This window comes from Buteo buteo, chromosome 6 (genome assembly GCF_964188355.1).
Source record: "Buteo buteo chromosome 6, bButBut1.hap1.1, whole genome shotgun sequence".
NCBI classification, from domain to species: domain Eukaryota; kingdom Metazoa; phylum Chordata; class Aves; order Accipitriformes; family Accipitridae; genus Buteo; species Buteo buteo.
The window spans coordinates 20,087,686-20,329,250 of NC_134176.1; the positions used below are offsets into that span (position 1 = coordinate 20,087,686).

Here is a 241,565-nt window from a genome sequence, read left to right on the forward strand (position 1 = left end):
TCGTTAGATGAAGTTACTTCTGAATTTCTAAAGTGCACTGGAATCATTTGGGATTGTAAAGCTTTCAAGCATTATCAATATTTTTGCAGCTTACTGGAGTCTGACATCTTTGATGCAATTATGTTTATTTACAAAAGATATCTACAACACAGTGTTTCTCTGAATTAGTCTTTGCTCTTGTTCCAAGTTATTCAAATAGCTTTTTGCCCCAGAACTTTTTTCCTAGACTTTCTAGGTTTTTCCCAGGGTGGAATCTCATCAGTTTGTTCCTCTGCTGCATTCTCTAACACCATTGTCATTCCCCCTCTTGAATTCTCCTACTTCTCCAGCCTTTGCTAAAGCAGTATGCAGAAGCTGTTCTCCTGCATAACTCCAATTACTGACCAGACTTCTTTAGGCAATGATGTGTCTGTTTTTTTGGTTTTGAGATAATAGTTTTTTCCTTAGATTTATCCCAGATGATGGATGACTCTGTACTCTATCCCAGGGCAGAGGGACGACAAATGTGCTGTAAAATGCAAGGTATTAATTTTTTCTCCACTGGTTTCTTAGATGTGGCTAAACTGATGTAAGCAAGCAATATTATTCCCTTCCATCCACTCCTATTCCCTTTCCTCTCCCCTCCCTTGCTACCACTAGGCTTCTTCCACGGCAGCGTGTAAGCTGAGTTCACTTCTCAGTGGCTGTGAGCAGCTTCAGGCACCCAGACAGTGAAAGCACTGCATAGCCTTCCAAATAGCCTGCACATACACTGGCCAATCACGCTGTGGTAGAGCTGCTATTTTCAATATTGTCAGCAAATGCTGGGCAGTACTTCTTGACTGAGAGAGAGAGAGTTAAATTGTTCCCTAGCTCTACAAGCTGTTGCAAAACCAGCTTCTGACCTGCCACTGCTCTGAACATGGAAGTCTTACCAATGTGAATGAAGGTTGAAGTATATGAGCCTAAGAAACAGTACTAAGCCTTTAAAGGGAGCTTGTGTATCTCTAAAGTTAATAAAAGTAGCCTAAAACATTTTCTGAAGACCTATCTATAACCTAATGTCTCATCTGTATTAATATTCGTCAGGAGCTGAAGCCATTTTCCTGTGGACTTTGTGCAGCGTGTTAGGGAAGCTTAGCCTGTGCAAGCAGCTAGGCTGTAGTGAACTACTGGCCATCAAAAAGATTTAAGTTGCTTTAAATAGACTTGTAGGAATCTGAAATACTTTAATCGCCTAGCTTGCAGCAAAGCATTTGCAGTGTCTGGATTTATTTATATTCTCCTCACATCCTCTGGAGCAAGAGATAATGGCTGATAACATTTCCTTCTACCCCACTAACTTTCCATAATTATTGTACAAAGGTTTCTGCACATGTCCCCAGACTTAAAGCATGGTGACAGGGCTGCCTGTGCAGAACAGAGGATCTATTTACTGGAGTAAATAGGAAGTGAAGAGTCAGGATTAGATACATATTTTATGAATAAGCAATACGTGGAAAACAATTATCGTTGTGAAAGAGTAGGTGGTTCATTAAATTTTAAAGTCAAGGAATTTGAAATTATCCACTAGCTACAGCACGGTGGGTTTGTCCTGGCCTTGGACAAGGGTAATGGCGAGGTGGAAATCTCCTTGCCGTGAGGAAGCAAGCATATGATAGGCATTACATAACAACTACATATTTAGTATCCACTCCTTAATGTTGTTTTGGATAGTTTAGTGGCCTTTTTGACATCCCAGCTCAGTCGCTTTCATCATTGCCATGATTTGAACTTGAACTGCATGTTTGCCTGATAGAGGAATTGGTCGGATGAAGCTCTGAACAACCCGGATCGGGGGTCCCGATGTCTGAACTCCCCAGTTAAACACACAGTGCCCCGCAGTTCCTGCTCCCCAACACCAACCGCTGGATTTAGCAACAGGCAGACATGGATGACGAGCCCTTCGTCAGGGCACTGATAGGCCTTACAGGCCCCACCCTGCCCAATTTGGGGTCTCCCCCACCCTACCCACAGCCCATGTCGGCCTCCCAGGGCCGTCAGCCCCTGCCCCAGTGATGCTGCAGCAGGGCTGGTCTCCGGCTCCCCACCGCCCTGCCCGGCCATGGGCCCTGCCCGGCCATGGGCCCTGCCCGGCCCAGCCTTGGCCTGTCCCCACCGCCCAGGGAGGCGCCCGATGCCCGGGGCCCTGGGGCTGGCCCTGGTGCCCCCGGTGCCCTGCTCCTGGCCGGGGCGGTGGGACGGGCCCGGGCTGCCGGGCCCTGCCCTGCCACCCTGGGGCGGCCCACGCCACAGGGAGCTGCCGGCCACTGCTGCACCCTGCTGCTTGCTCTCGGTCCCATTTCCAACTCACACCAGGCTGGGTTTTCTGAATAAAATGTGGAATGCAACCTGGTATTTCTTTTTGCCAGAAAGGTCAACAGAAAGCCCATTTGGGAATGCTCTTTCATGCTTTATAAGCAGAGAGATCTCCTTGTAGGACAGAAAAACAGTTTGTCCTGCAGGGCTGGGCCCAGTTTTAACTTGCATATCTGCATAAAATGTATCAATGGCTCATTTCAAAATTCATTCTCAGTTCATCCACATGCTGACACCCCATCCCAGCTCGTTCCTCTGCATACTTTTCACTTCAGTGCTCTTTAATTTATGCTGAGTTTTTCCTTAATTTATGCCATCCACAAAAGTTTGAGCTTTTAATGCCCAAGGGGCATCCTGGAGTCAGTCACAACAGGCTGTTACTGACAGTGAGGAAACAGCTGGAGTTATTGACTGTCTTGATCTTTGGCTGGTCATTTGGGAGGACATCCATGCCTGCCTGATAGCTGTCAAGTTGACAGAGGAGAGCAGATTTTGCTGCATAGAAAATTTCTGATGAGATTTTTCTGCTTCTTTGAAGTCAGAAAGCTAGGATCTGTGAATGCAGCTCTCCTACTAGGCAGGTTCAAGCCTCTTACACAGGTGAATCTGCATTCACAATATCTGAGTCTTGGTCTTGAACACCCCAAAGTCTTGTGGGCTAAAGTACAGCAATGATATTTCAGTTTAGATTCTGTATTTTGATGGTATTCAGCTCTAAGTATAAAAAAATCAGTAGTCAGAAGACACCTCCTACTCAAATAGTCATATTCCTGTAATCACAAGGACACAGAGGAAAACATGTCACCTGATTTGGCTGAATTTTCTCTACTAATTTTCAGTGATGCTTAGGCACAAACAACAGTGGGTATTTTTATATACATACATACATAATCTAACATGCTGCTGCCTAATACTTAAGGTACATTTTTTTTATTTGGGTAAATCTAGCACAATTTCATACACAGACACAGCTAGAAATGGCACTAAACTTAAGGTGAGGAACAAACAGCTTAAACACAGGGTCATATCTCTGATGCCGTTTGTGGATCAGGAACAGCTTTTCTTCCTTCTGCTTTTCTGCAAGGAGCAACAGGTTCAACCAAGAACTTCGGCAATGTCAAGAGTTACTCAGAACTAGCAGGAAAGTAATTTTTTCATAAGTGACAGTGAAGAAAAGATTGGATTTGACTGACACGCACTTCAAATTGTATGTCATATTTCTGGTCAATGCAGAGGTGGAGGTGAAACTGTTGTGTGGATTTTCTAGGTCCTTTCACTCTTTCCAAGATGGCCTGAATGGTTCATGCAGCTAAGATGGTACTCCAGATGACTGCCTCGCTTTGCACAGTGTGTGTCACTCCCTCCTCTATCCCAAGTCACACTAACTTTGTTGACATAAATGTAATAGCCGAGGATCTGTCTCCATGAGGACTTCTTGTCACATCCTGAATGAGCATGACTTTTATATCATGGTAATTGGGTATAAAAGAGGTCAGCAATATTCAAGTTAAAAAAAAAAAAAAAAAGAATTTGCTTCTAATTTGCTTATTTGGACTGCAAGTCATGAATTTCCAGATATTTCTGTTATGGCTTCAGATTTCATGATTTGATTTTGGAAGGCCCCTTCTCCCAAAACTAAAATTTTTTTTGACAAAATTTTTTGTAACATTTTATCACATATTATTATTAGTTGCGATTTGTCTTTTTCCTAGAATTTGTCACAATGTTCCAGAGTTGTGTTAACAGAATTTTAAAAATATAGCAGTTAAATGCTTTTCATACAGCAATAAAAACAAATCTAGTATTAGAAAGGATGAACAGGGCCTACATTCAGCTGCTGTTTGCATAGTAAACATTAATTGGCCATAAAGAAATAAAATTTTATGTACACTTACAACTGTCAGGCTTGAAAAAAGGCTTCTTAGATTTCCTATATTTATTACCATTTGGCTAAGAGTTTTAGAATATGCAGTGCCTATGTGCAAGATACAATAAGTGGTTTTTGTGTTTATCATTTATCCATTTGAAAGCTGTACATCTGCAGTGTCTGTGATTAAAATCTCTCAGTATTGTCTCATGTATTATGTTGTCTCAAAATGGCAGAGTTTCACAGAATTAATAAAAAGAAAGCAATCTAACAGCAAACATCCGTTCGTCTGATACAAACTGGGACCAGTAAGCCCATCACACAAGGAAGCAGCCATCCACATTTCTCACAGTCCTTGCATAAAGTTCAGATAGCTGGGTCTTTCAATGACAAGTGAAGCTAGAATCAGCAGCAGTCACTTGCCTGAACCATCTGTTCTGTTCTCCATTCAGTGGGAAAGGAAAAATAAAATGGCATTGTAAAAGACCTGGTTAATACGTCAATTGAACTCAGGTATCTGGAAGCATCCAAGGCACGTGCAGCTTTTGTATTAGTGTGAGTCTTCATTGAACTGATAGTTCTTCATCTGGAAACTGGCATGGTTCTTGGTTTTGCATGTGTGTGCGTGCGTGTGTGTGTGTGTGTGCATTGAATCTGCAATGTGTTTATACATACAGGTGATCAATCATTTGCTTGATCTCAATACTAAGATTATTGATTTGGGACCATGAAGAAGAAAGAGGTAAATCACGGTTTAAAAGCTTCACAGCATAGCGTGCACTGCTTCAAGTGGTCCTCTTACTGTTTGTTCATTTGAAATAATACTGATAGGAATTCTCAAATGTGATCTGTAATAGAGAATGGTACTAGCTGTATCACTATAAAAGGTGGCTTTTTATATACTACTTGTTTATTCAAATTTATTAAAAAGGCCTGAAAATTTCAAATGCTTCTGCATATGCATAAGCATTTAAGAGCCAGATCAGAATTCAGTCTGGCTGTTCTGATTTAGTGCATTGAATGACTAATGGGATGAAAATCAGGAAATCTGGGCTTTCTTCCACATTTGCTGCTTGTTTGTCTAATTTTTTTAACCTGTTTGTGCCTTGGTTTCCCTATCTAAGAAGAGGAACACTTCATGTGTCCATATTTGTAAAGTGTTTTAAGACATCAACTAAATTTTCTCCATCAATGGAAAGTTTTATTTATCATCTCTTGTTCAGTGCCTGCTGCTCATGGGCATTTTGGAAATGGATTCATCAGATGAAGATGCACTGGTGCATTTGTGAGATTATTTCAGTTCAAGAACTAATTAGAAAACCTCAAAATATTTCTGAAGATGCTGAAAGAAAAAATAACGTAAGATTTAATGAAGGACTGAAGTCTCAAGAGTGTAATGAATGAACAAATCTTGAGAAATTTAACAAATTGGATACACATGATAAAAGTAACCCATTTTGTGCCTCGGTTTCTCTGTCCGCAGAATGGGATTAAGGAAATTAACAACCTCCCAGCAAAGCAGTGAGAACTCAGATCAGTTATAGCTACCCAGTGCATTAAAGATGTAAATTGCTATTCATTGCTTTGGGTTTTTTTTTAAGCCACAATAAGGTAGAACTGAGACTTCCTTAAAAAAAAAAGTGACTTCAAGTGCATGTTTACAAAAAGATTATTGGCTTCTCCAGGTGATCTATTTCCTTTGATATCCATGAAAGAAATTAGGTAGACTTTTCTGGAAATAGGATCAGATTCTTTTTCTGATACATCTAAATCCAATGATGTCGTGTTTTGGAATTCATATGGGTAACAGTTGGCAGTACTCAGACAGATTTATGGACCCTGACAACACCCAGATGTATACCAGGAGCAGCAGACAAGCAGCAAAGGCTGCAAGTGCATATGTAATGAAAGTCAGAGGATACGGTTCATGAAAGCAGTTGAAGAAATTTGGATGAAAATCCAGTGACCTTCCTGATTGGTTCCTGTTGACAAGTGGCAGACATCTGTCCTGCTATCTTGCTGGGTGTCCCACAATCACACATGTTGAGCTGCAGAAATGGAAGAGTCAGGGAAACTGAGCCCCATCCATTTCGGAGTGAACTCATGGGGCATGTGATTTTTTTTGTAGCTGGTTTCATGTAGTGATAATGAGCAGCCGTGTGGCATTGCAACCTACTCCTTATTTACAGTATAAAACAGCTTTATTCCTGCAAGGGCAGAGCCAAATGTTTTACAAGCAAGCAGTCTGCACATTTCAAATGAGCTATTTCTGTAATTCTAGCACTTGGTAGTAAGAACCGAATAGCATAATTATAGGTAAGGAAATGGTGGTGTTGGGAGGAGATGATGGAAGGGTTTTTTCAGCAAACAAGCAGAGCTGGGAGCTTGTATCCTGCTGCTGCAGCTGAAGCACCACAATGTCCCCAGAAGTTACTGAAGGAAATCTTCAAAACATAAAACATACAATGAGCATATCCTAAACAAAAGCATGTAGTATAAAATGGAGTTCAAGTGTGCTTGGCCCATAATCAGCTTCGGAGATACAGACAGGAGTCCTCTGATCTGAGGTCAAGGCTGGCATATGGCTGCAGCCATGTAGATAGCTCTGAATAGATTACTTTTGAAAATTAAATAAACATCAGGAAGAAGCAGGGAGCAACAGGGTTTTTCTTTTTTTTTGCTGCAGCAGCTCTGGTTTAAATTAATGATAGCTATACTGGGCTATTTTTTTCTTTTCACACTGCAGAAAATTTGAGGAAGGCTGGTCTGTGGGCCTGCCCAGGTGCTATGGCACCTCATCTTGTATCCAATAAGAAATATTTTAACAATCAATCACTCCTGCACAATATATAGAAAGGAATTTTGTTTGTTTGGTAATACATATTTTTATAGAGAGCATGACATTAGAAACTGTTAATATTTGGGCATGTCTCAAGGTAAACTATGCAGATAGACAATGTAATATATTGCATAAAATGTTGCACCAATTGTACTGCAACCCACTGTTCTCCTCTCTAAAATTATTTTTCCTTGTCACTGTCTCCTGTCTCATCAGTAAGGAGTCAATATGAATATGTTTATAATATGCAGAAGGGTCTTTTCACTGGTGTGAAGCAATATGTATAATCCACATTGCTCTGGGCATTTAGCCAGCCAGGGTTGTAGACAAGTGCCATATGTAATTTCTCAAGTACATGGTACATCTTGCTTGAGACCCAAGCATATTTTACCACACACATTGCCCATCCGTTTCTTGTTTTTATCTGTGGATTCTGCATGTTTCTCATTACAAGCTCTCTGCCTTCTGTTCTCTTTGGAAATCACTTTGCTGATTATGGATACTATCAGCACAACCAAGAGCGGAAATGATGCCATATCCTCATTTAATGTAAAATTGAAGGTTATATTTGTGAGATTGATCTGTCATTATGATGCCCAGAGGAACTCTGCAAAATCGAGGAACAATACAGCTCCTTCATTAGCAGATTAAAAAGAATAACACTCAAAGCAGTTACTGAAAAGGGTAAAATTTTCTCTAGACTCTACTTGCAGGTGTCTGGTATCTTCAATAAGGTATAAGGAGATAACAGTTCTGTTTTATCTGCCTATTTACTCCTCTTGCAAAATTTGTCTTTAAGAAACCTTTTTGGTTTATTTGTAGGTTTATTACATTATGAATGAACAAGTGATTATTTACTTCTCAATCACCAAATAAATCTTTGAAAATGGACCAAATAGGACTATCTGAATAGTAATGAGGACAAAGACATTTTAAAATGGAACTGTTTCACATTGAAATCAGAGTTGTATTTCTGCATGGCATGTTCCATTGGATCTGTAGTAAAATACATTTTGTGGGTATGTGAGACTGAAAAAGGTGGTGAGTTAGAGTTGCAATCTTGGAAGCAGAAGCCCTTAAGCCAGTAACTGTGTTGTGAGGATTTTCTCCCAGGGCACAGGAAACTCAGATTCAGTTCTGTCCTTCTCAGCGGGATTAATCCCATGTTTTCTGGTTTTCCTCCTCTCTGTGCAGGTAAACTTCTGGCGGACCTCTTTCACTTTGCTTAAATAATTAATGAGCTCCCAGAACTGGGATTTGAGGTGCTTTCTCCGGGCTAGAATGTGATTCTCACTTGTCTGGCTCCATGGCTAGAAAATCTTGTATCATCACCAGCATAGCCCTCCCAGCAGTGCTGTGGATCTAGCCACAGAAATCTGGCCAAAACTATACAGCAAATTCACTGCGGATGTACAGATAGTCTGGGGAATGACTGAAACAGTGTTATTCACTTATAATTATCTTTTTCATGAACAGTTTGTACTCTAAAAGACACAAATAAAACTAAGACAGCTGGAATACCCCAAACTATCATTAGTATGGTTGCATACATCCTGTGTGGCATTTTCTCTTTACTTTTTTTTCTGTGTGAAGGAGTTGGTCATCTGAATTTTGTGAATAGTCGCTAACAGGTATAGTGGAGGAAGAACTCTGAAGAAGGATGTGAACAAGGAGTAGCTAGACATGCCAGTTATCATGAGATTACGTAGCTGCTTGATGCTTTGAGAATAGCAGAGGCACAGTGGCAAGACTGGCAAAAAGAATCCAGTATGGCTCTTCTCCCATATTCTGTAGGGCACTGCCATGAGCACAGCACCCTGTCCTGGTTTCCCTCTCAGTTACCAGCCTTCCCATCCTTGATTACAGCTTCAGGTCCCTGGTCAGCCATAAGCGAATGCCATTGCCAAGGGCTGACGGTGACCCATGGAAATACACAGTATTTATTTCCTGATGAGCAGGTGTAGCCCTTGCAGTAACCAGCACTGTTTCAGGTACTACTGTTTGCAGATTAGTTTGAGATGACTAGTAAAAGTTCCCAAGCCATATGACCCTAAAGAAAAGTGATTATTACAGTTACTTTATTATGTTCATTTTTTTTTGAGAAGACCATCAATGGAATCTCAGGGAGAAATGTTCCCTGCATATGGGGTTTTTTTAGCATTTGGCTATCTTAATTCACAGTGAACTCTCCTTATTAGGTCATTTGTACAGATTTGGTGAGTGTGGGGAGGTACCTGTGTTTGAGATGATTGTTAGTCATGCTGCAGATGGTGCCAGTTTGCACGGTACAAGTTACTAAATGGATGAAAGAAATGTTAATGGAGTCTTACTTTGCAGTTTTGAATGGACTTTATATTAATCAAAATACTGACTTTATAATCCTTGTTTACTAAAACTATCCTATATGCTTTTAAAATCAGGTTCAAGGAAAATGTAGATACACTTGGAGAAAGAGTATTATAATTAAAAATACAGTTTCAAAGCAATTAAAAGTGGCTAGGTTTCTGGATCAGTTTTACTTTGATCCTGAAATCCCATATAATCCAAGTATAACTCACTTCTAGTAGGATGATCATTGAATAGACCTCTGCTTCTCTCTTCCTTTTAAGCCACAGTGCTATACTTTGGAATAGGCACAATATATTTGCTGAAGTTTTAAAAGTGGGAGTTCAGACAAGTGCTCCCTACTCCTGGTTTTGTCAGAAGCTAAATATGTGCACTTTAGGACACACTTTAGAACAGCGCTTTTCCTTGTCAGGCTGTCCTTAGTTGTCAGTTGAGGATGATAACATTCCTTTATTTCAATATTACAAAGATAAATTCATTAACATTCATTGCACTTTGGCTGAAGCTGCTGTAGAAATGCAGCCCTTGCCACAATGATGCTAAGGATTGGATGGTACTTAGTACTGTACATGATGGGTTTTGTGCAGCCTTAGGCAGGCTGTGGTTCAAGACCTATCCTCTCAGCTGGGCCTGGCTGTTCTTCCTCCTCATCCTTTCCCTTCGAGAGTGCTTGGTTGTGAATCCCAGTCTTCGGTCCCAGTCTGTATCCCCATTTGCAGCAGAGGAAATGTAGTGTCATGAATTCCATTCCTGCAGTTGTGTGTCTAAACTACTTTATTGAGTGTGCCTTTACATTCCTTGATAATCTACTGGTTATCATCAGCCCCTCTTTTGGTATATTGTACCACTACTGGGGGAGGGAAGTAGCAAATATATGAGACAATATCGCCAAAGATTCTAAAATCCTTTTCTTTGCTACTTGACTGCACAGGAACAAGACACAGTCTTGTTTTAGTCAGTAACAGTATCTTTACTTGCAGATGGAAATTCAGTGCTGATGATATGTTGGGTTCTTAGCCTTAGCTGAATTTTAAATACATAAGCTGACATGTCAAAATGTAAGTATAAGCAAGATCTGAGATCTCTATTATTAGGTTTTTAAGTCTATCCCCCAAGTTTGAGTTCAGTGCAGGACAAAAGATATCTGAATTTAAATATATTACTGTTCTACTTGTCATCAATATAAAAGTTAGACATTTTCTTTTCAGAATATGGGACTGTGCATCCGTACAAGCCATTAGCTGTAAACCCCTTTACTTTATGCAGCGTCATTTGCTGCTGGATTTGCATATATTTTTCTAATGACTCCACCTGTCAGCTGTCATGGTTTCTGCAGTATTTTAATATTTCACTGTTCAGAGTTAAGAAGGCTTATGAGATCTTGGATCATTTATTGGTATTCAGTGTGGAGTTTCATTATTCCAGGGTGGATTATGGAGGCACAAACTCTTATTCTAACAGCTTCTTTGCAAGTGACTAACAATGTCTTATCAGGGGCATTTTATGTAGCTGTACAGTATGTTTAAAATAATGCGATGTGGAGTGTGCAGTGGACAAGATACCAACATTTGTTTTATTTGTATTCTAGGACACAAGGGTATTAAGGAGAAATGAAATGGCAGCTGCAGCTGTTGTAGGCATTCCCCAAAGGGATAGCACTAATAGGATATATATCTTCATCCACAGCTGAGTTAATTTTGAAAGCAGAGGATGAAAAATGAAACTAACCACATACAACAAAATCTTGGATAACGGGGGTGGGAAGGAAGTAGCCACCCTCACTAATCTGTGACATCATTGTGATAAGAAAGGAAATATTTCAACCTGAAATCCTAAAAGAGAAGGTTTTGTGAGGCAGCTGAAGTGTTAGTCTGCCTGAAAAAAAGAACACTTTGGGGAACTGTATGTCTAATGGACATTGTTCAAAATCTGCAAATACTGTGTATCTAGAGTGCTGGAAAAGTGTTACCCAAAAAAGGAATAACTTTAAATCTTTTTTAGACCTGGCATTAAAGGCTGTTTTTTCTGTGTTTGTGCTGTAAATGAAATATGGTGATGGAAATACAAAGCCACAAAATCTACAAGAGAAATTTAGCTTTTAGTCAAGCCCTAACTTAATTCTGACTAGATTTATATTCTGCATTTCTTCTAAAATGGTATAATTTTTTTAATGGAGCCAAATGTAGCTTTTCATTTTGTCTTTGAGAAGCTTTCAGTCTGTCTCCTAGATCTCAGGGTTTATTTCTTTCTGGAAATTTGCTGGGTGCAATACTGTGGAGAAAAATGCCTCAAACCTTTATTTAATCTTTACTTGACTCTCCCACCCAAAAAGCATGATTCACAGTAAAATGTCCTCACCTGCAATGATTTCTCCCCTGCACACTAGTGGACTTGAATGTCTTAAAGCTGCATCTTTGCTGGCAATTCTAAAAAAATATCTCCCAGAGGGGCATATTCACAAGCAGTGATGATGGCATGGGTATTACGTAGGCAAGACTCTAATTTACCACTTGGTAAGCTAATATGACACAGAACAGGTCTAGAAAAAACACATCTGTCTACAGCCTGGCTCTCTGAGGCATAGTCAGCCTAACGCACCATTCTGTTCCTTGAGGTTTTTTTTTTAAACAGACTGATACTTGAGGAGCACAGCAACCTTGTGCTCTAAGCTTTCTTGCTAAAGTATTTCCTTTTTATCTCCATGGTCTGTCTATAAACCCATGGAAATGCCATGTTCTGCAATACTTAGGCCTTTATGTAAAGCAAAGTAGTCTTGGGCAGAGTCTAAGCAACAGATGTGGTTCCAGAATCAAATGCTAGTTGATTTTGTGAAGTATCATCCTGCCCGTTGCTCAGTCATTACAGAGTTGTGCAGGTGTCTCCAACCCTGTTTTAGGCTTTTTGGGGTCCTCATGCAGGAACAATGAATGTGTGTCTGAACTCTGTCCAACTCTAGGTATGTTTGAGCAGAAAACATTCACTGTTGGTATTAGGCTATGGGAAAATTTTATGTTACAATATGGATATGCCGTGTTAAGTGTACTAAGACAACGGATGAGCCCCTCATAGGAATGTCCTTTTATAGTGTAAGTGTCCTGTCACTTCTGAGTATGTGACAGCAGCATAGGGTGCTTTGGAAAAGAGGTTGCCAAGTATTGGTGGTTGGACTCTCAAAATGTGTAGATACTTTCTTACTGCTTTTCTCTTTTTTTACATTCTTTAGTTCATAAGATATGCTTATAAAATTAAATGAGAGAGGGAAAATTTATTAGGACTGAGTTTGGTCAAAGGTGCTAGCTGTGCTCTTTCTGCTATTCTTTATGTGCCTTTGTTTCCAGTTCCTGTCATTCCAAGATTTTTTTCCCAGCTTGTGTGTCATTAAGGATGACTGTCACTAGCCCTTTCTCTAGTGTTGCATCTGAGCAGGTGCAGGGGTAGATCTACATGCGTTTACAATTCTATTGTGTTCACAATTCAAGGCAAGGCCCCACTCCCTGGGTTGAGCATGGTGAATAAATAGGCCTGAGTCATTTATATTAAAATAGAAGATTGGGTCAAACTACAAAAGTCAAATTTGGGGTTTCAAACACCCATTAGCTCCTAAGATTCCAAAACTTCTCTTTATCCATTATGAACACTGAGGTTATTTTGTAAAATTTAAGTCTATTTTAGAGTCTACTTTTTCTGGGTTTGCTGGTCCACAATACCGTTAAAAATTGGGTAGCTGCTGATTTACGTTTATTTTGTGCTAATTTTGGCTCAAACTAGAAGGAAAATCTGCCCATTTAAATAAATTATACCTAATAAAGTCTTGATTGGGCATAATGGAACATAACAAAATAGGTTATGTTAATACATAGAACATTTGAAAGTGATAAAAAGTCTTTGTTCTATACAATATATAATCTTGGTAGGATATAAGAGTAAAGAAGTCCTCTTTATAAGGTTTAAAGGCATTCAAAGCAATAGTTTTTTACAACTTCTATGAGAAGTAGAGTGAAAATATGATAAGCTTTCATTTTTCAAGATAGAAACCATTCATTTGTTATGGTGAAAAAAAAAGTTTACTCATGCTCATTTGATCAAATGACTGTTTGGGTTTTTTTTATTTCCTTTTTCTGAAACATCAAGAATGGGTTGCATTGATTCAGTGGCCTTTTGTGTTGGTTTTCTTTTTCTGTTTAGTCCCTGTGGAAATAGTGTAGAAGCTGTTGCTAAGAGCTTGTGGAAACAGAGGTGATGGTGGATTCTTTACTACCATCCAGGAAGCTCATATTTTCCTTTGGTTCCCTTCCAATTTTGGGAACCTATCATGTTTGCTAATAGGAAAGTCTTCCATGGATATAAACATTTTTCATTCGTTTTTTCTCTTCATCATGTCGCTTTCCCCATCAGCATAATTAGTTATACTAATTACAATATAATTAGTTTTACTAAGTTGCATATTAAACCCATGTATATTACCAACTGTTCTGCAGAAAAAAAAAAAAAGAGATGCACCTTAAAAGTAATCTCTGAAGATCTGGGGCAATATTCGAATGGATCAGCAGCTACAGCTGCATAGTGGGACTTACTTAGCCAACAGAGAGAAGAGGGGTTTGTTTCTGATTTCAGAGGCATGAGTAGTGCTGTTCTGTACCATGGAAACACTTGTCTCAGTCCCTGCAGAGGAAGCAGTGAAGGATGAGGTTGTTTAAATGACACAAATTATCTCTCCGTCGGAGTGTGAGGTTGAGTTTTTCAAGCCCAGTGCTCAGAGGTTGCAGTAGCTCCGTGTCAGCACCGGCTCCTGCAGCAGTACTTAGCATTGCATGGACAAAGCCTCCCCCATGTACACACTTTCCAAGTTAACCACTTGTCTTTCTGCAGCTAAATCAAAGCTCTTTGCAGGGTGTCGTGGTTTAACCCCAGCCAGCAACTAAGCACCACATGGCTGCTCACTCACTCCCCCCCACCCAGTGGGATGGGGGAGACAATCAGAAGGAAAAAGCTAAAACTTGTGGGTTGAGATAGGAACAGTTTAATAGAACAGAAAGGAAGAAACTAATAATGATAATAATAACAATAATAAAATGACAATAATAATAAAAAAAAGATTGGAATATACAAAACAAGCGATGCACAATGCAAGTGCTCACCACTTCCCAACTGATGCCCAGTTAGTTCCCGAGCAGCGCTCCCCCCAGGTGAACTCCCCCCAGTTTATATACTGGACATGATGTCCCATGGTATGAAATACCCCTTTGGCCAGTTTGGGTCAGCTGCCCTGGCTGTGTCCCCTCCCAACGTCTTGTGCCCCTCCAGCCTTCTCGCTGGCTGGGCATGAGAAGCTGAAAAATCCTTGACTTGGTATAAACACTACTTAGCAACAACTGAAAACATCAGTGTGTTATCAACATTCTTCTCATACTGAATCCAAAACATAACACTGTACCAGCTACTAGAAAGAAAATTAACTCTATACCAGCTGAAACCAGGACACAGGGCAAGAAGGCAGACTGAGAGAAACAACAAAGTGAAGAGAGAGAAAGCAATCAGCAATTCCATAATACTTTTCTTGGACTCTGTGGTAAATTGCCTCTTGAGTTTAATGGGGCAAATCTGCGATCTGGGTAGTAAGGGAATTGTGTCCAGCTATCTGAATGAAAAACTCATTGTACACGTGATACTAATTTGGGGGCAACATTTATTATCATGCTGCAATCCCTTTTCTGAAGCCTGCTTGGAATCTGGACCGTCACATTCCTATTTAAGAAGAGCATATCAAGACCAATTACTGATATAGCAACCTGCTTGGTTCAAGTTATTGTTTTATTAATTCATTGCAATGAGATAATGGGAGATCATGTAAAACCTAGCCACTTTTAGCACCTCAAGTGCTTTTGCCTGTCCTGGTGGTGCTTCACAGGTAATTGATAGTGACATAGCAGTGTCCTTCAATAGGGAGCTGCTCGTTCAGGTTACAAAGCACTTTCCAGAGGACTCCTTGATAAAACCAACTAGAATTATTTTTTTTCTCCTTTGGGAGAATGGAGGAACTCTCCTGCTACACCCGCTTTGCTTCACGCCCGATGCCACACTGCCTGTGCTGCAGAGGCAGGCAACTCTGTCAAGCAATATACATCGCAAGACTGGAGCCAAAGCAACCATCTGGCTAATTAAGGTGTAGCGCTGGCGGAGATGAAGGTGAATCCTGCTGAATACTCATATGACTCCATAGGGTATAGGAAGAAAACTAATGGGGCAGAGAGTGATTTGGGCCTGAATGTGATCCATCCTCTGCTTTCCCCCACTAATTGCTGAATAATTTGAGTAAAGGTTTTAAAGCATGAGGGGTTTTTTTGTCATTAGCTAGTGGCTTTATAAAGTAACATTTATGGTTAAAGCAATCAAGAACTGTGGTCAAAATTCCTCTGTTCTGCTGCTGGCTTAGCCACTGACTTCATATGCAATGGTGAGCTGCAGACCCACTGAATACATCAGGTTATTCATAATAATTACCCTTCTGTGACTCAGGGCAGAATATGGTATAGCTTCTTGGAAATCATTTAAGAACAGGCTTTACTCAGAACAAGAACTGGTTCTTTGCTCTAACAACATGCCCAATGAAGTAATCTATATGAACTTTGTGTTTTAAAATAGCCTTCATATTATGTTCTATTTTAATGTTCTAGCTGTTCTTTAAGGGAAAATGTAAGGGGAAAGCATTTTGCAACCCTGTAACTGAGCAGATCTCCCTCTAATATATTTGATGATAGCATAATAACTTCTATCTATAACTTCTATAGCTAGAATTTATCTTTGAGCTCATGGCAGGGAGAAACAGGGGTAGGTAAGCACATCAGCTACCAGATTTATCTAGTGCTTTTTGTGTGAAAACTTTTTCAAATGGCAGTAACCTAGCATTTTAGAAAATTATTGCCTTACCAAATAGTGCAGCATGATGAGAATGGATGTCTAGAACAAAATTGCTGATGCTGTGGATCAGTTGTCCACACTACACATCTTCCAGGGGATTTCACTCCCAGTCTGTTTCTAGAATGGTCTTGAGAACTGAGTTCCCATTAGTGGTTCATCTGATAATCTTCCAGTTTAGTTTAATTTGCAAAGAATCCAGGTTGTGTGTGCCAAGACAGCTTTCTGGTGCAACCCAAAGCACAGTAAAGTGAGTATTACTAGGAGTTTACTTCCATAGTGCCCTCCTGATCTGAACTTAAACACTAGTGTAGATACACCCATCAGTTGATGCTGAATTAGCAGTAAGTGTTTGTGGCATGTGCCCATTAGAGGACTGCGCCTTCTCTGCTAAGTGCAGAGCAAGTATCTCCAAAAACAGCTTCTGCACTTTAAGCCTCCCCTAAGGCCTATGAAGGAGAGGAAATCTGCATTTATCTGTGATCTCAGTTAATTCAAACAGCAGTTATTTGGAACAAATCGTAATCACTCCTTCCTGCAATGAATGCAAATATTCACATTGCCAGATGGATTTGAATGAGCGACAGCCTAATTTTGGCTTACAAAAATAAAAATAAAAAACTTAAATTGAAATATTTTTGCCCCTCATCTACAGTTAGAGTTAAAAATGAACAACATATGGAAATGTTTTGAGGAACATGAGACCTCAGACTACTATGCAGCATTTGGGCCATGGATTCCACCACATGGAGCCTTAATAGTGTGGTAGAAAAGTGTGATATTTGCATAGAAGGTGTATGCTATAGAATTATCAATCATGTCCATGTATGTTCAGTGTTTATACAGTTTCCCCAAAAGACCTTTGACTTCAGTAGTCTTAATCAAAAGCACCTGCCTACTGACTAATATCTAGTATTTATATTCAAAACTCATAAATTCTCAGAGTGATAAATAACCAAGAGTATTGATCTTGGAGTATGAACTATGACCCTTTCCTAGTAAGTGGAGCTACAGTTGCAATAAGCAAAATCTCTTGGGATTAGCCAGAAATCTGCACAAAATCCAATATTACTAGTGGCTTTGCACCTTCTGCTTTATTTGTCTGATTTGACAGAGAGTTTATATTCAAAGGAAAGATGCCATTTCTTAGCTGTTTCTATTGCTGTGTCTGCTTTAGATGGAAAATATCTGGTTTTGCTGGAAATTCATTATTTTCTGTGAGAATTATCACACCCTGAGACACACCAAGAACAAGGGAAACATTCATATTCACCATGCAACATCTTTTCTGGTAAGTTCTTGTGTCAGAAGATGAGAGGTGGGGAAAACCACTACAAACAATGGGCTGTTGAATATCCACTGTGTGTTGTTGCGCTGCACAGGAGCCAATGGGGACTTCAGAGAACCGCAGCTTTTTTTTGCTAGCTCCGTAAAAATATTTCTCCAAGATCAAACTTCCAGACTGACCCAGCCAAGTAGGACAGGGCAATACATGGAGTAATAGGCATTGAGTCAGACTGAATATGCAAAGGGGTTTTTTTGCAAATTAAGTATCCGTAACATGAATTAAAGGCAGTAAGTACATCTTCAAGATGCTATTCCATAAGGCGGCTGTATCTAAATGTAATACTGAATTCTATAGGATGTAGCTGTGCATAAATAATGAATTAATCTCTCCAACTTGTCAAGTGGTGCATGTATTGCTCTTGGCCATATTAACAATGCAGAGGGTGTAGGCTAGAGGCTAGAGGAAACTGCTGTTTCTGGATAACCCTGATGTACTTCTGAACAAGGGGAGCTTTCTTTGGTGGAGATATTCACATGCTTGTCTCAGCAGACCGACTCTCAAGCCTCAGCAAGCCCTAAGGTTCCTCAAGAGGAAGGTGGCTGACAAAAAAGCACTGGTTTCTAAGGAGACCTCTCTTTCTGTCTTTCTATCTTAGCTGCACACATTAATTGTCCTGCCGTTACAGGAATAGTTCACTTTGTATAATTCAGTTTCAGGTGCTGTGTAGATATGGAAGGTAGCTGGTGTATATGTAAGGAAATCAAAGTGTCTTCTCTGTTCTAAGATAACAGAAAGGAATAATGAGCCATTATTTGTCTTTTCTGCTAAACAGAAATTAAGGAATGCCTCGCCTCTGTGCCAATGGACTTCTGATTGCAGGGGCACACAAAGAGTCTTATCTTTTTTTTCTCTTTTTTTTTTTTTATTTCTGACTTGTTCTTTTTATCTTAGTTGCATGACATCCTCTTTACGCCTCAGGCTCCTTCAGGTCTCTGTAAAAAAGCTATAAAAGGATTGCAATATAACTTTTCTCATCAACAAAAATCCTCCTCATCAGATAAATTGCTACCTTGAACAATCCTCTGAATGACAGCCAGCATCCTTGGAGCATGGGGAGGGGGTGAGAAAGGTGAGACTGCCAGGACATTTGCAGAGATAGGGAGGAGTCTTCATATCATCTACCATCCACCCTGCCTTGCTGACATTGCCCTCTCCATGCTGCAGTAGCCAGCTCTACTGCAGTTTACCTGACATAGGATATGCTAACCTGAGAGCCCCATATCCCGAGGTCATAGTAGTGACAGACACAAACCAAGAGCTTGTGGTATGCCTCTGCTGTGCTTCTCAAGGATGCAGACTTTGGCTACTAGAACTTTTGTATGATATACTAATGTTTCAACATCCTCAGGACAGTGCGAGGAAAAGTGAAAATGCATTGCCTATGACCATAACCAAAACCCAGGACTCAGAGGAATTCTCAAAAATGATACATTTCACTAAATGATATACTTCACTCTAAGAATGCCTTCAAGTGAGGAGACGATCGTGTTCCTCTTGCAGCTCTCTCCAGTTTGCCAGCCCTCAGGCATAGCAGCTCCGGCCCATGCTTCTGCTTGTCAGCCCTCTTCCCTGCTGCTCTGCACCCCAAACCTGGAAAAAGAGCAAAGAGGGCAAATGGGCTCAGCAGCTCTGCTTGTCAGACCATGTCTCAGTTTCAGTTTGGGAGGTAATAGAAGGGCAGAGGAAGGGGAGCCCTTATAAATGGATTGTGGTTGGCAGTGCTTGTGCTGCTGCACAGAGAAGGTTCTGCCAGCTCTTCCTGGGCTTCATACCTCAGCAGTGAAAAATTGCTAGAGGTTGAAATATGTCATTGGAAAGCTAAGCCTGCAAGGACAGAGTTTTAGTTGTGAGGGTGCAAAGTGGTATTTGTCCATCTGTACTTTGAGGATTGTGTTTTGAAAGTCCCTTAATTTTGAAAAGCTATAGGTGTGATTCCTTCTGATGTCGGACATGCCCACCCATATCTAAATAACTTTGGAGGTGAAGTGAAGCAATACTTTATGACTCATTCTCCAAGGTTAGGGCAATTTGACCCTGACTAATCACTTTCATTTTTAACACCATTTGCAATGTATACTGTGATGCCAACTCAGGTTCACCAGTTGTTTCCCTCCCAATGAACTGTAAGTTTCCCAATGTGGAAACATCTGTACGCTCCTCTAATAGGAATCATCTAATAGGCAAGGCACGCTCATGGGAAAGCACTTGAGAATGCCCATCCTAGCAATTGGGGGAATGCTGAGTAAAGTAGTTAAGACTTATTAGTCTCTGAGTCTTTAATGATGAGGAATTTCTATTCCCTGCATCCCTCTACAAACCTGTCATAAATTGAAAATGAGGATGCAGTTATTGCCTATTTCACTGCATAACTTAATGTAACTGAAAAAAATGTACTTCAGAAACTTGGAATAATAAAAAATGCATGCCATTTATTAGCTATTCTGATGAATCATGTTGCTATGAGAGTTCTGGAAAGGCATAAAATGTCTTTTGATTTAAAATTAAGTATATTATCATATATGAGGGCTTGCTAGTATCCGTCAGCACAGGACTTCAAACTGCTTTATGAAAAGGAAATGTTGAATCTTCATAGAAGATCTTCAAGGTAGGTTGATACTCTCAGTCACTCTGAAAGGAGGGAAACTGGGGAGCAAGAGAGCCATGCCACTTGCTCATTTGCTAAAGCCTGAAGAGAAAGCCAGCACTTCTGCTTGCCAGTCTTGTGCTTTGACCACATGCAATTCTAGCAACTTTAGAGAATTGCTGTTTGTGATATGCCCCGCTAGCATTAAAGCCTTGACCTGTCTCACAGGTCCAGGAGGTATAAGCTAGGGGATGGAAATTCACCTCCCAGGTTTACTTGTGGCTGAAAACTTGTGAAGCAGTTATGGGTCAGCTCCTAGACCACTTGTGATCCTCACTCTAGAGCAGGTGAAACCTTCTCTGCCTTGTGCTGATAACTCGCAGTCCTAGCCCTTTGAATTGGCCATACTCTTTTCCCTTTGCAATGTCAATGGGTAAGGAAGTGAAAGAAATGAAGACACATATAAGTGCATAGCTCTGTATTATCAAAGGATTGTCTTTATCCTGACCTGATTTTCTAAGGAAGAGTTTTCCAGTAAGATGGAGCCAGGGCAGCAACCATACTTGACTGAAGACTCCAGACCAGTATGTATGGGAAGAAGGCAAGCCTGCTAAACAGGTCAGATCATGGGTTGTTATCATTACCCAATCTGTACATCGCTAAATGCTCACCAGAAATTTGCTAGAGTAAATAACAACTCAAGATGAGGCTGAAATTCTGCTGGTCTTTCTCAGTTGATGGACTTGTGAGTGTTTCCAAGCTGCTACATCTGGCTGTGCACCCTGACTGTGTCTTAGCACCATCTCAGGGTGATCTTTCTTGGTCTTCTGCCAGCAGCGTTCCTCAGGATTTCTGGGCAGAATCGGCTGCAATCAAGCCTCACCACCCTGGGCTAGAGGCCAAGCACAGATTCCCCTGATTGCACCTACTTGTGTTTTTAATGCTTTCCTCTTAATTATCCAGATCTCCTACTAAAGTAGTGGTAGGTGGGCAGGATCAAATCATCTGCACTTCAAGCCCTAGAGCTGGAGCCTATGTTAAGAATCACGTGCTTGGCATTTGGGTTTCACTCCAAAAAAATAAAAACTGCAGCCCAAATGATGCTGATAAGGTCATCACTGCTCTAAAAGGATTCCTGCAGAGATGGTTCCATTGAGGTGGATTTCTCACCCATGGAGACTTGGTATGACTATACTGTAATTAAGAGGACACCTGCCGATCCAATGCGTATGAAGTATAGAAACCTTCTGTGAAAAAAATCAACATTCAGGCAGGTGACTTTCCCACTCGCTGTATGACTGGCAATAGATATGTTGTTGCCAAGTGTTGTTGCACTGCAGAGTATGTCTGGGCCAAGATTTCTTTTTCTACAGATAACTGAAAATTAATGGCAGTTACATTCATAGGATTGAAGATAAAATTAGAACTTGAGAATATTTCATTTTGATAGATCCAGGTCAAGGGCCAAATTCTCAGCTAATTTATGCAAGGTTAACTTTGAGATTAGTCTTGTCAATGACTGTTCATCTCTATTATCACTAAAACCAAAGTATATTAAGTTATCCTGTTATTAAAAAGAAATCACTTCATTGGATCTATGTATCATTGCTCACCTTTGAGGAGCATCACACCTGAGACAGGCTTGTCTCATGCACAGACTCATGCCATATCCACTTGATCCCAGATTTATTCCATCCTCTCTGATGATTCTGCTGTGTTTAACTAAATATTTTTTCCATTTATGTTTTTGTTTGTTTTTAGAAATGAAAAGCCAAGTCCCAACAGAAAAAAAAACACCCACAAAAACCATCATTTGGATTTAGGAAATACCTTGCTTGTTTGAAAACAGGTATAAGGGAAATCTCAGCATTTTATAATGAAGAGTGTTCCTGTGGTGATTTCAGTCTCATTATTCAATTATATGTTCCTATAACTGCCATAATATGGATATGACATATGCATAAATGGAAATAAATTAGGTAGAACTGTCAGGGCATCCATTTCATCTTTAAATTTCTAATCTGTTCAAAGACTCTTTCCCATTGGGTTCTTGTCTTTTCAAGCTTTAACTGCTGCCAAAGACATGGTGCAGCTTAACTGTCACAGATAAATAGAGGAAGTTTGACAGCAAATACCTTGTTGGTATCTCCATGTCTGTGGATAGGATTCAGTTCTCTAGACTTAGATTCCTGATACCATTTTACATTTCCTAGGACATGCTCCCTGCCCTCCATCTGGCACTGCAGACATGGTGCATGTTTCCCTGGGTCTGTAGATGTTTAGGTAACTGAATGCAATGCTTCAGATACAGTACATGGGGAAGTGCTAGTCATGTTAGAGACCATGAGGGATGGGCCCTAATGAAGGTATGGTAAAAAAAAAAAAAAGAAGCTTTTTAGGGCTACCTTATGAAATTATTCTGAAATATCAAGGACAAGGAAAGCAGTCCTACTGGAACCACACCTGAAACTAGAGGTGAGTCAAATTGAGAAATTAGGAGGAGTACAGGTCAGGTAACCCTGAACAAAACTGTTCCAGTTAGCAAAATCATCCTGTGTGCTGTTCCTGCCCCTGATTCTGAAGGACTGACTTTCCTGCCATGTGATTGTCCAGCAACAGCAAGAGCATTGACCTGTCAGTCAAAAAGGACTGATAGCTTTTCCCATGTTTCCTACAGGAAGCACTTTTTCTAAGGTAGCAGGGAGGAGAAAGGAAATTTGATATCACCTTGTGTAATTTTCATTCTTTGAAATTATAGGCAGTAAACAAGGTCTGAATTGACTTAATCCCTGCTCTGGATGTAGCTGTTATTTGATTTAGGAGAAATACAAACTCTGATTGTAACAGTCCAGCTGGTAAACCCAAACTACTAATTTTATGTTTCATGAACACGTATGTGCTCTCTGGTGCCTGGACCAAAGTTTTGTCTTTCAGAAAGTGCTTATTCAATGCTTGTCATCACAACCAGAACTGCACGCCTTGAAAATCACATTTCCAGGTATGTTTGTCATGCTGAGGTATCATGGAAGGGAACTATGAAACCATGAATAGTTACTGAATGACAGGTCAGGAAATTAATAATGGACAAACATATAAACATGGGACATGCTGAGACTGTTATTCAGGTCCTTGTAAGTGAGGGACACTCAGACATACTTTTTACTGCTTATGTCATCTCTGGTTCTTCCCCATACCCAAATGATCCTGCTTAAGCATTACAGTTCATATGCCAGTTAGTTCTTATACTTCACTTACCTGTCTTGAAGCCGTGTCAACTGATGTTATAGATGAATAATGCAACAAACTTAAAACCATGCCCTCTGGCAAAACCCCCCAACTTTCCAAGGCAAGTAGGATGAATCATAGATAAAAATGTTTAAGATACTTAAAAGTATGCCTGTAACCACCCCTGCATAAGCTTCCTTTAGCAAATCAGAACCTATGGTAGGATTATGAAAGCTAGCCCATGTGTCTAGATTCTTCCAAGTCAGTTATTACTGCTATTTGAGTAGATGACATCAAAATGACTTGTCAAAAAGGTAGGAAAAGAAACTAGGGAAAAACTGGCATTAACTTAAGTCTTCATGACTACATCCTCGTTCCAGGATAGAGAGGTAAACATCTCTCTCAACTTCATGGAAACTTGGTGGCTGGTGCTTTTTGGCAGTATTTTGACGGCCGTGGGCATTGCCTAAGAATCCTAATGCCCCAATAAGCCTCTATTTCATATGCACATTTCTAAATGTGAGTCCTGGTGGTAAGGGATGGATTCTGCCAGGTATCAGGCTTCTCCCTGAAAACTGCAAGTGCTGAATTCATTCATTTGATCTTGCCTTGCATGTCATCCTTGCAACACCGAATAAGCTGGTATGTTGTGGTTATCTGTAGGAGGACAAAAATGAGACTACATGAGTGGATAGGTCTTTCTGAGCACTGTATTTCTGAAGACCAAGAAGAGCAGCAAATACCTTCTCTCTGTACTGTGCACGCTCCTGCCTTTGGGTAAAGCAGGAAAGACGAGTCAACACAGCACCCACTTTAATAGCTAAGCTTAATTCACTGTCAAAAATATTAAAGTCATGACAATGTTATACAATCACATTAAGAAAAATATTGTTCCTATTTCAAAGACTGTCTCATGAGGATGATCAATTGTAGAACCCTGCCTGTGCTGTTTTAAAGGAAACCATTCCTGAAAGAAGGAAGAAGCAAGGAGTTGGCTGCACTAGTAGCTGGCTGCACTCATCTTTCAGCCCTGTTTCTCTCTAGGGGGTGAAGCAATTGGCAGTGGGGACTGTGGCTTTGCTCTGCTCTGCAGGGACAGTGAGCATCATGTGCCAACCTGGAGAAGCCATACCAGCCTGTACGTATACTTCAAAGAGGTCTTCTTTTTCACCACGAAATTTTGACCAGGTTGCCTGGTGTCTAGAAGTCATGGAGAAAATGTCTTGCTCATCCTGAATATATGAAACAGGCACAGTAATGTGTATACATTGGACAGTTCTATGGGTGCTACGCAAAAGCTTCCTCTTCCCTTTGCAACCCAGATGAAGCATGGGTATTTAGCATGGGTAAAGGAATCCAAAAATGATCATCTGGACATGATTTGTCTTCTCCCTGATGATCAATGCTTAACATGGCTGTACCTGCTTCCACCAGCATGTAGAACTGTCTACAAAAGTTGATACCAAAAATACACTGAGTAATTGCATTTGTCTTTCTGTTGTGTATTACAGACAACTGATGTTGAAAACAGGTGTAGTTTGAATGCATTTCTGGTAGTAAATATGATCTCGGATATATGTCAGGCAGTAGTTGTATTATTGGAATTTTCTAGACGTGATATGATTTTTGAGAGCCTCAATTTTAAGTCAGTGACTGAAGCTGTTGTCAGGTTCCTTAGTGTGTCTCTGGCATAGTGAAAGCAAGTAACAGTATTTATTATTGACTCTGCCACCTAAAAGATCAAGGCTTTCCACATGTTTTGACAGCTTCTTTGTATCTCTTTGGTGATGGTGGAAAAAAAGCACTGATGTAGATGGAAGTTCCAGCAATAAATACTGAATGTTCTTTATACTTTGCCCAGAAAAGAAGGTGAGTTTTAATCTATTTCCTAATAGAAAGCACTTCTGTACATCACCAGTACCCATCATCATATTGCTGCAGCTTTAGGCAGTACTTTATGCCTGATGACAATAATTCAAAGTTACAAAGAGTTTTTTTAGACTCTGTCCGAGAATAGTAGCAAAAGCTCAGCAGGAGCAGGAGCTCTAGATGCCCTAGAGCTTCCTTTTGAGCAGGAAATCAAGAAAGGTGTCATGTCCCGAGATCTTTGCATTTGGTGATTTCCCTGACCTTGCGACACAGTGCAAGGGAAGAAGTATCAGCGGTGTCCGTCTGCAAGATAGCATTTAAGGAAATACCAGGGATAATTTTTGTACCAATGACATACCTGGCATGCAAATTCTTCTGATACTTATCAGTAGTAATGCTGTATCCTGGTGATTCCACAATCACTCTTCTGCCTGAGTAAATAGGCAAAATTTCTGGAACTATGTGCAGAGAGTGACTGATCTTCAGAATGTGGGATGGGTCTTGTACCGTCCCTGAAAAGATATGCATTTTGCTTGAGTTGATTTGATGGGATTTGCATCAGGGTGAGGCACAGTGCTTGTGCTGTTGGGTCAGTACTGAAGCAGCACTGTCCACTTCGATGCCCTCCCACTCTGGCCTCTGGGGCTTCAGAACAAATTAATGTATCTAGTCAGGTAGGAGAGATGTTGGGCCAGAGTCTGGAAGGATTTCCTCCCAGCTGCTCTGGAGCTGATTTCTTGTGAAATTTGCTGAGTCTCTAAACTGTTTAAAGTGCTAAGAATGTGTTAGCAGACACCCCCCCACCCCTACTCTGAGTTACTGTGCTGGAAGCAATGAGTTCGTCACTTCAGTAGACTTCATCTAAGCAGAAGTCATTCTTTTTCTTGTGTGTACTTGGGGATGGGAGTTGCTCAGTTTTTTCCGTCTGTGTTAAAAGTGGGTCAAAGCCAAAAGACTGGGAACTGCACTGCATGTTGAGCACATCGGGGTGCATGCGGAACGTGACGTTCATTTGGAACATGGTTGCATTTGGAACGCGTTGAGCCTACTCACCTCCTCACTCTGCAGGTAGAGCAGAGGGATGTGCGCAGGGCCGCAGCAGCCCCCATGGACACCGCGTGAAATGGCTGGTGTCTGGAAACAAGGACTCACTCATGGCGTTTAAGCACCATGATTATTTAGGGGGTTCAATGAAACAGGCTGCTCTCCACCAACTGCTACAGTGAGTGATACCTTATACTGTGGGGCTGGGACCAGGTTATGCAATGAGGGGAAACCAGCAATGAGCAGCACCAGCCAGAAAATGGGAGTCCTGCAGGTCCTGGCATCTGTCCAGAGAGAAGTGAAGTAAAATAAAATAAAAAGTGATTCTCTGTGATTCAGTCTTTGACTTGTCCTAAAGTAAACAGTTCTCCACGGCTGCCAAATCATACATTAGAAAAGCCCCACACCCCCACTGACAAAAAAGGCATGTATTTGTCTCCCTTGAATTCTCTATGGTGCTTTCAACAGCTAAAAGCCTGAATATATTTTATATATTTTCACAGGTTTTCTTTTGTGAACAATAAATCCCTCTCTAAAGTATGTATAAACATGGAACAGGCAGCACTTTTTAGAAAAGGATTTTGATTTTTCTATTATTACTGGTTTTCTGCATTGTATTTCTTGTTATTATCATATTACATTCACTCCTGTATGAAACTGTGGCATTTCATATTTACGTCTAAGGTGTACCTGCTTATTTTAAATCAACATACTGTTTTTTAGGTTTTAATGTTAAGCTGGGAGCTAAGGTTTGCTTTGATCAACTGAATTTTCTGACCGAGCATATTAGTGCTCCACGTTGATCTGAAGATTAAGAAAGAATATGTAATTGTAAGTATTTCTAGAACTGTGAGACATCTTTGCTCTTTGCATATTTTTTCATGTTTTATACAGCAATACATAAAAATGTGTTTTGTTCTAATTAATGATTGTTTCTGCTACATGTATTTTAATCATACAAAATGTCAGGGATATGATCTTAGGATATAAACAGAGAGAAATAATATCTTTTCTCCTAAATCAAGAACATTTTTAAAAGCATTTATACGATGGTAATTGCCAAGGGTTCCACACTTGTATTTGATAATACCAGATGCTGTACAAATAAGGTAGAATCAGCTTCTGTAGAGAAAGATTTAAGAAGAGGGCTTATAAGAGGCAGGAGGGACAGGGAGTTGTTTTTGAAACTGTGACCTTCCAACTTTCTAACATGCCTCACTTTCCATCACTAAGCATGTGGTTGTAACTCCCAATCAGCTCAAGTTTTGGGGAAAATAACGTCTACTCTGGGAGACTCTGCAAGCAGAGGAATATGTGCAGAAAACATACACAGGCACAGGTGAAAAATGGGACAAGCTGAGTAATGTATTCACCACCTGTGGTACAAATAGAAAAGACTGAAGAGCACATCTGAATTTTCTGCCTGCAAATGACCTTGGGCAAGCATTTGGCTCGCATTTAAATGCGATAACATGAGCTTTCTTCTTCCTCCTCAGGTAGAAGCTATCAGCCGGTGCCGCTGCTTATCATTTGTGCTGCCCACGCATCTCAATCGGTGACCTCCATGTTATCAGGCTGTCCTTCACTTTTCATCACCGGCTAGCATTTCGGCCCTCCTGCCTCCTTGCCTGGCGCCTGGGGAGGTGGTGCCGGTGGGCTGGAGACGGGCAGACCCGGGGCTCTGCGTCACGGTGGGGACTGGCACCGGGTGACGGAGGGAGCGCTGCTCCCCTTGCAGCCTGCTCACTCCAGCTGAAGGAGAGGGACAAAACCGCAGGACAACCCCAACCTCAGGGAGACCTTCCCAAGACAAAACCAGCCTTGAAGGGAAAGGGACCTTGTGTTTACGAAGCAGCCACAGACACATGGGCGATGGTGGCAGCGGCAAAGGGTGCGTGACGTGGCTATAGATGAAAGGCAGGCAAAGGCAGCTCCGCGTGCTGAGATGTGTTCCTGCCACCTGCGCTGCTGCTGGTGAAGCTGGGGTCTCTTAGTCTTGTACAGAGCTTGAGCGCACAGGTTTCTCCCGGGGCCCTCCGAGCCACCAGCGTGATAACGATGGAGCGATGTCAGCCACCGTTCAGACCTGCAGTGAGCTCCTGAGAGCTGAGGGACACTGACGCGCAAGGCCAAAGGAGTGACCGCATGCAAACCAGCAGGACTGTGGGTGCAGTGGGAAGATACTTGACCAAAAAATGAGCCCTGGGATTTAGCTTTGCTCAGTGTATGCTGACTATGCATACGCGTCCAGGGCAGTTAAAGCATCTGCACAGGGCCAGCAGATATACCGTGGGACCTCTGGAAGACCAGTGGGGATCCTCTCAGGTGTCACGGCTGGCACTGGGTTCCTGACTTTGGGCAATGAGTCCCACGCTATCTTCAAACTGTTGTGTAATTTCCTGCTCTTTCTTATTTTGATGCCATGTTTTATCCAGAGATGGCTGCAGCCTCATACTGGATGGACTAAATCCCAACATCTCATACAGACAAGCATTTGCCAAACTCTTCCTTCTCATTTGCTTGCAAGCATTGCAATGCGTCACTCCGCAAATGGGCCTAATCCTACAAGCACAGACTGCATTGGGAAGGAGCGGTGAGTACTCACCGGATCTTTGGCTCAGGCCCAGCACCTGAGTCACGGAGTTGGTTGGTATCTCCGTTTGATAATCAGAGTCTCTAGTTTTCACAGAAACAGTTGTTAGAAATATTTGTTTATTGATTATTCTCTTATTTATCTGACATTCTCAGCACCTTGTAATTATCTCATGCTCTGTTTATTTATTTCATTTTGCTTTGGTTGTAAGTGTAATTAGCAGCAAAGCTGCTAGCAACACCTGAATGTTTCTGCAGATATTGGAAAGAATAAAATTCTCTCATTTTCTAAAGAAATGCTGACTGTGGTGTATCTGCTACTACAGATGGCAATATATAACTTGCCAAGAGCACGAGTAACTTATTTTTTTTTAATTAGTAATTCTAGCATGGGTCAGAGCTGTCATGCCTGACTGACAGATTGTAGCCCATTGCTTTCCATCAGAGGTTAAGACTGGGCTTCTGGTGTTTATAGGGGACACCACTTTATGTCTGTCCAAAACTTTTCTCATCTGGGCTTCAAAGCTTCCAATCTGCAGGAGCAGTCGAGGGTTCAGATATCCAAGTGGCCTGCATGCAGGGGCAAAAATGGGAGTGGGTTAGAAATGGTCTGGTCTACAATGAGTAAGCAAATATTTCAGACCTCATAGCATCTGTATATACAGTTACACCACAAATGCAAATAACTTCGAAATGAGTTACAGCTCTTTGCATAATAATTACATTTGCACATTGAGGAATAAGGGCATGTTTTCCACTGATAACTTTTCAGCAGCTCCCATAAGATTATTATGAATTTCCCCAACAGAGGATTAAGTCAAGTGGAGACACAGATCACAACTGATATTCATTAGAGCACCTTTTCTCAATTAAGCGGTTATTCTGAATGGAATCCAGCAGTTATTATGGTGACCAGACAACCGTCACAGAGTACATTCAATTACTGCCTTGAGTGTGCACACATGCTCCCAGTTACCTGCTTGGAGCAACAGCTGGGGGGCTGACTCCAGCTGGCTCGTCAGACATGGGGGCTCATACTGACACACTAGTGGGTTCAGCAGGGCCCTTGGGGTCCCTTGTTTCACGAGGTGTGTATTTAAGCCTGTAGTTTTTGTCTGCCTATAGCAGCCACTGCCTTCTCAGATGTGGTCTTAGTTGTACACCATGGCGGACACTGGTTTGTGCTGGTGGCTTCAGACAGATTCAGCAGCCCTTTTGTGTCATGAGTTTATCAGTTCTTGTGGATTCAACAGTACCATAAGTCTGCGGCACTTATCAGCTCTTGGGAGGCTTTCACACATTGCCTCTCTGTGTGAACTTGCCCCTCTTCAGCCTCCTGTTTTCCGGTAACTATTTCTCCACCTGTATGCATGGGCACCCACAGAGACCATTCCCACAAACTCAGGCAGAAATGGCTTCTAGAACATGGTAAGGAAAGCAAGGACCGGAAAATGCTAGTTCCTCCCTCTTGTATGTACACTGAAGTCTAGAGCCGGATATCCTCAGCTGGAGAAGGAAATTCGGTTAACCCAGCCTGGGTGGGTACCTAGCTCAGGCAGAAAGTCAAGCTACTGCAGTTACAAAGCTTTGGGGCCAGAGACGACCACCTCGCAGGAGGGGTGGGGTCCATCTGCACATCTCCATCTGTCAGACAGCAAAATGGAGACGGCAGGACTGGGTGAAATGCTTGGAGGGTCTGCAAGCTCTTCACAATGCATGGGTAACATCCCACAAGATACTTATGTGGTGTCTTGTTTGGTTTAGATGAATAAGCTAATTTAAATTTGTCAGTGGCTGCAAAGGGCAGCGCTCAGCTTCTGAGTGAGTTTATTAAAGGAACCTAATGCTTCACCCTAACCTAGGTTACTGTAAATATTCTTTCCCTTCCTTCATAGTTGTAGTTGATCTATAAGCGTTGCTAGTCATGGTAAGAACCATGCCTGTGTACATGCCTACAAAGCCCCAGAGTTTTCAAATGGGCAAATGGAGGCTGCCATAATCCAGACATCTGAGGAAGTACAGATCACATTCCTCTCATAATCTCTATATTTCCTTGGGTTTGCCTGCCTAAAATAAAAATCCTCCTGTTCTCCTAATTGAAGGAGTGTGTTTTGGCAGGGAATATAAATTGCATTTTTAGGTCTTCAGTTGGACAGTCTTAAAATAACTGTCAGCCTTAGTTCTTTCTGAGACTGGATAGTGTGGATATTTATAGTAAAACTGATTTGATGGGTTAAGACTGAAAAATTAGAATTTATATTACATTTCAAAATATTACTGTACAATTTTGAGATGCTGCCATGGTGACTGCAGGATTACCCTGCTTTACATGCACGTTCAGTCACTAGGTCTCCCCAGGCTTTCAGAGCAATTCAGTATCCTGGGGTTTTTTTTCCTTCGTGTTCCAACTTGTCTGTCTGATGGCTCAAATATTTGCAAGTCCCTGTCAGGGGAGCAGAAACCTAGATATGACTTAGCCATGGCACTACCAGTTTGATCCCAAGTGCTCCTATTGTAGTTGCTTCTAAATGTGGCAAGAAAGAAAGGGGTCTGGACTCACACACCCCCTCTGACTCCAGTACAGATCATGGGCACTCAGTTTCTTAAATAACACAGATAAGAAGAGCCCGTTTACATATTTAATAGTGGAAATATTGCACCTGAGGCTTCACCTTAATCTTCCTTTTAAACTCTGTGACTTGGCTATCCATGACCCACAGAAGGATGTGCATACACAGCTGTCAGCCCGTAACCTCCAGGCCAGACATCTCAGTTTGCTTCTGTCTCTCTCTGGCCACAATCCCCTTCCAGCTTCCAACTATAATGCTCCAATTCACTCGTCAATGCAAAGTAGTCGTCAGAGCCGTTACAGTACCCTAACGCCAGCTCTGCAATGGCTTTCTGGCTTGGTCCTCACTCTGCTCCAGACCTAGTGGTCGTGATTAGGAGGAAATACCGACATCCTCTCATGACCCCAGAGCACAAAACCAAGGCTGGCAGCAGAGAGCTTCACTGCAAGTCATGCACACCGGCGAGAGAGGCACATGCATGGGGCCTGAGAACAGCAGGAGCAACCTCTTTGTGTTTTCCAATATCTAGCCCATTTTTACCCAAGCCACAATTCCATCCTCTAGCCTGCACTCACCTAGCAAGATGTTTTGTCTTTCTCAGGAGTTGTGATGGAGTTACAACGCAGAAATGGAGCCTTTCTATCAGATGGTCAAATACGATGAAGAAATAGGCAATCCTATGGCCCAGTATAAGATGTGTTTTTGCTTTCCACCTCAAATTTCATTTGACTCCTGTAATGTGCGGTGTGCTTCCTCTTGTTCTTTTATTGCCTGAGCCTTCATTATAGCAGAATGTTATTGATGCAGTTATTAATAAAGTGGCGTCATAAAATATCTGTCCTGTTATCGTGCTGGTCCCAGTGGGCAGCAGCCATACGATCTCCTCTCCAATATACTTCCAAGCAGCTCAAAGCATATAAAGCAAGACTTGCAATTGAAGCTGTCAGGCAACTACACTGAGCAGACACTGAGTTGAGATGACAACATCAAGGATTTCGAAAAAAAATAAAGGAATAAAAGTGTCTGAACCAAGTAACTAGGGGTTTTAATTCAGCAGACAGGTTTGGGGAGGCCACTAGCCTGACCACATAAGACCCATAACAATACCTGACATTTGTTACTCCTCACATAGTTTCTTCCTCTGTACCAAAACCAGACATCCATAAAATATCTAAAGTGAGGCACATTTTTGTTCTTAAATAAAATAATACACTGGCAGCATTTGCAATCCAGTATCTTCACGTGAAGTCCACTAACATCAATGAAGTCAGAAAGGATTTGGATCAGGCCCTGATTTTTTTCCCACTTCAATACCCATATTATCATTAGAGAATAATAAATTTTATGGAGTCTGGTAATAGCCTCATAATGATCAGGGCAGGTGCAATCTTCTCTGTTACCTATTTGAGCAACATTTACCCTTGATTTCTGGCAAGGACTTACAAACCATCAAACAAGAATAAGACATAACAGAAACTGTACAACCTGAAAGTTATTGAACTACAAAACTATACAATAACCTAAATCAGTGGGAGCATGGCTGTAATGCTGCTGGTGACCTCAAAGGAGATTGGGTTAATCACCTAGAGTTCATTAACTCAAAGAGTTTCCCAAATTTTTAATTTTTGAAAGGTGCCCTCTTAGCACAGTTTTCACAAAATTTATTTCCTGCAATGGTTTAACATTATGATTTAAGAAGTTAGTGCAGAACTCTCAATACCTGTGGAGAGTCACGAGGCTTCTGTGTTTATACTTGCTGCTTGAATATTACTGTGGAGGAATATAACTATTTAATTTGGTGGGAATGGCCTGGCACACACTGAATGGCTTCTCACACTCACTGCTGTGTTGTCTCTGAAGCACTCCGCTGAGTGTCAGCTATCAACAGGCAGCATGAGTTTCTAATGTAATGGCAGTGGAGGTGCCCTGTAAGAAAACCCTTTCCCCAGGCTGGCACAAAGAGAACAATTTGCTATTAAATGCAAATGCTTCAGAGCATGGGTCACTTGCCTAACTGCACATAACAAAGACGATTTAATAACCGCAGCAGTTGCTGCCCAAGCATCTAATGTACATCTCTGCAGTGGGGAGAAGCAATGCTGTGTCAGTTCCTCTCAAGCTACATCACATCACGTCATGCAGCACACGCTGATGTGACCTAATGCAGTAGGTAATAGGATCTGTGCCATCTTACTGAATAGAAGGAAAACATTTTTTCTTTCATGCAGACTACTTTAAAACATTGAATACTGCTGTCTTGTTGGGCATGTTTCTGAATGCTTTTGTGGCCAAATAAAACAGTCATGCCTTGTCTGTATGTGTGCTTTGTTTCCAAAAAAGAGAAGCAGCTGGCAATTACTGCTATCGCACTGGAGATTGTCACCTGCATTCATAGGGGCAGTTGTCCAAAGGCCAGTATTTATAGTTTTGTCTGGAACTACTAGATTAGAACTGTGCTACCAAGAGAGACCTCATGAATCACCACATGTGAAGCACAAGGCAGTCAGAGCTGCAATGAGCAATCACATAATAATCTCTTCTTTCCTCATCCCTAGCCTGTGGATCTGTCAGGGACATGAGATAGGAATCCCGGCATATTCAATTGCATCTTGTGGATGAAAGTCCCAAAGGAACCATCTGCTACAGCACAGCCAGGAGATGGAAGCTCTTGCTGCCTGGGTGTCCCATGTACCTATGTTGCTTTTGAACTAGGACTGCAGAACAGGCACCTTTAATATCCTTGAAAAGTGAAATTATGAAAATGTGGAATTACGTCCTACTTGGATGCTAACACTTTCTTCAGTACAGCAATCTGGAGTACAGTTAAATTCTGGCAAGCATGGAGTACCTGGGCTTCCAGCTTTTGGGGATGTTGTTCCATTGCTGAACCACAGCTGCACTGTATACACATTATCCTGCTGACACAGAACAACTTAATAGCCCTACTGCAGTGGGATTTAATAAACCATTTTCAGTAACCATCCACATAACTTCAGTAATCATAAACAAAACCAATACCTGAGGAAAAAATCTACTTCTAGCTGGTTCTAGGCAGAAGGAGGAGCACACTGAGGAGTATTCAGAGTGCGAATGCAACGCAACGGTCTCCATCCCTCCCCATCCCTCCCTCCGTCAACCACCCTTCTGCCTTTTGTAAAACCTCTGACACTCCACGTGCGCCCATCTCTGCTGTCTTGCAGCTACTGCCAAGCACCCTTGCTGGCCTGGAGGGGGTAGCAGCTTCTCACCCCCAGCACTGTGGGCAGCATAAAAAAATTCCTCTTGCTTCCAGATCCATGCAGGCTTTCCTGGTGAAATCCATCAATGCCCATTGACCTCAAGTTTCCTACAGACCCAGGGCTTCTGGCTCAGGTGGGTGTTGCATTTTTGGTGGGTATGGTCCCAGACTGGGCTTTGGACTCTGGGAACAGCTCAGAGAGAATTGGCTGTATTTGGATTTCCATGTCTCTGGTGGAGATGCAGCATTTAAGCATTAATTTGTTCTGCATGAATTTGCACAGGAGGCAAACACAGAGGTCAGACTCTGCGACGTTGAATCATGAGGGCCTTTTAGTTCTGCCTGCCTGCCTGCTGATCAAGGTTAATAAGAGCTGGCAAGCTCCAGAGGCCCAGTTACACTGATTGCTTTAAAATCTTTCAAAGGCCACATTGACTATCATGAGTAGAATCAACTGTGCTGGTCTCACTGGAGTTATGTTTGCTTGCCCCAATTGTCAGTTTATCTGTTAAACAGATGAACCTGCTGCTGAAATAAACCATCTTTCTTAGGTCAATATTGATTTAAGCTGAAACTGCGTTGAAATGGGGATTGGAAGCATTTGAATAAATGGACCAATAGAACACCTACTTGCATTGCAGTTTCTATATCGCACCTTCAACATCCGCAGTGCAAAGAAAGTTTTAGGATTGAATTCTCACTCACTCATTCTGCTGTAGCTGACACCAGACACCCCCATGACGTGAGGACTGAAGACATTAGTCTTCTTTTCACACTAGAGATGTTGCCAAAAAATCTATCATTAAACAGAATTCTTGCTCCATCAAATGAGTCTACGGAGCACCTTCAGTATGGCTCAGAGACGGAACCCTGTGCTTCACACCTGGGCTGAACTGCTCGAGTCTGTATTACTGAGCTACAGCCCAAGGCCCATTTTCTCACAAGAATGAAGGCAGCATTCAAGTTCAAGAGCACAGCCCCACAACCATTGCCTATGCCCTACACACTGAAAATTCACAAGCCCCTCAGCTCTTGCTGCTGAAGTTCTTGGTGATCTGCTACTGCCCATGTCTGAAATAGCTTCCTTATTGCATGCTTGGATGTCTCCATGCTTATCTCACATCTGCACTTTGATTAGAAATCAGAATCTCTTCAGCTTAATCCTCCACGCACCATGCAAGCATAGTCTGGCATAGCTAGCACAGATAACCGCTGTTCTGCATTCAGGATAAAATTTAAAAGTGATTTCATTTCAAACCAGTAACAGTGCTGCTGAGGGAAGAATGGGGAAAGCACATCCACTTTTTCTAGACTGTAAAGATGAATGTAGTATTGTCTGTGCTTTAAAAGAGCAAGTCCACTGCCTCTTCTGAAAAAGATGGCTCAGATGTTTAAGTCCAAAGTGGGTACTGAGCTTTGAATACCAGGCTTATGTAGGCACCAATCTCAGGTTACAGAGAAATGCCTGCATTCAGGGGTGAAAGCAGGATTTCTGACACCTCTTCTCAACATTTTTGCCTTAGAGGACTCCCTCCTCAGCAGCTGTCTGGCAGGAATCCTGTTTGGAGGTGGTTCACAGTCCCAGTGCACCTCAGCAGAGCCTATCTACGTAACGCCAGTCAGGTCCTGCACCCAGACGACCGGGAAGATGGCAGCAGAAATACCAGGTGGTAATTCCCAACAGAATGCACAAGGGCCAGCCGCCCTCATCCTGACACCAAGGCAGGGCAGGAGGATAATCCTGTGGGCTACCTGAGGCTATGAGGTGTATTTTCACCTGCTGGGCAGAAGTAGCAGCACCAAGTGACTGCAGAGCGGCGATGCTCTGGACAAGAGGGTTCATGCTGCTGGGTTAGCTGCTCAGCATTAGCCTGTCCTCTCGACCCGGACACCGGGCTGCCTTTCGGTGATCCCGTACTGATCTAAAAGAAGGCATATGTAACCCAAACTATTTCATGGCCAAGCATTCGCAAACACTGCCGTCTCAGCAAAGGCTCTGGGCGATGTTATGTTAACGAGAGTCCGCGTGGGAGGGAACTGAGTACCGCTCTGCACTCAGTGCTAATGCATTTGGTTAAGAATAATCCAGCTGAAGGTCTTTTCGGTACAGCAGAGTTCAGTGGAGGACTAGCTGAGTGTGCTGGTTCAGAGGGCACTAATGCAATTGTGTGATTAATTTACGTCTGTGCCTTTGTTCGCTTTGAAGGCTGTGTTCGGTGGAGATGGGCAGCGTGGTGCGGTCAGTCACTCCTACAGTGCTCGCTGTCCTCTGACAAAGATGACTGCTGGCCTCTGAGAGCTGTCGCCTTCAGAGCAAGGATGAGTCACTGCCCCTGGGTAAATAGTGAATGCTATGATGAGACTCACAATTGAAAACAGTGAGGTGGAATAAACAAGGTAATTTCCTAATAAATATTTATTTCAAGGAAACATATTGGGCTTAATCCTTCTTCCACTGATGTTAATGAAAGTTATGCATTGACAAAAGGCATTGCAGCATTTGTAATGTATTTTGACATCTGTGGGTGAAAGGTTCTAAATAATAGCTAAGGATTATATATTCCTCAGTGGGAATATGAGCTAGCCCACTGGATAAATTAATAAACACATTGTTATGTAAGTATGGTAAATGCTTCTGATGCTTCATGCTTAAACTTGACCTGTTGACAAAAGGAAGCTGAGGATTTGGTGTATTTTATTTTATTTTATTAAGATTTCATACCTGTAACACTTGCTTGAAAAATCTCCAAGTGCTTTCAGTTTTAAGATATTAAATCTCCAAACATAGACAGATGTTTTACCTCTGCTTCACAGGTAGCAAAACTGAGGTATGCAAAAGATCACTAAGGCTTTAATGTCATGGGATCTGTGAACAAAAGGCTGCACCTCTGGTCATTACAAAGATACAGGAAGAGATATTTAATCATTCTTGTCATGCAAAAACCTCAAAATGGCCTCCTTTTGAAAAGAAAGGCACCTTCCTGGTGTAAAAATGTCAGAAAGCAGATGTTCTTTGGGTTTAGATATTTAATAACAGCCAAGAAAATTTACCATGCACTCATTGTAGTATATCTTATATTCTACCTTAAGTCTTACCATGAACCCTACAAGTGTGGAAGACCCCTGATGGCTTGCATTGCTGTGTGGGATACATGTTATTGTCTCTGGGAGTTTCGCCATTAATTTCTCAAAGCTTCTTAAGAAGTTTTTCTCACTTCTCTACCCAGCTGAGTTTGCCATTGGAGATGCCGTGCAGCATTGCTGGCAGGTGCTAAAGCCTGTCCTTGCACTCCAGCCCCAACGCTGCAGGTCTGCTAAGTGCCACTGTAATTAAGCCAAAGACCTTTCTTTCATCTAGATCCCTGAACTTATTTTAAGCATTTGTACAGTGGTCCTCACTGTGGTACTGGAGGATCATTTAAATACCAAACTTGATCTCAGAACTGAAATGTCTAGCACCTAAAAGTGATATCTAGTGGTAACACAAACTTGAAATCTGCTTTCAAGCATTAGGCTATGTGGTACATGAGTGATTGGTGTTTGCTACTAAGTGCTAGACAGCCTAGTATAAAGTATTTATAACAAAATACAAAATATATCATGGAAGTGGTTCTTTTTTCCAGTTGCAGCCTACATCCTTCCTGTAAAGGAAGCCCACAGAAATGACCAAGAGTAAAATTAGTTATCATCAGGCAACTTTCAGTGCTTCTGGTTTAGTCTGGTATTGTATTTTCTGCACCTCCAGCATCCACAATTATTCTTCTGGACTTGGACAAAATAAATAGTAAAAGATCACTTTCCAGTGGATGATAGTTTCCTTCAGAGCTGAAGAGGGTATTGGTTTTGAGGTGGTTTTATTTGGGGTTTTTTGGGGGTTTGTTTTTCATTTTTCCTTCAAATTTAGTGATTTGTACCTGAAAGATTTTAGTACCCTGCCTTCTGTTTCTGGAGCCCTGATCTGCAAAGACTACTTTGATATCTATGCAATAAGATGTCAGGCTCTTTAAAGGCTTTTTTCATAATGACATTATACAGATTGGATGTCCTGCCTTTCAGATGTTTGACTGGCAGCTTCCACTAAGGGAAAAACAAGGGATGCAACATCAAGTCACAGAAGGATGTAAATAAGAAAACAAACAGGCAAGCAAAAAAAAAAAAAAAAAATCAAGGAAACCTTGTGATATATCCTGTCATCCTGCTTTCTGTTCTACCTGAAATTTGTTACTGTTTTCCTGTGGGAATGAGGTTTGGCATGATTGTGCTGCCTATCTGTACGTCTTTCATTATGTCTTCCAATTTCAGTGACATTTGGCAGAGAGGTAATGGTCTGAAGGAGATGATGTTTTCACAATTGTCATAAACACAGGTCGTTCTGTGCAGGAGGCTGACTCTAAGTGCACTGACTGGGAAGGAGCTGGGGTGGGAATCTCATGCACTATTAGACAGCAGAGAATTCAAGTGATAAAGTCTTTTTATGTATGCCAATCATAGATAAAACTCAAGAATTTATACCTTCTGCTATACAAAAACAGTCACCTCCGAAAAATATCCTTGCGAAATCAGGTGCCTAGTGCTGGTGCTCAGGGATCTGCTTGTTCCCTGCCTTTTTGAAATGTTTTATCCACTTAGATGACTCATGGGGACAAGGACCGTCTCTTAATAGACGTCCGTCCCTAGCACAGTGAGTACCAATCTCAGCTGAGTCAAGGGCTCTTCCACAGCAAAGGCAATTATGCACTGGTGGAGCCTGCTTGCTATGAAACAATAATACTCAAATCAATCAGGTCAATCACTAATCTTCCTTTTCTTCTCTTAGATACAGATAATGGAGATTCTGCCTTCCATTACTCCTCTGGTATTAGTAAGAAGAATAATTTATTACCTCAGGAAATGAAAAAGCCGAAGACAAGACTGAAACTCATTCCAACATAGTGGAGTCTTTGATTCCTCTTTAAGTCTCTCATACCAGAGACTTCAGGCACAAAGAAAGGGTGAAGTCAGTGTCATGGGCTGGCAGTTCTAGCTTGCACTGCATTTGCTTGGAGGTAAGGGAGTAGAAGAACCAAGGCTGGAAGAAAACCAGGCATTTCTCTGTTCTCTCTTTACAGGAGATGGGCATGCACTTCCAAACACATCTTGTCTTCATCCCACCACCACGACCATTGGTGTCAAAAGCTTTTCTTGTCAAGTTTTTATGTGCCAAGAGAGGGTCTGGCTGCTGGAGCAGCATCAGCAGCCACCGTCACAGGCAGCACAGCTGGGGATGCCTCCTGGAGGTCACAGCCTGTGGGTTGCTGCAGACAGCCTAGGCCCAGCTGCTGGGTTTTTTTCTTAGCTTTTAAACAGATACTCTGTTTGGTGTAGGGTGTTTCTCTCTGGACACAAATACAGCAGAGAGCAGCGCTTCCCTCCTCATGGCACAGCAGCTAGCGTGCAGCTTGTTTGCCTGCGTCACGCTCTCTTTCTTCCTTTGCAAAATAATTGCAGACAGAAAGCAATTACTTAAGCAATATTGTCAGTAGGATGATCTCTGTGCTACTGACCTTTTCCCAGTCCTGGGAGGCCAAACAGGCCTTTTGTCTCCTGCTCAGCCCCGCCAAACACGACATCTGCCTGCGTGAGGCCAGTCTCTCGTCACCCCAGCCCGTGATGCTCCTTTGCCAGAATCACCTCCCTTTCTCTCCATTTCCCTCCTCCACGTCTGCCCCTCTCTCACTGGCTCCTTTCCCCAGCCAAGCCCCAGTGGGTCTCCGCACCCCACGCTCCGGCTCTCCCCTTCGCGGCGCAGCTCCCACTCAGCCCCTTTTCCAGCCGGACTGGTGCTCAGCCTGCCGGCTGCGGTGACCTTTCAAGCGCATGTAGTGCCATGTGTGCTGTGAAAACATGCTCCCCTCCACGTGTCGGCACAGCCACAGCCTCTCATAAACTTTTGACCCTTGCTTAGCCCTCTGCCATCCCCTGGCAGAAACAATGGCAGGGTTATACGCCTGGGTTTAGTTACCACGGGCTGGAAATTGCCAGGGAACACAGTGTTGCAGCTCTGATTACACTTACATGGGAGACAAATACTCTTAAGGCAGCAGCTGCCATATTCTTCTTATTTGCATTTGTTCTCTAGGCTGTTTTTCATCTTCTTTGATGTGCGTTTTCTTTCTTTTTTTCTATTATTTGTCTTTAGGTTGCTGCTCAGGAGCCAGCTATGAAAGGCTACATCCCTTGTAGTAACACAGTGTAGTGCTCCCTGAGCTGTATAAAAAAATCCCTGTTACGGGTGAAGGCAAGGAAGAGCACAGAAACAGAGATGGGTGGCTGCAGTCCTTTTGGCAGAGTGGGGTGAAGGCAGAAGCAGCAAGTCCATGTGTCTGAAAGGGAGACTTAATGAAATAAATGCCTCCCCTGATTCCAGGCAGCAGAAGAAAAATCCCTCCCCAGTCGAAAGCTGCATGGGATACTGTCCATTCCTTTTTTCCTTCTAGTAAATAAATAAAAACGACTTTCCAATGAGCTCCAGTGCAGCCTTCAGTACTCTAATCAGTGCTTTGCCTTTCTGATTTTCAGCATATCATTCTCCCACTGCAGTTGTGCTCTATACAATTTATAAACTTCAAAGCCTTGCTTAGAAAACATTTTCAAAAGCGATATCCTTTCACATAATTTATTTGTAAAACAACAGTTTTCTTTTCAGCTCCTGTCAACTTATTCTATCAGCCTCAACTTTCCTTCTTAATTCCATCTCTTAACTGTATGTTCCACTGTTTCTTCCACCCTTTACAAGGTCCGTTTTATTTAAGTGAAAAATAGTCAAGAAAAGCCAACCGTATCCTGGGCTGCATCAAAAGAAGTGTGACCAGCAGGTCAAGGAAAGTGACTCTCTCCCTCTACTCCGCTCTTGTGAGACCCCACCTGTGTACTGTGTCCAGCTGTGGGGCCCCCAACATAAGAAGGACATGGACCTGTTGGAGCAGGTCCAGAGGAGGGCCACGAAGATGAGCAGAGGGCTGGAGCACCTCTGCTATGAAGAAAGGCTGAGAGAGTTGGGTTTGTTCAGCCTGGAGAAGAGAAGGCTCTGGGGAGACCTTATAGCAGCCTTCCAGTACCTAAAGGGGCCTACAAGAAAGCTGGAGAGGGACTTTTTACAAGGGCATGCAGTGACAGGACAAGGGGTAATGTCATTAAACTGATAGAGGGTAGAATTAGATTAGATGTAAGGAAGACGCTCTCTACCGTGAGGGTAGTGAGACACTGGCACAGGTTGCCCAGAGAAGCTGTGGCTGCCCCATTCCTGGAAGTGTTCAAGGCCAGGCTGGATGGGGCTTTGGGCAACCTGGTCTAGTGGAAGGTGTCCCTGCCCATGGCAGGGGGGTTGGAACTAGATGATCTTCAAGGTCACTTCCAGCCCAAACCATTCTATGATTCTATGAATGGATGGTGTGCTCTAAAAGGTGTTGCATTGGGAGTAGTCATACTGCAGAAGGATTGGTTAAATGGCAAAAAGGCAATAGCGTCATTCTTCCAAGGGAAATTGGCTAGTGAAGATCTGTTTAAATGCGTAAGATAATTGGTAAACTGCAGGACTTCTGTGAGAGCATTCAGAAGCTAGGTTTCACAGGATGGTTCTTTAGAAGAAAATAAATCCCTCAATCTGAGATGCCCCTTCTGTACAGAAACGTCACGTCTCACCTCTTTGGCATGAGCTTTACTCCTTTGGGCCCAGCCTCTGTTGTCCATGCAGCTGGCCTCACACGTGCTGCAGGGAGGTCTCCATCACTGTGTGAGCTCACGTGCCTGATTTGCCTCCTCCCCAGCTGGACCAGCTGCACTGGTGGGCAGCATCTTGGAGTGGGAGACAAGATGCAGCATTGCCTGGCAGGCAGCCTGGCTTGGAGGGCCCTGGGCTCAGTATGAGCTAATGCTAGGATCTGGAAAAGGTGGGGGATGTCTCTCCATCACTGATGTTGTCCAAGTGATTAATCTGACCAGATGCCAAATGAGCATTCAACAAATAAGGGGGCAGTCTGCTCTCTAACAGAAAATATTTTGCTAGTTACTTATACCACAGTGCTCAATTACATGGTCTCTGTTAACAAGAGCTCACAAATCCACTGGCAATGTGTCCTAGGAGTCGTGGGAAACTGGTAAGGTCATATGGCATATGTGTGTATATATGCACATTATATATGTATGTATAGTGTGTGTACTGTATATATTATAGTCACCTATAATAATATTTTTCAGTTCTTTGAGACTGGTAACCTGTGCCAGTCAGGTGGCTTCACTACAACCCCTCAGCCATTACTTTCCTTATCTACACCTGTCTTATTTAGGAAATAAAAATTGGACAGCTATTTCTCTAGGTTTTTTATTTTGTTTTGGGTTTAATCATAAGTGATTAGTTTGAACTGCTCCTCACACCATCTTGAGCAAACTTCTGAATTTTTGCTGTGCCCCTTTATCCTCCTATCCCTGTTCCTTCTCCCTGTTTAACCAGTGCAATTATGGGGAGGCTGAAGCCCAGATAAGATGCCTGTAGATGCTGCCAGGCAAAAGCCGCGGAGACACAAAGAGGGCCCTCGCACGTTGCCTCCCTCCCATCACCCTTGCAGTCACCCGGCACCCCCCGGGGCTGCACCAGGCTTCAGAGCCAGGGCGAGTTTGCCACCCCCTTACGGTGGTGCTGAGGGTGATACGATGCCTTGATACCCCTTTTTTCTATCTGTACCTACAGCATTGCTGAGGAGGAAGAGCTGGCCTCATTGCTCCGTGGAAGTGAAAAGACTCAGGATGCCCTTAGTGAGTGCATCTTTGTGAGGAAGGCTAAACCCAAGGAAGGACAGACATGCTTCTCCTGACCCGGGTTTAAAGCCTCGGTGCCCATCAGCCTCTGCTACTCTTGCGCCAGGCACAGCAAGCCATAGTGTCCACAAGCCCAATGGTATCTTGGTTTTCCCCCGGGGCTGCTGTTTGCCCTCAATGAGAGAACAAGCTTAGGTTTCATTTGAAACCAAATCCAGAGGATGTTTCTTGCTGTTACAGAAAAGACAGAAAACTCAAGAATACCTAGAATAACATATATCCAAACTGCTTTATATTTGTAGTGGCTTGATTTTGGAGGTGAGGCTGACTCAGGACTTTCTGTGCTTGACTTGGCAAAGTCCACTAGCTTTCACCAGTCAGGCTGTGCTTCATGCCTCAGCCTCTGAATAGTTGTCTGCTTGACTCCAGACACGTACCCCTGCAATGCAGATTACAGGTAGGACACGTTTTTATTTGTTTCTTTTCTACCTGGAAGAATATTTTCCTTTTGTATAGTTCAACATCATCTAAATAAACAGTTATTGTCTTTTTGTGTCATTTTGAAACACAGGTCGATTCTGCAGATGGTGAAGCACACAGCATTGAACGTCTATTTAGCTCCATCCAGACACCATGGCCTTGAAACGAATATATTACACCACAGCATAAACTCACTGTGGTGAAATAAGACTAGTTCTGGTTACTGGATTTAACAGATTATGTTTACAAAGTAGCTGTTTGATTCTTTTCATTTCTTGTCATATCCTATTCCATTTAAACTTGATATCCTAGTTTTTTAACAGAACAGGTACCACAGCTTCAATGACTGAGACACAGTATCTCATTATCCTAAAAAAAAATCCCCCAAACAAAACCCCCAGAAGTTCACAGTTTATTGTCAACTTTCATGAGAGAACTTGCAGACAGAGCAGGAAAATGCAGTCAGATTCAGGAACCTGATGAGGAATACAGAGAAATGTTAAATAAATTATTACTTATGAATTATTAAAAATAACAGTCACACTTCTATAGCTCCTCTCAGATAATGAACTCAAAGCCATTTATAATTAATTTCACAACTCCATGTAGGTGAAGGAACTATGCCACATTGTTTTTATGAGCAAAGAGCTGAGACATCGAGAACTGAAGTGTTTAAATTCATGTAGACCTCCCCCTTGAATAGCACCAGGGAGTTTTTCCCAAAGGGCACTCTACCAGGTAAGTAAGGTAGGCAGGCATCCCTGTTGGTTTTCAGGTTTTAAGCTCCTGAAGCTGGGACCATCTGTTTGTCCTGGGTTTGGCTGGAGTCTGGCCCAGTGGGGTCTTCAGATTTTCCCACTGAGGCACTGACCCAGCACCCCTAACTCTGTGGGATACAGGCTGTTCAACTCATCATCCTGAAACCCAGAGCTGCCAAAAAGACATCTCACAGTGCAATGCTGTGACAAGGCACTGAGGGCTCCTGTCACTGTTGTTGAAGCCTGAAAAATTGTAATGCTGCTCAGAAGAGGGAAAAAAAAGGCCACAACACACAAATGCTGATTTGACTCATGGATGTGGGAGCTGCAACTGCCGAGACTGGAAGCTGTTGTGCCACGTGCTGATGGGAGGCAGCAGGGCAGTACTTGTACAATCTGCTGACATGCAGCGAGGAAAGCATTCATCTGCTGCTGAGCCCAACGAGGAAATTAAAATCCTACCCCAAATGATTTTCTAACATGACATATTTTTTAAAAAAAAGCAATGACATTTACTGGGATACTGACAATAACATGAACGTTACACATAACACAACTGAGTATTTTATTAGAGCTGAAGTCAACTGTGCAGCCCAGATTACTTCCACTTTTGTAGACTGCGTTGCAGAGAGTACTGCGGGAAGCAGTATTTCGTGAAACGGCATGATTAGAGAATCAGAGCCCCGTGAACCCAGGAAAGCGTGACCTGCCCTCCTTTCCCCTGTGCCGCTCGGGTCTGCAAATGGCAAATTTTTTTTTCTCCCAGCTTTCAGCATTATTTTATTTCTCATTGGCAATTGAGTCAAATGCGCTGTACATGTAGCGTCCTATGACTGTGTTCCTTATCGGGCAATGGCAATCTTTCTGTGAAACAACACATCTAAATATTTCCTCACATTCTCATCCTTGCCCAGATGAAGGTATGCTGCGGTTGGTACCTCTGCACCTGCTCACTGTGTCACACGGGGAGCAGCAGTGAGGTCCTGGAGGCAGAAAATGCTATTTTTAGTTCTGTACTTTAAATGTGCATCTTTTTTCCCTCCTCCTAAAATTGTGTTTATTATCTAGTCATGTTTCAAAGAGGCAATGAACTTCTGCATTTAAAACACTTCCCCAGAAAGTGGTGGGCTTTCTTGATAAAGAGACAGGTAGGAAGAACCTGTTCCATTTCAAATCTCTGAAAATAAAGATCCTGGGAAATTATCATTGCTCCCTTCTCGTTTTGTTTTTCTTTAAGCTGTTCCAGAGGCTTGTTGTGCCTGTATTGGGCAAGAGATGCTGGAAGTTGCCTCCAGTGTTGGGCTGTGAAGGGCTCAGGGAGTGTCAGGGAAGAGGATGATCGTGATGAATGTCCACCTTCTCTTCGGGCTGGCGGGCTTCCTCCAGGAGGTGGGATCAAGATGGTGAAAACAGGTGATTTGCTATTCAGATAGCAGTAGAAAGGCTGTCAGGACTCCAGCTGCTGATGGATGAACTCTGGTTCTCACGAGGGTTTGTGTATTTTGTGACCGTGAGTTTTAGCTGCACTAAATAGACAGTTTCCTTCCTCAAAGCACCATCCTTTTCATAGGAAACATTTCGTTAGCTCCTGTCCTGCAGCCTTCTACTGACTTAGGGGTTAAATATGCTACAAAAACTGCCCATAAAATGGACTATGTGAAGATTTAATGAGTATTGTGATATTCTTAATAATCTGGTGAATAGTTGACTCTTATCTCTTTGTATATGTGGAAGAGCATGAAGAGAGGAAATCTGTGACGAGTAATGGCCATATGAATAATTTATTTGACACAAAACTATTTTGTATCTTGACAAATCTTGTATCCCTATGAAAGCAGAAGTTCCTGAGGCAGTGCAGTTTGCCTCTAGGGCAAAATGCCTTTTTCTTATCTTAGTTTCTCATTTTCTAGCAACAATCTTATTTACTCTATCAGAATTCATCATTAATAATCACTTCTCAGGAGTTTTCTGACTACCAGCAATTATTTTGCCATTCTGCGTTACACATTTCCAGAGTGAACAATAGACTATACATTTCATATTTTGTAATAAAGATATGACAGGAAAACATTTATGTTTTTGTGAATAAACAGAGTGGATGCAAGATCTGAACAGAATGATGTACAGGTTTGGGATTTGATTGCATTATTAGCAAGTGAAAAATGATATTAGGATTCCCTTCTAGGGAAATATTTGCTGAAAATAAGAAAAGGTTACCTCAACTTTTTTGTAGTTACAAGATGGTATTCAAAAGAGGTATATTTAATATGCATTGGGGAGCCATCCAGGGTTTATGCAGATTTGACATTTTCTTCTTTCTTCTCTATTTGTATCTGGAGCACAGGGTGAACAGCCTCCTTTTTGTTTGCTCTCTTTAAATATCTTTGTCTGGGCAGCTGTTGATTCAGGCCCTGTGAATAAATAAAACAAAGAGGTCCTCCTGCATGATTTAAAAAGCAATGCTCTTCTCTGAATCTCAACTTGCCATTTGTGGTGTTAGCATTACCTTACTTAGACAAACAAACGGCCTCTTCTCCCTCCTCACGAACATATTAGCTTTTCACTTGCAGAAGCTGCAGCAAGTGAACTTTCCTGACATTAATGGGAGGTGACAGCAGGCCAGGGAAGATGCTGCCTTTGTCGGAGAGGAGGAGAAGTGCTGTGAGCCCAGCGCGCCTGCAGCGCTCCGGCTTCCTGCACAGCTTTTATTCTCCCAGTGCTTGTGAGTGTTACTGAGGGAAACCAAAGACAAAGCCCTTTAAGAGTTCAGTCCTGCCTCCCCCCTGCACGCTGCCTCTCATCATCACTTAAGGATTATTCACGCAAAAACCCCAGCGCTCACTGGATGCAAGCATTGAAAAAGGGGGTCAGCTGACAGAAAATGCATTAATTTATAATAATAATAATAATAATAGCAGCAACAATCCTGTTAGCCTTATTTTACACATGTGGAAATAGAGGGACAGAAAAGCACAATGTGCTGAAGCTGGGAGCACCAGCTGGGGCTGGGATGTGGGTGCTCCCCTCTCCAGGTCTCTCTTCTAACGACTAGACCAAATTGCATGATCCCAACATGCGATTGCTACCAGGTATTCTTTATTAAGCGTGACTAAAACTTGTCAGGAGAGCCTCACACAGCTCTTTGACATTCAGGTGTCCTCGCTGACCCTCAAGTCATATTTGCGCTGCCTCTTGAGGAGCACCAGGCAGTTTGGATGGACATTCCTCACCTGGCAGCTCAGTGGCTCTGTTTGTATCATCTAGCTCGCCCGAGCCCTTTTTTACATCCCGTTAACATGTTTGAAGGCTACCACACTAGCTGCACCCTGTACCAATGCTTTAGCTCCCGTTCCTTTCAGACAGTCCAAGCCTAGGGAAGACGGAGGGGAAAAGGACAAAATCATACAGACGATATGCCACACCGCTGTGCAATGATAGGAAATGTTAGATAGCGAAAGATGCTAGTTTTTTTAAGGTTGAAGGTGCAGAGAGTATCAGAAAAAGTGCTGAGCATCTTCAGCATCTGTTGCCCTCAGCGGGAGCAGAGACACTCAGCTTCTCTCAGCTGACACTAAGCACTCACCAGGATCACCCTGATAATGAGCTCAGACAAATCCATGCTCCTTGGCTGGCACAACATAAGGAGACATGAGAGCTGTCGAACAGAAAGTGGAATGGACACTGTGGCTTCACCAGCCATGGAAGAAGCCTGGGAAACCCTATGTTTTTATTTAAATCATACGCACAAATATGCTCTGTGAAAAACACTACCCCAGGGCTGTAAAATCTGAACGACACATTGAAGCTCAGTCTCCAGGGCTCGTGCGGGTTGCGGGGGCTCGCTGGCCGGGAGACTGCTCCATCAGTCCTCCCCCTCTGCCCCGTGCCGGGGCACGGCCAGCGCAGAAGCTGCTGCTGATGGGGAAAGGGGCAGCAGCCAGACGGAGCGCGTGTGTGGCGGCAGAGCAATCGGGAATCTTCACCGTGACAATTTGTTTTCAATAATCTCTTCAGGGCATCCTGTTCGCCTTTGCTTTTTGCTAGCTAGGAGGGATGTGTAGGTGATGGGGAGGTGAGGGTGCTGATTTCTAGGTAGATCTGGAAGGACTCTTGTGTTTACTGTGACCTCGTTAGTGCTCTTGAGGGGCACACTTCTGGCAGATCAAAGCTCTTAAATAAGCACCACTTCAGTGCTATTTAGCACATATTCTTCAACATTTGAAATCAGAAATAAACTTTAAGGTCCTCTCTCTGATCCAGGAGATATTTGGTAGAGTAATCTTATCCACTGACTTCTGTTCAGGTCTGTCTGCTATTTTACCTTCCTCCAGCATTATCCAGGAGTTTAGTCACCACAGTTTCTACTCACCTGGCCTGTGCTGACCCTATGCTGAGACCATGGCCCATGTGTAACTGCTTAAAGTATGCTCCATCCCTCTCACGCTCCATCCTGTTCCCTCCTGCCAGAGGGAACTTATTGCCACATGGCCTTCAACAAGTCTCATTGCTCTAGCAGGAGCCCAAAGTACCTGTCTGTGTGTCTTCAACCTCCCGTAGACAAATGAATATTTGATAGAATATGGAAATGACTCGTGGGGATGACACCTAACATGGTTATCAAGACTCTATCTGTGAACTTGGCAGTCCTACGTCCTATTTTCAGTACAATCCTTTCCTTTATTGTCTCAGTCCTTTCTGGTACTGTTTATGATCTTTGTCCCCCAGAACCTCTGCGGCATGGTGCCACGTCAATATCCCTTTTCCCCAGCATCTCTTCCTCCATGGTTCTTAGCCACTTGTCGGTGTGACACGCTCCCTGGCCGCCAGCTGGCTTACGTTCAACTGCTGTCACACAGGGCTACATAAGCAAAGTTCTTGCTACTGGTGCAGACTTTTCACCTTATCTGGGTCCCTTCGTGCCAGGTCCAGCACAGCAAGGCCCACGATGATGGTACGAGCTCATGCAATAGGAGCACAGGATACCCTTGGGCAACACAAGCTCCCCTGTGGGGTACAGATACACAACCTCGTGCTTGTCCGGGGACCTCCCGTGCCATCTGAAGCTGGCAGGCTGGTCACCGACAGGTCCAGCTCTCTGGGACATGTAGGGTCACAAAGTGGAAAGCTGTGGTATAGTGCTGTAAATGCACAGTGAACATGCACTGCAGAGGAGATGGGTCTGGAAGATGTCCAAATAGCATGTCTCATGCTTAGCAGGGGCGATTTGACAGGGCTGCTGTGAACATCTCAGGGAAGATTATTCTAAGCAACCTCTATTGTCACCATGCATTTTAGAAGTTGCAGAGATTTAAAATGTTCTGGAGTTTCCAGTGTGTTAGATCAGGAGGCAGTGGAGATACAGATAAAAGTAAATACTGCTCATGTCTACTGTTGTACTCTTCTCCTAAACCTCTAGAACACTGGAAGAGGACATCAGATTAAATATAGGTTATCAGGCTGGTAAAGGATGAAGTTCCTGCTAGTCAGCATGAGCAATTAAATGAAATTGAATTTGATTTCCAAATGTGTGCACAAGACAAACCCAAAGCATCCAGCTGACAAGCCCTACCAAAATGGACTGTTTTGCATTTCTCTTCAAGCAAATGGCAAATCTGAACCACTTCCAGAGTTATTGGTGGCTGTGTGGCAAAGCTGGCCTGACAAGGTGCCAGCTTGAGTGGATGGAGCTGAAGCCTGTCTGAGGAATGCATTTCTTTGGGAAAAGCCAGGCTTATGCAGTCAGCAGCTGGAGGAGGAAAGGAAGGAATGTTTTTGGGGTCATATAGACCAAACTGCCTGGAAACAAAACATGAAGTCACGGAGAGTGCAAGTGCAGCATGGCAGGATGAACACATCCTGAGATGAAAGATGAAACTAGGTCATAAAAACTGAGAAAAGAGGAGAGAAACCACACTTATTATTCATTAGTGATTCCTAGGTTGCTTGGTAGCTCAGATCAAATGTCTGATCTAGAGAGGGATTTCACAGTGATCAGAATGATTCCTGGTTTTGGCTCACTTTTAAGAAAAAAACTTAAATTTTGCAAGTCTTATTCCAGAAACTAAAGGTTTGTCTTACATCAGCTGTCACGTGCCAGCCTACTCCAGCCACACCGCCAGGCTGTAACTCCGAGCAAAGGGTTACAGCTCCCTTTCCTTATCTCTCTGGTAGCAGTGTGCCAGCCAAGGGAAGTGGCAAGCAGCCTCCTGAGCCTTTGGCAGCTACGCAAAGCCCTGGGGCACCCACGCAAAGCCCTGGGGCACCCACATCTTCCCAACAACGTTCTTTTAAAGGTAAGACAAGCCTTAAAACAATGTCCTGGGCTGTCTGTTGAGGTTTTTATCAAGTGTATCTTTAGCTGCGTAAAGCTTAATCAAAACCTGACTGGAGCTGCTGTATTCATACTGAAGCTTATAACACAGGATGGTTGGTTTCTTCTTGCCCGGTGAGATGTACTCAGCCTGAGAGTGCTCTTGTTTCTCAGCAGCTATGAGGGGCTATCATATCTACTGTTTCTCTGCTGTAAGCAGTTTCATCACCAAAGTAGAGATGCACACATTGGTACAAAACCCTGAAATCAGGATTGATGAAAAAAAGTTGTTCTACTACAGGAATAATCAACTGATGGGAAGCACACCACTGACTACCTGCTGTGGATATGTGTGGAAAAAAGAGCGTGAAAGAAGCATTCATCTTTCTTGTATCTAGCTCCTTTGCTATTGTTAAAACAAAATTGTTATACTCAGCATGTCTGGTGATATGAACTCCTGAAGGGGCAGAAAAATGTTATGACCGTGCCTAGCACTGACTTTCAAATGTGCATGCTCACAAAGACAAGGAGCGTGGTAGCATGGCATCCCCCTGTGCTCTGTTGGCCCTTTAAAGACCAATCGATTTATGGTAAACCACAAACTATTCCAGTATTAAACTACCTGCTGTGCTGTTTTAAACCTGAGCTAAAGTGGGACTTCCAGAGGGGGAAGGAGATTTATTTATAGTATGTACATCTTAGAGTCCCATGTAACAAGAGTGTTGATTTGTCCTCAGGATGCTAGAATAGGCTTGTATGGGTAAAGTTTGTCTGTTTGCACGTGGTTATAAATTTTATTGTGCTGCAACAGAACTTAATCATGGAAAAGTTAGCTATGTTGCTAGGTGAAAATCTCCAAGAGACCCAGAGGTGCCCCTTAGTATAACATGAGAATATTATTTGCAATCCAGATAACACTTTCCAGGTTTTCTCTTACTGTTCCTCATTCAAGAGATTTGTGCCTGAATTACCTTGTTTGCCCAGAAATGGCAGGTATTTAGCCAGAAAGGAATTTGCTTACAATGTATGTTACTTTACATTGTGATTTGGCTTATGTTGCAGCACAGTAGAGTCCACCCAGATAATATGATACGAAGTTACAGGTGATGATGTGACATGAGTCATGGGCTACCCCAAAACCCAACTCTCCCTCTCCTTCAAAATCAAATATATGTCATTATTCAGGCTTTGTTTCAAGGTTTTTTTAAGTTTTGATTCAACAAGAAAGGGATCTGTTCTGGTGGTGGTGGTTTTTTGTTTTTTAAAGGCATTGGAGCATCTGAAGCTTCAGCTGAATTAGAACAACTTTCTGAGATTGCTGAGTATGTCTAACTTTTTCTTTAAAGATGATGTTGTATTCAGGTAGGCAGTATGAGACTTGTCACATAATGCCAGGGGTTTGAAAGTTCCTGAGCTTTGCTTGTAATTACTTAAAAATGAATATTTGATAAGTATATACACATCTGCTAATAAAGATATTAAAGATTACTATAGGTGTGGCTGCAAAGTATAAATTAACTCAGTCATTTATAAGTATCCACATGATGTTTATTTAGCATTAATTTTCTATATTTTGCAAATATACGTATACTGCTGCAAACTAGGATCTCCCGTTCCACCCACCTTTCCCAGTGTTCAGTTAGACTAAGGAAATCTTGGAGAGTTATTTCCTTCACTGTCTACAGTTACTGCCTGATTTGAAGATACAGGCTATTTGTGGATGTCTTGCACATATGTAGTAATGATATCCCTGTATTATACTGTAGAGATTTTTGGTATATGACCTTGGCATAGCTTGTGATCCTCTGATTATTAGCCTGCCTTCCAGGACTTATGTTGAATTTCAGATCTTGCATTCATCCAAGTAGCTACCATTTAATACCATCATAACTGCATGCTTTGTAATGACACAGCATTTTAAGCCTACCCCTTAGATATTGCAGGATTGCAGGCAGAAGTCAGAAGCTTTTAAAGTTTTTCTGCTGGGCCTTCCACATCAGCATCTCTGGAAGAACCAACAATTACATCCTTAAAAGCTAGGACAGATACATGCATCTGTTTTTGTTCTACCAATTAAAAAAAAAAAAAATCAGTGATCATATATTTTAGAAGACTGTAGTTTTATCTGAACCCTGAACTGTTGGCTTATGGTAATTCACAGGAATAAAAATAGTCTAGGGTTATGTTCCTAAATTAGCTTTTTTGCGGTATCTCATATACAAATAGACCAGAGTCTCTTGATCGAAGGTTTTATGACCCTTGATTAGGATGATCTGAATTTATTGTAAGTAAGGATTAATTAGTTAACATGTGTAATAGCTTTAAAGGTGCTCGGCATTATTATAGCATATAGACTTGGCAAAATATGGAACTGATAGTAGTATAAAATAATACCAATGCTAAAATGTAAAATCTTGGCAATTACTTTATGACTATGTACACTGAATAACCTGAAAATGAGATGAAATTGCTGGGGTGGTCTGCTTGCTGAAACCAGGTTTCCAGGCTTTTAATGAGTTTGCGCTTTCCATAGTGCTGAGCAAGGTTTGGATACTGCTGTTTCTTCTTGCATCCCATTTCTAATGGCTTCAAGACTTATTTTTGAAGCAATATAATCAGTTTCACTGGCAATACCTGTCAAAAAGCAAACGGGAAATTGGGAAAAAACCCACATTTGTATGTGCTGGTATATTCACATACAAGTTTAAACACAATGCATTCTGTGTTGGGAAGAGAGCTTTTTACTATAAACGCATTGATTTTTAAAATTTTTTTGGAACATATTCTATACAGATCTCGTATCTAACTAGGAAGCCTTTTTCAGCTAAACCTTTATGACCATTTTGTAAACTAAACATAACAAGGGAGAAGGCTGTGCACTAAGCAATTGCTGTAACTAACCAACAGAAAAAAGAAGGTAAATATAGTACTTGTACAGATCTTTCAGTTATTCATTGTAATTCAGGGTATGTTTACTTGATAGTTTTGCAAAAAACCTGCTTTCTCTGGTGAAATATCTCCCAGATTTAACCTGCTTACAGATGCTTCTGAGCATTCACAGCTCCTCAGCACTCCTAACTCTGAAAACGTGAATAGGGAAATTAGTAACACGACTATCTTACCAGCACAGGAATTCAAATGCTATTGGAGAGTGACTGGAGATACAAGTCTGTCTATGACTGGAATATCAGGGTTTCTTGGCTTTTGCTTCATTCATCTTCTAAGTCACAAAGAGAAACTTAAAGTTTTGTTTGTATTTATAGAGAAAGGGGTATTTTGCAAACTACATCTGCCATCTGCTCGCTTGTTCCCAGTGATGGCTGGGCTATCAGTAAAATACTACTCTGCAGCCAGCAGAGCTTGGCGGTGCAAAATTGCAATGTGTGTACACACAGGCATCGGCCGGGAACTGGAAGTTTGCAGCAGCCCTACACCTTGAATAAATTCCAACAAGCAGAGAAAATTGTGCGAGTTGCCTCTTGTCCTGGCCCTCTGATAATGAAAGCTCACTCTTTCTTTGAGTCTGATTCCACAGTAGCTTATATTGTATTATTATATTTCCCATGTTTTATATTGCTGTGTCCAACACAAAATGTTTCTCATCTGGAAATGTGCTAAAATGGCAATTCTGAGACTTCCTCTGGAGTAGGTGAGGAAGAGGGTGGGATCTCACAAAGCCTTTTACTCAGCCTATTTAGTTTCCTGGTAGGCAGCTGCTTTCCCCCTGCACTTACCCTGAACTGATTTTTTACCTGCACTTCAGATTGTCCAGTCCTGCCCTTGCTGAAGGGGCATAGCTGATACCTGCCAGTAAGTGTTCACAGAAACTGCTTCTTGCTGTTTAGACAAGTGGGCTGGTGCAAAGGGTTCTTCTAAGCTCTCTATTTCATGCTCTCTGTGGTAGGGAAACAGTGTATTTGGTCAAAAATAACCATCACAGATGCCAGCGATAGCTCTGGTGACAGAGGCAAAGTAGGTATTGCCTAAAGGAGGCAAACTGGCCATGGTCCTACTCAGGTGTCGCAGATCCTAATGGTGGTTCAGCTGCTGGTGCTGGGGTATAATGGGTACCCACTGCCTGGGGGATGGGTGATGAGGGGGACATGAATGAGCTTGAAATGATCCATCAGAAAGAAAACAAACATATGGTAGTGAGAGTGACTAAATACTAAATCTTTCATGGAGGATGCTGTAGCTTTTTTGTACCAAAACTTGCTGCTGCTCTGGCAGGTAATCGCTAGTCAAGCACAAACAGGGTTCGTTAAAAAGAGCTCCTGGATTAAAATGTTTGGCCTATGTCATATCAGATCAGACTGAATGACGCCCAAATCTCTCCCTCTAGCCTACAAAGATAGGAAGAAATCAAAGAAAAAAACCACCACCACCAGCAACAAAACCAAAATGGGATCATTATCCAAAGTCTTACAGTGACTGAACTGTTGCACTCAAAGGGTTGCTGTCAACAGCTCAATGTCTGAGTGGAGACCAGTGACAACTGGTATTCCTTGGGGGTCGGTATTGGGACTGGTGCTGTTTAACATCTTTGTCAGCCACATGGACAGTAGGATTGAGTGCACCCTCAGCAAGTTTGCCAATGACACCAAGCTGTGTGGTGCGGTCAACGCACTGGAGGGAAGGGATGCCATCCAGAGGGACCTTGACAGGCTTGAGAGGTGGGCCCGTGCAAACCTCATGAAGTTCAACAAGGCCAAGTGCAAGGTCCTGCACGTGGGTCGAGGCAATCCCAAGCACAAATACAGGCTGGACAGAGAATGGGTTGAGAGCAGCCCTGAGGAGAAGGACTTGGAGGTATTAGTGGATGAAAAGCTGGACATGAGCCAGCAATGTGCGCTCGCAGCCCAGAAAGCCAACCGTATCCTGGGCTGCATCAAATGAAGTGTGACCAGCAGGTCAAGGAAAGTGACTCTCCCCCTCTACTCCGCTCTTGTGAGACCCCACCTGTGTACTGTGTCCAGCTGTGGGGTCCCCAACATAAGAAGGACATGGACCTGTTGGAGCAGGTCCAGAGGAGGGCCGCAAAGATGAGCAGAGGGCTGGAGCACCTCTGCTATGAAGAAAGGCTGAGAGAGTTGGGTTTGTTCAGCCTGGAGAAGAGAAGGCTCTGGGGAGACCTTATAGCAGCCTTCCAGTACCTAAAGGGGCCTACAAGAAAGCTGGAGAGGGACTTTTTACAAGGGCATGCAGTGACAGGACAAGGGGTAATGTCATTAAACTGATAGAGGGTAGAATTAGATTAGATGTAAGGAAGACGTTCTCTACCGTGAGGGTAGTGAGACACTGGCACAGGTTGCCCAGAGAAGCTGTGGATGCCCCATCCCTGGAAGTGTTCAAGGCCAGGCTGGATGGGGCTTTGGGCAACCTGGTCTAGTCTAGCCCATGGCAGGGGGGTTGGAACAAGATGGTCTTTAAGGTCCCTTCCAGCACAAACCATTCCATAATTCTATGAACTGGCACCTAATGGCAAACTGCTCCTGTCCTGCCCAACGACCTCCGAGGATGCTTTTTCCAGCCAAAATGATCCACAACCCTTAACTGTGAATTCTGATTAAATTCAGCCACAGTTTTGTAGCTGGTGCTGTGGCTATAACATCTTGCAAAACAATCAAAGTCTATTAATAACCTAACCCTTCATTATCAACTTTTAAATGGATTCATCCATCAGAAGGACCTCAGAAAGAGGGCTGGTCAAAAAACTGACTGGAATTGGTGCTAACAGCCATAAACTGTACAGACCTTTCCTGCAGGGACATAGAAACTCCAAGACCTCCCAGCAATCTGCTTTGAGCTTCCTTCCGGGCAGCATTGCTCTGGACACCACCTCCTCTGTAAATTAAAAAATTGTTTGTGTTGGTTTTTTGTTGTGTTTTATTTTCTACTCCCAAGGGGCTTTATAAATGCTGGCTGGACATAGCTGGAGCTGTGCTACAGGTTAGAGGAAAAATGATTTCCATGTTGCAGAAATGCTGCTTGCAATATTAAGGTCACACCGTCCTAACATGATCCTACCGCAGAGATGAATACAGATTCTGATGCATTTTATTGTGCTATGTCGTCCTCAATTAACTGAAGGCGATTTGCCCCAGGGCCTGCCGATTCATCTGTTCGTTGGAGCTCACACCGAATTAACGTACAACAAAATCGAAAGATTCTTCCACGACAAACAGCTTGCTCATTCATCTGTTGTTTCGTTGTGGTGCTGTTCTCATTACTGCATTTGATTTAATTTGTACGTGTGCTAGTCTTGAAAAAAATAGTCGTACCCTTGCTTTGGAGCAGGAAAGGTCAATAAAGCAAATAGCTGCTGCCTTTTGGGGCAATCAAAATACACCATGTAAGATAAATTTTGAATGGCTTGCAGATGCTGCACGTTAGGGAGCTAAAAAGGTTTTAATCCTTATTTAGAACTTTGTGTGTGGGGTGGGGTTTTTTTATAATTAATTTGCACAACCATCTTGTGTAAAGAATTCCTTACCATACGTGAGCATTTTCCCTTTCGCTCTCCACACATCCCCCAATATTAAAAGAATAATCATGTCAGGTCTATCTTCTAAGGAGCACTGTTTGCTAAAAAGAAGAGTTAATCAGATCATTAACTTGAGCAGTGATCACATTAAGTGGGATCTTATAAGCACCTAGGAGGAACTATTGAGCTGCCACACTGGATTAAAAACTGAAATTGTATTACTAGTTTCTGTTCCAGTTCATGCAGAAATAACCTTATTTACTATGCAATTTTAAAAATACTTTGAGTTAATAATATGACATTCAAAAATTCTCAACAGTTGTGTTTAAACTGCTAAGACAAACATTTTCTTTTCTGCTAGCTTCCTAAGTTTAGCACTGTGAACTGGAAAGATGTTAAGTACAGTAGATCAAAGGATGGAACTTCCCTATAAATTCTTTGTTTTTAGCAGAAAGTACAATCTTATTTAGGTAATGAAAATCACTGATAACTAAGGTTCTCTCTTAATTAGTTTGTGACTAATTTCTGACAATATAAAGATCAGTGTGGAAAAAATAAAATTTCCATTAAATATGCTGCATCTATTTAGCCAATAATGCTTCTCCATTTTACAACATGATGTGACACCAGTTAATGATAGTGTTTCTGTCACCTACACACTGCTCCGTGGGGAAGCCTGTCGGTACACTTCTCTAAGTTCCCCAGCATCTGCCTTCACCAGCTACAACAGTCATAAAAGGGGAGGGTAGGGAAGTAACAAATAGTAAGAAGGAAGACATAATATTCATAAGCGTGTTTAGGGTTGCTCGCTAAGCCAAGATAATCCCTTAATAAATCAGACAAATACAAAAAGATTTTAAAGGCCTGTTTCAGGACATGCCATTTCAGAATGCCTTAACACCCCACATTTCTTAACGGTCTTTTAAAAAGGTCAAGTTGGGAAATCATGCAAATTTATCCATATAGTTAGTTAGTACACAAAGATATATGACAGAGAGAAAGTCTGTGTTTGTTGCTATTAGTACTATTCTTGTAGTTAGGATGGTCCAAATATTTATTTAGCAACAGTCCTTATGTGGTAGCACAGGTAACCACCTGGCTCAATGCCTTGTTCTCAATTACTAGTACTTAACTCTGCAAGCTTCTAAATATCCTTTTCCCTCACTGAGATCAAGAATAAACTCTCTCCTCGGTAGAGAGGAACATGCATATTTATGCTATTTTGTACCAGTTCTGTGGAGTCCTTCAAATACTGGGCCCCTCACTACAGGAAAGACATGGAGGTGCTGGAGCGTGTCCAGAGAAGGGCAACCAAGCTGGTGAGGGGCCTGGAGCACAAGTCTTACGAGGAGCGGCTGAGGGAACTGGGGCTGTTTAGTCTGGAGAAGAGGAGGCTGAGGGGAGACCTTATTGCTCTCTACAACTGCCTGAAAGGAGGTGGTAGTGAGGGGGGTGCTGGTCTGTTGTCCCAAGTAAGAGGGGATAGGATGAGAGGAAATGGCCTCAGGTTGCACCAGAGGAGGTTTAGGTTGGATATTAGGGAAAATTTCTTTACTGAGAGGGTAGTCAGGCATTGGAACAGGCTGCCCAGGGAAGTTGTGGAGTCACCATCCCTGGAGGTGTTCAAAACACGCGTAGACAAGGCACTTCAGGACATGGTTTAGTGGGCATGGTTGACGGTTGGACTCGGTGATCTTAAAGGTCTTTTCCAACCTAAACGATTCTATGATTCTATGATACTAAGATCACTGACTCTAATTTTCATGGCAATAAGGATGCAATTTTAACTTATATAAACAAACGATACAAACCATACAAAATGGAATTTATTGAATTCATACTGTACAACAAGGAATATAAGGACTTCTGCTTTACAGACATATTTTAAATTCTTTTTAGGTATTTTAGTTTTAAAACTTCACATTCAGTAAGAAAGTATACTATCAAAAACCAAGCTTGAAGACCAGTTAGGAAGTACTCTTTCTCTGCATTACTTGACAGATTGTCACACAGAAATATTTAAAAACACTTTTTTTTCTCCACAAAAGTCAGAAAAAATCCTTTAAAATTTTCATTAATATTAAATGGAGGCTTACTTGCTCATATACGAGACAAATGTTTCAAAGTTGTCATACTGGCAGTATTCTGCCATTCCTGTAATCTCTCATGTATGTAGTTGCAATGTGTTTTAGCTGCATTTTAGTAACTGATATGTTTTATGATGATAGAAACTAATTGGGACTCTTAAACCTCTCCTGCTACTGAAAGTAATACAGGCTTTGCCACAGGAATGCATTAACTATAGTTAGACTACTTTGATCTAGCATTTTCAAAAAGATGTATCGGACGTTCTCTCTGGCTAACTGTTCTTACATAATAAAAACATCGTCAGAGCATAGCAAAATGCTGTTTTAACTGTTTGATGAGCTGTTGTGTATCAACATGACCTGGAAATGCTTCTTCTGACTTCTGAGCAGCTGTGTAACTCCTCTGAAGATCTCCAACCTGTAAGAAACACACAAACTAATTTTGTAAATCCAAGCACTGCAGTATTTGCATTGTGTATTCTTTGCAGTACATTTCTGATGCTTACAAATGTTTAAACATAGCTGGTCCTGAGAGCGAACAAATAAAACAAGAGTCAGTATGGAGGCTTTTGAACTCAGGGTTATGTGCCACTTACAACAAGGGATGAGAATAAAAAGACAGAAATGTGATTTTAATGGGAGCGATGCTTCAAGACAGTAACTTTATGTCCCATTCCACCTGACTTCTTGGAGAATGGACAACAAGGTACACCATGCCCAGTGCTTGAAATGAGGAGGAATAAGAAATGGAAGATTTGTTTTTAAATTCCATAGAAGTGCTGTTGTATATTCAGGCAAAACACTACCAATCAGGCCTCTGCAAAAGCCTCCCCTCCATGTGATTTCCTGCTTCCTCACAGAGAGGCACAACAGTCTTGGAGAGCTGATGTTGCTCCTCTGCTGCTTTTAGAATTATGTTTCCACATTGTTCCCTACTTAGGGAACTTTATTTTTTCCTAAATAGCCATCATTTTTTGGAAGGAGGAAGTGTACATCTTCTCAAAGTGGTTCAGCAAAGAACCACCCAAATGTTTGGGAACACATGTAGTAAAAGTGATAGCTCCTGGGTGAAAAGGAAGAAGCTACGGAAAGTGTCAGTAGGAGGCCTCTGTTGCCTGTGCATCAGCTAACACAGAGCTTCAGTGCAGCAAGAATTCTCTGAAGGGGAAGAATCCAGGGTCCTGGCCAGAAAAGCTATGTTTTGTAAACCATGGCCTTACAAACCAAATCTAAGGACTGCATTATCACCCTGCATCAACAGTTAGCTGATCTGGCCATCTGTCTTCTCCCACAACCTATGCACGTTCTTTGTGCAAAAGCTACGTAACAAGACATTTGCAGACTAGGATTTACTCCTTAATCAGTAAGTACAGATTGTAATTATTCAAAACCATCTTATGTTTCACAATGGAGAGGATACGCTTACAAATTAATGGGTTGTTCTCTCCTTGACACATGTACTTTAGTATCTGTAGGAGTTGAGCTGCCCACACAACACAGACTCATAACAGAATCTTGAAGGTGTAGGCACAAGCAAAGGAGCAATTTTTCTTGTGAAAAATGTAAGGATGTACAAGTTTCTCCTTATTAACAGGAATGTTGGACACACTATTAATTCAGTGTCTGAGACATTCCATATGAAAGAAATCATGAACACACAAAATTCAAAGGTTGTAAAACTGAAGAACAGACTTTCCTTTTGAGTTCAGTAAGATCATGGGATGAATAATTACTGATATATCATGATACCATTTCACTTCACATTCTGAAAAAGCCAACGACTGTAAAGACTGTAGATGTAATTGTTAATGGATTGTTCATCTTCTGGGCATTTGGAAAATTACAAAGTTACTTTATAGCTAGTTGGCCTCACTTATTCTCAAAAGCAAACATTTGAGTAACTACTTTTACACACAAAACTTCCGGGTTTTAAAATGAAAATGTAACTTTCATTTTCCTTGAGTTTATGTACTCTGTATTCTTCTGTCTCACCTATTTGGAATTCTCAGTAATAATAATAAAAACCCAACTGCCCCACCAAGGCTCAATTTTTAGATTACAAGAACAGGATAGTGTATTACCTTCTCTGAAAGTATTGCAAAATTGAAATGGGGCTCATACATATGAGGTGCTAAAGATGAAGCAGTCTGCAGCAAAGCTCTTGCCTATGTAGAGAAAGAAAAAAAAAACCTGAAATCTGAGAGGGAAGGAGAATAACAAGAATCTAATGCAATTTTCATCATTCTTAAAAGAAATCATCCTGTGTTTTCTTTACTAGGCCTTTACTAAGAAAGCCATCTTCAACTATGCATGATTTACACCAATAGTACATTTACGCATAATACAGTTTAATAGCATTGAAATAAATAAGACTCTTGGCTGAGTCAGAAAAAACATGTTGGAACTTATTCAATTAAGCAATTCAGTTCTAAACACTGAACATAATATATTAATTTTTTAAAAAAAGTATTTAAAGTCCCACCCCACTGTATTTATCATCTGTTGTCTCTGACAGCACTGTCTTAAGCATCCCTGAAAACCTAAATTTCATCATAAAAATGACAGTTTTCATACTCAGAAATTGTAATAAAATTAACTGGTTTTTCTGACTACTAAATAGTAGCATTAAAACCTAATGAAAAATTAAGCATCACAGTGTGCATTTTCATGCTGTAAATCCAACACAAAATTAAGCTCAACTTGTGAATGCTTTTACTAAAAAATAGAGAACTTCAGGGGAAAAAACCTGATCTTTTAAAAAAAAGTATCTGTAAACTGTTTGGGAAGTTATTTACAAGTCTTTCTATCATATTGTAGCTCTTGATGTATATATGAATCAATCAAAATAGGCTTGCTCCCATAAGGATTAAAACAAGCTCACAGTAGTTCAAACTGTCCAACATATAATAATTAATTATATATTAATTAATTTAATATTAATTTTCCCTGCATGTGTATAAAAAATGAATGCATTTAATCCACTGGGCATGTCAACCATACATCTAAGCACTATACAACTCAGTATACTCACATTAGATAACCACCAAGCTTACTGATGCAAAAGTTATTTATCAAGAACCTGCTGCTTTGGGACAAAACTCTAAAGCAATCTTCTTGTTGAAAAAATCTTTTAAGAGCTGACCTGATTGCTGTCTTCTGCCACCCAGCAAAAGTATATTATCCACATTTATAAACTGAATATATAGTCGAAGTTTTAATGTAAGTGATGATTACAGAGTGATGGGTTTTGTTTTGGGTATCAATTTAGAAAAAGTTCTCAAAAACTGCAAAGCCACTGTAAACCTTGTTTGTATTTGGTGAACCATTTGGATATGCCTAAGAATTAGCAGTTGAATGGGAGATGGCATGACAACGTGGAGGTTACACTGAAACACCTGTAAAAGTTATCTATGTTTTCTGCCTGTAATAGTGAGCCAGATGTTCAAACAATGCCTCCACCTCAGAGAAATGACACATATCTTAAGTACCAAAGGGCCAAAGGAAACATTCTGGTTAGGCTGAGATGCAACACCAACCTGCTCAACGTGACCTTTTCGCATTTCCAGCACAGCCAAGTTGTTGTAAGCTTCCGCATAGTCGTTATTGTTGACTAATGTTAGCCTGAAACACTGATAAGCCAGATTCAGGTCTCCTATCCCCTAAAAGCAAGATTGTATTTTAATTTGTGAAAAGACTGGAAACAACATGCATCTGTTTTGTTGTCTGGAGTATCTTTTCACCCATAGGTACTACCATGGAATACAAATTATAATAAAAACATGCTGATCAGAACCATATGTGCTTTCTTCCCAGACCCTCTCATTTGCTTCTTATTCTTCCTCCGGACAGAATCATTTCTCTCCAACACACACTTCCATGCTCCAAGTGATATTCACTTCATCTAACTTAACTCTTAGATAACTAAAGTGTCATCTAAAGACTACGCTATCTGCTACCATCTATGGTAGGGCAAGAAAAACAGAGATGTCTCCAGAGAGGAAGTCATCTTGCCTTTCTGTCTCTACACAGATTTTAAAAAAAATCACATATAAGCCTAGTTTTTAGAAGATAAATATTAAGGGAGGTGAATTTCTTCGTATGGAGCAGCTGGCTACTCTTTAGTATTACAACCAACACTGATACAGCACCAGGTTAAACATTAAAAGTGACAAATGCTGAAAAATATACGCACATCAGGTCAAATTTCAATGTTTTAAGCAGTATAAATTATGTGTTTATCCAGTTGCAGTACAATCAAGATAAACAGCTGAGTTTCTGACCTAAGTTAAATCATAATCAGCATTTGAAGACAACTCATATTAGAAAGCTGTCAAAAACTTTATTCAGTAACCTTATTCTGGGCACGCAGCTAAACAGAAATCTAACACAACTTCTACAAGAACATCTGAAAAAATGGCCAATGAATGCAAATTAGTGTAAAAATTTAACAAACTTTATCACACAATTACACAATATTTCTATAGCTGCCTATAAGACAGAGGAACATGCCTTCTCAACTATGACATACATAGTGCTGTAGTGTCTGCTACAAGCTGCTGAGTATGTTATTTTTATGACAGCAGACTTGATCTAATGCTCCATGTAACACAAATAACAGCTCAGAGAAAAAAATCTTGAATTCAGTTTTTTCATCAGATTAGCTTGTATTGCAGCAAAGGCCTTTAAGGGCTGGTATATGTTGCAATTTTTTTAGAAAGAAGGGAAGGTTAAACACGATGGTGAGGGAGCATCTTTTAGCAGGAGTAAGCCACATTATGTGAAGATGTACAGAACTTTTTTCTTTTGCCTCTTCCTCTCTACTGAAGTGCAAATAAACCTTTAATCTGTACTGCACTTTATCCTGTACACTATCAGGTTTCATATTTCAACGTAGGGCAATGACTCCTTCCTAGTTATTCTTTTTCCAGTTTTTGTAGAATTATATTTATTCAGAAAGGTTGTTAATATTTTTCATACCACAGCCACGTGTCCCAAGTTGTACCACACATCTGCTGTCTCCTCCTGATTTTCAGCCAAAAACAGTGCACGTTCAAACGAAGATAGTGTCATATCATATTGCTGAGCATAGAAGCAACAGAGGCCAAGATTGTTAAAAAGTTGGCAGTTATAAACACCCATCTGCAGGAGCCGTCTAGATTGAAAGAAAATATTTAATTATTTTTTTTAAGATTAATTTCAAATAAGAGTTCTATTCTAAATTACAAAGTTCTCTCCTCCTTTCTCCCTATTCTGAGAGGGTATAATAATCAAGTGTTATAGTCTTACACTTGGTTAAGTTTTCATGAACAGCAGTGCAGGACAGTTTTGATTAGTAGAATCAAAGCTGTGCAAAACAGTCTTCATGTAAATTAGATAACTTCTGTCTTTTTGACTGTGCCACATGATCTGACTTTACTGTAAGACAGAGCTGTATGCAGCCTTTCTCCATTTCCTCTTTCCAATCCCTCAACCTCAATCAAGCTGTAATTTGTTGCAGTTACTTTTAATGACTCTTCAGACTTCAATTTTTTGCTTGATTCCTGCCCTTCAGCACTGCTACAATCACTACTAGTACATCTAGTGTGTGAAACTACATTAATCCTACATTTGAAGCATAACTCAGATTTTGATTCAAATTTATGTTTTTTCCTGCATCTTTTAGAATGGAGATGTTTTATAAAAATTATGTTTATCAATATTTATATGAGAAACAGATATGCTAAGAGGGACAGGGGAAAAGAGGGCTGTTGTCTGCGGCATGACTGTGAGTTTCTGAACCTGAAGCATAAAAGAGCTCAGGTCTAACCAAAATGAGATGGTAGTGCTTATATTGACTTAACGTGCTCTTAGGTTTAAGAACATGAATAAGGCTCCTTTGCATTCTGACTGTATTGAAATAAAAAGCAAGCAGCATCATTTAACACTATCTTTTTATTGCTTTCAGTAAAACATGGGGGAACCCCAGCCCATGTTCAAGTAAGGGTTTTTGTGGTCAGAACTGCTTGTGACTTCAGGTGGAGTTTTTCAAAGACTACTCTTTTTCAAAGGGCTAAATAGGAAGTCCATGTGTCTTCTGAATGCAACTGAAGTTGAGAGTAAGGTCCAGTGTTCTCAGACTGCCTCATGCTGTGAAAGATCATTTCTTGTTTATTAATCAAATAATAACTGTTTTGATAATCTTTGTTGATGCTTTTACATACTCCGCATGTAATGGTGACAAGTTTTTAAGAGAGACATGTAATTATCACTGGCCAAGAAGACACGTTAAGTTGGTATGCTGATTTTGTGGTGATATTTGTCCAAACGCTCAATCATTCTCTCATGGCAATCTCCTAATGTTCTTTTTTTGCTATTGGCATTACAAAAGTCAACCTTTTATATTACCCTCCCACACATTCAGTTCCCCCTCCCTCCCCACAAGTGTAGATACCTATAAAATCGCAGAGCTATCTCGGGCTGGTCTGAATAAAAATGGTTACTGCCAATGCATGCAATGGCTTCCACATGAGTGTTGTCTTGTTTTAAGACCTCTTTATAGTACTCTGCAGCTGAGGAGATATTGTTCATTTCCTATACAATTGGAAAAATTCAGATTAATTCAACTTTTTATCACCAATTTTTATCACAAAACTTATTAAAATGTCAATCTACTGAGTGCTTTATCTATGCCCTGTACAGTACTTAACTGAGATTAATTATGTATGCTCTTACAGTTCTCTGATCACACAATGCAATATCACTGATTAGCATCTTCACAAGCGACACACACATCCACAAAAAGAAGGCACATTAATTTATCATCACTCGCTGTACCTCTCATTAACTCTATGCCATAGCTACTGTCCTGGTTTCAGCTGGAATAAACTTAATTTTCTTCTTAGTAGTTAGTATAGTGCTGTGTTTTGGATTTAGGATGAGAATAATGTTGATAACACACTGTTTTAGTTGATGCTAAGCAGTGTTTATACTAAGTCAAGGGCTTTTCAGCTTTTCATACTGCCCTGCCAGCAGAGTCTGGGAGTGCACAAGAAACTGGGAGGGGATACAGCAAGGACAGCTGACCCAAACGAGCCAAAGGGATATTCCATACCATATTACGTCACGCCCAGTACATTAACTGGGGGGAGTTGGCCGGGGGGCACCATGGCTCAGGGATTGGCTGGGCATCGGTGAGTGGGTGGTGAGCAATTGTATTGTGCATCCCTTGTTTTGTATATTTTATTATTAGTAGTAGTAGTAGTAGCAGCATTTTCCCTTCCTTTTCTGTCCTATTAAGCTGTCTTTATCTCAGCCTATGAGTTTCACTTTTTCTTTTCATGATTCTCTCCCCCATCCCACTGGGGGCCAGGGGAGTGAGCAAGCGGCTGTGTGGTGCTTAGCTGCTGGCTGGGGTTAAAGCATTAGAGCTATAAAAAGAGATTTATTTGGTTTTTATTTTTTAGAAAAAAAGAGATTGGTCAGAAGCTTAGCATGTGCAATGGGCATTTGCTACTTTTTGCACAATGCCTTGTGATCCACAGTACTGTGCAGTCAGTTTCCCAGTATGGTAACACACAGTACTTATTTCCCCAGTCAATGTCTCAATTATTTTCAATACTTTGTAAGTCAACTCATTAATTGCTCTGAACACAAATGAGAATATAATTGCATATGAAGAATTATTACATGCCTTTGAAAACAGGAGTCATGGATTTATTACCAAAACTTATACTAGCTAGGATATGCCAGTTAGGAGAACTATATTGTATAAAAATATATGCTTGGATGTATGCTTCTTGGAAAATGAATTAGGGCGAACTCATTGCTGTAAACAACATCACACTGTTTCTGAGGAGTGCAAGTCACCAGAGGACTCTACCCCATATCAGAAGAAAAAAATTAAAAGATCAAAACACATTTCTTTGTTTAGAGAGGAGTAATTTCTACCTGTGTGCTGTAGACACACTGTACTCTCAACATGACTAAATAATAACCTTTTATTTAACCTCAGTAGCATAGAATCATAGAATCATAGAATCATTTAGGTTGGAAAAGACCTTCAAGATCATCGAGTCCAACCATTAACCATGCCCACTAAACCATGTCCAGAAGTACCCTGTATTTAGCTATGAAAAAATGTATTTCCTGTGATTAAAGGAAATGGTACAAAAGCAGTCCCTTTAAAAATAATGGGTTTTTTTAAACCAAAAAAGGTCTACAACTCTTCCTGCTGTCAAAAGGTAGTGACAGAGAAGAAAAGCTCTGATTAAGATGCCTGATGCATATATTCAACTTATGAGTCTATGTAATGAGAACCGCCCTGTGCTGCAGTAAAAATCTTTGCTAATGGAGCTATAATCCTGTACCCAGGTGTCAGTGCAAAACTAGATCCTGTCAACTATATTCTGCTCTTTAATAATTCCTTAAAGGGTTATGCAATGTTATATATGGTTCTGCAAAATAATATCCATATTAAAAACTGTTTAACAATTCAGAAAGAAAAGCCTCCAAAAATTATGCAGCTGTTTTCTTCCTTGCTGAAGGACAAAAAGGATTTAATATGAAAATGGATTACTGCTTAGGGGTTAGATGAGAATGATGAGAACAGGAAAGAATGCCAAGTATGAATGTAGACAAAAAAAAAATAAATTCATGACTTTAAATCATCTGTTCTGGAATAGCATCATTACCAACTTTCAGTGAAAAACAATATTAAGTCCACTGTTTGACATGAAAATATACACTTTTAAAATACAAAATACATGGTTACCAAGGTAAAATGACACTATTTAAAACTAATCCTACTTAAAATAACATCTAATTCCTAGACTAAGAAACATTCACATTCCAACTGTTCTCACTGGCTTAAGAAACTAACAGTAACACATAGTGCTAATAAAGACAACATTGACGAGTAGACTATTTTGCTGTTTAATCCTGCTAGCAGGCTGCTGGTGACTTGAGCAGTTTTAGTACGATGAAACATAGAAACTAGACCTAGCTACAGGGAAAACACCTGGACCACTTGCCCTAACGTGGACTTGCTTCTGTGTGTCAAGGGGAAATAGGATCTCACTAGTGTGATTAACCATTTAAACAAATAAGCCTGCAAGGCTCCCCTGATATTACTTTTGTATATTTGTGTAATGTTACCTGTTTTGCAGTAGTGGTACTAAAAATCAGCCTAGTTAATTTTTTATGACCTTACAGTTCTATTCAACTATTGGCTCTTTTTTCTTGCTCAGGCAGCTGACCTTGGCCACAGTAAGGATTGCATTGTGGGTGCATACCTCATAGATTCTGGCAATTCCACAAATAAGAGTCACTTCTCCAGGAAATCGATCTAACCCTTGCTTGAACACATTCAAAGCTGTTACAGGCTGATCCAAGCGCAAATACACCTAAGCAAATAAAAAGGGTATATAAATGTCAAATGTCTGACTTTTGTACTTGTACTGCTGTTTAACAAGGGAGATAAATAAAAGGGATGACACCTCCCTTTATGCAGTAAACCATTAGCTGAGATAGTGAATAACACTGGGAAAATAATGGAGTGAATACTGAATAAATCTCTGTAATGAAGATAAAATAGGCTAATTAAGATAATTAAATTTGCATGCATATCATCTAGACATTATTAATTCATCTGGACATTACTGATAAACCAAAAAAGTATCTTGTTATTTATTATCATATCAAAATATACTTTGACACTGAGGTGAAGGTATCACCTTGAATATTTTCCTGTTTAATATATTTTTTATAACCTATGTTTAGGCTTGAAAGAACTGGATCTTCAGGTTGACAGTGCTGGAATACCAAAACATTTTACTTAGTCAAATAAGACTGCACTGCACAGAGCAGTGACACTTCCAAATTTCCTTACTGCTCTGTCAACCTCCCCCGTCACAAACAATAAAATCCCATAACAGAAAGAGCGTGGTTTGGTGTCTGCAATTTTGGCTTCTGTGTTGATTATGACAATGTGTGATGTGGATAACGTTGTGTGAGAATTGGATAGAGGACATCACCGTGTTGATAAAGACCACCTCTGCAGCTGTCTGAGAGTACAACTGTAAAGCCCTCCTGTTGTGGGTATGGTAAATACAGCTACAGCAAAGGAAAAAACCCTGCACACCTACTTTGGGAAACCAGATGGCTAGAGTGATTAATCTGTCTCCCACTGAGTGGAAAAGTGTTTTGAGTGCTCCTGTTATGAGAAATATTACATTGAATAGTGCTTATACTTGATATGACTAAAAAAGGGAAAGAATCTGTGACTGGCATATTGACACAAACATTTTGTGATGCAATGTAAGAAAAGTATCAATGTTAACTGAACACCTGAGAAACTTCCGAACACATTTCCTGCTTCTGCCCTTGAGCTTCATGGACTTTTGAGTGCCAACAATCAAAATACTAGTTAAAGTCATAAGTTCTTTATTTGCATCCCTATAGATACATACTGCTGTAGACATTTGCAAAGAATTCTTTCCTGTGACCACTCAAGTGACGTTCTTAATTGTCAAAGAGCTGTTGACTGTGAGTACCTTCCTAGTAAAGGGACTGCCATTTCAAGTTGATCTCTGGCAAAAAGAAAAATCTTTTTTTCAGTCATTTTGCTAATGTCACTTACATTTCCTGTATTAAGCTAGAAAACTAATTCCTTCTTGTGAAAAGCAATAAAAGAGCAAGGGATTTGGGTTTTTTGGGGGGTGTGGTACTTGGTAGACTAGGACTGCACTAATGACGCCATCAGTGTATATGCTTTAAATCAACAATTTATTCCTAATGCACTCTATCTGAGCATGTTGCTGTATCTAAAACAGACTTCAAGTCATTTGCTATAGTTTTTCATTTATAAACCATGGAGCAGTTTCTGATGAATTTTATGTCTACATTAAATTTTAAACTTTAAATAATTGTCTCCGTTGTGACTGTCAAGCTCCGTATTTTCTTCTAGCAACAGTTCTCTACAACTAAATTACTCTGTAATGAGTTTCAGTGGAAAGTACACAGATGAAAGAGAGGACATGATAGCTGGTTATAACTTAATTAAGAAGAACCTTGGCTGGTTGTTTCACTCCTAAGTATCACCTATGTGAGTGACTTGTATAATTTATTCTGAATATGTGTAGTCACTGCACACTGCCATACCTGCAAATAATTTCATACTTTGTTTGAACTGAGATAAAATTTCAATTAGCTGTTTTTTTGTTTTGTTTGCCTGCTTGTTTTTTGACCTGATCTAGCTATGAAGCACAGCTATCTTCATATTCTTAGGATAAAAAAATGTAAAAAAATCGAGGATGGGAAACTCCACTAGATCTGCTCCTTTTTTATCTTGTTATGTTTGTTTATGAAGTATGTTTTCTAAGTGTTATGACTCAGGTCTGCTCTATTGCTTCATCTGGAGGTTCACTCCAAAGATGCATTCACTACAGATCCTCTGTGCAAATATTATGCTAAGGCAACACAGCCACAGTATTCTACTATGTAATTCCCATATCCAGTGGCACATCACACTGTCCAACATCTCTGCAGACTGTAGAGCTGCTGTCCAGATGAGTGGCAAAAGAAATTAAAAGATAGGCAGGACAGCTTCCACCTACTCGCAGCCGCTTTGGGGAGACCTGCTCTTTAAGAGTACTACAGCTATAGTCATTAAGTTTTAGATGCTAAATGCAGAATGGCTCCATTTTCTTTTTGTTATCTCTCTTATCTCAGGTAAAAATATCCCATTTCCAGCTCTTCTGGGTCTTGAAATACTTTTTAACTTCTCAGCAGCCCTGACTTCTTTAAAGACTTTTTATTTTTGTTTTCTTTTGGTCTTTTATCTTTTCATAAATTACATTTCAAGGGAGAGTTAGCCTTCAGGAAAATATTTTTAAAAACCCAGATAGCTGTTGTAATAATGAATATAAACAGAAAACTAATTGGTACCATAGTATTGGTCTGTTTGCACAGAACTTGATGCAATCCTATTATTTTTTTGTAATGGCTGCTTAAGTCAAGTCTTATCTTTTCAGTACTGTCAGATTGAGCTATATTTCAGTGCCCTACTCTATTGCCTGTCCACCCACAGCCACTAAATCATGTTGTGTGATGCTTTATACTTGAGTGAGCTGGTCTATGGAGTGGGAGGTGGAAGTTCAAATGTAGCTCCTTGAGCTAGTTGTGATGGGGGGGAGGGGGAAGCGGGGCAGATGCATATCTCCCATAACGAATCACTGTTTGTTAATCCAATTACTCTGCCAATTTAGTCACTCTGTGTAGCTTGTGTTTTGCAGAATGGCTCCCGGTAGTGACAGAAATATAAAATTACTACGCTTAATTGAGTAAACTAACTCCAACTGCTGTATTGAGGACAAGTCTCCAGATAGCAGTGATGATCATTTAAATACAAAGCATAAATTGCTCAACAAATGTAAAGGTAAAGCAAGTATCATAATATGAACATCTGAATTATCCACTAGCAGCGATGACTTTTGGATAGGCCTGTGACAACTGGCTTAAAGGGAGCTGACAAAGAGCAATGGATTTCATCTCTTTCTAGGACAAGAGGAAGAAAAATGCAGTTTTAGTTTCTCACAAGCCACCTTTTCTTGAATGTCTTGGAAAATGTTTAGAACCTGATGTGTACCCTGGTAAACAAGTAATTCTGAGGCTTAGCTTGCCACTTGTTCTTTTAAAGCTTTTAATGCCTTTATTTTGACAGAACATTCTCTGTTTCAAGGTCTCTGATTGCATCCTTTAAGCTCACTTTGTTCTGATTTTGCTTGTTAAACTAGGATTTTGAGCTTCACTCTTCACTTACCGATTTATTGCATTAGTTTCCTAGGAGACCATATATAGCTACATTGTTCTTCATACTGGAACTCCAATAATTCTTTAGCTATATAATCCCCACTGGAGTTTAGAGCAAAGAATACAGTATCGTAGGAGATTATTTTTTTTGTGTGTGTAAAATCTGGAAGCTCCAAAATCTTTTTGTAAACTGTAGGCTTCAATTTCAACTGTTAGCATGTATTGCCTCAGGTCTATATGGAGATCACACACTATTAAACTTAAGGGTGTATCAAGCTCAATACTCAGCTATTCTGGTGTATGGACCTCTCAGGGATAGTCTGGAATCTCACTTCATTCTTAAACAAGCAAATCTACGACTTACCTTTGCCAAATACAAGATTGTATCAACCATGTCCTGTTGCTTGAGAGCTGACTTAAATTGTTTTTCGGCTTCACGATATAATCCTAACCTAAAGAGACAACAGAGAGATATAGAAGGTTTTTGGTTTGGTTTGGTTTTTTTTAAAAAACTTATTAAATAATGAAGCAGTGCACACTACACCAAACATGAACTGCCCAAAAGCATACTTCAAGGTCATATATTTGTGTGCATGCTAACAAACCCCATGCTGTTAAATATATTAACGTTACACAGACAACTATTCAAAATGATGAAAAAGGCAAATTAATGAAATTTGGCCCCCTTCTGTACATGCAGTCTTCTGGTGCTAATTGAATAATGATGTACTCATTTTCATAGGACTCCTTCCAGCTCTTTGTAAAGAATGGACAGTAGAAAATGAGCAATTAAAGGCATGTCTCAACCTCTACTAACATGGTTTTGGAGGAGAATTTCCTCACTCATGGCAAAGATCGTGTAGATACTCTCCACTGTACAGTTTAGGGAATGCTTAATATCTATAAAACACTTTCTCCTAGCCTTGTATAGGAAATGGTGAAACTTCTGTTGCTGATACTAAAAATCTTTAACTCTGTGTTGAAAACATTCTGTATTGTAAATGGCACCACAGTTTAACACCATCTAAGCAGATCACTTGGGAGGAGGCAGTATACGGCGCATGAATCTCACAGAAGTCTATTTCATCTCAAAAGTATTCGTTTTGCCGTATTACTGTAGAATATTTTGTAGTAATCTATAAATGCTATATAGACTACAAAATTAAAAGGACTGTACTGTTTCAACAACAGCAAAAAGGTACTTTCTCATATGCAAATTGCCTTTTCTTTCCTTCAATCAAATAGCACATATACTTGGTGAAGAAACACAAACCACAGCCAAAACAAGCCAGCCAAAACAAAGAAACACAGCCGAAGGGGACATAAGGTGGATCCTGGAAGTACAGGTGCTGCTTGGATGCTTTAGTCTCTATAACACTATTCACAAAATCCTGAAAGTAATGAATGACCTCTAAGCCTATGCATTGGGTTTGTGTGGCAAGGTTTTGGTAGCTGGAGGGGCTACAGAGGTGGCTTCTGTGAGAAGCTGCTGGAAGCTTCCCCCATGTCCAACAGAGCCAATGCCAGCCGGCTCCAAGACGGACCCGCCGCTGGCCAAGGCCGAGCCCATCAGTGACGGTGGTAGCACCTCTGGGATAGCAGATTTAAGAAGGGAAAAAAAACCCCGTGCGGCAGCAATTGCAGCTGAAGAGAGGGGTAAGAACATGTAAGAGAAACAACCCTGCAGACCCCAAGGTCAGTGAAGAAGGAGGGGGAGGAGGTGCTCCAGGCACCGGAGCAGAGATTCCCCTGCAGCCCGTGGGGAAGACCATGGTGAGGCAGGCTGTCCCCCTGCAGCCCAGGGAGGTCCACAGTGGAGCAGATCTCCACCTGCAGCCCAGGGAGGACCCCACGCAGGAGCAGGTGGGTGCCCGAAGGAGGCTGTGACCCCCTGGGAAGCCCGCGCTGGAGCAGGCTCCTGGCAGGACTTGTGGACCCGTGGAGACAGGAGCCCACACTAGAGCAGGTTTTCTGGCAGGACTTGTGACCCCGTGGGGGACCCACGCTGGAGCAGGCTGTGCCTGAAGGACTGCAGCCTGCGGAAAGGACCCATGTTGGAGCAGCTTGTGAAGAACTGCAGCCCGCGGGAAGGACTCATGCTGGAGCAGTCTGTGGAGAACTGTCTCCCATGGGAGGGACCCCATGCTGGAGCAGGGGAAGAGTGAGGAGTCCTCCCCCCGAGGAGGAAGCGAGTGGCAGAGAATGTGTGATGAACTGACCGCAACCCCCACTCCCCGTCCCCCTGCGATGCTGGTGGGGAAGAGGTAGAGAATTTGGGAGAGAAGTTGAGCCCGGGAAGGAGGGAGGGGTGGGGGTAAGCTGTTTTAAGAATTAGTTTTATTTCTCATTACCCTACTCTGATTTGATTGGTAATAAATTGAATTAATTTTCCCCAAGTCGAGTCTGTTTTTCCTATGACGGTAATTGGTTGAGTGATCTCTTCCTGTCTTTATCTCGACCCACGATCCTTTCATTGTATTTTCTCCCCCCTGTCCAGCTGACGAGGGGAGTGATAGAGGGGCTTTGGTGGGCACCTGGCATCCAGCCAGGGTCAAGCCACCACAGCTCAAAAAAAAAATAATCAATCTAATCTTCTAAAGAATGTCAAATAAAGATTAATGATAGTGAAGAATTTCATTCGTTTGGGCATCTAAAAAGAAGCAATAGTTTCAAGCCAAGACACAACATGGGATTTAAAGGGCCAACTGCTTTGTGTTATCAGCCTGTTCATACAAGAATTGCTTATAGAATTGTAAAGACTGCAGATGATGCTTCATTTTTTTTAACAACCAATATGGTATCTATATGTTTTACATTCATGGGACAAACACATTGTAAAGAATGAAAGGGGGAGCTGCCTCAGTACTTATTTGAATTATGGGAAGCAGAGTTGTATCAGGAGGCATTTCACCCAATTTGGTAGAACTGGCTGTTACCATCATGGCTAGATCCTCAGCAATGACTCTAAACTGCTTGCAACAAGCTCTCCTCCCCTCTGTTGCCACTCTTTCCTCAGTGGGGCATATCACTGTACAGTGTCAGGGTATTCCTAAGTCATTTGTATCAGATGCTTGGGTACAGGATGCCAGCCCTGAGGCCTTGGCATCTTTGGAACTGGCACTTCTTGGGCAATGTTCCTCTGGCAGAAAGTGTCTAACATGAATATTTCAATTTTTATTATTTCATCAGACTGAAGCCCTCATTGACAGTTAATGTCTCAAACTAATATTGTAATACTCATTTTGTGTGGTCTGTTTTAACAATAGTTCTTTGCATTTATTTACTGACTTTTCAAACAATGATGTTGAAACTCATTAACAAAGGTGAAGATGCAACTAATTCAGTTACTTAAAGGTACTCAATGTTGATGCCTTTACCTCAAGCAGTTGAACATAATCTCCTTGTATATTAAAGGAGATTTAACTGTAAGCACAGCGCTCTCCAACTAAATACTTACTGAACTATTTCTCAGTGTTCAGCATTGCACAATACACCCAGCAGTTCAGGTCCTGCACTCATATTCACTGATCACAGAAGAAAGGAACAATGGCTTACCTATAGTAGCACTTCCCAATTTGGACTTTCCACCACCAGTCCTTGAATTGTGCGTGCTCGGTAGCAAGGGCTGCCAAATCTAGAGCCTTCCAAAACAAACCCATCATCTTAACATTAATACCTTCAATGGTTAGACAAAGAAAAAGATCACAAAGTGAACAATGTAAAGGTTTTTGTAAAGAGAAAATTTTGAACAAAAAGTCCTGGTAAACTTGAGGTGGGGGGGCTGCTTCATGTTTACTGTCTTTATAGCTTAGTGCATAGAGGAGCTGAAAGGATAATTTGTCCCTATAAGAACATGTAATCCAAGTAGCTTCTAGTAATTCACAGAGAAAATATAAAATTAATTTGATCAGAGTCCTGAAGTGCTGCTTCAGAATATATAGAATATTTGTGTAAGCTGACACACTTTTTCCAAGCTTCCCATCCTTGTTCACTAAAAGTTGTTAAAACCAAGTAAAAATATACTAAACTAAAGAAATCAGTTCAGCCAGTTTAAAATACTGGAGAAATTGTCATCTCATTGCTAGTATCAGGCTGCCTCTGCTTCTAGGAACTCTCAGATGTCTACATTAAGAAATACTTCTTCCTTTAAAGAGTCTATGATGTAAATAATTATTTTATGACAGATAGGAAAAATAGATAAATATTCTTCAATAGCTATTGAAGAGGGTGGAGGTCTAAAATCTCTTTTATCTGGTATATTGGAAAAGTAGGTACGCTAATCAATGTGCTACCATCAGCCACCACAGACAGAATCTACCGCTTTTCATGTTTTAGTTATAGTTTCAACATTTCTGTTAGAACACATAGATGTATGTTCTGCACCAAAATCTACCAAAGAAACAATTGTTAGTGTTCCTTTTCTTAAAGTTCCATTTTGTCCCAGAACATATCAAAGCCATGCTACATCTGTTACTTATATTTTAGGGATATCATCAGAAGTAGTCTAAAAAGCTTTATCAAAGTATTTTTATAAAAAAGAGCTGACCTTTTTTTGTTTTCATGAACACTTTGCAGACCACAGAAATCAGAAACTAGCTATCTACTAGGAACAATATGGAAAAGTCTGTGTGGTAGCCACTCAGTAGCAGAGGAACCAATAATTTCCAGGAAAAAAATAATCTCAACACTTGAAATATTAGAAAGAGCCTAATTTACTGACACCTTCCTCTGGGTTTGATTCCTATTCTTCCTGCTAGCAAAAGGAGGCTGCAAGTAATCAATGGCTGTAGATTTGACATAGCACGGCAAAGCCAGTGGAGCTATGACAACTTAGATAAATTGCTCTCTTTTGGCTCTGTGAGAATGAATAATTTGTTTTCTCTAGCAGTTCAGGCTAAGGAGTTGCATTGATGCTGTCCTCAAAGAGAAAGAGACAGTTGTCATTCCCTGCCTCTATGACAGGAGAGAGGAAAGCTTACAACTCTGAAGTCACTATTTCTTCTAGTTAGGTGGAATCCTTGAAGTCCTCTGATGGCAGCTCTTATCTTGGTTGCCCTTTGTTTCTTAATGGCTTTGCAAATTGCACAACAGGGCCTCTGGATGCTACAGCTATAATAGGGAAGAAGCTTGCTTCATGACAGAAATTATCCGTTTCCCTTCCAGACAAATACTTTCTTTCATCTGAAGGTATATAAGCAACTTTGTCCCAGTACTGGGAAAATTTGGGAAAGTAGTTGATGCTAAAACATCGGTTACATTTGTTGCATTTACAAATGTATAAACAATGCGTGGGTCTGTCAAATACCACACCTGCTTCTAATGCAGCATGAGCAGCCACTTAAAATGAGTAAGGATCATACTGCAAGTAACGTGCTTCAGAGAGCTTTCCTTAGAGTGCTCTGATGACAAGTATTCAAGAAGAAGGACTGAATTTCAGAAAACGATTCCTTCTGCACCTACACATTCAGCTTTCTTTCTGGTACCCTAATTATTTCTGATAACTATTTTATGCAAGGCTAACAATTCTGGCTGCTATTGGACAGTGGGAACTAAGACTGCTTCAGGCTTAGTAAACACTAACATCAGCAGTTTATCTGTTGGTGCAGATCCTGAACTCTTACTGGGATCTTATTACCAACATGAAGAAACAAAGCATGACTTCATTTTGAAGTTTCTTCCTGAAATTAAGTCCTGTTTTTATACTTTCCTGTTAAGGAAGTAGGAAAAGAATGGGAAAATCCTGTTTCTGACACTTTACAAGTGATCACAAAAACTTTAATCCAAAAATACCACAAATTTTATCAATATTTCTAAAAAGTGTTTGCCTGAAAAGGCTTTGTGCATGTCAATGTCAGCTTTTTGCACGCTAGTAGTTAGACTTTCTGCTGGTATTACAACAAAATCTTTTGACAATGTGGCCTTTGAAATGTTAGTAAATTAATTAAAATAGACTTTTAAAAGTCAAAGCCTTCACCTTGCCAACAGCTAGCATATTTCAATTTCAGTTTGCTGCAATTTTTTTTTTAATTGCACAGTTTAGGTACAAATCAATGTTCAATCTGCACAGCATATTAATTTAAAACCAATCTATAACAGAAGTAGTAAGTGTTATGCCTATCCTGCACCCCTGTGAATTGCTGAATGCTTGTGCAGTTGTTTTAATAACTAGAAGGGAAAAACAGCACGGATTGTGGACTGGCAGATATTGGTATGTCCTTTTAAGGATTTTTGCTTCTAATGTACGTATCAGAAAAAAACCCACACTGATTGTCCCAAAAGTTTTAATAAACTTTAGGATATAACTCATCATCTGGAAATGCTGATCAGCTGAAATTGTTACTCTATAGAGCACTTAGCACAGTTACTCATGTATGCAGGAGTCCATTCCAGTAACAGTTTTAGCCCTGGGAAGCCTTTCAGAACAAATTTATTTTACTCTCAGTTCTTATATTTGTGCAAATAAAAATAATAAAACCCCCTAATACTTAGTGGGTTTTCTGTTTAAAAAAAAACAAAAAAAGCTTCTTCTTAAAGAATGAATCAGAGCTGTTTTTAAATGAAAAAGAATGTAGATTCTTTAATTGCAACTGTACTTACTATGATTCTGAGATTCATTTTTTTACCATTACTTTCCTTAGCTAAACTATTATAACTAAGACTTCCAAATTGTTTACCAGCTGTAACTCAGTATAAAACAGCTGTAGGGTTGTAGTAATTTTCTATTGTATTGCAAAATTAAATTGGTAAATGTACATTTGTTTGAAACTTAGTAATTTCATACATAGTATTGTACGCACCAAGAAATTAGATAGATGGAAATGATAGCAAGCGTCTGCTGCTTCTTTCACCTACTGTTGAATGGCAGTTATTCTCCTTATTTGTAGACAAATCAACACAGGATAGTCTACAAAACAGCTGAGTAAATGACATTAGCCACAGTCAGTTTAACACAATTTCTTTTGGTGAGTGTCTTCTGGATTTCTAGTTTGTAAATCTAACATAATTCCATTATAAACAGATTTCTATCAGAGAGTACAAACTTCAGAGTATTAGGAAGAACTAAGGAAATATCAGAGGTCATGACTTCTGGCCCAAAGGATATATTGTACACTCATTGTTCTTCCTCAGGACAAAGTGTCTTGTCATCACTACCCACCTGTGAATAATGGCAGAATACAGTCTCACAGTCTACTGCTGAAAAAAGTAGCAGCTGAACTATTTCTGGACAAGTCTTTTAAACTGCCCTGCTCTTACAGCATTTAGCCCATAAAATGGCTTTTAGAAATAGCTCAAGGGGTACAGAAAGTCATTTATTAAGTATATGTGTTCAAAAGGAAACAAGTCAAGAACAATAATGGATAGGGTAATAGTAATTTCTTCAGAGAAGTGTTTAATTTTTCATTAAATAAGATGAAAGACTTTTGAATACATTTTCAAGTGCTGAAAAAGCTCAGTGTTTCTCTCTTCTTGCATCCCCACAATTCTGATAATTGATGGATTACAGATGTATTTACTTTTAATTTGAACTGAGTTCCTAGCATTATTTGTCTAGTTGAAAGCATATGGATTCATGATATTTCTCAACTGAAATTGCTGAAGCTTTTTTTTCTTTCTTTCTATATACTGGCTGAATACTAAACAGAAGATAAATAATAGAACTGCTTTTGCTTCTTAAATAATAATGCAGCTGAGAGCAGTACAGACTGTTCCAGATCAGCACAGCTACAATGGAAGGATAAAGTCACTACTACTTTTGTGTTTTATTTGCAAAACTGCAGGAACTGGTCTTCCAATTCTACCCATGCAGAAAGTCCACAAGTAGAGGCTTTTCAGCCTATACAGTCACAAACTTAAGCCGATTTCCCAGGCTTCCAAGCCTTCTTTCATCTCATCTCATGCAGAAAAGTGTTTCGGGGGGGGGGGTTTAAGAATGTGCAACATCACACAGTAGCAGGTAATACAAAGATGCAAGAGATGTCAGTGAATGTTCTAATGGGTGATCAAACAAGAGCCAGATCAACTTTTAAACAGTTAACATATGTGCTGATTGTCTGCTGAATCCTAAGCAACCAAATTACTTTCAGGGAGAAGCAAGAAAATTAATTAGTAAAATGCCATTGGTAGGAGAGGTGAATAAACAGTGATGCAGCCAAGTTTAAGCAGAAGTATTTCTTTTTTTGTTTAATGCAGATGAGGTTCAAAAGGAAGGGAGGACAGTTTGGAGAATAGAATTATATTGAAAATGGTGTAGAAAGCACAGAATAAAAGAGGAATGAAAGCAAACGAGAGAAAGCAATCTGAACAGTTTAAAAAAAAAAATCTCTTCAGAGATACACATTACATTATAAAGGTACCTTGTACTGCGAAGTGTGACACATTTTTTTTTCCTACAAGATGCTGTCATTAACCAAACATATTGAGCTCTCTCTCATTACACAATAAACAGTGATGACTAAGCTGACACTTCTTTGCTTACAGGTATTTATTCAAGTGGCTAGAGTGCATTAAAAGCCATGGGCAAAACTTTTCCTGCAAGACAGTGATTTGGGATTGTCAGCAAGGATTTCAAAATACATGCAGTACAGTGTAAAAACATCTTATGATTTTTTTCTGGAGTGTTTGTAAAATTCGTTGCATTATATGAAATTATTTGTCTAGCCTAAAGATCCTGCATGTCCTTAAAGTGTAGGTCACAGGCACACAGATGTGTGGCATCTTATCAAGTGACCGTTTTATTCTTAGTGCACTGAGTTCTCAGTAACAAACAACATAAATTATAATTATTAGTGGCATAAAACCCAGACACTTTCTTCATATTCAGTATCAGAATATGTAAATGTTAATTGCTATTTCTCTCTGACATTTCTGAAACTTGCACTTACTGTTTCAAGCATATTTTGGATTAATAGTGCATTGCAATTCAATCCTCTTAAAAGAATGCTATGCAAAAAATTGACAGTGTCCAACTATAATCATTTGATACTAGATTAAAAAGCTTCGCGTAGCAGTAGATTTGGAAATGGTTCTGATCTATGTCAACAACAAAAAAATACTTTTTTCTGTGTTATTAACTGGAGAGTTTAACTTCAGAACTAATCACACACCAGTTAGTAGTATTGCAGAAAATTCAATAACTAGTCAGTATGCATTATTGACACAAACAGTTCTTTCAAACAAACTTCAAGCAGAAGTTTTGATTCCATTTCAACTGGGTGCATATATCTAACATAGTAATGAAATATTTTGACACTTTACTCATTGAATAAATTAATTATTTTCCTGAATGAACTGCCAAAAAAGTTCTGCAACCATTATCTATTTCTGAAAGTTTAAACAATAGGTACCCAAAATTGATCTTATCCATTCAGAGCAGTAACATATGAAGAACCACAGAAGAAAGATTTTGGATAGGATAAGAGGGAAACTGTACAATTACGAAAACTTTTGGAGAATAAATGTTATAGACAGTCATATGGACAATATAATCTTTCTCTTGAGGCCACAAAATACCTCAGCACTATGGAATTAAATTTCTAGAAAAAGTGTCCAAAGTCCTATTGGTATTTATTTTTCCACAGTTTCACCAAATACCTTTCCTTTCTATTCACCCAAATGCAAAAACAATCATTTCAGTAGTTTAAAATATTGAATGATATTCAGTTCAATCACTAACTACTTTGTCAGATATTTTCAGCTTCTCCTGTTAACAGACAGTTTTCTGTAACTTATTGCTTACTCTCAAGCCTCAGGAACTATGAATTTTCTAGGCAGTCCAGCTACCTGACATGTAGTTTCAGCTACTGCTCAGGGTCCAGTAAATTCTGTTAATATGAAATCATTAGATACAGGGATCGTATCATGTTGATAGATGAGGGAACTAGTTTTAAGCATTAGAATGTTTTGCTTCTCAAAAAAGAGAGCAGTCTGTATCTTGGTATTGCAAATTATCATCCCTGATTATCACCTGTAAGAAAGGATTTTTCTCTCTTAACTTTTAATGCTTCACTTCTGTACTCCGATGTGATGTACTACCTTGATCCTTAGTTTAGCAGAATACTGACAGAAATAACTGAATGATACTTAACAAAAACTGAAAATGGAACACATGAATTACTCACATTTTTTACGTCATTTTCATGGTGAAAAATATATTCGAACAATGCCTGTCGGAAGAATATTTAAAACATTGTCATATTTGAAGATAAAAATTGATAATATTATTTGAGAGGAATACAGAATCTTGATTACGTTAGGCAGAAATTAATTCTTTGTGAAAGCAATCACATCCACACATCACAATTGCTGACATTTACATTTAATTAAGACTTGAACAGACAAAAACTATAGATGTGCTACATTGTCATTACAGGAAAGCATTTTAATTCTTAATTTGTTGCAAAAGTTTAGTAGAATTGTCTCTTATCTTTGGTCCTTAAAGTCACTTTATAAAAAAAAAGGCAGCTATAATTGAAAGTGAACATAGATTTGAAAACCTGGTACAATTTTCATTACTTTTTAACTGTAAAATCAACAAGTGATCTAACAAAGACTTTTTGTAATGTATAGTTAGGTGCTTATGTAGTGCAAAATCTACTTAAACATAGGTTTATTAAGAATGTAAACTGAGAAAATTTTGCCTTAGGGAAAAAAAATTCTAAACCCTACAGAATTTTGGGATCTGTAAAGGAAAAACTTCTTTTTTATTTGTAAATGATAAATGCTAACAATATTGCACTTCTGAAACTCAACCACACCATCATAATACCAAAGCTTAAAGAAGTTACATGCATCAGCTGTGCTGTGGTAACTGCTCATAAGCCCACAACAATTGCACGGCAATATAACTGCACCTTTGTTTACTCTTGTATAAAGCTAAGTCAGTCATACTACCTTGCAGCTGTTCTACACTAGAATATAGAATAGTATATAACAGATAATGGGGGTGGCATTTTAAGTGAATAAAATGATGTTGAAAGATACTAGATAACTAAATGGAGACCGGAAGCCTCTATTCCAGGAATGTTTATAATTATTCATTATAAAAAACTAAAAGAAAATATTGCTTCATGAGGAAAGAAATAAAGAACAAGACAGCAGTCTTCTAAGAGCTTCCATGACTCTTCTGCCAGCTTTTCTTAAGACAAATTCTTAAAACATTTACCTTAAGGAAACTAGAGAATTACTAATGAATTGTCTGGTGAGGAAAGTAGCCCACAACCTACTTTTCTTCTACTTCTGGTCAGAAAAGACTTTGAACAGATGAAGTAGCAGAACATTTCCTCCTCTGGTTCAGTAACAGGGAAGTATTCAGTAAAAGTGAGGAAATCTAAAGTGATAAAGAAGGTGTTTTCTTGCATGGCTGGCATGAGGAATTTTTGCTGTTATCTATAGGCCCTGACCTCCAAAAGGATTTAAATGACTGAACATTCACCTGGATAAAAATATCTAGAGTTATCTTAATAACTCTATTAAAAATCCACAAGCTAAAAAAGATAAAACTTTCTGTTTCATACCATAAACCAGTTGCTAACTGAGGTTTACCAGAGGCTCTCTCTGGTGACAGGTGATACCTCATATGTCTACTATTGGGTTTCCTGCAATAGTCCTTAACATGACTGATGCTAGTCAGAGAGTAGCCACATTCCTGTATACTTCAAAACATCAGAAGACCTAGTCATGCAGTGAAAAGATAGATAATCTAACTTAAAAAAAGATGTGAGTATACTTTGCAAACACATAAGGAAGAATTACATAGGAGGAGTATATACCAACATGAATTCATAGGCTAATTATGTGAATTTAATAGTTGCGAGATTTATCATCTTTTTGCACCTGGGAGAGGTGACAGCTCACAGAATTTTAAAACTTTAATCAATGATTCTTAACACAGAGTGCAGTCTGCAGTCTTACCTCCTGCTTTGGCTTTAGCCTTAATGCTGTCTTGTTTAAAAAAAAGATATAAATCCATGTAGCTCCAAATTTAAACTTCTATCTTACATTCTGTGTGAAATGTTAATGTCATAATGTATTAGCTTCATAATACTGACAAGTACACTTGCTGCCTATGGATGTTTCTATGACTGTGGCTTTACATTTTTTTGGCTTAAGCCTCTTTTCATACGAAACTGAAGGAAGATACAGCTACCCCATTGACCCAGAAAATGCTAATGTTTTTTAAAATTCTTTTTAAAAACAAAATTGTTAAAATTATGTTTCTTATTCCTGAGAATAAATATTTCATCTGAAAGCTAACCTACCTACTTAAACAGTATATAGAGTTACCAAACACAATTAAAAGCTAGCTGTCTTCAAGCAGAATGAAGCCTAGTTTCTTATGGATGTGTCTTCTGTTTCACAATCCTTCCCAGGCTTCTCCCTATTTTACAGACTGTGATGGATTTAGAATAAAGTGTGTGCTGGCTGATTGTTGGCAAGGACATAACTGGACAAAGGCCTGCAGTTTTTTCAGAACTGATAAAGAACTGACTCGTAACTGCCCTCAGATGATAGTTTGGAAGTCTTTCATTATCTCACCAGACTAGAACTTACTACACGTGATATCTATTCTTCTGCATAGTTTGGTTAACAGGCAAGGGACAGTGATATAAGGAGTGGGTAAAGACCACAGTGCAATCACACAAAATTTATTTCCTTTGAAAACCACATTGAAAAGCAATGCCTTACATCAGTCTAGATCATGTTTTAAAAAGCAAAGCAATCTGCTAATTTTTTATGAAAAGTTATTAATTAAAGTTTTGGACTGGAGGAGCTAATTTCCACAGCAGATTTTTAGGTACTGCTAGTCTTCTAACAGTGTTCACCACTACATTTCTCAAAATAGACTGAATACATACGGGTTTTTTTAAACTCTAGGTTGCTTGCCAAATGCAGCTCCTGAGAGTGTGTCCGACAGTCATTTGATACCTTGTGCAAAATGAGTTTTTGGTCTCAGCCCAGCAGTTGTCTTTTGTGAACAAAGTACGCACAGAAAACATCTTAATCTATACAACTAACTGGCTGTGTTGGGGAAGAATTCAACTGAAAGGCCACAGAGTGATAAATCATTACACAACTTTTAGGTCACTTCCACTCAGAGCTGAAATCTGTAAATTGGGCAGATAACCTGGATAAACCTGTTCTACTGGCAGATAGTCTCAGTTTCAATAGCTGTCAATCATAAAGTCTTAACCGAAAATGAAGAAGAATTCTGAACAAAAAGATGAAACCTTTTTATATAAAAAGTGTTAACTCCTGCCATAACATCAAAAGGAAAAATCCAAACCATTTGTACATTTTTAGGCCAGGATTGCCATCTATTTGTACACAGAACCATGTTTCCAGACACTAAGGAGGGTTCTGCTGGGTTTTTTTCCTCCTGGCATTTTTTTTTTAGTTGCCCTTCATCACTCCTATATGCACAGTTCAAAGTTATTTACCAATGGAATATTTTATTCTATACAAATATTTTTCCTAGGTTATACTTTCAACATAACCTCTTCAGACATATTTTCAACTTCAAGTCTGGTAATCACCATCAAAAGATAAGTAACACGCTATTTTTCTGAACTTTACATCTATAACACAGTTCATCATTGTTTGTATCCCCAATCCCATGTACAGTTACATTAGAATGATGGCAGAAAATAAGAAAAAGATATCACAACATTAACCAAAATAGTTACATACCTTTGCCAGTTTGGGTTTTTGAGCATATTTTGCTAAATTCAGTCGAGACAGGTTTATGAAAGGGCCATCTGGATTTGTTAGCATTGAAGCCTGAAGGGGAGAAAAGAAGTTTCTAAGTGGGAAGATCCCCTACATTTTGGCTGAAAATTTTCAAAATATTAGTAGTATGAAAAACAAACAAACAAACAAAAACCCAAACAAAGCATTAGTAGATGCACTGCTCTACTGTGCAGTACAGACTCTTCTTACTGAACTTCATCTTTTCTGAAAGCCAGGAACTTCCCCTACTCCCATACAGTCCCTGAAAGAGGCTGCATGAATTACCTTCAGAAACTACCTTTTTCTTCCCTCTCTCCACTATTTCCATAATGTGCCTAAGCATGTAGCTTGGACAACTGTTAGATGGACTGAAGGTAGCTGGGATACATAACAAAAAAGTCTTCAAAAAAGATTTAGGAAGATCAATTCATACCTGCAACAGTGAGAAGATACCACATTTTGCCATTAAAGTGATGTTAATCTGTATTATATATTCGTGCCAGTTGCAGTTTATTAATTTTGCCAATAGAACAGGATAAAACTAGTAGAGTTTATTTTCCTTATCTTCTGAAGTGACAGACACTGAGAGATTAGTAATTGTTTTGTAGTAAACTGAAAAACTTGGAGAAGGTTTCAACATACTTACGGTGAAATCATGTCATAGTCTTTTCATAGCCTTCAGTGAATAAAAATGAGTCTCACAGAACTTGTGAATTTGGAATTTATGTGAATTTTTGTGAAAGTGTGAATTATGTACATTTTTTTATATAAACAGACTAGCAAACTAACAAGAAGCAACATTTTCAAACTCCAATTTGAAAACAATTTAAACAAAAAATTAAAAATGCTCATCTCCTTCAAACTTGAGTTTAGATGCAGCTTTTAAGTCAACTCCATTGTCACTGTACCAGATACCATGACCAAGAAAGCCATTGTTCTGAGAACAGAGTCAAACAACTTACCGTTCCCAGCCTGACATATCTCCCAGAAGCACTAGTAATTGGACGAGCTGTGAGAGCTGTTCGAGGTGTTTTTATAGCTTGTTCCATAGTACTTGGCCGTCCACTTTGTGTACTGGGTCTCACAAATCCTGTGATAGGTCTTCCTGATTGAGTTACTGGCCTGAAGATGTTAAGCACATTATCCTTATGTTGAGTGGTATTTATCGATAGAGAATTTAAACACTTATATCTGAAGCATTTCATTTTCAGAAGTTAAATTTAGGATTAGCTCATTTACAACTAGTCACATTTTAAAAAAATAAAAAATCACATACCTAACAGCTGGGCTGGGGCCTCCACCTTGGCTAGTTCCAGGGAGTTTCAAAGATGTTCCTGGTCCTATAAAATAAAGACCATTTCTCACTTCCTATTGAGATACTACACCCTTGTCCAGGGGACTTTAAAAAATGATTGGGTCTTACAATAAACTGGAAATTTCTTTGTTCAAACTGAGGGGACACAGCACTACACAAAGAAGACAAAAAACAAATATTGCACTGTACTACTGATAAATTGTCAGACTATTGCAAGAAACCTGCCACAATGAACATGGTTTTCTCACTTTTACACTTCACATCCTCTCCCCCATCCCACTTGGGGGGAGTGAGAGAGTGGCTGTGTGGGGCTTAGCTGCCTACCAGGGTTAACTCACAACAATTCTCAAGAACATCTACGGAGCAACAGATAGCACTGAAGTAAGAAAGGTTACTGGAACAACAAGATCATGCTAATTTGAAATGGTGTATTTTCTATCTGGGACTAAAATAGCACTCAGACTTCAGTAAGTAAACCCAAACCTTCAGCTACAGGGCAGATGGAGAACGATATCTCATGTCACTAGATCCATGTAGGACCCCCACCCACAATTTAGGGCACAGTGAAGTGCAAACTCATCCATATCCAAAGGTCATCAGTGAAAACACTGAATTGGCTTGAGCCCAGGTGAACAGATAAAGGGTGCCCTTTTTCACATATTTCTGTTTTGACAGTGGATCATTAAGAATTACTAGTTCCTGCATGTATATTTTCCATCACCTTCAATGACACTTGATTATAGTCAGTTTTTCTAACTTCCTAAGTGAACATCTAAGAGCTGTTTTTAAAACTTGGTTAAAAGCAAGATATGACATCTATACCTTCTGTTCTGTTCACTGCTTGTTACCATGTACAAAAAGAAATGAGATTTGAGACAGCCAGTTCTTGACAGATCACTGTTACTCATCTACTTACTTTCTAGATACTTATGAACTGTTTTTATTCCAAATGTTTCCAATAACTGAAGTTAAACCGATAGGTAGATAGTTTCCTTCCTCCTTTATTTCCCCAAGATAAACCCCAAGTTGCCCTTTTTCAGTCTTCTCTCTCTCCTGCCCTCAAGCTGTAATTACCTCTGAGATACTATCAGTCCACTGTTTAAGCAAGTTTAGTAGACTTGTCCAAATCGATAACTTATAACTCAGTCTAAATACCTTCTAGCTTTTTTAATCCATGCTGATACTAAGCACCTCTGACTGCAATACTATAGCAGCCACCTAGCTACAGCTGCATTTAAAATTAAATAATACAAAAAGGTATTAACCATGATCTCTTTGGTAAAACCAACTAAATACGTAAGTGATGTTAAAATAAAGACCAAAACTCAGGATGCTCCCTCTTCTGGCTGGCCACACTTAGTATCTCTGTTGCCTACTTGTTCTTTATAGTCCTGTGAATCTTGAATTTTTTACTCCACAACAGAAAGGGTGGACAGTCCACCCAGCAGAGCTTCTAACATGATAACTAGGCCACTCTTCTGACAAATGGAGGAAGCGGCTTTCACCTTTTCAGGCTAGCAGACAATGAACTAGTCTTCTACTTTCTGAGCCTTTTTTTTAACCATCACAATAATGTAAAAAGGGTAGGGCATTAAAATCCCTTTTGTAGACATGTTTTTTAATAACTACGATTGTTTTGTGCTTTTGGTGTACTGGGAGAATGTTTACAGGATTTATTTCCCTTGATCTCACCCCAGGCAACTCAGTCTTTGAGAATCCCAACTGAACTAGCTATGAATAGGCATCAAGAGGTCACAGCAGTGCATGTGGCTGCTAACAGTGACAGAATTTAAGAGCGTAATTTCAGCAGTTAGTAATGACTGCAGATGACTCCTTTAACTCCCTAGTTAATGAAATAGCTGTGATTATCCATAATGCCAATTAGTATGAGTTTCTGAAAAATATGTTGTCAAGGTAACACTTTTAAACAAGATTATAACCTAAGCTGATAAAATCAATGGTGTTAAGAGTTCAAAGGTAACATACTGGGAATTTTCTGTAAAATGATGCTATAGGATATTTTTATTAATAAACAAGACTGATGGAAAATTAACACAGCAGAATTATAAAAATTGAAAAACTGGTGGAAGACAGATTTCATCATATACATTTGAAGAGGAACCACAGAAAAGTACTTGTTTCCACTGGATCCTATACAATTTAGTAATTATTTAATAATGCAAGACTGAGAGCAAAATCATTATTAAGATAGTTTAATCTGGAAACTAAGATAAGGACAGATGCAAAATTGAAATGGACATGTAACAGATGCAAAAGGATTTGAACTGCTTAGTAAGTGAAGTACAGACAATACCAGTTGTAATATGGAAGGTATGACTACACATTTTTAAGTTTGTAAGCTGTAATTATAGAGGGGGAAGATATCCTGGAAGATTTGCCACAGTAAAAGACCCTGAGTCAAGACCAAGTATGGTTAACACACTTTAACAGCAAAAGAAAAAGCCCACAGTCAGCAAGCACACATTCTTCTTAAATCATGCGTAAAAGTGGAAGTGACCATACAATCACAGAATGGTTCAGGTTGGAAGGGACTTCTGGAGGTCATCTGGTCCAACCAGGCTCAAGCAGGGCCACCTAAAGCCAGCTGCCCAGGACACTGTCTAGATGGTTTCTGAGTATCTCTAAGGAGGGAGACTCCACAACCTCCCTGGGCAACCTGTGCCAGTGGTCAGTCACCCTAAGAGTAAAAAAAGTGTTTCCTGATGTTTAGACAGAGCCTCCTGTGTTTCAGCCTCTGGTCCTGTGACTGGGCACCACTGCAAAGACTGGCTCCATCCTCTTTGCACCCTCCCTAGAGATATCTGTGCTTACCTTTTATGTAAGAGTGTAACAGAAAAACGCTTCAGATGTATAAAGAAAGTAAAATCTAGCTGTAGAAGAAAAACATGTTTTCTATGTGTCAGTGGACTGTTGTCTGGTTTGGTGAAAAGGCATGCAGATTAATTGGAAAGGATTAAGACAAGAGTTTAAAAACTCAACTCAAAAACTAAAAGATACACCTCAGAATGAGAAGATTGTTTAGCTTACCAAAGAAAAGATCACTGGATGACTTAATGACAGTTTTAACTATTTACTTTGGAAATACACCTTTGAAAATAGAGACTTCATATCAGGCATAAAATGTACACAAAGAAGAAACAGCTGGAGCTATAGTTGGTAATTCCCACTAAAGATATGGCATACACTGATAAAAGCTAGCAAATTTAATAATTTATTAAAGACTGTAGGGGGTTCTTTCTCTCTGGAAAGTTCTTATACTTTCTGAAAAACTATATACTAGCTCAGGCATGTCTAGTGGATTTGAAGCACGAATAGCAAAGTCTTATCTCAATGATTCAGGAGTGCAGGCTACATTATCATAATGATTTTCTTTGGCTTTGAGATCTGTGACACACTATCTAGAAAGCCACCTTTTTTCAGTTTAAATATAGTATGAATGTATTTTTCCAGAATGCCTTTTTTCTCAATAATATTCATCAAATTATTTTTCTTGGCAGATGGTCTCTACCACAGGGGGCATAAAATAAAATAAAAGTCTAAATTATATTATTATGCTGTTTTAAGACAGATACATGTAATTAGATTATCATAATGTATAAACACAACTTGAGTACTGCTTGACTGTTTATATGTGACCAAGCATGTACTGACAATCTTTAAAAATGTAATCAGATAGATATGCAGTTGCCTACTTCTATCCAGATGAGAAAAGCTTTTAATGCTTCAAATATTAGTTCTGGCCTACGTCCAGTTCTTCCCTTGAATTCCTTGACATGATAAGTGGTTGAGAGCCACATCTAATAAGATGCATAAAAATTCCCATGTGGACTGTGGTAAAGAAACAGAGAAAAATAGAAATAATGCCAAAAAGTAGTGGAAGACTAATTATGGCCCACTTAGAAGGGAACTGATGAAGCTGAAAAGAGCTGCATACAAGAAACAATGACAGGGCTGAAGAACTGCCCTGGCAAGGAAGAGAGGAAAAAGTAGAGAAAAGCAGAAGCAAGATAATCAGTTCAAAACTGTTTGCGGAAAATGATACAAAAAGGTGATGTCAGATTTGGCCAGACTGTTGTCTACAGTACAGGCATACAGATGAGATTCACAGTACATCAAGGGCATATATTTTTCTCTGGTTTCCCACAGTGCCTAAAGAAGCCAGAAAGGAGTAAAAGAAATCAGTGCACTGATGGAAAAAACTAGTGAGTACAGAGATGTACAGGAAAAGCTGACAAAACACTATTTGTTTGAACCGCCGTCTGACAGGCCTAAGCACTACATCAAGATCATGTGGTGTATCTCAACATTGCCATGCAACCATAAACCAATCTAAAACTCTTATTGTAGCAATAGCTAAAAGCCATATCAGGTCACCTCAGTATCTACCATTTTATGCTAGATGACAATCCGGACCAAGAGGGCTCTTGTTGCTTCAACGCATTTAAGTGAAAGTCATTCTTACGTGCAACTTGAGCAATGGCATTTTCATCTAGCACCATCTCTGCGATTCCTTCTTCATCCATATCGATTTCATCCACATACACCATTTCTGTCAAAGCTCGTGTTTTCAGGCTCCAGGCAGCCTGAATAAGGATAAAAAAGTAAAATATCTTTGAGACACCAAGTAAATAATCTTATCAGAAATTTTGACTTTTTTTTATTATTATTCCCTTCAGAGTTTTAATAGGTGTGAATAAGGTATTGACTTAAACAGCTGGGAATGTCCATCAGTTGCCTGATGGACGTGGAAAGGGGACCAAGACTTTAGACAACTCTTTTGGAGTGGAACAGCTACAGTCACTGAGTTTGGAGGTCAGAATTTCATACCTCATGAAAAGTTATGACTAATTTAGGTCACAGGCAACTCTCTGAGATCTTGGGCTTTTGAAGAAATCCCCAGCTACCAGTGCCATTCAAAACCCACTGCTGACAGACACCTTATTTAAATTGAGAGGGGAGAGGAAGGTAAGTCAACCACTGTAATGCAAAGTAATGCTTTTCCCAGGCATCTGTAGAGAAAGAAGGAAAATCTTTCAACCAGCAACTGTAAAGATACAGTACATTACTATCCACAAGCAACAGTCTTTAGAAAGATAATCTACAACTCCTTTGTTCAAAGCATCAGCTGTATAATATATGTAAATGTATAGATCACGCATCTTGGATTGTGAGATTATTGGAGTACTTCTTAGTGAACTGAACCGACCAATTACTACATTAAATGTCTTGGAGGATTGTATGAGCAGTGTGGAAAGACAAGCATAATTCTAGCTTTTGTGACAAGCTTTGTGTAGACTTGTAGAGATACCAAACTAATGGGGAGAAGAAAAACCAGTGCCAGCCATACAGAAGTACCAACAAAGTAAGTGCAGTTCCAACCACTTTGATAACTTAACATGCCTGTAATGTACTCATAGAGCTGGCACGATAAAGGGAGCCACCAGACTAATCCCTGATCTTCCTTCAGATATTGAACAGATCATCGTAAATTTTCCAGAGAAAAAATCACTGCCAAATCAATTGGATTTGTTACTTTTCTGACACATACAGGAGTCTGGTGTAAAAGCATGTTTAATATTTTCTAAGGAGACATTTCAAAATAGAAACAGACTGATGCTACCTTAATAGAACTAAAGGTCAAACACATGGAAACATTTTTCTTTAAGTAAGAGGTAGGAGAAGATCTGGACCTTAGGCTTATCTAATCATTTAAGTAATCATTTAATGGGACACTTCTCATGTCTCAGACCACCCCTTCCTCTACAGTTCCCTCATATTTCTATGCAACTTTCTAACTATCTATCAAAAAGAAACTATATCTAAAAATGTTGCAATATTTAACTCTCCTTTTTAAAAGTGCTTTCTTCCAAGCAGAAGTAAAGGAGGGATTTAGCCAGCCAGTTCAACCACAATTAGAAATCTTAGTTCAAGTATGAAGAGAAAGGAACAGGCCAGGATGATTTGAATCTAGGCCAGACAGCCATAATCCAGATCTGCTTTATTATCTTTTAGTTTCTTCTGATATAGTTGGGTGACAACCTTTAATTAGCATTGAGTTTTGCAGTTAGATGTTCAAGACCCTTAACTGCTTTTCATTATTCTATAGAAATATTTAGTTTGTTGAATTTTTAACACATTGATGGTACTCTGTTTTTTTCAAAGACACATATGTCTGAAGTCAACATAACCATGTCTATATTGGGAATATGCTGAAATTAGAGCTCTCAGTATAGCCAAACACAGGCTAATTTCCAAGGAGAGATAAGAAAAGCTGTCTATAGTAATGATCTTTTCCGGGGAATTGAAAGTAGCAACTTCTCTACACTAATTGCTAAAACTGGGGCGACTTCTTAACATAGACATAAGTATTATCATTGTGATTTTTGCAATAACAAACGTGAGATAAAGTGTTTTTAAAAGCAACATGTCTCTTTGTTATTGGACAAATATCTGTCATAACAAATAGATTCCTTAGATTGCTCTTCCAGTCTTAAGCTCCTACTCTGAGGCTTCACAGCCAACAAAAAATTCAAATATCGCATATTATTCCTTAATTAAACATCAGTCTGCAGAGTATGGCCTGCAGCAATGTTTGTTACAGGACTTCTGATCAAAACAGCAAGCAAGAGAAAAATGCCAAATTCATTACTTAAACTATAGAAAGATGACCTTTACCTTGGGAGACAAGAAGACAATTCAAAATTCCTAACTACTAGTTACATAACCCATATGAAACAAAAGTATCATTTCTGTGCATGCACACAGTTATGCTCAATATCTGAAAAATCAAGGTGTGGGAAAAGGAATTAGAAATGTATACTGACACACAAATAAAAAGGGAGATGTAGGAAAAAGATCTTTTTTTCAAAAGAATTAAATGAAATTTCTGACACCTTCCTTATTCATAAAAAATTTGCTACTTATTCATAAAAAGTCACACAGGACTTTATTAGAACTATGGCCTATGGCTATTGCTTACTTTTTAAAAGAAAACCTGAGATGTACATTTCTCTGTTAAAACAGACCACCCCAACAAATTTTGATTTTTTTTTTTTGTTCATAAAGTAAAGGTGTCTTTTATCACATGAAACGTAAAACTCATGCAAGATTCAAAGATTTTCTTACCAGCTCAGTAATTTCAACTTTTGCTGACTTTATAGAAAGAATTTGTACCAGTAGTCCTGGTATTTCCTATAGCTACTTTATCCTTGTATGAAGCTGACTTTCTGTGTTGTCATTTTTAGTTATCCAGAAAAATTTTAACAATTCTGTTCATAAAAAAGTACACAGTTTTAGTAATTTACCATAGTACAATACACAGATTTTTCGCTCACTGAAAACCTGTAAGGGTTTAATCTGAAACTAATGCAGAAGAACTTCACCTGAAAAACTTCAATTAAAATGAATATAAGCAGCACAAAACTGGAAGAACCACACTGCCAACGTTGAGAGGAAGGCTCACTTATAATCACAAAAAGCCATAAAAATAAATGCACACATTTCTGAGTTACCACATGACAATATTTACACCTCGACTTAGCACAAGTTTGTCCACTCAAATCGTTGCCTCAGATTCCACTTATACTATCTGCTCTCTCTTTGCGGGATTGATAATTTTGTTTTGAGACAAGCAACATGTCTGGTGTTTATGAAGACAACTTGCATTTTTATTAAATGGGCACAAGGAGTAAGAAAGGGACAGCTCATTTCAGACAACCCACATATTCACAACATAGTAACAGATTTAGCTTACTTAACTCATAATCAGAACAGAACTTTACAATAACTAATAGTCATTATAGAGGGAAGCAATATCTTAAGTACCGTAAGCACAGAAATGTGATATGGTATTTCTTAAGAAGTCTAAACTCCAGAAAGAAAAGTGACAAAGTGTTTTTCACCTAGCTCCTGAGAGCTGGTTTGTCACCGAACCAAATGTCTTCCTCTTGTACCTAAAAAGTCCAAAAACTAAATTAAAAAAATATAAAGTTTAAATCTAAATGTACTTCCAGAATCTGGTAACACATTTTTTTAAGAGGTTTCATTCTCCAGTAATCCTTTCCATTACCATAAATTTTATTCTGTACACAATGAAAACCCCAGAACACAACCACCACCTTGTGAAGCGTAATCTTTAAAGTCAAGAAGATATCTGGCAGTATTTCACTGAAACCATTTTGTATGCAAACAATTTGCATGACTTCACTGGAATGTAATCGGAGACTTGTAAAATATGTTATTGAGCTGTATTTAAAGATGCAATTTCACACTGCATGTAATCTCTTCTGACTGTGAGCTGGAGCCAAAAGATGCCACCACCTGCACATTACTATTCTTCCCATTGCAGTAATCTAGTGCTAATGTGGACAGAGTGAAAACTAATCAATTACTCTGAGTCTTCCATCACTTATGTAAAGCACATCATGCAGCTTCAAGACTACCAGACTTTACACAAGGTAGGCAGTGAGAATGCACTGTAGGAGCAGAAGGGCACGGGTAACAGCCCACCATTACACCACATTAAATGAAACACAAAAGTGAGCCCTAAGAACATAAATATTGTTCTGTCTGTGAAATACACATTGGCTTTTTCTTAATCTCATCATCAGATGAAGGTCATTCAGTTCAAGATAGATTCAATTCAGCTTTTAGAAGGCACTAAGCTACTGAACTGCTGAATAAACCCATAGGAAACATATGAGAGAGAGAAACTCCTATCAAATATAAAAGCTGCCTATTTAAAATACCCCTTATCAAATGTACTTCCTTACCAATGATGAAAAACAAATTTATGCCATTAAGGATTTAACAATAAAATAAGTATTAGTCAGTGTATCAGAAATTCCTCCTAATGATTGTATCTAACAATTGTATTTATGAAAAGAATTTTACCTGAAACACGGTGTATTCAGAATCAGGCTCCTGAAAAAAGAGGAAATAGAAATTGAGGAATGGAAATATAAGACAATAAAAAGAACAAAAAATGGAATTATCCTCTGTGGCCACCTCGTTTTGCACAAACGTTTTCTCTCCAAGACATATATCCAAATTTTCATTTTATTACATTATCTCAACTTACATTATGGAGGTAATCAGTGTTTTACACAATGAAAGCAGATTTGCATTAAGTAGATTTTTCAGATACCTTTTGCTTTCTTGCTTCTGCAGGATCATGTTGGCCAAATCTTAGATTAATATTACAGAATTATTAAACTGAAAAATGGTACATTTTAAATAAAAATACAAACTTGGAAGATGTAAGCACATCTCTCAAAAGTTAACCAGATTATTAGACCATGGGCTTTAGAATGCCTATGTAAGAAAATCCATCTTTGTGCATTTTTGTTAGCTGCTGATGGTGATCGCATTGATATCACTGAAGTATGTAAAAGAAAATTTCTGCATATATTGAATGTTTTTTGTACTGTTATGATGGAAATGATATATTTATTGTATTCTGAATACTAATGCTGTAAGTGGAATAAACATCAAACTAATGGCTTATTGCACCATCCAATAAAGAAAAGGAAAACTACCCAATGAAGTTTACTACAAGCCAAAAGGCAGGAACTTGCATCTGCTTGAAACTTGAGGTAAAAGTGAGTAAATACTAACAACAAGAAATGTAGGTTTATCATCATTCATTATGTACTTATCATATTTGTATAATATTTAAACAATCCTTCAGGGCTTCTGCTGCTCACTTCCCGGGACTGGGGAAGAATTTTTCCTCTCTAACATATTACTTAGCTTTAGGGGGAAAGTCAAGGAAAGCGGGAGATAGATGTTACTTTCTCCAATCACTATTAGTCTTTTGTAGAGTCAGATAATTTCTGCTCCTAGAGGCAGCGGAAAATTTCTTACATATCTCGCCTTGTGTAAATCTATCACATTTAAGCCAGCTATATTAGATCGAATATAGAACCTCAGAGTAATTCAGACTAGAAAGGGACATCAGGAGGTCTCTAGTCCAAAGCCCTGCCCAAAGCAAGGTCAGCTATAAGGTCAGCTGAGCTTGTGCAGAGCTTTGTCCAATTGGGTCTTGAAAACTTCCAAGGATGGAGACTGCACAATGCCCCTGTGCAACCTGTTCCACTGCCCAACTGCCCTTATGGAGAAATGTTTTTCCTTATATCAAGCCAAAGCCTCCTTCATTTCAGTTTATGTTCGCTGTCTCTCACTCCACGCACCACTGCGAGGGGCCTCGCTCCATCTTCTTGATAACCTCCTTGTACGTATTAGAAGGCTGCTATTGGGTCCCACCAATGTCCTCTCCAAGCTGAAGCGCTGCCCAGCGTGCTGGTAGCTGCCTTTGCAGCCAGGGCACCCTGCTGGCTCATATTTCACCAAGCCAATGGCAAGGTCAAGCTTGCTCTTTTGCTCTGTAGTACGAGATGTGGTCTACCTCTTTCAATTTGTGCATTTTCACTCAGTAAATTCCATGACAACAGGGACCTGGAAGACTGGCGATACTGTCGCATCTTCCTTCTGTAGCGTACTGGAATTTCTGTGGCCTTTTAAGAATCATATTTGGAATCGCAAAGCTGTTCACCCATGTTAGAATGCCTAACACAGCTTATAAACTGAGTATTCTATGGAATGAGGGATTAATCTCAGCTTTCTATGATGCACCTGGTCTTGACTAAGGCACTGAAACTGCCTTTATGTTTTAGATGTATGATTAAATGAACTCCAAATTCTTTTAATATGTTGTTTTATTTATAGTATTCGTCTTCTAAAAAATAAACTGTTCGAGCTTTCTAAGTAATAAAGAAAAGGACATTGAGATATTTCGGCTTGCATTTTATTCGCCCCATTGTGTCCGAGTGTTACAGCACATATGGTGTACCAGAAAATGGTTTAAGAGCAGTAGGTGATCTTCCATACCATATGTGCTACAGTAACTAATGAGGACAAGGTTAGGAATATTACATCAACACCAACTCAAAAATGCCTTGATGTTACAGATGTATATCTTAACAGATGTGTAACTTACTTTAGGCACTGTTCATTAGTTTAAAAAAATACTTTAAAAATAAACCAGATTTTCTTATGTAGGAGCATTCATATTGTTAAAAATTTCAGAAATTACATCCCTCATCACTTTGGAAAAAAGTAGAGTTGACCAATAACACTTACTAAAAACATTGCTCTCTCATAATGGTAGGTGATAGTATGCATTGTTCATACACCCTAATATATCATTTTAGTTTTTGACAAGAAGTAACTTAAGATTTTAAATAACCCTCAAGCAGGTGATAGAACCCTTCCATTAAACACAAGTCTGGTACAACAAAAACTAACATTAAAATATAATATGTTTTAACATGGGTGGATCCAGCAGTTGCTACTCATGCAGGCATTCCACTGGAACTGGATTCCGAATAAAGATTTCTTTGAGGGGATTAACAAATAGCATTGCCCTGTAAGCTTGTATCTCAAAACAAAAGGTCAAATTTATTCTTCATTTACATATATAAAGCTCCTTTGAAATTAATAAGATTGTAAAAGCAATGAAGGAAGGATTTAACCCAGATCTCTAAATCCACTGAGGGCATTTTAAAATTAAACTTAATATGTAAAGTCAGTTTATTTGAAGACCAAAAATATTCAGAAAAATTAAGTCTTCTGATGCTTATAGCCTAGAATAGGGAATGAAACAAGATTACACACCTTCTATTCTAATAAAGCTTTATTCTACAATTAATTTCAGGTGAGTATGATTTAATACATGAAGAATATTAAAATTGGTATATTCTGAAAATGGTCCTCAAATTATTAAAAGCAGAAACAGAGAAAAAACATTACCCAGGAACAATGACTTCACTGTATGTATCACTAATTTTTATGCATAAACTTAATAATTACAGTCTCTTGAACAAATAACTGATTTCAGTTGAAGATGCTTTTTCAAATCAAGTTCCATATACATAAACATATCTGTGATAACTTTATTATGACCTTACAAAAAGCAGTATGCAAGTAATAGTAGCTGAAAGTTCACCGTGGGAGATGAAAGGACAAATGAACAAAAGCAAATCCTCACAGTAGACCATTAATCAAATTAAAGGCAGGACATCCACTGTATGTCTATTAATTACATTAGGCAATTTTTTTTAATTGTTAAAACTACAGCAGGCCTCATACATCGGTGCTGATTATTGCCTTGAATCTGACATATGGAACACAAAGAAGAGTAATCAGATTAGGTAACTAATCAGGATGATCAACAGAGACAGCCCTGGATTGTATTTCCTCTAGGTCATGCTATTACTATAAACATAGAAGACAACGCCTGTCTGCTTACAATAGGAAATAATTAAACTGAACATCAGTGCTTTATGTGTTTGTATGCCCAACTGCCAGTCATAGAAAATACAGCTTTTATCCATCCTGAGATAAGATTGTCAGCATAGAAGTAAATTCCATCAATAAAATTTATATTCCTAATTCTTAACTGAAGAAATGCACTGAACATTTTATAGAAAAAAATATTTCAGTCTTCCATAAAATTTAACTCAGTAGCAGCTAATTATTCTTCTATCAAAATGTTCAGCACCTTTTATTCATTAAGAACTCTTCAGGAAAACATAATGGATTTTAAAATGGTTTGATTTCATTGATGTGTTCTTTAGGAATTCAAGTTTATAATAGCATAGCATTTGATACAGCTACATAAGAAAATTCCCAATTCATGCCCAGTTGGCTAAAAGGTCAACACCATACCTTAAAAATCTCCTAGGGCTTACTGCATCTGGTGAGAGAGTTCAAAGAGTTCTACACCAGTGAAGACAGCTTCTGAATGTATGTACATGTAACCATTGATTGGATCATCAGTAAATTTATTTTCGAGACCTTCAAATAATCTTTTACCATGTTCTTAAAGGAGAACTTCTTAAACATTATTATACTTGTGATGAAAACATATTCTGAATACTAAGCTATATGTAAAGGGACTGGTAAATTAAGAGATATATTAAGGTGTACCGGTCAAGAAAATTTCTTATTACATTTATAAGTGTGACTGGTAAAAATGCCTACTTCTAAGGCTATCGTAGAAAGCTGATTTCAGCTGCCCATAGTTTTGTGACAGTGTTGCAGATGCAATGGAGCAGGAGTGGTACTATCTTTTAGCAGAGCAGATGACAGCTGGGAAAAATGGACAGGCTTTCAGACTAGCAAGGTCGTCTCTTTCAGGCATGAAAACACGCTAAGATTATGCACTGTTAATCTCTTCCTTTAATTACTTATTGTTCCATTACATGTCTTAGAAGGGAGAAAGCTACTTGCCGAGCATGAAAAAGTTCTGACTTAACAATCACAGTTTAATTCAACCATTCCTGAGCATCTTTAAAGGATACCATCTCCTGTGGCTTGGTTTATATCTTACCCTAATGCATGCTGTTCAAAGAAGTGAAACCCTGAACAGTGACCGAGGCTACTGCTCTTCTATGATCTTTCTTTCCCTGGCTGTAGAGGTTGGGAGGCACACGCTTAGCAGAATATGGGACAAGAGGATGAGAACAGATGGCACGGTGATTACAGCAGTTGAGTATTCCCTTGTGCCGCACAGCAGCTCACTTAATCCAAACTTTCTGTAAGTGTTGCCATTTGTCTGTTTGCTTTCCTGGTGCCCAACATGACATATCTTGGGCCTGATTTGCAGAAGTGCTCCCATTAAGGGTTTGATCATTAAATATTTTAGAATTGCTATGTGCTTTTTAAGCATAATAAACCACACATTAGGTTAGGTACCAAAAATGTTACTACTTAATTTGAGATATTTCTCCAGGTTATACTAAAATACTACTATGTAATTCACACAGATGGAAGACAGTACTATTTTCTGGTAGGTGGCTGGAAAAGACAGAAATAAATTTCAATCAAAATATTTAGGAACTACTGATTTCATTAACATGCCACCTTCAAAAGTAACACAGACTTCAGGAATCAACAGTCAATCTGCCTGAGAATGGTCTTGGATTCTTAATTAACTTAAAAAAAAGAAAAAGTCATCTTAGATCACTTTTCTAGCATTCACAACTACAGCAACTTAACTGATACACTACCACTGGAATAAATACAGAATAATGTAAAATAGTATTAGACCAGGCAAGCCAGGAGAATTAAGTAATGTATGTCACTTATTTGAGTTCTAATTATATCAATGTTCAGCCTTGGAGTTTAGTATCTTTCAAAGGTTTTATAAAAATAACGGTTCTATTAAATACCAAGTATACATGCTGCAATACATAAACACGATTTGCTTTTTCATTCTGTTGTATTAAGTAGGTTCAAAATAATTTGTAAGGTTTCAACTACATATAAAACACATTCTTGAGGCGTGTTACTATTTCCTTTACTCTGTGCCTGAAGTCTAGCAGAGCAAATGTGACAGAGTGGTACCTGAAAGCAGCAAGTGTTAGAAAGTAATGAGCTGAAAGTGCAACAACATAGCTAGGGAAAAGACCTGCAAGGCTTTCCAAATGAGAAGCAGAATAATAAAATACAGGCTTACTTGGACAGATAACCAGTAAATATTAAGATTTTGTATTGATTACAATAAAAAGTGTAAAATCTAAAATATCATGAGCACAGTTGACTGAAGGAGAGAAATGCCATTCCATGTTAAGCCTGCCATGAATGTTAAAGCTATATTTTAACTAAATAATTAGAAAATACTTAAAGAGATTTCAAGTGTAAGATTTTGTATGTTGAGTTGGTCTGAGTTTGGTTCAAGTTGCACCCTTGAAAGTTATTTAACCAATATCCTGGTTTCTCCAACCTGCTGTACCAAAATAAACAGGTGGTATAAATAATGCTACATCTTCTCCTGTCAGGAGCTGTGCTCTTTGTCTGGACTAACAGAGAGGAATGATGGAAGAAAGCTGCGTAGCCATTGCATTATACACCATGAAGTACAGTATACTCCATGATCCTTCTGAAGGATCATGCTGAATTGCCACTTAATAACCACCTTTCCATTTATTTTACTTTTTAAAAAAGTCTCTAAACTGTTACTCCACTTACATAAAGTACTTATATAGAGTAAAATTCACTTGCTGATGTCTGCAAACTTGCGATGTGCTTTACTCAAACATTGCTCTATGAAATCTCTTTTCAGAGAAAGACTGAAACATTGTTCCATGCACCTTTAAAACATTAAAGAGGAAGACTGGTATTTTCCAAGCTAAAGTAGATGTATTTTAAAATATTTTTAGAAGTCATTAATTCCTGCTTAGAAAGAGCTTTTAATAAGGATTCCTCTAGAAGATTATATGGGGCAAGAGCCAAACTAACCATATTTCAAGTTTGCCTCTACAGAAAGCAAACACATTTCTCTCCCATCTAAACTTTCACGTAGGTTTGAAATATGCTGCTGCTGACAAGTACCTTTTTCACATAAAACTGTGAACAGGAATATAGTTCTGAAACGAACACACTTAAGTTAGAAGGTCCAGTCCTTTGCAGGCAACCATGACCTGGAAGTCTTTTCAAAACACTGATGAAACTTGATCTTAAAATTCAGAGACTTCATACAGGATCTCTTGTAAGAACTTGTGATTTGATGGAGTATAGACACCATTCATATCCCCATCTTCCACTGTTTCTCAAAGCATAATTATTTTAAATGTTTTCACTCTTTCATTCTTATAGAAGATGAAGCTCACAGGCTGCTGTGATCATTTCAAAGATTAAATTAAGTGATCAATTGTTTGTCCCAACTTTATACAGTATTTGGAAAAACTCTCATATTGCTGGTATACGAGGTCCTGGTTCTCTAAGAAGAATGTGTAGCTTTATCTAAGAAAACAATTTAATTTATATACTCAAATGCTTGCAGCATGCGTGATCAATATTTAAAAGAAAGAAGGAAAACCAGATGGCATCTACATCCTCTCACTGCTGTTCTGTTATTTTCCCTCTAGACATTTTTCCCGGCCTTGTACACGTTCTATTCCTTACCCCACTTCTGTCAGCTGCAGATGTCTTCAACGTGTTCCCCAGTGCTACTAGAAACAGCCCAGCAGAAGTTTGGATTTGCCAGGTGTAACAAAACAATTTTATACTTGAGCTTCAGCACACAGTAGAAATGCAGTTGTCTTTATATTTCCATGTTGAGATCATAGATCAGAAAATGTTTTACTAGTTATGAATAGCAACAGAAGCACTGTGACCTTTACAACTCTTATTTACTGTTATTATCTGTACTGTCTCAAGAGTTTCTATCACGAATCAAGAGCTATACTTCCACATGCAAAGATTACATGTATCAAGACCCAATAATGTAAATACACATAATGATACAGGACTTGCACAGAACTAATACTCGGTCCCATTTAGCGTTCAGGACCAATTTTCTTGGAATGTCTTCTCTGCTGAAAATTTTTCTGCTGATGGCTCCTTGTTGGTGCCTTACAGTATATAACATAAACAAAAGCATCTTTTAAATATCTATTCTAAACCGGTTTAAACAATTACTGTGCTTTACATTTACACAATTGTGTGACTGTGCAGCTTTCTTTTAAGGCTTTTCCTTTGTGATGAAAAGAACGGCCTTCAAGATTCTTAAAATCTGTAGCAATAGGATGCTTTGAGAGAGTTACTAATTTACTGTAAAGTATTTATGATGAAGATAAAGTCCATTCAATGACCGTTTTCCAAATATGGCAGTAAAAATGTTTACATGCATACAAGTATCAATCCAGAAATAACATTCTCAAGTCCTTCCTTCTTAGAGAAGGGTGAGAAAATAGGAAGGTCTTGAACAACACATGCCCAACATTTCCAGAGTCTTTGCAGCTGGAGAAAGAGCAAAGAGAGAGGGATGGAAACGCCTTCTGTCCCATGGTAATGCTTGTAAGTAAGGTGAGACAAAATGGGTGTCTCTTAAGCTTACGAGGTTTAGTCGATACAGCAACTGTGATATCTGAACATTTGTGTAAAATCAATCAACAGTAACATCCTCAAGCAGACCTGATTTTCAGACGTGGCTTTTCATCCCTTAACTCCGTAAAAACCCGAGCGAGTTAAAATCCTTGTTGTGGGGAGCGCTGGGACCCCACCACCGCCACGGTTTCATTCCCAGCAGCACAACGTACCTGTTGCACTGCTCCCCTCTCCTTACTCGGCCGGGGCGGGAGGGCTACTACCAGGGCGTGCCTGAGGAGGAGCCGGCAGCCCCGCACTCGCCGCCTCCAGCTTCGGGAGGGATTTAGGGAGCTGGGCGAGAAGGCGCTGCCCGGCCCTCTTCCTCCTCCTCCTCCTCCTCCTCCTCCTCCTCGCGGAGCACGGCGCGGCCCAGCCCTCCCCGGCCCACTACCGGGCCGTCACACCGGGCCTCTCCGGCGGCTGCAAAAGGTACACGGCGGGTCCCGTGGCGCTGGCCCTGTCGGGCGGCCGGGCCGCCTGCCGACCGACACCACCACCTCCCGCCCCGGCCTCCCGGCCCGGCCCCCGCTACCTGCTCGCCGGGCGGCCTCTCCAGCAGCTGCGAGCAGAGATCCGAGCACTGCCGAAACTTCCTCCGCCTGAAGTAGCTCCAGGCCTGGAACAGCGGCTCCAGCTCCAGCTCCGGCCCCATCCCGCCGGCGGGACCGCCGCAGCCGCTCCAGCTGGGCCCCCGGCGCCTGCCGAGCGGGGCCTGGGGCGGGGCGCGGGCGGGCGGGCCGGCGGCCTGCTGCCACGGAAACGGCAGGCCCCGCCTCGGCCCGGCAGGGCCTGCGCGCCGCGCTGCGAGGCGGCCGGCCGGGCGGGGGAGGCGGCAGGGCCGGGGGGAGCCGCGGGCGGCCTCGGCGCGGTCCCGCGGCCGGTCCCGGCGAGCTGCAGCCAGCTGCGGCCCCGCGCTTGGGCCGAGCCCCTCCCTGCAAGAGCCTCCCTAGGCTCATGCGTTGATGACGGAAAGCCGAGCGTGACCCCTAATACCGAGAACAGTGGACTTCGCGTAACCCCACTATTCTTAACGGTGTCCTATTAATTGCTGTCCTATTATCAGGAGCCATTTCGAGTTGGAATATATGCCTAAACAAGAAGAATACGGTCCTTCAATCCTTACTTGGGTAAAATGTCCTTTACAGCCATGGGAGTCCCGTTGCCTACAGCACTGTCTTCAGTCTTGCAGACTCCATTAGTTCCTTTAGTTCATTAGCTCTTGCAGAGAAACAATAAGACCGAGGTATTTAGACATGAAGAAAGCTGGAATACAACTACTCTTACTTTGTACATATTGCAAGATGCTGATTGCAACCATCAGCCCAAGTAAAAGGAAGAAAAAATCTCTAAGGATGCTTGGAGAAATAAGTGAGTTTGTGATGTGAAAATCTCTGAACACTAACATGATAGCTAGAATCATATCATTGGCATTTTAACCGGTCATCCTGGTTTTATTGCTTCTGTCTCACCTAAACGATCAGTTTGTCCAAGATCCGCGAAATGGATATCCAGGCTAGCAAGATCAATGTCAAGCAGAAAGATGAAGGAACAGAAGTGCCAGTCCCAGGACTATGGCTTATTCTAATACAGGAGCAAGTGGCTTAAACTGAAGTAGCAGCTATAGGCAGCTAGGTTTTGGTTGTCCCACAGAGCGAGCACAGGTGTATTGGGTTTGTGTGGCAAGGTTTTGGTGGGGGGTGGCTTCTGTGAAAAGCTGCTAGAAGCTTCCCGTATGTCTGACAGAGCCCATGCCAGCTGGCTCCAAGATGGACCCTGGCCAAGGCCGAGCCCATCAGCGACGGTGGTAGCACCTCTGGGAGAACATATTTAAAAAGGGAAAAAACCCCTGTGCAGCAGCAATTGCAGGCAGAGAGAGGAGTGAGAACATGTAAGAGAAACAACCCTGCAGACACCCAGGTCAGTGAAGAAGGAAGGGGAGGAGGTGCTCCAGGTGCCGGAGCAGAGATTCCCCTGCAGCCCGTGGGGAAGACCCTGGTGAGGCAGGCTGTCCCCCTGCAGCCCAGGGAGGTCCACGGTGGAGCAGATCTCCACCTGCAGCCCGGGGAGGACCCCACGCCGGAGCAGGTGAGTGCCCGAAGGAGGCTGTGACCCCGTGGGAACCCTGTGCTGGAGCAGGTTTTCTGGCAGGACTTGTGACCCCGCGGGGGACCCACGCTGGAGCAGGCTGTGCCTGAAGGACTGCAGCCTGTGGAAAGGACCCATGTTGGAGCAGTTTGTGAAGAACTGCAGCCTGTGGGAAGGACTCACATTGGAGAAGTTTGTGGAGAACTCTCTCCCATGGGAGGGACCCCACGCTGGAGCAGGGGAAGAGTGAGGAGTCCTGCCCCTGAGGAGGAAGGAGCAGCAGAGACAACGTGTGATGAACTGACTATAATCCCCACTCCCCATCTGCCTGTGCCACTGGAGGTGAGGAGGTAGAGAAAATCAGGACTAAAGTTAAGCCCAGGAAGAAGGGATGGGTGGGGGCAAGGTGTTTTAAGATTTAGGTTTTGTTTCTCATTACCCTACTCTGATTTTATTGGTACTAAATTAAACTAATTTCCCCAATTCAAGTCTGTTTTGCCTGTGACAGTAGTGAATGATCTCTCCCTGTCCTTATCTTGACCCATGAGCTTTTCATTATATTTTCTCTCCCCTGTCCAGCTGAGGAGGGGAGTGACAGAGCAGCTTTGGTGGGCACCTGGCATCCAGCCAGGGTCAACCCACCACAACAGGGAAACTGATCTGAGTGAAGCCTTTTCTGGGACCCATGCCATCCCTAGTTAAGAAGGGTGGAAAGGAAATTATACAATAGTTTCTGTCCCTTCTCTGGTTTTAAGTCATTGTGGGAGTCCGTATGTGCTGCATTCCCACAAAACATGTAGAAGACTTGCACAAGGAGACTGACTGTATACCTCAGGTTGGTCAGGATAGTGAACAGTATTTCTTGTTGCTCTGTCAGACCATCTGCTGTGATACTGCTATGCAGTTGTACTACTGTGGCTGAGTAACTATTGAGCTGTATGATATTATCCCATTTTATTTACAAATTCTTTTAAGTGGCAAATCCTTCAGCATGTGTTTTATGGTCAGGCTTAGCACGATAAGCAGGATGTGCTGTTCAGAGAGATTGTGAGCATTGGTCAAAAACTACAGATTTATTAAAAATACTGACTGGAAGTTCCTCTGCTTTTGTATGTATATGAGATGATCTGTTTTTAAATGCTTGCTGTTTCCGTGTTAGGTAATTCAGCATGTTTGGGCTGCTACTTTTTTATAGAACATAATATGAATGGCATTTTCAGTTTGTAGAGACACATTTTGAGGTCAGTACATTAGTTCCAAAGTTGTTAGATTAAAATACCAAACTGGTGTTAGTTGGTTTACTGGAGACAAATAATGCCAGAATGTTTTATACTTGCTGTTTTTAAAAGGCAGTTTTCTTCTGTGACCAGCCCACCGTATCAGTTAAACACACCATTTATCTGCACAGGAAAACAGAGACCAATAGCTCCTAAATTTTATTGATTCTGACACTACTGTCTCAAAAATCTCATCATTAAAGTGCTTTTTTCTTTGTTAACACATGTTTTAAGCCTTAATATCTTAATGACTACTTCCAGACTACAAAGTAAATTAAACGTCTAAGGATGCTGAGAATGTTTGATTATAACAGTCTTTTTGATGATTTCCATTTTGAGATGGTGAATCAAAATGAAACAATGAAGCAGTGATTGTGGGCAGACACAACAGATTAAGGTTTCCAAGTACTGATAACCTGGGAGCTGTGCATTCAGGTGAGCAAGTAGTGGATTAGTCATAAATATCATTGACTACTCCGTGCTCTGGCTCACCTGAGTGTGTTTGGCTTGACAAGGAAATAGTGTTTCCTGTTTCCTAGAGAAAAGACTGGATCTCCAAGGTGACTTGGCTTTCCAGCAGCAAGCAATGGAGACCCAGAAGGAGGCATGAAGCTGTATGCTTTATTTGGGGGATGAGTTTGGAGTTCCTCTGAGGAAAGCTGATGACTTTTCAGAAGAAAAAAAATGAGATAAGCCTGTGTGACTGGAAACCAATGGGAACAAATTGTGAGTCATGTGAGCTGCCAGTATTTGGTCCCTGGTCGTGAGAGTATGCCCCTGAAAGCAAGAAAAACAGTAAGCATTTCAAATAGCTCTCTTGGGAGGAGAGGTGGAAAAAGAATGCTTTTCATATAAAAGAATTGCTGTATATTTAATCAGTAATACACGTATTGCTGGACTTCAGCCATACTTTTATAGCACCAAGATTCTGTCTATAACAAGAAAGGTCACAGTCTTCCGAAGTTAGCCTGTTAGCCATATGACTTCTCAGCAAAAGAAAGGGGAAGATGGTCCCAGAGCAATTTTTATTTGTTACACTGTTGGGAAAGGTATTCGTTGCACTTAGTGATCCAGCTGAAGTTATATTGTCCTATGGTAGCAATTGGATCAGGATGGATCTTCAGCTTTTTTAAAATAAGGAGATTTTACAGTGTTGAGAATGACAGAAAAATTCTTTTTCCTTCTTTTCAAGCTGTAATGTGTAAGGGTTTTTTGTTCTCTGTTTGGCTGCAGATACAAGAAATTTTTTTCAGTTTCTACATGGTGGTATGCATCTAATTCAAATGTATGAAGCCAGAAAGAGTTGTCCTGGCAAGCCCAATTCATCCGCCCATGGTAATGTGACCATTCAGAACTAAAATCATAAAGCAAAAAACCTGTACCTTATATCAAAGTTCAAAGAAAGATGAATCTATATAATAATTTGTCAGCAATACTTATATGAAGAAGAGCCTTTGATTATTTCCTTTAAAGCAACTGTGATTCTGAAATATAGCTTTTATCAAACCATTTACTTTCACAGCCTACCTACCAGCAAGTAGAATAGAAACACAGTCAGTCTCCTCCTGCTTCCAGACCACATTGCACTTTTGTCTGTGTTCCAGAAGCTACACATGGTGCATTGAACATTTCACGGATAAATGCTCTAGACAGGCAAGTCTGTATAAGGGTAGAAAAAAGCGAAGATTGACAAAGAAAGGTATATCCACTCAAGTTGGCGGTTACGGTACATATAAGTCCCTGCTCATGTGTTGCCTATGTGCACTATTCAGAGGATGACTATAGACCTGAGAATATCTGTGTTCGTCCTCCATAAAATCTTAGACGATGTCAATTCTCTAAACTGTGGCACTGTTTTGTTCTCGGAAACAGCTGTCTAAAAAGTATGCCCTGATCCTGGAGGAACTTTGCAAAGAAGACTCAACCCAGTATTGACAGGTTTCTGTATAAGCAGAGGACTTAGACATAAAATTACATATGATTGCACCTGTCCTACCTTTCAAGTAAGGCCAATCCCCTGGTGCAGATGCTATTTGCATCCCTGGAGTCCAGTCCTACCTCAGTAGCAGGCATAAAAATGCATTCTGTCTGTCACAGCCTGCTGCTGCTACTAGTGAAGCAAAATCCCCAAGCGTGCTGCTGGTGTGCTTTCTTGACATGCTTATAACCTGGGCTGTCTCTGGTATTGGCACAGAGATCATCCTATGCATATCATCTTTGAAGTCTTTTCCACTGATAATACTGGCTTTCACTTCGTGCACAGGGGAGTGTTCTGAGCTTTTTAATATGGGGACTCTCATTTATGTTGAGTATCGAAATCCCCAAATTTGAACCTTTTAACCAGTGTAGTACTTCCTCCAAATAATAGTCTCTGTAGGTAGCGGTATTCCACTTCTCTAACTTATTAAAATCCTGGAATAAGACACACAAAGTCCCTGTCTTTCTTTGTGTGCTCTGTAAAGCCCTGTATGGCAGTCCCCCTCCAGTGTAACTGCATGAAAGCTAAACAGCCAGGAATTTGATTCAGGGCCTATGACCAGACTACCTTCAGTGAAAGAAAAAGACATAATCCATTGCAGCAGAAGTTAGGCAACATAAAATTGGGAGAAGTTTCATACCTGCTCAACTAAGCAACTCACCCTATCCATCTGCTTATGATGTTTATTTCCAAATAAATCTGGATCTGAATACTTATTTCTGGCATGTATAGAGGCACTCTTGCACACTTGTGTAATCCTCAAACACAGCACAGAAGCCAGATGGGTAGTCCAGTGAGTATTTATAATACTTGCTACCTGCTTTTTGGGACACTGATAACAGGATTTTGGAAGTCAGTATATGGCAACTAGTACATTACGGAATATGTCAGATAAGAGTACACAGGAAAACTTTACTTGCAGGAATACAGAAGTCCTTGAAGGCATATGCAAACTCTGTGGCTGACCTGGGATATAAACAAATCCTGATCATGGTTTAGGACTAACTGTAGGGCTGGCTAGTAGTACTGATTAACTATCCTATGGCATATGAGAAAAAAAGGGGGAATTGTATTGACAGGGGAAGTAAGAGGAGCTGATGAACAGAGCCACTATAGCTCTGGCTGTCCTTTTCTGGACTCTGAGTTGCAGTCCTCCCAGACTAATAATGAGATGAGTAATGGGAAGAGACTACAGAGGAATTTTCATACTTTTTTTTCTATGTTTCTCTTAGTTAACAGCAACAGCAACTTTTACAATAGGTCATCAGCATGGCCAGCCATGCACTTTAGTTAGCTTGAGGTCATTTTGCACAGTTCGAGCACAGGCTTGTAGATAGTTTTTTCCATGTCACCTTCTGAGAAGCATAAATTAATTTAGAATATTTCATGTCCAGCTATATAATTAGGGTGTTTTAGAGCCCTGCTGTAAGGTCTCTACAGTAGACAAAACCAAAGTGTAGATTACTTTTTGTTTTATTTCCTTGAGGGTCTGCTGGTGGCTTCCTGGCCTTTAAAGACCCAGCTCTTTTTATTTTCTTTGATGTCAGGTGAGCAGTATTCCTTTTACACAAGTATGCCTGGTTCAGAGCTGCTGTGTTTGCTCTGGTGATGTGACCTTCCTGGATGCTAGTGAGTGCAACCTGTCTGCTGAGGTATCTGGTACCAGCCTCTATTGCACATGCTGATGCTTATCCCAAAAAAGTGTACCATATGCATTTGGCTGATGCCAACAGTAAAAGGAAAAAGCCCAGCAATTGCCTTTCTGCAGAGTTGAGGTGTATATAAAAGAGCAAGTACAGAAGGCCAGTAACAAAGCTGATCAGATCCAGGCCTAGAATGCAATCTCCTGCTCCTGCCACCACCTCTGGGCAGCTGCCACTACTGATTCATGTGAATACGAAAAAGGAACTTTCTCCTCATTTACCATAAAGACAAATTCCTGTCTAGTGCATAGTTGTACAGTGTATCACATACCCCATTTTTCTAAAGCCGTTCTCTATCTCGAAGTTGGACTGGGTGAGTCTGAACCAAAGATCAGTGGAAATTTCACTCTGCAAAAGTTTTCTACATCAAAGCTTTTTGCTCTCAAGGCTTCACGTGGTTGCAACTCTGTACACTACTAGTCCTTTGTACATATGACTTTCTATGCACAAAGTGAGCCACTGGTGACTTGCGAGTTATTCAGTCATTTAAGCTGTATATGCTAAATCTAAAAAGAATTCAACCAACAGGGCAGCAAGTGGCCTGTGCCCCCTGTACATAGCCATGCTACACAACTGACCTGTAAATAAAATTACTCTGCCATTGAATTGTATTCATCATTAGGCTGATAGAAGCCTGGAGAGCCTGTTTGGCTTCTCAGTTTTCTCACATAGGCTGCAGTGCATGAAATAACTCTCAGTTGCACTCAAAAGGATGACATTTGTTGTTGTTGGGGGTGCACACAGTTCAGGAGATGTGGTGGTGTATTCCTCCCCCACTTCAGGAACTCCTGTTAGGCCATAGCATTTGCGTAATGAGTAGGGCAGTTAAGCACCCCTTGACTGTACCAGGAACTCTTGCATGGCTAAAGTGAGGAGCAGCACTGACCATACCAAGGACTCCTGTCATCTAGCAGAGGCAGAGATGCAGAACCAGGAGCATTAGTCATGTCCTGACAGCCTTGGAGCACCCCTTATCTGGTTTTGTTGTTCCTGACATCCTTGGAGCCTTCCTTACCCAAATCTTAAGTCATTCCCTGACAGCCTTGGTGTCCTCCCTTATCTGTATCGTAGCTCGTGGAAATGGTACCAATGCTACAGGAATTCAGTAATTTGCTGATGACTAAAGGCAATCATCTCATGAACATATAAACAGCGGTCCTAAGTGAGGCCCTTTGAGCTCTCCTGGACCGCAGTGGGCTCTGACCAGCATCTCCCTCTGAGGGGGATGCCTCTCGGAGCTCGTGAACTCTCCAGTTTGTGAAAATCAGAGGACTGTGGCTGAAAGCTGACAACAGGACCTGGGCTGATACCATTTACTCCCTGAGGCTCAACCCTTCAACTGTTGAGAAAATGCAGAGACATTTGATGTGAATATTTCACTGAACTCGAGGCGAATTTTTAACAGGTATACCTTTGTTTATACATATATATCTTAATGTCTGTGTTTATGCATGTGTGAATTGACCCTGGCATCCTACAGCAAGTATAGTATAAATATTGCCCTTTTGAATCTGTAACTAAGTCACTGCTCTGCTACACACATAATCCCTTTAGACACAAACCATTGACCAAGTCTGGGACTAGGAGTAGATCCAGCTGCACCTAAGCTCCATCAGGAGTTTAGAAAGCAAAAGGGTCTTCTCTGAACCTTGTGACTCAATGGGAGGGCCTTCCTTACCCTTTTGTATTCCTTCCATTAGACATAAACCATTGCCCAAGTCTGGGACTAGGAGTGGATCCAGCTGCACCTAAGTTCCATCAAGAGTTTAGAAAATAAGGGGGTCTTCTCTGAGCCTCATGACTCAACGGGAAGGTCTTCCCTACCTTTTACATCCCCAATTTCAGTGCAAATTATGAAAAATCAATTCTAACTTGATTTTCCTTTGTATGTTTCTCTCTTACCCTTTTGCACCTTTAGTCTCTGTATAAATAATTCTAGTTTGATTCTAACTTCATTTCCTTTGTACGTTTCATCCATCTATTAAGTAATAGAGTGAACCTTGCCATTGAACTTTGTGAAGTCACGCTTTTATAAATTCCTATTAAATAATTTTTTGCTAATACCCTTGATGGTGATTCTTTAAGCAGTCCAAACCACTCATTTTTGCCACAGGAGACTGAATATGCTGGCCCTCCTCCTCAAAAGTGAGAACACAGTATCTTTCAGACTCTGGCATTAATATCTGTAAGGTATTAAGGAGTGGTTTTCAGCTCTGGAGCATTTCCTTTGTGATGTCATTTATTCAAATATATATCTGACAACCCATGTGAGAGCTGGAAGTGTTATCTATCACAAGATAGCTATTCAGTGGCTTATGGGAAATCAGTGGTTGGTTTCAGTAAAATCAGTAGTGCTTAAATCTCCATGTTACACTTCAGGAATTATCACTTCTGGCATACTTGTGTATAGTGTGCGGAAAAAGAGTAATTTCGAATGTGTGTGGAAACTGCTTAGTTTCTTTCCCATAGCTCGGAGCTAAGACACTGTTTGAGTAGCTTGCTAGAGCTACCTGCTTCTTGCACCCACTTTCTCCCAAAATGAGGAAAATTCATTCTGTGGAAAGTCGGACAAAATAAATTATACCTCAGATGTACTTGATTTGTGGGAGAAGAATAAATTATAAATTTCTTGTTTAACATTGATAGGAAAAAAATCATAATTTAGTAACAGCAACATCCTGGGAAAGATTGTCTAGGTGAAAGACAGGTTTCACTGTGTGAAATGTTATAAGTAGTGTTTATGTGTGATATTGTGAAAAGTGGAAGTTGCTTGGCTTGAGTGCAATATAGGCTTGTCTGCACTCTTTTTCAAAAGTTTTGTAGTCTAGTGGTTAGTCCCTTCCAGTACTTTAAGTAGAAGTGCTTAATTTGGTCATAATACTCATATGTCCTCCAACTATAATGAATCCCTCCATGTTCATTGTGTCAATGCTATCTTGGGACAATGATAGGTATGTGATATAACTATAGAAATCACCAGGGTTTATTAAAGAAAAGTCACGTGCTTGTCTTGTATAACTGCATGTTCATTCTATTAGAAGTGACCTGACCTTAGCTAGTATGTTCTGAGAGTCTATTCTCATCTTCTTTGAAAAGACAGGAAATTCAGTGGTGCTGCTTTATTTACAGCTAGAGTATTGTGATGATATCGCTGTCTCATGGGTAATTTGAACCTTGCCTTCATTTATTTAAACCAAGAACAGAAAATTCAGGAATCAGAAGTAAGGGACAGTTCAATTCCTCTTTTGTCTATGGTTTATTCTTCATTTGAAGACTAGATGTCCCTGAGATAGGCTCCAATAAGAACTCTTATTATAATAATTTCTAAGTGAAAATATCAGGGAGCTCTACTGAATATCAGGAATCCATTATTACTTATCTTTATTCATAAAACACATGGGTTTGTATAATTGCTTTTTATAAAATGTAGATTTTGTTGACATCTATATCTGTGTACTGGATTTCAGTTGTGTTTCAATTAATTGTTCAATTACTTGTCAAGATTAAATGTTGCTTAGAGATTTAAATCTGCTTCATATTTTCACCTTTTATTTTAATACAGTTTTTTCTTCCTACTGACAAGGGCACTTTAAACTGATACTGAATACTGGCTCTGAAAGGATAGATGTATTTAATGTTTTTCTCCTTTACATAGTCCTTCAGAATAAACTATTGGTGTGCCTAAAATGCTTTGCATTTTCCAAATGTTCTTATGACTCTTCTGCATCAGTCTCTTAACATTTTAGCTGTGAGTATGAGACACACGAATTAGATTCTTACAAAGTGCGTATGAAAGAGGAGAGTAGAGCAGGACCCACTGATACGCAAGACCTCTTTCATTTTAAAAACATAGATGCTATAGGCTGACTTTGTCTTTCTCTGTAACTCTCCCATGGGGGTCTTCCGTGCACCAAGCAATCATACTTGTTTCTTGAACTAGAAGTGCTAATTCTCAGGCCTTATTTCTCATCATGAACTCACATTCTTATGATAAAACCAGGAATAGAACCTAAAAATAGTTCCTAAAATTCTGTTGGTATCTTAAAATTTCTTACACAACTCTGTGGAGATGATACGTCCTGTATCCCTCAGTAGCTAAGTCATTCAGACGCAGGCTACTGCTTCTGTCAGTTACGCATCTCTCTCAAGATGTAACAATACCGAAGAAAGATGTAATTAGCTGCTCAATACAATTAACAAGGGCTTGAAAATTAACATTGATGTTACCACACGTCTACCTGCAGATTGCCTCAGCTAGAGATGTCTGGCTTGCCTTTGAACAAAAGTTGGCATCAAGAAAGATTACATGCAAAAAGGGTTCATTGTAATGATTCAGATACATTTGATGTTGGGAGAATTGAAAGCAACAGAACATAGAGCAAGTTTTTTTTTGTGTGCTTCAAATGAGCCCTGAACAGGACTACAGATCAGGCCATGCCTAGTGCCTGCTTTTCGGGAAGGCCCGTAGGTGTGGCAGAAGAGCACAAAGAGGAAGTTCCCTCTTTACATGCTATTTTCAGCAAGGACCCTGCCCCTCAAGTTGAGTTCAAATAATATTTGCTTGTAGAAGCCATTTCTTACTGACCGTAGAAAATTAGGAGAGGTCATGCAAATGAAATTGCATTAAGAGCAGAGTTTTGTGCTGAGGCTTAGATTCAGCATCAGGGAAAGTAATTTGTAGTAACAGCTGCAGGTTTCATTCTGTGACCCGCCAAGACAACAATATGCATCAATAGCAACTACTGCTATCATAAATAAGAATACAGCTGCTTCTTGCTGATCATACATGATATCCTAACCATAGTTACCATGGTCTAGCTGAAAAGGGATCATCCAGCAGTTGATAACAGAACTTAGGTGGCAGTACTGTTCAGGTCCAAAGCCATTAACCTTCATATGACTTTAGGTCTGCCCTGTTCTATTTACGCATGGACTGAATACCATCTTTGTGATCAGATCCACACCTCCTTCAGTGTACAGAATGAACAGGATGTTTTTCAAGTGAGATTGTTACCTTCCTTTTTATCTTTAGTGTTTCATATGAGGCACTATTTCTTGTTTGATTCAGATGTTCTGTATGCTGCGCTGAATACAGATTGGTGTTCATCACACTAGCGGGAATCAATGCAGCTATAAAAAAACCTCAGTGGCCTATGAAAAAAGCTGGTATGTTATTTCCATTTAAAGACAGGTTGCAAAAAATTGCAAAGGATCCACTGATGACTGGATGCTTAGCTTAAAAAAACTGGGCTTGACTTTTTCTTTTTTTTCCAAGTTTAGAGCAGCTACACTAACACACTTATTTGCAGTGGATCCTAAATATCGAAGTAGCAGCCCCTCTAATAATACTAAGTTAACAGTCATATCTGAAAAGCTTGATGTAAATGGGTTTGCTTTTATATATATATATATATATACACACATAAATATATATATGAAAGCCGTGGAGAGAGAATACAGATCTCCTAGTACTCAGAGTCTACTGTATTAATTACAAAGCCATTCCAGCATCATCATTTGTTATATACCTGTTAGTTCCCACAAAAAAATTATGTGGGTGCCCTACAAATCTACTTTCTTCCGTTCAGGAGTGTTAGTCTGTTTTGTTATTAATTTATCATTTTTAGAGCAGAAATGTGGGAAAAAGATCTATTTTCCTACTATGAGGAGTGGCTACTTTATAGAGGCTTGTGAACAGTAAGTTACACTAAAAAGTTGTATCACATATTTTCTTTTACAATTGGAATCAGTTAAAATGAAGTATTTGCTCTCCTGAAAGTAGGCTTACTTTACTTCAGTCAGTAGACTGACTTAAGTGCAATATGACTGTAGGGAACCAGCCTACAGAACTGAGTATCTAAATCAGAGAGTGATTTAAGTTGAAAGGGAACTTTGGAGGTTGTCTAATGCAACCTCCCACTCAAAACAGGGTTAACTTCAAAGTTGGATGAGGTTGCTCAGGGCTTTGTCCAGCTGAGGTTAGAGAATCTCTGAGGATGGGGAACCCACTGCCTCTTTGGACCACCTATTCCAGTCCTTAACCAATCTGTTCCAGTGCTTAGTCAAATCTGATAGTATGGAGTCATACAATGAAATGAATTAATTCAAGGTTTGCATTCCACTGCTGGATTAATAGTGCTATGCTATTTTTTAACTTTCTCAGCATTATGAGAGTTAATACTGTTATTTTTTTTAATGTTTAAATATTTTATTTCCTTCAGTTCTTCTGAATATTTATATTAACACTGGTAAGTGATGTCATATTTGATAAACTTGCATTATTGTATGTTGATTCTATGTAGTGACTTACAGCTAAGCTCTTTCGCGATTCCTTTTGACAGCTAAGCTTTTTGAGAGCTTTTGCAAAGTCAGTACTGTGCATTATATTTTGAAAACCTTGTCAACTACTGTGTAAAAAGATGTCATCTTGACCTGACAATTTTTAATCTAATAATTAGCATCAACCAACTGACATATTAATTCATCCCCCAAAAATATTAACAACATGCTTTGGGGTTTATCACCCTACACTATCCTAGCTGTAAAGAAAAAATGGAAAACAGGTAGAAAAATTACCACTGCATGCAAACAAGGTGTTGCTTCACATTGGTTTTGATAGTGTCATAAGATGGAGCCAGAGATAGCTGTCACATAAGTAGACTTTAAAATGAATTGCATTCTATATTTAGTTTAGTCAACAGTTGAAGTCAATTGATTTTGAGAGTTCAGAATCAGATTTTCATCGTAAGTCTATTGATAGAAAATGCATTGGGATTTAATCAGCCTCTCTTTATGCGCCTCATTTAAGCCTGTTTAGGTTGTCATATGTTATATCAAGTGCTGGTGCTTGATACAAATTCTTCAAATCACCTAGATGAATGACTTCAGTACACATATAATTGTGCATGAAATGCAAGCTGAAAAAAGCTGGTTAGATCCAAGTGTGTGTGTGGTAACTACAGGCATGTTGTGTAAACACAGTGTCATTGCTGAAAGAAACTGAGTGCTCCATTGAGTGACTTCAAAATGCATTCTGATGTCAGACTGTTGACAGTCTGAAACATGGTAGTTTTTTCATTGTTTATAGACTAAAAAGAATTATTTTTAGTGAACTGTTCCCACGTGCTAACACAGATTTTAGGGCCAATTTTTAAAGTTTGTGATAGACATTTTAACAAAGAATACAAATGTTAGTGCCTAACTTCTGAGTCTAATATTAAACATCATTTTACTACAGCAACTTCAAATCTGGAACTAAATATAGAATTTCTTCTGCATTTATTTGGAAAAAAGTATGTGCTGTAATGGAAGTTCTTAAACTGAGATCTTTGCCATTGAAATCATGGTAGAAACCCTTCTCTCAGTTTCAAAAGAAAGACAACTTGAACTTTGGATTAGAGGAGAGACCCTAAAACAACATCTTTTGGTAAAAATGTCAGAGCTAAGGAAGCCAGTATATGGTTTTCAGTAATTGTGTTCCTCGTACAATTTCAGCTGGTATTGTTTACTGATGTACTTGCATCACTTCCTGTCCTAAACAGATTTATTTCTGCTTCAGAATGTCCAGAAGACATTGTTGCTTTCTATACTAATGATGGATGAATTTAATTTCAATGTTTGTATCTTGTCCATCCCTTTACCAGTCCTATGTTAGGAAACCATTATGTGAGGACATTTCCAAATCAAATTTCCATGAATAAACTTATTGCAGACCTAGTTTCTGACTGCATTGTGAAAATTACATGTTCTTTGTCTTTTCAACAGGGTGCCTATTTCTTCCAGTGCCCAGAATGAACATTTACCAAATGAATGCAATTCCTATGATTATCAAAGTGTAATTTATCTTGCAGAAGCAGGACAAATTAATGTCTGTAATATTTAATTTCATACACATATAATTGCTTTATTTTCATTTCAACCATTGTATCTAGTTTATCAGTCAGTACCAAAAGAAAATACGTGGATTCATAGTTATCAAGTTCATAATAGGACTTGCTTTTAAAATGGTTACAGTATTGGATGATACATGATTTTAAAGAGCAATTGCATTTTTCTCTTCAGAGCACATCAGCTACGACATTTTGAAATTGTCAGAATTTTTTGAGGTACAGTATAATGTATCTGTGGCTTGTTGCTCTTTAGTTCATCATTTTCCAGCACTTTGTTATAAAGATATCTCCTTCTGTGGCCATACCCTGTATGTGCTCCCATCTTGTATTTCCCAGAGTCTTCTCTGCTGAAGAGTGATGTGAAGAAATCAATAACTATTTTCCTGTGCCATTTTCTTAACCTTAATTGGTTCCTTTGCTTCTTGATGATGCAGTCGACCTATGGATTCTTTTCAAGGCTTCCTACTTCTAACGTTACTTTAAAAAAAAAAATTATCTTTCTATTGTTAATTTAATAATATATCTTAGTCCTTTAAAATTTCTTAATAACTTGCATCTTATGTGTTGGCTGATAGGGTATAAAATCTCTCATTAATTTTTCCATTTTCTGAAGGAGAATTAACTCAAATAGTGTTTGAGTTTGCGATGCTGTCTTTTTTCCTTGACTTCTTATTTTTATCCGGTAGCAAACAGGACTTTGTGATCCTTAGTGTTTGCCCCAGTGCTATTAAATGGTAGTAGGTAATTCTCATTACTTCCTCTCTCAAATACGTTTTGTAGTTTTGCAAAATATTATTTTCAGTCATTGTGTTCCCATAATAGACTGAGACCTTTTAATCCCGAAGGATGTTGAAATTAATGTTGTTACTGTTGCTCATCTGTTTCATATTATATAATTACTACTTGAACCAGCTACTCTGTATTACTTAGGACTTAACAGAGAATAATCCCTCATCTTGTGTGCTCTGGAATTAGCTGTTCCAAGAGCATTTGTTTAAGAAATCACTTCTTTAAGCCTTGTTCCATTTAGCAGAACACGAGATACATTGTAAATATCTTTACGATATGCTAGGAAGTATGTCTTCTTATAAGTACATGTTGTGAGACATTAAAACACCACTTACTTGATTTTATTTAGAGAAGTGACGTACTTGTGTCACTGTATCCTAATGAAACATAATTTGCCGTGATGTATTTGACATCATAGGAAAGATACAAAACCCATCATAGGCAGCTGAGGCACAACAGCTAAACACCATGTTTGGCTTGTAAAATGCCTTACTGGGAGCACATAAAGTGTCTTGTTTGGCTACAAGCTCGTTTATTTCCCACTATAACCATGGTTCTAGTGGATAGACACATACCTTTCCTCTGCCTGCCCATACCGCCTGGCCTCACGGGTCCCGCCTGGCCTCACGGGTCCCGCCTGGTCTCACGGATCCCGCCTGCCCTCACGGATCCCGCCTGTCCTCACGGATCCTGCCTGGCCTCACGGATCCCGCCTGGTCTCACGGGTCCCGCCTGGTCTCACGGATCCCGCCTGGTCTCACGGATCCCGCCTGGCCTCACGGATCCCGCCTACCCTCATGGATCCCGCCTACCCTCACGGATCCCGCCTGGCCTCACGGATCCCGCCTGGCCTCACGGATCCCGTCTACCCTCACGGATCCCGCCTGGCCTCACGGATCCCGCCTGCCCTCACGGATCCCGCCTGGCCTCACGGATCCCGCCTGCCCTCACGGATCCCGCCTGGCCTCACGGATCCCGCCTACCCTCACGGATCCCGCCTGGCCTCACGGATCCCGCCTGGCCTCACGGATCCCGCCTGCCCTCACGGATCCCGCCTGGCCTCACGGATCCCGCCTGCCCTCACGGATCCCGCCTGGCCTCACGGATCCCGCCTACCCTCACGGATCCCGCCTGGCCTCACGGATCCCGCCTACCCTCACGGATCCCGCCTGGCCTCACGGATCCCGCCTACCCTCACGGATCCCGCCTGGCCTCACGGATCCCGCCTACCCTCACGGATCCCGCCTGGCCTCACGGATCCCGCCTACCCTCGCGGATCCCGCCTGGCCTCACGGATCCTGCCTGCCCAGATCAGCACCGCGGACAGCGCCGGCCGCGCCCGCCTCGGCCCGCGCGGGCTGCGGAGGCGGCGGCTCAGAGCCTTCGCGAAGAGCCTGGACGGCGCAGGCCAACCGCAGCCGGCGCCTCTACCGAGAGAAAGAACGGAGGGGGGCTGGCGTCAGAGGCTGGCTGTACCCGCGCATCACGCGCAAGAACACAGCGCTGGCGGCGGGGTGGACGTCCGGGGTCCTGGTGGTTCCTCCAGCCGTGACTGCCCCGTAACAGCCGCACTGGGCGGAGACGCCCAGGCTGGCAGAGGCCGAAGGGGTTACGTGTGTCAGAGCTGAGTGGGAACGCTAGACAGAGCAAGGGGCGAGGGAGAGGTTCTGATACTGCGCTGCTTCCTAGTCCTGGCAAAAGTAGATGCCGAGTGTGTAAAACTTCACTTGCACGCCTTATGTGTAGTAGGCATAAGGTGAGCAAACTACGACAACGAGTAAGTTTCCTCTCGGAATTTTCTCTCGGGCATTTCCTCATCTTAGAGATGGTAGTCAATTCCGGAACAGTTAAAAGGAAATATTGGCTGTTCATGCAGCTGTTCCCACCCTCCTTGCATTGCATATACGTAGTTTTTCTGACTACAGTTTTGGGTTCTCCTGTTCATTACAGGAAACATGGTCTGCAACTTCCACTTAGAGCCAACGTCACTACATATTAAAGTTTCTTCCCGATTGCTCTTTTCTCTTTTCAGTTTTAGTAACAGTGGTTTTGGAACGTGTGGCTGAGAAGAGCCTATTCACTTTCCCTAACCAAATACTCTCTTGTTCTGAGTTGTGCGTAAAGCCACAAGATTAAAATTTTAGCTCCATTGAAGTTAATACCACACATTAGAATTGATCTCAAGAGGTCCAGAATTTCACTTTAAGTAATAACCCAACAAGAGTATACATTTATATAGAGTAGAAGAAAGTAGAGACACCATAATTATGTATTTTTGTACATTCGTGTTTAAATATGCAATAAATGTGCAGTAAAGAGAAAATATATTCTTAATTTATACCACAAAAATACTCCCACTTTCAAATGGGCTTTTAAAACAGCAGAAGTCAAATATGTATCAAATGCCTATGTCTGCTGATAATCAATCCAATTAACATTTCAAAGCTTGAAAGAAGTTATTTCAGTCATCATGTACATTCAGTATTTTTCAAACCTACTCTCTCATAAGCTTCAGCTAATGAAGGGAACAGTCTTGCAGTTGTAATCTTATTTTTAGGCTCAATATATTTGTAACTTTATGGAACTGCACAAAATATTAATAGCAGTTTGATTAAATGTGTATTGACATTCAAAGCATTCTGTGGAATTCAAGGGGAAGCAACGCAGAAATGCAATTTTTTTTTTTTTTTTTTTCCAAAAGGAAGCCAGTGTTCATTTCTTTTCCATATTATTTCCAGAATGAGGCTAAGCATTGTTATGGACTCTTCTGTAACCACCTTTCCCATGAAAAGAAATGGGACAGCAACACGGAACAGCCATGCAAAGTTAACATCAGATTAGAAAGAATAATACATTTTGTACTTCTAAAATGAACTAGTTGGGAATTTTCCAGTCTGTTTCCCTGGCTAGTCTCCCATCTTGGGGACTCCTGAGAAACTGCGGCTACCCAAGTTCCTGTGGCTGTTTAGGAAGCAAACAGAAGGGAAAAAGACTGCTTACGATTTTTGTGGAAGTAACATTTGCTTTATCTGTTGGTGAATATATATGACTTTTTGTCCTATTTAGAGATAAAAGCCCTTTTCTTTCTTTTTTTTTTTTTCTTTCTTTCAAAAAATTTAAATTTTTCATGGAAGGGGAAGTTTCCTTGGCTGTATATTTGAGTCGAGTTTCAGGCTGCATGAATCTCTCTGCAGACTTCTGTTATGTGCCTTGTGTTGTTTTCAACAAACGTGTGGGACTGAAAGCTGCGCCTGTTCCTGGTGTCATGAAAACCCCTCTTGTCAGAGCTTGACAAAAATATCGTCTCTTGGTGTTCTAGCCTGTGAAAATATGTTAATACAAAGCTAATTGACTAGAATGCTTAAATGCGTGATTTTACAAAAGAATTCTTTTTCTAAAACAAAGTAAGGAATAATATAATATTAAGTTTACTCGAGAAAGGTTTAATAGGAAAGCCTCCCACTAATTAAATCATAAATAGACTAGCACGGGAAAAAGTCTCCAGCATGAAGTAACTAGTTAGAAGTAGACGTTTTGTGGAAGAAATGTCAATATGACTAATGAAATAGCAGAAGAGAAATAGAAGTTAAAGAAAGGGAGATTTAAAAACACATCCTGACAAAATACATACACTTGGAAAGCCAAATCTGTGCTGAAAGTAACAGGAAAATGGTTTTATTTTCATTTGTCAAACCAGGCCAGTTATCCAGGAGCTTTTAGAAGAAGTATTCAAGTTTATAGCGCAAAACTGTTTGCATGACGATGTACTGCACATTTATTTAGCCAGCAAGGTACTCTACAGTGTGACAAAGCTGGGAAGGAGCATGTTCTCCTGACCAAAATTTTGGACGTGGCGGGGGGTTCCCCTGCAGTGCTGCCTCATGCAGCACAGAGAAGTCGCTTCCCCTCCTGCGAGATAGGAAAATGGTGACTTTACCCACGTAAAACGCTTTGAGATCTAAGGATGAAAAGTTGTGCCATGGGGAAATTAAGGCACGGATGGGGAAGTGACTTTTGTGTGGTGTATGGGGCAGGCGGTGGGCTTAAAGGATTAAATATCAGTCATTAAAAACTACAGCTGCCGCTGTCTGCTCGGATGGCGTGGAGCCGGCCTGCCGCTGGGCCCTCACGGAGAGGGGGGTGGTTTCCACACACGGCTGAGGAGGGACTCAACCAGCCGCAGCGGCTGCCGAGAGCCGGGCGGCAGCGCGCCGACGGAAAGGCGAGGAGCCGGTATATTCCCCGAAAGGGCAGCTTTTAAAAATATAAAACTAAGCTTAGGGAAGGGGGAGAGGCCACAGCCTCGCTTAAAAAGAAGAAAAAAACAAGGGGGGAGTGGGGAAATTGTAAATAGACCCCCCCCCCAAACCCAGGAAGGCGAAGCCCGTCGTCTCCTGCCCCCTACCCGCCACCCCTCGGCGGCCGGTCTGCCCCCTCCGCGCGCCGCCACCTCCTCACCGCGGCGCCTCGGCCCGCGCCTCCCGCCACCGCCGCCGCGCGCGCCCTTCCCAGGCCCGCCTCGCCGCCTGACGGCGCTGCCCTCGGCGCAGGCGCAGGCCGGGGCGCAGGGAGGGGGGTCGGAGCGGCGCCGTGCCGCGCCCTCGCTCCGCGTCCCGGGCGGTGTCTCAGTGCAGCCATGTCTGGCGGCGCGAGGCGGCGAGGCGGGCTCGGTCGGCGGCGCCCTCTGTGAGGCGGCGGCGGCGGCGGACGAGCGGCGGCGGCGGGCATTCATGTCGGCGGCCAGGGATTAGCGCGGCAGACACCGAGCCGAGCGGAGGGGCCGGCCGACCCGTCGCCCCCTTCCCGCGGGGTCTCCGGTGGGAGAGAGCCGTACCCGGCTGGCGGGGGCGGGAGGACATGGCTGACCGGAGCGCGCCGAGCTGCCACCTGCGGCTGGAGTGGGTCTACGGCTACCGGGGTCACCAGTGCCGCAACAACCTCTACTACACGGCAGCCAAGGAGATCGTCTACTTCGTGGCGGGGGTCGGTGTGGTCTACAGCCCCCGGGAGCACCGGCAGAAATTCTACCTGGGGCACCAGGACGACATCATCAGGTACCAGCGCCGCCGCCGGGCCGCATCCCGCCGCGGGCCCCGGCCCCCTCCGGGCGCCCCGGCCCCGCAGCCCGGCTCGTCCCCCGCCCGCTCCTCCCGCCCCCCTGGAGCGGGGCGCGAGTATCCCCCGCGCCGCCGCCTGCCCCAGCTGCCGTCCCGGGCTGCGCCGGCAGTCCGCCCCCCGCGTCCAGTCAGCGCTGTGGGGATCCGGGGAGCGGGTCGAAATTCGTCAAGGACGGTCGGCGCTTCCTCACGCCCTCCGCCCCCCCCCGCCCGGGCTTCGCCGTGGGTAGAAACTGCCTGGAGATGGCTTTTGGCTGTCGGGTTTAACGGGCCGTGTCGCGTCCCCGCCACCGGTGCGCGGTGCCGAAACTTGTACGGGCGCTTGTGCGCCGGCGTGCCCGCGGGGCACGGCAGCCTGAGGGTCGTTGCTCGGTCCCCGGCCGCCCCTGAATGTCAGAGGGCCGGCGGGAGGAGAAGGAGTAATCTCGTGTGTGCCCTGAAGCACTTGGGCTGCGGAGGAGGTTAATCTGCAGCAGGTAGACCTTTGGCTCACGTTTAAACGGCGACGATTACGTGGGAATTAGTGGCCTGCCTGTAACTCCTGCAACTTTTAGGGTTATCTTAAAAGATCGGCCCTTCTTGCAAAACTGAGGCTTCTGTAGCTCAGTAGTTCACTTGGCAGTGAATGCTATCAGGTGCTGAAGTTCATTAAAAAAAAAATAATTACAAACTGATGTTGCAGGAGAAATGTGCTGGTGTTATTTCTTAAATGTATTTTCACTCTAAGGATGCTTTTGTAAGCCTAGTGGTGTTGTGAGAGCAAGGAGAGCATTTCAGGAGTATGAAGGGCAGATGTGAGCCTGAGTCATCAATCCTTTCCCTTCCAGTAGGTGTCATTGCGGATAGACGTTAAATTCTGATTTCCTTTGCTCTTCCTGTTGGGGTGAGAGCTAGCAGTAGACAATTTTGTAGGTAATTTATAGCACAAAATTTGTTTTCATGATGCTTAGTGCTCCAAGGCATACCATACCCTCCGTATGAGTTACTCGTATGAGTAACAGGTATTGCCTGCGAAGAGCAGAATAGATGCTATGTCTTTCATTTAAGCTTTTAGACACGCTAGAAAACCTGGTCATAACGGCTACTTTTTTTTTCTTTGTTTACATCTTCTTATTGAATAAATTTAAGTAGTTTTTAACTTTAGCTGGGAATGTCCCTTAGAAAGGTGTCATGTCTATAGTATATATTTCTCCTTGGTGCTAAAAATGTGAAGAAAAAAAGTAGGCAGACAAGGTACCATTATAGATCGTTATACTAGAGGTGTTGAATCAGAAGTTTGAATCACTGTTATTTGGATCATTTAATGCTTTAACATTCTCATTTTAATCCAGGAAAAAGTATTTTTTTAAGAACTGCTAGCCATCTCTGATGTCAGGTGTTGCAGGAAATCCAGATCCGCAACTTCCCATTAAGCTAAGGAAGCGGTGGCTCATTACTTGTTCTAACCTAAGGTCCAAGGTTGCCGTAGTGTAATATTACACATTTAATATCATGCATTCAGGAGTGCTTCTGAATGACAGTGTTCGTTTCAGTGGGACTTCTTAGAGTATAAGAATTATGTGGTTTGAGCTACAACTGGGGAAGTTGTTTATGTTTTCCTGTGGTAACAATTTCCTGCTCACTCACTCTCAGTTTTGGTACAATGTGCTACATTTGGCTACATTTGAGTGACAGAACTCATTATTCAGAATAGTACTAAACCAAAAAAACTATCAAAAGTCAGCAAACCCGAGAGAAAGAATATAATTACTTTCTCTGATTTGTATGGGGATGTACTTTAATTTGTATGGTACCACAACCCAGCGTACTGGAGTTGCGACTGCTTTGAATTGTACTGATGTTGAGAGAATATAATTCTAAGTATGTTAAAGCATTACAGTTTTATGCAGTTAGTTTTGCATGTTTCTTAAATGCAAAAGCTATACAGAAATGTTAGTATACTTAAAGAAGAATGCTCGATTTAAAAGCAGCATGGCTATTTCTGATAGTAAGATTAGACTTGTAGTGATCGGTGTTGCACTTGCTGCTTTTTCTAAAAGTGACATGGTACCATTTAAATGTCATCATCCCATGCTTTTCCTCACTAAGCTTGGGTACCGAGATGTGGTAGTTCTCAATATTTAAAGCAGTAGGAAGGTCAAGTGTTAAAAAAATGGATTTTTAAAATATCAGAACACAGGTGCAAAAATGGGATTATATGCTACAGTAATCAGTGTCACTAAATTTTCTCTCTGAAAATAGCAAACTCAACTGTTGTATTGCAAAAAAAACCAAACGTATCTTTTGTGTTTTAATAGGCTGAGCAAGTACCATCTGAATGCTGAGGCATTTGTGATGTTTTAGTGAAAGCAATGAGAGGATTAAGTGTCTTTTTACAAGTATGGGATTTCATTTGTGAAAGCAGGTCTGGTGTCTGAAAATCTTACATATTTAAAGAATCAAAATTCCATGAGCACAGCTCCATAGCTACAAAGACTAAGCAGTATGTATTGCACGCTACATGGTGATATTATTAGTACTTTTCATTATAAGAACTTTTATATCATTAGCATGCTTTGGGTGACATTCTAATTTTAAGCATCAGTCAGGAAGAGAGGAATTGCAATTCTTGAGTCAGAGACCAGTTCTTTATCTATAATAATAGAAAACAGTATTAGATTAATGGACAGCTAGAGGATGTTTTCCTTTGGAAAATTTCTTTCTAGCACTAGCAGTTAGTTTGTCTGCTGCTGTGAAGTTTTACCTCCTTTTATTAAACAAAACCCTATAAAACTGCTGTAACATTTTTTATATGATTAGATGTTTTAACATAATTTATTTCCAGTTTAAATGTCTAATCTCAATTTTAATCACAGTGTCATCGTGTCGTGTCCCCCCCCCCCCCCCCCCCCCCCAGCCTCAGTTAACTGTGTACTGAAAATATGAGAGCTCTCTTTCAGTGTTTTGTCCCTCAGTTCTATCGAACAGTCTTCTGGAATAGAAGAGGGTAATTAGGATCACTTGGGACCTCTTTTATAAGTCTGGTTTTTGAATTGAACAATCTCAGTCATTCAGCTCTAGTCTGTCTCTAAAAGGACTTCTCTTGGTTTCTGGTGAGCTTTTGTCTTTTATCTTTTGGTTTTTATCTCTTCTGAGAATTACTTTCCAGAAATCAACCCACTATTCTGGAGGATAAAGAGTATAATGTTTTCGATGTTATTTATCTCCCATTTCTTGCGCATCTGCACATTGTTATTGTTGAGGTCCTTGGTGTGTGCAGATACTTGTGGAACATGTCACTTAGATGCAGAAGTGCTTTGGAAATTTGCATCTTTTGGGAGTGCTGATAACTGAGGTTTTTTCTTGCGTTTTTAGGAGTAAATGAGGAAAATCTTGTTCATGAAATCTCAGGTGACTTGCTTTGATAGTGCCATCCATTGCCAGCAGTGTAACTTGGATGTCTGCTGTGTTTGTAGAAGATAAGATCCCCCATCCAGCCTGGGCTGTATATATGTAGGAGATACTAATTTTGAATGAACATGTGAATTATTCCTGCAAAGTTACTGATTTAAACTGCGTGTTCTGTAGGATTTCATAAATCACCAAACTAGTTTGTGAGGTGTAGATTGGTTTGCTTTACGGTAGAGGAGGAAGAAACAATGTCTTGGTGTGTCCAGGTTAGATCGATCCTTCCTTTGTAGTTTTAGAGGTTTAGAGGAGCATATGTTATTTAATGTAGGCTGTCCTTCCCTTGTCTGAGAGACCTTAGGGTGATCATATTTAATCCTAATCTGTAAAAAGATTTCAGAAGATGCCCCCTCAGAGTATTAACTTGTCATGTTGGAAACTGATGCTCACATTGAGCCTCCTTATTTGTCTGAGCTAGCTAAAGCGTGTTTATGTACTTTACTTTCTCTGATGGAAGGTGAGAAAATTGGAAACCCTGAACTTGTCCACCTTTTTAAATGGCTATCTGCTGGCAAAAGCCTTTGATGTTACCAGGACTGTTCCCTATGCTGACATGCTCCAAGGAGAGTTCTAGGATAATTTTTTCTTTTGATGCATTTTTTTTCTTTTTTTTTTCTTAATGTTAGCCCTGTGACCATCTTTTTTAGTGAGCTTTGGAGTATTGGAATTTTACTGGGAATTAACTTTTCACCTGGGATCAATGATGCTATTTAAAAGCAAAAGCAAAACCTGAGATCAAACCAGTGCATCTTTTTGAGATCTTTAGCAGACTTGGCAAAAATGCATATTTTGCTTTCCATGATGTCTGTTTTTCAGTTCAAACTTTAGCACTCATTCATAAGTCTGTCCTTGTGCACCATTATCTCTATGCCGGTGCAGAACAACTGCACAACCATGCAGGTCAAAGAAGAGGAACTATGTTTCTCTGTCAAAGTGAGACAAATTAGGAGAGTTGCTGTCCCTCTCCTACTTCTTTTAATACCTATCATGGGAGTTAGCTGGCAAATAATAGTGCTGTTGCATATTTTTTCCTAGAACTTTATCACCAGTAAACTGTGACTACTTGATTAAGATGTCTGTGATACATTTAGGTTTTGTTGCTAAAGATAGTAACAGGCGCATCTTGTGCTAGAAAAAAATGCTTGAATTTCTGCTGATAATGCCACCTCTACCTCTGCTGTAGAGCAACCATAGGCTGTCTAATAAGTTAATTTCCCTACTTGTCTAGAAATCTGTGTATTTTTCCTTGTCTCAGACTAAGTTGGGGGAAAGAAATCATGCATTGTCTGCCCTAGGACTTGTGTGGAGTTCTGTTTTTAAGGGAGACAGAACTTAAGAAATTATTCAGAAGACATCAAAATTCTTTATTATTAGGAGTTCTAGTACCAGAAACTTAACAGATTCCATGCTACAAAGACAGAGGAGAAAGAAATTGGTACTACCTTCAGTTTGGTTAAAAACATCTGGTTCTTTTCCCCTTTGTGCCCCTCTGTATCCAAGACTGGAGAGAGGTAAATTGCATGCTTACAGAAAGCAGAGGTATGTGCAAGACAGGTAGAAAGAATGACAAAGCATTTCCCTGTGTTCTGACAGAGATAGGGTTTGGCTGTTTTCAGCAAAATAGTTTACTTGTCTAAATCACAGCTTTTGTTAAGACAGTTTTTCTTATTTGTTGCAGTGAACTCTGTAGGAATCATCTTGGACTTTGTTTCCCAAGGAGCAAAAAGAAGCAGCCAAAACTCTGGCCACTCTGAACTGTGGTCTTTCTGGGCACTTTATTTAATACTGTCATTTTTCTATTTTTCAGAATTTGGCTCAATCTACAAGGGATAGTCCTGCCTGAAATTCTGTGATCTTGCTCCTGTATTCCATGGCAAAATAAACCATTTCTTTCTAGTGTCAACATTTCTGAAAGTCTGGTGAAAATCAAAATCATTAAAATCATGTCTGTGCTGTCCACCAACTCTGAAGGAGATTTTTCTACCTGTTGCACTCTCAATGTTAGTCTAACTGTCAGCATCTAAGAAATTGGACTCTGTCAGCTGCTTTCTAAGACTGCTACTAGACAATCCTCTCCAGGAGGCAGGTCCAGCTTCCTCTGTGTGGCTGTCAGCTGTGGTTTGCAAACAGAAATTCTAGCCATGCAGTGATTAGTCACATCCTAGTTCTGAATGGCGACTCTGGTCTTTTCCTCATCCTCTGTCTTTGTTAACTATGCATTGTTATGACTTTGGATGACTAGCTGTTGGACTTTTTCTGTAAAGATGCTGCGTATTTCTACCACCTCATTGTGTCATTCCTCCTTTCTTTGTTCCCTTTTCATTAGAACCATGTCATGAGAAAACCTTATGAAAGAAGCTAAAATCTTTTCTCAGAAAAAGAGCCAAACAGAAGGTTTCACAAGAATGTAGAGGGAAATTATTTTACTTCTGTCTTTTCTATTCCTCTAGTAGACTGACACCCTAAGATCCATCTTAGTTCTCAAAACCCTCAACAAATAATTCAAGTAATTGAGAGTTAGGGTATCTGCTCTCAGGTTTATTGTCTTGTTCTTGTCTGGAATAAAAGGTGTATGTCTCTGACCTAACTCCAGATAACAGTCAAGCACAAATGTTAAGTGATAACTGTTATGTACAGCTACAAAATTGTATCAGATTGAATTCTATAAATTGATTTGGCAGCAAATCTATGAATTTTCACCAGGAATTTCATGATTAATTATGTATTTCAGATTCCAGGGAATGTAACTGAATGAATACCACAGTTGCCACATGAGGAGAAATTTCTTAATTATCCATTACATGTGCAACCTCTTCCGTCTTTTGAATTACTAATGTGATAGATAAAAAATGAGTTTCCGCATGTTCTGGTGAGGAATTCTTTGTATGCTCTTGAATTCTATGCAGTCCAGATCTTTCCTTCTAGAAGAGAACTCTATTGTTTATTTATTTGCAGAAATATAATCTCCCAAATTATTTCAACAATCATAGCCTTTGAAGAAGGCCAGTCATCCCCCTTTGGATCCTCTAATAACTTCACTGGAGGAAAACTGGAGTAAAATATATCTTACACTTATGCCTCAAATGTGAAATGGGGTTGTACATAGAAACACCTCAAAATGTTGCTTGTATAATACGTAGGAAACCTACAAGGTGCATATATTCTGGATTATTAGGGATAGTCCTGGGAAACCAGTCTTTGTTCTTAAGTCCCAAAGAAAGTCTTTGGTAGGAATCCTTCCCCTCTACTCAGCACTGGTGAGGCTGCACCTGGAGTACTGTGTCCAATTGTGGGCTCCCCAGTACAAGAGAGATACAGTGCTATTAGAGAGTCCAGTGAAGGGCCACAGAGATAATTAAGGAATTGGACCATCTCTACTGAGGAAAGGCTGAGAGAGCTGGGACCACTTAGCCAAGAGAAGGCTCAGAAGGGTTCTTATCAACGTATATAAATACTTGAAGAGAAGGTGCAAAGAAGATGGATGGAGCCAAGCTCTTGTCAGTGGTGTCCAGTGAGAGGTCAAGTCACCTCCTAACCAAAAATCAAAATTGGAACCCTGAGCTGAATAGTGGGGGCTTCCAGAATTGAAAGGTCAGTTCCAAAGCTTCAGGATTTTCGACTACAAACATCCATTTATGATCTTCTTTCCACACACAAATTCAAATAAAAATAATTTCATGTAAGTCTATAGTTAAGGAAATTATTTTCAAAATTATTTTTTCTTGAAGAAAATTAGACATTGAGACATTGTGGTTTTTTGATATGCAATGGAATGTTTACTGTGAAACCTAATAGCTTTAATAGTTTGTTTTCTGCAAAGAAGAGCAGGCTTTGGAGTGTGTGCTGGTGCATCTCTGCTCAAACGTGACAACTGGGGTTCATTCTCCATGCACACTTGATGAGGAAATCATGTTGTTGCTTCAAAGGATGAAAGCAATCTAATGGTGAAATCGCGTAATGCGTACCATTCCAAGAGGTTTATTGCAGCAACCCAAATCTCTTGAATAGATTAATTCACCAAGCTAATGTACTTCTTTGTGAATAAGGCATTCTCCTTTTCTAAATACAATATTCTGAGGGATTGATTGTTGGTTTTTTTTCCCCAGAAAGTTTAGATTTGCAAATTAAAAATCAAGTCTTCTCCTTAGCTTATTCTTAGGCTTATATGGTGGCATGTTTATTTTGTTTATACTGAAGATAAATCCATCTACTCTCACTTTGTCATCTCCAGATGTTCTTTAAGGGCATAATCAGTTTATTTCCCTCCATTAAAAAACTCATGACTTAATGGGACCTAAATTATGTCATAATTAAACTAATCAGTCCTCCTGTGAGCCTCTAGCTCAAGTATCTTTTGACTAGCTATCAGGCCAAAATGGCATTTCTTACAGCAGAAGTAATTGCTGGGACAAGGAGTGAGGTAATTACTCTGCTGACCTCTTCATTTTATGCCATCGGCCACAAGGACAAAGTCCCAGTTAAGCTCTGTCCAGCTTTTCATGTTAAGTGATCTCAAATTGTCAAATGTGTAAAAGAGAGAAGATTTGTGTTCATATCTTAAACAGATCAGAGGGAGAGAGGAGAAAGAATGATCTGCTTTTTCCTTGAGAAAACCATGTTTTCCGGGTAGTTTTAGAGCTGTTCTGGAACACATGTTGTACCAGGCTGGAAGACATCCTTTGAGGGATTTATTATTGAATCTTCATTACAAGTTTTTTTTACTGAGAGCTTTGTGTGTTGTCTTTTTAAAATATCTTTTGCTTGGATTTGGTTTGATAAAATGAAAATATTTTAGGAATACAGAATAAATTTCCTGGATTCAGTTTTGAAATGGGACTAGAGTGTGCCTGTTTTTTAATATGCCTGCATACCGTTGAAAACTTTATTTTTCCTCATTAAAACTACATGAATAGAAATACCAAAAATATCCAACCAGAATTGAACGTCTAAAAGATACTAGAAGTTGATTAAAGTAGATCAACACAGCAAGGAGCTACAGGCTTATGAGCTTGCCTTTGTGCATCATGCTTTTCATAGCCAACAGTCACATCACCTTCTGATCTGATTCTGTCAGCACTCACAGGCAGGTTCAGATCAGGTCAATACTTAAATGAGAAAATGTCTTGGTGATGTAGAAAATGATTTTCTTGATTTGGTAGTTGGCTCTTTTTCTCAGAACTAATGCAACATGAAGCTCTAGGACAACATCAGAGAAGAAACCAAAGGCTTAATAATGTTTGATCATTAGAAATTTTAAAGGATTTTCTGCAGAAATTTTGAGGTCTGCCCTATCTTTTAGCTTTTCCAAATTGCAGTCAAAACAATTATGGTTCTGCTAGCCTATGTTTTCCATGTTTTAATTTGTTAGTCATCTTCTTGATATAGGTAGGAAAGTAGATTACTTTCCTGGCTGATTTTTTAACAGCATTATGAAGTTAACTTATTATTGTGTTTACAGTGTTATTATGATAGTGATAGGCAGTAGCTTAGCATGTTTGAATAAAATAATTCTTCTGAAGGGTTTATCTGAAGTCAAATGTTTGGAGTTTTTTAATGCAAAATTTAAAGTTCCAGTTAAGACATAAAATAAACTTCAGGTTTAAAAGTTAATTATTTAAGAGTTGATTCCCCCCCCCTTAAGTGTTTCAGATTGAAAACCATAGTATACTAGTTCTGTCTGATATACTAAAAAATGAGTTTAGATTTTACTGTAATTATTAACACAAGCCCTGTAGGCTTTTTAAGAAAACGTACTTTGCTTGAAACAAAACCTGAAATAATTACAAAACCTCCCCCAAAGAACAAAAATTATAAGAAGTTGTTTCTAGTTTTGTCATCTAGAATTTTGGGGTTTTAAAGTTTAAGCAGACATTGTCATAAAGCTAAAAAAGCCAGATAATTTAGTTTTGTATTTTATAAAATCTCAAGGTTTTTGTTTTTTTTTTTTACTTCAAAATGTAGTTTACCTAGTTCTTCAGAATATTATTATATCACTTGCAGAGTTACATTTGTGGTTTAGGACAGCACTTTTGTCTAGCATCAAGGACTTTTAAAAGAAAAATAATTATTACTCATACAAGTGGCAAAGTTGTCTAATCTGGCCTGATAAGGATCAGTCATATGTTCAATTTAAAATTTAGATTTCTTAAGATATACTTAGAATTATAATGCTGTTGTAGTATTATCAAGGAAATTGGTTTATTCACAATGTATTTATTTGACTTGGAATAATCTGTTGCTTTTGGTACTTTCACATGGTAGACAAAGTTATGAGCATTTGAAATAACTTGAAAACAAAAATAAAGTTATAATATTTCTTGAGCTTATGTGGCAATGCATGAAAGTTCCCTTGGCCATTATAATTCAGTTGAGCATTGAACCTAGATGCTATTGAATGTTCTCTTCAAGATACATGTAATCAAAATTTTCTACATGGTGAGATTCTGGTGTGAGTGCCATCTGGTGTAGTATGAATTCCCCCTGGTGGATCAGTCAAGCACCTTACAGAATGTTACAGATACACATAAATTACTTGCATTAGGGTGCAGATCGCTCTGATTACTCCAGTAGCTACAAAAGACTTTAATTTCTACAACAAATAACCAGTGCCATTATTTGTATTGCTGTTGTAACTATTATGATAGTAATAGACATTAAAAATGCAGTGCTCGATTTGCACAAAAAAGGTCAGAATCAGCCAAGATTGCTTAACTCTTGGTAGCAAAAGATACAATTGAATTTTTAAGCTAGGCTTATGACACCTATCAGTTATATATTGCAAAAGATAGAAACCACAAAGAATTCCAGTGCACCATTTGATAACAAATCCCTGAAATGTTTTTGGTGTTGACCACCATTACTTTCATTTCAAGTTTTTGTCTTTCTGCTTCAATTTTGGTCATGAAAATGGCAAAAGTGATGTCAGCTTTACTAAGAAAGAGGACAAACTTTGATATTCATTAGTAGTTGGTACCTGAGTTGAGTGAAATTACTCTTGGAGACATCTTCATCAGCCTGTGAACATGAAGAAAATCTGTCCTTTGAAGGCCCCATCCTGACATACCTATTGTTTTGGTGATAACGCTGCATTTAAAGCAAGCTGTCTTTGTGTGACCCTTTCTGTTAGAAAAGCAGTTTTTTCTTTTTATTTTACCTAGCTGCTAGAGATACCTGTATTATTAAATCTCTAGAGAAATACTGTATCTCTTCTTCAGAATAACTTTCCTTGGCCTAGTTAAAAAAGACTTTCCTGTAACTGGGAATCCTCATTATTGTTGAGAGGCTTCCTGGTAGACTCCTCTTCTTTTGAATAGGATCTGTAAGATGGTGCCTAATGCTTATCCTTCTGTGAAAGCCCTGGGTATTCAGATATTACTTCAGAAGATAATGGACAATCCTTCAGCCATTTTTCACAGTTTTCTAATTTCATGTCACTGCTTGATCTTCCAAGCTTTTTCAGGTGAGTTTTCTTTATAGTGCCTACTGCTTTGGCCTGCAAACAGGATCGATCAAGACCCATATCTGTATGCCCAGAGCAGTCTGGTTATTTTGCTTTAAAAACACACATTATTTCCTCTCGTTTTAGCCAGAAAAAAATTATTTTAACTCCCATCCTAACAGTGATGTCCAACTTCCTATTGGTTAAATATTCATGGGATCATCTTTGACAAGTATTTTTGGGGGCTCACTTTTTGGAGGTATCTTGGTATTGTTTGTCCATGGATTAGCATTGTTTTGCATCAGAATGATATTTCTATGCTGAAAAGCAGTGGATTCATACAATGGGAGTAATAAGTCCTCTTGAGCTGTGAAATGCCTCTTTTTCTGAGCTAAGCCAGTTTCTTCACAGGAATTTTTTTTACTTTAGACTGTCCAAATAGAAACAGAATTACTAGGTTTTGAGATAGGTATGTGGAAATAAAAGAATCTTCAACGTAACGCTTCAAATCAGTTCCAAGAGATTTCTCTGCCTTTGATTCAGCTAACGAACTGCTGGGATGCATATCCAGTCTCAGAACCAGGACCCTGTCTTCAGAAAATTCTCACCTATGCATCCTTTTAGAACAACCTGTGCCTGATCAGTGGATAGTGGGTAGGATTTGTGGCTGGCACAGGAGGACACCTAAGCAGACCATGACATTCTGTTCAGATTTGAACTTTCCTCTTCACAAGGATTGCTGTGGTTTGGAGTGGATGTTTCTTGGGGGTTTGAATTCAAGAGTCAGATGTCCCAAGAGTTAGTGCCGAAACTTTGGAGACAATAATGTAGTTTTGAACAAAGTGATCAGCTTTACAGGTACCACAGGTGGTACTTTCCACTGATGGTTTAGCCAGATCTGTGACAGATGACATGCAGGGAAATTTTTCATTTGCCTTTTACATTGTGTTTACTACAGGATGTATTAAAATCTAAACTTCCTTTGGCTTCATACAAGGTATGTTTATTAGATATTTGACATAAAATTATATGTAAATAAAATTCTTGATTCAGGTAAAGAATTCACTGAAGAGAAACAAAACTGAGGCAAAGGACCAGACCTAATAATAAGGCAAATGTGTCCAAGCTGAAAATCATGTTTATAAAGTGCTTATAATTATAGTAAAATCATTGTATTCTCACCTCTAGCTCACACTTTTCACTCCTGATTACATATTGTATTTTTTTCTTTACTGGAATTGGAGAATTAAATTTGTAGATATGACATAGTTTTATAACAATAGTCTAAAAGACTAGATGGAAGAGAATTTTTTTACTGCTTTGCTTCTTTGTATTTATGGGCTATACTTCTTGTGACTAAATCTAGTTGGATATAATGTTAAAAATAACAGTAACCCTTCAATTTTCTGAATTATAGGGTAACTTATTTTAACAATAAAGCTTTGAAGTGTCAGACTGTGATATTGCTGCATGCAAACATTATGCATACATACAATGGGGAAAAAAACCCCAAAACATACTTAAGTAGAAGTCAGTTAAAAACATTTATGCATTTTAGTCGTTTAAGGTGAGTGGTGGTGAGATGTCTCCATTTTATTGAGGCAGCATGCATGTAGAATGAGTGGATTAATTCTATGTTTTGGTTAGCTGACAACTGTATAAACCTCATCCTGACTTTTAGAACTGTGTTAATCCTTGTTCCCTGCTTATAATCCCTCTACAAGAGCAAGCAAGGTGTATGATGCTTTATTTTAGATAAAGACAAGGCATCTGACAGCGTTTGGAAATTGCCTGAAGATTTATTGTGGTGAGTGCGACATTTTAAGCTAAATAGTCTTCACAGAAACAACAGGAAGATTTGAAGAACTGATAAACGTTTGGTTTGGTGGTTTTTAGATCAAGGTTGCACTTCAGATGATATTTCCATTTTTAGTTACAGGTTCCTTTTTTACTTACTGCTTTAACAGTTGCTGTTTCTTCTACCATAGAAATTAATACCATAAAAATAAATAGCCTTTGGAACATTATTCAGTAATAAATGAATTTTATCCATCTCCTATTTAGTGGTTTTTAGTAATTAAGTTCATGAGCCCACATGTGCAATAGCTTTCACTGCCTACCAAATACATATTGACCTTGGAGTCCCTTTAGTGTTCTTGCATATTCCCATGCTTCTTCCGTGTTTTGTTTATGCTTCTGGTACGTGTGGGGTTTTTGTTTGTTTCAGCAGACAGTCTTTCATGTAAATGCTTCTGTTCTGTGGCCTCCGTCACATTTTTATAGTTTTTCTAAACGATGGTTCAGATGTTGTCCCAACTTTAAGGGGTATCCCGGCTCATTTCATCTTTCTGGGCATGACGTTAGATGCTGGATGGTAAATTTGAGACAAGTGTTATAGATGTCCTTGGCTTTCCTTTTCTGTAGGAGAACACCTCCAACTAAAACCTTTGGAACACCTGTAGGCCTGGTGTTCTCAAGAGCTCGGGAAGAAATCTAGTGTATCTGCAGTCTCCAGGATTGGCAAGATAAAGATTGTCTTAGTGCTCTCTTCTGCTCTAAACCTTCTTTGGTTGGCAATGAAATACAGTCCATTGAAGCCCAGAATATTGTACTTATTTCAGCTTATTTCACTAGGAGCTCTGCCACTGCCTTCTTCCCACCATTCCTTATTTTAAGCCAACTGCTAATTTTATCAGGGTGACCTTTCTCCATAAAAGAAAAACCTTTCAAAAGTTGTCACTAATTATTCTGTGACTCCACTCTTGAATATTCAGATGATAAATCCTCACATACTCAGATAAGTTGTTCATAATATATCCCATAGGAGAGAAGACTGAATTGCTGTTTAATATACTTGTTCAGAAATATGAAAGAAAATTGTACAATCTGTGATTTTTTTTTTCTATGTAATACTAGAAGATCCAGTATAAATTTCAAAAATAGTAGAAGGAAGATTAATTTAGCAGTTAGAAACGGTTGTAGATCTCTTATGGAGAAGAAGCAAACAGTAATGACTGGATGGAGGGCTGTTTGAAGGGTTTTGCCATGATAGTGAAAGATTTAGAAACAAGAAAATTTTGTACCTCAAGCAAGTTGATTTAGTTAACTTGTGAGGTCAGAAGCATCCAAAATAACCTTCTTTTGTAAAGAAATTTTTGAAATTTTGCTGGCTAAATGATTCAGAATAGATGCTTCTTTGACCTTAAATCAGTGATTCTGTACATTTCTAATTCAGCAAACAGTGCAATAAGGTTTTGTGCACTGAAAAATTAGAGTGATTTTAACTGTGATAAGAATTGTTGTCATTCAGTTTCCTGTTCTAGCCTGTATTTCATTGCAAACTTTATTTGAAGTTAAATCTGACTTTATAGCTGTACTTGTCTCAGTGTCCACAAAATTAAGTGGCTACAGCTTGATAATCTTTACTTAAGGTAATTAAGTAGTTTCTTAGCTTGTAAACTGTTTAGAATGGGAAATCAGTATTTCCACTTTAATTTTAGGCTGCCTCAGTTTTTTTAATCTATAATAATTTTGTAGGTTTGTATACTTTTCACCACTTGTATTCAGGAGTGAAGAACTGGTTTCTAACTTTGTGACTGACAGATGCTAACCAAATAATTTACTAGTGCTTGCTGTTTTGTTAAGGGATCTCCTTCAGGTCATCAAAGGTAGTGACCCAAAAGAGCTGAATAGCTGGACTGCCTCTCTTCTAAATTAATGACAGCTGATTGCAGTACCTCTTCTTTCTGCAGATCTTGCTTTTCTGAATTTTTTTTCCCCCTTTTTTTCCTCCTTTTTTTTTTTTTTTTTTTGTTGTTGCTGGTATTGAGGGGGTAATGTTTGACAATTTATATCTAATAATGGTTTATAGAATGGGTGTTAAGTCCTGGCATTGTGTCATGAGGAAAGAAGGAAGTTGGATGTTTTTTTAGGTGGGATTCCATTCCTTGGTTACCTTCAGGCTTTAGTATGTCACATTACCGTACCACCAGTTATTATAATCAGAATTGCTTCTTTCATGCAAATAGCTAGTAAAAGATTGTTGTGGTTTAAGCCCAGCCAGCAACAAAGCACCATGAGGCCACTTGCTCACTCATCCTCCCTTGGTGGGATGAGGAGGAGAAAATAGAACTAAAAGCTTGTGGGTTGAGACAAGGACAGGGAGGGATCACTCACCAGTTATGGTCATGGGCAAAACAGATTTGACTTGGGGGAAAAAAACCAAAATTAATTTAATTTGTTACCATTCAAATCACAACAAGGATAACAAGAAGTAAAACCAAACCTTAAAACACCTTCCTCCCACCCCTTCCTTCTTCCTGGGCTCAAGTTCAGTCCTGATTTTCTCTACCTCTTCCCCGCCAGTGGAGCAGGGGGATGGGGAATGGGGGTTGGGGTTAGTTCATCACACATTCTCTGCCACTCCTTCCTCCTCAGGAGAAGGACTTCTCCCACTCTTCCCCTGCTCCAGTGTGGGGTCTCTCCCATGGGAGACAGTCCTTCAGGAATTTCTCTAGGGTGAGTCCTTCCCACAGGCTGCAGTTTTTCACAAACTGCTCCAGCGTGGGTCCTTTTGACAGGCTGCAGTCCTTCAGGCACAGACTGTTCCATTCTGGGCTTTCCTACGGAGTCACGGCCATCTTGGGGGGCATCCCTCTGCTCCAGCATGGGGTCCTCCACGGGCTGCAGGTGGGCATCTGCTCCCCTGCTCCCCTCCATGGGCTGCAGGGGCATCCTCTCCTCTGGCGCACCTCCTCCCCCTCCTTCTTCACTGACCTTGGTGTCTCAGAGGTGTTCCTCTCAGATCCCACACCCCTCTCTGCTGCAGTTTCCCCTTAAATCTGTTCTCCCAGGGGCACTACCACCGTCGCTGATGGGCTCGACCTTGGCCAGAGGCGGGGTCCGACTTGGAGCCGGGGAAGCTTCTAGCAGCAAATTTATCTCCACGTCATTTTGGAGCATATGGTATTTCTGAGTTTTCTATCAGAAGAGTTTTTTGCTAGGAAAATGAAAGTAATTTCTCTGCCTTCTTTTTCAAGGGACATGTTAGAAAAGAAACTTTCCTCAGACAGTAAAAACCTGGTGGTGAAAGATCATGTAGAATTTGGGAAAAAACCAGCACCCCCCGCTCAGTCAAAACATGAGTTCTCCTACTGGCACTGGCAAAATCATTCATATTTGAAAAGAAGGGGAATATCTTTATTTTTAATCTCTTTTCCAGAGATGGTAACTCCTCTACTGGAAAGCTTAAGCTAATCTCTTCCTCAGCAGTGGAAGATGTGACTATGCAAGGCAAAAATGGGCATCTGTGTAAAGTAACATATAGTTCCCAGATTTTTTTTCCTCACTTTTCATATTTGATGAGTTGGGAACTTTGCGTCACTGTTAGTGTACTCACTCTCTAAGTCCTTCCTTCTCTTTGAAGTTCATATCCCCCCTTCCCCCTCCCCCCCCTGCTGTTTTCTGTTGAGTTTTGGAACAGATAGGAGCCCAAAGTGATTTTTAAGATTCTCTAGGTTGCTTATAAGCGTTTCTTCTTCTTCTAAAAACATCTAGATCCGAGAGGGGAGAATATGGAGTGGTAATGAGCTGGGAATAATCAATGTACAGTTTTAGTCTGTCCTCCATGTTTCCAGTTCAGACTCTCTTACGTTGAAGTAGGATGCGTGTACAATTTAGGGAGTCTTCAGAAAGCTGTATTTGACATCACTGGTGCTATGACAGTAACTATATGGAGGACCCAGTAGTGATGCTCCATGATGAGTACTGCTTTGTTTTGTCTGTGGGAAGTAAGTGTACGCTGACTTGATCTGTTTAAGCTTTGATGAGGGATATTTGCTGATTACAGCTCTTTCTGCTTTAACAATTTAAATAGTACAACAGAAATGGTTTTTAGTTTCTCTTGTCATTCTTTCTGGGGAGATATGGATAAATGGCAGCAAATAAGGAAATAGCCACAACTATATGTAAAATGTCTGCAAACATACAATGAAAATAATTTCTGTATTTACTCATAGAAACAACTTCACACTTGAAATTAACTCAAGTAATAGATATCTGAGCTGCTGTTATTTTACTGCAGTATTCTTTTGTGCATTTTTAGTGGTGCCCTAGTTTTATGAAGCTCAGGAATAGTCACATGAATGTATTCTTGGATTTCCGTCCAATATTGTTGCTAAGGAAACATCATCTTTAATACAGCTTGTCTGTATTAATCAATGCCTGTTAATGCTCAGCACAAACCAAGTAAAAATGAAAAAATCTTAATTTCTTTTATAATAGTGTATAACAGACTATTCTCCTTCAGGATCCCCTGCCACTACAGACCTCCCACAAATTGGAGGGTCATGTCCATGTCTCTGGTCTCATGCCAAACAGACACAGTATAGACAGTTTTTATACTTTTTTTCCATAGGCTGTCATTAATATTTATTATCATTAATCTAACATAGGTATTGTACAGTGCATGCATCTGGTCAAAATGGTGAGAATGCTTACATGCTTCTCTAAAAGGGAGAAAGAATCTTTTCTGTATGAAGTATAGAAGAGGAGCTTGAATGCACCAAATTGAGAAACATACCTCTTTTCAGTATACTGTTAAAATTGTAATACTAAATTTCAGCCTGCTTTGAATATTGATCTAGGAAAAGACCAGTCAGTCAGAGATATCAGTGGAAATCTCAGCTCTCACTACAGGTCCAGCTATTGGTTTTGTTGCAGTAGCGACAGGCAGATTTTTCAAATTTTCTACTTCTTAAGTCTTCTGAGAACTATCAAATTTTATAGCCAATTTCAAAATTAATTTGACTTAGCAGTTTGTTAGCTTAATTCCCACTTTGTTTCATGGCCACATTTGCCTTTTGGACATTTTCCTTCATATCTGCCTCTTCAGAGACAGTAGGCTAGATCTAACATCTGTTCTTGGAAAGTCCAGGTCAGAAAGGCCAGAGGCAAGCAAGAAGGCCTAAAGAACTTGTCTTGTTAGGAATATTTGTTTCCTTTTTTGGACAAACAGCGATATTTCATTCGTCAGCTTAGTCGTCCTTCAAGGAAGAGGAAAGAAATCAGGCACAAATTTACAGTCTAGCTGTGTGGGCTAGATGCAAGCACAGTTTCAGCAATCTAACCTGGATAGGTCATCCCAGCTTTCATTACCAGGGCAGCAAAAGGAACATGAGTTCTCTCCTGAGTGCAGAGCTTCTCATTCCACTAAGCAATCTCCTTCTTCTCCCTGGGAGAAAAAATGTGAGAAAATCCGTGTGAGGGGGGCAGTGTACTTAAGTCCACAGAGCCTGCACAACAGATTTGGAAGCTGTCTGAAGAGCCGTGCCACACTCATGTTTTTCTGCCTGTCCTCAGCGACTGACTGGATGGATAGTAAGCAACTACTTCAAATACCATCCCAATAGTTGCACACTATTAACACATCTGTAGAGGTGTCTTGGAGATCTTACCTGGGGTAGGAGGAGACAACGCACACTCACTGTTTGATCCTGTTAAATGCATCGTGCCCATGAGTCAATGTAGTCCCTGTATAGCGAACAGGGTTATCCATTTATGGTTATCCATTTTCGAGCACCCATTCTAGTTACGTTTTTTCCTTCTGCACTGAGAAGCTATTTATAATGCATTGCTCAGGACTGTTTTAATAATGAAAGTTCCTGAATATGTGAGTTGTATCAATGTTTTTACTCTAGAGGTTAGACCAAGGTGCTATATTTTTGTATTAATTGCTATGCCTGTAAGGATTGCTTAATCACTCATAGTCCAATGAAAAAACTGAAAAGGGTCTCCATATTGCTTAAAACTGAAGTCTGATCCTTGAGTTTTGATCAGGACTCAAAATTTCAAACCTGAAATTCTGCATGGTACCCCATGGGTGTGATAATACCCAAGACTTGAATATTAAGGAAAAGCATCTTATTATCATTCGTGGTTCACATGAAAATCATGTAAATAAGTGTGGCAGTTCCTTTTCTTAGTGTTGGTAATAGAAATAGCAGTTCCTTGATTCTTTCCATGCTTCCTTTTTCCATCTGTCCTGCTAGCCAGTGAGATAAAGTACTTGCAAGTAGTACTTTAACCTATCCTTTACTCCTTGGTCTGGAAGAAATGGTGAGGGAAGGTGTTTTCAGGTGATTATTTCTTCAGCTGCTGCCAACAGCTCCGCTTTTTGGTTTCCCTGAAATCCCCACATATTGGCGTTTTTTAAAAAAACTTGCTTTTAAAAAAAAATTATTGTATATTTATTTTCTTCTACTTTCAGTGACTGTCCAGAAAGGTTGTTAGCAATTTACTGTAAACTAAAGTGATAAGGGAAGGACGTTGGCAATTCTACAGTGTTGTCATTTGCGATTAAAATACAGGCTTTGGATCTTAATTTGTGCTGCATTATCCCATATGAAGGCAGAATTTGAGCTCAGCTGTTTAAGCCAATATTTTATATCACGATGTAGAAAGAACTAATACTATGATATTGCTATTGGTTATTATTTGTCATTTATTAATTAGAAAGAGAGGAAACATTCTCTGTATTCACCTAATATGCTTTGAGTGGAATTAGTTGGCTCATTTGGTCTAGGACAATGTTTTCCTGGCCCTTGGTAGTGCCTTTACCGTTGTTCCTTTCCACCTCTGATGCATTGCCTTTGTCGCTGCTGGTCTTCAGTTAAAAACATGCTAAACTAGTTTTTGGTTGCTGGAAAGTGTTTTGTAAGGTGTGGCTTGAAGGTACTTCTGCGTGTGTGCGTGCTCAGGGTGGTGCCTGAGTGATTTTCAAAGTTGCAGTCATGGGGTGGTTTTCACTTGCCTGAAACTGCACAATGCACTAATACCAGAGCTAAGTATGGGTTTGAAGAGGTCATGAATCAATAATAAGACTGCTGTGTTTTTACTTTTTCCTCTTAGTTTCAGTCTCTGTCTTTTTTTTTCTTTTTTTTTTTTTCCCCCTTGCATATTCTTTTCACTTCCTTTCTCTTCTTGAATTTCTTTATTGTCCATGTGGTCTTATCTCTCCCTCTCTGTGGTGTCATTGTAAAAATTAGATCATTTTGAATGCAGCATTTTCTCCCCCTCCAGTTGCTTTTCCTTTTTCCCCGTGTGTACACCATCTGCCTGTGTGTGCTCTGGGAGATGTGCAGGTGTTGGTCAGGATTAAGTGGCAGAACTGAAGTGAAATGTGATAAGTTTTGCCTGCCAGGTCCTTTCTGCATTGCTATTTAATTATGAAGTTGCTCTGTCAAATGAAGAAGGAATTGAAGAACCAGAGAAATAACTCTGGAATTAAGAGAAGCAAAGTGGGGAACTGTTGGTTGCTTGATCCCGGTGCTGAGGATAATGCGGAACAGCAAAGAAGAGGAATTCCTATAGAAAAGTTGAAAGGTCTAGAGGCTTTTTACCTTTTGTAGACACTTTGAAGTTAAAGGTTCCTCTCAGAGTTGTGCATGTGGAATTTGTCAAGCAATATCAACCTACTAAAATGCTGTATTAAAATAGAAAAAATATAAAAGTGTATTCCGTAGTGTAATATGACTTCATGAAATATTAAGCAACTTCTAACATGGTTTTCACTTGCTCTTTTTGTATATAGAAAATGCATACATCTTTTAAGTTATATCTTTTTTTCTGGTCATTTCCTGATTAGCTTTATCCTGGCTATTTCTTCATTTATAGACTCCCCTTGTCTCCACCCTTTGAACTTCATTTTTCAAAACCTGTGTTCAGGTGTAAGGTCATCCTACCATTGCAAAGTGCTCAACCTTTCTCCTTTCCAAGTGATGTTGAGAAGATAAATACATTTAGTATACATTGTTAGTGGTTCTGTCCTCCAGTCTCTCAAGATCATTACTCTATGATTAGTTAGGGGAGGAAATTTTTTAGCCAAATTAAATAGCCAACTTTTGAAATTTTATCTTCCTGACTTACACATGGTATTTCTCCCATCATTTTGGACTGCTGTACCTAATCTGTGTAGAATATCATCAGTTAGCTTGCCTGGTTTCTATTAGAATATATTCTTACTTACTTTTCTGTATTATGAAATATGAATCTTCAGACCTCATGTCCTCCCTTGCAGCTTCCTTGCATAAACAAAACAAAAAACTATCTTGCTGACTAGTGTGCTTTCTAGCTTGGTCCCAGATTTGATGAAACAGTTGTAATGATCCTCTGTGGACTTCGAACAACCCTGATATACGAAGTATAGGAAAATTCTCTGCAATGTTAGAAATGTGAAAAGTTAGTAATTATTTAAAATCAACTATTCCCAATTGTTCTATATTTAAAATTAAGATATTTAATGTAATCTTCATCTCACTTCAGTTTAGTCATCTGAAGAATGGTCGTAACATCTAGTCTAAGCTAGTCATGCTTTGGCTTGCTGTTTGATCAGTGGAGAGAGAGCTTCAGAAGGCTATTCAGTTCTCTCACAAGAAGGATGTCAAGTAGTTTGTGAAATGAAGTACTTCTGGAGGTGCATATCTCTGTTGATGATAGAAGTGTAAATAGCTGAACGCTAACTTTTGTTGTCCATCCTTTGTGTTTTCAAATGCTAAGAAATAGAAAGAGAGGGAAAATAGGTATTTTTTTTTAGTGCATGAAAATCTGACCTAATTTAATAACCTGTATTTTGAAACAGAGGATTAATGACTATTCTGCAATTAGTTTAATTGGAGAAGGCTTGAGGGTTCGAATTTAAGAAAGGTGGTGGCATGTACTTATTAAGGGAATTTTACAGCTATTGTGGAATCTGTGATACAAAATGACTTGTTAGTATCTACTGTCAATGCGAAAATATTGTAAAATCATTTTTAAGGAAAAATATTCATGCAGCCAACTAGGCAAATGTAAAAGTTTCATGCAAAAATATTTTATATTTTTTTCTTTGGCAGCCTCGCTTTGCATCCTGAACGTGTGTTGGTGGCAACAGGTCAAGTTGGAAAAGAACCATACATCTGTGTGTGGGACTCATACACTGTGCAAACTGTATCTGTTCTGAAAGATGTTCATACACATGGTATAGCTTGCTTGGCTTTTGATTTAGATGGTCAGGTATGTAATTAATATTCTTTTTTCAAACAAATAAATTGTTTATCTGTCAGAAATCTTGTTATGTAGCTTTTTCTTTTTTTAAGGGAGTATTTTGACTCAGGTTTTATCTGCTTGTCCTCGAGTTGAGGAAAAAAGCTGGCATTACTAGTGACTGACAAGTATTCACATTTGGCAAGAAAAGTATAACTTCAAAAGAGTTTTGAATGAAGATGAGGTGGTAGGGAGATCCTTGCGATCTGTGGGCCACAGTTCAGGGTTGTACCAAATGGTTGGAGATCGTGGACCTCCCCTGTGCAGGGGCATGTCTTGTGCACAAAGTGATGGCAGTCCTGTTGCGTTACTCATCTCGGACTCTGAATGTCTTCAGGCAGTATCCCCTCTCTGTCATGCATTTTGCACGTGTTGGTGGCTTTCCACATTTTGATTGTTTGTTCACACTCATGTATCCTGGATATGAGTGAAGAAAAAAATTTTATTGGATTATAATTTTGTCACTTTAAAACATTCTCTGAGTAGGAAATTGGTTCTCAGAGCTGCTACTTATAAAGGAGATCATTTTTAGCAGATATTTGCTCCTATGAGTAAAGAGGCTTTCTTGACTGATGTATTAGAAATGGAAAGTACGCATTAGTTAGCAGCTGAAGAGGTATTAGCCATGAAAGTCCTTTTTGCAGTTATGCTTTCCTAGTCCTATGCAGCACTTCTTCCCCTCCCACATAGCCTTGCAATGTGATATTCAGATTTAGCTATATTCTCAGTTCCTTTTGCTTGCTAAAAAGGTCAATGTCTTTCTCAAGGGAGGATGTATTGTAGAGAGCAGTTGCTGTCCTTACTAAGACAATATCAAATGGAGCTCTATTGAACGCGAATAGAAGAAAGCCTAGCTGTAACTTGTTTCTGTTAAAACATGCTGTAATAGTTGTAGGGAGGTTTTGAGTTTGTTGGAATGATCTACAGATTTTATCATTTAGGTTTCTCATTGTTGAGGGAGTCAACTCCTGGAGTCAGCTTCTTTCTAGAACATCATTTCTGCTTGACAGCGATATCTTTTCTCTATGTTGTTCTTTTCTGTGTAAACTTGTGTGACTTCCTCACTTGAGCAGCCTTAATAATTTAAGGTGAAAATGTATCTAATTAGGGTTGAAGTCCCCTAACTCTTTTTTACAATGCAGTTATGCATCCCCTGAGTGTATTAGAGAGATTTGAATGTAGATCTGTGATTTGTTCTAGGAGTACCTAGTACCAATTCTTAGGTTTAAAGCCATAAATGGTCAGAATTTAGGCTGTCCACTTTTCTCAGCATTTCCATATGATGACTTTTTTTGTTGCATTTGTTAGAATTTTGTGGTCTCAAAGGAAAGCTGGATACAGTTTTTTCAAGATGTGCATCTCCAGAATTGTCTTCATATGGAAATACAGTAAAACACAAGTCCAGTTCAGAAAGATCTGCAAAATATGTTTGTTTACATCTTGCCTATCCTTTTAAATCCAAATTTGTCAGAGTCCCTGACCAGGTTCTTTTAGAGGGTTTAATGTTTGGTATTAAAAATACTTATTTGATATATTTGGTGTTATATGGGGTTTTGATTTAGTAGAGCGATACAGCAATATACTGAAATCATAACACAGCAATTGCAATATACAGATGTATCACAAGAAAAACATGTGATAGAAACGTTTATCTGTTACTGTCATGATGCTGGGCATCTCCAGTCACCAGGGAGAAATATGTGGATTGAAGTGAGGTCAAGCCCATTGCCCTCTTCAAAGTTTGTTTTATTAATTGTTCAGGTTTTATACTTTATGTTGGGCTGTGCCACATATACATTCTCCTCCCCACCCCCAACTGGTCTGGCTAGTTCAAGAAGACATTATTTATTCTTTATTTATTATCCTTTGTTAGTTATCTTGGGGAACCTGATGATTCACTGGTGCAGTTGTGTTATCTAAAACCAAGGTTACCCTCCAGTCTCCCTGGTGTTGAGAGAAGTTCAGCTTGCTTTATGGTACATTCTTCCCCAAGCTCGCTTTTTGGTTTGTTGGGGTTTTTTTGTTTGTTTTTTTTTTCTCTTCCCTGAGCTCTGCTTCTCTGTGGGGGTGTTCTGGTTGGTAACAAGATTTTCTCGTTCCTAGGAGAACCGAGAACATAATTTAATCTCCCTTTTTGAGAAGTCAGTGTACCAGCTTATGTCTGGAAAGGCATCACCCAAATTTTTTGTGACGGGTATGCAGTAATTGTAAAACTGGTCTGCATTTACGCTTCTTGTTCTGCAGTAGGACTGGAATTGAACTGCTTGGAAGTGTAGCTGGAATTGAAACTGATGTTCCTTCCGAGAATGTTTTCAAAGACGGAATGGAAGGGTTGGACTTTGTAATATCTAAAAGATTGAAGTTGGCATTAATAAATGGGGAGCATGGATAGCAATTGCATTCAACTCGTTTCTTTTGTTCTCATAATCTTGGAGCTTTTCAGACAGTAAAGAAATTATGTTATTGGGAGTAGGCTTTTGCTTTTACAAACTCACTTTGATAATCTACATAGAAACTGAAACTAAATTTGTCTTTAATGTGTGTAGGTATTAACTGCTGAACAGTGAAAAAACCTTTGTCCTAAAGATTTGCAAAGCTTTCATTTGTCAAAATTAAGATGTCACAATTCATGCATAAACTGAACAAAAAGACGTAATTTTCTTTAAGAACAAAACTCAAAATCACTCAGTTTCTTTTTATCCAATCTTTAATACTGTTAGTCTTGCTGTTGAGAATTTCTATAGGAAAAATAACATTTTTGACTAGTTAACAGATACAGTAAAAGTGGGTTGTTGGCTAATATGGTCAATGATTTGTGTCAAGAAAGCTGCACAAAATATCTTCATAGCTGGAAGACAAGACAGGCTGCAGAGCATAGAAAGATCTCAAACTTTTATTTTTCTGTATTTTCTTGGAACAGTCTTTTTGTCCTTCCTAGTTTTACAGTTCAACTGGCTTCAGACTCTTTCTAAATATTAAAGACTTCATGAAATTTGTATGTTCGGGGTCTTATGGGATTCTGGTTTGAGAAATGATTTGGAAAGGAATAGTTATGCATGTTTTCAAGAATCAAGCAAAAGACTCCTAAAGCTTTTAACTGTTTTTAATCTTCTGTTTGTTTCTGAGAGGACTGAAGAAAATATTTTTTTTCTTTGTATCTCCTGAACTTGTAAAATAAATACTTAAATTCTGCAAGTTATATTTCATTAAATGTGAACACATGTAGTTTCGTTAACTTCAGTAGTTTCGTTAACTTCAGTAGTTTCGTTAACTTCAGTGAGATTATTCCTTTTTGCAAACATCTCATGACTCCTACTTGCCATACGTGCTATATGTAATTATATATATTAAACATTATAAATCAGAAATATGTTGTTATCCAAGAAGATCTTACTTCTTTATGACCGTGATGTTGTAACTAAAGAGATGCATCTATGGATGCTTTCGTGTAAGTTGTCGTATCTTTAGTTTTCTTCTATATTGAAATGTAGCTACGACTTCTAACTTAAATATGTTATGAATTTGTTATCATTCAGAATGATGACTGTAGCACTTATTAATATATTGAGTTATTTATTTATTTTATTTGGATGTTTTTAGCGTTTGGTCTCAGTTGGTTTGGATTCGAAAAATACAGTTTGTGTATGGGACTGGAGAAAAGGAAAATTGTTATCAATGGCTCCTGGTCATACAGACAGAGTAAGTATAACTAAAGAATGCGTCAAGGTGATTTTAGTTTGTTAAACCATGTCTGTGTATACATAGAGCTATGTCTTTACAAAAAACATTTTATGTTTTAGAAGTTGAATCTGCATAAAGCTTGGATATGTATTAAGGTATGTGATGATATTTAAGATATGTACATTTATTTCTAAAATAAAATGCGTAACTTGCCGTTAATTTGTGCGTGGTTTGCTGAGAGTGTAAGCATGTAGGGGAAGTGCAAAATTAATGCGCTTTCTAGACCCTAATTCCCATATGGGAAATCAAAATGTAAATAATCACTTAAATTTTTCTAGTCTGTAAATGAACGTTAATGTTGTTTTATCATATGTTGTAATTACTCTAGGAAAAAAACCCCAAGCAGAACTAATACGAGTTATACATTGCATTTTCAGTGTTGAATGAGGGGATAAAAAAGTCATTCCAGTAGTTCCATTTAAAACCTTTCAGACTGTCTGTTAATTTGCTACAAGTTTTTACTGTTTTAACTGTCTCATGCTAGAAAAGCCATCTCTGCTGACATCCTTGGTTTTTTTTTATGCAGATATTTGATATTTCTTGGGATTTGTACCAGCCAAACAAGCTCGTCAGTTGTGGCGTAAAACACATCAAGGTAATGAAATAAACATTAATTCAATTCATAAAATATTTAAGCTGCAGTAGTTTATACTCTATAAAACACAGAATAATAGAATCTGAAAGCAGTACATAATTATAATATGAAAGGTCCTCTGTAAGAATAATATTACTTCTTAGGAACTGCAGTCATGGATCACACCTGACTACACTAGAAATTTTGCAAGATATATATAGTGGAAAACAGACCATCTCTGCTCAAAAGAGTTCATGCCCTGACAGAAGGAATGCAGAAGGAATGAAACAGTTGTCAGTAGCATTGTATGTAATGATCGTAATACAATTTAAAATTTAGGGTGTCTAAAACATGCTGTTTGAAATCCCAAGTAGCGTAAGACAGGATGCACACATTTAAGGTGAGTCCGGGTACTCAAGTTTCTGATTCTTGAACAATTAATGAATTGTTACACTGCAGAGGTAAAATGAGTAGAAAAAACATTTCTTACAGTTTTGAGATAGTGTGGGGATACAGTGGAAAGAGAAAGGAAAATGCTTGATCTTTCTTTTAATTCTTTTCTTTTCCCTGCTGTTATTCCTACCTTTGTTATTTTGAACACTCTGTATCTGTTACAGGATTCATAATTTGGACAGTTCATGTCTTTTTCAAGCAGAAAGTTTCTGTGAAATGCTCTGCTTTGTTTGATCTGTGTACTGACTGCTGTGCAGAAGCAGCTTCTTTCTCAGGTTTAACTCTTGTCAGCAAGATTATCAGTGCTTGACTGGCATCGAATATGTTTCCTAAAGTCACTGCCTTCTCCTGTGCACTGTCTTCTGTGTTACCGCATAACAGCAGTAGATGGCAGCTTGGAAGTTCTGTATTGCTCTTGTGTGTAGGTTCCTACGGTGGGAAAAATGTGTTGCTTTTTATACAATGAACTTTTAGATTAATATGTATTAATGGTTTATTGGAAAAAGTATTCAATGTGTTGGCTAGATTGCATACATCTTTGATTTAGCATAGTGTTTAGCACGTCATTCACAGATTTCCCTGAGCTTGATTGATAATGATCTTTTTTTCTACTTCAAGATCTAAAAGGACCGTTATGCCAATAGTGAGCAAATATTTGCCAGCAGTGATTTGGTATATTTAGGGTGGCTTCATGATGTCAAAACTTATCTATTTAGATAAGCAAATGTTTATTTGAGCAAATTCTAAGGCTCTATGAAGCCTTTTAAAATAACAATAAAATTTTAAAAATAATTGGTGTTTCCTTTTAGAAAACATTTAACTAAAAATCTGAATCCTAGAGATTTATAGGCATTTGGATCAGGCAAGAGATTTTTGTTGATGTGTATTTTTCTTAAACCATCCCTTTGTCTAGTTCTTTCAGATATCAACAATTACTTTCATGTTTGTACTATTGCTGCATTTTTTCCTCACATAGTATTACAATTTGCATAGAATATCACTTAAGTTATATAGGTAATTCCAAGTGAACTGATATTGAGGAATTACTTTTCCTAGATATGGTACCTGCTTCCATATTGGAGCTAGGTGTTTGATTTATGCAGTGATTGTGCAGTTACTTCTCAAGGAACAACATAATCTATGACCTGTGTACTTTGATTAAAGAAATACTAGTTAAAATACAGGGATTTGTCTAATCAGTATATGGTTATTTCTTAATTACAGTATTGCTGGTACAAAAATCCATTCATTGTAACTGCTTACATTATCCTGTATTAACTGAAGTCTCTGCTCAGAATTTTGAATAAATTATTGGTAAGAGAGAGACTTGCTGTGAAATACAGTTTCATAAACATGTATACAGAGAACATGGTGAGACAATGTAAGAGTAACGTGTTAGCAGTGATGAAATAAATGCTTTCACATTTTGCACTGGATTACTCCAGCAGCGTGTTGACTTTCCAGTGCACATTTACATGTTTGGACAGGAGGGTTTGAAGGGAATATGCAAGTGCTGCTTGTCTGCAGAATCGCAGAAACTAGAGTGTAGCTGGAGACTTGGTTGGCAAGTATTGTACTCTGACAAGAGACTTCACATGTCTTTAGTTTAGGAGTCATTAGTACATGTTGGATCACCTAGGACGAAATTCACTCTCGTGATTGCTGTAATCACAAATGGTTTATTAGAAAGTTCTCAAAAATGCTCACCTTAGATGGCTGCTTTGCATGCTTAGTGGTTCTGATGCGAAGTGGTAAGTCTATAATAAAACCAGCTGCTTTCAAACAGAACAAATGGCAACCTTATGACAAATTTACATGCTTAGATTGCATCTTTAAATGCCTGAAGTAACATAAAATACAAATGCAGCATTTGCAAAGTGGAAGTCTTACATCAAAGAAAGATCAGATAATTCTATTATAAAATGCTTTTCAAAAATGACTGAAAATACAACTGACTCACAAATTATAATTTGAAAGAATTTCAGTTTGATTTAATACTGATACCCTGAAACTCTTTCCCAGCTAGTCTGCTATGCTGATTTTATGGAAAGATAAAGTTTGTTAATAACATAAAAAGTTGATAACCAACTGGAGAACTAAAGCAGAGAAAAGGGTGGTGTTGTGCTAAAGTGTAAAGAAGTTTGGCAGAAAATAAACCCCCTAGCATTCCAGCTTGTCCTCAGATATCAGAGGATCGGGGGGCGGCTAGGCTTAGATTCTGAGTGATGCCCAATTCAATGATGTACATCCAGTCACTTTCAATATATTGAACTATCACAGTTACGGATGCACAAATAGCACACTATATTTTCAATTTAGTTGCATTCAGTGAAATAGAATGGCCAGACTTAAGGAGTTTAATCGCATTCAACAAACTGTCACAGCTAGATTTTAATGAATAGTACAGTTTATTAAAGCAGCAGGAGTACAGGTTCTTTTGTATTGCTGGTGACAAATACACTGTCTGCAAAACATGTGCAAATAATAACACAGTCAACTACAAGCACACAAAACGATGGAAAAACTCTACAGAGATTTGTACGTTTGCTGAGGAAGCACTCGGTATAACCGAGGGTTCAAGTCTTATCCAATAGGCATCCCTGGGCGGGGGGAGAGAGGTTCAGCCTATCAACTGATCCCAGAAGTCAGCGATGTCCTCCCAACTTGTCTATGATGGTGTCTTCCCTAGCATTCCTCTTCTCAAGCCCTTTTATACTATTTTCTTATTTCTAGGTAGAGCTTGAGTGACTCTAGTCATACATACCTTTATTATGATTGGTGTAAAATTTCCTTGCTTTACTTTTAAAGGTATATGCTAGAGAAAATTCAGAGCACATGCTCAGTGAGGTCTCATCTTGGAGGCGGGTAGCTTTTGGGATGGAGGTGTGTTTTGGCATTATAATGAGATTATAATGAGCAAAGTTCACCCAGAGAACATGATTTAGCATGTCACTGCTCCAAAACTAGGCACTTCTATATCAGAAGTAAGACAACAGCATTGACAGAACCCCATTGTTTCACCTCCTTGCTTCAGTGGATTTGATGCAGGGACCTTCTGTTTTTGTTCAGTAGTTTCAGTTCCCCATCCCTGCAACAATATCACAGAACCTGGCCGTGGTGCTTCCACCCTCTGTCTTGTTTCTCAGAGTCAGCATACCAAGCTCCCCTGGTGTTGCTAACATCTAAGGTTGCAAGTTATGTTGCTTAGAGAATTATTATGAAACAGATTTCGTGTATGTCCACCGCATTCCACCCTGGAGGTTTATCTTCCCTTAAGAGGTGAGAGGGACATATCAATAAGTCACCTCCATCAATCATTCCACAGGTATGAATGATGATGCCTTTTGGAGGTAAGGTGCTTATCTTTCAGATGTACATATTAAATTATAGGATATTAGCAAAATATCCATCTTTCTAAATCACTTTATGTTGCAGTTCTGGAGCTTGTGTGGCAATTCATTGACACCAAAACGTGGTGTTTTTGGCAAAACTGGTGATCTCCAAACTATATTGTGCCTAGCCTGTGCAAGGGATGAAGTGACATATTCTGGTGCACTGAATGGAGATATATATGTATGGAAAGGAATCAACCTTGTACGGACAATACAGGGAGCACATGCTGTAAGTATATCTCTTTAAATTAATATAAAATGTTAAACAGATTTCTGGAGAGCTGGAAGGGGCAATGCAAGATCACCTGGTCTGTGTTCCTAAACAATTTTGATGATAGAAACTCACTATGTCTAATTTGAATGTTTGGGGGTTTTTTTGTCTCCTTTCTGTTGCTTAAGATTGCTGTTATGGTAGAAAGTGAATGCTAGATTGAGAAATACATTTAGGTGTCTATTTATGTACTGTCTCCCATTATCATTGATGGAGGACTTAGTAATCAATAGAGCCTGGAATACATTTAAGTTTACCCTTAAGTAGACATGCATTACTCTGTTCAATTACTCACGCGTGGATATATATAGTGACATCTTATATACCAGAGTTGAGTATATAGCTGCCTCCCCCAGAGAATATGGATCTACTTTATCTGACTTTCTTTTGTGGATGTGTGACTAATGCAAAAGGATGTCAGGAGGCCTGGACTCCTATATTGGAGTTGAATCAAAGAAACAGGTCCCCAGAGAGGCTGTGGAGTCTTCATCCCCATCTCTGTCCATTTGGAGATACAGCACAGCGGGACACAGCCCTGAGCAACCTGCTGTTATCTGACCCTGATTTGAGCAGGGGTTTGGACTAGAAGCTCTCCAGAGTTTTGCGCCAACATCAGCTATTCTGTCATTCCGTGAATTGAGTCCTACTGGCTGGTTGTCTGATAGCTCTCTAAAGTCTGTTGATTCCATGAACTGTAATGTAAGCCCAAATACCTAGCTCGTTTGTAGACACATATGTTTAGTCATTTTGGCTTAACTCAATCACTCTTCCTTGTTCTATGTTGCTGCCTTTTACTGTATTCATTCAGCTTTTTAGAACAGTATACAGCTTTGAAAAGTGAAGACATACCAGTGAAAGTTTATTAAAATTATTCAAAAGTGCTTGGTAAGATTTACTTTTAATCAAAATGTTCCATGTGACTATGAAGTGATTATATTTTTGCTACATAAGTTTTCATTGTATTTTCCGTATTCTTTCAAAGCATACTGTTTTGTGATTAAAGTAGGCAGCAAAAAACCACAAAGTGGTTTGCAATCTAATTTGTGCATGCCAAACTATGGAAGTCCTCATTTCCTCTCATGGTAGTAAGTCATATACAGTAATATAGTGCAAGACTCAACTTCTAGCTTGTCCGAGTATCACTTTAAAAACAAAGCCAGTCAATTTCCGGTTATTTTAACCTACGAGGCATGAAACTGCTAAAGTAACTTTATGAAGCTATATTATTTGCTGCTTGAAGGTTGATTTTCATTTCGAAAAGCATTGTGCTATCTAGATAATATTTGAAGTTCCCTTATTAACAATTTAAAATAGTGTGAAAATACAAGCATATTCGAAATCCTGGGTAAAACTTAATAACAGATAATTATTCTTTCTTATAAGAATGCATGTTTGTTTTAACTGGCAGTATTGGACTGGAGGGGATGGTGTATGTAACAAGTATTAAAATCACTCTTTATGATTTGATCAGGTAGAATGGAGGGGACAAAAAGTGATGAATTACATGTATGTGGGAGAGGTTGCCGTCAGTCTGTAGTAAGGAGACTCTTTACTGATAATTTAGAAATGTACATTTAGGATGGTTGTTGTAGCTTGTTGAATTAACTAATAATTTAAAAGCGATAGGACTGCTTATTCAGACAGCTGTATAATGACAGTGTATCTGAATATGAACAAAAATGAAGTTAGGAAGAACATAAGTATGGGAAACATATCCTAGACTATATGTTGCATTTGAGATTTCTTTACATACGTATAAGTGTATGTATATAAAAAAATAAAATATATATACACACACATTATACACTTCTGTATGCATCGATAGAAATGCTAAATGTATTCAAGAAGACCCAAATTAAAAATGAAGAAACATGAGGAGATATTTTAGCCTTCATATATTCCCTGATTCTTACTCTATACCTTCAGAACTGGTTTTAGTGTTCATATTTAGTCTTTAATAGTGTTCTGTTCTATATTTTCCTAACATGATGTGGACATTTACTTTTTGATGTTGAAGTTAGGGAAATGAAATTTTAAAATGCTTATATTGCATATGTAGACCTGGATTCCCAGAAGAACGTGTGCATTTTGCCTCCTATCCAAAACTCATCAGGAAAATACCCTCCCATCCTCTTTGGTGCTGTAGGAGACACCTGACCTGTATATTCACATATATGTTACATGGAGTGTTGCTTTTTAGCTGTTTCAGTGTGAAATGACCCAACCGATAAACACAGGATGGTGAGAGCTTGTTACTCCATTACCTTATGTGCTGTGTCAGTCCTTTATTGACCACAAGATCAAATTTGAAGCTCTGCTCCTTATCTTCAGTAGCGTCAGTGGACGGAGCTCAGGTGACCTTGGAGTTGGTCTCATCTAGCCTTCTATTTTTGGCTCTGTCCTTTTAGGCTCAATGGAATTGTACTTTGCAGTACTGAAAATTAAGTAGGGGCACTAGTCCGTGGCTTTGGAATTCATTTTCACAGGAGATTAGTGTCACTACAAATCTCACCAATTTCAGGGGAAAAAAACCCACAATAAAATCTCTTATGGAAGCTTACTTTCCAGCAAAATGAAACCTTGCTTTTCAATAAAATACTGCCTTAAAGAATAATATTGTCAGACTATTGTAATCACAAAATGTAGCAGCTTGGAATAAGAGTGCCTCTTCAGCCAAACTAAATTATTACCATCATATTTTACAGTTATTTTGTACTTTATTTTATAAATCATGTCTTTCTTATCCATTCTTTTAAAAGAAAATGCAAGTGTAAATGGCAACATTTGTGATGTGCATCTGTTGTTAAAAGCACAGTGTGTGCATATTAGGGAATTGATAGAAATTTCCGTTCAATATGCTAGTGTTGGAATTGTCATCCCTGCATGCCTGTTTATCAACTCGCATCATTACTCCTCAACAGGCTTGAATTAAACTGAAAATTTATTCAAGGAAAACATGCCTCATTATTTGCATGAAGTACCATGTATTCATTTCTTGCAGCATAAACAGTAGGTATCTGAGATGCCGGAAAACATTTTCTAAAGCACATTAGTGATATGGGCATATGGTCCATCCAGCTGGCAGTGGTCTGCATTAATATAGAAAATGGGTTCTTTTCAAAGGTTGGCCATCTTTGTTACAGTTACCCTAGCTGAAAAGACATTTTTTATTTTAAGAGTAACTCAATGTGAAAAATAAACTGTGCTGTCCCAGCACAAGCAACCGAGGCAACAGATAGCAAGTTTAACACTAGCAAGCAAAATAAGAATTCACAGCTAAGCCAGATTATCTGTCTTCTGTCACAGCAATACTAAGAACTGTAGACAGAGGAAAGAAGAGTTTCCAGCAGATTCCTATCTGAGTTTGAGTAGAAACTAAAAGTTGAGAGCAAATAGGTCGGGATGACTGGAGAATTAGTTGAAAGAGGACTGGAGAATTCACTTAATGTGGAAGTAGGAGTGAAAAGTAGGAAAAGATGGAAACAAGCAGGGGTTAAGAGTAAAGGCACAGAGTTCACAGGGAACACTGGATAGCAATGGGAAACTCAAATTCTAGTTTTGTTCGTCTCTCCTAAATAATACTACTAATAATGAAAGTTTTCAAAGGGAGAAAGAAAACAGAGCAATATCAAAGCATATGTAAGTTCATTGGCACTGGTAGTAATTCAGGAGTTTGTTTGTAGGCAGTGCATCTGATTGTGGAAAGTTAATATATACCTTGGAAAAAAAAATCTTTTATTAGATGTCTCATTTTTGTAAGTGCAAAGAACAGATGATAGATTCTTTTATTTATTTTATCATCTTATATGTTCTAAATTCAAGGTAGTCCATGACTATTAGGATATATACATGATGTTACTCAGGTATTAAAACAAAATAGCATGCTTATTTAAAAACACTGTACATTTTAAAGATTCTTGTGTGCTATGCCTTTTCCTTGCATAGTAAATGTACATAAGATGCTTTCTCAGCAGCTGAATAATTTATTTTGAGGTAGTCTTTCAGAGGTACACATTAAAGTTGTGTGGATTGATGTCAGAAACTGAGGTTAAATAACAGGCTCGAGGTTAAATAACAGGCACTCTGTTAAAACTATTGCACACCTATATCAGTTGGCTGAATAGTAATTAAATATAGATGGAAACAATATAATGAACTTAAATGAATGGTTTTAGGCTGGTCTCATGTACGAACACATTAAGTCATGCAGTATTTTTCTCCTGCTGCTTAGACTAGTCATAGATTTGAAAGGTATCTGTCTGCTTATTTCAGCCAATGAGAGGCATATAGGCAACTATTTAATTTTTTTTATAGTAATATGCCCATTTTTAAACTGTTTTATGGGTGATTTGTTAGATAGGAAGATTAAATTTCACAGTAGTGGCTCTCCACTGTAAATTTACTGACCCCAAGCTTAAATGTTTGCAGTCCATTTCCTTACTATGCAGTATATATTGGGAGAGACAATATCTTAGAATAAGTCCCCAACATGTGTTGCTTCACATGTTAGCATCTATGTTCTGAGTTGTATCTAGGATTGAAAAGGAGACACTGGAGTTCTTACTGAACTGGTATAATTTCTCTGTTCTCCATATAGCTCAGTAGTATTCAGTTGCTTCTGAAGTCATCCATATGATCTTTCAAGCTTGGTCCTAATTATAGCTAACTGCAGTCATGTGTTTTAGGAATTGCATAGTCATAGTTAGTGTGGTGGATTTTATATAAACAACTGCATTTAGATAAATTAACACTTGATTTTTGTACATTGGAGGCAAGATAGGTCCAGCAGCAATATATTGCTGCAAAATATTCATGCAGTAGAGACCATCTTTGTCAAGTTCTTCTTGTACTTCTCCAGCTTTCAGTTATTATTTCTGGTAGATCTGGGCATTTATTTCTTTGTTCTCATTCAACTCTTTTTTTCAAATTTGAGGAACACAGATGTGATACCAGCTGGTTATACTGGAAAGATAGGAAGTATTCTGCATTCTGAGAAAACTGCTGATCCATTTGAGATGTTATTTCTAGAATTTTCCTGTTCCTTAGGAAGTGTAATGAAAAATTTGTAACAGAAGCATGCAGTCTGTATGTCAAACTTCGTAACTTTTAAGATGGAGGACTTTGATCTACACCTTTTATTTTGATTCAGGAGCACAATCAATCTTTGTTGCTCACATTATTCAATTGGATCAAAGTCAATACAATTGTTTGCCTCTCATTAGTGCTAGAAAGCTATTGACCATCAACAATCAAATTATGTTAATGAGAATTTCAGGCTGAAGGATTAAGAGAAGCATGGAGACTCCAAAGTTGATTTGCATTAACAATCTTGACAATTTCTAGAAGGAAAGATTTAGTGGAAGAATTATGACTGGCCAGGGTACCAGAGTAAAGAATCTGGCTTTTCCCCATTAAGTATGAGCCTAACAATTAAATGAAGAGTAGCTAAGCTCAGCTTCTTCTATTAGGTACTTACAGTCCCCATTAGTAAGGGACCTTTTTTCTAGTTTTCATCTAATTTTTCTATTCCAGTGGCACATAGACTGAAATGAGAATGTCCTATTGCATTTCAAGAGATTGAGCAAACACAACATCTGCCAAATCTCCTTGACAACCAGCATGTCCTTTTCAAGATAAGGATATTCTGTGAAATGGAAAACAGATTAATCCTGGATCCACTTGATCTTATCTTCAGAACATTCAGCCAGCTTCCCACATCGCCAAATGTCTGAATCTTTTTTTAATACTGACTAATTAAATCATAGATTTCAGGAGTTAATTAGAGAAAATAGAATAATTTTATTATCAAGGTTGCATTCCAAAAAAGAGCTTTAAAAGATTTAAATATACCAGAACTTGGGCAGAATTCAGTGTATGGTACAAAATGAGCCAAAATTCCTCTAGCCTTTTATTTGCTCAATGATGCTAAAAGGTTAATGCAGTAAAACAGACAGAGAGACACACACAGTTTGGGTTGTATTTTCAAAAACCTCTAGGCTCCTAAAGGAACAGAAAGAGGATTTTCAGGATGTTAGAGATAATGGGAGTTAGCCTTCTAATCTGCTTACCACATAAAATTCCACTACATTTCTGTTTAGGCACATACTATTGAAAACATGGCTGGTCTTAACAAGTCTGTATTCTGAGGATGGACATGACACATCAAAAAATTTGAGTTCTGTCACCCTAGTCTTTCAGTTTTGATTGTCATTTGACAGTCTAGTAATAATATGCTTTTTTTTTTTTTTTGTGAAAGCTGAGAGATTTCTTTTTTTCTGAACTTAAAAAATTACATCCTTGTTACCTGATGCTAGAGAAGCAAACGCAGTCCATGTTTCATTATGATCAGTCCATTATGGTATTTTCCTTAGACATAATTTAAGAAGAAAAAACAGCTTGGTAGGAGAGAATAGTAATGAGTACCTGGGAATTCTCACAAGCCACAACACTGGATGCTAATTTGTTCTGTGAGTGTACAGCTTTATTTTCCCCCCCAAGTCAATCTCTCCTTTGCAAATTGCTTTCATTTTGGGGGTTAATGTGCTTCATTACTGTAAAATCCAGACCCCCAAACAAAGAAAGTATTGGAACTTTACATTTACTTCTTTACAAGACTGAAATTTCAGAACAATGTTATATAAGATATATGTATGTTATTGCCTGTTCTACCTTCTTTTGGACAGGAGTTAGAGGCAGATTTTTCCCTTCCATTGTTTTCAGTGCTCTCCTGTTTTCTTTTGTCATAGCTGAATATTAAATATTTTCAATAAATATAGAACAGTTGTTTTTTTAACTTCTCATAGGCTTATTAGCCAAAGTTGCCCTTTCAGTGGCTTTGCTTACTGAAATGCGTGAGCTACTTCTGAAAATAAGACTAGTGAGTTGTGTCATGTTTACATAGATATAGCGGCTATGTGGATGCAATACATTTTCTTTAATAATATATCATCCTTGGCCTCTTTGTTATCCTGAAGAAAACATCTATCAAGTGAGTTAAAGAAAATGTGTTAGGTTTTGTTTCCTGATATCCATCTTTAAAATAAAAGCTTGTATTATGTATTTTTAAATGGTGTAAAGTCATCACTGTTTTTCTTATATTTTCCTTCTAAACTTAAATTTTAAATCAATCTTCCTTGGCTTAAAATGTAAAAAAAATCCCAGATATTTTTTTCCTGGTTGCACAGAAGCTGAGTAATACCAACAAAGGCCCTGAACCATGCCTAACAGAGATCAGTGGAAATCTTCCTGCTGATATTTGTGAGAGTTGGACCAGGCCCTCTTTCTAGGGATAAGAAGCAACATGACTATAATCATCAGGATGAAAGCAGTATTGCAACAATTGTCTTAACTTACTGTTTGTCACTGAATGTGAATTCTGCTTGTTTTGAGTTTGTTTCCATTTCTGACTCTTTCATATTTAAAGCTTGTATTAGTTGCATATGTTTATGCCATTTTCAACAGTGTAAGAGGTAAGAAGACAGGAGGACAATCAATACTGGCATTGACAAGAGTTCCATGTTCCATATTGGTATCTCTAATCTCTGTATTTTGTTAAAAATAACTTTCTTCTCTCTTCAGGCAGGAATTTTCAGCATGAATGCATGTGAAGAGGGCTTTGCCACTGGTGGCAGGGATGGCTGTGTTCGCTTGTGGGACTTAAATTTTAAACCAATTACTGTGATTGATCTCAGGGAAACAGACCAGGGATATAAAGGTAAAAATAAGTTTGTCACTTTTGACCTATGGATAAGGTAGGAAATGTACCAGTGTTTTGAACAAGAAAAGACTTCAAAAAACCAAAAAGGTTGTCTCGTGTATTACTATGTACTCTTGCTAGAAAAGGAATTTCATCATGCCCACTAGTATGGAGGTCACATAGTCCTTCAAAGTTACTGTATGCCATACTATGAAGTTGTAAACACAGAGATTTAATTTTTTTTCTTTTAAACCAATGAAATGCACTTCTTTGCTATAGCACAGCAGTTTAACAAGGAACAGTAATGCTTTAAGACAACTTAGAAGAGATGGTGAGATCTACAGTGTAAAACAGCAGAGTACAGAAATTGCATTTGCTAGTTATCCAAATTTTCATTAAACGTATTTGGAAGTAATCTACAGTTTTGTAGTACTTAGAATGCTGCTGACATACCTATGACTTCAATTACAGTTTATGTCATGCTAAAATTTTACATCTAGAAGTTTACATCTAGCATGTTTTGTCAGTGTTCTAGATATTGTTGCTGTAGCGATTCAGGAAAAGAATACAAACATATACTGAAGCACTAATGTCATTTACAATATTGCTTTTGTTGGCATTTGATTTTCTTTGCCCACAGTCACTTTGTTATTTTCTAGTATCTTGCCAAGAATTTGACAATGTGGTAGAATGTCTGATGGCATTCTGATAACTGATTGCAAGTTAAATCTTTGTATTCTGTAATTGACTTGGCATTTCCACCAAGATTGTGAAATACTGCAACAAGATGGAATACATTCCATTTTAAATGCCCTGAGGTACAGTGACTCTCATTTAAATTTAAATTTACTCAGCTGCTGTTTCTCAGCTCTGTTGCATGTACTTGAAAGCTATGTTTCATTCCCCATTTCATTCTCTCAAACTTGTTCTCTACTCCAGATTGTCGTCTTTACTTTGGAACAAACTCTTGCCATGAACTCTTTTGGTTCTTCTTGATCACTTATGTGAACTCCATCCTCATATTTTTGACTTGTCAAATGCCCATGACAGAGCTAATAGCTTTTTAAAAATCCTGTCTTTAATAAGTTTAGTTTCCTGAATCTTTTCCCTTCAGTCTTTTTTCTTATTGTATCCTTTTGAGGATTGCCTTTATGACCTGTCCTTCTACTCGTTTTCTTAATTGCATTTTCTGCTGCTCCTAGACCTCACCTCTTGGTAATTTTATCCATGAACACGTACTCAAGTTCTGTATCTCTGTGAACGGCTCGGAGAGCAATTAGTCGACTCTAGATATATCTCCAAGTAGTCAAATTGTTTTTCAAAATATCTCCCACCACCATAAGGAGTTCCAAATTACTAAAACAGGTGTCTTAATCATGCTTCATCAAAAATTCTGGTTGTTTCTTTCTTTATTTTTTAATCACTGTAGACAATATACCATATAATGTCTAGATTATAGGGCTGAATGGTAAGGTGGTTACATTCATCAGCGCAGCACAATAGGAACAAATCTGTAAAGCAAAACAGTTGGTGTAGTGGGTTAGAGTAGCACAATATATATGCATTTTGAAGGCTGTTATCTCTAGTCTGGTTCAGTGGACAGAACATTGTATTGCAGTTGCAGTGCAGTGAGTGCACTCCTGAAGCACATCTTTCAGTTCTGTTTCATATGGAGGGAGTCTTATTTGTGTGTTTGAAGGCTATGTTGTAATGCAAGGCACAGTAAGTAGGCACGATCAGGAGCTTTGCTTTGAAAGCTAGCATTGTCAGAGTTAAAACATCAGTGCAGATGCACCAGACTGGCCTGCTAACCCACCCATTTGCTGCTTCCATGTCTTGCAATTTTTTTCCAACGTAAATTTAATAACATAAGGCTATTCTTTTCCCTCTACATAGTTAAAAATATTTTTCAGAAGCACATCAATTCATACCATTACAATATTCCTTTCTCTCTTCTGAGAGATACAATTTTATCTCACGTACTAATCCAGAGTAGTTTTTCAAAGATCACTCTTGAGCTACTTTCCACAGAAGTCAGTGTTTAGGCAAAGTGAATTAAGTTACGCATTGTTACCATGTGGTTATCTACACCTCAGATTGGCAAAACTGAGTTGTGCTATCAGAATGTAATAAATACAGCCTGTTTTAAAAGGTGCATATTCCTAAAATTGGGCACCTAAGACTGGGTTCTCAGTGCACAACTGTCCTAACTTCTGTTTTATTATTCCCAACCTTATCTACAAAGAAGTGCAGCCTGTGAGTGCTCACCTCCACTGTAAGCCTGGAAACTAATTCAGTTGTTAGGAATGCATGTTAAATCCCATCATAAACCCCTTTCATCTCTTTATATGTTGTTTCAGTTTGATTTATTTTTATTTTCTATTTAGTGGGGAAAATAATTCCAGATACTATTAAGATGTTACAAAGATCTGCTTTAGGGGGAGCATCTCAGAAGCAAGCTGTCGAGAATTGGGCTCTTCAAACATCTTGCATATAATGCATGTTCCACTGATGCTTCTGTCACTTATGTAATTTAGGTTCATCTAGCTAGTACTGAGGTCCATGGTTTGATCACAAATTGTAATTTATATTGTCTTCTACCTTTGAAATTTAAAGACATTAAATGTGTAATTTCAGATGCAAATGTCAGTGTTATCTTTGTCAGAGATCTTGCAGTACAAGAATTAGGTACATGTCCTTTATTAAAATAAGGCTCACATTTTATTTTAGAATTTTTGTAATGCTAAGCTTGAAAAGTTAAATGTTCCAAGGGCAGTATGTGTTATATGGAATAGATAAAAGGAGTTAATGGAGGAATAAAAGAAGGTATATGAGTATGTCTTGACATTTTCTTGCTTTTATGTTTTGTCATGTGCTATGTTACCTTTGTTTCACAAATTCTCAGGATGTATCTCTCAGTAACAATCTCTTCTATAGGTCTGTCTGTAAGAAGTGTTTGCTGGAGAGGAGACCATATACTCGTCGGGACACAAGACAGTGAAATTTTTGAAATTGTGGTGCATGAGCGTAATAAGCCTTTCCTGATAATGCAGGGGCACTGTGAAGGAGAGCTGTGGGCTTTGGCTGTCCATCCTACAAAACCGCTAGCAATGACGGGAAGTGATGATCGATCAGTCAGGTTAAATCTTTGTTTGTTTGTTTGTTTGTTTAACTGCATAAAGTTTTATACAAACAGCTCATTTTGTAGATAACCTAATTGAAATGTATACATTTTAAAGGTATTAAAATGTGGCATTGAAGTGCTTCTGAACCAGTTAAGTTATGCATGAAATTAGTGCTCTCTCATAATAAAATATAGTGGAAATGTATATTTCACAAAAATGAAATGTACAAAATTTGAACAAGTTTCAGCTATCCTAACATTAAGCACTCATGCACAAGTATCCCATAACTGTTTTCTATTCAGGAGTTATTTTAGGCATTCACAGGTTACAATGAAAAAAATTTTATTATAAACTTACAATTTTTACTCTTACAGTATTTACTTTTTCACATGCTGCGAATCAACTTTTAGCTTGGGAGTTTCATCAAACAATGTATGCATAGTAAATAGTATCTATATTCTGAGAAAACCCAGTAAATTACTCCCTTTTACAAGTTTATCTTTTTTTGTCGAAAACATCTTTTCTCTTCATTCTGAGAAATTAAATGTGTTGGTATTTTTGTTAAGTACCTTAAGTGTAGCAGGGTTAAGCAAAACAGTAGTTGAATTATGAATATTGAAATAATGTTCTAGAATGCCAGATAGATCTTGTAAATGACAGATGTTGTAACGTATCTTTTAGTAAAAACTTACATGTTATAATATTATCTAGTTATATGTAAGGAGTTATGAATAATGACTTGCTCAGTAAGATATCCTTTCTTATGAACAAAGTCTTTAACTGTTCTTTAATGCTGTTCTTGGCTAAAATGATTGGCAAAACAGTGGAATTTTCAGAGCGGTCTAAAAGTATGTATTATCATATGTTGTCATTCTTTTTATATTCAGAAAGTCAAACAAAATTAATCTGTCCCTGCATTTTCTCATTAAATATCTTCTCACTATTTTAAATATAGGAATGTTCTGTCCCTGCATTTTCTCATTAGTTATCTTCTCACTATTTTAAATACAGGAATATTCTTTGTTGTATGCAAAATTCACACTTTTGTCTTAGATTTTCCTTGTGGAAAATTATTTTAAAATAGGACACTACCACATCCAGCGTTCTGCAGAAATTGCAGGCTTCATGCTATCTATGACACAGCTACAAACCACTCCTTACATTTGTAATTATTACTTTGTCTTAGAATTTGGAGTTTAATAGACCATGCTCTGATTGCCCGGTGCAATATGGAGGAACCCATTCGCTGTGCCGCAGTTAGTACCGATGGAATCCATCTTGCTCTTGGAATGAAGGATGGCTCTTTCACTGTGCTTCGAGTCAGGTGTGTTACAAAAATTAAAAATAGGTGTGTTATTAACTCATTCAAGCATGTTACCTAATTGCTTTTATAAATTGTATGTATATTGACACCGTAGTGACCATATATGAGTAGATCACTTACATTTCTGTTTTAAGTCTTGAGGGTGCTCAAATTTTTTAAATGTGTGTGCTACATGTGTTCATTTTGTTCCATAGCAATACATTTGAAAAAGTTTATTGGTCTATTTGCAAAGAATGGCAGTGTTCTAGGAAGTGTTTTACTTTAGGTTTTAGCTCTATTAATTATTCTTGAATTACTAAGAAATAAATTTTCATTACTTCCTAAATTGTTTCCATGTGTTGGAATGCTGCTGCCAGCACATCAAGCATACAAAACCAGTGCTATCTTGTTGCTGTGATCCCACAGTTTCAAAGGGAAAATGAGATCTGTGTCTCATGTCAGTGAAGTTTTCTTCCCTGAGTGAATGAAGATGTGGTAATCTACCTGATGAATTTTTATTTTTTTTTTTGCAGACCCAGCTTGAACAGTTCCTTTTGTTCGCTCTCTCTCAGCCTAGTGCAGCACATTCTTGTGTCACTGTTCCCTTCTCTTTTTTTTGCCATGAAGCCCTACCCAACTCTAAAAATCGCAGTGTTGGGTTTGCACATGTGATAGTAAAGTTCACTTCATCATTTCACAGTTTTGTCCATTTTTTAAAACTGGGTACTTGACAGTGTGATAAGGCTCTTCTATACTTATGACGTGCTTTCTTTCATACTACAGAGATATGACTGAGGTTGTTCATATCAAAGACAGGAAAGAAGCTATTCATGAACTGAAATATTCACCAGATGGGAATTTCCTAGCTGTTGGTTCCAATGACAGCTCTGTGGATATATATGGTGTTGTTCAGCGATACAAGAAAGTTGGGGAATGTATTGGATCTTCAAGTTTCATCACCCATATGGATTGGTCTTCGGACAGTAAATACTTACAGACCAACGATGGCAATGGAAAGAGACTTTTTTACAGAATGCCAAGTAAGATTCTGAGTTGGCTTTATGATATTTCTTACTTATTACAGAAAGAATGTATAATAGTTTTGTAAAAACAGCCAAATACAGATCCTGGTTCAAAGCACTGGGTTACAGAGAAATTTTTTTCTAAGTTCATATAAATACTTGCTATATTTGATTAATTATTATACAAGTATAGCATTTTCTGGCAAAGTTACTTAAATATTTTTATCCTTACATGTTTACTCTTCTTTATAATGCATCTTTTCATGGTAGAGATGATGGCTTATAATTTATTTTATTTCTCAAAACAAAATTTTTGCTCCCACTTTTTTAGAAAAAGAAGAATATTGCATTCAAATTCAATTTTGCAGTAGCTTAATAGCTTTGTACTTATTCAGCTTGGATATTAAATGAATTATCATTTTTTTGCACTGTATGGTTTTCAAAATGTGTGGAAATATCAATATGGTGCATCTTGGAAGAGTCATCTAGTTTTCTAGAACTATGTTTGCAGCAGAACTGAGGAATTTAACGTAAAAAAGCTTTTACAGTGAGAAATTTGTAATAGAAACAATTGGAATGCAAATGAATTTGGAGGTATAATGGGACTAGGTAACTGTAGAGAAAATAAGAGTACCTGATATAAGGGTGCCAGAATGTTAGTAATTACTCACTGGAAGCAAAATTATATAGAAGCTGTGATACATATATGATTCAATCATGCAACCTTCAAAATGAATAAAAATAACCAAATGAAATTTAGCTGGGCAGTCTACTGATAACGCAAGTTCAAATATGTCTTTTCTCTTTTACGGCAGGGGACTGTTAAAGAAAATTAGTATATTAGATAATACTAAAATACAGTTTTCAGATTCAAAGTATGTGACAAGCCCATTATTGTAAATATTTTCAAGACAACACTGTCTTGAAAACTTGACTGAACTATCCCATACTCTTGAAACAGTTTTCATCAAGACAATTCGCTCTGCAGAGGACATACACACATAGGACATATATCTTAAAGCTTCAAATTTAAGTAGTCCTGATTACAATATGTCAAGGACAGTGTTTGTCACAAGATTTTACTTTTCTTCTGTGTGTATACACTCTTTATATAATATCATTCTATATTTTCCCCCTCATCGTATTTGTAGTATATATTTATTATCATCACCACTTACTATATTGTCCCTTCATTTGTTACACAATATTTATGCTTTGCGCTGTACATTATTCATAGTTCCATGGAGCTTTTTGTGACTATCTTTGCTGAAGCATCTAATTTATTCTATGCACAAGTTTGATTTTGTGCACTGAATGAGGCAGAAGATATGTAAGAAAAGATATTGAGAATTTAATTAGACTGTAACAAATACATACACCCAGGAGGAGCAATTTGAAGTTATATAGGCAGCTTTCAGACTGGAGTTTCTTGATATATTAGAATGTGGGATTGTGAAAGCTTGTTTATGAAAAAGTTTAGCAAAGTCAGTGAAGTTAAAGGATTCTCCTAAATATTTCAAAATAATGATTGGAATCACATAACACTTGAAATTCCACTATAAATGAGTAAAGAACTTGCAGTTGCCTAATACAAGAGATGTAGGACTTAGTCACGGATATAACCAGTATTAGTAGTCATCGTTTACGTGGATTAGTGATTGAAAGAGATTACAAGGTAAACCTTGTCAAAGGGTGCAGTTATTTCATCAGAGCTGAAGGATCTTCAAACAGGGCGGTTGAGTTCCTTTCCAGATTTTGGAGGGGTACAGAGTAGTTAAACTTCCTCGAGTATGGGGTTTTTTGGTTGGTTGTTTGGGTTTTCTTTAAGTTTTCCTTTCTGATTTATTTGCCATTTTCTTTTATCTTTTTTCTATGGCTGTTCTTTACTCTTGTTTATTCCAGTCCACTTGAGTTCTCCCTTGCCCTAGCCCTCTGTTGAAAACATACCTCCTTACAGTACCTGAGGCTGCTCCCCCCTACATCCCCTCCTATCCCCTCCCACTAGTCAGAATCCTATTAGCAATAAGAAAACAGGAAAAAACCTAGCCCAGTTGCCTTCAATTTTGTTACCATTGAAGACTGAGAGGTGAGTTGTTGGCGGTGTCCTGCTGAGGTTCTGCAGTTGCACACTCAGTCTGACTCACAACTTTTACATTTGCTTGCATTGTTCTTGTGTTGCTCCTGCACTCTGCTTCTGGCCATTCCTGAAACAGTATTTATTAAATGACCCTTTGGTCTGACTCAGTACTTAAGCTCTTACATGAAACTTTGTGGGATTGGAACAACCTTATTACAGCTAGAGCTGATGTGAAATAATTTATCAAGGATCTAAGCATAGAATTGGTATTTTCAGTAGTTTACAGCAGCCAAATAGAAATGAATTCTTCAGGTTTTGCTCTAAACAGCCCAGGTTTCTAGAACAGTTCAGCAACAAAATTTTTCAAAACTTTATCTTAGAATGGCTACATGTATTTTTTGATAAACATTTAAAAATGACACAGCCTCAAGCAGATATCAAGAAATAATAAAAACCATAAAGTGCCAAACCCTTGATCTTCTGTTAAGTAGTCTGGAGAAGCCTTACTACTGATACTGTTGGTCATAATAGAGAATATTAGATCATGACAGTTTTAGAAGTCAGTTTTTAATTCTGTCTCACTTGGATTTGATTTCTGGAGAATTTTAAGAAATTTTACATTCTTTAAAATTGCACAAGTGAATATTGAAAAATAGCTCTTTATTTTTGTCTTAGGTGGAAAAGAAGTAACAAACAAGGAGGAATTGAAAGGCATTCAGTGGGCGTCATGGACTTGTGTTTCTGGCCTTGAAGTTAATGGAATCTGGCCCAAATATTCAGATATAAATGATATAAATTCTGTGGATGCAAATTTTATTGGGCAAGTTATGGTTACAGCTGATGATTATGGAATAGTAAAGCTCTTTCGATACCCATGTCTAAGAAAAGGTAGTACCTTTAAGTTCAGTTATAAATGCGTATTTTTGAGTTTTGGTTATTCAAGAAAAAGGTTTTAGAAAACTGGGGTTTTGAAAATTATATAAATAGCCAATATTTATTCTTTGAAGTTTAGTTTGAGCTCAAAGGTAGAAAACAATAATAGGCTGGTGTATTGTATTGGTATTCATTGTAATAGTAACAGTATTTTATTTGCATTTTGAATAGGGTAGCCAAAAGTTTTACATATATTTTATTTAGTGAAATAGTTCTTTTTTTTTTTTTTTGATAGAATTTCACAAGGCAATGCAATATCTACCCTTTTATGAGATGTGTATCTTTAATTAGATCACTTTGGTCTTCGAGTAGTTTTCTTTCTTCCTCTGGATCTGTGATAGAGATTTGGGCTAGGAACTAGAAAAAATAACTTTCTAAATTATTAGAGGCAATTAATAAGTGAACAGCAAATTGGTCCTGTAATCAGAGTATGCCACTGTACGTTATTTGAAGTTTAAAAACTTTTCCAACACACTTTTCCTTAAAAATTTACTAGCAATAAGGACAAATCTCATGTGAAATTTTTAAAACTGAAGCCTAAAACAGGGTATATAGTTTTCAAGTTTACTATTCAGGACTGAATGAACAGGGGAGAGATGTGGATCTTTTTAGATGAGAAAGCTTCATTTTTTCAGAGCTGTTTGAAGAACTTGATTCTAGACATCATTCAACTTGGAACTGTAACAAATTATCAGTAGCAGAGATCTCTCTCTTGGAGCTGGTAACATGATGATGATGATGATCAGAGAAAGCCTGTGAAACATTCCCTAGCTTTTAAGAAGAGTCCTCTTAACCTAAAAAGTTTGCCTGGGGACTAGATCAAATCTCTGTTTTGAAAGGGGAAACAAAAAGTTGCACCATTGCATCATTGCAATTTGCAGCACTGCATGTTTAATGCTGGCTAAAACCACACAATCTTCGTAATGGGTCTTAGGATATGTCTTCAAGCAGTATGTGCTTAAAGAATTTATTTTTTTTTTTAAATGACTGATACTCCCCCATAGTTTTTTCAACTCTTTTTGTCAAAGGTGATATTAAAAAACACTTCATTTCAATCTTTCCAGTTTTATTTTTAAAGTGATAAGGCTTTATTGGTACCTGAGATAATAAAAATATATGTTCTTTAAAAAAGTCTTCTGTCCATTTGAAAGAGGCTGAATTTGTTCCCCTTTTATCCCCTATTTTGCACTGGGATTATAAAACAAAAGAAAAGGCACAAGAATCTGTATAATAGAGTGCTGTTAGGAACTTCTTTTTAGTAACTGATCCAATGATTGTGTTGTAATTATGTAGTAGTTAGTGAAAACATTAACTTGATGTAGTTATACTACTGCTACCACTGCTGCTACTACTACTACTAAAGGTGTGAGGACAGAATTGCTAGAAGTGTTTAGCACCCAAATTGCACAAACAGTGGGAACCAGCACACATATGGGAATGTTTTCATAGAGCTAAATATACATCATTTAACACTTAAATAATTGCATCTTTTAAATGTAGAAATAATAATTGGCAAAATCTTGGTTTGTAAAAAATAACATAAAATTAATACAATAAAATTTTTTTTTAAATCTTCCTTTAGTACACCTCATACATCACTATCATATGTTTTATCTCTTTGCGTCTGACTTTTTAAAGCTATTATCTCCTGGAATCCAAATTTAAAAATTTATCTTTAAAGACAGATTAAAATTTTTGAATACTACCAAAAGCTGCTGCTACTAATAAAAATATCACTAGTAATTAAAATATCTTAATTAAATTAATACTTTTTATAAAGGTTCCTTGATATGTTTTCCTAAGGTGCTTCTGAAACATTTATTCCACATATATTGAAAGACATTTTTATTCTTGTTCTAGGAGCAAAGTTTAAAAAATATCTTGGTCATTCTGCTCACGTGACAAATGTCAGATGGTCACATGATCACCAGTGGGTTGTTTCCATTGGGGGAGCTGATCATTCTGTCTTTCAGTGGAAATTTGTCCCTGACCGGAAGTTGAAGGATTCTCTTCATATAGCACCCCAAGGTAAGTAATTTATTTTAAAAAAAAGGAGGAGGGGAGGCTAAAAGAGAAGTAAATTTATTTGGTGCAAGTATAGAAATAAATACTTAAAATTTTCAGTCTGCACAAAATTGTTGTTCTTTAAACTTTGCAGATGCCTGAAGTACCTGATAGTGTTGCCTAATACTTGCCTTTACCCTTGTATGCTCAGTCTAGCAAGATTGTGAGAAAAATTCACCACTGTGTTCCCTGTGCAAAGGGAAAATTTAAAAGTTCAGATCATAGATATGAATTTATGAATTCCGTACATATCATCCTTTACTAAATTGACAACAACTGGATGCCCAGGTGTCACTGGAAAAAAAGATGTATATACTCCTTTGATTAAAGTTTGAAGTATTTAGATGATAATTTAAGCATTGTAATTGATTTTTTTTTTAAAGCAGAGTATTAATAGCAGAATATTTGGAAAAAAAATATAGATCATGTTTCAACCAGTGATTAATACAGCAATTATTCTTATGACTGAGTTTCCCAAAATCAAACAACTAACTGAGTGCCTCACTTGGAAATTCCTAAAGGAATTCAGAGAGTCCTTTGGGGAAATAAGTATATAGAGTTACAGTGAAATAGGCTGTTTCACCCTTGAATTGCTAAGATCAGTTGAAAATGTATCAGAATGAATGCTAATTCAGTGCTGGCCTTGTCAGAAATGCAGAAAGAAGCAATAGTTCTCTTCTTTTCCTTGATGAAGCCTCCAAAATGCCTTTAACTGGTTTGATCCTTCATGGTATGAATTCATTTTCAACTAATTATTTCCTATGAGCCAAATTTCTCATTAGCTACTGCTTCCCAAGATAAAATTCTTATATATGAAGTGTTGTTTAGATTCCTTGTTCCTGGATATATAACGTTACTTCTAGCTATCTGACAGTATGTGCAACATACATCTGTTTTGTCACTTGATTGATAATTGTCCTGTTAATGGCTTTTCTAACTCTGTAATCTGCTACCTTTATTGATAGCAATATTGTTTTTCTCTAGATCACTGATAAAAATGTTAAGTAGTGTAGCTCCAAAGATTGCTTTTTATTGCATACATCTAGAAACATTTCTTACTGATTGGTGATTCTCTCTTTGTAATTACATTTTGAGATATTTTAAAATCCATTTGTGTTCTACGCTGATTTTGTGTCCGGCTTCTTAATCAAAAAATGTGCCGTATTCAATCAAAGGTTGCAGAAAGATCCAGAAATAATTTATCAGCCAGGGCATTCTTTTCACTTTCTGTTGGAATGAAACTCTCTGCTACAACATTATCTGGCTTTCCCCAGATGTAAAACAGCAGCATCAAATGACTACTCTTTTTCTCCACAGTCACCAAAAATTTACCAGTTCCTTCCTGTATACGATTTTTTTTTTTCCCCCCTAATGTACCTGAAGAATTGCTACTTATATCAATGCCTCACCTAACCATGTTTCTCTTTGGAGCCCTTTACTTCTCTTGTTAGTTTTCTGCATGTCTTAGTTTCTGCTTTATACTCATTACTTCATTCTCTTCTTTCTCCCTTTGCGCCTAACGTTAATGTTGATGAAATAAGTTGAATGAATGAAAATTAACCAGCTCCCCAAAAGATACAAAATGATCATACTTACAAGTTGGCTTATTTCTACTGTATCAGCAGAATTGATCTGTCAGCCTGTCAATTATTAGCAGTTTATGTTGTAGTTAATATAAGCATATATTGTCAAATCAGAAACATTAAGCAGTTACTTCAAACACTTTCTGGTTTGTAATTTAGGTTGCTTCATTTCCTGTTTCTTTTTTCTTGGTGGCAGAGAGTCTGGTTGATTCTAATAGTGATGAGTCAGATTCAGATCAGTCTGATGTTCCAGAGCTGGACTCTGAAATTGAACAAGAGACACAGATCACCTATCGTCGACAGGTAAAGATTTTAGTTTTAATGGAATGCCTCCCAGGGTTTAAGTTGGTCTTTCACAAAGACCTGTTGAAAACTGAAATCTGGGGAGACTGAGAGCTGAGGAGGAACAGACTAAAACCTTTAGAATTGTTATTATCTGATGCATTCAAAATATTAAGATACGATAGAGAAAAAAAAAGTGATTACATGCATTCCTAGGATGTTCTATTAGAGTTTTGGTTGTAATTTAAAAACAAGTTACACTATACAATAACCAGCTACAGTTATTGGAGATTTTTTTTTCAATGATGTCAGTATAACATTTTTGTGGATGATAACTGTGGCTGAATTCTCAGAAACATGCTTTTCTTATGAATCTCTTAATTTATAAGTGTGTTCTTTCTTAAAGGTTTACAAAGAAGATCTACCTCAACTTAAAGAGCAATGCAAAGAAAAAAGAAAAAGTGCAGCTTCTAAGAGACGAGAGCGAGCTCCAGGGAACAGTATAAGATTACATTTTGTTCATGGGTATGAAAATTAGGATTCTTTAAAATATACAAGCAGGCTGTTTGTGTTTTGTAGATTGCTGTTTATAATTTAATAATCTGATGAAAGACTTTTAGGTCAGTTGCTTTGTGATTTACTGTTTTTATTTGTTTCTGTAAAAATAAATGTACACTAAATTAATAGAAAGCTTTGATGCCAAGCTAGACTGATTCTGAACATGAATTCTGAAGTGAATTTGCACTGAAACTTTAGCTGATACTTATTATTTGAATAGAAGTGACTAAATACAATGTTTGGCTATCACCTGTATTTTTCAGTATCTGGAAAGTAATAGCTCTCTTTGGTGTATTAGTTTGGAAGCTATGACAGAAACTTGGTGTAGCTGCAGATGACTGGGTTCTGTGCTAAGTGGTGTTTCTATCAGTGTTTTATTAAAAAAAAAAAAGTATAAACTGTTTGTACCTAATCTGAAACAATTTACATGTTCCTCCATTTAGGAATTAAATTTAATTCTTAATAGGTCCTGTAAGTGTGTTAAAATTCAGTTTCATTCTCTTTTTTGTGTTGATTTGAATAACAAAATGACTTTCAGATACATCCTTGAAATCTTATGATTTTGTCTTTAGGATTGGTAGTGTCCCATAACTCTTCATAAGTGAAGACTTTGTCATGAGAACAAAGATGTGATGTTTTAAAGCAAACTGGCAGTAGATGTTACTACATTACAATAATGATCAGAAATATAAATTTGCTTGATACAAAGCAAACACAAAGCCTTTATTAAATTAAGGCATTGGAAATCGGGTAATGCTCAAAAGATACCCCTTTGCAGGAATACAACTTCTTTTTAGAGATAACTAAATGCACAAATAAGTTACTGATACTATCTATCTTTATAATGACACAAACAATTTTAGAAGGGCTCCACATGGAATGCTTAACAAATGAATTGACTAAGAATAGTTAATCATTCAACTCAGCAATTTTGTCTGTAGACCAGCTTGGAGTCTGAGGAATAGCTTTGGAAATAATGAGAACTGGGAAGCTTGGTACAGGGTTGGTTTTTTATTTCTTTCTATTTTTGACGCTCCAGAATTCTCAGTTGAAGATTTTTATCTGTGTAGAAAATGCATTAAGGTGGGTAGCTATATGTAGTCTTTAAAATTTGGTCTAAGAATCAAACCAAATGATCCTGAAGAAGATGTAGCACAAGCAAGGGCCCTGGATCTTTGGGATTATTGTTATTTCCTTCACAACAGAAGTGAAGCTTGACCAGAATATCCAGGAATGACCAGAAGTAGAATGTCCAGTTGAGTTCTGTCTGGTTACCCAATGGGCATCAAGGAAACTAATGAAGAATCCATGCTGAACAACAGATTTTTCTCAATGTCCAGGCTGTTAACTTTAAAGTGACCCACATCCAAGTGAGTAATAGGCATATTCTCTGATTCAGGAAGTCTGCTTTGCTTCGTCTTTCTTTAGCTGCAATGGAAATGTCTTGGATGTTCCTTGAAAGTGTAAAAAGTGGTGCTTTTTTGAACTAGGGGAATAGGAAGCTCTTTTCCCTTTGTTTTTGAGCACATTGGTTTTGTGTTTTGGATTTGTCAACTGCCTTGAAAGATGAACTTTTAAAAATCTCTTCATATCCTGTAGTAAATCTTTTAAACTTCTGGTTACTTCCTGTTTTGGAAGGGGATAAAACCAATAATGTTGAGTATGCGAGCCAGCCACTGACGGATACGAATGAAAAAGCAACTTCTATTAACAGGTTAATCTTTGAGTGCAGCTTTCGCTAAGAGGTCTGATGCAGTCGTGATCAGGAACGTATTGAAGTGGTGTACTAGTTTGGCCTCTTTTTGACTATTCCTGTATTTTCTTGCTGCCATGTCTTTGAAGTGGTGGTGGTTCAGAAACGTCAAAAGGATACATCTTTTGAGATACTCAGAGGACCCCCTTTCTCAGACTCAATGCTTATAATACTTTCTTTTTGCTGGCAGGGAATAAGGATGTAAATGTAATACTTACATCCTGTATTCTCTCAAAGCTATGCTGCTGGTCTCACAAGAGTGATATTTTTACTTTTTTTTTAATATTCAAAGGATTTAAGCAAAATCTAGTTTGAGTTTCAGGATATTTGTTGAACTGACCTTATCATAAGATGAAATTTGGTTACGGTTTTAAGATGACATGGGATTTCTCATGCTCTTAAATGAGAGTCTTACGACACCTTGCATGGATTCCTACCACATGGCTACAAACACCTACAAATAACATCTGAAGGGAGTAAGCTCTGAGTGGGTCCTGTTGAGAAAACACTATTGCCATGTGAAAGTATTTAAAAAACCCAACCAACAAACCAAACTCTACCTATGTGCTAAAGACTCTGACCTCAGCCATGTTTAGTTTGACATTTGGTTCTTCTGGAGATTTCTGTGGGAGGATTGCACTACGTTGAGAAATTTCCCATATATACTTTGAAGAATAACGTACAAATTTTGAAACTCTTACAGCATCAGACAAACTATGGACATTGACTCTTTTCCCAGAGAGGAGACTACTTGTGAAATTGCCTCTTAGTTGGCTATAGATGTGTAACTTGCAAGTGTGGGTAGGATCCAGCTTCAGGTTAAAGAATTTACAATTGTGTGCCTAACAGTAGGTGGTTTTATGTGTGTATCTAAACTTCTGTCACAGTCAATGGAGATCCAGTCAGTAGTCAGTGGAGCATGAGGAGTGATTTGGCTCAAGTAAAATTAAATGCTGATGGTTGGTCAGCTGAGTAGCCCTGCAGGTTTCACTGACTGTATTGACTAGAACACTGTTGATCAAAATATAGGTGTTAATATATCTAACAAACATGTGAACATCTATGTTTACATGTCTTAATCTCAAACTGAATCCAGTCTCTGCTTTTCATGACCTTGGTAACGGCAAATTTTTTTTCCTACGTAGCATCGAGGTAGCTATCTTTTCTTCTGAAAGTTACTGTTGTATTAACTTGAATCAGTCCTGGATTGATGGTTTGATAAGCTGTTACTGAAGACCACTTGAAAACACCAACTGCTGCAGAATGCAGTGTTATGTTTATTGTGCTTTGGTATATATTATCCAGTAGCTATGATGTAGAGCTTGCTTTCATTATTTAGTTTCTAGCTGCTAATCAAGATGCCTTGTAAATTACTTCTGTGGTTTGTTTTCTGCATGTGAAGAAATTGTTTCTCTTTGTGCTTTTTCTAAGATTAGCTAATAATCTCAGTTCTAAATTGGTTTAATAACACAGAGCTGTAAGTATTTTGGAACTGTGTAGCATATTCTCAGGGAACGATCTTGTACACTGAAACATGCTTCTTTTCATCTGTGCTTGAACTGTCGAAGCCCATCACTTTATGCTTCCAGTGAAAAGTACCTATATATTCAGGGAGTTAGTAAACTGGCATGTGGGAAAGACCAGCTGTGTTTAACTGGGTTACAAAATGTCTTTGCGCTGTGTGATATTTTGGCAAAATACATTTTTTTTAATTGTAAACAACTGATTGTACACCTATTTTTTTATAACTGGAGGCAATGAACTAAAATCCAAAGTTCTGATCATAAAAAGTCATAGATACGAGTAAAGAGAACTATTTCCCTGCATCTTAGATACATTTTGGATGTTTTGGGTGGTCCTGTGATATATGGCATTAATGTACTCAGTTTCACTGTGCTTAACTTAGGGTATATAGGCAATTGTTATGACGAGCTGGGAAAATTCTGAATTTCTGGGTTGCAGGTAGAAGGATCTGAGACCCATTTGCTGTCTTAATGCTTTTTACTTTTGTAGGTGACTGCTAAGCTTGTAAGAAATTGCTTAATGTTCAGTATTTCTAAAGCATTATTTCTTTCAGCATTCATATTTTTGTAGCTGCTTTTTAAAATATTCTCATTAGGGTGCATATTCAGCATTTTTTTAATTATTCTGTGCTTGCAAAGGAAATCCAGTATTTTTAACAGAGCACAGTGCAGTGAAGTACAGGAGAATGACATCTGAGCAGCGATAGGTCCAGATACCATTTTTGGCATTGTGCCTGCCTTTATAATCCCTGCCCCTCACTGAATGTTGTCATGTCCTTAAATTGTTGAATTTGCATACTGTGATAGGTTATTTTTGTTTTCTCTCTTCATAGTTACTGTAGGTCATTGTATATTATGTCCCTTTAAAAACTAGTGGCTGGACATCAAAGGGTGCAGCCAGGCAGGGCAAGCAGGCAGCATTTTGGGTCAGGCAGAAATCAGCTTCAAAACATCTGCACATGTTGCCACTGGGGGAAGTTGTTAGTTCAGGATATGGGTGGAGGGAAAGTGAAGCTTGACTGAAGAGTCTACACCTGTACTGTGAGTCTACGTTGTTGATCACTTTGAGAAGAGCAGGGAGCAGACATAGAGCTGAGCCTCAGACCTAGTGGAAAGAGAGAGATTTTTCTAGAGACCCTGAAGGGACAGTAACTCAGGAGACACTGAAAAGTTGCTGGACTGGGACCAAACCTGAAGTTAAGAACCTGCCTGTGAGTGCCAATCTAAACAGTGGGTTGGAAGGAGACTCATTTACAAGTTTTTATTTCTGTGCTGTCACAGTTTTTGCTGGTTTAAGAAGTTCACTTTGCTTGTTCGTGATCTAATGAGACCCAGCTTTAGACTACACAGGATCACAGACAGTACAAAACTGGGAAGATTGGCTGGTACACCATATGGTTGTGCTGCCATCGAGAGTGACCTGGACAGGCTGGAGAACTGGGCAGGGAGGAATCTCATCAACTTCAAAAAGGGGAAATGCAGTGTTCTGCATCTAGGGAGGAATGGACCTGGACCATTCGCTGGTCTGTTTAATAACTTTGTGAGATGATTTTAGAGATTTTTCTCTAATCACATATGATCTGACATAAGTACCATTGCATGTAGTGTAGGTGAGCCAACAGAAATACAGCCTGCTCAAGCCTGGTCCAGGTTATGGGCTGTTTTCCAGTAATGCATAGGTCTGGATCCATATGGATCCGTAGCTGGAGTTTTCAGAATAGTATTCATTAAGCTAAAGTTGGTCAACTGTCTTAAAGATTAATTACTTGACCAGTGCATATGGTTGCACCATGTACGCAAGGAAAGCTATATATAATTTTATGAAAGACTTCTGGACTGCATAATTTCTGTGTCATTCAAACCTGTTAAGTGTCTCGTATGCAGTAATTATCTTAATGTTATCACATTCATTTTGTGTATGACACTTACTGGTATGTGTACAGATGCATCTTTTTCTTATGTGATACTTTAAACACCTGCACTATTGCAAAAAAATCCTGCATTTGTTTTCTTCTTAAAAAATAATGTAATTTGTTCTGATGATATATGCTTTTAATTATGCAAAGAAGTGAATATCATGAGAAGTGTAACATAGACATTAGAGATTTCTGTTAGCTTGCAGTTGCTGATGGTGAAAGTTTAGTTATTTTGTTTGCCAAGAATGACTTACTGATCATTTTCAGGGCTTTTTTTCAACTAGTTCAATTAGAAGTTGGGTGCAAAAATACTTAGGTAGAGCCTTATGATCCCTAAATAAACATAATTCATGGCCGATTCAAACACATTCAAGTGACATTCCATTCCTGTAAATTTAACTATATATTTAGAAATGTAACCAGATGCAAACCTGCATCTTTGTAGAAGACTTAAAAAATTGATGTAGTGAATATCTGTAAGAATAGAAGAAGGAACAGAAAGAGGTTAGCTGGGGAATTAATAGCATAGAAACAGGATGTGTCAGGAGTATATGGAGTATTGTTTGTATCAGGAGAAAGGAAGGAATAAATTTAAATTACACATTTTTAAATGTTGTCTCCATTGACTGGCAAGCATAGCATTATTAAAAACACTAATTTAAAACTTGCTTGTTTTTTTAATGTTTTTTAGGTTTCTGAGCCTCTTAAATTACTTCTGAGCGTAGGACCTTTTTGAAAATACCACCTTTGGTTTTTATGGGGTACTGAATCTTAATCACACCTAGGAGGAAATGTGTATACTGTGATAGTGCATACAGACTTCAGTTGGGAATTGGCCTGCTCGTGCCAGTTGCTGTATCAGTACAGAAAGGAGGCAGGTTTTCCTTCAGAAAAGAAACTGATGTGGAATAAAATTTATGCATTTGTTTTCTGTTAGCAAGTTTCCAGAAACTTTCAGTGTTATGATATCTGTGTTGTCCACATTCTTGGGGAAACTTTTGCTGCTTGATTTTTTGAGCAGTGAGAGAGCGAAAATGTCTGAAGTATTAGTTTTGGCTATTTCATTTAATTACATGTTGCATGCTCTAATCCTCCTTGTGGTGTGAAAAAATTACTAGCTATTACTTCCTCTTCTGAACTAGCTGTGGAGAGTAACTATTAAATAGCAGCCACTTTCAAACTAATGCTAGTAGTACTGATGTCTGAATAGTAAATGACATTGATAAATTAGTGTTTCTTTGGGAAAATATGTTAATAATCTTAAGCCACCAAAACAATAATTGGTAAGTAATCTGAGTTTTCACATGTGCAAAATGCATCTTGCATAATTTAATCTCAAAGTTTCAGTATATATGGTTATGACCTTGATGAATAAACTTTTTTTCTTTAATTAGATACAGAGGTTACGACTGTCGAAGCAATTTATTTTACACTCAGACGGGTGAAATTGTATACCATGTTGCAGCAGTGGGAGTGGTGTACAATCGACAGCAGAACACACAGCGCTTTTATCTAGGTCATGATGATGACATTCTTTGCCTTGCTATTCATCCCTTAAAGGACTATGTGGCAACAGGCCAGGTAGGATGCGTGTTTATCTGCAATAAGAATCTGAAGTTGTTACTGCTGAATTTAGAAAAGCCTATTTTGGAGGAAGGAAGTCCAGTCTACATTTATTCAGGTGAAGGACTGCATTTCTGTTCCAGATGGCATCATGTTAAAAAACTGTGTATTTTCCAGTTCTTTATATTAATTCTGATAAAAGTCTTTAGTTGATAGGGTTTTTTTAACCTCTCTTTTATTTATGAATAGATACATATTTCTTATTCAGCATTATGTTGCTCCTCCGCTGTAACAAGTGGAGGAAATGTGCAATTAAAATATATTTTTTTTAGTATCTTAGTTGTGAAGTTAGCTATGTTATTATTACATTCACGTATTATTACATAACATGAAGTTAGCAGTTGTTACTACATTCTGGTATTTCAGTTTCATGCACTGTGCTTTTGGCTATAGCCGAACTATTTACTGTTTGTACATGCAATACAAGTATGTGTGTTGCTAAAATTTTTATAATAGTCCATTTTATCTTTCACCAGACAGTAGTTTTGGGTAAAGTTTTTGCACTCATGTTTTCGGACAAACATCTCTTCCCATAAAAGTTTATGCACCAGGACTTTAAGGTTTGATTTGATGTTTCAGGGTTATTTAATTATTATCTTTATTATTGTTGTTGTTGTTATTGTTATTATTATTATATAATAAATTGGAGAACATGTGAACTGAAATTTTTAATAGAAGTAAACTTTTGCTTATAATGCCCTTAATATGCCCCCTCCGGCCCCCCAAAGACGACTCTAGTTAATTATGATTAATGTGCCTAAGTTCTTTGGAGGGAAGAAAGAGCCAGCTGGGGAGTGGTAATTCTAAAGCAGGAGAAGGAATAATATACTGCTAGGCAGACAGAAGTAATACTAGGAAAATTTTATCACCGTAAGTTTTTCAAATACTTTAAAAAGTATTTGTCAATATTATACTTTTAAACAACTGTGTTAAGTAACTGAGAAATTTTAAAAAATGGTTATAAATATGTATACTTTCAGGTTGGTCGAGATTCCTCAATACACATTTGGGATACAGAAACAATAAAACCACTCTCAGTATTAAAGGGCTATCACCAGTACGGTGTTTGTGCTGTTGATTTTTCAGGTAATAAGTATTTATTTATTTAATTATATACAATTTTCATTTTCTGTATGAAAATACAAGCTAATCAGATCTATTGAGCAATTGGTAATGCCTTTAAACTGAAGATTTTATATTAAAAATATTCTTCAGTAATCAATGTCAAATGAGAGAGGCTGTCTTAAAGTGATCGTTCATTACAAAGAGTTCCTGTGGAGTCTTGCACATCAGCAAATGCAAGAACAGGTTCTGTGCTGTTTAATAGCTGAGCTGATCACTTCGGAATTTCTTTTGGTTGTGTGAAGCATGCACACAGATCTTGAGTGTTATGTCTGCATTACAACTGCGTAACAAATTTTTGAGCAAATTGACAGGTATGCATTTTTTTATTTATTTATTTATTTTTTTTAAATTAAATCCTGCAAGCCAATTTGGTAGCGCACTGATAAATTCAGAAAGTCCAGTTATGCAGTTCTTCTAGGCAGAAACCCAGCCTCTCTCTCCACCTTATACTAACATAAGAGACTGTCAGTTAAATTTTTTGAGATTTTTGCACCCCATATGTTGAATTCCTGTACCAATGTTAAATTTCCTCTTCACCACTGGCTTGTTTTCATTCTTTAATGGTTTGGATTTACTAAATAGGATCTCTTACCTCACAGTGAAGATGTGTGATCACAAAGATGAGTAGTTTGGGGTCTTTGCTTCTTACCTTTCTTTGGTTCTCCTTTTTCAAGATAGGAATCTCATTTCCCAAATTCTGGCATGGATGCATAGCAATTTCAAAGATAGGATACATGTCAGAAAGTCATTGATCATGAGTGAGCACAAATAACTTCTTTCTTGGAGGTTAATGTGGGATACGTGTCAGCTTCTCAAAGATTTCACACTGTTACTAAGTTTAAGGATATTTTATAAACTTCATGATATTGCTTCAGCGCTTTCCTGTTTTGAAATCAACAGGGATTTGCAGAGTGAACAGAAAATTCTCACAGTACAACCTGTGATGAAGGTTTTTGTGTAACTATGTCAGCAACTAGCTGAACAAAGGATTTGATACAGAGAGAATCTAAGTGGAATTTTTAGACAGGGTAACTTAAAGTCCTAAACTCCATCCAACTGACCACTTAAGTTTAAAAGCAGACAATAGATGTGCCTCTAAGCACACATCATACGATTATTTACCTGTTTGTACATTCTTCTTATAATACTCGTGAAGTTATAATATTCTTTAATATGGTTTCTTATTATTGCAACATGATGTTATCCATCTACTCTCTTAATCATAAATTTATTTTTCTAGCGGATGGGAAACGATTGGCTTCTGTTGGAATAGATGACAATCACACCATTGTACTCTGGGATTGGAAGAAAGGAGAAAAACTTTCAGCAGTAAGGTAGGAATTTAACTTTGTTTTAAAATTTGTACCTAGAATTACTGTCAAACGACAGTAAGCAAAATATTTTCATTAAAGAATAATAGTTCTCTAATAAATTAGCAGTTTCTATAACTAAAGTGGTACAGGCGATAACATTTAGCGCAGACTTAAAACTTTCTTTGAAAGGAAAAACTGAAGCTCTGATAGAGTCAACAAGAATTATTACAGTGACAGCTCAACAGGTGAGGTAAGAAGATGTAGAAGACAAAGTTTACTTGCATTTATTTGGTGTGTTCTGAAATAATTTCTTTAGAACTTACTCCATTCACTTCTGTTGGCACTCCCAGAGATGGTGATGTATGCTCTGCTTTTCAGAACTCTTTCATCAGAGGTCATGTCTTTCTTGGGATAGTGGTTTGCAGTTGTTTTGCTCAGTTCTCTTTTCTTCAAGGTTCTCTCTTTTTGCTTACTGAGTCCTGAGCAGCCTGATCTAACTTTGAAGTTAGTTCTGCTTTTAACAGGAAGTTGGACTAAATAACTTCCAAAGATTAAATAATTTGGAAGTTTCTTTGACTCTGCACAGAGTATTTCATATAAGTTTATTAACTAGAGTTTTAATCTACAAGATAGTCTCTTGTTTCTAACGTTAAGTAGTGGTTTTGAAACCCTTGTCTTTGTTGTTTCTACGGATCTATTGCTCTAAATAGAGCAGTTATGTAAGTGGGTTTTTCCCCACTCTGTTCGGATTCAGTATGTATACTCTAAATACTGTTCTAGATAGGTTCGAAAGGGATTTATTATTCTCTGCTGATACAATTTTAAAAGTATCAACTTCCTTTTTATCTATTAAGTTCATTATTGCTCTTCAATTACATTTACTCTCATTTTCTTCTTCAACACGCTTTGAGTTTCTTATCCACTGAGGAATGAAAATCTTGAATAGATGATGTAGATAAAGAAGAGTACTCCCTTCCCAGTTACTTGTCAGAAGCTCGGTTAGTTGGCTTCTCTGAAGATACTGGTTTGGGCCTCTCAGTATTCTGCCTTTCATGTGATTTTTTTTTTTTTCTTTCTTTCTTTTTTAAATCCCCCTGCTCTCTGAACCTACCAATCTCACTTAATTCTTTTTTGTAATCAAACTTTAACCACTTTATACTGGATTTAGTTTCTGGAGTGTTTTTCCTCCTACCTACTCTGAAGAATTGAAAAGAATTTTTGAGAGCAGCAGCTATACTTAAGATTACAGTGTGAGTTTGGAAAGAAACTGGTTCATGGTTTTTGCTACTAGTTCATTTAGTGGTCTGAAAATGACAAAAGGTGAAAGATTATTGCCACTCTTGAACAGGGAGAAAAAATTAAGGATTAGAGGCTCTTCTGCATTTTCAAGAAGAAAAAAACCCAAAACTACTATTAAGCATTGATTTCCTTGCATAGATAGCAAATATAGTTGAAAGCTGTTTTTCAAACTATAGCACTGAAGCAAGGCATTGCTTTTATAGAAGCATAGTAAGAAATCTAAAACACACAAGAGGTTTTAATGTTTTTAGAAACAAATGAAATTTCCATTTAAAATTGATAAGCAGCGTAAGTTTTATTCTAACAAGAAAATAGAAAAATCAATTAAAAGGTGAATGAGAATGGCAATTTATTTTCAAAATGAGAGACTTTTAAATAAGATTTACAACTTTACACATTTAAGTTTCATTATGAGCTGTCAGAGATCTAAATGCCGTATGCCTAAACTTAATGCAAATATATATTCTTCTGCAAAGAAAATGCCACCTAGTGGATTTCTGAAGTAACATAATTACCTGCTTTGGAAACTGAAGGGTAATGAAAATAGAACAGGGCTCAGTATGTTAGTTCTTTGGCTTTCTTCCTCCTCAAATTATTGTTAATGATTTGGAAGTAAATGTTAGCAAGATAGAGAAGATAGTTATATTTTTATTAAAAATATTTTGCTTTGCATTTCAGGGGAAGCAAAGATAAGATTTTTGTTGTTAAGAGTAATCCTTATATGCCTGATAAATTGATTACAGTTGGAATTAAACACATGAAATTCTGGCGTAGAGCAGGTAAGGAAACTTCTCAGAATTACGGCATTTTCTGTAATTGAAGTATAAATACTGCATCTCTTATAGTATGTTTCATGCATTAAAGGCAAATGTTTTCTCTGTATACCTCTTTAAGTTAGTTTAGCCCTGGTAGAAGTAATGTTAATTGGCATTATGGTATTAGTGGGAATGCTTTTTAAGATCAATTTGCTATGGAGCTAGAGCTACACAAGTGGAACAGACCCTGGATTTCCTACTGTCTGTTTTTATATCTAATAATAATATAGTGCATCTGAAAATGTTACAGAGCTGCTTTAAAGTCATAAAACAGTTTTTCGAAGAAGGACCTTTAGAACATGTATGTTACAAAGAGGCAGAAATATAAATAAATCTAAGGTTATAAAAATCCACATACAATAATTCAAAGTGCTTGAAGAGGATACATGTGCCAGTTGAGACCTGTTTGTTTAGATACCTCAGCTGAACTTGACAATTAAAAACCAAGACAAAGCAGCTTGCTTTATCTGCTTGAAAAATTTTGAAGAGCGAAAAATCCATTCCCTGATATTAGTGTGAACCTCATTGTTTCAAACTTCAAAACGTATATAAAGACATATGTGCTACAGAAGACTAGCTTATTTGGTAAGAATGTTCTAATTATTCATGCACAATTTATGCTCACGTGAGTCCCTCATAAAGATTAATTGTGGAGAGAAAAGTCTGATGATAAAAATTACACTAGTTTTCTCAGTTCTGGCTCCAACAGAAACTAATCGAGATTGCCTGAGAGAAAGCTGTTGAAGTCTATGTAATTATTAATTTTAACAATTGTGCTTGCTATCTATAGAGAGAATAAATGCGTCAGAATATTTACTGAACGAATGACTATAAATTCTTTAGAAAGAAATTTCTAACTGTGATAAAAGCCTGAAGGTGGTGATTTTGAATAAAGAAATGAAATTGTTTAAAATGCCTCTTTATTTTCTCTGGCATTGCTCAGTCAGCAGAAATAAAATTTCTCGGAAGCTACAGCCCATCTGTGCGAAACTGCAGTGGCACACTGGCTAGGCAGTCACCATGAAACACATTTAGCAGTGTTAATGTGAGGAGTGGAGTATCAGTGCACCTTAACAAATGCCAAGTCTCTGAAATCTGCAGTAGAGCAGGTGCACTTGATTTGAGAAGTAACACTAAAATATATGCTTTGGACTAAATTTTCATCAGTGCCAAGTGATGGCAGATTGGTTCAGAGACCTTGCCTCTCCTAAGTACGAGAACAGTATGAAGTGTCAGGTCCTGAGGGCCGTCTGTGTTATACCACATGAAGTTTCTCTGAGGATTGTGAAAATATAAATCTGACTTTCCAGCCAGAAGTTACTATGTGTTATACCTGTCAAATGATTTTAGGTATGTTATTTTAAAGAATTTTTAAACTTACATAGCTGTAACATTTCTATTATCCCGAGGCCAAAAGAGCAAACTTCTAAAATAAAATCAGAAATCTTCTCACTGAAAACATATTGTGAAAAGGATGGGTTGTCGAGATTTAAACTTTTTTTTTTCTTTCAAGTTAATTTCATTAGGAATTTCTGTGAACTATGTGGTAAATGTTTTTTGTTTAGATGTGAGTTTACAAATATACTTTCTCTTTGTATGTCTATGTGGGTATATGTATGTATTCAAATCCAGGTTCAAGTAGTAAGTTAAAAGTAATGGGGTTTTGTTGAAAGATGCCAAATAGTACAAAAAATTTATTTTTTGAGAACTCTTCTTGGGCTTAATCTTTTGGGGGAGCATGGGTGAACCAGAAGAAAAGGACTTTTTGCTCTGGGTAAGGTTGTATAGTTTTTGGAAAGTAATTCTAAGCAAACATTTAATGACTTGTTTTTGGTTTCAACCAGGTGGAGGACTAATTGGGAGAAAGGGGTGCATAGGTGCATTGGGAAGAACCGATACAATGATGTGTGCAGTATATGGCTGGACTGAAGAGATGGCATTCTCTGGAACTTCCACAGGGGATGTGTGTATTTGGAGAGATGTGTTTCTCATAAAAACTGTCAAAGCACATGATGGTCCTGTGTTCAGCATGCACGCATTGGAAAAAGTAAATAAACTGCTCATTGTTTTTTGATGTCTGGACAAAAAAGTCTATGAAGTTAGGCCTTTCCCAAACTCAGGAATCCATGGCTGTATTTTGATTACAGAAGCCTTGTGAGGTCAAAATTCAAAATAATGTTTTATGCATGTCTAATTCTTGTTATATATCATGCTGTTTCTCAAACCGGTGTGGTACAGTGACATCTTATTCAGTAATTTTCATGACCTCTTACTAAAGAAATAATAGTAATAATAGTAACTTATGATAAGTAAAAGTACTTTTTGATTTAAGCATTCATAAGTTTAATGGAATATGTGAGCTTGTGAGAGAGGAAGATGGTCATACTCGTACTATTTTGTGCTGTAGTTATTGTCTCCTAGTAAAAGCATTCAGTCTGTAGATCACTAAGTACTCTCTCCTGATTCTCAACTTCTTTTGGCTCAGGAAAGCCTTTAAGCGTGTGCTTAAGTGTGAATGGGTGTTCAGTTAGATTACTTGTATGTTTGAAGTTATGTATATGTTTGTGTTTTGCTAGGTTAGACAAAGTTGCTCCACCTTCTAATATATGAGTTTCAGTATAGTAGCTTCGGACAAAGCATGTGTTATTTATATTGTAAGAACTAAGTTCTTCAAAGGAAAGTACTAATGATTTTGGTATTAAGTATACTAGTTGCTTCATTAAATAGCTGTAAATAATTTTTGAAGACAGAATAGTACAAATATGCATATATTTGAACAATTTAAGCACTAATCAAATTTTTGTGAGTGGTACCAAATTTGGCTTGGAGTAATGAGGTGAAATGCCAAAGGGATATTGAGGCTAAGTATCAAGAAAATCATTTCAGTATGTCAGTTAAATTATTTTTCTGGTATGGTAGAAGCTTATTGGTTGGAACTTTTAAATCCAGCCTGTATACATGGACTGTACAGAACTGCGCTGCCTTTGTCAGGAGGAGAATTAATCATTTTGTTACTCCTGATCTTTTCATCTCTAACATCTGTAGTTTGGTGCATTACAGTGTTGTATATAATCCATTTTCAGTATTGGCAGAAATCACAAAAAAATTAAGGAAAGATAATGATTGTAACTTGTGATTCATTTTTTTTTAATGATTTTTTTTTTTTTTTTTTTTCCAGGGATTTGTCACTGGAGGAAAGGATGGGGTAGTAGCTCTCTGGGACGATACCTTTGAACGTTGTCTCAAAACCTATGCCATCAAAAGGGCTGCTTTGGCCCCTGGGTCTAAAGGTAACACAGACTTTATCCTATTTTTTTATTCTATTTAAAATACTTTGTTTAGGGAACTCTTTCTGTGGAATTACTTTCCCCAGTAAGAGGAAATCTTTTTTGACGTAACAAATACTCAAAAATTTTTTTTAAAGCTTTATTGATTATAAATAAGTCATTTTCCTGTTGGCAGAGGAAAGGTATGTTGTAACATCTCTTGGCAAATTTAGTGGGTGCAGATCATAATATTTACCTTATTATCTGCCTGGTAGCAATATAGTAGTATAGTTGATACTTCACATGGACATTTTTTCACTAAGATTACCAATAAGTCAGGCTGGTTAAACTTCAAAGATACTCTGAGAACAAACATTAATGTCAGTTGGGTAATTGCTAAATACTCCCAAACAAATCCAAACATACAAGTTCTTCCATGCAGGAGTATGTTCTTACTTGTTTACTACTGAGTATCTTTTTGTACAGTGAGAATATAATGTGCATATGTGTGAAAAATCCTCTTTAAGGCATACTTGAGAACTTGTCTTATAACATTTTAACACTCTAGGTCTCCTCTTAGAAGATAATCCTTCTATACGTGCCATATCTTTAGGACATGGTCATATTTTAGTGGGCACAAAGAATGGTGAAATATTGGAAGTGGATAAAAGTGGACCAATAACTCTGCTGGTTCAGGTACATGTTAAATATCAGTCAAATATTCCATACCACAAACACTTGTGTTTTTTTTTTCCTAAGTAAAGACTGTTGTGAAATAACAAGCATTTTAATTACTAGTGAAGTTAGCGAGTTACTATCATGTCATAGATTTTTAATGCTAGGCTAGACCATTATGACTCTTTAATGAGCAAAACAGATCACAGAATTTCATGTACTAATTTGTTCAACAAGTTCATCCTTACAAACAGACCAAGATCATATTTCTATTAAAAAAAAGAAAAAAAGTGTGTGAAACAGTAGATCCTCCACTAAATTACTTATTAACTTTTTCTGAGTACAAGTTATTCTTATTATTTTTAAAAGTTGTCTCCTTGAGGTTTATTTTTAGATTTTCTTTGTAATTATGTAAAAAGCATTTTGGTTTTTTTTGCCATACCAAACAGACTGCACTTTTTAAGGCTGACAACAAAACAGATTTTTACATCATATCATAATATGATTTTCTTTCATACTTAAATAAAAATCTGTGCATCTTTAATTCACACTTTGAGTAGCCAATGCAATGTGTAAAGAACTGGATTTCTTTAAAGAAGGTGTTAGAACCTAAGGTAAAGTCTACATCATAGAATAGTTTGGGTGGGAAGGGACATTTAAATGTCATCTAGTCCAACCCCCCCTACAATGAACAGGGACATCTTCAACTAGATCAGGTTGCTCAGAGCCCTGTTCAACCTGACCTTGAATGTTTCCAGGGATGGAGTCTCTGCCACCTCTCTGGGCAACCTGTTCCAGTGTTTCACAACCCTCATTATAAAAAATTTCTTCCTTATATCTAGTCTGAATCTACCCTGTTTTAGACTAAAACCATTATGCCTTGTACTATCGCTACAGGCCCTGCTAAAATGTTTGTCCCCATCTTTCTTACAGGCCCCCTTTAAGTACTGAAAGGCCGCAATAAGGTCTCCCCAGAGCGTCCTCTTCTCCAGGCTGAACAACCCCAACTCTCTCAGGGTTTCCTCATAGATAAGGTGTTCCTTACCTCTGATCATTTTTGTGGCCGCCTCTGAACCCGCTCCAACAGGTCCATGTCTTCCCTGTGCTGAGGGCCCCAGAGCTGGATGCAGTACTCCAGGTGGGGTCTCACCAGAGTGGAGTAGAGGGGCAGCATCTCCCTTGACCTGCTGGTTACACTTCTTTTGACGCAGCCCAGGATATGGGCTGTGAGTGCACATCGCCGGCTCATGTCCAGCTTTTCATCTACCGGTACCCGCAAGTCTTTCTCCGCAGGGCTGCTCTTAATCTCTTCATGCGCCAGCCTGTATTGATACTGGGGGTTGCCCTGACCCATGTGCAGGACCTTGCACTTGGCCTTGTTGAACCTTATGAGGTTCACATGGGCCCCCCTCTTGAGCTCGTCCAGGTCCCTCTGGATAGCATCCCATCCCTCAGGCATGTCAACCGCACCACAGAGCTTGGTGTCAGTGGCAAACTTGCTGAAGGTGCACTCATCCCACTTCCTGTGTCATTGACACAGAAGTGTGTGAGGATTATTTCACAGGGAAAAGTTTTTTCTAGTACCAATTACTGTAATTTGCACTTTTACTGTAAGTCGCAGGGTGAGGTTTTTTCAGGTGGTCTTTGTTTCTATTGAGATATTTCTTTATTATCCTCTAAAGAGACACATGTTCATTCTCCGTTTTGTTTTGTTTTTTTTAACTTCCTTAAATGTATTGTTTCATATTTCAGTTTAAAATACAAAGTCATCTGATTCATTGTGTTTTTTCAGGGTCACATGGAGGGGGAAGTTTGGGGTCTAGCTACTCATCCTCATTTACCTATTTGTGCCACTGTAAGTGATGACAAAACCTTAAGAATATGGGATTTATCTCCTAGCCACTGTATGTTAGCTGTTCGCAAATTGAAGAAGGGTAAGATGCTTAGTATGAAAAAATATTTAACTGAATTCAGTTGACATTTACTAGCATTATGAATCTTTCAAAAGCAAGATTGAATAAATTCCTTTGCTCAAATTAATTTATCGATGCTGTGTTCATGAGTTATGTAGCCCTTAAGCTAATGAATCTGTATGAAGGATTTCTGTGTAATACTGTTCTTAAGGTTATTTGCAATTGTAACATATTGAAGTCAGTGAATTTACAATAAGTTGAGCCAATTACATAAATCTGCTGTGTTGCTTATAGTATTGCAAGCTTTTTTGAACAGTGGAGGACTTCAAATGTAGAAATATTTTGAAGTCTTAGAAGTAATGCTGAATTTCTCTTCTTTGTGAACATTAGAAGAAACTGGAATCTCAAGGAAAGAGAACAGTCATAAAATTCTTACTTGTTGTATACTATCTAACTAAATTCTATTTTGACAGATGGAAAATCTGTTGTAAGTGACTTCAGGAGAAGGAGACTGTAAGTCTCCTTGTAAGGAGACTTTTTTAGGATTAGACGAGACTGGCCTTAACAAGCTTTTAATGATATATATATGCTTTGCTAGACAGAGGAGTACAATATCTATTTGGCATTCAGTAAGGCATTTTCATCCACCTTATAGGAAGCTTAGTTGAAGATGATTTGGATTGATAATCTAAGAAGAGTCATGAGCTGGCTTGAGCAGGGATTAAACAAGGAAGTTTCCAGTTGGTGAAGTCTGTTCAAGTCTTAAAGCTGATATTTCTTAATACTTTTAAGAGTAGTTTTGGCAGAAAAATAAGGACTGCGGTGACTTAATTTGCTGATGAGACCCATTTTGAGATGCTTTGGCGATCTCAAAAAGTGCCTGTGTACTGTACAGAAAGAGCTGAATACTTAGGCAGACTGCAGTAATGGACATGAGATAATATTTGGTAATTAAAAAAGGCAAGACTCGATGACTATAAGAAAAATGTCTGTGTAGCTGAGGAGTAACTTGGGATGTTCTAGCTGATCACAGGATGATAATTACGTGTGAGAGTGAGGTATTTTTCCCAGGACATATTGAAGTATTCACCTAATTTACAAGAGGCTAATCAGAATATTTTTGGTGTACACTTTTCATCTGTGTTCAGCTGAATGAAATTAAACTGAAAGTTGAGTATGGAGAAGGAGGAGCTACAGGACAATGAATGCGAAGCTTTGTGGTGGAGTCAGCTAAATAAAGGGTTACTGTCTACAAGTTAATCAGAGGAACATATAGTAGGGAAAAATATTTACACTAATGGAAAATTCTGTCATGGAAGCAAATCTGTATAAGCTGACCTGAAATAAATTTAGATTGGAAATTAAACTGTTTTTCAAGTGAAACTTGACATGTTTATTAAAAGGATTATATGACATAGTGACCATGATTGCAAATGACTGGATTCTGTGAGTCTAGAAGGTCTTTTCCAGCTGTGTTCTCCTTACCAGAGCAAATGGTAACAAACAACTGGTGCCAGACACTAAGGAGAGCAAATTAAAAATATATAGACAATAGTGATTAATCTGTATTACTAATGTAGAACATATGTCAATTAATATGGAAATAAATGTAATCTAAGATTCTGGGATTGTGTACTTTTCGATTTGCCAAGAGCTTCTGTGTGCTATCACAGATGTAGAGCTTGGAAATTATCTTGGCAGCATCTAAAAAATTTCATTAGACTATAAACTATAAGAACAGCTTGCTTTTACCACTGGAAAAAATAAATCTAAAAGAGGGATTGTGCACTGTAAATGTACCTGAATGCCACTTCTGTATTCCTCATAGGAGGCAGATGTTGCTGCTTTTCTCCTGATGGAAAAGCATTGGCCGTTGGTCTCAACGATGGAAGTTTTTTGATAGTTAATGCAGATACCCTGGAGGATCTAGTCTCTTTCCAGCACAGGAAAGATGTTATTTCAGAGATCCGATTTTCTCCTGGTAAGTGATTTAAAATGAAGAATTTTATATCAAGGTTCTTCAAGCAAACTTTATAACCTTTAAAAGATAAAGAAGTAGACATTTGTAGTACTCTTTTTACATGTAACAAGTCAGCAAGACTAATACTAACATTTTTAAAAATATTGGGTGTGAAGTCCTATGTTGCTCATTTAAGGATGAATTTATTGGAATAGGCTTGCTCATAGTAACCTCCTGAATGCAACAGTCAATTTTAAATCATGAACATCCAGCATCCTCCCTAGGTCCCTAGGGTTCCACTTTGAGCTGCATAAGTTTGACCCTTCACTGAGGTTACTGTTAGCTAATGAGAATGCTTGAAAGGGATGTGTCAGAAAGGTCTGGCATCTTCTTTTTTCTTCTTTCCCCCTTTACAGTGCTTAGCACTCCCGGTGAGGCTAGATTTTTTATTTTTTTTTCAAATAGTACAGCTTTTATTTAGGAACTCAAATATATGACCTAACCTAATAATACTACTTTAGTGAAAATACTCTTCTGTAGGAGAAATTTGATGCAAACTACTGATACCAGTTCTCATGCAGCAGTACTTTCTGGTTACCTAAGCCTTGCTGCTCTCTGAGTGCAATAGATGTTTAAAATTTCATCAAATGTAGTTTTTATTGTTTGAAGATGTAATGATGTAATGGTTGTATATTTCATACTGATTTTGATTATGTGATATGAACGTTAGTCTGTCAGGGACTATGTATAAATTAGCAGGTTCACTTCAAATAACTCTGAGTTGCATATAGCTAAATTCCAGAATGTACTTGTGTTTAATACACAGAGCGCTACAATTTTTGAAAATGTCTTGTGTTTCTACTGATGTGTTTTAGGGGCTGGGAAGTACTTAGCTGTGGCATCCTGTGACAACTTTGTAGATATTTACAACGTAATGAGCAGTAAACGGGTAGGAATCTGCAAGGGAGCCTCCAGCTATATCACACACATGGACTGGGACGTAAGAGGTAAGTAGCATTCGTTCTAAAAATCTGCTGGAAGACTGATCACATTATAGACTAAATACACTACATCTACAGTATGAATTTATGGTATCACTGATACCACACTGATTTGTTTCTTCAGTTTATGAATATGCTTACAGCACCTGAATAAATATAAAAACATGATTTTTACTATTGTTTATATATTTAGAAGTTGTGTAATTTGAAGTAGAATAGATTGTCTATATAGATTGGTTGGTTTGGAGGTTTGGGGATTATTTTTTTTTTACATCTTCTGTGTTTATTGTTTGACTTCTATTTCTTGAATAATGTACTGCATAATGCAGTGCATCTGTAGCTCAGGATTATGTATCCTTGTTGTCAAATATAGCAGAAAGACTGGATTTCCTGTCTTCCTGGGTCTTAATACATGTTTAATTTAAATACTAACTTTAGTCCTGTTTCATAAAAAGCAAGGCAGTGCGATCGTGCAATCTGTTAGTTCCTGCTCTTATTCCTCTACATAATCACTTTTGAAACAGTCTAATTTAATTTGAAAGAGTGTTATAAGTTAGTTTCCCCTGAGAATTTTGAAAACAGGAAGAGGACAGAAACATTAATGAGAATTTCCCTCAGAAAAAAAGTAGTATAATGGCAAGCAGTCAGCTGCTTGGAAGCAGCCATTGGCTAGGCAGCCTATGTGCTTCTCAATCCCAAGAGCACATGCATACTGGTCAGCCAGATGTCACAAACAAGCTCTGAATTAGACCCGGTACGCGTTGTCCACCATCTGATGGGACAACCATAAACAGGAGAGAAAAGCAGTGCATTATTACAGTTTTCAAAGAGAGGAGGAAGGACTGTGAATTTAAGGGGTCAAAGGACTCAGATCTTCAGAAGCCCATACTTCCAGATCCACTGTTCATGTATGCAGCTTTTTCCAATGGAAACAAATAATCTGTGTAATGCTGTTAGCAACAAAAATTTGAAAATAACCTTTTTTCTGTTTTTTTTTGTTTGGTTGGTTGGTTAGGTTTTTTGGGTTTTGTTTTGTTGTGGGGTTTTGGGTTTGTTTTTGGTTTTTGTTTTTTGTTTTTTTTGTAAAATGGAATCTTCTATTTAATGTCAATATACCATATGTAATATGTTTTATAGGGAAGCTCTTGCAAGTCAACACTGGTGCTAAAGAGCAGTTGTTTTTTGAAGCTCCTCGTGGGAAAAAACAGACAATTCCTAGTTTGGAGGTGAGGAAATAGACTGCCTTCTTAACTTGTTTGCACATTAGAGTTATGATACAACCATCTATACCACGTAAGACAGAAGGATGTATAAAATTATAATTTTAACTGGTCTGTTGAAAAAACTTCGGTTTAGGCATTTGCTGTCCTTGACCCTTTTTTGCAGCCTGTTCAATTAGATAATGTAATCAGAATGATAAAATACGTAAGGGATTATCACATTTGTCTCTTCTGTTAAGAATGGACATTTGGCTGATTTATGCATGCATGAAAGTCTCACTGGGCTTCTGTATGCCTCTTTTGATACCTAAACACCTTTGAAAATCTATTTGCAGATTACTGAGCCCGAATCTTGCTGTGGAGGACCTCACGTCTAACTTTACATAAGAGTGCAATACAGTATACATAATATATATAGGCAAGTGTAGTATATTGTAGCTATAATACTGATTTGTTTTCTCAGACATGGAGCATTGTCATAGGGCAGGGAGTGAAAATGGATAATTTTCAGATAAAGTTTTCTATGAGATTGAAAGGCAGTGTTGAAAAAAGTAATTTGTTTTCTCTAGCATAGAAGGGCAGGTAAGGTCAAAATTTTTTAAATACTTCTAGAGGTTTTTGAACTGGAAGTTAATAGAGGTAAAATTAAGGGTCTTGAATAAAATCCTGAATAGTCAGAAAATAAGTGGTTAATATGTTAAAATAGTATCTTGTTATGTGATGTATCTTTCAATGCAAGGACTTTTTCTTGAAATCAGATATGGAAGAAAACTGCCTGGGAAGAAGCATGCTCTGTCTTAAACAGGTTGTTTTTGTAGGTGGAAAAGATTGGCTGGGCATCATGGACAAGTGTTCTGGGCTCTTGCTGTGAAGGAATCTGGCCAATAATTGGTGAAGTCACAGATGTAACTGCTTCATGCCTCACTAGTGATAGTAAAGTATTAGCCACAGGAGATGATTTTGGATTTGTGAAACTGTTTCGATACCCTGCTAAAGTAAGTAATTTTCAGCTGTTCATAGAGAAGATTGATTAATAAAACTGCCTTTTCATAACTGTAAAAATTCATCACTCGGAAGAAAATAGCACTTTCATATTTTTGTCCTTGTGATCAAGGAATGCATTCAATATTACACTGCAATTTGCAATGCATTAAACTTTCAGTTAGTGAGAATGACCATTCCAGGTCAGACTAAGGAGCCATCTCATGTAGTGTCCTATCACCGACAGTGGCAAATACATAGGGGAAAACTGTAAGAATGGCAATGGGAAAGGCACTGTGTAATAACATCTTAGGCATTAATATCCTCAGTGTGGTTTTTATCAGTGTCATTTTTAGCCCCTTAAGCTCTTGTTTTGGAAGACAGTGAACACTTCTTCTTCGCCTTCATTTCACTCATGATTTTATAGACACTCATTCTGTCCAACCTCTGTAATTTTTCTCTTAAGATGAAGAGATCTAATATTATTTAATTATGCATCATGGAAAAGCCATTCCAAAAACACATTATATTTTTACTGCTCTTCTAGAAGCTTTCTAATTTTCCTGTATATTTATCAGTAAACATGTCTTCAATTTTGGATATTTTGCTATGCTAGGGATGGTAACAATGCACAAGTATTGACTCAAAATGTACTGTGTGCATTTTATTCTTAATCTGTTAGATTATCTTCTCTTTTAAGAAAAACAATACAGTGTTTATTGCTGGAATCTGTTTTTAAACAAATTCTTGCATGCTTGGTATGGAAATATGGTTAACATTTCATGAAGCTGCTATAGTAGAGGAACTTGGCAAATCATGTGATGCATACTAATGCAAAACAGCTGAAGCATAAACTGTAGAGAAGTTAGGAACATGTGCACTGGCAACTCATTTAAGTTTTATCTAGCAGACTGGTTAAATTTAATCTGTGCCTTTTCTTCTCCCTTCTTAGGGAAAGTTCGGAAAATTTAAGAGATATGTTGCTCACAGTACCCATGTAACAAATGTCCGTTGGACCTATGATGACAGTTTGTTGGTCACTGTTGGAGGAGCAGACACCTCTTTAATGCTGTGGACGTACGAAGTGGAAGGACATCGGGATAGCAGGCAGTGTGACAGTGAAGAGTCTGATCTAGATTCTGAAGAAGATGGAGGTCAGTAATAATTTGTAAAACTAGCTGGATTATGCTATCTCAAGAAGACTTTTTTAATGCAAACCTGCTAATTTAGAACTAATCAAGTTTTATATATGATTGTTTTAATCTTAAATAGTGAAGACACTTCAAAAACATTAAGTAAAATGTCTTTGTGGGGAAAGGACTGATAAACTGTTGTGAAGAAAGTTATAATGAAGTGTTTGACTTACTGCTTTGAGTCAGAGTATATAAAAAGACTCTTGACATCTTTTAAATGAAAAAATATTAAGTGCCAATTATAGGTAACTTCCAAAAATCTATATAGAAAAATACACTCATCACAGTTTGAATTAGGGCACTAATTCTAATGGAATGATGTTGAAATCTGTATAATGTGAGATCATAGTTACCTTGATTTTATAGCATCTGTTTCCATAACACGAACGCATAGTGGACTGAGGTAGGCTGATGTTCATATATGAAACAGTCTATTGCAAGATCATAATATCAATAGTTATAAAGTGTTAATTACATTTCATAGAACTAAATTCCGTTGGTTTTGCCATACTTAATGTTTTCCTTTCCATGTTATAATTCCAAGGGTTCATGAGCCTCCAAACTTGTTCTCTGCTCCCAAGTGCAATTTTTTCTCCTTGTCAATTCCTCAGTCTTTAAGCATTTTTAAAGTATCACTGCTACTCTTTCAATAGTACTGTGAAATAAATTAACTTCAGTTTTCACTAAAATCTGCTAAATGACCAAAGAGATACTTTAAATATTAGAGGCTGTCCTGGTTTCATCTGGGATAGAGTTAATTGTCTTCCTAGCAGCTGGTATAGTGCTATGTTTTTGAGTTCGGTATAAGAAGAATGTTGATAACACACTGATGTTTTCAGTTGTTGCCAAGTAATGTTTAATCTAAAGTCAAGGATTTTTCAGCTTCTCATGCCCAGCCAGCGAGAAGGCTGGAGGGGCATAAGAAGTTGGGAGGGGACACAGCCAGGACAGCTGACCCAAACCAGCCAAAGGGGTATTCCATACCATGGGACGTCACATCTAGTGTATAAACTGGGGGGAGTGGGGGTGGAGGGATCACTGCTCCTGGACTAACTGGGTGTCAATCGGCAGGTGGTGAGCAATTGCATTGTGCATCATTTGTATATTCCAATCCTTTTGTTATTACTGTTGTCATTTTATTAGTGTTATCATTATCATTATTAGTTTCTTCTTTTCTGTTCTATTAAACTGTTCTTATCTCAACCCATGAGTTTTACTTCTTTTTGCGATTTTCTCGCCCATCCCACTGGGTAGAGGGGGAAGTAAGCGAGCAGCTGCATGGTGCTTAGTTGCTGGCTGGGTTAAACCATGACAGAGGCATATTAAATATTCTTTGGAGAAGAATTTTTTTGCACTTTCTGCTTTAAAATACTGAAGACTACATCCACAAAGTAATTTTAACTGCCTACAGGGAGACTTGGTCAACTTTAGCTTTCTGAATCAAAAACTGCAATTGTCAGAGTTTTTGTTCGGCTTCTGCCTGCGACCTGTTAGCACATACTTGCCCAATAAACGTTCCCTAGGCTCTGGTACTTTACACAGAACCCTCTTAAGCTATGTGTTCAAGAGTACTCTAAAAGAAAGAGAGGTCTGTTAAGCTTTACAAGAAAAGACATTGACATCTTTTTCCACAAAAGTTTCTCTTCATCAGGTCCTTTTAATTTCAGTTAGAGTTAAGAACTATTCATAAAGTTGGCATTAGTAGCCTCGATCTTTGGGAAAAAAAAAAATGGAGGTAAGTAACAACTCTGTCACTATTTAGCTTTTTTGCCACGTTTACTGTAGTAAACATCATCTTGGTGTGCCTGACTGTCCCTAAGCATTGTGGAGGAACCCTGTGCAGACCTCTGGATTCCACCCTACTGGATGGATCCTGAAATTGAGAACAAACTGGTGCTAAGTCTTCCAGGACTTAACAGCAGGTGTCATGTAGCAAGGTCCTTTGGTAGTGACCCTGAGTTAAGGCCAAGCAGAAATGGGCTAGCTTTGAATGTCCCTTGAATCTTTGTTAATCATTTTTTCCACAAAGATATTATAGAGAATTTTTTTCTTAGAATGCCTTTTATTAACAGTGTTTATGATTTCTAGCTATTTTCTTTGTTGTGTATTTATGTTACTAATTATACATGGTATAATTGTTCTTGTAGTCCAGTACATTGTTGAAACCTGCCAAAATTATGATTTAATTTTTTTTTTCTGGTATCTTATTTTGTTTTGATACTGTTCAATCTGATTTTGTTAGGTTATGACAGTGATGTGACAAGGGAAAATGAAATTAATTACACCATTAAAGCCTTATCAACAAACATTAGACCAATGTTTGGAATTAAGCCTCATCTGCAACAAAAGGAGCCAACCTTAGATGAAAGGTAATTGCTAAATTAAAATTCTAGCCAAGAAAGCAATCTGAAAAGATGATTAATAGTAAAACATAATTATATTGGAATATATATAACTTTAAAAGGGTATGTATAAAAAGAGTGGAAATACTTCTTTAAAAAAAAAATAAAAATTAAGAAAAGTCTTGCCTAAGTACTAGTCTGTATCTTTTTCAGAGAGCACAAAAGACTACAAATGATGTATGTATATTATGTTTGGGGATTTTCTTGAGACAATTATTTGCTGATGTTTGATAATATGTTCTTTTTGAAACTTAAATACCAAGTGGTATCTAGTGATGGCATTATAGGCATGAACCTCTACAATTGTTTTATTGAAAGACAGCTCTCAATTTTTTGTTTTTTTTTCCGACAAACTAATCTGACTAATTCAGCTGTAATTGCTCGCTGCATTGTTTCTGTGTCCATATAACTTCTACCTTTCTTTGAAAAATTCTGTCCACAGTGGTTCTGCAGTTTCTATTAATGAGTCTTGGAAAATGAAGTTGATTGCTTCGCAGTGTTACTTGTATTGCTTGGTTTGCTTTCGTATGCCTTAGAAGAGAAGGGGGTGGGGAGCAGAGTAGAATAAGACCAGCCAGTAAAGTAGATGTGAAATAAGAAAGAGAATTTATAACCACTAGAGCATAATCTGTTGTAGAATCTGCAGCTGAGCACAGGACCCTGCAAGTTGTTGTTTGTTGCCAGCAAAATAGATGTGGACAGTGTATGTGAGGGAAAAGGAAAGAAGGAATCCTAATACGATACAGTGGCAGTTGAGGAATGCTAGTATTAAAGAGAGGGAAAGGAGGAAAACAACATGGTATAATTAGGTGTAAGGATATACAAAAATAGCAGATTGGAAACTTCCTGCAAGAATGTGAGGAGTTCTGTTATGATGCATATGCTTCTTTCAGCAGTGAAGCTGACAGATCTGTGACGCTCTTGTTGAGTAATGCAACCTGGTGTTTGTGGGAGTTTTGGTGTCGTCTTCTGTTTTTAAGTTGTGTTGTTGAAGGAGAGAATGGATGCCTGCATATAAAGCTGTAGCTGCCTGTCTTGCATTTAAAATGAGAAATGGTCTTTATGTTTATTAATTAGATGTATTTGATGTGGAAATAAAAAAGAAATAATGTGCATGGTATCAACATTTTGGATTCATATTTACTCTTGTTAATGAAAGCTGTGATTCAGGATTTTTTTTTTTCTTAATGAAATTATAAACCTCTTGTATTTCTTTGAATAATTGTTTCTGGAAGCTGAGTGAGTTGTGTTTTTCAGTTTCAAATAAAACATTAAAGAAAATTAATTCTGTAGTAAGGTAACAAGGTTCTGATTCAGAATGCATGAAAGTTCATGAAAAAATTCCATTGACTGTATTGTTTAAAAGTTTGGGGGCCCTAAAACTTCAAAGTAAAGTTTTTGTGAAGAATAAAACCAAAATATGGTTACTGTATGCACTTTAACTTCTGTTCTGCTGAAGTTAATATTGTGTAAGCTTGTTTTAGTAAGACTACTTCCATAGATACTAATTTTTATTTTCTTTTTATTTCCCTTTCCTTTTGCTTCCTATGAAGGCAGGGGGTAGTGAGGTAAGTTCATTTACACAGAGTCCAGGATCAAATGCATTTTAATAACTTAAGCTGCTTGGGAAGGTAGTTGTAATTTGAAATAGAAGTGAAGGCTTTAACTCTTTACTATTAAATAGTAGCTTGTTAATGGGTAGAAAGGGGATAAGGGGTAAAGAATAAGCCCAGTTCTCAGAGCAGGCGTAAGTGAGTACTAAATAGAGTATTTGGGAAGAGGTGATCAAATCTCATCCTCTTTTCCTCAATACTTTGGAGTGGCTAAAGGAACAGCTTGGCTTAAGTAGCAATAGTCAGAGAACTTGCTGGACTTCTGTAAGACTATATCACAGTGTTGGTGTAGATGTCCAACATGGAATAAAAAGTGCAGGGAGCATGTTGTAGAGATGCCAGAAGTGGCTATGCAAGCAGTATCACCATGTCTGCACCACTGTGTTGGAAATAATAAAGATTCAGGGATGAGAGGGGCATTATTGACTTGACTGCAGCATTTTGGCAATGCACCTATATTACCTAAGGACCTGAGCTGCTAGGTCCACGTAGCATTCATATGACATGCAGAGTCACTAGCTTAGGTGCCAGCATTAGGTAATGGGGTTTTGCACATACTCTATTTAGAATATATGCATACACAAAAATATACTCTTGCATTTGTAGCACAACAAATCCTTAGGCTGTAGGCTACCCTTCAGACTTGTAGACTGAGCTGCCAGGACACTTGGAGCCACACTGGTTAAGAAAGGAGAACCCCTCTCGTACCTGCCTGGACCCTGTTTCCACAGTGAAATCACATCCCCGTGGTGACAGATGATAGAATTGTGTTAATCTCTGTGTATCCTTCTGCAGACAACACTGTCTTCATCTGAAGTTTAGATGATACCATTAGCAACCTTTATCAAATTAATTCTGTTTTTAGGCTTTTAAAAAAATGTGTTACCTGTGAAGTCAGTGTTTCTGTATAAGTTATACAGAGCATATGTAACTAAAATAGACTTTTCTTCTGTGTTTGTTCATTTACAGGGTTTTTGGGTATACTGCTGTGGTGGGTTGACCCTGGCTGGATGCCAGGTGCCCACCAAAGCTGCTCTGTCACTCCCCTCCTCAGCTGGACAGGGGAGAGAAAATATAATGAAAGGCTCATGGGTCAAGATAAGGACAGGGAGAGATCACTCAGCAATGACTGTCAGAGGCAAAACAGACTCGACTTGGGGAAAATTAATTCAACTTATTACCAATCAGATCAGAGTAGGGTTAAGAGAAATAAAAACTAAATCTTAAAACACCTTCCCCCCACCAGTCCTTTCTTCCTGGGCTTAACTTTACTCCCAAGTTCTTTACCTCCTCCCCCCAGCAGCAGAGCGGGATGAGGAATGGGGGTTGCGGTCAGTTCATCACACGTTGTCTCTGCAGCTCCTTCCTCCCCAGGGGCAGGACTCATCACACTCTTCCCCTGCTCCAGCGTGGGGTCCCTCCCATGGGAGACAGTCCTCCACGACCTTCTCCAGCATGAGTCCTTCCCACAGCCTGCAGTTCTTCACAAACTGCTCCAATGTGGGTCCCTTCCATGGGGTGCAGTCCTCCAGTCACAGCCTGCTCCAGCGTGGGTCCCCCACGGGGTCACAAGTCCTGCCAGAAAACCTGCTCTGTGGGCTCCTCTCTCCACAGATCCGCAGGTCCTGCCAGGAGCCTGCTCCAGCATGGGGTTCCCACGGGGTCACAGCCTCCTTTGGGTACCCACCTGCTCCGGCGTGGGGTCCTCCCCGGGCTGCAGGTGGAGATCTGCTCCACCGTGGACCTCCCTGGGCTGCAGGGGGACAGCCTGCCTCACCATGGTCTTCACCATGGGCTGCAGGGGAATCTCTGCTCCGGTGCCTGGAGCACCTCCTCCCCCTCCTTCTTCACTGACCTTGGTGTCTGCAGGGTTGTTCCTCTCACGTGTTTTCACTCCTCACTTCGGCTGCAGTTGCACAGTATTTTTCCTCCTTCTTAAATCTGTTCTCCCAGAGGCGCTACCACCGTCACTGATGGGCTCGGTCTTGGCCAGCAGCGGGTCTGTCTTGGAGCCAGCTGACATTGGCTCTGTTGGGCATTGGGGAAGCTTCTAGCAGCTTCTCACAGAAGCCGCCCTGCTACCAAAACCTTGCCATGCAAACCCAATACAGCTGCTCAGAGTGTGGGTAGTACATCTGTGGTATTCCATGTTATGCGTAGGCTTATTATATTGACTGCCAAACATCAGAAGAGATACGCTTCTTGTAGTAACGTTTTATTGGATGCCTTGTATTCTTGGGATCACAGGTACACACCAGTGTAGAATGTGCTTCTGAGAATGTCTTTCAAGTAATTTTGACTTTGCGTTTAAAGGAGATTCCTTATCAGAAAGTATCTGAACCTCTTTTACTACTGAGTGTAGGAAGAGTTTAATTCTCTGTGGGAGAAGATGGAGATAAATACTACCAGATAATTGAACTCTAGGGCTATGTATAAAGACTTTAAAGACCATACCAAAAACATAGTTACTACTTAAGATTATTGTACCTGACAGCTGAAGTGGAATTCATAAACCCTAGCTGAGTAGTGAAGTTCCCTCTATATAGAAGGAATATGATTTTTAGTATCCAGAGTATTAAATGAGGTAGGCAATAGGAGAACACTAAAGGAAGAAGCATACCAGACGTCTCATCTGTTTCCTACTTCTGTCTCACAAAAGTGAATCTGTGAGGCCAAGAGTTGTAGTCTGGGACTGTGGCCTGGATTTAGAGTCAGAAATTACTCAGCTGGGTACCAAAAATTTATTTACTAAAAATATTTTGATTGAAATATTATTAAAAAGGTTAAGTTGATCTCACCTTTTATGTTGTAAGTAGTAGGATGACACAGAAAATTGGAGTTTTAGGCCATTAGTCTGTCAAATTCAAATATACATCAACAGGTGGGTCAAAACAGCGTCACCCCTTTTTGCTAAAGCTCTGCAGAAAGGAATGAAAGAATCTCTGGGGTCAGAAGGGGAGAATAAGCAAAAGAGGCTGCAAAACACTGCAGTCTGGTGGGTAGATAACTTCTCTGTGAAGTATGGAACGGAACATCAGAGTCTGCTTTTGGTGTAGCATTATAACTTTCTTCCAGTGACCCTTAATTCAAAATGTAAATGCAATTCGCAGAACAGGAATTGGAGCAAAGAATTATTTTTGCTCTCCAACAGAGGTAGTGTCTTGTTCTTAATTTTATGGTTTTGCTCATAAATTATATTTTTTCCTTGCAATAGCAGATTGTAAAAAAAAATTTTGTTTTCCCCTTGAGCACAGTTTTACTAGGAGCAGTGGACATTTCTATGTTGTAATCATTTTTGTGGCTGACACATTAACTTGAGATATGAGTTGCATCAACTTGTACTTTTAGGCAGTACTGCCCTTATTTTTTCCTTCAGGACAAACATGATTTTCCCCAGCTTCTCTGGGACTTTTTTTTTCTTTTGAACAATCTTATCTAAGCAATTCAGTATTTAAAAGAAAATAGAGAGGTATTCTTTGAAAATAAGAGATGCTAGTGCGATAAAAGGTGATATGCTGAATAGAAATATGTTGAAGCCTCAAATTTCAGGCACTTTTAAAAAAAAAAAACTTATGGATGCTAGAACTCAAGATTTCATTCAGATTCAATCGGTTTAAGGTCTGCTTGCAGTGTAGTTTAAGGCCACCTCTGCTAATGATATGTCATTCTCTAGTAGTAAAATTACCATAATATATTATTGACATGGGAATACTTATTTTAACTTCTGTTGAAAACAAAATGGCATTGGCTGTGAGGCAGCACTTATGTCTTTGATTTTAATTATTTATAAATTCTGAATAATATTAAAAGTATTTTTATGTAAAAAGATGCCTACTTTGTGTCTAATGTGGTTGTGTAATAGCTTTACGGATATTCAGCCACACAAAATAAATTGGAAAACCGTTTCTATCCTTTACTAAAAGTTCTTTCTTAGTATGTTTTTGTGCAAGCTAGATTGCTTAAAAGAAAAATGCATCATGGTTGGTTAATTTTGAAAACACTTCTGGCTCAGCTGCTCCCTGAACTGCATATCACTGGAGGTTTGGGGGAAGAATTTGTAGGATATCACTGCATTCTTATTCTGTTCTTATACTCCCTGAAGCATTTGCTATTTGTCACTGTCAAAGGACGATGCTGTGATTAATGTACCTTACGTAAGAATGGCTGTACCAGGACATCTCAAAACTAAACAACCAGGAATTCTGGTTTAATTTTTCATCATAAATTTACCATACTAAAGATTTGCAAGCAACTAAGACCTCTGATAGAGTATGTCTCTCATGGTCATCACTATCCTATTTTCTTAATACATACCATTACTCAATCCATGTGCTGAGATCTCTTGTATGGGAAGATCCCAGTGTTTGATATTTTTTGAAAATCCTTTAGGTGCTCTGCATCTACTCCCACATGCAATTCAAAACCAGGCATTGTGACAAAATTGCTTACGAATTTATTTTTTTTTTCTTGAGGGTTTTTTATGTGTGTGGATGGACATACGCAAAAATACATAATGTATTTTACATCCTTGTGTATTTATAATGGAAAGGGAACTAACAAACTATTTACAAACTAGTCCTTTACTGATCCAGAAGGGAGCAATTTTTTTTACCTGATACAGACAGTAAATAAACCTCAGTTGTACTTCCAAGGGCGTGAGAGAGGGAGGAAGCTACTGAAATGAGGCTTCTTTTATCTGAACCTTACAATTATCACCTTGTAATTGCCACTGAAAGAGAAATGCAGAGATTTTACACAAACATCTTCTGTACATTTTGGATAAATGAACAGAATGCAATTACATTTTTTTGCTTACTGGTTTAGTGACTGTGATATGAATATAAATAGCACAAATTCCAAAGTTCTTTTTGTAAAAAAATGGCTTTATCCTCTCCTTTTGCTCTGTCAACTTGTGTGATTTGGGAGAGGGGAGAAGCCAGGAATCAAAATGAGAAATTATAGCAAGGAAGTTTCTATTAGCAGCTTCTTCCCTCTCTGTTCACCCTATTTGCAGAATGTTAGATTACAAGAAAGTTTAAATTTTAAGTTAAAAAAAAATTATTTTAACACTTTTAGAAAGAAAGCAGGGTTTTCTGAAGCTAACCTTTCTGTGAATCAGTTTCTGCACATTGGAATGTACATTAGTGTGGGGCATTAACCTTGAGATTGAAACCCCTGAAATTTTTGGAGATTTTCTTCACAAGCAAGAATTTCATTATTATTAGTTACTAGTATTGCTGTGTCTCTGAGCACTAGCGATAGACTAGAACAACATTATGGAAAGGAATGGTCTCCCTTTACCAGTTGGAGGCAATTTTTCCTCCTAAAGCTGAGCTAGAACTCATGTCTTTGAGGAAATCAAAAAGCCAGTTACCCAAGGTATCAAGGCTTACCAAATAATCTCCAGTCTTGAATGCAAGGAAGAAAACCTGTTTGTTTTGCAACTAAAATAATCAGATGTGACCAGGAAAGAAATGTCTAGAGGAGTGATTGCATGGCCCAGTGATGAGGGTTGGAAGATTTGTTACTTGGGTTATGATCTGTGTAGACTGACTTTATCAACAGAACCTAAGATATCTGAACAACATGCATTTATTGAAGACCTCGAGGATAGCTGAAACACAGGCATATTGCTGGATAGGTTGAATACAGCTCCACATAATATTTCAGTGATGAAGAAAGTCAGCACAAAAGCCTCTTAGGAAATCTGCCTTGTACCAGTTAGGCATCTGATCATATCTCCATATGTGTAAATATTTGCCAGGTGATAATTAGATATGTCACATGTGGTCCATGTGGAAAATCTTGTTCCGTATTTAAATCATAAGATTGAGAAAGCAGAATTGGAGATTAAAGAATTGAAACTGCCAAAGGAAAGCTAAAAATTTTCCACTGACGATGTGAACATTTGGTTCAGTGGACTCAGGAAAATTGTAAGAGCAAATTGTGCTTCATTCTTGGAGAATTTCCCCTCTATAGCGCTCATTCTGAAAAATATCTGAAAGTGTTTGAATTATGTAGTCCTTGAAGAATTGCATGTTATTGACTGTAAAACCGGTTCAAGATACATTTGAAATCTATCGGGAGAAAAGGTTTAGCTGTTTTCTGTATGAAGAAATATTGCATCAGTCTTGCATTGCAGAATAAAGTTGGAAGTAATTAGAAGAGATTCAGTAAAACAGATTATTTTCATTGGTGGGAAAAAAGAATCCATTTCTAAGTTGTTAACAGTTTTCTTAATTTTCTGGTAAGTTTTCCCTAACAGATGAGAGAAGAATAATTTTTGCTTCACCTGTAAGTGAAAAAGACTGATAACTAATATCCTCCTTGCTGCACTGGAATTACTTGTTAGTTCTTAAAAGCAAATTGAAACAAAGGAAGTGTACCTGCTAATCGGACTAATGAAAAGTGCCCGTGCATAGTACAAATATTAGGAAATAATCTGTACATGCCCATATATTCTGATGGTTAATAATGATTTTTTGCTAGTCAAAGTATAGGAGCATGCATCATATGTGACTGAGAAAACCCATCCAGTACAACAAATTTGTGAGGCAGATGCTGAAATATCTTCAGTCAACAAAACTGAATTAAACAATCATCAAAAAACAGTATATTTCAGCAGTCCTCAGTACTCCACACATTTTGACTAGCTGTGATAGTTGTATTTTAGTATAACTGAATGTATTTTTATGAGTGAACTTGAACATCTGTCTTTAATAGTGAGTTGGCTGTTCTATCCATCAGCTCATTTTGGGAAGTTAAACCTGCACAACCTTTCTTTGAGTAATTCAGGTGTTGTGTTTGTCAACTCTTTGAAAACTTGATATACTCCAGAGGTTTTTGTGTCTGCTTCTGCTTTCTTTCTCTGTTTACAGTAGGAATCATTCCTAAGAATTATATTCTCATGCCAACACATGTTCATAGTTCCCATTTAAGTGAATGGGGAGTTTTCTGTACAAAGAAGAGATTTACATAACTCATGAAGTTGTGAATAATCCCTTTGAAAAAGAAGTATACAAACCAGAAAGTCAATAATAATTATTTCTATGAATAATTCACTGACACCTAGCTTTCAGCCAAACTTGTAAAAGTAATCCTTTTCTTTTTCCCACCTGCTGCTGAAAAGAGGTTCCAGGTAACGCTTTTGTTTTGCTATCTAGTCCATATTTTACTGTCATCTCCCATTTTCCTTGAAAAGCCATCTGTCATGTTGGGTGCTATACCATGCACCTATCACTCTTCAGAATATTACTGTATTACAAATTTTAAATTTATATGTGTTCATTATAGTTCTGTTCCATACAATAAGCTAGATATTTATTTACCTACCAATATAAAATTAACCACATGGACCATTAAACTTGCCTTTGTTTTACAAATAGTATTTTTCAATAGTATTTATTAAAATATAGAGGTTAGCACTTTCTCCAGTCCCTAGTGCACAGCTATCCACCTCAAAAGTGGATTGTTTTATATTTGATGGGACAGTCTCACCTGACATGTTAAGGTGTATATATGTTGCTAAATTATTTAAGTATTAGATTACCTATATCCACATTAGTGTGTACAAAATGACACTTACTACTCATAGGACACATGAAAATGATTATGACTAATAGTTGTCAAGAAGCAGTATTTAAAAACTACCAGGTTTCATTATCTTCTAATGGAAATCAGACCTCTAAAAGTTTCACAGGTGACTTTGAAAATCTTACCAAGAGTAAATGGAAGAACTCCTCCTTATTTTAAAATTAATTCTCTACTTCATGCTTGCCAACACCTCTTGGGCAGGGCAGTGATAATCACTTCATGCTGAAGGCTAGTGCAAAATCAATTGCTAAGTTCTCTCCAAGTCCCCAAAAGTACGAGGTGCAGCTATGGTGATCCTCACAGGAAGGGACTTTTTCTTTTGTACCAACAGCTGTAATTTGCTTTATGAAATCATGCCCAAAAACCCACTTGGATTTTTAAACAGAAATAAATGTTGTAATTGACATTGTCATAAGTTACCATGGAACTCAAAGAATTGATGGCAGTTTATATTGACCACGGAAGACCATACCTTGTTCTGTAAATAACTTAGAAACTCACTATCAATAATAAAAATAGGGAGTGAAATACAACAACATTATACAAGACAACATGGGTAGCAGTATCAATAATACTGAAACTATGTCTGAAACCATGAAAAAGAAATTTCTTTGTTTCACAGACTACTTCAAAATGCTTGTATTCCTTTTTTATGGTCTCTTAACAAGAAATATTAAAATATACTGATTCTATTTTCATGTTGAAAATAAAGTGCCAATATTAAGGTATTTATTTCCCCCTATGATAGATGGCTGGAACTTTCCTTCCACATGTTCAAACTGACCCCATCCATATGTGCATTCACCCCAAAATGTTATTCATGCTCTCCTTCCCATCTTTTGCACACAGTTTTTGAGCATGCAGCCAGTTACATGTGGGTATATGACGACTGTGTGTTGTATATGCCATTAGTCACTTTCCTGCACATTAAATAGTAAATGAAAAATATCTTCAGCTTTCGCACCTTTAAAAAAAGCACTTGGAAAATGTATTCTGGTGTCCTTCAACTTTCCTGCATTTAAATGCACAGGTTGTCATCTTGAAACTTAATTGGGGAAAAAAAATACATAGGTGCTTGTAATTTGCATTCCAGTTCCACTGCTCTGAATCAATATAGTCTTTCATAGATGGGTACTTGTATAAATTGTTTAGGTCACCTGTGAGATGATATAGCTGAGTATAAATTGTCAAGTCAAGTTTTACTGACCAATGGACATTCACTTTGTTGTTTTGTATGATAATGTGCAAATGTAAATGTACTGCAATGATTGGCTAAGGATGGATATCAACCTATATTTGTATCTGTTTGTCTGTACAGCCTTTAAGTATAGATGGTCTTTTCAAGCAGCTGTATAATGTGAGATTGTTTTACCTCTTCTCCCATTCTGTCACGAGGGATTAGCAGACAGTAGATGTTATAAAAATGCCACATTTTAGATCCAAGGAGCAGACAAATCTTCATTTCCAGTCAGTTCAGTTCCAGTACCATTGAGCCTGTGCCAGAACCATGTCCTTTCAGTTTTTACTGCTTTCATGAAACTTCAGATATGGTCTCCCGCTTTATTCAGTTTTTCTACTTTTTTTGTCTCTAACTCACTTTTCCCTCCATCTTTCAGGGACATAAATGAAATGGGGGGGGGGGGGGGGCATAGAAATGAGGCTTAAGTGCTCTGTGTCAAATGTGAGGGTGACAAGTGGAAGAAGGGCTCTTTATGCTACGTTCTATCAATTTCTAGAGCAATAGTAATAAGACTGCTGGATTGTCCATCACAAATCAGAAATTAAAAAGATAAGGTATTTGGAAGCATTCTGGAGTGAGCAGGAGATTTTTATAGCTGCTTCATAGGATGAGAGAAGAGGTAACGTGCCAGTGGAGAACTAGTGAACGTTGATACCATTTATTATAGGTTCCTCGTTTTCCCCCTTCTCTGATTCTTGGGGAAACTAATGGTTAGGACCAACAGAATCACTGGTATACAATCTGCCAATTTTCAGCACTTCAGCTTTGTTCCTGATTTTCATTTTTAAAAAGAGAAAAGTACATGTTGTGTTTGCTTAATTTAAAAATGGATTTAAAGTCAACATTATGTAAGTGGGTTTTAAGCAACTACTTTTGTATAAGTGTTTCTAAGGAACTTCTTGCATTTGTAAGTGTGCTCCTAGTTATCTAATAAATGAGCAGCAATTATGGAGGTATCAAAGGAATTAAGGAATTTTAATTATAATTCAAAGTAATAAATTGTAGGTGGGAAAAAGATTGGTTAGCAGTGCTTAATATCATGAACCTGTTACACAAATCAGGTATTAGATATATTTCAATAACTATCATTCTTACCCATAAAATAACAGGATATATATAATCATAGGTATGTGCAATTCATTTAACTCGTTAACCCTGTTCATTCTTCAAAGACTTTTGATTGCACAGGCAGAGAACTGGTTATTATTTTGCCATTTCACTTCAGAGATCGTAAGCACTAGAATTTGTTCAGTTTTAAGCAGTACTTATATTCATATGCAAAAAACCACCCCCAAACCCACTCCAAAACCCAAACAAAGCTTTATTTGTTAATATTTTGGGAGGCCACTGTGACCATTTCAAAAAAAGATATTAGGGAAAAAAGTTCTTTATGAAAGAAGAGGGGATCTTAATGTAAATTTACCTCAAAAGTTTGATGAGGCTGTCTGATTCCTGCCCCCCCACCCCAGCAAATTTGAATTGGACCTGGTCTGCATTACTTTCTCTCTGTCTCTTCATTTACTTCAATGAATAAGGGCAAGTTTTTATTCTCTGTATCACTGAAGTGCTTTCAGAAAGCCCATTCCCCATACAGAATCTGAACCTTCCGATTTTTGTTCAGTAGTTTTACTTGATCCAATTTGAGTAGCACAGAGTGATAAGAAGGTTTCTGTGGTACTGGGAGATCCCTGTTACCTCTTGATTGGTGTATTTGTAACTGAAAGTGCTCATGTACTGTGAAGGTGGGGAACAAATATGGTGAAAGATTTTTTCCTCTGCAAAAGTTTAGATGATCTCTCTCCATATGTATTTAATATGATAAATGTTGTGACCTATTGGGAGTGTTTTCTGTTGATAATTTAGAAACTTCTAAATAAAAGTGTAGTTTCTTTGGTTTTTCAAATTAAAAAGTGAGAATTTTAATCATACTTAGTGATACTATTGTAATATGACAGGCTAGATGAGAGGATGCTAGGAGTCAGTGGTGATAGGACAAAGAGAAGAAAAGACCAGGAAAATAGCTGGAGGGGCTAGGAATTTCACATCAAGTATAAGATCTGGAAAGAGCTGGTTGAGACAGTAGTGATTGGAGAGTGGTCATGAAATTGGATGTTGGGATTGCTGACAGAAATGGGATGTATTCCTTGCTTCCTGTACTGGCCAACATGCCTGTATAGACGATGAGGGCAGCCCAGACCGTGCTTGGTTTGCTTTTTGTTCTCTTTTCCAAAAGTTAGGAGAATACTTTTTCACCTTCACACACTAAGGGACAGGATGCTGTAGCTCTGAGCTAGGTCCAGGCTGTATCTGAAAAGCAAATTCAAATGCTTTGCTTTTCTGTCTCAAAATGTATGTGAATTCCTTCTAACTGGAAACCTCAGAGAGGAAAAAAAAGATCTGTAACTGAGGACCTTTGAGAATGAAGTCTGGGGGTACATTCCCACCAGGTAGATTTCGAGCAGGAGTGAAAGAATGTATTTAAATGCTGCTATCTTTAGTATTTGTCTCTGAGTGACAAGACCTTTAGTGCGTGTACACATTGGACTCCTTTACCAACCTGCATTGCTATATATGGTAGATATCCCCAGATTTTGCCTTTACTGGCAGTTTATTAGAAGTCTGTTTTCCAAGGGTAAGAATCTTGGAGTAGCAAGAACCAAGTGTTACTACCATTCTTTGTGAAGTTATAAAAATCTTCCTCCATACTTCCATTAGTGTTCTCTGTTTTAATTTGCACTTATTTATCAATTAATATAAAATACGAGCCTTAGTTATTTTCCTTCATGCCTTGACTTTTCTTTTTAACTTTAAATTATTATTTCATACTTTGCTCTGATAAGAATTTGTTTAATGCAGCCCGTATTCCCTCCCTGCAAAAAGACTTACTGTGTCAACTGTCAAATGTAAAGTAACAATATTTCTTTTTGGATCTGGATTTGTGTTTTCTATTGTAAAGATTTTACATTTCATAAAATCTAGATTTATGGTGCTGAATTAAATATTTTGAGTACCTCCCTCTGGCCCTATCTAACACAATAGCGAGTTTTACTAAACTTTATCATGTTTGGGTGATCCAGGCATCTGTCAGACTTGTTTACCAGACAGAAATTTTTCACCTGTTTTTCTTTTGTAATTTTTTTTTTCCATAGGTACTTCACAGGCTTCTAAGCGTAGAGGAAGTAACTGAAGTGTCTCAGAGCACAGTTTATAGTTGCGCTGTAATTTGCATTATAATATGTACACATTTTTTGATTGGTGTTACGGCATCAAATTGTACTAAAATTAGGCAGGGAAAATTGAGGAATAAAGCTCAGAAAATAGTATTGTATTTTAATAACTGAAAAAATACTTTTTGAATGTAGTTCAAAATATACAGTGTACAAACAAATCATAGTCTATTGTTCTTAGAAAAGACACAGTGATTTGCATCAAAGTCATCATTCAAGAGCAGAGATGGAATTAAAAGTACTTCATACTAAAAAGGGAATATGAAAGAGAGCTGACATTTTGCTTTATGTGTGGTATTAGTTTGCCACACTGCCTACCGGATTAAATCAACTGGATTTCATTTAATTGTTACGTAGAATTTATTTTTAAATGAGTTGTTCCTCTTAAGGGTCAAACTTACAGGTTTCTTTTCATGGCCACGTGCTGTATATATAGAGTCAATAACAAATGCTCCTGCAAATTACTAGAAATAACTGCATGATTTTGATAAATAGGACTTATTTGTTTGTATGTTTCTTTGTATATGAACAGTTGAAAGATATGTTACACATATTTATCAAATATATCTAATTGAGATTTCTTAATTAAATCTGCACTATTCAGAACAGTGGAACATAAGTTATGGCTGATATTCATGCATTTGCATGGTGATGGTTTACATCCAACTAAGCGCTGATCATTAACTTGTTTCTGTTGATGTAAGAGCAAATGCGCAAATGCACCTGGAGTTCTCTACAAACTATTACAAAAACAGGAAAAGCTAGGGCCTACTGAAGGCATGTGGGAACAGGAATGACTCTCTTAAGTATTTAAATTAATTAGGTAAGCCTTTAAAGTTTATCCAATAAAATTGCTACAGAGAAGATTGAAGTACCTTAAGAATATAGCATGAAAAAGCTAAGAATGTTATATCAGTGGTCATTCATTGTAAAACAAGCTTTTGCATTAACCTCATGGATTGTTGAAGAATTGTTGGAAAACCTAGCATGTTAAACAAAGGTGTGGGAGTTTTTTCCTTTGACAGAGGTATTTTTTAAAAGATGAATACAAGTATCAGTTAAGTAGGATAGGGCTATAAGTTTTCCATATGCAGTAGCAGGTTGGAAGGTATTGTGTTAGTATGGAATGGGTGACGGACAGCCTTCTCTTATTCACAGTTCTTTATTTCAGACCACCAGTTAGTAGGGCATTGCCACAGCCGGAGAAACTTCAGACAAATAATGTTGGGAAAAAAAAGAGACCTATAGAGGTAAGAAAAACATTGATCACTTCCTCTTCCTCTCCTTCTAGGATTTTTTTTTTTTGCCAGAAATTGACACATTTGTGGACTCACTAAATGTTTGTTTCATTTTAAATGTATTAAAGATGGAAATATTGAATAGTGAATAAACAGCAAAAAAAGTAGGAGAGCACTTTTTTTTGTAAATCTAAAAAAGCCTGATATTACTTTTTCTTGCAAATGAAATGGAGCACAACTTAATTCTTAGTAACAATAAAATTTTTAAATGCACTGCATAGAAAGCAGTATGTCCTGTTTAGATAATTGGATTGTTAGTGGGTTTATTATTGCTAATAAAACTAAACATCTTTTACTGCAAAATTTTTTAAAATTTATTTTAAAACTTCATTTAAAATTCTTCATTGTTGACAGTTTTAAAAATGAAATAATTTTTTAAAAATCTATTAATGATGCCTTTAGCTCAGGCATCTTTTTCTTTTTTTTTTTTTTTTTCCCATTACATGGCCAATGCAAATAAATTACTCAATCTGAAGTGGAAATTTCATCTCACCTTCAGAAATGCAGTTCTTCGTATCAGCTGAAATATTTTCTACAACATGAACCAAAATATTTGGTGTAGCATAATAAACAGCCTTTTACCATCAGTGTTCTGGAAGTTTTAGGCTATAATTCAGCTTTCTTAATTGCCAGCTGGAATTAAATTGTGGACCAGTGTTTGTCATTCTTTGTTTCTTAGTGTCTTCTGCATCAAAAGAGCTGTGTTCTTCTTGGCTCACTGTAATTTATTTATTTATATGAATGAGTATGAGTATCTCTTTCTGTGTATATACATATGTGTGTGTATGCACATATAAATATTCTACAGCATCCATCAAACAGAGATCATAGGATGATATGACTGTGTACGACAAGAATGAGCAGCAATGTAAGCTGACAAGGAAGGCAGGATCTCAGTTTCTGTTGGTTTGAGACATTGTTAAACTTTTTTTCCTTTACTGCATAAGGACATATTTGAAAAATAAAATCCTGGAAAACATTTTAAAGTTCATAATTGCTATAAGGTTTTGAGTATCTAATAGATGTAAATATCTTTTTAGGACCTAATTTTGGAGCTGGTATTCGGGTACCGAGGCAAGGACTGCAGAAACAACGTGCACTATTTGAATGATGGTGCTGATGTAATATATCATACTGCATCTGTTGGGATCTTGTATAATGTGGCAACAGGTAGGAGAAAACCCACTTGAGGAAAAATGTTTCTTCACACACATGGAATTACAGTTTATGAAGTTACTGGTATGCTTTAAATCTTATATTAGTATGTGGAAAAATTATTATTTGTAGCTGAAAGTTCATTCTGTAGAGAAGATTCATAATAGCTACATAAGCAAACTAAATATATTGAAATGTTTCTGGTGACTGAATTGTGAAGGAAGTAAAGATTTGATTGTTTTGGTATTAGCTTTCTGAAATTTGCTTGTTAAAATGATCACAGAAACTAAAACAACTGAACAGTGAGGTCTTTGTAGTTTAATGTTTCTTCTAAGAGTAAGTTAATTATTTTTCATTTGGTTTACTTTTCAGTCCTCCATATCACATACATTCATTCCCAATAATCAATTTAGTTTAAGTAACTTAGACCTTTTAAAGAGTAACACAATGCCATTCGTTTCTGTGATATTTAAGCAACTTGATGTAGAAAACTTGAGGGAATAGTTTGGAGTTATTGACTGCTATTTGTTAAAATAGAGAAAAAAAAATTAGGAGTTTCTGTTTCCTGGTTTTAAGCTCCAAACTGCAACATCAACATAATGCTGTTTTCTAACAAATTTTACAAAATTTTCAAACATTAACCATGTCTATGTGTGTATAAATGTTTTAATTAAAGTGGGACTTTTTTTATTTTATTTTTTTAGGCTCTCAGTCTTTTTACCAGGAACACAATGATGATATTTTGTGCCTCACTGTAAATCAGCACCCCAAGTTTACCAACATAGTGGCAACTGGCCAAGTAGGTATGTTTGTATTTTTATAAAAAGAAATTAACATAAAAGCATGCAATTAGGGCTTTGTGAGTTCATGATAAATCACAAAAAAAAAAAATCACTTGATTATGCTATCTCCGTTTGTATGAGTGTTACTCAGTTACCTGTCCTCTTTATATGTTTCTGTGAGTGTAATTTAATAAAGTTGAACAAAAAAACATTGAGGCATGAAAGAAGATTAAGCTTATCTTTTGTTTGGAGTGTTATCAAAAATATTTTTTTAGAAATCTTAAGCCCCATGAAATTAGTCTGGTTTTATTTAACTATCAGCCTTGTTAGGCCTTCCAAAGAGTCATAGCCCTTCCAAAGAAGCTTAATTGAGCTATCCTTCATTTCTATATGGACTAAACCCAGAATTCTTAAAATAGATGTCACTTCATGTAGGTTTTATCTCATCAGGCAGATTTATAATACCTACCTGGTGTTTTGATAATACGTAGTTGTAATATTCTAGGCAGAACCAAAACCCTAATGGTGTTTCCCTACAGATAAATTTAGATTTAAGGGGGAAATATGTTTCATAGTAACACTAAAATTGGATCTATGAACTAACCAGGTTAATTAAAAAAAAAAACCCAAACAAAAAAACCAACCCACTGTGCATCTGCATAGCTGAACTAATACTGCTGTTTCTAAATTTTGCTGAAGAGTGTAATTTTTTTAGTCCTACAGCCCAATTGCACTTTTCTACCTTTGATTGTTTCTCAGCAGATTCAAAACCACATTGTTTTCTTTAGTGCATAGAATAAAAAAAAACTTCATTTATTTTAGCCAGAATAGCTTTTTTTTCCCTGTAGGATTGTTTTAGAACTTTCATCTAAATATGGTCAGTTTGTCAGAGTTTATTACCTGCTTCCCTCTGTCTTTCAGATTTTTAGGTGCATGTCTCATTAAAATTGACTCATGGATAGTAGTAAGTGCTTAGCTAAAATAGCTTCATTTCTTGGTGAGCTTCTTGCCTCACATCAATTGAAAGAAATAATTAATGGAAATTATTTAAATGAAAAAACTTACCAGCAGATTTTTGCCTATGCTTTGATTGCAAAGAACATTTGCAGGAATTTCAGACCTTTTATTGTCTTTAGGAATTTGCTTTTTCAGCTTATTTCTTAATCTGTCCCTGATTGCCTTTCCATATGATAGAATATATTGGAAGAATATAGGCATAATGTGAAAATTTGCTCTTCGCATGGATTTTCTTCAGTGTTTGTCTTACTGAAGAAGAAACACAAGACCCTTAGTGCTATTTTATTTCAGCATCATTTATACGTGACCTAGCAGTAGAACAATTTTAACTGTTTTGTGATGTGGATTAAGGCATACAAATCAGGAGCAGATGACACTTAAAAATTAAACTACAAAACATGTTTTAAAGGAGAGAATTAAATCAGAAAAATGAGCTGGAAGCAAAATATCTTCAAACAACGCTTATTTTTAGATTCTGAACAGATGCTAAAGGCTACATACTCCATAAAGAACATACTTAACTGCTGCTGATTTTCTTACTGATATGACTGGCACAAACATAGCTTCACCATCATGATTTAAATGCTCAAAATATTTACAGAAACGTTATTTCAAGTATTTTTAAAATGCAGTGCTGTTACATGGAGTCTTACTTCCCAGAAATGTTAAAGTAAGGGTAATACTTCCCAGTACCTGAACCTTTATAATCCTGATTTCTTAATGCTCCTATAGAAGAATATTGGGTGTATTTGCCACTTGTCAAGATCAGGTTCAAACATTACTACTTAGCAGAATAGCAATCAGCATTTTTTCACTTAATCTGTTAAAATATCAGTAACATGTAAAATATGTTTTTTATTTAGTTTGGCAGAGAGAGACCTAACATAGAGCAAAACTAGATTTTTGTGTTGTAACTCAAAATGGAAATCAAAATATATTCATTCTACGAATTTTTATTTCTGATGTGACCGCCTTTTATGAGTAATTGTTTATCTTTAACACTAAAAGCAGTACTGGTGCTGCTGCAATGCAAAGAGATGACATCAAGGTGTGTGTTAAGAAATTACACTAAATGTGGCATATATTTTCTTTAGCACTTAATCTTATTTCTGGTCTAATTATTTTTCTGCTGCTTTTCCATTACAGGAGACTCAGCAGATATGTCAGGTAAGGGAAATAAAATTTTAACATCTTCAGGTGTAGTTAGCCTATATAGTAGCCGTCTACAGCTTTATAGAGCTATAAGTGACGTGAATTCATTTTTGGTTTAGTAAAACCCTGTATCAGTCATATTACTGTCAGCAATGAATATAAACCACAACAGCTCAGCAAACTGTAAATACAGAAACAATTAAAATGTTAGAACACACTTTAAAAACTACTTTTGTTGTAACATATTCACTTCTTGCTGCCCAGTGATTAGTGAGTTCTAATACATACTGCTACTGTAGCATTCCTATGTATGCTTGCAGGTTTTATAGGCATGTTGGGGCTGACAATTAACATTTGTTTTAGATACTCAATTGAGTATAATTTTAAATATGCATTTCTAAAGTAAATTCTATTGAGGAGGCCTAGGTGACTGAGTGAAAAAACTAATCACCTTTCACATTTATGTATGATTGTCATGCAGTTATTACCACTGATCCAAAATGCTTGTTATGATGTCAGTTTAATTTTTTCTGTATCATTTTGGGTCTTTGATAGTTTGACAGTCTTGACTGATCTATTTTTTATTAATACATTGTTTTTTCAACTGTAGTCTTAAAAATTCATCACTGTCATGTGTGAGTGAGTTCATTGTTGAGCAGCCATAATTGTCTTGTGACACATCTTCAGAGATGCATAAATGTGTGTTCGTGTGTACCTAGAAAGTATAATAATCTTCATGTGGATCTAAAGCTTGTTCTGTGAAGAACAAATGTACAATGGCATTTTTCATGTGTGTTGACTTTTTAAATATGCCAAATTGTGCTTGCTCTAAGGATGGGAGGAAGAATATAGGTATCTTTTCCAACACTTTTAAACTGTATAAAAGAAGCAGTGATGATACAATTGTTTATATGAAAGAACATCTCTAGCCCTACATATAATGCCTGGAGACTTTCCCTCTCTCACTTGCCTTCTTCCTACTGCAACTTTAGTTTGAACTTGTGTATATTACTAAATTCTGTTGTCACTTCCCGAAACCAGCACTCTTACTTTTTTCTTCTTTGTGGAACCATTAGTCTGGAATCCAACCTGCTGCCTGCCTTCATTAGAAAGTTGCATAGTTTCACTTAAAATTTATCGATGGCTATTTGGCACCTTTCTTACTCACAACTTCTGCTTTTCTAGTTCCAATTTTCTGTTGTCTACAGTGATGCAGGGGTTCTTGAAGGAGTGATGTTTGAATAGGCTGGAATGGCAAATTAAGTTTCATAATGACTTGGTATAGATTCGCTTCGTCTTACTGAAGATATTTTTTGTCCTGCCAGCCCATGGTAGCTTTATCTATCTTCTCCCAGAAGGAGATGACACCTTAGAAAATCTCTCTTGCGAGAGCAGATGTTGAGCAGCTGGAGTACTCCACAAGCAGGACGCAATGTCAGGACAGAGACTTTCAGAAGAACACCATCAAGTAGGAGGACTCAAGAGTCCACGTTCTCTGTCCTGCAAATCTTGCTCTGAAAGATTTTGTCAGTTCTTATTCATGAAATCTAGGTGAAAGTTTCTGTCTGCTACCCAAAAGGAAAACTTTGACCAAGGTTATAGGGGAGGTAGACAGGTCAAGGGCAATACAGAGTTTTACCAAGGGCATTGCCAAAGTGGAAAACACAGTTCAGAACCATAATAAAGCTTTCCCTTCCCTCAATTTTCCATAAGGACAGGAAGGAGTTTGCTGAAAATTTTGAGACATACCAGTTGTTGCCAACCGCTGCCCTTTTTGTTTTAATGGCATGTCTATAGTATGCTTTAACGCCTCTCAAAAGGTGACGATAACAGCATGTTGGTGCCATGAAAGGAAATTCCAATGGGAAAGAAATGAAATTAGGAAGACTGTTCTAAAGACAGTTTTGGAACAGCTGTGGGATTGTGATCAAAAACTTCGTTTCACATGGCTAAAATTTTACCTAGGTCCCTGTGCCTATTGTGTCCCATCATATGTGCGCCTTTGAGGGACTAGATTTAGCTGATTAGAAACACAAAGCATGGAGTGGAAATAGAATTTAGTTTATGGGAATCTGGATCTATGACAACAACCGGTAACCTCCAGACTCTGCAGTCAGATTTACTAGAGAGCAGAAGTAAGGAAGTTTGAGGGAGAATCTTACTGTCCTGGAAATGCCCTAGGTGGTATTCGGAGATTGCAAACTATACACGGATTGCAAGATCTTTGGAGAAGGCATTGGATTTGGAAAAAAACTAGCTGTCATCATAATAGAAATAATCACATACATTAGTAGCATGGAAAGATGGTTCTTACTGCAAAGAGCTTGCAGTCTAAACAATGCAAACTAAATTAAATACCCTAGTTCTTCTACATCAGTAAGCAAGCTGATTATTCAGCTGATGCTCTCCTAAGAGAGCATGCATTTCAGACAGATGGCCATTTTGTAGAAAAGGAGATTTTGGCCTTGCACTGTAAACTAATTTATCTGCAGCTATCACTTGTCCAAAAGCCCCAGGTAGAGATTACATTCTTGATGATCTACTCAATATTTATGAAGGTTGTTGAGTTAGCATGCTGAGCTAAGTTTTACTAGGAGAAAAACAGGAGAAGACAGCTTGCTTTCAGAGCTGCTGCTGTGCTTCAGAAGTCCAGTAACAGGTTAAGCAAAGTTTTCATCTTCAGTAGTGTAATAAGGCCAACTTCTTAGTCCTACTTAATGATCCTGTTTGCCGTAAATTGGTTTCCAAAGGGAGGCCAAAATCTCCTTTCTTTTCTTTCTTTTTTTTCCTGTCTGACCAGAACAGTTTTATTTGTCTTATTAAAAAATATTAACTGCTTCCATAAGCAAATCATTAGACATTTTCAAAATGTATACTAATTACATATTTTTGTATTTATGTAGCTACAGCTCCTTCTATTCATGTCTGGGATGCAATGAACAAACAGACACTGTCAGTACTGCGGTGCTACCATTCAAAGGGCGTTTGCTCAGTCAGTTTCAGTGCCACTGGCAAACTGCTGCTCTCCATAGGGCTGGATCCTGAACATACCATTACCATTTGGAAGTGGCAGGAAGGTAGGAAAGTGATTGGTTTTGTAGAATGTATTTATATTGTTAGAGGTATGTTGGCTTGAGTCAAGACCAATTGTAACATAAAAATATCAGCAGATGGAAAATTATTACAATAAAAACTGTGCACTGTGCACTATACAAGAAGAGGTAAAATAAATGTAATTATGCATAGTAGTAACTATCTAGTAACTAGGTTGGTGGTAACTAAATATATCTCTTTTGGAACTGTTGTATAAAGATCAAGATAGTTCACTGATTTCCAGTTAGAATAATTAAAGAAAATCTTAGTCTTCATTCTTTTTTTTTTCAGTCATTTCTTTGCTGCTTGGTAAAAACTTTATAAAATCTTTTTGCTCCCAGAAGAAATCTTCTATTCTTCTCTGTTCTTATTCTTCTCTAAAGTCTGATTACTGACTAGGTTGTTGTATGCCTAAAATTATCCCCCCAAAATGGCAAAATGTAGAAATGTGATGCCAGTACAGCTCCTCTATGCAGATATGTAATTGGTGTCTTAAGCTATACTACATGTTTTCAGATTGGCTTTGATCTGAGTTCAGGATTTAGGCTAAAGCAATTTGGTCAGGTCCTCTTCTCATCTCCTTCCTGTCTGGCAAAGCCATGCCCAGATTATGAAACTGATTCTCTAGTCTTAGGGCTTTATTTCTCTCTCTTTGGAGATTTCTGTTGATCAACTAGTATCTCTCAGAAGTTTAAAGATCAGCTATCAAATTAATAAAAAATGATTCTTCACAGCTTGTTTGCTAGATCCTGTGGAGCTAGACGCAATATCAAATGTGTATTTGTACAATCTTAGGTAGTATGAAGGATGTGTGGTAAAAGCCCATGCAGCAATTCACTGCTGTTTCAGTCAGAACGTGCCTGTGCTCATTCGTAAGAGTCGATACAGATTCAACATGGCAGCTAAGGATCCAGATAAAGGAATCTTCATGTGGGTTGAAATGTCTGATTTTAACACCCCTGAAGAGGCTGGGAAAGCGTTACCTTTGAATCTAAGACCATATGTAACAAGTCAGTTTCTGCATTTTCTGCGGAAGGAAGAAAGTTTTCCAACTTTGGACGAAATTTGCAGATAAGTCATTCATTAGTCTCTTGTAGTTTGTCCAAAGTTTGGGATTTTCAGAGGAGTTGTAGGAATTTAAGAGGAGATGGAAACTTACTTGGATCTGATCTCCTAAGTTTTTTTATACTCCTGAGGAAATTGAAAATTTTAAGTAGATGACGCCTTCATTAGGTGCTACACTTTGCTACTGGATCTTACTAAATGATTATTTTTTTTATCTGCTTCTTAATTTACTTTTAATTTAGGAGCAGTATGTGCTTTTCTTCCCAACCTGTGTGGTCTTGGATGACTCATCATTCTCCATAATTTTAATTTTTTTTTAACCATAAATGTTTATTTTTCTCAGCAAATTCAAAATGTCCATTTTCTTTCTGCCAGGTGCCAAAATTGCCAGCCGAGCTGGTCATAACCAGCGTATATTTGTAGCAGAATTCAGACCAGATTCAGATACCCAGTTTGTTTCTGTGGGAGTAAAACACGTGAGGTTCTGGACTCTGGCTGGAAGAGCTCTTCTCAGTAAAAAAGGGTTGCTGAGCTCCATAGAAGATGCCCGAATGCAAACGATGCTATCTGTAGCTTTTGGAGCGGTACGTACCTTAACAAACTATTTTAAAATGCATACAAACAAAGGTTCTTTTACCCTTCTGCCTTTATTCAGTTCCATGAGACTTTTCTAACCTGCTAATGAGTATGTCAGTTGTTTTATTAAACTTAGTTTAGTGTTTCTACTACTCGCCTGCTAGTTAAAACTAATACCAGCTTTCTTTAGAACAGAAAAGAAAAAAGATTATGGATTTGTATGTTTTCAAAAGAAACAAACATAGGTGCTTTGGACTGATCATACGCTGCTGGGTATTTAATCCAGGTAAAACAAAGCTGGCTAGCCTGCAGGAACCAAACAGTAGAAATGAGGTGAATTTTTTGCCCACCTGGGGGTGATTGTGTTATAATTCGTATGGATTACTACTTATGGGTGATGTGAGAGCAGCATTGTCTTGGGGTATTCATTAACATCTATGACTGTTAGATGACTGCGGTAGGGTTGTGTTTTGCTTTGGGTTTTTTTTGACAGATGCAGGCCTTGTTGCTAAGTTTCACAGCTTTGCCATTTCAGGAGCTGTTCCGTATGAGCAGCACTCATCTCTTCAGCTGGGCAGATAGCCATAGATTTCTTTTGTGAAGCGGTGCTTCTGTTTTATTGTGTGTGTTAGTCCTGCTTGCTGATCTGCCTGTTGGGTCCAGACTGAATTTGTACTGTTGATTTTGATTTTTGAAACTGTAACTGGCTTGTGGTTTCATTTTTCATGAGACTATCTGTTTTCCAGAGTGGTCTCTCTCTCTCTGCTACCTCTGATTTAAGAGAGAGTCCTACAAAGCAACAAGGTATCTTCCAAATGATAACTGTTAGAGATGCACAGCCCAGGCATTAGTCTGGTGTTTGGGAAACCTCAGTGAACTTTCTTATGGAGGGGCAGATTCTTAGCTTGAAGATCAGGCTGTATACTGAGTGTCCTGGAGTATGGTCCGAGGTTATGAGGATGCAAAGCTTGCAGGGGTTTTGGAAAAAGCTGTGCAAACTCAATAAAGGCAAACGTGATGTGTTCTCCATACTTTCTGTAGGGAGCAGTTCTGGGAGTGCTTTTCTTCCTTGATTTTGTCTCAGAAGGAGCTAGTTCAGGTGCTGCTGAACAGGAGTTGGAAACAACGCAACAGTTATGCTGTGAGGATGAGCAGGGTATCTGCTCCCAAGTTCATTTCCAGTCCTCTTTTATTCGCTCATTTATTAGGGCACCCCCCCATACACCCCTTAAAAAAGGATGTAGAACATCAACCCACCTCAGTCAAGGAAAATGTTTTTGCCAAATCTACACATGCATACTGGTACTCTTAAAATACTACACATGATTTTGAATTTGAGGATTCTTCACGTAAGTTACTAAAACAGTTTTGCACAATAACCAGTTCTTGATGGTTTTAAGTGTATCCTAATAAATTGCCCTTAAATTTCAGAGGTAATTAAATGTATTTTTATTGCCTTTCAAAAACAGGAAGCAGAAGTAAAGAAGAACAGGCAGCTTTTAGTTCTCAGTTAAGTCAAACTGTTTTCTTCATAAACTAATGGTTACTGTAATCCAGTGAGTACCTTCACCTAACAATGAGTGCAAGCATAATGTATATAGCAAGGGGGTGCAAATTGCCCTTTTGTGTGACATGTCAAAACTGTTCTTGGTTTTCTACTTTTTTACCACAGTTTGCACACCTGATAGGCTGAAAACATAGATAACCCCATGGCTGAAGCTTAAGTCATTGCATTTCATCTTGCAGTACAGAGCCTATTAGCTAGAAGAAAGCATGTTACAGACTTCAAGAAAGAATATAGTAGCTCGTTGTTTTGTCCCTACAGGTTCTTATTACACCTTCCACAATTTGCTCTTCTACAGCAGCAAATAAAAGCAATCTAGCCTAAATGCAAATAGTGATGATCTTTATTTCTGAATGTTTTTCTTCCTGCCTTACTCAGAATCAGATGATGAGTATATTTTTCCCCTTTTCAGAATAACTTGACATTTACAGGTACTATCAGTGGAGATGTTTGTGTTTGGAAAGATCACGTGTTGATACGAATTGTGGCCAAAGCTCACAATGGACCTGTTTTCACAATGTATACCACATTAAGAGATGGTTTGATTGTTACAGGAGGCAAAGAAAGGCCGTGAGTCATCTTTTTTTCTTTTTTTCTGCATGCACTTGTATTCTTTAAAAATGGTTTGGATTCATCCCATTTAACACTAGGCAGCTGAGACATCAAAGCTAGAAGAGTAGTCACTTTCAGATCCCTGGATAGGTGGTAGGAAAAAAGATAGCCACCACCTCCAACGTGCAGGTAAGCCCACGTGAGCTTCAAGTACCTATTTTTTTCCATTGATTGTAAGAGAGAGAAAGCCTAGAGTCGCTAGGATCCTGACCTGGGTGCCGTGCTTAACTACCTAAAGTCAAGGGGGATGAATCAGAATCTAAATGCTGTACAAGTAGTTCTTCAGAATTTTAACTTCTAGGTAACAGTCATCCTTCTAAAGCATACATGCAAGCTTCTTCAGGCATTTTATGATGACTTTACATTATTTTGGTTAAAAATAATAGGCAAGTGTAAAATAAATTATGTGAATGAATTAACAATTATATTACATTATCAATTATACTTCATTACATCAGTCAGGTAGTGTTTCTCCAAGTACAAATACACAATTATCAAAGAGATGATACAGTCTTCCCTCCTTAAGCTGAAAAGGCTGAAGTATTATAATCAAAACTGGCCTTGAAATCACCTTGTCATGTTATTAAATGGTTCAATGGTACTTATCACAACAGTATTATTTTTGAGAGAAGGCAAAAACATTTAGTTTGAAATACAGCTTTAAGCATTAAAAAAATTGCCTAGTCCTTGGTGGGTTGCTTCTTTTTTCTGAAGTTGAACTGAGGTTGTTAATCCAAGTAATTTGCACAATTGTGATTAAATAAATGAATGATAAATATTAAACAGCATAATGCACAGCTTCTTTTAAAGGAAGGATCTGTTTAGTTATGATGGCAGAGGCAAACTGTCTTCTCTCAAATCGAAGGTACAGCAACATCCTTTGTTTCTGCGGTTTTAAGCAAAATATCTCTTCAAGCATTTTAATTTTTTCTTAGCACCTTGTTAATGATAAAAGAAAATACAGTGCTTCAGCTGTAATACAGTCCATCTGATGGCATGATAGTGCCCCATTTTGCAGGACACAGGCCACTTGTTACCTTTTCCTTAAATAGTCCTTAAAGTTCACGGTTGATATTCAGACCCAGCTGAAAACTTACTTAGGCCTGTGCTTGAAATATTTTCTTCTAGTATTTATAAAACATCAATGTGATTTTATTTGGAGAATGTTCTCTCTACCACTTAGCTTCAGACCCTCTAAATAATTAGTATTTGATGTGAAAGAAATAGTAATGAATAACAGAAAGAAACAATAATTCATTTCCTGTGGGAAAATGGAGTATTTCAAGTATACAAAACAAATTCTACATTTAGGAAAATTGCATGTCTGCTTCTGCCTTGGCATTCTTAATGGCAATTCACCAGCCTCTTTTGATAAAATCTTTTTGCTGAGTATGATGACCAATCATACGTCAAAACAGTGCTATTGGGAAGCAAAGGATATTGCATTGCAAGGACTAGCAATTTATAACTCATTACAGTTCTTTTAGTAATAATAGTACAAAAGCAGTAATTCTGATTAAACTTTCTGGAGTTCTTTGTCAGGGTTCATTCAGTAAACAAAGTTGTAACACTGGCAGCTCAGTATTGTGGAACACTATATTTTCTTTTCTGTTGGGGGAGATGCTTTTCTCTTTGAAGACAGACAAAACATGTCCCAGCTCAACTGGAAATGCCAGATTTATAACTGTTTTATTAAACATTATCTCCTTTTTAGAAATTTTTTTTATTTCAATGTTTTCTTTACTGAAAAACCAGTTCTCTTGAAAGTGAGTGGGAAATACTTAGTGCTTTCATGGTTAATACTTATTAGTTGGGTATCTTATGCAATTAACATTGTGTGATTTTTCTCCTGTATTTTGTCATTTTTTTCACAACAGCAGTGAAAATAGTGAAATTTTCACAAAAGTTAAAATCTTGTCATTTATTTCACAGTTGTAAAATACATATCTTTCCTGTTTCCATCAACTATATTTTTATAATCTCTGCCTGTCTTAATACACACTTAACTGTTCCTTTGACTAGACAGATTCCCTAAGAGCTACTAATTCAGACTAAGCTTAGCAGCAACTATCTTTCAACTCGTTCTGTAAAGTAGTACAAGGAGGACTTTGAATCAGTATTTCTTGCTTACCTAGGAGACTCAGCATATTAACATCACCTGTTCAGTAAAAACAAATGGAATCTTTAATGATTTAGAACATACTAAAATGCCTCGTTTACAATATGTTACATTAAATAATATAGTTCTTTCATACATTAATTGTCTTTTTTATGCCAGCCATTATACTCATGGTTGTTCCTGATTTCTTCGTAGTTCAAAGGAAGGAGGAGCAGTTAAGCTATGGGATCAAGAGCTGAAACGATGTCGTGCCTTCAGACTAGAGACAGGACAAATGACGGACTGTGTTCGCTCAGTTTGTAGAGGCAAGGTAAAGAAAGCATCGTGTCTTTAAAATAAAGCTTATAATTTGTGGATTGATCTGTAACATTTAAAATATGATAAATTGCTTCCTCCTCTTATAATTAGGATTTGAAATTAAAGATTGAGCTAGAAGGTGTCTACAACTGATTTTACAGCAGAAAAAAAAAAACCTACTTTGGGAGATCTTAGCCTTACTTAGGATACTATTCTGTATATATTTTTATTAAAGACTAACTAAGGATTTCTCTTCTATTTTCTCTTCACACTTCAAATAACTGACTTACAAGCAATAACTCAACTAGCATCATGATTTATATACAGCTTTGTACTTTAATAAATCATAGAGGAGTTTAAAAACTAAATTATCTTTGTCTATTTGATTATTTTATTTCAGCAAACCTTCTTGACAGAACTATAGCTTTAGATTGTATATTTATTACTGTTCATCACAAGTAGTTTATGTATTATATCAGAGATAATTCTTTCACTGTTGTTCAAGGGGAAGATTCTCGTTGGGACAAGAAATGCCGAAATAATTGAAGTTGGAGAGAAAAATGCTGCATGTAACATTCTAATTAATGGTCATATGGATGGACCAATCTGGGGCCTAGCAACACATCCTTCCAGAGATTTTTTCCTTTCTGCTGCAGAAGATGGCACAGTAAGACTCTGGGATATTGCTGAAAAGGTAGGTTTTGGAGAATAGTTGTTGTTTAGGGAAAAAAAAAAAATCCTAGACTTGTGGTGGTGAGGACTTGAAACTTGGTTTTTAACATATTCTGAGAATAATCTATCTCATAGTGGCAAACTGTTAGCATAAGGTACTTTTGAAATATGAACAAATGGAAATATTTACTCTTCTGGGTTTTTATTTCTTCACAGAAGATGCTGAACAAAGTCAGCTTAGGTCACGCAGCTCGTACTGTTTGTTACAGCCCAGAAGGTGATATGGTAGCTATTGGCATGAAAAATGGAGAATTTATTATCTTGCTTGTGACGTCTCTAAAAATTTGGGGGAAAAAAAGGGACAGAAGATCAGCGATTCAGGATATCAGGTCAGAAAATATAATGCCTTTGTCTATTGTAGTATTCTAGAAATCTGTATTATTTTGATTTTTAAAAATACAATTTTATGTTCTGAGGAGCATTGCAATGATACTTCAGAGAGCTGGAATCAATGAGTGAATTGTGGAGCGTGTGTGATTACTCTGATACCAAGAATAGAAAGGAAGAAGGAGGTACATGAAGATAAGAGAAAGCGATCAGTCAAAAACCAGGCAGTACCACAGGGCGAGTGTCAGATGATATTGCCAAGGATTAGTTAAAATGAAGGGAGAATGGGGAAGTAAATGGACAATAGGAAGAGACCATCCTAATCAGGGGGCATCTGAGAAGGTGTGAAAAAGAGCAAAGTGAGATGATGTGTAGGAGGTAAAATGAGATCAGAAGTTTACAGACTGGATTGTGAGACAAGGAAATGCCTGCCTGTCAGTTTGCTCTTTGTTGTGTTTTGTTAGAGAGGAGTTAGCAGAAGTAAAATTTTGCTTCTGTTCCCTGAGTGGAGGACAAGACTGTTCCTTCTGTGAGATAAATTGATCATGATTGGCTAAGGGAAGCTTCTGGAGAGCAAAGTAGGATGAGTGGGAGAAATATCAGCAAACAGGGACCTTGCTGCAGGAAGGCAGAAGAGCCCTGCCTAGGGATTAGAGGGTTGCTGGAATCAGAAAGCTGTCCAAAGGTGTGTCTCAGAGATAACAGAAATGAAGAAACTTCCCTAGTAACACAGAAGGGGCTGTGAGGAATTTGTTCAGCTCAGGAAGCTACTGAGTTTCAAGACTAGAAGGGAAAATTGGAGGAAAGAAACCACTGTGCAAAAGATATATTGGGTAGATGAAAGGTTTGATTTCACATCTTTTTATTCAGTACATTTCATCTAGAAGGTCTGGCTTTTCTTTATTTACAGCATTTCATTTTTCTAGTGTGTAGCCTTGTAAGTATAGCGTTAAAGTCATCAGGGGCATGTCACAAAGTTGTTAGACCGTTAAGATGGTAATGAGATCAGATAATGAACAGAGTTATTCCAGATATGTTCCCAGTTCACTTATATGTGACAGCTGTACCAAAATTATTGCCACCTTCTACATATAAGTTCCCTGAAAATTCTGTTTCAAAAGTTATTTTGCTTAGCAGATGAAATACTCTGCCTCTCTCTTCGGATCTGGATAGCAGATACTTGAAATGCAAATTTACCCTTGCTTCGCAAATATTAGAATCTGTTGCAAGTGCCAACCTGTGTTCATAAAACCCTTTTATCTGTTCAGGTTTAGCCCAGATTCTCGTTATTTAGCAGTCGGTTCCAGTGAGAATGCAGTGGATTTTTATGATCTGACTTTGGGTCCCACATTAAATCGAGTCAGCTATTGCAAAGATATCCCAAGTTTTGTGATCCAGATGGACTTCTCTGCAGATAGCTGTTATCTCCAGGTATCAGTCATTACTTGCTCAAGATACTGAATGAAAAACATACTCATGATAGATACTCTGCAAGTATTCTGCTTTGACAACTGCTAAGTTTTGTAATGAAATGTTGGAATAGTAGGTTACTGTTACTTTGTTGTAGTGATAAGTGGATGATGAAAATAGTTATCCTGGATATTAAATACAAGAAATAAGCATAGAAACAAGAAACAGATTTCAAGATCACTTTAATGTGTCTCCCTGCCTTTTTGATGCTGATGGGCTATCTTAGAAGAGGGTTGAGTACAGTCTGTCATTCTGTAAGCCCCAGGGACCTGTGAATTCTTCATATCCCTGACCAGAGTAGTAGCATTACGCGTTGTTTCAGTGCTAGCTGTCGTGGAGCAGCACCAAAATCATGGTGTTACGACTCCGGGCCACAGGGCTCAAGGCATTTCTTAAAATCAAAATCAAAATAAAGCAGGCATACTTTGCTTTCTATATTTTGTTCACATCTGAGAGGAGGATTAAGCTTCTTCCACTATCAAATCAACATCTACAGGCTGAGAGGAATACCTTTGTTTCAGTTTTAAAGATACAAGTTTATTTTGCCTTATTTACTTATACACACACACTTATGCTAATACACACAGTATATACAAAGAATTAATATGTGCAGAATGTGAGATGTTTCAATTATTTTTTTATTAATCAGACATTTTAAAATTTAAGATTTCTTACACTTTCTCACTGTTGCTTTATGCTTGTATAGAATTTTGAGAATCTTCAACTCATTGAGCAAGTTTTATTAATAGCTAAGTTACAGAGTAAAAGATAACTATCACAAAAATGCTTTTCAAAGCTTTAGAGTTGTATTTTCATCTTTTCAAACAAGTTCATGTATTCTACGGTCTCTGTGGTCATCTCAAAGGTCTCTACTGGGTCTTACAAGAGGCAAGTCTATGAAGTGCCTTCAGGAAAACAGCTTGTGGACCAGGCTGTGATTGACAGAATAACATGGGCTACTTGGACAAGGTAAATGATTCACACATTTACACCTGTTAAAACACTTGTAACTTCCAGGAGAAGCACCTACTGTTTAAAAGTGTATTTCATCCCTTCAGTTAGATATTTTCTTTTAACACACCCATCTGCTCTGGCAACGGATCAGGTGAGTACAGTACAGCAAAAGACAGTGCATAGCAGATTCCCTCAGTAGAACATGAGGTGTTTGACCAGTGAGGATATCCAGCAAAACCTGACCTCTCGTATGTGTGCCTTTCTATTTGCTGTGTGTCTCTAGTTTCCTTTGATATATCTCTAGCTGCCTCAGTAGTTTTTCATTGCACTGTGCAAATTACCTGGAATACTGCACTATTTACTTCAAAATAGCAATTTGGGGGTAAGAGTACAGAGAAAATTAAAACATATCAAAACATGAAAAGACAACACAAGACTGTGATAATTCAAGTTTTATTTCCAGTATTACACTAATGGTATCTGTGTATTAAAGTTGCTATTAATATTTGCATATTAAAAGGTACACAAAAGTACTTTTAAATACCTTAAAGTTATTATATTTCATTCAAAATAGACTTGGAAATTATGTGAAGAATGATACCATATTTTATTTTTATTTCACATTTAAATGATTTATTTAATATTCTATGGAAATCTAATTTCCTGTGCCTTATTTCAGGCTCCTTTGCCTGCTTTCAATTATTGTCCTCTGATTAGCACCCTGAGACAAAAATTGAGAATAAATACTTGAAAATTTTCCACACATGAACCACTTTAAACAATAATAATCCTGACTATTTGCAGCAAGACATGGCTAAAACTGCGACCTTTTCAGAGGGCTCTGAAAGACTCATTTTACTTGCTTTCTGTTTTCTGTTTGGGTAATCCATTTTTGTCACCTCTTTGATACAAACCAAGAAACCTGTGTTTTCTGACCCAATTCAGTACGTCTGAAGTAAGTAATTCCTTTTTGAATGTAGTGTACTGTGCTCTGATTTGGAGGGCAAGAATCACAGAAAAATTTCCAAATCATTCACCTATTAACAAATAGGTGTTTCTGTGTGTTCTTGGAAGTATGCAAATACATTATAAGAAGAGCTGAATAGAAAGTTACTTTTCACAAGGCTTTGCAAAGGAAATTTTCTGTGTCTGGTTTGGAATCTTAAGATAATTATGTTTCCTGTTTAGGACCATTTTTCTCTCTCTTTCTGATTATAATGATCTTCACTGGACTTAAGGAAACTTTTCATCTAATTAATACAGAAATGTTACAGAATCAACAAAACATAGTTATAATGAGAACACACAAAATTTTATTTTCCAAAAGCTGAAACTTACTCATCTGATGCTTATGCTGTGACATTCTATTTTTAATTGTCCTTTCTGTATTCACTTCTTTGACAAATGCCTCACTGGACAATATTAATACTATTGATTTTTACCACTGCTTCTTAGTGTTGTCATGGGCCACGTTATTTTGGGAATTATATTACTGAATCAGTTTCAGAAGCAATTATGGAATGATACAAAATTAATTACAGAGTAAAACCTGTACGAGATGTGTATGTGTAAGAACAAAATGTAAAAATTACATTTTTATAAAAACAGTTACAGTATGAGAGCTGCTTACTGTTTCCTTATGCTATTTATTTTGCTGTAGTTTTCAAAAGAATCTTCTGCTCTTCTGTTTCAGTGTTCTAGGGGATGAAGTAATTGGAATCTGGTCCAGGCATGCTGAAAAAGCTGATGTAAATTGTGCCTGTGTCTCTCACTCGGGAATCAATCTTGTAACAGGCGATGATTTTGGCATGGTCAAACTGTTTGACTTCCCATGTCCTGAAAAATTTGTAAGAACTTGTTTTTGCATTGTTACAACAAGTACTGTTGGTATTATAGTCTTGTATTGTTTCTGTAGAAGACGTATGATGGGAAGTATTTCCTCCTCTAAATTTGTAGCTTTTTAATGCATCTATGTAACTTTATCTCTATAGTCTCATAAGCATGCTTCACCTCAAAGTTTTTCTACCATTTTGTCTAACAGCTGTTCCTATAAGCTCTTGTAGGTGTTAATATTGTCTGCCAGTCTGCATTAGCATAGTGCCTTCATACTGAAAATCTCAAAGCCCTTAGTTTTATTTATCCACGTCTCCAATCTCCATTTGACAGATGAGGAAGACAGCTGGTAATTTTGGTCCCATCTGTGTATTTCCATGGATGAAGAGTTTACAGATTTTTCACTAACACTAGCACAGTTAATTTTCAAGATTTGGGACTGCACAGTGTAAACTGCTTACACACTTAGAACAAAAATATAATTTTTTTCAGTGTTAGGAATTTTACACAAAATTTACAGGTTAATCATGTGACAAGATATATTTCATTTTATTGTGTTAACTTGAGCATTGTTCCCAATATGCAGGTGCTGCCTCATTTGGTGACAATTTAATCCGCATCACAGCTCAATAGTAGTTCTCCTTCAGGAGATCTTTCACTTTTGAAAACCTATGTTACATTCTGAATAATATAAATACGTGATGCAATAAAAAGGTAGATGAAAACACGCATGTCTTGTTTGATTTAGGACACAGAGTATTTAGACTCTCTCATTTTATTGTTGGGGTTTTGGTTTTTTTTCAGGCAAAACACAAACGGTTTTTAGGTCACTCTGCCCACTTAACTAATATTCGATTTACAAGTGGAGACAGATACGTGGTCAGTGCTGGAGGGGATGACTGCAGGTATGTATCCTTTCCATTATTGTCACAAAGTACACAGCAGTGGACATGGACAGTCCGTAACAGTATAAAGCTCAAGTTCAGAGTCTTCATCTTTTTATCTGTGTGCTTGCTTTTCTGTTTGTATATAAAGAGACGGATATTTGCAACAAAATAAATAGCCCAGATGTTAATATCAACAGTTAAGATTTAATAAATTAAAATATGTTTACATCTGTATTCAGAGTATCATACTTTTAACTGAAATTTTTCTTTTGACTGTATTAGCTATTTCTTTTAACAACATTGTAGTCTTTTGTATCTCATATTTAATATGTTTTTGATAACACAGCTTATTTGTTTGGAAATGTGTGCATATGCCTCATTGAGAGAGACATGGGAGACTTGCAAAGAGGACACTGCATGAAGTACCAGGCATGAAATACCCAGGATTGCAATGTGACATTCTACTGTGCCCTGCATGCATAAGAAATGGTGCTGATCCAAGACACAGAGCAATCTGTCTCTGAAAGACAAGTATCTAGAGTCTGTCAGAAGGATGGACTGTCACAAATATGCTGAGGCCATTAGATTTGCTTCAGTATCGGATAATCCGGGTTTGTATTTCACTCACTGCCAGATGTTGAAAATTAAATACATGGATAAAAGGAAAAAGTGAATTGTTAATCAATGTACAGTTCCACAGTAAGATCCTGGGGTTTTAATCAAGAGATGTTATTTCTGACCCAGTGCTGTACATTGATCTATTTTCAGCATGAATGTTTCTCCTATAAGTTTTGGGGTCTGAATATCATCGAAAAAAAGAATATTCTGTATTTTATTACTGAAAGAAACCATATATTAACTCTTAAGTATATAGTATTTTAATAAATGTTTAATTATTATAATGGAAATGATATTTCTATGAATGGTCGAAAGGAAACATCATCTCATGAAGCAGAAAATAAGAGAGCTGATTCCTTAGGACTTAGAAATATTTCTATATTTAGAGGCCTGGATCACAGTCATGTCTAGTGAAAGCCATTGGATATGCATGATCTTCATGGCTAATTTAGTGTTTTTGTTGCACTTAAACATTAAATTAGTTCTGTGAGCAAAAATAGATTTGCTCACTTTGCGAGTGCCTTGCCCACAACCTAAAAGTCTAACTCCAATTTTTGCCTTGTGAATAAAAGTATTCTCAGTGGAAGAGAGATTATTGCTGTGTTACTTGACTGGGCTGTTAGCCTCTCTGCTGGAAATGTGGACTAGGGTGAGGATTTTATAGTCTTCATAATTGATAAAGCTTGGGTTGTCACCAGTTGCAAAAATAGAATTTCATAGCAATATGGATTGATTTTATTTTCTCATAGGGGGGATTCAGAGAGAATATAAACTTTCCAAACATTATATTTTGTACATTTGAACTTTTTAACAGAGTTAGGACTAGCTGAGAGAGGTGTCTGCTCAGATTTCTCTCCCAGTTGTAAAAAATATCCAATCATACGCTTCTTTGAATGGACCTGCTGTCACTTCTAGCATAAGTGCATTTATTCTATCCTGCAACATAACTGAGAGACTAAGTTGAAAAAACATTTCAGTGATAATGAAAACCTGAACAAAGCTGTTTTGGGTACAAGTGAGGAAGATTTAATCAGCTGTTTGTCTAGATCATGTCATAGAGATGCATTACAGACTGAACCTGATTTTTAATCAGTGCAGTTAATTTTCATGCAACATAGAAGGGAACAGAAGTCACTAATAATCAGCACTACTCTCATAATGACATTCTGCTGTGAATGTCGTGTGCTCTTTTTCTCTGTGTAAGCCAGCATTGCTTTAACAATGGCATTTGTTTAGGTTAGTCAGTAGGCTTTGATATTATTCACGGCAGCAACCTCTTGCATTCTCTTACGCCAGATAAAAGTAAAAAAGAAATAAACCTCATCTCTTTTTGTAAGCATCTTGCATGCATGGTGGTTATAGAGGGAATAGGAGGGCTTGCATATAGAAGAGAAGGGGAAGAAAAGTTAATGAGCCAGACTTCCATGCTCTCCTAGGTCCACAAATGCTTGTTTTGTGCTATACAAAGCTACTTACCCAATGGTCTTAGAGAATATATTTTGTATATCGAGCTATAACAATATTTATTTTACAGAAGTTGATGAACTAAACAATTATCAGGTGTCTCAGCATGATGGTTCTTAGCAAAGTCTTGCCAGTCATGCAGCTGCTCTTTCTACAGGAGCAAAAACTCTGTAGATTTGGTCATGAGTGTACAGGGAGATCTTGCTCCTAACGTTTTTGACTTTAGGGGAATTGCATATGAGAATTGAGATTAGACCTGATCTGTCTCATAACCTTGTTGCCTGCCTGCCTGTTTTATATGAAAATTAGTATCTGGCATTTAAATCTTACCTATGCCAGAGAAGTCAGTTGCAGTGTCCTATTCTATAGCTGTGATTCTATCCCTTGTTAAACACATCTGTGCAGGACTTCTTGACTTGAAGTAAGATTTGTCCTGCCTCTATTTTAAAGTTGCCTTTCATCAGTTCAAGTTGGATGGCTGTTAAGAGCTCCCTCATAGTCTGTCCTACTCAGACTGCCAGATCAAAGTCCCAATTTTTCTGCCTCTGAGTTTTCCCCTCAAAATCCTAGGCTCAGGGTCTCCCAGCCTCATGATCTTCTGTAGGCCTTCACCCAATGAAAGAGGTATGTGGACTATCAAAGGGTTTGTTCCTCAGATCTCCGTCACTGGTCATGTCCTCTTCTCCGCCTTCTCCCCCCTCCCTTCATTAATGCTGTGCCTCTCCACTGATAATTTGTCCATTGGTGCTTTTGTCCTGAGGAATCTCAAATGCCATGCCAGCGGTGAAGTACCAGCAAGAAGCTGACGGGCAAATGGCAGCAGGGCTGCCCGCAGTGGTGCTAGGCTGATAGCTGAAGTGTGGAAGTCTGAGCCTCCAGATCTCCCTGCTTCTTCACTCTCTTCCAAACCTCACCACTACTGTAAAGGGCTGGGATGGGAGCTGGAGGCTGAGGAGCTCTTTAAAAACAAAACTATATCAGCCTTGTTCCTCCTATTGCAGCCAGTATTGGTAGCTGCTGTTTTCCCTGGCAAACTGCTCAGTGGTTGGCCAGGTAAAATGGGGTCAGCCAGCTGGGAACGTTCATGAATGTTGAGGAGAGGAGTGGGTAGAGCCTCAGTTGCAGCTTTCTTCCTGAGGACAAGTTGGAGCACATTTTGTAGGACAAGCTGGGATTCTCTGCTGAAGAGAACACCTGGCTGTAAGCATGGTTAAAGATGGCAGCTTTGTGGGTTTTTTGGTCTTTTTGTCTGTGATGGTGCTTGTTACTGTGCCTCATTTGCTGTTTACATTAAACGCTACTCTAGTAACTTGCTAATTGTTGCCACGCGTGCTTGAAGCACGTGTATACAGGAACGGGCTGCCTGTTTCAGTAGGCAGTGGGAGCTCGTGACTGATTGCTCAGCAGAAAAGGCAGAGGATGAAATAACCCCATAGGATAGGTCAGGGAAGAAGCTGGAATGTGGAGGGACTGGTGGCAGCCTTTTGTTTGGAAGCATTAGAGAGAAGAAATGTGGGCAGGAAGGCTCTGTCTGAAGCTGGAGAAAGCCTTTTCTGTGATTATACAGCACCAAGGAAGGGGAGGCAAAAGTTTTTTGTGTAATTTAATCACTTATAGTGGATGATTTCGTTCTCTAGCTTAATTGTCTTTCTAACTCTTTTTCTGGCTACAGCAAACATACATCTTTGGGATCTTTAAAGTCAGCAATATTTTTTGTAATAAGAGAAATAAACTAGAGAACTGATTCAATAACAGCAAAATGACATTTCACTTAAAAAAATAAATGTGCCCTTGAAAGCTATTTAAGTGTGCTTAGAAAAAAGAGAAGGAGAGAAGGAAAATCCAGCTCCTGGGAGCAAACAAAAATTATAAATAAACATATTTAGAACTGAAAATTGCTATAGTGCAGGAAGGGAGGAACACAGTTGAGATTAAGTCAGGGAGAACAAATCAGCCAAATGTATTGAATCATTTAGACTTGAAATCTTAATTTTTTTTATTCTTAAGGAGGCAGTCATTGTATATGACTTTCTGATTTTGATAGGGAAGGCAAGAGATGGTGTAAAAGTAAAGATAAACCATTTCAGGAAATTAAGGCTACTTTATCACTTGTTGACAGCCAAAGGAAAGCATGCATTCAGAGTAACTTCTGACTTTGCTCAGTATCAGGGTTTCAGTATTAGTATCAGGGTCATTTCAGAGTAAGTCTGAACTTCATACAAGTCGGGTTAGTGCTGACCTGCAATTGTACCATCAGAAAGCAGACACACTGCAGACAAGTTATCTCCTGGATCTAGAAACTAGATCAAAATAAAGGACTTCAATACCAAGAGCAGGACTTTGATAGCATTCAGGAGTGACTTAGTTTAAAACCGTGATCCACTTCTCTCAGCTGCTGCCTAAACCCTGCTATTTGACTTGCAGGTTTGCCAAGGCAAACAGTGCCCATCTTTCAACAAGCCCTGAGTGTCTGCCTGTGCAGCACCTCACCTGCTTTCTGGATTGCACCCAACAGTGCTCAAGGCTGGATTTCACTCTAGGCCTATGCACTGGAGTCC

General features: G+C 38.4%; 2 protein-coding genes across 4 annotated transcripts; one reads left to right on the forward strand and one right to left on the reverse strand.

The window, feature by feature from the left end:
- Nucleotides 1-59,407: 59,407 nt before the first annotated feature.
- On the reverse strand, nucleotides 59,408-105,172 carry TTC8 (tetratricopeptide repeat domain 8). The gene is made up of 15 exons (XM_075031077.1): nucleotides 104,998-105,172; nucleotides 96,426-96,455; nucleotides 91,996-92,116; nucleotides 87,474-87,537; nucleotides 87,160-87,319; nucleotides 86,159-86,248; nucleotides 82,591-82,635; nucleotides 76,028-76,113; nucleotides 72,837-72,924; nucleotides 68,956-69,066; nucleotides 66,117-66,256; nucleotides 64,664-64,838; nucleotides 63,223-63,345; nucleotides 61,768-61,851; nucleotides 59,408-60,104 (listed from the first exon to the last, which is right to left on the reverse strand). Exons 1-15 carry the CDS (start codon nucleotides 105,115-105,117, stop codon nucleotides 59,988-59,990), a joined length of 1,554 nt encoding a protein of 517 aa, XP_074887178.1. The 5' UTR covers nucleotides 105,118-105,172; the 3' UTR covers nucleotides 59,408-59,987.
- Nucleotides 105,173-125,043: 19,871 nt separating this feature from the next.
- EML5 (EMAP like 5) lies at nucleotides 125,044-237,308 on the forward strand. Of its 3 annotated transcripts, XM_075031080.1 has the most exons (44): nucleotides 125,044-125,240; nucleotides 147,078-147,237; nucleotides 150,868-150,966; nucleotides 151,535-151,603; nucleotides 155,471-155,656; nucleotides 163,277-163,412; nucleotides 166,332-166,533; nucleotides 167,706-167,843; nucleotides 168,606-168,862; nucleotides 171,597-171,809; nucleotides 173,715-173,882; nucleotides 175,698-175,804; nucleotides 176,190-176,308; nucleotides 182,928-183,114; nucleotides 184,137-184,242; nucleotides 185,522-185,615; nucleotides 187,572-187,672; nucleotides 189,553-189,755; nucleotides 190,887-190,998; nucleotides 191,543-191,670; nucleotides 193,442-193,583; nucleotides 195,391-195,543; nucleotides 196,398-196,529; nucleotides 197,661-197,749; nucleotides 198,562-198,738; nucleotides 199,677-199,878; nucleotides 202,160-202,286; nucleotides 203,873-203,887; nucleotides 211,062-211,070; nucleotides 217,164-217,242; nucleotides 218,331-218,460; nucleotides 219,150-219,248; nucleotides 221,391-221,411; nucleotides 224,300-224,473; nucleotides 225,930-226,138; nucleotides 228,107-228,264; nucleotides 230,621-230,735; nucleotides 231,228-231,416; nucleotides 231,611-231,783; nucleotides 233,050-233,212; nucleotides 234,117-234,220; nucleotides 235,899-236,052; nucleotides 236,843-236,943; nucleotides 237,272-237,308. In XM_075031080.1, the coding sequence occupies exons 1-44, from the start codon at nucleotides 125,044-125,046 to the stop codon at nucleotides 237,306-237,308; spliced, it is 5,934 nt and encodes a 1,977-aa protein (XP_074887181.1). The 3 variants fall into 3 exon arrangements, with proteins under 3 accessions (XP_074887181.1, XP_074887180.1, XP_074887179.1); XM_075031079.1 differs by lacking the exon at nucleotides 211,062-211,070; XM_075031078.1 differs by lacking the exons at nucleotides 203,873-203,887; nucleotides 211,062-211,070.
- The last annotated feature ends 4,257 nt before the right edge of the window (nucleotides 237,309-241,565 follow it).

Excerpts from the sequence above, each read along its gene's own strand:
- TTC8 (XM_075031077.1), bottom strand. The coding sequence starts at position 105,117 with ATGGGGCCGGAGCTGGAGCTGGAGCCGCTGTTCCAGGCCTGGAGCTAC. Across the intron at positions 82,636-86,158 it reads AAAAACCCAAACTGGCAAAG|GCATTGTTCGAATATATTTT; the intron begins GTATGTAACTAT and ends TTCTTCCGACAG. Across the intron at positions 69,067-72,836 it reads CAATCTTGTATTTGGCAAAG|GTGTATTTGCGCTTGGATCA; the intron begins GTAAGTCGTAGA and ends TTATTTGCTTAG.
- EML5 (XM_075031080.1), top strand. The coding sequence starts at position 125,044 with ATGGCTGACCGGAGCGCGCCGAGCTGCCACCTGCGGCTGGAGTGGGTC. Across the intron at positions 168,863-171,596 it reads ACTTTTTTACAGAATGCCAA|GTGGAAAAGAAGTAACAAAC; the intron begins GTAAGATTCTGA and ends TTTTTGTCTTAG. Across the intron at positions 191,671-193,441 it reads CAATAACTCTGCTGGTTCAG|GGTCACATGGAGGGGGAAGT; the intron begins GTACATGTTAAA and ends GTGTTTTTTCAG.